Below are 231,728 nucleotides of genomic sequence, written 5' to 3'. Positions count from 1 at the left end.
GACCTGAAGTCGGAATTAGATTTTTCTTCCATGCATGGAAGAGGTACCTTAGGCCCATTGTATACTGCAAATTTGTGTTTCATGTGAATGTTATTGAAAGATGAAATCACGCATGGTTTAGACAGAGAAGCAGAAACACTGTGTGGCTGTTCTAGGGAGAATTCAACATAAATAGGCAATATGCAATAGCAGTATAAGTGAGGTTATTTATAGATGCATATTATGCCATGCAGATAGGCTGTGATGAGACAGCAATAAAACAATTTCTCAGTTCTACATATTTGATAAAGTTGTTCGTACTTTCTATTTTCAAAGGAAAACTTTCCACTCCCTTTTTGGAGTATATATTTACTGGATTTGCTTTTGTAGTATGTACTGATCCATATCTTTGGCAGCTTTTAAATTCGCCAAAGCTGAATTGTTGTATTAGATTAGAAAGCAATTTTTTCTGCGTAGAGTGCCTTCTGTTTCTACACCTGTTTTTTTTCTGGAGGACGGAGATTCCCAAACAGAAATCTGTGGAGGAAAACATAAACTCATTTCCAGGTCCTAGGGCTGATATAACGCTAGCTGTATGTTTCTGCATTCCATTTTTTTAACATTTACTCCTAGAGCTGCTCCTCTGATAACCTTTAATTCTTCTGAGTGCAGTACCACTAAATATGAACATTCAAAACACGAGTAAAAGGTGCTCAACATACAAAGCCTGGCTGAAAAACATAATAATTCTTGAACTCTGGAATTTTTTTTAATATTCTTTTCTGACCCAAAGCCTTTGGGTTTTATATTCTTAAGATGTCTCTGACAACCTTAATGAGCATAAACATTATTTTGTTTTTGTAAGTGAAAAATAAGACTTCCACCTAATTATATGGATACATGGATCCAGGAGACTTCTAGCAGAAACGCAGGTTTGGGGAAAAGAAAAAAAAAAGTGCATGTATGATGACAGGATCATTTCTGAGAGCTGTGAAGCAGGGGGGGGGGAGAAGAACAATTGAACTTCAAGAAAGGAAAAATACATAGTAGGGCACAGAAGAATGATGATCAGAAATGTACAAAATGTATCTTTTAATATTCTGAAGAGTTGATCCATTGCTGTGATGACAGCGGTATTGACAGCATGACCAGATTTTTGGCATTATAGGCAATGAGAACGTTTTCATAAATTTTATCTTTTTTTGTTAGATATTCTTCTGGTTATTCAAGGGAGCAAGTCCAGCCTTTTCAAAACGTAAGCTGGATAAAGGACCCGCTTGGGTTTTTTTTGTAAATCTCTGTGAGAAACAGCTGTACTTAGCTACTCAGGGATATTTGAATATCATACAGGCAAGATGGCACATTACTTCTAGTAGTGTTAGGTGATCCTTGCTAAGAAAAGTTCCATATGACAAATAAAAATGAAAGCATGAACTTTTTTTAACAACATGACACAATTCTTCAAGTTGTAGAAATAGTTCTGTTCTGTGGTTTTGCTGTTTTTTTTCCCCTTACTGTTTGTTTAGTCCTAGATCGTTTTTATGCTAAGAAACCACAGAAGGCTACGTAGAATCTGTTGCATTCATGGTGTCTGGTCTAAAAGCATTTCTCTAAAAATATCAGAGGATTATGGGTTACAGTAGGCAAGTTTCAGAGCTGCTTAAAGTTAAATAAACATTTTGCATTTGTTTTCTAAAATAACATAACAAATCAAACTATATCAACTTTCTTGAAGTTATATCCAATTAAAATCGAACTTTATATACATCTGGAACAGTTTGGGTTATAACTGCGAGAGTGTATATTTTATACAGTGCTGGAATTTGGTTGTATTTAATTCCACGTAATTTTTAGACCTAAGCATAGTGCTTTTCACAGAGGTTGGTTTGAAAGTGTTAGAGAATGCCATTCATCAGGTGGGTACGACATGACCCGCACAGACAACATCTGCAGAAGAACCATGGTTAGGCTGAGACTGCAGCTTTCTTGTTAAGACCCTCTCGCTGAGGCTGCCCATAAGGCACCTACACTAGCAGTGCTACTGGGTTTTATGCGTGCAGGTAGTTTTCTGCGGAAGTTCGCCCACTTTTCAAAAGCCCAAAACCAATTCTAAAAAAAATGACAACAGCTTCTCTGCAATTTGAACTGGAACAAATACAAAATTAACATCTTGAAGGTATTTCAGGACTTTTGTTCCCAGTCTCCTCATTCTTACTCCCACTGTCTGCAATTTTGTTTAATAGGGACTTCTTTTAAAAAGTTGAGCACAGAGTTCTCAATGGTAAGCCCAGCAAGATTTCCACACGGCAAGACAGTCAAAGGAGCCCTCCTCCACAGACCAGGAATGGGGTGAACTGGGGGCCTGTCCACGATGGACTAAATCCAATGCACACGGCTCACCTCAGGATTTCTGCAGCAGCAGCAGTAGCTGCTTTGGGTTTTCCCAATGCTGACCTTTGCAGAGCCTGCTTTGGCTCTGTGCAGGCAGAACTCACTTCATGAAACTCAGGCTGTCTTTACAGTGTAAAAGTTGAAGGCCCATCTTTCTTTCAATCAAGAGCTCCCAAAGGTTATGCACTAGTTCAGTAATGCTCGTTCAGGCATATTCAGCACACATATGCAAGCAACAGAATGTAAACACATTGGTTTTGCTGTGGATGTGGAAAGGGAGAATAAGATTTATTCTTAATGTACATCTTTCTTAAAAGATGCATCAGAGAAGATTCATCTAGCATCAGAATGACAAATCGGACATACAGAAGGAGGGTGGTTGCTCCACACGCTTCCTCTGTCTGCATGTGCCTCTCATATCACCATTTCTTTCATTTGCTGGAGTCAGACACCTACACTGATATTCTTTTTTTTTTTTATATATTTCTTCAAAGACCATCTTTGCAAAATTCAAGAGAAAACTGATTATTAACATCTCCTCAGATGTGGTGAGAATGTCATCATAGAGAAATCAGAAACCAAAATGCTTATAGGATGACCAAGAATTGAAAGGATGAAAGGGAATTCTAAAATACATAAGTCCATGAGAAAAACAATCTACTCTGGAGCTTTCAGGCTATTTACAACGACACTTTCCCAGACTTTTTGCCAATTTCTGTGACAAAGGCTGAAGAATGATTTTTGTCTCTCTCTCCCTTTCCAAATGGCTTCATTCTAGCAATCCCCTTGCCGGTATCACCCATTCTTTCCCTATTAGAAAGAGTAATAGAATCTTCTAAATTGCTTATACAGCCATTACCCTTCATAAGTATGATCTAAACCTCTTTCTCTTTTTAATTAATTCCCACCTGATCAGTTGATTTGAATTAATTTAAACTCCTGAGTACTATCCTCAAGATAGTAGGGACTAGGGACAAGGGTAGGTACTGAACCTACCCTCTTGATTTTCATTTCAGCCTCATTCCCCATACTTAGCATTAGTCACTTTTACTGCAGGGATTAGATGTCCTATTATATCTCCATAGAGCTTTTAAACTCTTTTTCTTAGACCACCACCTCAGCCTATTTTAACTGCAGAGGTGTACTGGACTTCCTATTTGTGCTCTAGATGCATCAGGTTATTTTCATGGCTTCTTCCCAAATAACACAAGTTAACATTTCCCAAATATTGCTAAAACAATCATACAAATATTGCTAAAACATACATACTAAGGAAAGTTAAAAGTAAGATTCTGAACTTGTTTAAAACCACACACGCTTACTTATATCCTTTGCTGACATGTGTATATGTGCTACAAAATGAGTAATTTCTGTGTTTTTAATTTCTATGCCTTGTCTGATGTCTAAACTGCCACATAATTCTGCTGCGTTATCCTTAACAATTTCTCTTATGTTTGTGAAGATGCCACATTGTAGGAGGTATAAAAAAAGTAACTAAGGCAAAAGGGCTCCAAAAAAGGGGTGAATCAACCAACAAACAAAAATAAAACAGCCAACTGAACCAAAAATCTACTTTATTCCATCTTCTGTTTAGTTTCCCACTGCCTCCTTTCAAACCACAGGCTCTGCTCCAGCTTCGAGAACGTTTCCAAAAGCTCTGAATTTGCAAAGCATCAGTGCAATTTGAAACAGACCAGTATATAGGCTGCTCCAGGGTAATAGTACAGCCCATCTCCAAGGCTAATTACCAGAACATAGCAGTGCACAGTATGGGTTTGTGATCCTTGTTTCTAAATGTGTGAGGTTTATCTGTTAACAGCTGTTGACTTTTTGTTAGCATTACTGGCCTGCAAGCTTGTGCATATGTGATGCGTGTTTAGGAATCTATGCTTGACTTACAACCTTGAGAGACCTACACCCAGCTGGGGCTGAAAAGCAACCCCAGCTGACCCCCCGATGTGTCTAGTGGCAAGCTCCCTACACGGCGGGCACGCTGGATGTTCATGTCTGGCACGCCTGGCCAACTGCCCCCCTGCATGCTGGGGTGAGCTGAGGCCGGCCCCAGCGTTTGTTCTTCACTGTCCGCTTTCAAGCTTGACCTTTCACGTTATTGCAATGCCATCACTTGGTGTGAGAGCACATAAAAGCTGCATCAGATCCTTAGGTGCCTAACACATATTTGCCATCAGGCTTTTTAATGGGAAAAGAAAAAGGCTAATCGTCAGTCCCTCAAACAACTGTTTCTTTAAAACGTGCCGGAAATGGGCCCTTCTGCGTTGGCGGCTTCCATTTGCAAAAGCCTGTGACTCCCTCCCTCATTTTAGGAGGAAAAGCACGCAGCACTAAGTAGCAGTGGTTCAGGCGCATTGAGAGCTTTCTGTATACATGGGAGAGGGGCAGAAACCGACAGAAACAGAAACCAAAGCTCCGTATTTCTAACTTCCTTCTGTCAAAAAGCATCACCAGGTGCATAAGAATGGATAAATAAAAAGGAGAACCTAGTAGCAGCAGAAAGCTTGCATAACCCCTTCATTTGGTATTCCTGCTGCCGTTATGGGCTGATTATCTCCAATTCTGGTATTGACAATACAAGGAGGATAATGAAAATGATGCAAAAAATGTGGAGAAGAGTCATGAGAATGCTTAAAAGATTGCAAAAGGTCCTGCATTGGTGAAAAACTAAAAGTTTAGTCTATTTAGCTTACAGTGGAAAAGGCTAAGAAGCAATTTAACCCCTCTCTGTGAGTAATAACATGAGGAGTAAAAGGCCCTTTGGACATGAGTGCAACTGGCTAAAAGGTGCAGATGAACTTGTCTAGATGGGGAACAAAGTGATTTTTCTGTAAGTGATGATAGTTAAGCACTGGAACAACTTATCAAGGGTTGTGGTGAATTCTCCACGGCTGGCAGTTTTTCAAAAAGGAGTAGAGGTTTTCATAAAAATTATGCTTTGGTTCCAACAGCAATTATTTTGGGGAAATTCTAAGACCAGTGTTATGGAGGGAAGACAAGACGGAGTCTCTGTGACCGCTTCTGATGTTGTAATCTACAGATCATTGTATTTACTATATAAAATCAACTAGATCTTTGTTTAGATGCCTTCTGTGGGTCAGGTCCTGGTTACTCACAGGTCTCCTGTCTTCAGATGGTACTGCAACATTCAAAAAGGGGAGCATTACTGTAGATTTGTCTGGAGATTTTTCATGGTAGCTATTTAGGTCAATAAAGAGAACATACCCAGGGTACTGATCATAGGTCCCATTTTTATTGAAGCATTTCACAATGGCTATATGAATACACACAGCATTAGCATGCTTAAGCTTGTTTATTTATTACATAAAATGCTGCATTTTAAGAAGTGCTTCTGCAAGTTTCTGTGTCAAGTATATACTTTACAAATGAGACAAGATAATTAACTATCTTGCCTGAACAAAGGCCAGAAAATCAATGCAGAAGGATATCAGACCCCTGCAAAGTAAAAGAGCATCTCTGTTTTTTGGCTTTCAGCTTGCACTTTTCATAAGGAAGGAATTCAATAATTTTCCACACTGTTATGTAGGATGACTATCATAGCATTGCTAAGGTTTTTTATTATGTGATCACTTCCTAGAAGGATTTAATGACTGATAAAATTATTTTTTGTAGCTTTTAGGTCCATGTTTTCTACATCAAGCCATTTGCTGATAGAAGGCTCTCAAACTGAGTCTTATAGTCCAATTTAGCAATGCTATATCTGAATATCTATTTGAATCAAAGTGTACCGGCAGCAGTTTAGTTAGTGCTATTAATGCATTTTCTAAGAACACGGGACATCTGAAGATTCCAGATGAGTTTCTCTTGGTCAGAAATGTCAACGCAAGAAAGGCTGTTTAGAGATATCTCAGCATAAGGAGTGTAACTGAGGGGGAGGAGGGCCTCTTTCACCCAACCCCTTCTTTCTCCAAAAGCGTAAGTGAGGATACAGCAGAGGGAATGCAGTCCCCCGCAAATGGTTTAATAGGCCCACAAGTAGAACAGCAAAAGCATTACCTCAGAGTAGCCTCTAAATGCATTGGCCATTGTTGTCCTCATTATGACACTATTATGACACTGAGACACCAAACATTTGGCGTCTCTTCCTTACTTCAAGCTTTTTTGAATTTTTTACGTGCACTGCCATAGTAGTCTTTTTAATAAAACGAAAACTCTTGATAAAAGGTGTTGAAGCCCAAAAGAAAACAGCAGCAGCAAGCACTGGCTTCATTCAGTCAGACGAAACAGCTGGTAGCGAGCTTTTACTGAGAGCTGCCAAGGAAAGGTTGATTGCTGTATCTGGCAGTGAGGAGCCCGTGCCTGACCTCGCCAGGCAGAGAGCAACGGGGCATGGGGATTTCCAACACGATGGGGCTGAAACTCAGCTGTAAAGTGATGATCCAAACATACAGAGCGGCTCTGATTTGAGTGTTTCAGTTTGAGTTCAAAGGCAGATTAGAGCCCTGCTGGAGCCCGGTTTGAACTTCCAGAAAGTTGAAAGCTTTTCAGCATGATGTTCATTTTCTTTTCAATAAAGATCTAGCTATTCATCTTCTCTATTACCTTACACAATGTGTCTACTTCCACTCAAAAGGAAATGGTGGAGGATCATGTTACCCCTTATGGCTAGCTGATACAAAAGAATCTACTGGACACCTGCAGGTATTAAAAAGGTCTTACTTACTGGAAAGCAAGCTGTAATTAACTCTTTTATGCTAGTCAGCAACTATTTAGTTTGCAGAGCGGTTATTTAAAGACTTTAGGCCTTTTCTCCTTCACGCACATTAGAATTTTCACGCTATTTTCAACTAATATCTGTTTTTCTGCATTCAGTGTTCCCTCATATTTCACAAAACAAAAAAGTTTGACACACTTGGCTCTGCTGAATTGAGAATATTCTGAAAATCCACCCAAGCTTCCTCTGGAGTTCAAGACTGATTGTATTTTAGCTTGGCAAGTCAGATCCAACTCTTGCCATGGCCAGCCAGAAATAATTCCCAAAGAACAAAAGCGAGTGAAACATGGTCGTTCTGGTCCAGCTGCCACAATACCTGGCAGAGTAGGACCTTGCCAACGAATCAGGTAGCAGAGTTGTTGCAAAAGAGTCTTTTCAGAGGCCACATAAGGTAATTTTACACTGCCCCAACCTTGCGTTGGGGACACAGAACATAATGGAATCCTAGTGGCACGGAACAAGTCACGTTCCTTAAAAAGGGCAAATAACTCAGTACCAAATTATCCCTTGGTCTTTTCCTGCTCTCTTGTTGACCAAATTTTCCACAGATGCTTCTGTCCATCTGTATATATATCTCAGGATAAATGACCTTTGCAACAGGACCAGCTCATGTACATGTGTACATGAATCATCTCAGAGACATGTCAGCCCCTATCACTAGGGCCATGTCAGGAAGCATTGCACACTTACACTGCCTGTATTGAATATCAGGCTTAATGGAGTTTCGTCCGAGGTTCAGGCACATGTAAGAAAACATGCATTTGTGTCACCATGTCAGTCCACACAAGCTCTTCTTTTCAGGCAGAACTAATCCCACATAATATATACTCATACTAAATTGCACAGATCCCACCAACTATGCAGAGTAAGTTTTAAATACAGTCACAGGCAGGAATTTCATAAAATTGCAGCATGTACTGCTGTCTGTTAAGATTTACCCATGGTTTCTACTGGCAGCCAACCTTTCTTTTCAGAAATATAACTTTCTAGGCAGAAATTGCAGGACTGAGTAAATTTGAACTCAATGAACGTAAAACTCCTTTGCTAGAGAAAAAAAACACCTCCATCAGATGCTGAAAAAAATTAAAAAGACGCTTTAAAAGTAACCAAAGTAGGTTACTTTGAATTAAAGTATAAATCATTCTGTTTATATGAGGAGATGAATGTCAGGTTTTCATTTCCCTAGTAATCTTGTCTCTGCATGCAAATCAGTAGCAACTGAAATTACTAAAACCTTCGTGTTCAAAATTTGACACTCTTCTCATCTCTAAACAGGACTTCTGAGTGCTGGTCGAAGTCTGAACCAGACAATGATGCAAAAAACAAGAAGACACTTGCTTAACATCATGGGAAATTTTAAATTCTTAAAAAAAACCAAGCCAACACGTATGTTATCATATATTAAGAGGAAAATACACATAAAGAATTAAACGAGGAAGATCATTCCCCTTCAGTTAAAAAATGAGGTTTAAATACATTATATGTAACATGCACATATTGTGCAGAGTGTTGGAATCAAGACAGACTAAACAACCAAAAAAACCCCAAGTGAAGCCTACTCAATAGAACATATTATAAAAAACCTTGGCTTCTGAACAAGGACCTTTTTTGTTTATTTCAATAATTAGCTTTTTTTCTGGTATTCAAATTCATGTCCACCCTTTGAAGCTATCTTCTTTTTCCTACAGAAATGAAAGTATTATTTTCTTAAGCAAAGGATTTACGGTAAGAGGTACCCCCCAAAGAGGAAAAATAAATATTGTAGTATTTTCTTCATCCAGAATCTATAGCTTTATTTTATGAGAGACACTTCTGACTCTTTAAAAGTCAGAACTATAATAGGATGAAGAGAAATACTAACTTAGCTGTTATAGGTTAATTCCAACAAACTTTTCAAAGGAAGGTTAATTGAATTATTGCTTATGATCCTCAGAGCGGTCGTATCTGGAACAACTGATTTGGCTACAGAGATGGATCTAACAAAAAAGACAAATTCCTCTAATCTAGTTACTGTGGGGTAAAACAGAAGAGAACACAGGCAAGTGTTTGGATGTTCTCTTTACTATAGTCACATTTTTTCAAGGACCAAAGAGCATTGTAAGTTATACTAGTCACATGCTTCCTGTTAAAATTTTGTGTAGGACTCAGTGACTATGAGAATTTTTAGAAGAATCAAACGTAAGAATCCTGAATTCATTCCAGGGATTAAAAAGTGGGTACTTTCTGTTTGCCACAGTACACTGAGAGTGTCTGGGACTTCATGGAATACTTATGAAAGGTTAGGAAACTCCACTCCAAAAAGAAGGAAAGGTTGGAAGGACAGCAGAAGGGGTCTGAAAGAAATTGTCACAAAGTATGGTCCACAGAGTTGTATCTGATGGAATGGAGACAGTATTTGGTGCAGAGTCTTTAATGAGCATCTCTCCTAGAACTGTTCTTTGACCAGAAGGAAACACAAATCAAATTAGGATAAGCGTCTGATACTGAGTTGGAAACTATGTTTGCAAGCTGAATTGACTAAAGAAGGTCCTGCATGGGAAATCCCAGGTAAGGAGAGCAGTGGATGGTCTATACAGATGTTCTTATATAAACATCATTATGAAAACATTAGCACAGGCTCTAATGAAGAGGGAACGTGAATTATTCAGGGTTTGGATCCTTCTGTAGAGGCCAGGCTGAGATGGATGATTATTCAGAAAGTAATACAGTAGGGCTCCCAGGATGAGTATGTATACTGAGATGCTGGTTGAGCATAATTATAAATTTCAAGTATATTTTCCAAAGTTGGCTGCCTCTATTTTGCTGTTGAACTTTCTTAGTACTTTTCTGCTATTTGGTGATTGTTAAAGATTTTCCCACAAAGAAGAGGGAACATTCAGCCTACACTCTGCATCATCTGTCCCTGTTGTATCTAACTTTTATTATTTTTGTCTACCTACTCCTACAAAGCTCTACGCAGGTTTCTTAGGTAAAACAGGATGGGAAAAGAGCTCCAAAGGGGATGACCCAGAGTTGTCTTCCTGGGTTTTTTTGTTCTAGTGGCCAGTAAACCAGGGTAAGAATTGGGCAAACTGAAGAGTTTTATAGATGGGAATATTGCTTGTCACTGGAAGAATTTGATCTTTCATCACAGAAGACATGGCGCAAAGTAAGATAGGATGGGAGCCATTAAGCTGAATACTAGTTCTAGACAACAGTAGCTTGATACAGAGTGCCTAAAAAGAAAGCATTATATTTATGTATATATACACATATATACAGCAGTGTTCTTTCATTTTATGACTGCTATCTTCGTCTTAGCTCAACCCGAAATAACATATGAAAAATTCAAGTCACAATGTGAATGATACAGGTCACAAATACAAGTCCATGGAACATGCAGGCAGAAGTATGCAAAAGGAAGCAGCAGCTGGGGTAAAACAGGAGAAGGCAGTGGGACTGCAATTATTGTGTAAGAGGCCAGGGAGTCATTGACTTAGGACATGACTGTACCATCACACTTGGTGCGATGGCTTAAAGGTCTTTTTCATGGGAAGCTCTACCAAATCTGTGCTCACAAGAAACCTTCCAATTTTGAGTTACTTGCCAATGCTAAGAGGATGCCACTGCTCTGCTTGTGTGTAATTTGGGGTGGATGTGAGTTTGGCTGTACTATAGCCTTCTTTTAGTGAGAGTCGCTTCTTCACACAGAATAGCTGCTACCATAACCCTTGATGGCTATTAGAATGATATAACTAGGCTTCAGAAATCTGAAAGCTCTTCATTAATGCTGCTGTCTAGCCATGGAAATACACTCTTTAAAGCAGGGTTGGGAAATATTTTCCTTAATGGAAACCAAACAGGAATTTCAAGTACCTTTCTGCTGACCAACCATAAGGCTACATCTCAGTGTTATCTCCCCATTCCCTGAGGCTCTCTGTGTTACGTTGTGATCTTGCATGGCCCACAGCCCTGCTGTGCCCTGGCCTTCCAACTCCTGTCACCAGAATCCAGCCAGCCCCCAGCACTAGCTCAGAGTCCCCACCAGCACGCTGCCTAGGGTTTTCCCACTGCACCAGGATCCTTCCACATCCCACAGCAAGTAGCCCCCATACCACCACCACCAAACACACCAACACTGTTGCACTCCCCCCAATACTCAGGCTTCCCTAAGGACTGCCCACAGCATCTCTCAGACGTTGCTCAAGTCCTGCACAGGACACACAGGACTAGTTTGGAAGGCCACCTTTACAAATAAAGCAGAAAACCAAAAAATATTAGACTCATGAGCAGTGTGGCTGTATGGCATGCTAGCAATAAAAGCTCTGACTGACTCACAAACCAATTTCATCAGTAAATACTTACTGGGATTTGTTTCCCCAGATAAGTACTGCTATCTTTTTCATGAGCATACACAGTGCAGTATTCCAGCCCATTATGTCTTATTTAACTCATTTACCTTCTCCCAGCACATTGTACAGATTATTTGCCATTTTCTATCTGTGAATTTCACAGCAGAATGGCGAATCAGGCCAGATATATCTGATGCATGAAACTTGTATGTCTTCCAAAATGGCTGATCAAACTCAATCCATAACAATTCCAAACAGCAGAAGGTATCCTTAAACTATATGTTAGTTGTTTATAGTATGTACAGATGTTCACAACACCTGGAATTATGTACTCTGAAATGTGAGATAATTTCCTATGAACAAACATTGAATACAGTTGTGATATATTGTCCCTCTAAGCGTACTTATAAGAAAAGTATGGACATCTTTTTGAATAAATCTCACTTTCCTACTGACATTTTTCTACTGCTACAGAAGTTAAGCTTGTTGGTTTTCAATTTGTCTCTCAAACACGAACTTAGTTTGTTAGAGATAGAAGTAAATTTGGTGTTACAGAGATTATGTTTAGCTTTGCAATACTGGTATTAATTCATTCTTACAACTAATCACAGGGTGACATAGTTTTATATTCTGAAGAAGCTCGATCTCTTATCAGCATATACAGTTACTTTATGAGTTGTTGCCTGAAGCTAAACTGTTGCCTTGGTAGCAAAAAATGAAGTACAGATGCCCTCTAGGCCAGAACTAAAACTCTTGATAGCGTTGCATCCTGTATGCTTAAGTTTTGCTGTTAAATGTTACCACAGGCAGTCCAAAGCAGAGAATAACAAATGTTGACCTCTGCACTCAGGCATTTGATTTTAACATCTACACCTCAAGAAGATTCAAACTGCTAGCAGAAACTTTAACAATCTATGAAATAGACGTGAAAGATGAGATCAAATACAAACATGAAACAAAAGTGCAATATACATCCTGGTGCAATTTCTAAGTATTTATAGTTCAAAGAAGACTAAAACACACAGCTTCTGTACCTGTGGCAAAGGATGGTTTCTGTTAGTGACCTCTGCTGTGAACACTAATTTGTGCTGTGCCATATGCCTGTATGGTGATGTACAGCTCTACCCTTCATTGTCTTGATTAATGCACAGTATTCAAAGATTATGTTAACTAATATGTCTCATGTATCTATCTTGACTTTGATTCTCGATGCAGAAGTCTTTTCAAAGTTTTCCTCTGTGGCCCATTGAGGTCACTCTTTGGCTTGAGAGGTTAGGGTGTCTCTGGGATGTCGTCACTTTCCACATTACCAACATATAATGTATCACATACACTGGCCCTTGGCATCAGTGTGAAATTCAAATCAGCACATAGCGCAGGACATAACCCGTTTGTATTTTTGGACATTAGCCCTGGATATTTCACTGTGCCGTGTCACCAAAGAGCCAAACTGTGCAGTAGTGACAGGATTTTCTAGTGTTTGCCCTGTATATATGGCATTGAAGGTGTTACTGAACGGCAAAGAATAAAATCATATGCACATAGACTATCATAACCATCCTGTTTATACCAGTTGTGCTTCAGCTATTTTGTTCCTATGTTTTTTATTTCAGTGAATTATGTATGTTTAGAGAAGTGTATTCATTTATGCTCAGCTTATCTTTGCATCTTAGACCGAATACACAGTGACCCAAATATACAAATTTACACAAGATTTTATGGAGATCACAGTATGATACACAATCCTGAAAGCATTTATTCAATACATAAGAAAGATTTTCATTCAATACATAAGAAATATTTTCATTCAATCTGCTTGGGGTGGGGGGAAGCAAGGGGAAGAGACACAATGTGCCTCTTCCATAAACTAAATTAAATTGCTTTTCATTGACTCAGGTTACTCTGGGCACTGCTCATTCTAATGCAGCCTTATTAAATTCAGGGAAGGCTGCTACAGTGAAGTCTGGGGTAAACTAAACAGCGTTCAGATGCTATACTTCAAATACGCATTTCAGATGCTGTCTTTGAAGAATGACATGTAACGGAAACAGTGCTTAACTTGCTGCAGGAATGCATCTTAAAAAGACTTCTGCTGTTTAATAAAAGTAACTGAAAACATTTAAGCTAGAACGGTCATTAACATTTTAAGCATACACTATGCCACAACTACTGCACATTTCCTGACATTCCTATAAGACCTAGTGCTCGTGGGAAACTGACAGCTCACGGGGCTCTTAATGAGTGAGAGACCCTTCGCCTTTTGATCACTGGTCTGAATTCTGTTTAATCTGGAAGCAACAAAGAACTGTCAGTGGTGGTGTTTATGAATTAATTTGTTAACAACTCTTGGTTTAGACTGTAGCAGGAAAATGACCCAATTTAAAAACTTTTCCTTGCCTTCCTTGCCCCTGCATTCACGAAATCATCTCTGATGTGTCTGGATCAGCACTGCACAGAAAACTACAGACTCCTTCAAGAGACTGCACAGACAATATGTCACTGGTCATACAGCTTATCATGGCTTGCTGAGGTGACCATATAGGTCACTGGGTACACAAAAGTTATAGGCCTGCTGACTCCAGGTCAGATTCCAAATTCTTCTTTCTTCCCAGGGATACTGCTGTGTGTTGGGAAGAAAAATTCTCCTTTATGAATGTGTAAGATCAAGTTATGGGATTTGCTTTAAGGACTGTGCTGGGTGTTTCTGGAAAACACGAGGGCATTTCCCCCTTATTACCTCATTTGCTTGTAATGAAGGTTTCCTCTAAAACATGTTTTTGGTAGAGCTGGTTATAAAATCCCTTTTCTTACAACATGGCAGATACACAACCCAGATATGGCCTCAAATTGTGGTCCGTTTCTATGGCATATGGGACTTTTAAATGCATTAGGGAAGACACATCCTGGAGGGGTAAGTAACAGAGGTGGGACTCCTCTTACCTGGCAGACCAAGGCAAAGACTCTCCTCCCTTTCCGCTTCCCCTTCTCTTTCCTGTCTTTACTTTTCATGCTGGACCTGTGTTAATTTAATGAAAAAAACCAGTATGAATTACAGAGCAAGAACGGTCTGAATCAAACAAGGTATCACCAGAGGGTTCTCACTATCTTTCTACTGCACGTCATTCTATTAGCTCTTCAGCCTGGTTAAAGCACTTTCCTAATGTGTTGAATGAATACCTTCCTGTAACGCCTAAGACAATGAGCATTATTAGACCATTTATGAAACAGCAGTATCTCCAGGTAAAAAGACTGAATTGTTACTAGAAGTACATGGGCTTCTCCATTTATTGGTATCTACCTTTTTCACTATGAAGACAAATTTTCTTAGGCTGCCTCTAATGTGTGGATATGTGCCATGATGTTCTCAGGTGTCCTATGATCATCCAGACTAGACACAAACTCAGTGCAGATGAGGATTTCTATCCATTCCATATGCTAAGATTCCCACTTAGTAGAAATCAAGGCACCAAGGGGTGGAGAACCTAATGAATGCTTGAGTCTTACCAAATATGTAGCTGGGATGTGGCTAAGTGGGATACACCAACTATATATATATATCTAGTCTCCAGAAAGGTAGAGCAAGTGATTTTTTTGAGTCTTTTTCTGTTAACCCAGTAGAGCGTTAGGTATTGAGAAGGAAATTCTGACTCCACTGGAGACTATGATGAGCCTCCCATTGACTTAAGCAAGGATAGCACATTAATTTGGTAACAGCATAGTTTAGCTTCTCACTCTTCTAAAAGTTCTTACTGGTTCGTCTCTGATCTACAAGGAGGCCACAGTTTACACCACCCACAGCTCTGCAGTCCCCAGATCAAAATATTTTGCTTCTGTTTTCTGACATTATCTTACTGTAGTTAAGTCTAGCAGCTGCCTGCTCAGAGAGACAGAATGGGAATAAGTGTGATAGAATGTAAAACATTGCTAAGTCTATATGACAACTTTGGTGATATTTACTGCTTCTCACCTTTTCTTAATTACAGGATCAGTAGAGAGAATCATTCCTCACCTAATTTTCCTGCCCCTTCATTTGCCGTATGCAACTGGTTACAAAAATCAGCTCACTAAGTAACTATCTGTGCCCCAGCATCAAGACCGACTCCACAGGGATCTGAGATTAATATTAATGACTATTTTTAATTAATTTGATATAGGATGGAGACCGTTGAGAATAAACTCAAGATGCTATAAACTGGTTGTGATGACAAATTATTTAAGGATAAGATTAAAGTGCATCACAGTGAATGAATGAGAGAACCAGACACAATCAGTGGGGCAAAATACGGGTAGTAGCTGACATCCCAAAAGGAGATGGAGTATTCCAGCCTGCTCAGTGGCTCCTATTCCTCAGGCACAGTTTGTGAGAAACCAGAGAAAGTCAGATGTGTTAGGGAGGCTTCTTGGTCATTATCTGTTGTCTAAAAATGGTTCTGAATTAGCTAGATGCTGTTGTTATGTCTGTATAAGTGTATTGTGTGTCTGAACCACATGAATTTCAGCACTAGATCACAACCATTTATATTGTTTAATTGTTAGCATGCTGCCTGGCACAAATTTGCTCCACACCAATTAGTGCTCCCCCAGACAATGCCACAGCACGGCTCAGCAGTAGGATAAGGTCCATTTTCTGTAAGTAGCAAGAACAGATTATGCAAGGAGAAGGCCTTAGTCATATAGTTACAAGCTCTGACATGCCTCTGCCAGAGAACTGGCCATGGCATTATAATGTGTATTAGCACAAAGAGGTGCAGCCCATATGTTTGCATTGTGGCATGCCTTTGGAGGAAAACTGCATATGCAATAAATCTATCTATTTCCCCTCTTTCTAAAATAAAGTTGTTATTGTGTCATGGAAGGAGGGCCAGATATTGTACAGATATTTATACTGATAAACGAGTTGGCTTTTGTTACTTCCGGCTATACAGACAACAGCCTCACAATATGTGTCGTAAGAGCTGTAGAAACTAGCTCTGCAGAAACTAACTTGTGCAGGAAGCAGTATGGATGTTCCCCAAGCCAGGAGACATTATCTCAAACATAGATGTCTTTTCATATTTAATGATTCCTTATGAACACATATTTGTAGCTTCAACACTAATGATAGAGCTGTCTCTGCTGGATCTTAAACCAATAAATTTCTGAAGTCTCAACCAAAAATACTGTATCGCTAAAGTGTGTCATTCCCAGCCATCCCTGGGCATATGTGAAGCACCACATTGAAAAATGCGGGCAACCCCTGATTTAACTATAAGATGGCCAGAGCCTAGCACCCGTTGTGTTATCCCTAGATAAGGAACAAACCTCCTGCCTTTCTGCCTCACGTCCACAAAGCCAGTTTGTTGACCTTCCTGTCCAAGTTGTTGACCTTCAGGTCTTTCTTCAGGCTGGGTTGTTTTGCCTGGTCTCTGAAGGAGGAGAGATGCAGTTTATGATGAATTTACAAGTTTTTGGAGAGATTCTGGTTGTAAGATTATGGTGACAGGTTTACTTTTGTAATGCATAATACGTCCAATGCAATGGGCAGGGTTTGTACGCTTCTTTTTACACTAGTACGTTTAATAGGCTTATTTTTCCTGTCAAATTTAGCTATGCTTTCAAAAGCGCAAACACTTCTTGATAGGACAGCAGACATACTTGTAAGAAACTCCAAATTGTTTCCTTCGCCCACTCCCCGTTTTAGATCATCTTTCACATGGGAACAACTTCCCTCCTCCTCACTCACCTCCTCCTCCAAAAAATTTCTGACATCTGTTCCTTTACCTCTCTAGCAGCTACTCTCCCCTTATCATTTGCCTTTTATTTTATGGTACCCACTTGTGCACTTCAACTCTATGTTCTTTGGGGTACGAGCTGTTATGTGTGTTGCACTTCTAACCCTTTGTAAAGCATCTTAAATGTTATAGACATTTACAGCACAATATAAATGATAATGTAGTTAGACTGGAAAGGCAATTCCCTAGTTAACACCTCCCACATGTGGTGATTAAGTACTAGGCTCAAAAGCGTACAGCAAACCCAGTGCAGATACATTTCTAGAAAGAGACGGCAAATTCCTAACTCCAGATGGTCTGCAGTTGGTGAATAATTACATGGATTGTTTGGTGCTTCACTAATCAATCATGACAGCAACAAGGAGAAAAAGCATGTCTGGGTAAAGGAAAATGTCCTTTGAATAAAGCCCAAGTTATCATTTTGTGCATTTGATCTGCTTATCAAACATCATCTTTTTTTCCCCCTTTTCTGGTCTTATGCTGTTCTTAATTGCTTAAGAATAAATCCAGAAAAAACAGTTGTGGGTTTTTTTTCCTATAAAATACACAAGAGGGGAGGCTGGGCAGCATCAGCATGACTGCAAAGCTGCATTGTATTTCACAGACTGCAATAATTATAAATGGGGGAGGAAGGGACAGAGAATTAATCTACTGCATTAGGTTCTGGAGATCATGAAGCCTTATGCAAATATTTCTGTAATATCAGCACAAACCCTGCAATTTAGGATGTAGAAAACAAGGATTGGAAGGGAGAATGCCAATCTCCAATTTTCTTCCTCGCAGCATGAAAACAATTTGATTAAAAAAAATAAAAGTAATTATCTAAATCAGACTGTAAGTGATGAATATGGGGTCAGCCTTAACTGAAACATACAGAACAAAGCCCAACATTATCTTGATAACATACCGACTAGTTTAATTTGATTGCTCTGTGCATCAAAAAGAAGGAAACAGTACAATTAAATACATAAAAAACAGAAAGGGTGGATGGAGATACTGCAGGAGTCAGAATAGGCAGTTTGGGTGGTTTATTTGGGGGGAGAGAGGGAAAAAAGTACTATAAAGTCCAGTTATCCTACATGAATCTGTTGTTCTGAGTGCAGATATCTTTGTGGTTCCTTGCACTTAGGTATAATATTTTGCAACCTAGTATTTGCAAATGGTCCAGGAAACTGTTAGATAACCTACATTTTTTTTCTAAAGTAATAAGTCTTGAAGAAAAGAACTACATGGCAGTAGACACAATAAAATGTAATTAACATGATAAACTATGAGAGTGTTACTCAAAGTTTGGACATAAGAGCAGCAGAAAGCGAAGACACAATGTGCTATATTTCAATCTGTCTAGATTTTCCATCAAGTAAGCAAAACTGGTTTTCAATTACTGTACACATGACTCAGAGAAATACAAGTGGGCAATATAGAAAGGCAGTGAGGTAAAAAGTACAGGATAACTGGATTTCAAAGATCTAAAATTACAGAAGATTTATCTATATTAACGCTAGCTACTGTTTGTCTCTCAGTACGACTTTATTAGAGTCTTGTAGCATATAACTAACCTGATCTTCTTAGGGTGGACAGCTGGAGGATACTGCACCCTGATGACATTAATACTTCCTTCTGGTACCAGCTTAAGTAACTTGGAATGAGATCTACATAAATTATGTGCAGATACTACTGGTGGTGGTGCTTTTGCTGATGTTTTAGAAGATCAGATTCTAATGATTCTAATTCTAACATCAGATTTTGATGTTTTAGAAGGTTCCTGGAACACAGACTAAGCTAACAAAGTATTGATCCACGTACAACAGCTTTTATCTGCTTTTCTTTTCTTCATGACCTTGGATTTAAAATGTGTTGAAAAAAGTCTTAAATAGAACAGTAGCTAACCTTTTATTGTTCAAATGACCAAAGTCGCAATAAGTTGCTTTTCTTACATTCATTTTTCTTACAGGCTACTATATGGTCTATTTCACTGGATCTTGCTCAAAGAAGACCCACCTGTAAACAGCAGCTTTTGAGGTAGCATTTAAGGGATGCCACCGAGAGGCTTACGAGAAACGCAAGAGAATTCAGGACTGGTCAACTGATTGAAAAGTAAAAGAAAAAGCAGTGGATTTGGCTGGGAACATTTCTGACAGAATTTTTAGAAGCCTTCTTGAGAGAATGCATTGTTGAAATGTAGTCTACAGTACACAGTACACCCCACCTTTCCCTGTCATTCTGGCTGTTCCCATCTGGTACAAAGCACAGTCATTCCCTCCTTTGTAAATCTCTCGTTCTTTCTTCTTTATGTCTTAAGCACCAAGATACCGAAGCTACTCCTGCTGATTTCTTAGAGGAGACCACTTCTATCTTTCAATATTTCCAAAAAGCATTTTTATTCTTTTCTATCTACAATATGCATAAAGCCTACACATCTCATCCCTCTTTCTGTGATCAGGCTTAGTTTCCTACAATTTGCTTCTCCGAGCCAGTATTGAGAAAAAAAAAAAAAGCTTTTCACCTGTTGAACCTTTGTACTTTTCTAAATGTTTCTAGGGTTTCTCATGCTTTTCTCTGTGAGAAGATACAGCTGAACTGGAAATCTGCCTCCACTTCCCTTTGAATATCCTTGTGGTTGGATAGAAAAGTTTCCAGATAACTGAATTTATCTATTGCTTCTGCAGTTGATCACTAGGTTGACCCTATCTGTGGTAACTGAGTCAATACACAGGCATTTCATTCCCTCCCACATTAAGGTCCTTAATGTGTTTTTCCCTCGTGGTTGTCACTAACTCCAGAATTTGCTGCCTGTTATCTAGGACTGCAGTTTGCCCTGTTATCTCATCAGCACATCTGACTTGTTCCCTGAGCGTTGGGGGGGTGGGGTGGGTGGGACATGCCATTCCTTTTTAGTTTGCAAATCTTTTCAGAGCTTCTCTCACAGCAAATTCTCTATACACGTTGAAAATTCTGGGCAGCATATATTACTATTTCATACCCTGTCTAATGAAATGGTTGCTTGCTGCTGTTCACAGATGTTCAGAGGTCAGTACTTACTCCTGACGATGTGTTTATTTGTAGCTTGCACTTGGCAGTTTTATTCTGTAACCCATTTGGGTTAACTGTCTACTCCTTCACTCCAATACCACCAACCTCTTCTGGACAGGCATCACTAAGATTTTTTTGCCTCTGGACAAGAATCAATGGGCTGCTGAATATCTATCTTTTGACATTCTAAAAGCCAACAATTGATCTTCTGACTCAGGGTGTTCTTTTCTTGCTACATGTTCATCCTCCAGCATCACTCAGCTCTTAGTCACGATGCCATACTCATCTGTACAAATATCTTGGACTTTCAATTCAGGTGTTAAATGAACACGAAAGCAACAAAGTTCAACCGGATGCCTCTTTCATTCAGTAAACAAAGAGGAATTTCCCATTCCTTCTTTTGGAGAGCTTATACATCTGACAGCCAGACTTTCACAGTTAGGTCCCCAGTTGCAAGGGTGATAGCTTTGCTTCGTATTTAATGAATGTCTCTTCAAGCTGTTGATAGGACTCATCAACTATATCTTTGTCATCTGCTGTCGTAGGAGTGTTAATCTGTATGATCGACATATTAACTGGATTTGCTAGAAAAAGAACTGTAATGATTTTATTGCTGATTGGATTACATCCAAGCATATACTTTGATCTCCTCTTGGATTTGACAAACACAATGCAAGTTTCTTCTAATTTTTCTGAGCTTCAGCATCACCCCAAGTAGCTGTTCATCATCCTAGAATGACACCTATTATTCCACTGCAGTTCTGAATCTATATTTATCTACTTCAGATTTTTGCAATTCTTTTGTCACAATAATGCACTTTTTTTTCCTCACGCATTTCATGTTCTTACATTAACACTTGGTCTGCAGAAGATTGGTGGTATGACCATCAGGGATTATCTTCCTAGATGCTTGGTAGAGCCACAAATACTCTATATGACCAATGACTCTATATGACCAAATACTCTGTATGAAACTCTTCTGAGCTGTAGCATCCTGCATTCATAAATCCACAACCTTTACCTCAGATTTATGAAATGTAGAAAAGAACTATTTTGTTCCTCCTAATTTTTACATTATAGTCAGCAATTATGATCTTTTATACACAGATCTCACCCACAATTACAACAAATCATTATAATTTTTATTATCAGCAATTAAAATACAACAGCAGTGTATTTCATTTCAGATGCACTTCATTCTTCTCAGGGTCTACATGCTTGTAGTTGCAGTATCATAAAAGTAAATATGAAGTAAACAGAAATGTAAAAATATGAATGAGGATCAGCGAAGAACTCAGAGAAACCCCTTGGCTGGATCCTATCTTCAGAAAGTCCGAGTGTAGCTGCAACATTTTCAAATCTTATAGAACTCATCTTGTATAGCCACGTTATTAAGCGCTTTATTATTTTGGTTAAATTGTGGGTTTGGGGTTTTTAATTACTCCTGAGAATACAGAGAAGAGTCAGCTAGCAAAAGGAAGTTGGGGTAACCATTTTATTTAGAATCTAAAGATTTTTTAAGTTGGCCTGATGACAAGTCACATGTCCTCATTGTCTGGGAAGCCTGTATAAAAGATACGGTGACCAAATCCATATTGCCAGCATGAGGTATGGTGCTGACCTACATAGCCCCTTGGCCGTTATTTCATTTCTGGTGTGGACAACTGACTACGATCCATACTTGTATGAAATATTAGGGCTGCTGTATCTCCAGAAGCAGAGATGACAACTTTCTCTTTGCCTATTGCTATTGCAGCTCATAACTGGTATATTCTGGTGCACCAGTAAGGAAAGATCTTCGTCTACCTTCACCCATGCAGATGTACTGTTCCTGACTCCAGCTGCACAAACCGTACGCAGGATAAAAGCGATACATTATGCTCACTTTTTGACTAAAAATCACTTTCTGCCCGGGGGAAATGCAAGCACTAGGAAAGTAAGCAATAACACAGTACCTTGATCAAAGTAAATAAGCACATTGTGGCTTTGCAAGCCATTCCTAAGAAAGCAAAGATGATTTAGCAGTAATGGTAGCAGGAGTTGGTGCAGAAGGTGTGGTTCCCTGTTTCGCCACACAGTTCTGGTGTGACTTTGAGCAGTGATGGTATTACAGAGCTTAGGCTAGGAGGGAGCTCATGAGGTTAAGTCCATCTATCTGCCCTGATGCAGGATCCGCTGCACCTCTGCCAAGGTTTGTCTAACTGCTCTTAAAAAGCATTCAGTGACTGGGGCTCTAAAACATCTAGGCAGCCTATTTCTGTGATTAATTCATCCTTATCTTTAGAAAGATTTTTTTTTTTTCTCCTGATGTCTAGCTTAAACCTTCTTTACTACAGTTTAAGCCTGTTACTTTTGTCTTATCCACCATGGACTCAGAAATATTTTCCTTCTTTTGCAGCAAGTTATTAAGCATTTGAAGAATGTCAGTGAGTCTCCACTCTTCTCACCTCAAGTCTAAGCAGTATGTAAACAGTTTAGGCGTGTAAACCCATGCTTCAGAAATTACTTAGCTGGGTGGTATACCGCACATATCCCTTTGCCAAAGGGAGTGTTCAGACCTACAAAGCCATTGTTAGTATCAGACATTGTACTTCTAGGAACAGGACTGTTGAATTGCCAACTTCCACCAACAGTTTTTTCAGTAGTCTTTTCTTTAACAGCTTCAGCTAGAACACAATGGGTTTGTATTTAAAAGCCAGCCAACTCAGCTGTTTACCACTGATAGGCAACAGGGACAAATGGCCAAGTGCCAAAAGGACTATTTAAATGTGAGGTCATAGTTATTACATTTACCTAAGCAACAAAGTTCTAGAAAAAAACATCCAGAGACTCCTAAGTACCAGTTTGTGGAAGCCTTTCAAGAAATCTGCATATTGAAATATTCTAAGAAACATGAAGAGCTTGTGGGGGTAGCAAGTTCAGAACAAGGCTTCCCTGTATTCAGTCGTGCTGGAGAATAAAAAAACTGAAACATGCTAACTGCTTTCTAAATACTGACAAAAGAGATTTATTCTCATGGATTTTCCAATGAACAATCTTGAAGTTCTTACCCAGAATTTACATTAACCCCATCTCCAAATTTCAGCGAGATCTGTACAGAAGGAATAAAAATTTTCATGTACAATTTATGCTTGTACATGTGAAACATAACTCATGTCAGGAGGTCACAAACTGTTAAGAGGAAAGTATGGTCCAATGTAAAACAGTAAACGGAGGCACCGAGAACCAGAAGGCTGCCTGATAACTCAGAGTTGTGTTCCTCTGCGCTTTCTGAGTAAGGATCCTTCTCCTCTCGACCTCCAGGAACAACTGTTCTTTCAAGAAGTGAATTCTGAATAAGAAGAAATGTATTCAAGTAGAAGTGAAGGGAGGAGCGCAAGAGGGAAATGATTCATTACCATAACTGAAGTAGAAGAATAAACCATTCATATGCAAGGTCATCTGTTGTTCTGTGTCATTGTGCTAATGAATCACCGTTTGTTTATACACTGGGAGTAGTACCTTACCAGTAGGGAGAGGAAACAGAGACTATTCGCAGCAGGGATTATGCCAGTAATTTTAGTGAAAACTTCTAACTCCAAAACACCTCTGAAGAAAGGGCTGTATTCATACTCAAACCTGCAGAGACTTCCCCACTTCTCTGGGCTGGGTGAGATTTAAGCATACTTGTCCTAGTGCCAGATCTGTGGCCACCCGATCTGAAGCAGAATCTGACAGCGTAGACATTGATGTATTATGAACTGCCAAAAGTACAAACTAGGGAGCACAGTGTTTGTGCTTCTTCTACAGCTAGAGTGTTCATTAGTGGTTTGGAGGAGAAGAGAAACAGAAAGGTTGTGACAGGGAATACCTTTACTGGCAATATGATTAATTTATGCTTTATTTTTCCATCTAAAGGTCTTAAGAAATGTTACCTCAACTATGAGCCATTTATTCCAGTAACTCTTAATCTGGATATTTAGAAATTTTGCAGTATGTTCATATGTTGCCAAAGAATCTGAACAGAGAGAATCTCTTAGCTTAAATTACTCAAGAGTAATCAAGAGGTAATGTCTTGATTTGACTAGGCCAGTTCAAGGGGCTGCTCTCTGAAAAGGATTATTTTCTGAGCTGGTTTGTGGATAAGAAAACCTAAAGGTCATATGAAAACCTATGATTTGACTAAACAAGTGCTGAATTCCAGTTCAAGTCTGACAAAAGAAAAATCAAGAAAATTTAGGAATATTTTTCTGATAAAATCTATTTTTCTTCCCCAACACGGTAGGTTTCTCAAATTTTTAAAAATTTTTTTCTTCCTTGATTCACATGATTTGAGAATGCTTCAGGGCCAAATTCCGAGGTCTGAATGCAGTTCTTTGAGCTGAGCACATTCTTGAGAATCACTGTGGGATTGGGATGCCAGCTGTCTTGGATGAGCTGGTTGCAATGTTCAATCATAATCATCACAGGCCAGCTTTTGTAAGCCTTCCTCAACTGAGAACTCTTGCATTATATGCCCAACTGGGTTGGAACGACACAGGCAAAGGTGGCAGAATTTCAATTTTCGCTTTAGGAACCCATTTTCAATCATGGTCAGTGTATTCGGGAACCCCTTGCCTAAAAGGATACAATGGCATTCATTAGGGGCTTGGTATTCCTGAGATTCTCAGATTCTTGCTGCATTTAAAGACCAGAAAAAATGTGTGATTTAAATACATTTTTTAAGGTTTGGAAGGAAAAGCCTTCTTAACCAACCTGATATATAAAGCTTAAAGTAATTCCAACCCCAGATATAAATTGTAGAAACTCCAAATGTTGGAAAGATTAATAATTACACATTTACAGGAGAAGTACAATCAGTGGCATTGCAAAATGCCTTTTTTTCCCTACTCTGTCACAGGAGCCCACTACATGGATGCTTATCCTAACTGTATCTGAAAGACTATAAAACAGACCCAGCAAAAACAGGAGACTGGACTCGTGAAAGTGCACGTACTTCTCCTTAGTTACTGCTTAAATACCATGCGATGGATGAGAATTATGTGCAGAGTGCAGCTTGTTTTTTAACAATTGTTCTGAAACCTGCAGGGGGTCACCTACATGCTTCATGCAGCACAGCCATAGGCCTCCCACTGAATTTTGCTTCCTGACATGCAGAAGTAATGCAAGATTCAGCAATACATTCCTTCAGACCTCTACTGACTTTCAGAGAAAAAAAAAAACACTCAGGAAACAAATTATGTAGAGATTCTCACACCCTTGTGAAAACTGAACAACTCAGGTGGTGCTGCAATGCTTCAACTTTCAATGCCAGATCTATGAGCAATGGGCAAATAACTACTCTAGAAGGGACAGATTAGAGACAGGATGAGACAGGTACTTCATTTACTACTCTGCAGAGCCATGTACCTCTGGAAAGAGCCTGGCATTATCCATCTATACTATACCTGATGAACACTCCACAGTCCTTCTGACCTGCTTGTTGTTACAAGGGACCAAGCTTATGTTATTGCCCAGCTTTCCATGTGAGCTGTAAGCCCTAGATTTGCTTCACTACTCCTTCCTCTAAATCTCTGAGAAATGAGAAGGGAGAGAACTCCCAGGCTCCTGGTGATCAAGTCAAACATATAGAAAAAAGCACGGAAGATGTCATACCCAACTAAAGACACAAAAAAGCCAACCAACAACAACCAAAAATGGCACCCAGGATTGATAGCCAGGGAAAGTTTTAGATATATCAGCACATCCATAAAACTATAGTTCTTGTTATGAAGAAAAAAAAAAAAAAGTATGGTTTAGGGAATGGTAGGAATAGAGATAATGAGGGAGCTAAAACAGATGAAAAATATTTTGATATTACCTTCAGGGGAGAAACTGAACAGAACTTTTAATAGTTCCACAGTAGGCGAACAGTTAAATTATTACTACTAGACCCTTTCTCTAGTTGTAAATTTATTCAAAGAGAATAACAATATTTTAATTTGTTTTTTCCCCTGACATTCTAGGTAAAGTTATTTGGTATGCACTTCACAAATAAATAGAAGACAAGTAGTTGTGCTTGTTGATTAAGGTTTTGATGCTTAAATATATTAGCAACTTCATAATTTTAAAAACTTACTTATAGAGTTTCACTTAAATTGAAACACCTGCTTTACTTTGTTATCCCTGTGGACTAATAACTTTTATAAATAGCTCAAAGAAGCTTTGACTTCCTTTCCTTTTGTTTGTTTGTGTCCCTGTTAGACTGTCTATCCTATAAGATGATTGCAAAAATCAATTCAGAATGTAAAGGAAGAAACCCACTATAATATCTTCATCTTCTGATTCATGGAAAGATGGGGAAGAAAATAGAAAAGACAGTATAACACAAATGACCTTCTCTGGATAAAAACTATCCGAGTTGTTGATAAAGGTTTGTAATAACTTGGCTAAACTCTATGGGCTTGATACGTTAGCTCTGCACAGTACCATTAGAAAATTTAAGAAGAATAGGATATGCTCAAACATTAATACTCTACAGAGCAGAAGGAGTCTTCCTCTCTTTGCATAAATTCCAAGGGACTATTGAAAACCTCAAGTATTCAGTCTTCTGCTTCTTTCCAGGATCTACTTAATCATAAATATACTAAGTTTTATCATCAGCATGGCTTGGGCTAGCCACAAAAAATAAGCCCTAATTTACGTCTTGAATACAAGAAGGTATCACTAACTCTTGTAACTGCAGTTGAACCTTATCTTTTCACATTAGCTAGCCACTATACAGCATATGTTACACACACTAAAGCAGTTCATTAAATAAGTCAATCAAACGAGGTAATCAAAAAAGGGAAAGAAGAATGAGAAAAATATGGGGAACGTCTTCCTCCTACTTTCTGAATCCACCCATAAGCTGGTGGAGAAGACTGGATTTCTTTTTGGGTAGAACAATTCCATAATCTTCCTGTCAGGCCAATGAGAAAGCTACAAAATTAAATCTATACTAATAAATTAAGCAGTGCCAGAGTATGCTCTCAAGCTCTCTCATCTCTACAGCTGAATTACTAAAACAGTGCCTGGCACAGATTTGTCCTGTACCAACTTGTGCTCTTTTAAGCATTTCCAGGGATGCTTAAGGTGTTAACACAGCCCTAAAGCCACATCCAGTAGCAACTCAGGCAGAACACTAACTAAATATGGTCTATACAGGGCATACGCACCAGTATGCAGTTTATGGCTCTCCAGACTACAGGCACAACTAGCAAATCAAGTAAAAAGATTAGGGCACAAACATAAAATGGCCATCCCATCATATACTGGGACACAGACACCTAAGTCCTAATTATAGGGGTGTTAATTTCTCTTGGCCATTCTTGCAGAACACCATGGGCATACATAATATCCATTCCAGGCAAAGGTGTTCCACCTTTCCTTGACATGTGTGATGTAAGGCAGTTATTAGGACATGTATGCAAGTTTTATAAAGGACCGTGATAGAGTTCACTCAACAAAACTCTACCATTAAGTGTGTTAGAGTAATGCACATCTGAAAGTCACTGAACTGCAAGATAATAATGCTTGGTAGGCCAGTGAAGCATAAATACATGCATTGTCAAAATGAGTTTCTTTTAAATGGGACAAATATATATGCAAGTCTTATAAAGAACTCACCTACTGATTTGGGGGAAAAGATCTGTTCAAATGTAACTTCATTGAAAGGGATTATCTTGAATTTCAGTGTATTACAGAGTAATTCTATTAAAGAGCTGAATTCCTCATTTTTCCCCCTCCAAGGGATGTTAATCAGTTCCTTGATGTGGTATGAGTTCCATTTAACCTGAAAGGAGATGGATTCAGTCGTGCATACATGACTAACTCTGTTAAAACATCAACAACAGAACAGAAAATCTACCATCTAGATTTTAACTGGACTACACAACTAACAAAGGCCACATTTCGAGATTCAGAGCCCTAAAATGTCAATAATCACATTAAGTCGACGATGAACAAAAAACAGTAAGTGCAAAGGATGACACTCTTAATGTGTGCTTAATTGAAGGGGAAAAAAGAATACACACAGTATCCTTTATTACAATTTAGCCCTTTACAATTTACTGTAAAGGTTTTTAGAGACACAGCTGTCTATTCCAAGCACATCAAGTGGCATTTAAGCAACCTGAACTTTATATAATCAGAGCCCTGAACATCCCACAAATTAACAGATGTTAATTTTACCAGGTATTTCACTGCTTGGTAAGGACTTACACTTCGGAATTAAACCTCTGTCTTGACAAAGCCTTTGAATTGTTTTGACACAAGAGAGACTATGAGAAGGGGTTAACTGTACCTTGATATGTTAAAGATTCAGAGAACAACTCTGACTTCACTGATGAAACACAGTTGATACCTCTGGGACTAATGAACTCAATCCCGTTTCTTTCCACCCTGCTGTCTTCTTGATTATGCAGGGCAGAAAATGTTTTTCAAAGGAAGCAGAGCAGAGTGCATTTCTCATAGAGGTCCAGTATTTCCCATATACTTCTAGTTTCTGAACTTAAAGAAGTTCAAAAATTATCATGTGCAGAGAGTGATAAACTATCTTCAGAAGAAAGACCTTGCCACCTCTCATTCTAACAGTAAGTAAGGCGTGGAAAGGCCATCAGTGCTTCCAAACAGCCAGTGTTCCCTGGCAGCTCTGCAAATACACTTTGTTGCTGCTAACTCTAAAACAAAAAAATAAACCGCCTCAAAAAACTTAATTGGGAGTGGGAGGGCATGAGAAAAAGATATTAGCCCAAATAAGTCACAAACAATTCTGTGTTCATTTATTTGGTTGATTTAGTCAGGGTCCCAATCATTAGAGTGAGGTTTGAGGATCAATATAAAGATATCTTTGGCCATGTTAGATGCTTTAGGATATCCACTACCTCCTAGCCTCTAGCTGTCATTCCAGAAGGGTAGAGAGCCCTTGTAGGGTTTGTGACATAACTGTCATCCATCCAAACGTATAAAATGGCACTAGATGCCTTGGCGTAAGTATCTGCGCTAGATGAATTCCGTAAACTTTGAGGTATTTGAAGCTGTTTTCTGTGGTGGCAAGTTGAATTTGTTACAATTCAGATCAAACTAGGTGCACCACACAGGCACTCTTCCCCTTTTCAGTGATGAAAAGGTGGCTGAACTACAATGTTTTCCCCAAGAATTCTTCTTTTTCCTCTCTCTTCATTACAGCTCATTATTACAAGAAGGTTGTTACAGAAGCCAAACATTTCTTCTGGTGGCAGTACAGAAGACTGTCATATCTTTTGCAGAAACAAACCTGATACACCCCCCTCCCCACCCTTTACTTCATCAGTGAGTTTTGTCCTTCTTCATGTCATGGCTAGAGGCAGCTTGGGACACCCTGGACACAGAGTCAGGTTTTGTTGTGGTTTGGTTTCGTATTTATTTATTTATTTATGTTTAAAAAGATCAATAGTAAGATTTTAGACTTACTTGTCTTCAGGTACACTGGAAACCAGGACCTCAAATCAACACACCAGACAATCTGCTCAGTGATAAATAATCTATCTTCCAGATGTGGCATGAGTTACTGAGGTTTCATAGTTTAATTACTATGATTGCATAATCATATAACTAGAAATCAATGCTCAAGCCTAGGAATGAAAAATACATCGATCAGAACTGTATTTGAAAGAACTAGCTTAACAAATTGAAGATATAGTTTTATTTGCTATTACTAATAGGTCCCTACCAACTCTGTGCATCCAAAGTCACAACCTTTGAAAATGCAGCCCCTCACCTGACTAGTCAAGCAGTACAACAGACCTACAATCTGTTTGCAATGGTCTGCCCTCAGTCAATTTACAATTACAGAGTGTGTAGTTTGTTTCTTTCTAGTTTAACAATTTAACCTAGAAATACACCAGATCTGTAAAGTCAGAGAATTCTACCTTGGCTATTAAATCAGTAGCCTAGACGAATAAAACTAAGAGTGGGTAATACATCCCTTATTTAAATAGTCCTAAGTTCTCTCTCTCTTTGGCTGAAGACATATTCAATATTTCAGTGTGCAATCATGTGTGCCCAAAATACTTAACTCAAAATGCAAATGTTATAGGATTTCTACCTCCTAGAGTATCCCAGTGCTACTATAATACAGTTTTCCTTAATTACAACAAACTACTAAGACTGAATTACACTGCTATGGAAAAACCAATGCATTAGGGCTTGCATTTCCTTCCCCTTAAACTCTGACCATGGTTCTTGGTGGGCAACACTAGGCCCTTTTGAGCACCAAGGGCTGTGTTCTCTGAGATCTAAAGGAAATAGAAAGTCAGTCCTCCTGAATCACACTCTTTGGCTCAGGCAGTCAGCCTGCACCAACCCGAGCTGAGCTGGAATCACTTCTTCCAACAGGACTTTTGGTTTTGCCTCCTGAACTCCCACAGTTACTAATGCCAACAGGACCCATGCTGAAGATCACCAGGCTAGGTATCTGTTTCCTACCAGTGATATATGCTGTAAAACACACAGGCAAGGAAAAAAGCTGAAACCTTTTTCTGGAGGCACAGTTGCTGGGGAAACCATCTTGTCTCTGTGTTCAGTACTTCAATAACCCTTTAGCTCCAATAAAACAAAGAAACAAACAAACCATGGTCAATTTGCCTAGGAGCGTGCATAGCATTAATGTTTTTTTTTTCGTCTTGCACCTCCAAGGCAACTACCTTTCCTTTAAAGGTTTTACTAGTTTATATGCCTACATTCTGTCATTGCATCCCCACACATTTTTTAACATAGACGTACAACATATATATACAGTCTAAAGCCATGTGTCCACACATTCACACTAATTTGCTTCAGAAAGGGTAAGTTGTGGAATTTGTTTTAGCCATTACATCAGAAAGCCTGGGTACCTGTAAAAGCTGGTAAAGTGAGTGAGGAAGTAGAAGCAGCAGAAGGAACTTTACAGATGAAAATGGAAATTGCCTCCCTCTTGCAGCCTGACGATGTCTGTCTTTGGGGTCTGCTTTTTACTGTTGTTTCAGCAACTCTGGAGATACTCTCATTTAAGAAACACTAATGTTTCCTCTAGCCTCAGCCAGTCTCAATTGCTTTAAATTGCAGTGAACAAAATAAGTCAGGTTCAAGCCTGCAAGAAACTGTAACCCCTCTGAAAATTTTTCAGAGGTCCACATGCTTATGTCTGTAAGGCTGTTTGGCCTGACTGAATCATCTGCAAGATCACAGCTCTGCTTTGAATCTCCTTACTTCATGAGCTTAACTGTATCTTCATATGAATCTAAATTTTATCTGCATATTATAATAGAATTGGGGTATTTATTTGAAATTATTTCTTACTCTTTAACACTGTATGAGCACTATTGTGTTTATTTATAATGGCTAGTTATTAGGTTCTTAAAAGCCACAGAACATAAAAGAAAGATCTTCCTAATATTACAGATTTTGAGTAACCTCTGTCAGCAAACAACACGACCTCAGAGTAGGATGTATTTATAAACTTATAGTAGTGAATGAAGCCTTTTATAAACACACTTCAGAATTCTTGTCCTGATTTTGCAAACTGCAGTTATTGCTAAGCTTAAATAGACAGTACCAGCCCCAGTAGGGGCTGGCAGACAGTGTCAAACTCAAGGGTAGCCTGGGCTGTAGTGACCACGAAATGGTCGAGTTCGAGATCCTCGAGGCAGTGAGGAAGGTGCACAGCAGGCTGACCACCCTTGAATTTAGGAGAGCTGATTTTTCCTCTTGAAGAATCTGCTTGGTATGGTGCCATGGGATGAAGCGCTGGAGGGAAGAGGGGTCCAAGAAAGTTGGTTAATATTCAAGGACTACCTCCTCCAAGCTCAGGAATGACGCATCCCTACAAAGAGGAAGGCAGGCAGAAAAGCCAGGAGGCCTGCATGAATGAACAAGGAGCTCCTGGACATGATCAAAAGGAAAAAGGAGGCCTATAGGGAGTGGAAACAGGGGCAGGTAGCCTGGGACAAATACAGAGGAATTGTTCGAGCAGCCAGGGATCGGGTTAGACAAGCTAAAGCCCAGATAGAACTAAATCTGGCCAGGGACATCAAGACAAACAAAAAATCCTTCTTTAAGTATGTCAGCGAGTAAAGAAAGACTAGGGGAAATGTGGGCCCTCTCCGGCAGGAAACACAAGAACTGGTTACTCAGGACAGAGCCAGAGCTGAGGTACTCAATGACTTTTTTGCCTCAGTCTTCACTGGCAAGGACTGCAGCCGCACTGCCCATGACGCAGAGTGCAAAGGCAAGGATTGGGAAAATGGAGAACCGCCCACTGTAGGTGAAGATCAAGTGTGAGACCACCTGAGGAATCTGAAGGTAAACAAGTCCATGGGAACTGATGAGATACATCCGTGGGTCCTGAGGGAACTGGCAGATCAAGTCGCTAAGCCACTAGCCGTCATATTTGAGAAATCATGGCGGTCTGGCGAGGTTCCTGCCAACAGGAAAAGGGGAAACATAACCCCTATTTTCAAAAAGGAAAACAAGGAAGACCGAGGGAACTACAGACCAGTCAGTCTCACCTCTGTGTCTGGCAAGATCATGGAGCAGGTCCTCCTGGAAACTCTGCTGAGGCACGTAGAAAACAAGGAGGTGACTGGTGACAGCCAGCATGGCTTCACCAAGGGCAAGTCATGCCTGACAAATCTGGTGGCCTTCTACAAAGGGGTTACAGCAGCAGTGGACAAGGGAAGACCAACTGATGTCATCTACCCGGACTTGTGCAAAGCGTTTGACACTGTCCCACATGATATCCTGGTCTCTAAATTGAAGACATGGATTCCACAAATGGACCACTCGGTGGATAAAGAACTGGCTGGACGGTCGCACTTAAAGAGTTGCAGTTAATGGCTCAATGCCCAAGTGGAGAGCAGTGATGAGTGGCGTTCCTCAGGGGTCGGTACTGGGGCCTGTACTGTTCGACATCTTTGTGGGCAACATGGACAGTGGGGTCGAGAGCACCCTCAGCAAGTTTCCCAATGATACCAAGCTGTTTGGTGAGGTAGACACGCTGGAGGGGAGGGATGCCATCCAGAGGGACATGGACAGGCTGCAGAGGTGGACCCAAGCCAACCTCATGAAGTTCAACAAGGCCAAGTGTAAGGTCCTACATCTGGGTCGGGGCAATCCCAAGCACAAATACAGGCTCGGCAGGGAATGGCTGGAGAGCAGCCCTGAGGAGAAGGACCTGGGGGTGCTGACTGACGAGAAGCTCAACATGAGCCAGCAATATGCGTTTGCAGTCCAGAAGGCCAACCGTATCCTGGGCTGCATCAGACGTGTGGCCAGCAGGTCAAAGGAGGTGATTCTGCCCCTCTACTCCATTCTCGTGAGACCCCACCTGGAGTACTGCATCCAGCTCTGGAGTCCCCAACATAAGAAGGACATGGACCTGCTGGAGTGTGTCCAGAGGAGAGCCACAAGGATGATCTGAGGGCTAGAGCACCTCTCCTATGAGGAGAGGCTGAGAGAGTTGGGGCTGTTCAGCCTGGAGAAGAGAAGGCTCCAGGGAGAGATCTTATTGGAGCTTTCCAGTACCTAAAGGGGGCCTACAGGAGAGCTGGGGAAGGACATTTTACGAGGGCATGTAGTGATAGGACAAGGGGAATGGCTTTAAACTAGAAGAGGGCAGGTTTAGATTAAACATTAGGAAGAAGTTTTTCACTTTGAGGGTGGTAAGGCACTGGAACAGGTTGCCCAGAGAGGTTGTTGAGGCCCCATCCTTGGAGGTGTTCAAGGCCAGGCTGGACATGGCCTTGGGCAACCTGGTCTAGTGGGAGGTGTCCCTGTCTATGGCAGGGGTTTTGGAACCTGATGATCTTCAAGGTCCTTTCCAACCTAAACCATTCTATGATTCTATGATTCTAAATACATGTGAATTTCTCCATTAGGTTCAACACCAATACTTCTTTGTAATTGCAAGCAGTTGGGTTATTATTTCATGCTCTCTCCTGAACTTATCTTTCAGAAATTATTTTGGAAAAAAAAGCAAAATAAAACCTCATCCCAAATACAGACATCAAGAACAAGAGGAGTGCAAGCTGAAATGATTTGATTTACAGTAATAACACACTGGAGCTACCCGCTACTTGTTTTAACTACAAATCATTATACAGAACAACCATCAATCATGCAACTTGAGATGAAGCCCATTTTTCCTGATATCTAAACCAGACATAAATGACCAAAATGTATGATGAGTTTGTTAATTAAAACAGTGGCAGAATTCCAGTAGGACTACTTTATGAAGTTTATTATAATAAAAGTTGTTTTTCAGCCTAATAATGAATGGTAAATTACTATATAATTTTACCAGTTTGCAGAAAGGATGCCTTTTCATTTTTTCCCGTTTTAATACCAGAACATGAAAAAGTTCTTGCTAGTTCAATTTAGCCTTACTTACTTCATTTATTTCCTCTCTTTTTGTGAAACATTAACCAAAACATTTAAAGTTTTCACAGAATCACAGAATCACAGAGTGGTCAGGGTTGGAAGGGACCTCTGGAGATCATCTAGTCCAACCCCCCTGCCAGAGCAGGGTCACCTACAACAGGTTGCACAGGACAGCGTCCAGGCAGGTTTTGAACGCATCCAGAGTGGGAGACTCCACAACCTCTCTGGGCAGCCTGTTCCAGTGCTCCACTACCCTCAAACTGAAGAAGTTCCTCCCCATGTTAAGATGGAACTTCCTATGTTCAAGCTTGTGCCTATTACCCCTCGTCCTATCAATGGGCACCACTGAAAAAAGACTCCTCCCATCCCTCTGGCAGTTTTATTTCCTTTCTGTTCTTTCCAGGATGAAACTGTGCATTGCACGCTAGTCTCTAACATTATGCAACAGTTTGTATGTAGGATTACTGCAGTGCATGGAAAGAGTACAGCAATAAGACCTAATAGTCTGCCTGTTAGCCAGCTGTCTCTTTACATTTTGAATGTAATGCAGTGAGGGATCAGTGCCTTCAGCCATTCAGGAGCTGCCCAGCTGTGCGAAAAACCAAAGCACATTTAGCATGTTTGAAACAAATTAATATTGCAAATCTCATTGTGCCAAACAGAGCAAGAAGACAAGGGAACCAAGGCCTAGCTAGGCTGCAGCTTTAATTACCTTCACAAATCTGGAAATACAACAACAACTTTTGACCAAAGAATTATCTTGATTGAATAACTGTAACAAATGTGATTATTATCCTATAATGTGGGCCCTTCATAATATTTCTTCCTATCTCAGAGGCTGTTCTTTGTATAGGTGCTTGGGAAATGGTAGGAACACCTTCATACCAGCCATAAGGAGTGCAGACTCGCATTTCATGTCTCCCTGAGGCAAGGGGAGGTCCTCTCCAATACTTCATCTAGCAGGGAAACGGCACCTCTCCACAACCTTCTGTAAAACGCACCTTCCAGTTTGCATCATCACCTCCTCAACATAGCTTGACACAAAACTCTTTGCCAGGGCCTGGGCTACTGAGAGAAAAACCACTAAAACCTTCCAAAACCTTGAGCCAATGAAAACATCTCATTCCTTGCTCTAAAACATTTCCAGCATGAGCCCGAGGAGAAGATCCCACCTCAGCCAAACTGAAAAGGCTGCTCTTGCAAAACACCACTTAGATATGAAGGCTTACAAACCCTTTCCTCACATGCAGGAGGCCACAGCCTCTAACTGGTGATATTCCCCCTTACTGCTCCCAGATTCATGAGGGGGTTGAGCATACCCAGGAAGGCATGCTTTGTACAGAAAGGCTTATTTTTCTTTCTAGATCACACTGCTGTCTCTTGCATAAGCTGTGAGTAGTCTTACAGATTTATACATCAACCTGAGGTGTTGTCATATCTTGGGTTTTATTTCTTCATTAAAAAAATGGTTTATACCGCTTCAGAAGCTCTGTTTTGTCCTCGCCTTCTCATTTGTGCTCTGGAGCAAAGTATCTGCTCCCTCTGGGATTATCCCCTTTATGCAATTTATTTGGCCTGCAAGGTGAGCATGCGCCACAGACTACCCCTTGCAGGCTAACACACCTTTAGTATTTTGTCTGAAAGCCACATAACACCACCATTTTATCTTGTTTTGTTTTTCTGTCCTGATATAAGGCTCCTCTAAATGTTTTCTTAATCCTTTTAAGTACTCTTGCTAAATTACTTGTGCTAATCAAGTGATATAATTGCTGACAGAGACTGAGGTGGTCTCCAGGCTAGTTTACCAAATGCTGATGTTGCACGTATACTAAAACTTCTAAATGGGAGCCAAGATGTCTGCTGACAGGTGGTAACTCCTCCAGGATCTGCTCTCCTGTGACCTGCTGAGTTGTTTTCTTGGCTTGTTCATTTATTTCCTAAAGAAAGAAATAGGATCCTTCATAACTTTTGCTTGTTAAGCCTGTCTCATGCGCTCTCTGTGGCTTTGGCCAGGAACCATGTGGTTGGAGGATTTATATGAAGGTTGTGATTCTAGTAAGAAATCCACATGATCCATCAGCTGTGATTTATTGGTCCCTACAATGACCTAAAAATATGTTGAATAGTTATATTCTTTCAGTCAGTGCTTAGCATTTGAAAACAATACTTTTTCAGGTAATGCAGGAATGCCTTCACATCAATGCAGTGGGGAAAACGATTTTCAACAATGATTATTCATTTCTGTAAGAAGTGCACTGTAAGGCTGTTACGATGAGTCCTGACAAAGTATTTTCTGCCTGGTACTTTTGCTCAAATTTTTAGGCTTTTATTGCCATTACTGCAAGTCCATCGCTTAAAAAAATACGCTCCTAGGGCACATCATTCATAAAATTAAGCTGCCTACTGTGGGCATAGAGCTGTCATAATCAGAGAGCTTTTATGTTACATTCCTTTACAACTACCTAGATACTTACTGTCCCTGCTCCCGTATCCAAGTGTTTTCCAGGCAGTATGCAATGTCTCTTTCAGGATGGAAGAAAAGGGTAGACATCACAGAAAGACGGGGAATAAGGGTTATATACCAAAAGAAAGAGATACAGTTGTCTAAGGTGCACAAGCAGAATTTAGGAGGATGTGGCCAAAACCACATTTCTGAAACCTAGCTGTCTGTGCACAAACTCTAGAGCTTTTGACCCTTCAGTGTTGTCAGGGCCAACAGCTCTCTTCTATGAATATGCCAAAGCCCATCATCGCTTCATGGTACATACTTCTTCAGCCTTCTCTCCCACCTTTGTCTTATTGTATGTTGGAAATTTAGTGGTTGTCTCCTACATTCTTGAACATGCCTGATAATGCTCATCAGATGCCCCCCTTTCTCCTAAGATCACCCTATGCTATTGACAGCTCCTGGCACTTGCGCGGTCAACTGCTTTCTGTATGGTGACACATCTTCAAAATACAGAGAGAGAAAGAGAATACAGAACAAACATAATCCTGCAGTAGTTAGAGGCCCAGTCCCTGCTCAAACGACCAATTCTGCAGTTTTGTATTAAACATCCATTAAACAATACAGAATTCGGGGTAGAGGGACTAGAGCCCAGGTTTGCTTCTCCTTTCCCTGTAATAAACAGTGCTCTACCTATTACGTGGCACCTTTTCTTTCCTGTCATACAGTGTTAATTCAGGGAAGGATGAAGTCCTGGATATAGTAGAGGGAAGAGCAAACAAGCAGTCAAACACACTGATAGCAATTATTTTTGGTAAATCAGGTAAGTCTGGAGGTGCCACCCAGCAACTCGGTCCCTCCTCAGAAATACCCTCAACCAAGCTGCTTAACCAAGCATTCTGCCATGCCACTCCAGAGGCTGCACAGCAATCAGGAGTGCTTCTCCCTGTGCCAGTTACAGTGACCAGCTGATGCTGTTATGTTACTGGGAAAATACTAGTGGACCAGTACAGCATTGCATTTATATCCCTTTCTCATATTCTCGTATTCTCATACCCCCAAACAGTACATATTCCTAACCAATCAGAGCCTTTCACAATACAGCATAAACCACAAAACCTAATATGCTAATAAAAATATATTAACTTTCACTTTTTCATGCTCTTCTGTTAATAAAGTCTACAGAAAAAAATGTGCTTATCTATTTCAGCTCCAGTATAGCTGCTAAATTCATGCAGTAATGCGAGTGCTCTGTCTTCCAGATTTCAGTGCATAGCATGGACTTTTCAAAAGATCAAAGCAATTAAAAAAGAAATGAGTGTATGAAGCCAGCTTCAAAACTGTCTCAGTTCTCCTGCTGTTACTGATGTTTTTGATGTGAGTTCCCCTGCTTTCTTCTTTTTACATCTCTGTTCACAGATTGAAGAGCTATGGCTACACACAGGGCTTCCTTAAGAAAGGTTTCTACATAGTATAGATAAGAGGACAGTTTTCTTTCTGTACAAATTGTACACAGGTTTTTTAATATCCACTGAGAATTACTTCTGTATTAGATTCTCAAAGAATACATGCCTACTCTACCTGGACTCTGATTTGGATTTGATTTGTGTTGCAAGGACAGAAAAGTAAGTTACTGCACCAACAGCTAACAGCACTCATTCTCATAAACAGTATGAATTAGATACGATCCTTCACAGACATCTCTTTCTTTCTGCTAGCATGTGGAAAAGGCTTTAAAATTTACTAGAAATGTTCACTTTTGAATTGACTAAGATTTGATAGGACGAGGGGAAATGGCTTTAAACTGGAAGAGGGTAGATTTAGATTAGATATTAGGAAGACATTTTTCATTCTCAGGGTGGTAAGGCACTGGAACAGGTTGCCCAGAGAAGCTGTGGAAGATCCATCCCTGGAGGTGTTCAAGGCCACGTTGGATAGGGCTTTGAGCAACCTGGTCTAGTGGGAGGTGTTCCTGCCCATGGCAGGGGGGTTGGAACTAGATGATCTTCAAGGTCCCTTCCAACCCAAACCATTCCATGATTCTGTGATTCTATGAAAATCTGTGGATCATATTGATTCCTATAGTTTGGCTGTGGCAAACCAGCTCATTTTTCTATGAGATGAGATTTTGTGGATCTAGAAGCTACAAACAGAACTACAGGTGGTCCCTAACTGAATAGATTTCTGGAATTCACAGCCATTTTTTTTTAACATTTTGAATAGTGAAGTAACTATATAAGATTTTACTTTTTCCAACAGACTTTTAAATGCCAGGGGATCTGTTACTGCGAAAATGTAAATCTCACTGAGGAAGTTTGGGATCTATCCAGAAGCTGCTGAAATTGGTGAAAGTCACACCTGAATGATTTTGACATGCAGATCAGACTTCATGTGGGTAGAGGAACATGTTGATGAATGTCACAGAAGATGATCCTTTACACACAGAGTTGTTGGCTCCTTTGTTTTAAGGAAATGAGAAGATCAGAAGTTTTTCCTTTATTTTTGACACAGGTGGACGCACTGGAGTCTTATTGGCTTCATAGAGTCATCTTTTTCAAAATAGTCAAGGAACCAATCAGAAACCTTTTAACATGCCTGAAACCAAAAATTTCTCAGCCAACATACTCAAAAATGTTTGGCAATGTTCATTTCTTATCCTTGTACACCAAAGAGTTATTTCCCATGCTTAAATATGAATCAGGAGTTTTAAAAGCAGCATAGTTCTAGGAATGTTTGTTTAATTATCTTTGCTTAATTCAAAATAGAGTTTAGGAGCTAAGAAGAATTCTCATAAAACAAACCTAGACACATTACAGAAACACTACAGCATTTACAGACTCAAATAAAATGTTGCATATACCCTGTCAATTTTTTTTCCCTAGGATTTCTTTTAAAGAAGGTTTCATAAAATCTCAGGATTGCTCAGTCTGGTTTATGGATGGTTCTTACCTCCATTTGATTAACCACGATCAGAATTTTGGCATCATTTCACCAATTAACCCCCTGAAGTTGTATCAGTATACAGCAAAGCAAAATGTGCTTTCAGATCATTCGTGTGATACAAGGTAACAAATGAAGAGTTGTATGCCTGTCCTGGTTTGAGAGACACAGGACTAATTTCTATACTTGAGAGGACTGCACTTTTAGAAGACTCTAGTGTCTGAATTTGTGAAAATATTTACTTTGTGGCCAGCTATGGTGTGTGTGTTTCAAGGTCTCAGTGTTTTCGAGCTTGCCAGATGCAGGGATGAGGAGGAGCAAGACCCGGGCACTTGACCCAAGCTGGCCAACAGGATTATTTCATACCATCAACATCACATTCACTATAAATTAGAAAGTTTACTGCAAAGTTCTCTCTCTCCCTTGATGGCTGCAATCCAGAGAATTTGTTGCCCCGGTGCCGGACCCCTGAGCCCTTCCCTTCCTCACGAAGCCATAGCACTCACAGCGTCCGACATTTGCTGCCTGCTGCTGGGAGTGCACAGCTTCCTACTGATAAAATTGGATGAGTATAATCCCTGTGTATTTTATATTGGTGTCGGGATCAATATTGGTTCTTTAGTGCTATTAATGTTAATTATCTAATCTTACTCTATTAAATCTGTTTATACTTCAACTCCAGGGTTTCCTTGTTTTTTCCTGATTCCCTTTCCCGGGTGGGGAGAGGTCATCGGGTGACAGAATGATTGTCTAAATGTCAATAAATTGTTATGGGTTTCTCAAACCATAACAATGCCCCATACTAGATAATTGCAAAAAGAGGCAACCAGCACTTTTTTTCTGTCTTTTGCTTTTCTAGATGACAGAGAGAAGAGGGAAAGACAAGAGGAAAAGACAGTTATAATGGCAAAGGTAGCTGAGTTGCCCTCACACTTATAAAAATGTAGGCACACACCATGCAGTGCAGTGCCAACTTGTAGGCTCAGGGCTGCTGATCCTGGGTGGCAGGTAACCACCAGGGTGAATTCCATCGAATATGGGCTGAGCATCCCTTCCCAGCAGGGCACTGCTACAGAATTCCTTCCATCTGGTTACAGCAAAGGCAACAAAAGTATGTGCTTAGTAGTACACTGGAGTAACATCATCAGGTTTACAGATTTTTCTTTAAAAAAAGGCAACTACAACATATCTTTCACTCGGTTAAATTGCTTTTCTCGAACCTTGGACTTCTGGCATTTGTTTGGAGTAAGATGTACTTCTAGCTGTTAAGACTGAATTTCCTTTCTGTTACAATTGCCAACACAGCATTTATAGTTATTAAGAAATGATCCGTTGATACAATCCAATATGGTACAGTCTGAAACATTGTTGACTTTTATCCTACTACATATAGAGTGAAAGTAAATTACAGGAAGAAAAAATAACAACCTATTTTGTAACTCTAAAACATGAAGGGAGGCAATCTTTTATCTTTTCTGTTCTGAATATAAGTTAAGTAAGAGCATGGTTTACCTCTGATGAATACCACGGCTACCATTGATGTTAGTAGACACTGCATCAGCCGAAAAAAATAACAAAAGAAGTGGTTCATAGTTCACATTCAGTCTTTGAATTTTGCTGTTAAAACTTACATGACACAAGATACAAATAACAAAATATTAGAAAAAAACATGTAGAAATTAAAGCATTCAAGATGCTCTGATATCTTTATCCTGGTAAATGGTCAATACTGCCATGCTCTGCTTTACAAAGCATGTCTTATCCATTCAGCAAACTGTGAACAAGTGAGGGGTCATCCTGGTTCCCACTCGCACCCCACCCCAAGTAAGAGAGAAGAAAAAGCTTTACATGTGGTCCATGCAGCTTCTGTGCAGAGGAAAGGACAAAAGCTCAAATCTGCTGATATGAAGTCTAAATGACTGAAATTACTAAACTTTCCAGCTCTGCAAGGCATAATAGCAAATGTTAAAGAAGTGAGAACAGCACCTGGAAAGATGGAAATGTGAAACAGTGGCAAGATGGTTGTTTCCTTTTCAGCCCTGATATTAGTGCCTGATGATAAAGACTGCTAAAATGAACTTTCCAGGTCTTGCAATCTTTGAAAGGCAGAAACCGTGCTTGGTTTGCTGGTTAACAACTAAGACACCAAAATATTTTAAAATTAAATAGGAGCTTTCACTTAGAAGACTGTTAGAATATCACATCAAATTTAAAGATTTATATTTAATGCTTCATTTTATTATATTTCTATTTTTATATAAATTTAGGTTGTTAACGATACGCCACATAAATAAAAAGTCAAATATAAGAACTAATGTCCCTATCAAATTCCTATGTTCTCCCTCCCAATTACTAGTATTTCTAGACTGGCCAGTGGTAGTTAGCCACCAGAGGGAGCCTGCACAACTTCAAAAATTGCAGAATGACAGTAAGATTGACGAAAAAAAAAAAAAAGGCTATGTTATTTATATAGAGACTGAAAAGGGTAAGTGAAGTCTTTATTAGGTTACATAGAAATGTTTCTCTTAGAACCTGGGCTTCATGTGACGTTATTTTGCTGCTTCAGTGTGGAAAAGATAGGAAGCTATTCAAAGTGAAAGAAGACATTAAAAAAGTTGCATTAATCACATGAGAAAGGGAACAATAAACAGCTAACTAGTTCAGCTTCATATAAAATCAGTAAAGGAATACTTTATAACTTTAATTCCAGCATATTCCCATTTTTGGTCTGTCTGTTTAGGGCCTAATCTGCCTACGGTGGAATTCATTTCAGAAAAGGAATTCTCCCATTTTTTATTGGCACAAGTACGGACAATATTGGTATAATGAATAAGAAAAAAAGCAATGGACTCTCTGTACTTGTACCTCTCCAAATATTTGATATTGCTTCAACAAATGTCTTTATGAATGAGAAAAAATACTTCTAATTATTCTAAAAAAAACCCATGCCTTGAGAATAAATTTACAACTTGCACCATCCACTGGTCAGATTTGCTCCTCTGAAGATCACTGTCCTTTTGGATACCTTATGTTTATAGTCATAGCATTCTAAATGCAATCAGTGATTTCTTCTCAAGCCACCCTGTGAAATGCCAAGCTGATTTTTATGAAAGTGGTAGGACTTATGGTACTTTCTTTCAGAACAAATTAGAAATTTCCTGTGATGACTTTATTGGAAAAATATCAAAGAAACATCTCTCTAATAATATTGATGTTGTTACAATGATAACTTTGTATTTTCCTGCAGGACATGGGAATGAAGAAACATCAAAAGGGAAGTGGGGAAAGGGGACAAGAGATGAAGGATGGAAGGGAAATGAATGCAAATGGCAGGGGGTTCGCGCTATGTAATCAAGCTGACCAGAAACTTCGTGCAGTGGTGAAAGAGGAAACAAAACAGACAACGTATGTGTGAGATGTCTGCATCTTGAATTCGACCTATTACACTACATCCACCACTGAAACTATTAGTGGCTTCTGACACTCACCAGAGAGGCCTGCTGGCTTCTTGAATTACAACTTCAGCGCCAATATGACTCTTGCTGCTGACTGCAACAGATACAATATGAATAGATGGCCACAGACTCCCTTCCTGCTTGTCACAAAGGACAGTTAAGCTCGTTAGAGGCGTACATCCAGGCTATGATTTCTGCTTAATCCAGTACCTGTTTGATGTGTGGCAGAAGTCAAAAGATGGATCTTGGGCATGGCAATTAGTGGGAACAAAAGTACTGAGGGTATTCTAAAGTCAAGTGTCTTCATTCACACCTTTGACTCCAGCTACTGGCAGGCTACCATAAAATTGTGCTTGCTTACACTATTTTTGTCAGTCCTGAAGTCCTTTATATACCTTTCCCAATGTCATCCCACAGTATAAATGTCTCAGGTAATTGCAAAAATTCCCACAGGTCATAAAAAATTGAAAGGTTTCCTTTCTCATTTCTACAGTTTTGAAGAAATAGCCACTATGATTGGTCCAGTTTGCCAGTTATGAGTTTCAATCTGTTGGGAAACTATAATTTCAAGCATATTTCTTCCATTTCTCACCACCTACAACAGCATAGATTGGCAGAAGGAGCAGTGCAGAGAGCTAAGAAGCTTCTATTAATAAAAAGGTCCGAAATTACCTCACCCTAACTACAGGGCATCCCTTGTGCAGCAACTAGAGCAGCCTCAGTTCAATTGCTTCTGCAACTTTGCCAATTTGCTGTGTTACTGGAAAATTTCTTTGTATTTGATATTTTTTTCTTCTGGGTCAAGTATTGCAGTCAGTATAGTCCATGAGGATCTCAGTTTTCAATTCTAAAGAAAGTGAAGCTTCTGCACGGTGCAGTTCTGATTTACCTCTAAGACTACCCAGGATTAGGATTAGAAAGTTATTAGAAAGAATCAAACAGCTCTTATACATTTTAAGTTTCATGTGATTCTTTGGGGCCAGACACATGCTGTGGGTTTCCTCTCTGCCTGTTTGATTTTCTGATGATTTTCAGTTTTCATTGTTGTAGGTGGTGATGCGGGACTGATACAGCACTGGCAGCCACACAGACCATATTTTACCCAAAGCAATCCAGGGTTCGGAGCCTCAGAGGCGTGACAAACACCACACAGAGGATTTCTTAGACTTCCTCCTTCTGACTGTTCTGACAGACATTTCAAGTGGCCAAGCTACAAATGGAGGAAAAGCATTCAAAAACTTTACAGAAAACAAAAGAATGCAAGCATGAGCTTTGCACTGAGCATTTTAGTTGCTGTATCAGAAGACCTTATATTGTTCAGATCAAACAAAAGATTTGTCTCAGAGAAGTCAGTGGTATCTTCAGTTCCTACTTTCCTAATCCAAGTAATAAAAGTACTCAGAAGGCAGTAAAGGAGGTATATTAAGGGCCCTAAATCACCTGAATACAAGTCTGTGCATTTGGGATCTGACACTATGGCCACTTTGCAGTGAGGCATTCATCTTTCTTCACCCAGATGCTTCTTTGCACATTTAGTATGTTTTACAGGGTCCTTTTGTTCTCTCCCCTGCACTAAGAAAGACACTGAAATGTTGGGTTACTATGTCTCACATAACAGACAACATAAGTGATGTTCTATACCCACTTGCCTTGCTACAGTCATGCAACCCACTTAAATAAAAAGCATTTTTCAAATAGGAAAAAACCAGCAAGAAGTAAATTTCAAAACTTATTAACTTGGAGCTTCAATTTAATATTCTTTGTTATCTGAAATGTTGAAATAATCAGATTATCTCCTGAGGCCTGCAGTAGTTTCACATTACAAATTGTACTGATAAACTCTTCAAGTTTAAACCCTTCACACTGCTTGTGACCTAAGTATTTCAATGTGCTGCTATGTTTTGATATCAAATTGTATTTGCATGTATTTTTTGTATTTATACAAGAATGTCCAACTGAGATGCAATGTTTGGTGCATAGGAACATCTGCTGGGTTCCATTACAATATACTAATAATGGGAACACGCCTGCTGTATTTAAAAAATATACGAGTTTTTCCCTACAGTTTAATTGGAATGGAAAGTGGAGAGAATATGGTCTTCACTGAATAAGGAGGTAACTCAGCAAAGAAGATGCATGTGTGTGCTTCATAAAGGTATCACTTTTCTTTCCAAATATAAAGTGGCAGCTTTGGATGTAGAAAGGAGTGCTATATCTATTCGTTTAAAAATATGGCCAGTATTTATAGCATTCATGTATTCTCATTTTTAGATCTCTACTTAAACATAATTGTCTACCATATACATAATTCTAACTGCTTAACACAAAGTTATTTTCCTCTTCAATTTTTAGAGAATAAACAGGAGACACATTAAATCAGTATGTGTAACCAAAAATCCTGTGCGCGTATATGTACACCACACCTATGCACTATCCACAGATATACTTAAATCTATGTACATGGTGTTGACATTTTACATTTACAGGGAACAAAATAAATATGTAAAGCTACTTAGAAGGGGTCAATTAAAAAAAAAACCCACACCTCTAAAGTATTTCATTTCTGAACTGCCCTGATTTTTTTTTTTAATCAAAGATATAGGTGGAAAGCAATCCATTACAAGTATCTACAATACTTTCAAGGTATTGCCCAAACATGTGCGGCCCCGATATGAAATAAGTAGCATGTGTGGTGTTACACGAGTTTAGCTGGCAAGAAATGCACCAAATTATTCAGGAACAGCATAGCAATTAAAGCATAAAAAATGACTGCCACTAAAACCATTATTCTGCAAACACTATTTATTCCACACGATTGTTTCAGAAATGTTTTAAAGAACTTTTCATATAAGTGTATGCATATGTATACGAGTGTGTGTATAAGCATTTTTAATACATATATATTTTATATTTCAGCATTTAGTTTGCAAAATCCTTCTGCATTTAAAGCTAGCTACAGGTCTAAAGGACTGAACCAATATCCACTAACGCTGATAAGAATCTTTCCACTGTTTTCAGTGGACTTGGTTAACTACATTGGTTTCAAAAGGAGAGAAAAACAATAATCACCAAAGCACACCAAAATCTCAGAAAAAACAGTTGTCAGTCATACACAAGTATGCCATTGTTTTAGGTCTACTATTGCCTGTCTTTTTAAACTAAATCTTTCATTTCTAGTTGCTAGTCAAACACTAGGAAACAGACATTCTACTTAGGCTGTGGGCCTCAACAATAATTATTATTATTTCTCTTAAAGCAGCACCAGCCAGAACCACAGACAAAGAACATATGACTAAATGGCTCCTCAGTGTGCACCATAATTCTAATTTTGGTGATAAAAAAGCTGGGTGTAGCTTTGAGGATTTAAAATATACAATATTGCATACAGTTGGTGCGCATCATATCTCATCTTCATTGTTCTGCACAAACATAATGAGTGAAAGGGCTCAGAAGAACAATTGTTTGTTTTCTACACCATAAAAGTCAGCAACTGACTGCCTTCACTTGTAGTTTTTATTGCTTTACTTGCTTGGTGCCCAATAATCCCTATGAGCCAGGATTCTGGAGTTTCACATCTCTGAGCCACTTTCATACAGCCCACGCACCACTCGGCATCCTGCTGCCACAATAGTTATTTCCAAAAACCTGTTTTGAAATAGTGTATTTAAAAGGCAAGCCCCACAGAACTGCACTGTACTAACAGAAAGCACAGCACAATTTATTCTGAAGCATAGGAACATGAGGGGAAAGTCAGCATTGTCTGAATCCTTTGATTTTGTATCGGCGCATGCACCATAAAACTCTGCAGGAGGCTGAAAATGACATAAACTATTTGCTTATAGGATACTAAAGTAGGTGGGTGAGAAATGTTGCTCCATTACAAGACTCTTACTTGCAAGAATACATGTATGTATTCCTGCATGTATGAAATGATGGAAGGAGGTATGATGTACTACTGGTAAGGGAGGAAAGCTAACTTCTGTGTTCCCCTAGAGCACAGAGAAGCAAGGAAGAAAGGTACTGTAATTCTGGATCTGACTTTTTGTACATCCAGTCCAGAACATTGTCCCTGATAGTAGCATCAGAATTTTGAAATAAAGGTGACAGATACCTTCCATCATCCCTATCTAAGGTCTCGTCCTAAACTCAATATCCCAGATTCAATCTCACTTCCAAAGTTTTTCTTTCTAAGTACTATAACTTTGGACATGTTTCTATCAGTCTTCAGATCTGCATAATTTTTGACCTTGATATCACTGTTTAGCTAGAAGCTGCATGAGAAATATTTAATGAAAGTCACTTTTGGTGAACTATGACTCAGTGGCATAACTCTGAATCATTGTGCCCCTGAGGGTTACTTGCAGGGTATGACAAGAACAGCTTCTGGCAATGTGGGCTTCCCAGAGCCTGGAAATAGAGAAAGGTCAGTGCTTTCCTTTCCCCTACAATGCCACATCTTTTTTCACTTTGGCATAGCCCATACCATGCTATCTTCCCTGAGCCGTTCATTCATTCATGCCCTGGTTCATTAGTGCATGCTCTGATTCTGCATGCTGCAACACACCGCAACACTCAGGGTAGGCCAACACTGGCAGGCCATGACCTCCCAGTTCCTCTAAAAGGCATGGGAAGGAGGCAGCAGTAAAGAAGGTGATGCAGAGGGCATGAAAGTAGTGGGGGATGGAGACAACTATTGTGCTTGGTCTGTGGAGGCCTTGGAAACCCTGCTTTTTTGACTAGTTAGGGCCCTTCTGTTGTCAACTGCTGCAAAGCAGCCAAACGTGGGTACATTGCAGGTCAAAGTTAAAAGTCAATTGAAGTAGCATTACAGGGTGATTACATTGCTCTGACTGTGCTGATTGCATGGGCAGAACGCCATTGGCGTAAACCACAACAGCAACTGCTGAATCAGCTCCTTCTCTAAGGAAAATGAAGCTAGGCAAGCTATAAATCCCAGCAGCTACCCCACTACAGTCCAACAGAATCATCCCCCCCGCCAAACCCTTCCTTCCATTTTCATTTAGTCTGCAAGGAAATGCAGGGAGATTATTCATCGGAAAATAACTCATTCAAATATTCACGAGGGCTGTTTGGTAGGTGGACTCCAATTCGCACAGATGATGCCTGGGTATAACGAGTAGCTCAGTGAGGCAGGTACTTCCAAGCACAGGAGTGCCAGATGATGGGGGAAAAGATATTTGTTTGGATCATCAGCAGATGGCACCTATTTTACCTTCTCATCACTGAAAGAAAATAAATGGTTGTTACTCTGACTTGCCTAAGATGAGTTTCCCTGGGTGAAACCCTCAAAGGCATCAATTTTTATTTTAAATTATCATGTATGCACTTCAGAGAGTTGTGTCTTGCTATGACAATTCCCTGGAGTCTTTGGAAACTTTGCTTAAGGAAGCTGTGACAAGATCTAGTTTGTGAGACGATAAACACCGCAGATCTGTAGAGGTTTTGAGGGATGTCCATTCCTCAAACAATGATTTGTCTGTTTCCAGTGCAGAAGCTATAGGATGTGTGAAGCTCTCATTCTAGTCTGGTTTTTGTAGCTTGCATTTATCTTCATTTGTATTGTCTGCCTTTTGCATGAGATTTATAGTTCTGTGTAACGGTCCCAGCATGAACAATTCTGTCAGCAAAAATGAAAAACTACAAAAACATGTATTACTGTAGAAGCTACAACTGATTGATAGAATGTAAACAAACACGCAACCATCTGTAGGTCTCCATGTAAAACTAGTGAAAAAAAATGTTAAGTGCAGATTTTGGCAGACATATTCTGATTGCTGTTAAATTTGTGATTGTAGACATGTGCCGGACATTAGTTTTTATTGTATTTTGCCTTATCCAACAAATTCAAGGCTATTTGTCAATTATAGCACATCCTCCTCAGATTACAAGAAACAAGCAATGGACATTCCCCGAGTACATTCTCCAATATGAGTCTACAATCACTAATCAACATCTCAGCTATCTATGACAGGCTGTTTCCATTTTACCATAAAAGGAACTGCTACTGACTGTGGCTTGCTGGGATTATGTGCTTTGTTATGTATGTCTTTGATTCTGCTTTAGAAGCTCAGCCATCAAGAATATCAGGCAGTTTTGATTGTCTTCATCATTTGCCCTCTAAACCTGTAAGTGAGAAAGAATCCAACAGACAAATAAAGCACCCATCAAACAACATTAAAATCTATTGTAAAGATAGGGGGTGGGAAGAGGGAGTAAGGGACAGAAAGAGAGATCTCCTAGAGCACACTGTGCCATGTGGGAAATTATATAATCTCGGCAAAGCATGATACAAATATTTCTTCTTTTTGTGTGTGTGTGTGTGAAGGAAAATATAACATCAGCTTCATTCTTGTTCACGCCTCCTCTTCATAAAGCAAAAAAACAGTGCTGTCCACTGTAATAGGAGAAGATTCTGGGCATTTCGTATACTGAAATGCTACCCATAAACAACAAAAGACAGCATTTTATTGCATTCTGACTGGGTTATATAGTGCCCAACACTATAATATGTTCTCCAGTGGCCTAGATATCAGGGTGTAACTTGGATGAAGATCTTTAGTTTTTAATTAATAATACATAGTGCAGAATCTGAAAGGCTATCTATAATTTATGTATCAGTGTATCAAAAGCAGTCATTCATACATTATATATTCAGACAGAAAATTATCTTGCTTTTATTTTCCAATAAAAAGTATATTAAGATGTTACTATGTACACTCCAAAATGGATCAAGTGCTACTCAGAGATTCATAGCCAGGTTCCACTGAGTTCTGTTTGCTACAAGAGGCTGAATGTGCAAAAGCATTACTGACTGAGCAACTCTCCCTCTCTTCTGATGGGCTTTTAAAAATGATCAGGCCATTTCCTGGATATGTGCTAATTTACCCACAGAGGGACAGATAATTTAAAAAAAAAAAAAGTTTATAAAAAGGGAAGGAAATGATTTAACAATAAGGGGTTTCCAAACTGGACTTAAGAAAAACAGATTATGGTAATATACCACAAGACTCCTATAAAATAGAGGAAGAAAAAAGTCATTTTTGAAATACAAGTTTATGCAAAGCTCTTGCATATAAAGCATGTTTAATATTAACAGTCATTCTCATCATGCTGTCCTATTTTCCAAGCACCCACCTACTTATGGGCACTTTAAAAAGTAAAAATAAAAAAATGCATACTGTGTATGCCAAACATGCAAATCTTAAAAGTTGCTTTCAATGCTATATTTTCTCCCCCTATCAAGCCACAAAGCCTAAAATAGTGATACCAGGCTACACGAGCACAAAGAATGTCAGTTTCTGTTACACCCCAGTCTTTGTTATGCCACTTTTATGGGTAAAACAAAGTAGATGAGATGCCAGCAGGATCATACAAGCCCTCCCTCCTCCTCAGGTGCTGGGGAGGTCATTTCTGGGTGGCTGAGAGTCCCAGCTATGTGGCAGACTGTCTGGACTGGTTCACTCCAGGACAGAGGGAAATGAATCACATTTGCACTTGCTTTGCTGCAGCTCCACCACAGCAGATGTGGGACCAACCAGAATATGAGTTGTGTTTTCTTCTTGCCCCTCTTCCGTGTTCTACACTCCTAAAAAACTGTCCACTTTTTTCCTCTAAAGTACTGAAATAATCCAGCCTCAACAGAGATTTAGTGCAACAGAGATGACAAATATTTTCCAATCTCATAAGGGCAAGGAGATGATTAATTAATATTTGTGATGTATCCGGATGTGTGATGATTTGTATGCAGTGAGACAATGAGGTAGAAGATCAGAATTCACAAGACAACTTTCAGCAAAGTGAGAAAAGGAGTATCAACCCACACAGAAGAAAGAAGGTATATAAAATTACCATTTTTTTAATGGGGATCTAAAGTTGCCATATGAATTTTATTTCCTCAGTACAATAATATTTTTGAGAAAACAAAAAAGAGTTCAATGTGACCTACAAGCAAACAATCTAGAAGAGAAACATAATTCCTTGATATTCATATACTTTCCTTTATAAGTGGAGCCACATTAAGCTGCTCCTGCAGGTATGTCATGGGGGAAAAGACTGGTCATAAATAATTTTGGGTTATGCCTACCTCTCCCCCTCTACCTAGCACAACACAAAACCAGTTTGTGCAGTACGTACAACTAAAATCATCACCTCTCAGAACTGAAATTTGGGGATGGAAGGGCTTTTGAGAGACATTATTATTAGTAGACTGAGGTGTTATCAAACAGAACATTTAACTTGGCTAGTCTAAAATCATAGCATATTTTTCCTTCACAATTTTTAGCTCAATCACTAGGATTACCAACTAGCTCTTGGCAGTTATTTTGAAGATTACTGTAATTACACTTCAATGAATTTCTTCATAATCATCTGCTTCTTGGTACAATAAAATTTCAGAATATTACAGTGTATGAATTAGCAGGTAGCTACCACAGAACTCTGAAATACAGCAATCCAAATCCACCTCTGTTTGAGTTTTGAAATATTAGTTCTTAATCTTGTAAACTGTCCGCTCTTGTGGCGAACAGTTTCTAATTTATTTTTTTATCTGTGCTACTAATCTTCTGTTTCTGTTCTGTAAATTTGCATCACTAGGTATTTTAAATAGTCTTATATGTTTTTCCTCATGGGACTCTAATGACAGCTTTTGCATGATGGTCTATGCTACAAAGTTGTATTTCTCTGATACGAAGGAAGAGAGGAAGTAAGAGGAAAAAAGATGCCAAGAAAAAAAAAAACAAAACACATCTACTTTATCATGTTTATCAGCCATTCTAAAGAAAGCCCTGCGAAACCTCAAGCTGAGGAAAATATGAATTTGTAAGTAGTTAACTGCAGGCAAATAGCAATGTAATGTATGCTGAAATTGCTTCTGCAACAGGAACTGTTAGATTTTCTCATTAGCTGAAATGTAAAATATTGGCAAATTAGACTATAATTTTAGCAAAAAACTCTTAGGTCACATGGTCTATTTCGTCTGTTCTGACAGGACTGAGCTGTTCATTTTGAAGTGTTTTGCACAACCTGGTTTTGAGTAACTCCAATTAAAAAGTGAATAAGAGTATTTCAGTGAAAGGTTCTTTATAATTCATTTGCCACCTGACATGTTGTCTTTGAAAACTACCACAAAGTACTTAAACTTCAGGCTATTAGAAAATATTCCTTAATAGACATGTTATTGGTTTCTTCATACTGCTTGAGTTGTATCTGAAAAGGATTTTCTTACTTGAAGAATAATGACTACAATCTGGACTAAATTAATTCTACGGTCAATGGTCAAAGGTATGAGCATTATTAAATTAACAGGAGGAGGGTGTAAATCAACATTGTTATAACAAACCATTACAGTATAATAATTATGTTCTGAAAAATTACAAGTAGTCCTCAACAAATCAGATGTCAGGACTGCATAATGTTACATGGCTACTGAGAAGAAAATGATGCCACCTTAGTCTCTCAGGTACATACAATCAATAAGAAGCAAGTGCTGATGATTTATCAGGAACTATACATCACCTCTGGTTTCATTATTGGATATCTCTTTGCAATCCCAAACATTGTAGTCAATAGCCTCATTGGTTTTAAATATCCATATGTTGCTATAATCGTGTTGTCTTAAACTAGTTCTTCCCTGTTTGCAACCCATACATTTCCTATTTTTTAAGAATGCAATTCAAGCATCCCCTTCCTTTATCTTCCAGACCATTCTTAACAATTGATTTTAAAGAGAAGCCAAGCATTACTCCTGTGTGGTTCAAGCAGTCACTGCTTTGCTAGACATACTGGCAGATCTTTAATCAATTTGAAAAGAACATACAATATGATATAAAAGAAGCAAGAATGATGCATAGGAAGGTATGTCCATGGACTATGAGGAAAGTGAAGAGGGACTAAACCTGGCTCACATCATCCAAGATTACAGCCCAAAGACAATGAGCAATCTAGGTCTAACTAATCCAGTATGTATGCATCCAGGGATGCTTTCAGCTAAGCGAAGAAACACAGTGTTCTGCTATTGGGGGTCTGAACTGACTTGAACAACTACTTATTGTCTTTCTGGTCATTCCTGCGTATTGGAAGACAAACCAGCAGTTCATTTATGACCAAGCTTTACTTATGATCCATAAGTTACTTCGTTGTCTATTTAATGGGATTTGATTCCAAATCAATCCAATCTAATTTTTTCTAAGAACATCCTATTGGGAGCTGCACCAAGTGATTTATTAGCAGTGTAGTCCTTCAATACAAGTTTTCAAATAACGGCATAAAACAACCACGATGGCAGGCATTAAAAATTCATATTTACCAACAATTACTGTAAGACATAGACAAGACACATCAGGTATTACCTTCCTAACTATCTAAGAGTAGCTTGCTATATAGCATTATAATGTGGCATTGACTTTCTCATGCTGTAAACGGCATTTGAACTGGTTTCTAATCACAACATGATTAATTCAGTTTGTTACCACTGAAGGTTTAAATGTCACCCAATTCGTAGATTTTTATTAAGAAAAATTTTGAGAATTAATGTGACCTGTACATGCATACCAAAACTTAAATCACAATAGCAGGTAATTCTACATGAAATCTTATTCCATAGATTGGGGGATGGGGGTGGGTTGGGGGGCGGAATTTCATTTCTGCTCTTTGTTATACCTGTAAAGAGACTTTTTTTTTAAATCCACACATGTGCATAATGTATCTGAAGTTTCTTCAAAACTATATAAAACTCTGTTGTGAACACCAACATGGATGCTGTGTGAGGAAACAGATATTTTTTTAATATATATAATAATGAAATTAAAGAATGACACAAATCATTTTCAAGACATGCAGTACTTTTATGTTCCATGCCACCTATTTTACATTCTCTTATATTTCATCTCTGTCATTAAGCAATTTAATCATAATGGTACTAGAGAAAGAATCTATTACATTTGTCTCACTTGACCTATTTTTTCCTAAACTGACAGTGTTACTGTGTACAGCAACATTTTCTTTTGGACTCATGTTCCCTTCTAGATCTGCTTCATTATTATTTTAGTAAGCATGAACTTAAGCAACAAAAGGAAGGTCTCAAGCACTATTTTCTTGCTTCCTTGAAAGCTATCATACAAACCAAATAACACTCTTAATTCTTTGATAACTCTTCATAAGATTTAACCAATATTTAGAAATATACCATGTACTTTGTTTCTCTTTTTTTCCACTAAACAAGAAGAGTGAACACTCAGCTAAATCCATGTTAATTCCTATAGTAACATCTGACAGCGAAATGAAGTATCTGTGTGCATGGGCAGATAAACTAACGTGATTACAGCATGAATCTAAAAACCCCACATACACGCAAATCCCCACTAAATTGCAAAAAAGAACTCCAAACAGTTTAGTCACCCCAACTGCTTATATCAGTGAACATAACAGTATTGCCTACATTGTAGTATAACCTAGCAATATTATCAGTGGATTTTACCATGAAAGCTGCAAGTAAAATCAAGAGTTAATAATGAACTGTGAATAAATCTTTCAAGGCCACCTCTCTTTAACAGACTTGTTCAAACCTTAGCAGACCTGTAGGAAACAAATGTATAATATATGTAGGAAATTATACTGCCAATGTATTGAATATTAATTATATCCAAACAAGAAGCTGCTATATGTAACAATAGCAGTATATTCATGAACGGAAAACCAAAATCAGTATCAGCAAGAAATGAGTTTTGAAAAACTGAAGCTAAAAAGCATTACAGAACTATGTAATTATCCCCAAATTAGTGTTATGTACTTAGGATGTTTGGAGGTAAGCTTATACTCGAAATAAATTTATTAAAATTCAACCTTGGACTTCATATTGAGGACACCCAGACAACTTGAACACAACACAGATGTCATTCCCAAGCCACGTTTTTCAGGTTTTAACATGGATTTTTTGTTCATTTTCCCTCTAATATAGCACCGCTTCATGACAAGCACTGAGGTTGCTTAATAATTTAACTAGTTTTCCCTTGCCTAGAAACAGTGAGTGTTCTTACACCTCCAGCATGAATTATAAATTCCTTGATTTTATGATATATACAAAGTGCAGTCATTAGGAGGCTGAAGAACTGGGGAGACCTAATTCTTCTGCTGGGCTTGTAGAGAAGAGCTCAACATGAGAGACTTCACAGCAAACTTAATTTGTCAGCAGGAGTCTTTGCTGGAAACGGCATTGGCAGTAATATCTAGTCATATGCAGACATTACACCTCACCAGAGAAAACCTTCATGGCTGAGCTGGTATAGGAACAAGTATAAATCGATGGCAATCACCCTGTAGTTAAAAAATTTAGCTGCTTTTTTCTTAGAAATAAGGCTGCTGGCTGTAGGCCTTTCTATACCTAATACTCTCTTGAGTTGCAAATAGTCAGTGACCAGCACCATGCTCACCATTACCCCGTTGTTCTCATCGTTGTCCTAGACAGGCCAGTACCACTGTATCAAAAGCTGTGACGGCAGCACCATAGCTCAGGAAAACTCAGTGTTCAAGTGAACACGAGCTCAGCTCAGTAGCAAAGGTTCAATCAGGTTCAACTAAAAGTACAGACCCAACACATTCAGCCTAACTGTCATCAGGTAGGGCTTAAAGTGCACATACCACGACAAACAATCTGTGTTACACCAAGCAGTCCTTCTTAAAACTGCTGCAATCCTCACCAAGATTTATCCTCCCTTAAACTGACCTAACAACACAACTCCTGCATTACGTTCCATCTCCATCTTCTTGGCAACCTGTCCTAGATAGTCTCCTTTCAGCCTACACCTAGCACCATGCTTCCTTCTCCCCCCCCCAGATGAGAACACACATTTTGCTGGTACCATTGCAAGCCTTCATGCGTGCCATGTGCATTGACCAATGCTCCAGCAAGGGCTCCATGTGGAGCAGAGCTTCTTGCTTTTGGACTCTGCTGAAGCCTTATCTTTCCACAGCTAGTAGAAGCCTGCCTGAGAAGAGCAAATCTTCCTTTTAGGACGCATTTCCACTGTGCTAGCTTGCTTTTCCTTCCTCTTAAAATGTAAATAATTGGCCTATCACAATTCCATTTTGTCCCTCATCCTAACACCCAGGAATACCTCCTAATTTTGTTTTGTTTTCACTGGAATGACAGAGTTCCAAGTTCTGTTTTAGTTATTTTTATATTTAAATACATTTATACTTAATTATCTTTTTTTTCTTGAGGTTTTATTTCTACAGTCACAGTTCAGACTGCTAAATCATCCCAACCACATCCAACCACATTATCTAACCCGTCTTTTAAGAAGCAGCAATCATTATTGCGTTGGCAAAGTAGTCAGATACAATATTTCCAAATGTTTTATCTTTGACATATTGCTTCCTCCATTGTAAGTTACCTCCTTCCCGTTCATCCTTCTCATGACTCAGGACTACTGACACTCGAGTGCTTTGTCCCCTGTGTCCAAAACCACAGTACTGGAATGAGGTATTGCTTAGATACCTGTCACTTCAGTAAATGCAACCTGATGGGGGAAAACAAGCAGAAAGGAACAATGGGAGGTATTACAGGCTCTTCCCAATGCACATATAGACTGACATGATTGAATCTAGTCTGGATTTTCCCTGTGTACATGTAGCCAGAGGTTTCCTCTTTCCTCTGTGTGGTAGGCCAGGGCAAGCTGGAAATTCATCAAAACCACCTACTCATTAGCAAAAGCATACTGGAAAAGAAAATCCCAAGAAACATACCAAATAAAGCCCAAGCATCTACCTGTGTAATGACAGAAACAGGAACTGCTCACAATAGTTCAGTTTTTCATGTATTTCAGTTGGACATGGCCCCTGCAGCATGTGAGGGCTTTATAGAAGTAGCTCTTTGACTGAAGTCCGGCCTCCTGCAGATTCGTGGTTTGTGGCTGACTGCAAACTGTGAAGGTTTTTTTCACACTGAGGCACCTGTACAGGCTGCCTATACGTGGATTTTCCTTTCCCTAATACTGCTTGAATTCAATCTGCAGCCTTTCCTTCAGTTCAGGCAGAGCTGAGCATTTTCCTTCTCTATTTTGGACACCCACATTCCCGAAACTGATACTTAGAAACTTCACCTTTCAGATCTTTAAAACCTTTGACAGATTTCACTATAGTCAGCCACAAGGCATTAAAGTTCTGGTAGGGAAGGGGAACACAGAAGTTCAGATGGGTGAGAAGCAGACACCCATGCGTGGAGTGTGGTCGGACAAGCTTTGCTTTCCTTGGAAACCAACTTCACACTTTTCTTCTTCCAGAAGGTACTTTCAGTTTTCCTGTAATCTTGTTTCAAGGGGCAACTCCATCTCTTCATGGTGGGTCTGGCCTTTATTTTGAGCTTGAAAGATGCTACCTTGATTGATGACTCCTGACCAAATTCGAGGCTCAGCATTGTTGTGGGCTGAAGCGTTTGCAGTCTCTCTCGCGGCCTGCTTTGTCTCACTTTTCCGGGTTTTGGTTTTCCCCTGTGCCACATCAAAAAATAAATATACAGCGTAACAGCACAGGGGTGTTACGTGCCACCGCACCAGAACACCTTCCTGGCAGGGCACTGGAAACGTGATGCCAGCGATCTCTGGGGGACATCTCCCAGGCCCCCTGCCCTCGGTGGGATTTCTACGCAAGGTGACAGCTCCCTGGGACGACCTGGGCTCCCTGCTGCCACCTCTCCCTCAACCCAAAACCCTGTAGAGCTGGAAAGGCTCGACTCCCTCCTCATTTTCTCCCCACAGCCAAACAACTTCGACGGTCGAGGGCTTCTACCGCGTCCAAAGGCGGGGGGGGGAAGGCTTCAGAGCGGGGGCTCCCCTCACACTCCCGCCTCAGAGGCGGGCGGCGACCCTTCCCGCCGAAAGGGGAAGGAGGGGGCAGAGTATGAAAGCGGGCCGGAGCGGACGGCGAAGCCCCACGGACGGGAGGAGCCGGGGGCGGCCCCACGCTTCCGGCCCGGCGGCGATCTCAGCGGCCCGGGGCAGCGCTTTCTAGCCCCGGGGAGAACGAGCGGTTGGCAGCGATAGCGGCGCCATGCGCCCGACAGGTCGGTGAGGGCCGCGCCCGCGAGGGTGGGCGGGGGTGTGAGGGTGGGCGCACGCGCCGCGGGCGCCATGTTGTGGCCAGGGGGCGAGCGGAGGGGCAGGGGGCGCAGGCGGCGCAGGGGTGAGCCTCGTCGGCGATGAAGGGTTTATTTTTTTAGGGGCTCGGCGTGAAGGAGGGCTTTGCCGCCGGGGCGGATGCGGCAGTTTTCTCCAGTGCCGCTCGAGGGGTCTCGGGGGGCTGTTTGTGGAGGCGACGGTGGCGTATGGTGAGGTTCCTGCGGAGAAAGGGGATGTGCCGCCCCCCGGGAAAGTGCCTGCCTTTGCTTCCCCAAGTTGTCGTCCAAGTGCCATGTTGGAGAGTGGAGAAACCTACATTAGGTATTCTCTGCTTTTTCTCATGAAGCTGGGTGCTCATTGGGTGCGTAACCTGGTAAGCGTGGCTAGTCCAAAAAAACCCACATTTTTTTTCTTTTCCTATTTCAACTCGTTACCTGTTTGCATGTTTTCATGGTGAGTTATGCCAGAGTTTTATTGAGGCAGCTGTTCTTAGCACCTTAAGACAGTTTTAGATAACTTTGAAAATATTGCAAGTGGTATTCAGCGCACCTATTATCATCTTGCGGTAGATAATGTAACTTCTGGAGAGTGGGAAGTCTGGCACCAAAAAGTTAGGAAATGAAAGAATAAAAGTTGTATGAATGATGTTAGTTCTGTTCTACATGTATATCTGCTCTGGGATAGTCTTAATTGGCTAATCACATGCTGCATTATTAATTAAAAATTGGTCATCCTTTTTCAGTCTCGGCATTCAGCATGGGATCCAGCCTTAGTTTATACTGTACAGCAAAACCCTGGTAGATGTTGCACAGAAATACTTATTTCCTTATTTATGATTTCATTGGTGTTTTTCAGGTTATATCTGCGCCTCAGAACTGTTAGCATATATTTTGTTACTCCCTAAATAGTATTGGAATGTATTACCATCCCATTTACTGGTGGAAAAAAATGATGAAAAGGTAAAATGACTTATGAAGGTCACATGTGGATCGGAGGCAGTCCTGAATCTGAACCAGGAACCCCTGACTCCTGGTCCCTATGTTCATTCTTCCTTATTCTTTGCAGTCATGTTTCCTTATTCACAGAAACACAGCAGCAGTGTATTTACTGCTCCTGTTTTCTTCGTGTGCATTTGGAAGGCTCAGAAACACTGAAATCAAGCTAGTGACTGCAAAGCTGGACACTCAGTAAAGGGGAAATGGAAGATGTGAAGCCAAATGCCAGAGGTTTGGCTTGCTTGCAGCGGGGAGCTCAGCTTTACCTTTGTGACTCTTCTATTAGTCAGGACAATACAATATCCTAATTTATGAATGAGGAATCAAGAAAGAGAGATCTGAAAGCCTGACTCTGCAAAGGTGACTCAATGTGCTGGTTTACTGTTCTGGTTCACCATTTTAAATGACTACTTCAGATGTCAAGACAGGATTTTTCTCAGAGTACCTAATATTTTGTATTGCTTTATAACATCAAAGTAATCATATTAGATAATTAATTATCAAATGCAGTGTTCTAATGACCTTAGCATTGCAAGGCATCTCTACTGACTACTGTCATTATACAGATGAAAACGCTAGAGAAGAAAGGCAAAGTGACTTTCTCAGCTGTTGTGTAATAAGTTAGTTGTAGATGAAATACCAAAACTCAAAACTGCTTTGCTTTCCACCCAAGGTTGGTTGTAAAATGGATGTGGTTATTTTGCTAGTATCTAGCCTTTGTAGATAGGATTTTCTATCTAGACTCAACTTGCAGTATTGCAAGCTCCTTTAAAGAAAAAAGTTTAATAGCATTTCTAAATATGCATGTACTATCCCAGTTACTAGGCAAACAGATATTTCTAGGTGTGAACAGTCAGTTGTATCCTGATAATCACAGATGTTTGCTTAGTGATCATTTTATATAAATGACAGTATCCAATTATGCATGACCTGGGGACATCCAGTTTAAAGTTTGGCTTTTGATGAATAAAGGCAGTCAAATCCTGAGTATGCATGTGAAATTGCTGGAGTAATTGCTGAGCAAATACGTAAAAGCACCAAAGGGGAATGGCTGGTTTCCCAGCTGTGTGCAGCCAGTTCCACACATTGGCATTGGCAGGGAGACAAGCGTAGGTTCAGCCAGCAGTGAATATGCTGGCTTTCTACTTTGTCATCATTTGTCATTTTTTGATGCATTGCTCTGTGCAAGCCTCATCCACCAGGGGCCTCTGTGCATAGACTCCTCTCTTGCAGTCTTACCACAGCACCAAACCTTTCTTTCCATAGTGAAAAGGGGTCTGTTTTCTCCTGATGGGACACCATCTGTGAGGTATTGAAGTTGCTTTGGGTGGATTGCCCAAGGCTTAGTCTAGCTCAAAGCTGAAAACTGTTTGGGATGCTTGGTGAGCAAGACAGACTTGTTACTTGTCAGTACTTTGTAGGAAACTCTAACCTACATGAATGTCTTCATGCAAATTCCATTAAACGTGCGGTAGCTAATGGAGATAAAACATCCGTAATGCACGATCTTTGATGACATCTGTCTTCACTTGGGACGAGAGGCACTGACAGGATGACTTGTTGATGGCTATGCCATGTTTGAGTTACCAGTCCTCTCCACACTCACGAGCAGAAATCTCATCATTGAGATCTTCTGTTGTGTGCTCTTTATTTACAGGCTGTACCTTTCTGTGCCTCCAACTGTTTCTGGGACAGCGTTTACAAGACAGATGTTCTGTAAGGGATTCTAGCCAGTGAATATACAGAAATAATAGTTGATTTTTGTTTTTCTTGAGAATTAGGAATCGCTTGAATTTTTAGTAGCCTTAAAAATTTTTAAACTCCTTCACTTTTAAGGACAAAATTTGTCTCAGATCATGATTTGATTCAAAATCTAAGGGGTCTAGTGGTGGAGTTTTGAAGCAGATTCAGCAATAACATCATAATATGAATAATTAATATTACTACTAATAATGTGTTAGTAATTTGAGTATCAAAGAAACCAGTACTGCAAAAGCTGCTGTCATCTTGTTGCAGTCTTATTATTCTGAAGGGAAGTTCTGATTTTTTATTATTGTTGAAACATTTTGATATTTCTGCAATGAGAAACAAAAATAAAATATTCGGATATTCTGAAGCTGAAATCTGTCTTCTTAAAATGTAGAAATGGAAATCTTCACTGTGGATAAAGAAGTTATTCTGATGTGTACTCCAGGTGCAACATTTTCAGGCAAGTCTGTTGGCTAGAAACTAGAATTTCATATTTAAAAAAAATATTGTATGAGGAAAAAGAAAAATGGGTTCTATTAAGCTTTGAAACTCGAGTACCTTATAGTTAACACAAAGCTGTAATTTGTCTTCAGAAGCACTGGGCTGCTGATGCAGATTCAAAAGCTGATCCTACCAAGATGTTTTCCTTATGCTAATCCTCTCTGGTCTCCCTTCTGTCGCATGGAGTGATTACTGAAGATTGTATACAAGCGATTGACCACACACATCTGAAAAATTGTGTCACTGATTCCACAGTAAAGGTGAAAGAAAGAGCAGCTATCTCAGTTTCTGAAAAGAGCATTTGTGTCCAGGGACTGGAGAACCACAGTGTCACTGTTTTCTTGTTTGTATATCTCTTGAAGCTGGTCTTTGAGCATTTGGTTGGCTTATATACTCCTTTATTTGCTTGTAGATAATAACGAATGTGTTAACACCTCTGCATAACTCATCTCGTAAGGGTTAAGTGCCACAATGCAAACAGTGGCAGTAGCTTGTGGTATAATTCTATCTTCCTGAGAGGTCCAGTCATTTCTGGCTATCATTAAAAAAATAAAGTTGCCCCAACCTTTTGTATAAATTAAAATTAGACTATTACAACGTGAACTGTGATAAACAGCTAGGTTTTATTGAATGGAAACAAAAGTAGTATGAAGTTCAGAATGGTATATTGAATATCTAGGCATTTTGAAACTGCTGTGAAGATAAGGAGGCAGTCACAAAGATCTAAATTTTAAACTGGGATCTATTTCATGGGATAATATTGATGATTATTCAGTGTTCATTGGCTCCCTGCATAGTAAGAAAGCAAGGCTTTGTATTAAGCCACCGAATGTAACTTACGCTGTTGCAGGCCTGACAGTTAGAGCAAACTGGTCTTAAGCAGTCCCATAATTACTTTGTTTTTCAGTGTTTCTGTGAGTCTTTGTGTACAGTTAAATCAGTTAAGGCTTACACATTTGACATTGAGATAGTTCCAGCAGAGGTATAGCTGAGTTTGGAAAGCTTTCAGATCACATGCTTAACAGCTGTAAGTGACTTGAAACTTAATACAGGTATTTATAAATAGCTGCAGTTTGTGGCTATGGTTCACTGCTTCTTGTAAGCTTAGGGATGATGAGCAGTCATTTTTATTACATGATCAATGACTCTTTGTTATTGCCAAATATTAAATACTATTAAATACAAATTTACAGCAGTAAGTATAATTCATTTTAACAGTATCTTGAAATAACTTTTATGATAAATGAAAGCTTATGACATATCTATAGGAAATACAGTTACTGCCTGAGTATAGCCTACTTGGAATATCAACATTCATTGATACTCAGTTACTACTTTCATCAGAGAATGGTGTTTTACTAGTATACTGTCTGAGCATTGATTCAGAGCATTCAAACCTTGAAATACACAGTAACGTATACTGCGATTAGAAAAGGAAAGCAAACTTCCTTCTTCCTTCCTTTTTGATCATGAAGATAGTATCAGTGTACTTTAAAAATGTAAGTAAATGAGAGATGTTATTAAAAAAAAGAAAAAGCCAAGATTTTTCAAAAGTGTGTAGTGCCAAGTAGTTCCCATTATTATTAGGAGATGAGCTTTTGTGGAGATTTGAGACAGAGTTCACGGACAGAATTTCTGAAATTTCCCTATGTTTTTTATGAGCCTGTTTGTTTACTCTCCTTGACATACTTGGGACTTCTCTTCAAAATGCTTAGTAATTGCTCTTATGCTTTACCACAGGTTGAACTGTGAGTACTCACTTTTTTGAAGTAAAGTCCTGGATGGGTAATGTGGATACTGAAAATATGCAGGTCTACAATAAACCTAAATGTTAACTGATCAGCTGCATGAGAAGTTTTAGGGCAATATATTTTAACTTATGGGGAAACAAAACATTAAAAGGATAAAAATACATTTATTTATTTATGTATTTATTATGACTTGCTTGTGCTGCCTGTTTCTAAAATTGAGTTGAGCATAGTTGTTAAGAGTGGTATCTCTCTTATTTGTATGTAGAATGCTGGAAAACTATTGTTAATATTCAGACACGTGTAGAAGACACGCTTTTGTCTTCTATCAGATCAGAGGAAAAATTGTTATGAGTACACTTTATTACAGTCCCACACTGTTTTAAGCAAATAAAATGTTATTCTAGTGAGGGCAGAAAGAGTAAAGTATTCAAGGTGCTGTAATAGTGTGAAAAAAGCAAAGGGTAAGTCTTTATACAGCAATTCTTTGCTGTGCACATAGACCCAAAACTAAATCCAGGAAAAGAATATGATAGTCCTAGTGACAAAAATTCCTTTGGGTGGGATGCTGCACAGAAGGATTTTGTTCTTATTATTTGTGGTAGTTCACTGAAACTTGTGGTAGTTCACTGAAACTTGTTATGTTATCTTGGTGTTGAATGACTCACGTCAAGACTATGGTCGTATTTTAAAAAAAGAAGAAAGATAGTAAGATGTCCTAAATTAAACGGCTGGTCCAAAAATGACATAGAAAACTAGGAATGATACTCAAGATAGGAGTGTCTTAATGATACAAACCCAAGACCCTTATCTCTCTAAGTAAAACAAAATTACAGTGAAGATATCTTAGTAGTAGTAATAGTAAAATAGTAATGTTTCCTTTCAACTGAAAAAAATAATTTCAAAGCCTATTTAAATTTTTGAAGTCTTTTTGAGCATCTGTGCAGAATTTGGACACAGTGCAGGTTTGCAATGTGCAGCGCAGGGCACTTTCCTCTCCAGAGAAGCTCTTAGAGGATACTGAGATGAGAAAGAAGATGGTTTTACAAGCATATGTTCCACCTTCCCAATGGTCAATGCAGTGGTGTGGTCCTCAAAACAGATTTTAAGAGCGGTGAGCTTTTCTTGGAAATGAATATCCAGCTTTCTTGATATACTAACCCATAGTTTTATTTCTGGAACTGAAATCTATGTTTGTATCAAGCAGAGATTCATACTGCAATATTTCATTGTTATTATTGACAAATACAACGCTAACATTGGGAAATTAAAAAAGAAAAGCAAGCAAAAGAAAATGGGTGAAAAATGGTAAAACTTCATAGGTGATCTGTTGGCATTTGAAGTATTTCCTTTGCATGTGGTAAGTGTGATGTGCATGTGTTTGTGTAAAAGTGTGTGTGTTTATGTACCTAAGGATGTTCTTTAGAAAAGGAGAACGTGGATTTTCATGACAGGTGCTTCTGTTTAAGAACTAAGGATAACTCATGTAAGACTATGAAGCTGAAATGCAATACCTTTGTCCAGTTCCATGTTTTTGCGCTCTGTACCTACTGGTAAACTCACTTCAAGTGAGTCGCTGAATCTTGCAGGTTTTAATAGCTGAACAGAAGAACTGCAAATGTCTTCCCCCTGATCCACTGGAATGTTTTAGTAGATGTATCTATTACTTAATTCCTTCATCTTAGAAGAAAGCTTTTCTTCTTCTACCTCTGAAGTCCATAGCTCCTGCACATATTTCTTGTTCTTCTCTTTGCCCTTGTGAAACATGCTTTAATAGTTTCCTGATTTTGCACGAGTTTGGGGGTGAAGAATTTGGAAGGAATGAGGAGACTGCATTCTTACAAGGTTCTCCATCTTACTCTCTGTATTTAGCAAAACCTCATAAAACCACAAGGCAAACATCCATCTCATCAGCAAAGTGACTTTTATGGCTGTGTCTGGTCTTCCTGCTGAATTGTATTGCAGTTTCTGTCCAGCTCGCATTCTTGGGTTTCCTTTCTATGGAAACCAACATCAGAGGTGGGAAGGAAGAGGTTTTCACAGATGCCTGAGTTTTGCCTTGACACCAAGTTAAGGTGCAACTGAATAATGTAGCTGGATCTAGGAACTAATGCCTTATCCTAGATTCCATGCTCTAGACATACTGTATTAACCGGATAAAAGAATCTTCTTGCAAGAAATAAAGATAATGTCAGATTGAAAGATAACACTGTGCCCTCCAGCCTGACTGAGATCCTGTCAAAGGCTCTCTAATGCATTCAAGTCTTTGTGTGAGATACACGTACAGTTCAGTTCGTGCCTTAATGTATTTTACCCTCCAGGTTTCTCAGTGTTGGGGATGTGCATGTGTTCTGTCTCTCGAACAAAGCAAGCTATTTGCCTGTCAAAATGTAATGAAGTAATGATATTTTCACTCTCTATTTATCATTATACTTTCTTCCAAATAAAAAAATCCCCAAATATTACATCTTTTAGTTGTTCTTTGTGGTACAGGGGGAATGTTAACTCATAAAGAATAAATAATTCAAGTTTGTTTACTGTAGTCAATAAAAAGTGGTGGGGTTTTGTTTTGTTTTTTTTTTAATATCAGATTAGAGGTACTATTGAAATAATAAGTGTTACTTATTTTCTCATGGAACATATGAAAAATTCTAGAACCTTTTGAAAAAGAAAAATGTATGGAATAACATTTACAAATTGAGCTTTTAAGGAATTGAATAATATATATGTTAAATGTATTTTCATATAGTGCACCCTTCTATTATCATTGTCATTTATTCATGAAACGTTTACAGTTTAAATAGCTGGAAGGAAAAAATATAGCATGCCTGGAATGAATTGAACAAGGACAATTTAGAGCTATTTGAGGACTGAAAATAAAAGCCCCCATCTTAAGTAATGCTGGTGTCGTCTGTAAAAATGAAAGGCTAAATACAGTACAAGCTTCAAAGCAGTTTAACGCTAATGTGATAGTGGGCACTAAATGAAAACAAGCAGTACTTTTATCAGAAGCCACAAGTGTGGTGTTCCTCTGATTTATTAAGATTTATGTGATTGAAAAGACTTGGGGACTTGATTGTTGTTAAACTATAATATGCATGACTGAAATAGATTTTTATTTTTTTTTTTTTTAATTAACAAAACCATCCAAACAGCAAAACAGATATCCTCTGACTTCGATTAGCTTCCTTTTAAAAATAGGAAATACAGTGAGGAAACTGGTAGATACGCAGTACTCAGTATAAAATCCTTCATCACGTAGTGATTTCTCTAAGGTTTTGTTACTAAGATTTTTTTTTAAGACTTTGCAGTAGCATTCACATAATTCTGTTATGACTGATAAGCATGTAATGCTAGCCGGGAGTGTGTGCTTGAGCATATGTATGAAAAATTCTAAGAAAGTGGCCAGTGTAGTTAACAGTGTACAAGCAGACTGTGTCTACCTAGAATAACTTCTTCCTATTGTAAGTTCAGTTTAGTTGAGCATTTAAAGAGAAGCTGGCTCAATCAGATCTAAGATGTTTACAACTTTGGAGCTGACTTTAAAACAAACAAACAAGACTATTTGATCATTATTTCTCAAATGCCTTTTGTTTGCTCAAGGGAACTGAAGCAACAATCAATGTGATTTATGAGTCTCAATTTGCGTTTACTTCAAAGCAAGTTGATTAGGCCTTTAAGTAAAGCAGATAGACCACACAACATCTTTATAAGCGTCTAAATGATTTTAGCTGTGTCCAAAAGTAATTTCTAGCAGCTTAATCTTACTTTTAATATCTAAAGATAATTTACATTTCAAATTTATCTGAATCTTTTAAATAGTATTTTAAAAAGGTAGGGCTACATTACCAGACAATTTAATAAAAGATTGAATGAAATACAAGAAAAAGTCTCGATTGGAAAGGATATTCTATATTATCCAGAAAACCCAATAAAAATGCAGAAAACACACACCTTTTTTCCCCAACCACCTGTCCCTCCTCCCTCAGGATGTCTGCTACTAGAGGATTTCACTGAGTCTGCAATTGCTGTAGACTTCTTTCCTGTAAAAATGTAAGGCCAATTTCCAGCTAGTTTGTGTCAGAATAGCTCTATTTAATCAAGGAAGCCTTGTTGCTGCGCATTATCAGAGGAAATTTTGCCAGTGTTTTTAATAAAAACTTTTTAAGGTTTTCATACTTGCATTCTGCTTTTGTAACACCATAATCTTATCATCAAAACTTCCAAATTTGTTTCTCTCCCTTATCAATTCTGTTCCCTGTTCAAGATTAACCATTTTAGGGGAGGCCTAATCTAATTTGGCGTTGAATGTATGAAATGGATTCTGTAATGACTGAATTGGAGAAAAGATATTTTCTGCTTACAGGGTACATTCAGGACAGTTTCATTTTAATTTTCTTGTAGCACTCTTGCCAAGCTATTGTCAGTTGGTTTTCTTATGAGAGTTTAAAAACAGCTGTTTCATTGGCAAACTTGCAGCCTGTATTTTGACACTGAAGTTTATAGAATTCATTAAAATGGCAATCCATACTCCTGTATTTTAGCTTGCAAGTAGATAGTGTGTGCCATAAATTTTGTACTCCCGCCTGCTGTTAAGTCCATACTGTTCATTGGGGATGACATGTATAATAATCATTATTATTCATTTTGTACACCACCTCTTCTTTAAAACATGCCTTAAATAACATCATAAAAAGGCACAACTTTCCTTCGAAGCTATGACAGCTCATTCATTGGATTTAATGTGTTGGAGAGTTCTGTGAAAAGCTAGTCTTTTTTTTTCAGAAACCAAGGGTTGAACATTAACCATATTTAAGATATTCTAAAAGTCAATTATACTATTTCATTTCTCTCACCACAATTATGTCACACATGAGCATTGTGAAATTTAAATGGCCAAAATGTATATACTCTCTCCAAAACAGGCTGTTTTGCTTAGTACACTGAAAAGAGCAAAGTTTTCACACTACTCTAGCGCAAAAAAAAAAAAAAAAAAAAAAAAGGCTTGTCTGAAACAGTCCGATACTGGAGAAATGATAGTTAAGAATCTAAGTCTTCATTGAAGCAGTAGGAGTCTTTAGAGGAGTGTTTCCAAGTGAAAATGCCTCTCTTTTTATAGATTTGTGTTTCTTACTGGAAGATTGGATTAAAGAAAAGTTTCACAAGAGGTTTAAGCAACTGTCATTTTTTGAAAATAACTCTTGAACATGTTGTTTTCTTTCTGGATACTTCCATTCTTAATATATTGTTAAAGTCTTGTTCACTGAATTTTAATGTCATAGCAAACATTTAATGTAGTAAGTGTATAATTTTGTTGTAGTCCTAAAGAGCCAATTCAAGTACCTGTAAGTGCATTAAATGCTACAGGACCATGTGGCATTGCAGTCCGTACCAGCTATGAATTCATTGAAAGTGGCTATGTTCAAAAGTGTTGCTCGAGGAACCTGCGTTGGTACAAGTGTGCAGGAGTGAGTGGCAGCCCAGATGCATGCTTACGTTACTACAGTTTAGCATTGAGTGGCCGCGGCCAAGTCAGCGAGCCCTCTCAGGACTTAATTTCCCAGATGCTGTAAGGCTACTTCCGCACAGTAAATAGTGCTTCCTACAGAAGGGGATTTGTAGAGGCCAGTGGTAGGTGCTAAGGACCTGAGAGCCAGGCAGAGTACATCGAAGGGAGGTTATTTTGAACTAGCACTAGTCTGGTCCAATGGCATTAGCAGGTGGTGCACATTAGATGTGATTCTGAAGCACATGTTCTGCTTTCATTTCATATGAAAGGTATGCCATTTATGTGCTCCAGGGCGAGTTGGTAAAGTGAAGCAAAGCCTGGTAAGTGAAGACAATCAAATGATTTGTTTTAAAAGTATACTCATGATCTTAACTGAATATTAATGTTGGCTCACTGTCAGCCGTAGTTGTTGCTGCCAGTGGCAATCTTCCCCTCACATTGACTTCAGGGGCTTGGATTTATCCTATGCCTCATTTTCTCCTTTTTCAACAGAAGTGTTTAGGGAACTGCAAGGCAAAGCAGGCCAAGGAGTTGATCCAAGTGGCGAATAAAAAAATAAATTGCCAGAATGGGCATAGGCAACTGTATAGTAGAGGTATGTAGAACTGCCCCTTCTGGTAGCAGTGAGATTTTCTTGTTTTTAAGATGTTTGTGCAGTTATAGAAGTAATCTGCAGTAAATGGAGGATGGAGCATGGGTGGCATAAACTTCAGAGGAGGACATGTAAGACTGCACACTGTATTTCATATCTATATCAAACATGCAATGAGTTATTGCTGAGCAGCTGATGTGGCAGCATGTTAAACTGTGGTATCTTGAGGAGTCTTAGATTAGACACTAATAAAATACGTGTACAAAGAAGACTGTGATAGACCTATGACAACATCACCCTGTTTTATTCTAAGATTTTTCTTTTTCTGGCTATTCAAGAGGAAAGTAAAAATTTGGCTGTATGGATTTGGTCAAACAATGAGGGGCTTGATCATGTAAAAAGGAGAATGCTTCATAATTCCTTGGTCCTGTCCTGTCTAAAGCTTCTGAGTTTTACTATATTTAAACTACACAGGTTCTCTAACTGTAGTGAGATACAGTTTCATTTGGTCTCAGAAATCGTTCAAGAAGGATTTGTTTTAACTTTCTATTCTGTACCTTTCTAACTAGAAATGGAAGATGGTGTGCTTGAAAAGCTAAAAATACTGGTGAGATACTTTTCTTCCAGTTTACGTAATTACGTAGATATACTTTGCCTGTTTCTGTCCAACAGTGAGAATATACAGCAACAACGGTAAAGTATAGTACAGTAAATCTATTTGCAAGAACCTGAACATACAGAACTTCCAATTGGTTCATTTCCAGAAAACAACCCATTTGGTCAAAGGTGGTAGTAGTTACATTAAACCTTTCTGTACGAGCTATTCACTACAGGAGGATCCAAAACTGATACCCAGGTAACTCTCCAATTTGGTCCTATTTTAGGACTGGTGATAATTTGAGAGTTTATATTTTGCAGAGGGGAAAGATAATTGCATGTGTTAAACTTATACTGAGGAGATATGCTTGCTGGAAAAATGTCTTTTGAATCTCATATAAGCTCTAAGGGTATTTGGACATTGCAGTTGATTTTTGCAATCCTATGGGTGAATTTTGTGAAGGCAGGCTTGCACTCACCTGACTAACTGGATTTCTTTCTGTCTGATGGGCAGAAATATAAGTAGTTTGTTATATAGCTAGTATCTAGAATCTTTGTCTTAAGGCAGCAGAAGAAGCTGAGATGGGTTTAATATAGACAAGTCAGCTTTCTACTGAGGTTTTCACTGAATGTTTTATTTAGCTTGGTTTCTAACTCACTGTTAGCTATGTCATTGCTCATTTCATGAAGCTATGCATATTTATGTAATGATTTTCTACTTCATTTACTGCCTTCTGTATGCATCATCAGCATGAATGCAGTTAAAAAGGTCAACACAAAAATATAAAGTGTTTGTCCAATGCTGATTTAGAGATTTGTCTTGGTTTTGTTTTTTGTTGTTACTGTTTGGGGTTTTTTTGGTGAATGTCATGTATTTGTCAGAAAGGGACAAAAGAAATGAGCTGAAACTAGAGGACACTTTCTTCTACAGCATTGTTACTTAGACATGTTATACATCAAATAGAAACTGCTTCTCACACTTCCTTTAATTCTGGATGAACGCTCAAGTAAATGATATGCATTAAAAATGGGTTTAAAATCAGTCTACAAAAGCAGGAGAAGATCAAGTAATTTGATCTATGGGGTGTCAGAAGCCCTTCCTGGGTACTCTGCTGACTTCTGGCAAAGGAAACACAATAGTTTTACAAACCTAGAGAAGTATGGGTGAGACTGGAACAGGTCCCCCAGAGAAGTTGTGGATGCCCTATTGTTGGAAGTGTGCCAAGTCAGGCTGGGTAGGGGCTTTGAGCTGTTAGGTTTTCACTGATCTAGTGAAAGATGTCCCTGCCCATGGCAGGGGGTTAGAGTAGATGATCTTTAAGGGTCCCTTCCAACCCAAACTATTCTGTGATTCTATGACTGCTCTACAAGAGTTCTACCGGACAGACTTCTTGTGTGAATGATAATCTGTAATTTAGGAACTGTTGGGATGTTAATATGGTTAATTCAGTGTATCTGACCATGTTACAAATGCAGGGAAAACAGAAGTGCTACTGTGTGACGTCCCCAGATCACAGCAGCTGGAACCACAGCAGCTTGCCCAAAATGTTATTGCTTGCAAGATCAGCATTTTGTTTTGTTGTATATGCACCACTTTCTGAGGTATGTTCTCTTGTGATAGAGGTAAATGTACTGGATTTCATGAGACTGTTTCCCCTAGCACTGACTGATATCTGCAGAACATGTTTTCCATTTTGTGTTGTATTTTGAAGGAATTGGAAATAAGAATTTACGGGAGACTGAAGTAACAATGGAATCAAAGGTGGCAGAGGGGAAAAAAAAAAACAAACAACAGAAGGCAGAATAAAAAGCAAAGAAGTTGAATTTAAACGAGCAGAGTTTAAATGTAACCATAAATCTAAAAATCGCTGAGGCAAGTCATGTTGGGCACATCTAGAGAGATGCTGATAAGAGAAACAGTGGCAATAAAAATAAATAAATAAATAAAAAGACACTTTGGTCTACCCTAACAGTGACATTTTGAAATTGAACTTTTTAAAAATATTCCATGTTTATAGAACTATAGTTATAGTGAAAGTGTAAGGGGAAGCTTCAGGTGGTGGTTTTTTCTAGTAGCAATAGCATCAGTTAATACAGACTTGATACAGCTTGTTCAGGTTTTCACGTGACCTTAAAGACTTGTTCCACAGCAATCATAAAAAAGTAGTGTATTGCTTTGGCTCTTTATACTGTCATTATGGTATATTTTTCTCTTCATGATTTGCTTGTGACTAAAACATTTCTGAATTACCTGATTATATTTTGTTAAAATCTACTGAGGGTGCGATTTGCTCTCAGGGAAGTGACTGTAATGACACAAAATTTTGCCTCGTTACAATGATGATAACGGAGGAGGTGTACCTTGAAATAGAGACTGAGTTCTGACCTCTGTATCCCATGTTTGTGTTCATTAGAAATGAGAGCATGTGTCCATCAGTAGGTATTCAGCTGTGGATGGGCAAGGCTTCCATAGGTAAAGATACTGTGATAATCATTACACTTGCGTATGCATTCACAGGACGGATCAGAGAGAGAGAGGCCTAAACCAGGGAATAAGGCCATATCACACTTCAGGAGAAACAGCTTTTTGGGTACAGTGTTACCTTCATCAGATTTGATAGTCAGGTATCTTTCTAGTCTACCTGGGCCAGGTCCATGCTGTGGAAACGTACCCCAGGAACTTATTTGGCTCTGTGTTCCCATTGTCTCGCTGTAGGGAAGGTCAATGGAATTCTTTACAGAGAAAGCCCACAAGATCAAGCCTAAACTCATCCCATTTGTAGGAAAATTGTTCCTCTCTGTAGAACCTCCTTTTGCCCACTCCAGACCTCACTGAGCTTAGCAAGAAGAATGATGAAGACATGAGGCTTGATTTTATACAGATTGAGCAAGAATTTGTTTTCACACACAACTTGGCAATTAGTGACAGAAGGTAGAGAAATGATGAAAATGTTCTTATTACATGCTAGTTAAATAGACATTTGAGAATAGAAGTGCAGCCACTCTGCTGGCTGGTACAGTGATGGCAGGAATGTCCCATGCTTTAGGATAATTGCTTTAATTGAAACAGGTGTGCCACAGCGCTGCAGCAATTTAGCTACTTCGTGATCTCACTCTAAAGTTTACAAGCAGGCTTTTATAATTTTCATTTCCATTAGTGGAACGTCTCTGAGAAGCAACATGACTTACTTGAAAACATTTTCCATTATCTGCAAGTAGTTCTAAAGTGCTTTCTGCTGACTTTCCCATGATGAATCCATTTTGGCTTGCTTCAGGGGATTTGCCTTGCAGAATTCCAGCAACCAAGAGCTAGAGATGCTTTTTGAGATACATTTACTGGATGTATGTCAGGTGCACTAACTGGGAAAATCAATGCCTTCTGGATGGGTGAGGGGCAGTTCATTATGCTAAGGCCACTGATTAGTGCTGAATTAAATGTTCTCATTCTGTTTCCAAATGTTCCAAATTGCAAGGGTTGTTTGAAGTGCTGGTGAAATTTTTTCTGTAGTTCCATATTATATCATTTAAAGTCATCAAGGCAAGCAATATGAAGACATCAATGGCTGAATCTTTGTGAAAAGATAGCAAAGGTGCTAAGAGACTAAAGGTCTTTTGGTTCTGGAGTTTCATTTGAACTAGTATGTCTGCTTGCCATTTTCATCCTACATACAGCCCAAATGGAAATTAATCTTCTTGAGATTAGAAGAAAGGTTTTGCAAATCTCCAAGCAAAGATGAGAGTCTGGGGCTCCTACGCTTTCTTGTGATTCTCATGTTCTATTTTTTGTCATTGTGTCATGAGCCTTGACTACACCCATAGTTTTATCCTGCAGGGTGAAAGGAGTGGGGGGGAAACGGAAAGCAGAGGAGATACCTCAGAGGGAAAACAGGCTTTTTCAAACCCTAGCCACTTAAAAAAACATGGACTTAAGACTCCCAAGATGAAGAAGGCATGTTTCTGTGGAATGGGAACTCATGGTCATTGGAGAATGTTATGCATACACCTTGGATGACTTTTGATTTGGACAATGAAACTAGAATCTTAAGATACATACAAGTCTAATCAGATGCGAGTGGTTGAATTTTGAAGTCTTGAATTTCCCTGCTCTGGCTCTCCTTGCGTGGCAAAAACTACTACTTTTTTGTGTAAGTTTTTAGCATGGGAAGATATTAATGGTAATCCTGTAGAGTGTAGTCTGCTATTCACAAAAGAATTAGAGATGCAGTGGTTGCCATTCATATCGCTTATGCTGCTCCAAGTTTTCATCAATATATTACGAGAAAGTGAGCAAGAACTTCCATTACTTGCTTTACTACTTCTTCTTTGAGATATTCAGTAGCTGTATGCATTTTAACAATTTTTGCTGATGAACAGTAGCTCATTACATACTGATGGAGTTCATACACTTCTTTTTGAAATGTCTTTCCTTTTAGGACTGCCGTTTAAAAAAATAAAAAAATATAACAGCCTCCCCTTCCCCAAGTGAGGACATCTGTGACAGGAAGAAATAGAAGGAATGAATTTTCTTCTTTCTCTAGCAGTTGATCCTCTGCTTTCTCAACAAAGTGTTTGAGAACAATTTGAACGGGAGTTTTCTTCACGCAGATTTCAAAAGCTAATGTGGTTGAGGCAAGGCTTGTAAACAGACCTGGGTTACTTTTTCATTAGGGCTGACTGTGGCAAGCTTTTTGTGTGATTATAGGAATTCCTGGGCAGCTGAGTGAACAGGGAATGACATTGTTGTGCTCCAGTACCCTAACTGAAGAAGGCTGTGGATGACCCCAAGAAATATAGTGAGCCATCTTTTGGTTAAAACTTGGGTAGACGTTGGTGTTCAAGTGTCACTTTTTTTTGCCAAAGCATCTTAAGGCAGTGGGGCTGTAGAGCCAATTTTTAAACCCTAGGCTAATTAAATTCAGCCTTATTTAAGTCAAAGTATGTTAATGCTGATTTGCTGGAAACAGCTGTAGTAAAATGCAGTTGTCTAGAAGTTAAGCGCATAATCTACAAATATTAGGCCTTTAAAAGGTGGGGAATAAGTTGGCATCTGTGCTGAGAACTTGTTTTTCTGAATCTAGCAGTGTTATTAACAAAGATAAGTGTTACCAAGTACTTGCTGACTTCTAAACACACAGAAACTACCATTTACAAGATTGCAAGATTGATAAACAGAGGTACCTGTTTAAGAGTAGCCACCAGCCCTCAATCTTTGATGTTTCCTTTGCTGCCTTCATGTTTAGTGCATTACAGACTTCTTGAGATTTCCTTTCACTTTCTAATATACTTGCCTTTTTTCCCCTCCATACTGTATCTTTTAATTGTTGCCGCAAAAAAGATGTTCTGCTTAGGGACAGATGAGCTGCTTAGGGACATGGTTTAGGAGTGGTGGTGTTTTTATCAGGGTAGGTTAATGGTTGGACTTGATGATCTTAAAGGTCCCTTCCAACCTCACTGATTCTATGATTCTATGATTCTTTTGCCTTATGTGTGCAAGTTCTTGATTCCTGCTTGGTTACACTAGTCTGCAAAGATCTTCTTGTCTCATTTGGTTCTCAGAAGATTCAGCAGGTCTTTTCAGAGAAGGCTTCAGATGGCGTAATTCACAAGATGTGCTTTTTTGGGGCAACAACACATCAGTAACTAGAGAATGGTTTTGCTTGTCAGAAGAACCCTTTCAGGTTATGGATGACTGCATAAATTCTCTTACTGTTTCTTATTGCTGAACTAATAATACATTTTATTTCTACCTTCAAGTCAGTTTCCAAGTAGGAGTAGTTGAAGCATGGCTTAATTTTGTCAGGATGTGATAGTTTCTATTACATTAACTTTCAAGGGAACAAAATTAATCTTAACTTAGATTATATTCCAAGTGCAGTAACTTCAAAGAAATATTCAGTGAGAGATGAAAATAATGAAGGGGAAAAGCCTCTAGTTGAAAAGTTAAGCATTGTTACTGTGTATTCAATATTGAGTAGTGTTGCATTAAAGCTAGATGTCAGCTTTAGTTGTTTCAGGTTAAAAATGATACTGGTTTGAAGGCAGAGTTTTGGGTGGGCTTTAGTTTTCAAGTAAGCTGTGTTCAAGCATCTACATCTTAATAAAATTTCTAAAGGCAAAAACATTGTGTAACAGAAAAAACTAAAGGCACATGGAGGAGATTTTAGATAGGAAACTTCATAACCATTCCTAGGGTTAACTTTGACTTTAAATTTAAAGTCAGGCAAGCATTTCAAAACAGTGATATTTCACTGTTTAATGCAAATTTGGGGAAGTAAGATGTAGGTCTTGCATTCCTGCTTAATATCAAAGTTAACTCTCAATCTAGAAGGCAGATCAGTGTCAGAAAAAAATACAAGCATATAATTCAAAACAAACCCACATTTGGTTTCCCAAAGGTAACTTGATAGCACTAGCTGCTTTCTTCAAACCAATAAACATTGCACCAAACTGCAGCATGAAATACTTCGCTCTTATGGGTCCCTTCTCAACGATATGACTCTTCCCTCTATATAGATAGAAAAGATAAATTAAATATGGCAGCCATATTAAATTAACATTTTATGAGATGTATGCTGCAGAACCTTTCTTCTGTCAAGTGTGGTGTTAGATATGTTTCACTCCCTTTTCTTATACAAATAAAGCTTTCTTTCTCATATATAAAAATCAATATAGTTAAAACGAAATGCATTTGAGCCTTCAATAAACATCTTAAAATCCCTTTCTCATTTACACTTAGCTAAGATCAAAGCTGTGGACGTCAGTGCAGATATACCATATGGAAAAAAAATTACTTCATCTTCTTTTATCATTTCAATGCCACTTCGTCACTTTTATGTTTAGAATTTCTTGAGTACTCAAGCCTTGTACTGTCCATTTGCACAGGGGTGAACTTTATACCTTGTGTATATTTTTATTACGGTTATTATATAATGTCAGCTTTTTAAGAATATTTCTACCGAAAGACTTACTCCTCCATGCCCAGCACACAGGGAGCTCTTCCACTGTCCAGCAGTTCCTTCCTGCTCTGCAATATGGGAATGCTTTTTGAGTGCTTCCAGACTGCACAGGGATGAGGCACAGTTGTGCACCGTTCCTCACCGGTGCTCTCCTTCTACATGGAGAGGAAACTTAGGCTCTTGGCCAAGCGGGTGCTGTGGAAGACACCAGCAGATCCATCTTCTGCACAATCAGGACACCAAGATTCTGTGAAGCTATAAAAAAATGGTTTTACCGTTCAATTTAAACATGCTTTTTTTATCCTTCTCTGCAGTTCCACTAAGCTATCATGGAATCACGGAGTTTCAGAGTTGGAAGGGACCTCTAGAGATCATCTAGTCCAACTCCCCTGCTAAAGCAGGATTGCCTAGAGCACATTACTCAGGACTGCATCCAGGCGGGTCTTGACAATCTCCAGAGAAGGGGACTCCACAACCTCCCTGGGCAGCCTGTTCCAGTGCTCTGTCACCCTCACCATGAAGAAGTTTTTCCGTGTATTTGAATGGAACTTCCTGTGTTCTAACTTGTGCCCATTGCCCCTCGTCCTGTCACTGGGAACCATTGAAAAGAGCCTGGCTCCATCCTCCTTCAGCCCACCCTTTAGATACTTGTATACCATAATAAGGTCTCCCCTCAGCCTTCTCTTCTCCAAGCTAAAAAGTCCCAGCTCTTTCAGCCTTTCCTCATAAGGGAGATGTTCCAATCCCTTAATCATCTTAGTTGCTCTTCGCTGGACTCACTCCAGCAGTTCCCTGTCCCTCTTGAACTGGGGAGCCCAGAACTGGACACAGTATTCCAGTTGTGGCCTCACCAGTGCAGAGTAGAGGGGGAGAATGACCTCCCTCGACCTACTGGCCACACTCTTCTCTATGCAGCCCAGGATTCCATTGGCCTTTTTGGCAACAAAGGCACATTGCTTGCTCATGGATGATTTACTGTCTACTAGGACCCCCAGATCCTTCTCCTCTGAGCTACTTCCCAGCAGGTCTGCCCCTAACCTATACTGGTGCCTAGCATTCTTCCTCCCCAGGTGCAGGACCTTGCACTTGCTTTTGTTGAACCTCATTAGGTTCTTCTCTGCCCAGTTCTCCAGCTGGATGGCAGCATGACCCTCTGGGGTATCAGCCACCCCACTCAGTTTGATATCGTCAGCGAACTTGCTGAGGATGCACTCTGTCCCCTCATCCAGGTCATTAATGAATATATTGAACAAAATTGGACCGAGTATAGACCCCTGGGGGACACCACTGGTTACAGGCCTCCAACTAGACTCTGTGCCGCTGATCACAACCCTCTGAGTTCTGTCCCGCAGCCAACTCTCAATCCACCTCACTGTCACCTCATCTAACCCATACTTCCTCAGCTTCCTAAATGAGGATGTTATGGGAGACAGTGTCAAAAGCCTTGCTAAAGTCAAGGTAGATGACATCTACGACTCTCCCCTCATCCAGCCAACCAGTTATAACATCATAGAAAGCCATCAGATTGGTCAAGCATGATTTACCCTTGGTAAATCCATGTTCACCGCTTCCAATAACTTCCTGTTCCTCAACATGTTTTGAGATGACATCCAGAATGAGCCTCTCCATTACCTTCCCAGGGACAGAGGTGAGACTAACCGGTCTGTAGTTCCCTGGGTCCTCCTTCTTGCCTTTTTTGAAGATCGGAGTGATGTCAGCCTTCCTCCAGTCCTCAGGCACCTCTCCTGTTCTCCGTGACATTTCAAAGATGATGGAGAGTGGTCAAGCAATAACATCCGCCAGCTCTCTCAGCACTCACGGGTGCATTGCATCCCATCAGGGCCCATGGACTTGTGAATGTCCAGCTTGGCCAAGTGGTCTCTGATCCGGTCCTCCTCAACTGAGGGAAAATCTTCCTCTCTCCAGACCTTCCCCCTTGCCTTCAGAGTATGGGATTCGTGAGGGACAGCTTTAGCAGTGAAGACTGACGAAAAGAAGGCATTCAGTAACTCTGCCTTCTCTGTGTCTTCCACCACTAGGGCACCCGTCTCATTCACCAGTGGGCCTACATTTTCCCTAGTCTTCCTTTTACTGTTGATATACTCAAAGAATCTCTTCTTACTGTCTTTAACTGCAGTAGCCAAGCTGAGTTCTGATTTGAGCTTTGGCCCTTCTAATTTTCCCCCTACATAGCTTTGTTATATCTTGATAGTCCTCATAAGTTGCCAACCCCCTTTTCCAGAGAATGTAAACTTTCCTTTTTTTTCCTGAGGTCCAGCCAAAGCTCTCTATTTAGCCAGGCTGGTGGTCTTCCCCATCTGCTTGTTTTTCGAGACACGGGGATGGCTTTCTCCTGTGCTTCTAAGAGCACCTGCTTGAAGTATGCCCAGCCTTCCTGGGCACCTTTGCTCTTCAAAACTGCCTCCCAAGGGACACTCTCAACCATGCTTTTAAACAGGCTAAAGTCTGCCCTTCAGAAATCCACGGTGGCAGTTCTGCTGGCTCCCCGCCTTGCTTCATGAAGAATTGAAAATTCTATAATTTCATGATCACTGTGCCCAAGGTGACCTCCAGCCTTTACATCCCCCACAAGACCTTCTCTGTTAACAAACAGTAGGTCCAGTAGGGCACTTCCCCTAGTTGATTCCTTCACCAGCTGTGTTAGGAAGTTGTCTTACACACACTCCAGGAACCTCCATGACCGTTCCCTCTCTGCTGCGTAGTATTTCCAGCAGACGTCTGGGAAGTTGAAGTCCCCCACAAGAACAAGGGCAGATGATCGTGAGACCTCTGCCAGCTGCTTATAGAATACTTCATCAGTTTCTACACCGATGAATGTTCTTGCCCAAGTCCATCATAATAGAAGGCAACACAGCTGACCATGAACTTAAAATGAGACCCGTGGACTTTTGGTGCATATCCAAAGTAATCTTAAGTGAGATTATTTTATTCTTCCCCTACACTGTATCAAGGAACGCCTACCCTGTATATAATTTTGGGTTCCTCAAAAAGTATTTTGAAAAGGCAGGAGAGTTCTCAAAAGTGCGGAAAGAATGGCAGGAGTTCTACAAAGCCTCTCTTGTAGTAGGAAGAGTAATAATCCCAGTTTAAAAACTGTAACAAAGGCAAGGCTGCGTCAATTCATGAGAGTCTGAACACTTTAGGGGACAGATTTCTGAGAGATAATTCCTTAAGTTTGCAGAAATAGATAAAATTATATTCTGTGGCTGGAAGTCAAAACTCAGCAAATTCAAACAGTGTAAAGAATGAATTCTTAAATCATCTTCATGGATTAAGCATCCTCTTTAAATCTGTATTTTTAAAGGACTGCTACAGTGCTTTTAGTAAATAGGGACTTAAAATAGAAGGTGCTTGGTGATTCTGTTTCCTGTGATATGAAATGGTGTGGTCAGACTGAAAGAGCTTCTGGCCTTACAGCTCTGTTAATGTAATTTCTTCTTGTGAGACTGTGCAGCGAGATTCATAGCTTCTTGTTTCTACTTTTTTTTTGTGTGTGTGTGAAAGTTATGGAAAATCAAATGAGATTCTGAAAACAAATAACATTGCAGCAAGTAGGTTTCTTATCCTAGTCATAAAACACAACTTTACTCTGAGTTAAATGAGAAATACACTACTCTATATTTTCACAATTAAACCAGTGTTTCAGCAGAAACAGGCATTTTTCAGAATGCTTTTACCGTGGAAAATGTTGCAGTCACCTTTCCAAATACATTTTGACAAAATTTACCCTGCTTTAATGTATTAGTCAGGGTCAGTTATCTTGAAATATCACCCACTGCCATATTGAGCATGGCCCTATATGACGTCCTATGACAGAAAACTTTTTGAAAGGATGAGTTTTCACAAACGTTGAAAAGATGGTAGCTATCCCCCAAGCAATTTATAGACATATAATGAACTGAAGAGACTAAGCTATAGCGTCCCTATTCTACAAGCTTCAGTCAGCTTTCAGCTGAGTAAACTTTGTTTGAAATATCTCCTGAGTAAAGAATGAATGAACAAAATTTAGAAGTAATTTCTTCTAAAAAGAAGGGTAATCCAATAATTAAAGAAGTAGTCCTGGACTGGAGATCTAGATTGAGTTTCTTCTTTTTTACAAGGACTTATGTGAGATCCTCGACAATTTTTTTTTTTTTTTTTTATTGTTGTCCTATCCTATTGTTGTCCGTGCCTAAACCATGACAGTTGTCTTTCTGTACTATGCTTCCAACAGTGCATCCCACTATCCAGAGCTGTTATGTGCCCAAGAAACATTTTAACTCTGTATGCCCATGATGTCCATATCTCTTGATAATCACAAAGAAGCTTAGATACTCACCTACGAGAAAGCTCTGGTGCACTGCAGACAAGTGCCAGTCAGGTTGCCTGACCCATCACGAACCTGGGAGACAAAGTGAAGTTCAGTGGAGGTAAAGTGCAGCAGCTGTATCTGTTCCTGAGTCTCTTATTGTTGCTCCACAGGGCTGTGATTGGGAATTACTCCAAGGGTATTAAGCTACCCTGGCATTTTAATGTATATTGTATTGGTCAGCAAATTGCAGGGTTTTTTTATGGTTTCACAGAATCACAGAATGGTTGAGGTTGGAAGGGACGTCTTGAGGCTGTCTTGTACAACTGCCCATCTTAAGCATGGCCACCTAGAGCCAGGACCTGTCCTGATGCCTCTTGAGTAGCTCCAAGAAGGAAGATTCCACAACCTCCCTGGGCAGCCTGTGCCAGTTCTTACAGTGAAAAAAGCATTTCCTGATGCTCAGAGGGAGCCTCCTGTGTTTCAGCGTGTGCCTGTTGCCTCTGTTTCATGCTGTCACCCTAGTAACACTGTGGGAGAGTATTAAGTCATCTTACTAGCATCGTGTTTACATCTTAAAGGGAAAACAGAACTAAAAAAATATAGTTCCAGATTTATTTTTGTCAGCTTTGTAAATAATTTTGTTAGAATAAAGACAGTAAAGAAAGATCACTAACAACTAGCCTAATACCATGCTGCCGAAATGTCCTAAACATACCAATCCGGTTTCTAATGAAGTCAGATCATGTCCAGTGTTCAAATACATATTCTTTACTTCTGCCATATAAAACTAACTGTTGCATTTTTAATAGTATCACCTATTTGTCAAGAATCTAGGAGTGAGTAGAATGTGTGAATGCACTCTGCTTTCTGTACTGCAATTTCAGTATTTATTCTGAAATACAAGTTGAATCTATTCTGAACATAAAATATTCTGAGCTATTTTACCAGCATTTCTGTTGGATGATTTCTGCCTTGGTCTAGAAATAAGCAGATGGTTGTCATTTCAAGGTGATGACCTGTCCTGTTTCTTCAGAACCTCAAGTTTTTAGAGGGCGGAAAACTAATGATCTGTCTTCTGATGTTTATAATGGATTCAAAATGCATTTGAAATAATTTTTTTTTTTTTTTCTCTCTAGAAAATACGAAGGATATTCTCGTGATATATGAACAAGAAGCAGAAGAGTGGGCTCTGTATTTAAAATCTCTTTTTGGACACATAGTGAATGAAGGAGGAATCTTACTCTACAATCTAGAAACTTCATCTTTCAAGCACCAGGAGCTATTATCTTTACCCTGTTATAAATGTAAACTCCTGATACTATCGTGTGGACTTCTTAACTGCTTGAATCGAAAGAGAAGTTATTTTCTGGAGCAAGTTCTAAAACCTCCGGATAATGTGGTGATTCTGCTTTGTGGGGTGGAGAACTCAGAGATTCTTTATGAGATACTGACCTTAGACAGAGGCAGCGAAGAGATTTCCACTGATCAGGAACCTGAGGAATATCTCTCTGTTGTTACCGGAATTATTCAAGCAGGTAATTTAAAAATGAAAGCTTTGTATGATTTTCTTAGCTGTGTTGATATCGTTTGGAATAGAAAAAAAGTGATAATTCAGATTTTCTGGAGAAACTATCTCTCTTCAGCTTGGTCCAACAGTTTTAGTGTGATGATACATTTGTCATTGAAGTTTGAAACTGTTATACTCTTAGCCTGGCTTCATTTTCACAGGGAAACAGCTTTGGAAAGTCTAAAAGCTGCCACTGGCACCTGTGAACCTACCATCATTACTTCATGGTAAGATTGAAGAGCTGACGTACGCTTGTTTCTCTTTTTCCTGAGTTTAAAAATCTCAGAAACTCTACAAAACTATGGGTTTATGTTTCATCTCTTTCAAAATGCTTTAATGTGACGGTGTATATAACTAATTACTGAGTAAGACTCGATTTCGTGGATGGCTTCATTTCCTGTGTAAGAGCAGAAGTTCCCTTACCCTTTTACCAACCCAAGTAATCAGTCTGTCCTGGAAGGGCTGAAGCTATCCAGTTTGTATGTGTTTGCACATCTGTGGAAACTACAAGGAAGCGTTAATGTAAAAATTAGCAGTTCTGGAATGTAAGAAGAACCCTGTACTGAAATGGCAAAGTCCATGCACATGGTTTAGTTTAACCCAAAGTTTAACTTTGCCAGGCTGCACAAATGAAACCGAGAAATAGCTTTAGAAAGGCAGATGCATGGGCCACTTTGGAAAGGTGATATAGGTTGTGCACAGGTTTTGGGTAGGTGGCTCTGTGTTTTCCTTTGAGAACATATTTACGGCTGCTTCTTTGTGGTCTCTAGGTCTCTTACCTCATCTCAGCTCTTGCTATTTTGTCTGCTAAGCAGAATGTCGTGCTTCTGTCTTTGTTATCTGCAAGGTGCCATTTTACTAGCACAGGAGCTTGTGCTTGAGAAAGACATCCTTCAGTTCAGGAGTTTTACTCAGAAATTAACCAGTTTTAGATGCAGATGAACAACCAAGAATATTCTTTTGAACACAGGGGTAGAGAGACCCCAGCTGAGTCAGAGTGACCTAGCTGGATATCCCTGCTGCCTTGTGCTTGAGCAGATAAGCTCAAGAATACTATAAGGCTTTCAAACCTACCCAGAATGTGTCTCCGCACAATCAGGCTATATTAGATAAGTGCTTTCAAAACTAAGTTCTAGACTCCTCTTTCCCAGCCATCTCCTGTTCTAACAAATCTTGCTGGTTGGTATTAACCTTCTCCTCAGGATATCTTTTTCTGAGCGTCTCTCAGGCTTTAAGTTTTGGGGCTAATTACAGTTGCCTGGTTTGGTTTCAGGAGGTAATGTTTGCCATTTCTGACTGTGTCTGGTATCTAGCTTCAGATTGAAGTTCCTTGGCAGCTTTTTAGTGGAACAAAAATAGTGGGTCTATACTATGTATGTCTGTGTATATATGGGAAGGAAACGGGCCCAGAGACAGTCTGTTGACTCGCACACAGGAAATTGCAAACTTTTCTGCAAAGATAAACAGTTTCTTAGAAGACAGATGATGGTTCTTTGCTTAGGTCTGTGCATTCATAAAAACAGCAACTTCAGAGACAAGTACAAAGCTGAATTAATGAATACCTGTTGAAGGCCTCGGTCTCAGTGTGTACACCTTTACCAGGGATGCATACACTGTGACTGGGATCAGACAAGGTCAATTGACTGAAATAGATCCAGGACTTGGAGTAGTGTTGTTGCCTGGTGCTTTGGGGTATAAGCCCTCCTCCATTCGTATAGCTGAGAACTGCTCTGGCTGTTTTTTCTGTACTGGTGTGCCCTGGCCATCAGGCAGGCCAGCTCGGATCAGTGCTTGCTAGGAGACCTCTGCACTGCTCTCTGCATAGTGAAAGTATTCCAAGTGTGAGATTTGATGTCACCTGGGTGTTGATTTAAGCTCTGAGGAATGAAGATGTGCATGTCTTATCATTATTTACATTTGCTTAAAGATAATAAAGATAACGATGACTGCTTGCAGTGTCTGTATTTATTATACTCCTTTATAGAATCCTGTTAAGTTCTTAGCCTTTTTGGTATCTGTGGCAGGGATCTTGACAGATTATGCGTCTGGAAAAAGGATTTTTCCGTTGTATTTAAAATGGCTTGCTAAGGGGTTAAGTATACTTGGATTATTTTTCCTTTGGAGCATTTTTTTTATGCCTTTCTTCAGGACTATGCACAGGACTTCCCATCTCTCTTCATATGTTTTATCATCTTCTGTCTCTTAATTGTTTTCAGTGCTTATCTCTTGTCCCATCTATTTCTGCTTTTGGAGATGGTGATGAAAACACTTTGGTGTATGTTCTTTATGCTTTTCTGTTCTTTTTTTTTCCTAAGCTGTTCATTGCTGTTAACTTGTTGCTCCATGCATTTGTACCTTCTTGTCTCCTTAACATTAACAAGAGACTCTACCAAAGTTTAAAAATTTAGGGATTTGCTTTAATTACAATGATTACATGGCACCACACTGTTGTGGACCACCACAGCTAAATTCTGTTAATCCCTTAGGACAGCGGGCCATCAATTGATGCCAGGGCTCAAGAGTAGCTTGTGGGTAGCAACTGAAGATGGATGCTAAATCAGGTTGTTACCTCACAGTCCTGAAGAGTGTTAATAATGGCATATCTTAGGTGCTAGTAATCACCACCCTTCCACTACAGTGTTCTCTATACTCTGCAAAGTTCATAGGCAAGGTAAATTTTCAGCCGTCTCTTCTCCCCTAGTTGCTATTCTCTTTGCACTGTCTCTGCAGTCCGAGATGGCAAGAGTGCAAAATAAATCTAACTTTATATGTCCCTACCCAATTACTTTGCAAAAACCTTTCGCCTACGAGATGGTGCCAGTTTCAGCTTGTTGGACCAGGTAGGGCTTTTTATTTGTTAAAACTTCCTTCTACCTCTGAGGGTATGGTATATATGCCAAAAAAAATCTAGGAAAAAAACAAAACAAAACCTAATTAAAATGTTCAGTAAAACTAAATAAAATGGAAAATGCAGGGTTTTTTTTTTTACCTAACAGGGAGCTTGTTTGCTTTGTAGCTTGATTCAAACACAAAATCTGAAGGGTTTGTCATTCTTATTTGAACATGTTCTTGGAGGGGCAAAGGGAGAACTGAGACCTGGAAATTGGCCTTTCTAACATATGTTTCCTGGATGGTGGCAGATTTTATTATATTCACCTTATGCATGAAGAGGAATGCAAATATTTTTAATATTTTTATTGTTGTCAAAAGATTCCTTTAGCAGGAGTTGTTCACAAAATGCTTCACTGTTTGAAACTGCTATGTACAGATTTAGAGTTGGTTTGGAATTTTGTGTAAGGGTCTATTGTCATAAAAAAGATAAATCTCTGGGAAAAAGTAGAACACTCAAATTTTATTATTCTGTGTTAACATCTAAGATGGCCCAGTGTGACTCCAGAATTCAGAATTTTCTTTAATAGCTTCCCCTAATATTGCTGAAAGTAGAATCAGGAGACACATTTTGTTTGCATCTGTCTTTTCCCTTTGTGTTTTCTTTCTGTAACTTCTCCTTGGTCTGCTGAACTGTGTGTACCCCTTTTTATATTAAATTGACATACTATCGATGTATTAATTCAGTATCCTGGGTTTTTTTTAGTCCTGAAACACTTCCACTTCAAATTCAGACTAGCCATATGTTTAAGCAGGGAATTTGTAGATACAGATCTACAGCTGGAGGTAGTTCTTTAGATCTTTAAATGTCCTGAATTCCTTCTGTAGTTATTTGTGCCTCTGTATTGATGATGCAAAAAGAGAAAAGGTCTTATCTAATACAGATAATTTTCTGTGGCACTGTTTCTAAAGTGTGCTGACACTTCTGTGAGACTTTTCTGGTGGGACTTCACGGTACAGCTCAGGAGTCATAAGTATCCATTAGTCTGCTTGCTGTTTTATTAGGTTTCGTTGTTTACAGCTCAACAAAGCAACTATTGCCACTTCCATTTCCAGCCTTTTCTCTAAGCAGTGATACCCTCTTTTTTTTCCCCAAAATATGAAGAGAATCTAATTCTATAAAATTTGATAGTTGAGAACCACTCAACAAAGCTGCATGTATCCATTCATTATCTGCTATTGTATTGAAAAGTGAGAAGAGGTATGTAAAGTAATATAACCCAACTAGAAAAGAAAACTGTATCCGTGGTCTTTGACAGCCCAGGGAAGATTCTCAAAGTGAATATGTAACTTTTACCTGAGACAGCAACGTGCCAGTAATTTCTGGTTGCTACTTAAAAAGTATTGTGTACCTGCACACAATTTTAATCACTGAGAAGAGTAATGGTAAGAGAACTACTTTTGCAACCATTAGTAAGGTATAGATCTGGAGTAATGAGATACTAGCATTGGGTATTTGTCTCTAATAAGTAAATGTAGGACAAAGAGGCTGGGAGCTTAAAATAGGGCTTAACACATGCAAACTTCAGCCCAGTTCAGATATGGGGCTAATTTCCATTGTGCAGGTCACAGAAAAGAGAAATAAATCACTATGTTTTTACCAAAAGCTCTTGTGGTATCTGTCTCCTGTTTCATTTCTAGTGCAGTGACACAGATTTTACTGGAATTGTACCAGGAATTTGGGTATAATGCTGAACACTGAAGTAGTACTTGACATTTTGAGTCCACTGCTTTACTTGTCCTCCTGTAAAATCCTCTTCACGTTGGTACTCAAATATGAGTAACTAACGACGTTAGATTTTCTTAGGCTGTCAGCAAGACTTGTGCTGGTGAGCTAAAACCCTTAAATTAAGTGGCAACTTTACCATTGTCTTCAATGGGCAACTGTTTCACCTAGATGTTGATGCTAACTTGAAGTCTACGAAGAAATGAAGCTAAAGTGCTAAGAAGAACCAAAGTTGAAGAGGAAACAAAATCACTAGAATTTTTGGGTTTTGTTTGTTTGTGAATACTGAATACAGCATAGGGGGGGGTGGTGGTGGTGTCTGTGTGTGAACTAAAGTCTTTGTGGTAAAGATTTCTCACATGAACACACAAGATTGAGTAAATAGAGGGAAGTAGGTAGGTGGTTCTGGCCTCATTTACTGCCAGGGGAGGTTGCAGTAGATGAGACCACACAGTTGTGCCTCCCTTTCCTCATTCCCCAATGTATTTACATTCAGACAGCACATAACACTGTTGGTGCTTTAAGGCAGTGAGGTCACCTGCTTATTGAGGAGCACCTCAAATGCCAATTAAACTTTTCATTAAGATGAAAATAATCTGTATGTATTTATTGTAAGCAGAAGGGGCATTTTGTTAGCTGAAGTGTGCTATGGTATAGTCCTCATTTCCATTTTGCCCTGCCAATGAGTCTTTGAACTCCTCTGGAGGGACTGCTGCTAAAAGTAGCGGATTAATAAATCTTCCTAAGATGTTGTGTTTCTCCATCTCCACACAGAGTGATTGCTGGAATGCCAGTGCAGTGATGGGGATTTGTAGTGGGAATGACTGCCAATAAGAAACTGGTTAGCATCACTAACTTGTTTTGTCTGGCACATGATCCTGGCTATTTCAAACCAGAAGAGAAACTGAAGTGGCAGCCTGGAGGTGGCAAGCATAGCTAGGATGTTGAGACTACCATCTCTTATTTCTGCAAAATCCAGAGAAGACTTTGTTTTTTATATAATCAGATTTCTTAGCAGCTCATGTTTCAATCTGTCTGGCTAGTCATGGTGACCTGTACCCTTGGATTCTGAAGTATGCATCATGAATGTGATGTTTTTTCCTCTAATTTTTGACACTAATTGGATGAAAAATGCTTACACCTGGAAAAGTGAATGCACTGGCATCTTAAAGTGAATGTTTTTTAACAGTGTTTAGGACAAGATCATAAAAAGTTTTATTAATAATAGAAGTCAAGTGACTAGAACTGCAACAGCGTGTACTAATTTAAATTAATATGCTGTGATTTTACTGTTGTTTATATAGGTTATAAATTTTTTATTTTTAAAATGAATTAATGGATTTATCATCATTTAGTCTGCTCTTTCAGGGTGGAAGTGGACACCATCCAAATTTATGTCTTGTTTATGGCACAACAGTCATCAGTCAGTATTTAGTTGCGGTTGTAAGGCTATTTCTAAAGCTTACAAATAATTTAAGTTTAAGGTTTCCAGCAGGTATTTTGCAGCTAGAACTGTAAAATGCCTATTTGATTCTGTAGTCTTACATGTCTTTCATGTAATGTATTATTGACTCTCATCTGTTTTTACACTGTGGTTATGAATCACAATTACTGAAAAGTTATTTTTGGAAGGTGTCTAGAGAAGTCCTCTGGAAATGCATTTTTTGTATATTTTTTGGCACACAAGTGTTGTAACAAAATTGCTGTTTGTAACTTCACTATGATGTACTTCTATTAAGTTAATGTTAGCTTCTTGGAAATAGGATAAAATAAGGGTCGTGTTGTTTTCCAAATTAAAAAAATTGAAACACCTATCCCTGAAAAAAATGAAGTCTTTAAGTTCATACTGAAAAAAAAAAATCAGTATTAGGATAGCAAAAGAACAAATTATTTTTGTGTAGAATCAGATTTTGCTCTTGGTAGGGTTTCTCTGTAGGGTTTCTCTGTACTTAAATAGCTCTAAGGACAGAACTTGGTCCAGAAAATGTTATTACAGTTACAAAGTTAGGTGTTCAAAAGTCAAAACGTTACAGGTGCAAAGTAGCCTATTAAACTCTAGTTATGACCCTTGTTCATATGCATTGATTGCCTTTAATTATGTAAGTGCAGTCTCCCCCCACCGCTCCTGCCAAGAACCTGCCCTCATTAGTACAAAGGATAAATAGTATTCAGTTAATTAGCAGTTATTTGATACTTCGTTTTGTGTTTGAGTTTGCGGTTGCATTATTTGTGTATTGAATGTCATACAAATCCTGTTGAGAAAACAAATTGTTAATTTCCTAAAGTCTGTAGAACTCATTTCTATATTGAGTGCTGTCCAAATGTTTTTTTTATCATCACTTTACATACTAGTATTTAGCAAGTTCAGGGTGAAGCATTTCTTCCACTTCTGATACCACTTTAATACATTACTTTCATAACACTTACCGGTATACAGTATCTTTTATGTCCATATTCAAACTCCCTTCAATTTCGGGTGTGTGCTTGACTGCTCAGATGTCTGCAGGTCAGCTGTCAGGTCTTTCACAGAAGGTGCAATAGAAAACTAATGAGCGCTTCTGAAAAGCATGTTTTAAAAGCCTTCTAGCTTTTTTGCCTCAAAACTTCAGGATGAGAGCCAGAAATTGTCTAAATTCTCTAGAGCAGCATTCAGCTAATGTCACTGTCCTTTCATTCACTGGAATTGTCTCCTCATTCACCGGACTCTTGTTGTTACAAGAATAACTGAATCGGAGTACGGTAAACACCACCTTCTTTAAGTACAAAACCACAAGTCAATGCTGGAATAGGTCTAACTTTTGCACTGTCCACAATACAGATCAATTTAAAAGAAATAGTCAACAATAAACTACAAAGGAGAAAGACTGCTTTTGAGTGTTTGGTTTTATGCAACCTTAATAAAGTAATTGTAACACATTCTCTTTCCCAGGCTCCTTTTCTCATCCTAGCCTTGGCATCTTTACCCAGCGACTCTTACTCTTCAGTCTTGGTCCCTTGTAGTAATATTGGTTATTCACTTCTGGAGCACCCAGCAATATACATGGGATCCTGATCAGAATCCCACAGATGCTGTGCAACAGCATGTTTGTTGAGTTAGTCGGATCTCACAATCTGGAGCTCAAGCAGACCTTGTATCTCTTATGTCAATGTTACCTCAGATGTGGAAAAACGGGTGATAACTTGATCCAGCATAAAGAAAGAGTGACATAGACAGATATGGCATAATGTGGCAGGAAGTCTCCTGGTAGTTATTAAGCCATCAAAATCATTTCAACAAACTGGAACTGACAGAGTTTTCTTAATATTTGACCGGTACTTTACATAATGTGACCATTTCTTTTTTGAGCCAATACTGGGAACTCTGTAGCCAGATTTATCGCATTATCAAACACAGGCCTGCGTAGTTGTCCTGTCCTCCAAATCCTAATGCCTGCATCCATTTTTCATTTCTCTCTTTCCTGCACATGATTCTATTTTCTTTCCTTTTGCCCAACTCCTCTCACGTTGTTTACCGTATTGACTTTCAGGGGAACTTCTCTTCTTCCTCATTTCCCACATTTCTTACCTGCTATAGTGAGTTGAAAAGATCATTCACAGGGATGTTTACTGAAAAGAGATAAATACAATTCCATCTAAAGATCTCATGAGGCTTTTACCTCTCCACTAGCCCTTGGATTTTTTTTATATATTTATATTTTTTCTATTTGCCAACCTGTAGCTTTAAAATAGCTGTATCTTACATCTAAAATAACATGCAGAATTTCACCTAAAAGAAGAAAGTGGAAATTGGTGTCACGGTATTTCCTTATTTCTGAGTTTTTAGGTTGCTTGTCTGCTTGTTTTCTTAACTCTTTTATTTAGCAAATTTTTCTTTTTTTTTTTTTCCCAGCCTGATTTCTGATGTTGAGATCTCCTTAGAGCAAACTAACCATTCTGTAAAACAATCAAGTAGGATAGCAATGATCATTTTAATCAGACTTGATGACCATTTAAAGATATTTCCAAGTAGATACCATTAAAGAATTCTTTTTTTTCCTAGGTAAGCCACAGAATGAGAATCCTGGAGACTCTTTGTCTTACATCTATGAAGCAGTTCTTGCAGACGGTGAGTTGAATTCCCCTTGCATTTACTTGAATAAAGCCAATACTCTTCAGAAAATTTAATTAGTTTTCTTACATCTTGTCAGACATGAAAGGCAATAAACTAACCTCACCATAGCATACAGTTGTGTAGAGGAACATGTCTTGTTCTCAAACATCCACCCACACATCTATACCCACACGTTCTGGTGAGGAGTGTAAAAAGGGGAGGAGATTCAACAGGGATTTTTCCTTTCATTTCAGAGAAGAGAAAAATGAAGATGTGGTGAGATTTCCTTCTCTATTCCCAGCATGGAGAGTTTTGCGTGTAGTAGAGAGAGCTGATTTGAGATTTCAGATAGATCAGTCCTACTCATGTTACATTTGCAGCATCATTCACTGGCAGCCAGTGGTTGGGAGAAGCCCTGCATCCCAACTTCAGTGCTTGTTGATGTTTGCCATTCTGGTTTATTTATATTTTGAAAGCCTACAAAGAGTCTTAGTAGAGAAAACAGCCTGGTAAAATCTCAATTTGCTTTTAGTGAAGAGCTACGCAACATGTATCTCCAGTTCTTACTTAAACAACTTTATTTCTGGGTTGACACTGTTGTGAAGTGATTGGCTTAACAGCAGTGGCATGCTGACTGATGGAAAAGGCTGAGTAAGTTATTTTGGAATTCCTGGCATAGCAGTTCTGTGCTGCTGGACTCTGAAGTTACTGGCTCTGTGGGTCTATTTTGCTGGCAATGTGTAAAGGCAGAAGGATGCTGCAAGTTCACTGGCTCTTCCTTACTGGCACGAATTCAATATACATCAGTGATGTATGGAGCTTAGAATTTTAGTTTCTTCAGTTGATTTGAAGACACAAGCATCAACCTGTGTGCTTTTAAAAAAAAAAAAAAAAAAAAAAAGTGGGATATTTTAAATATCCCACTTACCATGCTTCGGTTCACAATGCAGAACAGTCTTGCAGCATGTGGTTTGGATTCTTTTTAGATAAAACTAAAATGGAAAGTGCACTCAGACACTAAAAAGTATGCAGGGTAAACTGGGTGCACTTCAGACACTACAAGGTATGCAGGTCCAGACCAGAATTAGTTGGAAATATGCCGCTTTGAAATGTGTATAGTGTGGGAGGGAGTATTTAGCACCAACCGTTTCTCTCTACCAAATCTTCTCCTGTTAATCCCCACACCTTTCCCATAGGGACTGTTTGTGACTCTCCTGGCATCTCAGTGTACTTATGTGATCTTAAGTAGAAAGCTGCTGTATAGTTGCACTGTTGCATCCCTACAGATGTACTGTCAAGGTTTCTAAGGATGTCTCTTTTGGTCCAGTGTTGAATGTGCCATGGGTCAGTGCACTGAACAAGTTTGTTGATATAAAGAAGGCTTTTTGTCAGTACTGGTTTATCATCCAGATGCTCAATAAGCTGACATCACTGTTCCACTCATTCATTATTGTGATCCCAGAAAAATGAGACAGCAAAAGAGGGAACAGTCATGGAAAAAAGAGAATCCCAAGAAAATAAAGGACTGGGGAGATGTTTGTCCAAGCTACTACTGCTTTAAACCCTGACTCTTTTTATAAGAATCCTTTGCTACTTTTAAATGGGGAATTGAGGAGCCACTTTAAGTCCAAGTTTCACATCTGCTGAATGGTTGATGCTGATTAATAAAGTGAACTGAGGATTTTCTGGCTAAGAAAGTCTTGCATTAAGAGCAAAAATTTCACTTGAAATCTTTGCTGAAGTTGCCTGGACCACAGTTCTCAGTCAGCTTTTGGCAGTCATCTTGATAGCACTGATTGTATGTAGGCTCTGCTGGTTAATGATGTCTAGTTGTTGCTAAGAGTACTGAAGAGATTCTCAAATGCTCTGATGAGTTAAAGGGCCAACTAAAAAAAGAGGGATCCCCAATAATTGTATCCTGTATGTGAGGTTAAGACTGACTCCCGAATGAGTGTAAGGAAATAAATGGTCAACGTTTCTTCTGTGGTGGTGCAACAGGGGGCAGTTATCTGATATCACTGCAAAACTTTGGAGGGAAAGTACCCCAAGAAGTGAAACGATTACAGTTTTGAAGATTCAGCATGTCAGTCTTTACGAAGCCAAGAAAGGTAAGATAGCAACTGCAGATGAGCCAGTGTTTGTGCCCTGCAGAAAGTAGGTGAATCTTCAGGTAATCAGACAGGATTTGACTTTGGATAAATTGTGAAAAAATGTTTCCAGGGACTCTCTCTTCCCTTTGCTTCTCCCTAATAAGGAGGAAGTGTATGCAGTGCTGAATTGTATATATGATACAAAACAGAAGTGTCAGGAGAAATTATAAACCAAGAAAAGATTTTTGCTAGAACCCTAAAAATTCACAGAACAACAGCATTTTATGTCATGCTGACAGCTGAAGTTTTGTTTGAGTATGCACATATAGTACAAAAGGGAATATAAGCTGAGAGAAGATGGAATTTAGACTTGAACTGGAATGAAAGTTGAACAGATCACAAGTATAAAGCTAAATGAGAAATCTAACGCAACAAGGGTGGAAAGAGCAACGAGTGGATGACAAAACATATAAAAAAACCCAAGACAAAACAAACTGTATCCAATAAAGTAAAGATAGATGGTGAATGAGCAAGCGCTAACAATCAATAAGAAGTGATTGACTAAAGTGAATTGTGCAAGGCCTTGAGGGAAAAGGTCAGAGAGTACATTGGAAAATGGAAAACAATATGATCACTGAGATCCTTTGGGGAAATGTGAGCTACAAGCAGATGTGAAAACAATTTATTTGCTAGGGAGTGATGGAAGAGATCCAGTTGTGGAATGCTAATCACCATGATATGAATTTATGAGGACTCATTCCTGTAGGTGGTAACTGAACAAGTCAGCTCTTTAGCCACTCACAAATGTTGTTATGTATTTACTTTATTTCTGGTTTCTATACAAGAAAAGTAGACTTATTTTTACTGCTAGAAAGCTGTACTTTGAGAAATTCCCTTGTGGTTCCTCAGGAAATTTTCTGCTCCCCAAAACATAATTATTTAGAATTTGTACTAAGGTTGAAAAAGCGAAGCAATCTTACTAGGGTCTGTGTATACAGCCTTGTAACAACACAGCCTTATTGTGGAATCAGCATTCGTTATTTTACCTACAAAACAGAGCTAACCTCAGACTGAAATACCCATTAGGTGATATTTAGCTTTAGAAAAGGCTGTTCCCCTTCTGTGAAACAGCTTTGTCTTTTTTAACATTTTCCATTAAGGCTTGTATCCTAGCACTAATGAACTGAACCAATTAGAAATGTGCAAGAAGAGCACAAAAAGATGATTTTAAAGTGCAATAGCTGTCTGCTTGTAAAGTTTAACAGCAGATGTCTTTTGGTCCTGCTCAGAGGTCTTGTCAAACTAACATATCATATATGTGCATACTGTGTTACCTGTATCCTTTACCAAACTAAACTGAAGAAAGGCCAGCACTTCGTAACAAAATAGATGGCATCTCTTCTGGAGATAAAGAGGAGATATCAGAGTACCTCTGCTCTGCTATTCTTTCCTATAATGCTATCTGAAATCCTATTTTAGTAAAATGTGCCTATTTTGGAGTCTAGGTGCTGGATTAAAGGACCGTGTCTTAAAAGATAAAGACCTCAGATTACTTTCATAACCCTAACAAAAGGAAAATAATCAGGAGTTAGTAAGCAAGCATGGTTCTCAGATGTATCTAAAAATATCACTCTTGATTGTGTTCCTGAGAAAGCAGTGTACCTTTTAGCCCACTGTAAGGGTCAGTAGATTTCAGCTATTTCAAACCAAAGGTGGGAGTAAATTGCAAAGCAGCCTGTCCCCTAGTGAGTCAGTCTGGCTGACAACTTTTTTTTTTTTTTTTTTTCTTCTTTCTTTAATAGCAAATGTGTCTGGCGTGAGTCTTTCTGCTCACAGCAGCTGTGGCAGCATGGCATGGGGAGACATGTGGTCTCTTAGATAGAGAAGTCCCATATAATTTAGAGCTGTACAGATCAAGAACGGCATCATAAATTTCATCCAGGCATTGATAAGAGCCCTGTGCAGGTATTGAAGCTTTGCTATCATACTCGGACTAAGATACGCTATTTGGTAAATGGGCTGCTGCAGTCCATGCTAGCTTCTGTTACCTGATTGATTTAAGGGATGCTATAACATGGAGTATATTGTCTTGTGTCAGTAAATGCTTGTTTGGATACTATTAATGATATGTATCCTGTACTTTGAGTAGGGTGAAGGCTGAGAATGCTGGCTACCAGCGTCTCTCCCCCTAGCCTCCCCCAATGCAGTTGTTAAAGAACTTTTTGGTTATGTTAAACTTCATTACCTTTCAGCCATGTCATTTTTTGAACTTTGATGACTGTAAAGAATATGCTTCATCAAGAGAACAGAAACATGATCAAGAGGGGAAAGTTTGACTACTCACTAGTAGTGCCTTGAGGGTGATATCTGTAAAACCTTAAACCCCTATTTGGCCTTAAATCTGAGCTTTTGGCCTGCCTGCCAGGTGTTCTTCCCTGAAGTATGACTTCATTCTAAAATGCTCCCCTCTAGCTGTGTTCTTTTATACATATATAATTCAAAATGTAGCCATGTGTCACTTCTCTGGCTAAGCACAGTGTGCAATTTGTGCCAGGCCAGTTATAAGAGACTTCAATTGTAGTTTAGAGATAATAGAGCCACTAGGCAGCTGCAGCTAGCCCCTTTGGAATAATAAGGAAGTTGCAGGACCATTTTATCAGGCAAACAAGTTTAGGAGGTCTACTCACAACTTTGGGTGCCTCTTCTATCAGGCCTTTCCTCTTAAGTGGTAATTTGAGTCAACAGCAGGAGGATAACCTCTCTCTGCTGTTGTAACATGTCTCAGATTTTGGGCAACGTTTGGTGCTGTATAATCCTTCACTGAAACAGAGGTGAGATACGTTTGTGCTGATACCGCAGAGAAACAGAACAAAAATGGCAAAATGTTTTTACTGTGGTAGAGCTCCAGTAACTCTGAAGTGGATAGATGGACTCTTTAATAAAACATTAGGCTCTAATAACTGAGAACTGCTGGTGCACACAGAGGCCAGACTTCAGTTAGCCTTTGCCTGGAGAAGAGGTAGGATGAAAGTATGCAGAATGTAGAAACTGGAAATAACAGGCTTGGGCTCCATCAACAGTTCTGCTCAGTGCCTAAATGACCTCAGGCAGCTAGTTATTATTTCCAAACTAATAAGTGTGCCTAACAGTTTAGAAACTCTTTGGGATGGTTACTGTGGGTCTAAAGCTCGTGAGAGTGCTCATATTATTAGTGTTGCTGCTGTAGCTGAAAATCATAGATTTGATTACAGTAACAATAATAACATGAATTGATATATAGTGAAAGATAAACTTAGTCCCCAAAAGGCTGTAATCTAAATGTATGCAATCTAACCAAAGCACTGATTGCTGAGTTTAAGTCAAATCTTTCTTCCAAGGCACAGACCAGTTAGGAACTAGTTAGTTGTCATAGCCTTAGATTGCCTCTGAATATACAGTTAAAGTCATATGAAAGTATATATGTACAGAAACGCCTACAGTTTCATGCAAATTATTTCTTAAAGGTTATTGAAAATTCATGGTAAACTGCTTTTCTGCTGTTATGTGGTTATTTGAAGGCAGAATTTCTTGGTTTTACTATCAGATTCAGTATGGCTGTATATAAGAAGACTTTTATATGACTCCATTAGGCTATAGTTATGTCCAAGTGGTAAATTGTTGTGTACAAAACCAAACCTGATAACACAAGAACAGGCGGGTATACACCTTCACAATCAAATCAGTCTTTGCCTACACGTATACAGTAATGCATAAAACAATAGATGTGGGGGTTCCAGGGATTGCTCTGTTATGGGAGAGAAATAGACATGCATCAAAATTGCAGCACCATTGGTTGCTAAGATGACATAAACATCTCTTCCAAATATTCAGAAAAGGAGAAACTGTTCTTCATAGCTTTTAAAGGAACTGTCAGTTTGATGCTTATTTACAAGAAAAATTGTTCACCATAAATAAAGTAATAGAAACATTTTGGAGACATGGGAAAAATAGGCCAGCTCACAGAAAGCTACTGTTTTTGACAGAAGAACTCAACCATGCAGAAGTTGGGACTAAGAATGCTTTTGAGAAAAACAAAGATAACTGTCAGCGTATTTGCAAAAGGTAGATGATTCAGCATAGAGAGAAACATTATTTAAAGCTTGTTCAATAATGAATGTATTTACCTTGGTCTGAAATTTATACATGATAGAAAACAAATGTTAGAAATTAGGATTTAAGTCAGATGTTTATATGTCTGAGTATGTATTTCATATTTTTCCATGATTTTTGGAAACCTTTCCATTCCTAAGCCCTCTCTCACCATCAGTAAAAGAAAACTTTTCAGCAGAGCAGAAAAGGGGATTTGCTTTGAAATCATATCTTAGAAAGGACTTATGGTAAAAATGAATAAATCCCCTGTTCATGCTGAGTAAAACAGGCTCATTGAATGAAGCCCAGTGTGGTGGATGTTTTCTGCCTTCATGTTTCACAGCCTTTCTCAGGTCATTTATAGAGCAATTTATGCAGTTAAAGGCTGCCTTTCAATCCCACTCTCTGTTGAGTTCATACAGCATTTACAAATACCCGTACTTTAAGAGGATTAACATTCATAAGTGTCTATGATAAACTTATGGTGGATTGCAGGAAGAATATGATGTGCCTAAGTCTCTTTTTTTCCTGATTTTTCCACATTAAAGAAGGTTACTTTGTTGTTTTCTGTATGGCTCTGCTTTCACCCACATTTCTGCAGAGCACTGACACATGTGTTTGACTTTAAGCTTTAGAATTGCAAGGAAGTCACTTATATACAAGCACTGTTTCAATTCTACCTCACAGAACCCAGTGGTTCTGTAACAGTTACTCACTTAATTGGGCATAGTGCTGATGTTTTCAATTTTCCTTCAATATTCTCTCTCAATTCATGCATGGTTCTGTGACACACGAACTTCTGTCTTTACCTCACATTGTGCTGGGGAGTGTTCCTACCATATTACATGGGATGACTCCTGCACTTAAATGCTCTGCTGAGTTTAGCCTCCTCTAATCCTCTTTATTTTAGTCTTTGGCAGTGAAACACCCTGTCTCTTATTTCACATGGCAAGTTGGCCACATGTGCTTAATTACCTTTCCATTCCTTGTCATCTGCCTAACCTGATTTGCCTATATTTCTCATCCTGTTCTATGTTGTGTGATCTAGGGATAAACGAGGATCTTTTTTTTTTGTAATGCAGTTTCAGTTCTTCAGCTAGCATTGCTTTAGCAAGACTTGAGGAAGAACTGAAATTTGTAAAGCTAGCAGGCCTTTTCCTTTTGTAAAATGAACTAAATTTGGGCTGTGAGATTTATTCTATGGGTAGCCTTAGAAAACACATAAATCTTTCATAAGTTTATGTTTTCTGCTATTTTTAATACCCCAAATCTGTCACATTCATTGTTGACTCAAAACATGTAGCAAATACCAAGTAATCAAAGCCAGAGACAACTTATAATCCTCATATAGACTACAGTAGGGGTAGCTAAAGAGTACATTTGAAAATTTGCAGGGGGGGGAAGGTGTGATGTGGCTTGAAAGTTGTTCAGAAGCCATGGTGTGGCATTAATTGTTGAATCCATGAGAGACTAGAGAGGCTTCATTAAAATTTCTCAGGAATGCAATTTCAAAGCAATTTCAATAATTCAGTTACAAATGTTAAATTGAAAGCAATAATGCATTCCAAAAGGTTTTGTGTAAAATATACCAAATTAATGTATTGAAGTTGCATGAATTGAGAGAGAATATTGAAGGAAAATTGAAAACATCAGCACTATGCCCAATTAAGTGAATAACTGTTACAGTAAATGTGTGTAATATCTTATTATTTAAATATGAACTTAAATTTTAAATCAGTCCTTTCAATGTGACTGTCAGCAGTAGATATTTGTCAGAAGTAAGCCAACAAAAGTAACCTGATGGAAATAGCGCGTTACCCTCTATAATAGTTGGTAATTCCCAGTAAGACTGCCCTGAATACTCAAGGGAAGATTATCATAGATTTCCTTTCTTTTTAGCTTCTAGCTCATAGTGCTGCCTAAGCGTCATTAGATATAGTTAATAATTTCTTATACTTTGATCCTACAAGAAAGGGTCCCGTTTTATTCATCCTTTATTTTAATCGTTACTGCTACGTTTTAAGAATGTCATGGCTAGGTCAGCATTCATATAAAACGTTAAAAAAACACATTCACCAAGCAACAAATACCCTTTAATAAATCCTCTCTCTTAGATATTCCAGCATTATAATGATGTTCTTTTGTGCTTCTTTTAAGCCAATATTCACCTACAGTTGTAAATTCTTGTTAAATTATAATTTTTCTGAAAGCCCTAGCAATTAGGGCAGCTCCCTAGCCGTTGCTTTCAGGTTAAAAGCAAGACTGTAAAGAGCGTTCACAGTGAAGATGTTCAAAAGACCTATACATGAGGCAACACCTTCTGCCCACATTAAACAAATTTTCTCTATACATTGCTTCATTTGTGTGACTAGAATCACATTACTCTAGTATTAAGGCCTTACGCACTACATTTTAGCTAATGCCAAGACAAGGCTTGCTTACTCTCTGGTGGATTGCTTGTTCAGCATTTATAAATACCACTTCACGTGATTGTTTCATGTTCCACATTTTAGGACAGATAGTGTGCAACTGCTGGTAGGAATCTGGGTGCTGGAGATGGTGGCTCTGGAGTTTGGTTATTAAATATGTAGCAGTGATAATACAGATCCCTGTTATTCTTGGACTGCTTTACATGGCTTTCATTGATTGTCAGGTAGACCTGACGTTTAGTGAAAGAGATCTTGCTTAATTTTTTAGCTAAGAAACTTTAGCTAACCACTTTCATAATCATCAGGGGAATCCCTTGTTCTCTTAAATATCCAAGTCTTTGATTTAAGAGCCACGCTTCTTAATAATTTGTCTAAACTCTAGGGCTGTGCATAGATTGGAATGCATCCACACGATCCTTGAAGAATGATCACTGACAGAAAGCTGACGTCTGAGAATCCAGTGCCTACCAGATTTGTTATTCAGTCCTTTCATTTTGTCAATCTGATAATGAAATGTTTCTTGTCTTTGCAAGACTCCTTTGCCTAAAGTGGTAGAAAAAAATTCAGAAGCATGCACCTCATATGAATTGTCTTCTAAAGTAAATTCTGTGTGCTTAAGTGTAAGAATTATGAGTGACTTAAAATATGAACGCATAATATTCCCAAATTATGTGCTCTGGGCATACGGTATCCTAACTATTTTCCTCAGCAAGGGTTCAGGCCTTCCTTTTTCTGAAGGGCACTGCTAAATAAAGTCTAGTCTTCACGGTGATAATCAGATAAATTAATGTACTTACAGTTTGAGCTGGATTAGTTAAACTGCATTGAACTGTGGGTGGAATCTCATTCAGAATCAAAATAGCCTCTGTTCAGTGTAGACTATTTAACTTCCAAAATAAATGAAAGCAAATGGAATTAAAACTACTTCAATTCAGTAAAGTATGTCTACACATGGGTTCAGTGTAATTTTACTGATATTCACTGAATTCACAGCTTGAATTCAGAATTAGTTTGCCTTAAAAGCACGAGTATATAAGCAGGAGTAGGCTGTGGAGATTTTACTAGCTGATGATGAACACTGAACTCACCCACCTTAGATGTTCAAAAGACCTTTAGCTTCCTCAACAAAGTATGGACAAATGATACATTTTTTTTTTTTTTTTTTTGTCTAGGATCTCTAACAATCAAAGCACATCTCAGGGTGGGGTTGGGAGGAATCTACATCAGACACAGCACACCCAAGTTTCTGTACTACATTCTCTGACATAACTTCACTTAGCAGGCACGTTTGTTGCAAAAGGAGTTTATTAAAAATGCCTTCTTAAGCAAGGCAATGTTGGTAAGGAAGGGGAAAAAGTGGGAAAACTAATTGTAAATTACCAATACTGATGCTGAATGGAAAGAGTTCTGTTCCACTTGGGAGCACCGTGTTGTTTGTGCACCTCAGTCACTTGGACACTTTTAGAAAAAACTCAAAATGGCTGTGGTACTTGTTTCAGCAAAGCCAAATTGCTACTGTTCTGTATTCTGCCCATCACTAATTTATATTAATATTCTACATCCATTTAAGAGGAAAAGATGTGCCTGAAAAGTTATTTGTGTCCTTGAATGTAATTGACTGAGTGTTTCATAATTTACAGTAATCCAAGATACTGTTGATGTCTCTCAGGATATTTTCTCACCAGCCAGTCAAGATTTTTTAACTCTGAGCTGCTTGGAATGGTATCATTAATCTAACTAGGTGACTGAAATATGCTGGGTAATCCTGTGTGATGAAGAGCTGCTGCAGTCCTTTGAGATGGGTGGCAAGAGCATTTTGTACAGGGTAATAGAGTGTCTGGAAGGGAGTAGTAATGATACAGCTGAGAAGTAGCAGGTGTGAAGAATAGCCTTTCTAAAACACAGGCTTAGTCAGAGCTCTGCAGATGCAGTTGTCACTTCTGTATTTCTTCATTACGGTTCTGCATTTTGGTGAAGGATTCACTGTGGCTTTTGGACCTTTACCAGTACAGCAAAACAGAAAAGAAGCTGGTTGCAAGCTGTCTGTATGACTGGCGTAGCATTTCCAAACCCAGAACATCCCCCACAAAAAAATGTGTGCTTTCAGTTCATCGTTTTGATCATGAAGGAGGGCAAAGACTATGGAATCTGTGTCTGCTGTCATAGTTATCCAGTCATGAGTATCACTGCCCTCGCATAAATCCTCTCTGTAGACAGGTGGGGTGATGTTGTAAACATGTAGCGTGTCCTTGTTTACATACAGGGAAAGCAAGAATGGTAAAAATCCCAGTTTATTCCAGTGTATTAGAGTTTGTTCTTCTGAGACTACAAAACTGGCTGATCTCTGTGACCTTGTTGGTCACGATGACTTTGGTCTAAACACCGTGTCCCTTTTGACTTTAGTAAGATGAAGCATATAAGCAGAGCCTGTTCGTATACAGACTGCAGGATCAGAACTTCAGAATCAAGCTCTTCATCAAAGGGGAAAACCTCACCACATTTAAATGAAAAGAATTTTGCTGGGCTTTCATGCGGTGACCTTAATGCGTCTCCAAATGCCATATGAGTCTTTAATATGTTGGAAACCACATCATTACCATGTTTTGTTGATCTGGGATTATTAACAATGTCCTCATTCCACGTTATTTATTTCAGATCAGCAGACTGGCTCTGATGTTAACTTGGCAGATGTCAGGAGAGCATCAGAAAAAACGGACCTCAGTTTTAAAGCAGAGGTACTTTCTGAAACATTAGAAACTAACGAGCAGTCGATATTGGTGCTTCCAGGAAGAATATCATGTGAGGTAAGGTTTTTGGATGCTAAAATCTTTGGGATAACAATCAATGTTCTTCTCTTCCTGCTGCAATCTCATTCATACTAGAGCAGTTTTGAAAACAAATAACAGATAAGGGGCCAAAATGAGAGTGCATGGAGAATGCAATGGGATTTATTTTGCCTTTGTGTCACATCCACACTGCAGCCAAATGATTTGCAAATAAAATAGTTTTGAGGCAGCCTCTGAGGGATTTTATCTGTATTAGAATTATTTGGCAGCTTGGGTAGAGATATTGCTGTCATGTGGACCTCGTAGTTTAGAGGGAGCATGTAGTCAGGCACTTCTTGAGAGATACGGAGTTTCTCTTGGCAAGAATCCACCATGGATATGTGGGTACATGCACATATGCCCATACTATATGAGTTACACAACAAGTGCTTGTGTGAGTGTGTACCTTGCCTGATTCTAAATTAAACCAGAAGTATTTTTATATATATCTGCATGCATATCTGATGGACAAAAATGTTCATATGTGTTTGTTTTTAGTCAGAGTTGCTGTGAGAAAATATGTGAAAATGTAAAGAGTGCAATGTCCAGCACTGCATTCCTTTGTATAAGTGAGTGGCCACGGTCAGATATGGAGGTTGCAGTGTACCTGGAATGTCATGTATTTTTCTTGCTGTCTTTCAAAGGTGACTTACAAACATTATTTCATTGTTGAGATCAGTACCATTCTAAGGGAGTAACATTCCCTCTGGTTCAGAAGGCAGTAGAGGGGTATCATCTCACATTACCTGCTGCTTCTGACTTACATTGCTGTCAGTTCACGATAAGAGTATGTGAGTCTAAAGTATTTTAGGTTCTCCTTATTAGGCTGAATGTCATTCTTCTAGACTAGAAAGTAGAATGGTCTTAGAAAGTGTAACAATTCACCTACTCATGCATTTAAAATACTGTTTTAAAATATTGTTAGCTAAGCTGATTTTAAAATACTACATTAATTGTGTCATTTATGTCAGTAAAATAATAAAGGGTTACACTGAGATGGCATCATGTTTTGGTATTATGATTTTTTTTTTTTGTATGAAGCTGTTGGTAAAGGAACTTTCCTTTTGACGTATGTTTTCATTTGCATTTTATACTTTCAGTATAATTTTCTGAAGGACTAATGGGAGCATATTTTAATTTTATAGAACCCTGGTGAAATATTCATTTTGTTGAAAGATGAAATAGATGATGAAACTTTAGAAATTGAATTCATAGCAGATAATCAACGAATTAGGACACGGCCAGCCTCTTGGAATAAGGTGGTCAAGTACATTAAAGCCTTAGGTAAGAAAAACATTCTTTACCTTTAAATAAACAGAAAATTTTGGACTCCCTTTACTTTTTCTGATAAGTAGTTTCACTTCCCACTATTTTGTAGGTGTTTTCTCTACATGGGTTTTGCACACAGAACATTTATTAATAATGCAGAGAAGCAAGGCCTTCTGATTTATGGGAAACTGGGTTCTATTAGATTGTTTTTGTGTGGTTAAATGGCAGGTGGCAGTCTTAAAATGTCATTGATTAGTCACAGATTAACATTCTTCAAAATCACTGCCATAAAATGCAAAGCTAATACTCTTATTACTCTAATACTAAAATGTTTCATTTTATATTTAACACAGTAAATTTAGTTATACTCCTCTCTATAATTCTTACAGACACAGGAAATAATTTCTTTTCTTTGTTCACGTCCATGCCATTTCTCTGTATCACTATGCTCTGCTGGTTTCTAATGACTTTTTTGAACTTCTCTATCCATAACTAGTTGCCAACAATTTCAACTAGTTAACAATAGTTTCTCATGGGAGATTTGTACAGATTTAAGGGCCACACCTATCCCCACTTACTTGATGTGAGGTAAGAATTAAAAAAACCTAAGTATTCAGGGTGTAGCTTGGTATTCCACGGCATGCTGTGAATTCCCAAAGGAACTTATATAATAATTTATTCAAAAACCGTTGCAATACAACTTTAGATAGGAAGAAATATATATATAGGCTACAGTTTTCAACAGTAGCTGTGTTTGGGTAATTCTGTGGCTTTATTGTTATCCTGAACACTGTCCTGAGACAATGGCCACATATGACCTGAGAGTTCTTTATTACTGTGATGGTGCAGAGAGTTTGTTTTTAGAGACCTGATTGGAAAGTACATGACCAGTGGGAAACTTTCATCTGTAATTGGATTTCAGAGAAGGAAAGCTGAAATCTTCATTCACAGATCTTAAAAGATTCTTCCAGAATTATTCTGTGAGAACATTGTTATCACAGGAAGGATTCTGTAGTGAATGAAGAAATAAAATGTGAACAGTAAATGAAATATTATGAAAAATTTGTCAGAGCGCTGCAGACCAAGTTTAATTTTGTTTTTTGTACCGTTTCTATTTAATGCTTCTCTCTGTAGGCTTTTTTATGTTTCAAAATCTGGAAAACTTGGAAGTTTGGGAGTACCCTTTTAAAAAAAAAAAAAACATAAAATAATTCTGCTGGCCATATTACTCTTCTCTGTTTTTGAGAGTTGCCCATTTTTATTGCTCTTTTGTGGGCAGAGTTAGAATTTTAAGAAAACCCTGCTAGTGCTGGTATGGTACAGCAGGATGCCTGGCACAATGAATACTAATGAATTATAAAGTGTGCTCATAAAGAGGGCTCATGCTGCATACACAGAGCAAGTCCTACTTAAGTAACAGACTGTACAAATGCCTCTTTCCTTTGCTTTTCACTAGGTAAACAACTGGAATGGAAGTAATTATACTGCAATTTCTGCAGCCTAGTTCAAATCCAATTTTAAGAACCTTGCCTGCAATTAAGAAAAGTGTTTCAAAAGATGAATAGCAATTCCACTATTTGTAATAAATGAACTTTTCCTTAATTTGTAGGCATAAGGGAGCTGATTATAGGTCATCAGTCTATCAAAGGGAAGTTGGAAATTTGAACCATACTGTTTTCATCTCCTTTCTAACGTGAAGCAATCCAATACCTTTGTTTTATACAGATTTATAGATATGCTTTTTAGTGCATCTTTTTAATGTTAGACTGAAAGACCTGAATAAAAAACTGACTATACTGAATCATCTGTGAAATGCACATCCAGTTTATCAACTTTATCCATTTTCTGTGATATTTTCCTGTTCTTTTACTCATTCCCTGAGACCTCTGGTCTGGGATTGTAAAATATTTTCAGCTACTGTCTGATTTGTGTTTTATAAGATTTTCCTGCTGGCCCTGTATATGTAAATGTCTACTGTGGGGGAGTCATTAAGACCACAGCACAGATCGAGTACTATACTGCAGTAGAGGAGATTGAGCACATTTTTAAGAAACTGACTGACCCAATAGCTTTCACTTGTCAGGTAAGTTGACTTCTTCATATTTAATTAAAAAAAATAGAATATAAGTGCCAATATGAGCTAAGAGATAATACACTGTGTTGTAAAGACTTCTTTTGATTGCACTGTAATGAATAATGGCTCAATAATAGGCTCAGGATTACAGAGGCCTATCTTTGAGATGTCTAGTTGCAAGCCAGTCAGGCAAGTGAAAATACATTTTCTTTTTTTTGTTTGTTTTTGTTGAGAGAGTGATATAAATATCCTTTGTTCTGTATATGCCCAATGGACAACATCCTGTATTACAGAGGATGAAAATAATACGAAACAATAGTGATGTCCCTCTCTGTTGAAAGTGTTCTTTTTAATAAGTTTTAAAAACAACAGAAGCAAGTAATCTTAAGTCGCATTGTATTTGGAGGATTATTATTCATTCACAAGCAAACGGGATTTTTCTGGCATAGCTTGTATGGAAGACAGTAGGTTGCTATTCATATAGAGTCCATTTACAGCTGCTGAATTATCATTCATGTGGTTTGCTGGTTGCCATGCAGATTCTTTGCATATATTTGGAAGAATTCGAGTTTTGAGCTGAGTTTCAAATCATCACAGCAGGCTGCAGTGCTCTGCAGCATGTCCTTTGCCAATGGCACATACAAAATAATAAGAAAAGAAAGCATCTATTAAGAAAGGATGTAATCTCAAGTATCATTTGTTGAATGGTAGGTAGCCCAAGCAGACTTGTCACGATGTCTATATTGTAATTGCAAAGCCAGAACAAAAATAATAGTCTTGTGTTTCCAGTGCAGACAGTCTCATTTTCCTGTGACAAATCTACCTTATCTACCACCTAAGGCATTACACTCATAACGAAAGGATTAATAAAAAATGATGTATTGCATTATTAGTGTTCTATTAAGAATGGGAGTAGATTCCCTCCAAGTACAAGTCATTTCTGTTCTAAGACAACAAGAAAAATAGTGCAACTCTAAATACAAGAGCATTCTTAAAATCCTTCATTCTTTAGTCTGTATTTTGAAGGACATCAAAGTAAGCTTCTAACAGGTTTCATTTAAATTTCGTGCATAAAAAAATGTGTCATAATGATTAAAAAAATTATGATTAACAATGTAACCTGGATACCTACAACACACCTGATACTTCAATTGGAGAATTATTTGTGTTATTCAAGAGTTTGACCATTCATTTAACCAGCATGAGTAACATTTGGTAAGACACATGCAATTCAAATTATATTCAAATGCAAAAATAATTCTGTGCAGAGGAGTAGTGCACACCAGGAAATACAGCTGTAGTGTTATGACTATCAGGGATGTTTAACAATTTCCTCACCTTTACTTATCTGGATAATAAGCAAGGGTTTAAATGAGGAGACCCTGTGTGCCTGCTCTTAATTTTATTGTTTTGGCAACTGAAAAATTAATGTCAAGAAAACTTTTGTAATCAGGTAAGTTTTATAATCCACACAATATCGTGGCTGCTCTGTAGGAAAGTATACTAATCATAGAATCATAGAATTAGTGAGGTTGGAAGGGTCATCAAGTCCAACTGTTAACCTACCCTGATAAAAACACCACCACTTCTAAACCATGTCCCTAAGCACCTCATCTACCCTTTTCTTAAACACCTCCAGGGATGGTGAATCCACCACCTCTCTGGGCAGCCTATTCCAATGTTTAATAACCCTTTCAGTGAAAAAATGCTTCCTAATATCCAGTCTAAACCTGCCCTGACATAACTTGAACCCTTGAACTAATGGTAATTCTTTTCTAAGTGTACCTACATGTTGAAAGATTTGTCATTATACTTAGTGCTGGGCCATGGAGTGAGGTATGCCAGCTAGGTAGTTAAACTATTTCCACAAAGCTAGGTAGTTAAACTATTTCCACAAATTTTTAAAATACTTCAAGCTCATGTAAACCTGATTTAATGGCAATAAGATGTATCGTAAAGATGCAATTTACAGAACATGATTTAACTTAATCTTTAAAAATATGTTCACACAAGGAAAAGCAAAATAGACTTGATACTAATTAGAATTCCCATCAAGTAGCAGGAGTAGTAATAACTTTTATTTAACCAGGATAATTAAAACCTTTGAGACTATCAGCTTGTTTGCAAAAGTATCCTGGGGCAACAGTGGTTTATCTGTGCAAAGTAACAATCAAACACAATGGAAAACAAAATTAAAATAAAATAGAAAAGCTTACAGCAATTAATAATCAAAGCTCTGTGGTTCAAAGAAAAGTTCAAGATTTTCACAAATGCTTGCAATCTGAGAAGTATCTCCTTATTAAAGTTCTGTGATGAAAGAAGTTGCTACAGTAATGCATACCAAAGACACGATGCTTTGGTAAAATGCTTTAATTGCATTGTATATTGTATTGCCAACCCTTCCAGCTACTTTGAGATACTGTCATCATGGAGATTATTGTCCCACTCTCCGTTTTGTGCCCAAATAAAGCCAAACAGATAAACAAATCTGCCCAACAAATAGGGTTATAGCTCTACATTCCTTTTACTGATGATAAAGTCAGTTCATATATCTTATTGGGAGACCAGCAAAGTATGGTACTGCTGCACTTACAGATTCCTCTTTTTGGAGAGGAATTTAACACTAACCATATTTTAGATTAAATGTATTCTGAGATTTTTATAAATCATGTTTATGGATGAAATTCTTTGCCACATCTGATAGATTGTAATTTTCTATATTCCAAATTTGTCTGAATTTAAAAAGCATTTACCAACATTAGCAAGACATTTTACAATCACAGAACCATAGAACGGTTAGAGTTGGAAGGGACCCTAAAGATCACCTAGTTCCAACCCCCCTGCCATGGACAGGGACACCTTCCTCTACTCCAGGTTGCTCAAAGCCCCATTTAACCTGGACTTGAACACTTGCAGGGACGGGCCCTCCTCAACTTCTCTGGGCAACCTGTTCCAGTGCCTCACCACCCTCGGAGTAAGGAATTTCTTCTTAATATCTAATCCAAATCTACCCTCTTTCAGTTTAAAACTGTTCTGCTTCATTCTATCCCTACAGTCCCTGATAGAGTCCCTCTCCAGCTTTCCTGTAGGCCCCCTTTAGGTACTTGAAGGCTGCTATAAGGTCTCCCTTGAGTCTTCACTTCTCCAGGCTGAACAACCCCAACTCTCTCAGCCTGTCCTCATAGGAGAGGTGCTCCACCCCTCTGATCATCTTTGTGGCCCTCCTCTGGACTCACTCCAACAGGTCCATGTCCTTTTTATGTTGGCGGCCCCAGAGCTGGATGCGGTTCTCCAGCTGGGGTCTCACGAAAGCAGAGTAGAAAGGCAGAATCACCTCCCTTGACCTGCTGGCCACATTTCTTTTCATGCAGCCCAGGATGCGGTTGGCTTTCTGGGTTGCAGGTGCACATTGCTAGCTCATGTCCAGCTTCACATCAACCAACACCCCCGAGTCCTTCTCCTCAGGGCTGCTGCTCTCAAGCCGTTCTCCGCCCAGCCTGTATTTGTGATTGGGATTGCCCCAAACCACATGCAGGACCTTGCACTTGGTCTTGTTGAACTTCATGAGGTTTGCACAGGCCCACTTCTCAAGCCTGTCAAGGTTCCTCTGGATGGCATCCCTTCCCTCCAGCATGTCAACTGCACCACGCAGCTTTGTGTCATCTGCAAACTGGCTGAGGATTCATTCAATCCCACTGCCCATGTTGCTGACAAAGATGTTAAAACAGCACCAGTCCCAGTACTGACCCCGGAGACACACCACTTGTATCTGGTCTCCGCTTGGACATGGAGCTGTTGACCGCAACTCTTTGACTGCAGCCATCCAGCCAGTTCCTTATCCACTGAGTGGTCCATCCATCAAATCCATGTCTCTCCAATTTAAAGAAAAGGATGTTGTGTGGAACAGTGTCAAATGCTTTGCACAAGTCCAGGTAGATGATGTCAGTTGCTCTTCCCTTTTCCACCAGTGCTGTAAAGAAGGCAACCAGATTGTCCCATGGACTTGTGTACCTTCAGATACCTTAGAAGGTCTCAAACCTGGTGTTCTCCTACAGTGGGTGGTACCTCATCCTCCCAGTCCCTGCCTTTGCCTTCTGTGACTTGGGTGGTGAGGTTAGAGCCCTTCCCAGTGAGGACTGAGGCAAAGAAGTTGTTGAGTATCTCAGCCTTCTCCATGTCCTGGGTGACCAGGTCTCCTGTTTCCTTCCTGAGAGGGCCTATGTTTTCCCTAGTCTTCCTTTTGTCACTGACATACTTATAGAAGCTTCTCTTGCTGCCCTTGATGTCCCTGGCCAGATTTAATTATATCTGGGCTTTAGCTTTCCTAACCTGATCCCTGGCTGCTTGTACAATTTCTCTGTATTCCTCCCAGGCTGCCTGTCCTTGTTTCTGCCCTCTGTAGGCTTCCTTTTTCTGTTTGAGACTGTCCAGGAGCTCCTTGTTCATCCATGCAGGCCTCCTGGCGTTTTTGCCTGACTTCCTCTTTGTCGGTATGCATCACTCCTGAGCTTGGAGGAGGTGGTCCTTGAATATTAGTCAGCTTTATTGGGCCCCTCTTCCTTCCAGGGCTTTATCCCACTGTACTTGAGCAAGCAGATCCCTGAAGAGGCTGAAGTCTGCTCTCCTGAAGTCCAGGGTAGCGATCTTACTGTGCGTCCTCTGTGCTGCCCTAAGGATCTTGAACTCCACCATCTCATGGTCACTGCAGCCAAGACTGCCCTTGACCTTCACATTCCCCTCCTTCTTGGTGAGAACAAGATCCAGCATGGCAACTCTCCTCGTTGGCTCCTCTGTCACTTGGAGAAGCAACCAAAGCAATTTGAAGCAACCAAATAAATATTTAAAATGTAAGGAAATAAAGAGAGTAAAAAATGAAATGTTTCTTTGCATAAGTTTTGAAAGAGAAAAACCTGAAAATTTATAGTAAAGTAGGAAGAGTTGGGATTATAATAGCTGAATCACAATGCTGAACGAACTTGCTACCAGAATATATGAGGGTAAGGTTGACTAAAATCCATGATATTTTTTGCTCTCTCACTTTCATATAATTCTGCATTAAAGAAACTCTCTTAGGGAGTTTGTGTTCTCGCAGTAACCAGGTTTACAGACTGATTTTATAATTCATAATTAAAATTTTTCATATTTGAATTTTACTTTCCATCAAGTTCTCATTTCAGCATTATGCTGGATTTACACGCTGTATTTTTCTCTCAGACTTTCTACCAAATGCATCTATTGATTCAGTTACTTAGTTTTGCAGTTTCCTGGTACAGATTTCTTAGGTTTAAAAAAAAATTGAAACTAATGTCATATCCTTATTACTTCAATCGATAGGTTCATGTTAGTTTGAGTGACTTAGAATATCTAGAGAGATTCAGGAAGTCTTTATGACAAACTTTGGTTGAATAATACTGCTATGATTCTGAGAGATTTGGTATCTTGAAGGATGTTTTATCATAGTCATCAAACAGGATTCCAGTTACAGTGTATATTGAAAAAGAAGAATGAAAATAAACTGCTGCCTTTTCTATGAAAGCTTGTAAGAAATAGCTATATGACTTATGTGGTGATATTATGTATGTGCCTTTACCTGATCCCCAGAGATACTTCCTTTGAAACTGTTTTTAATATTTCAATCTTCTAAGCCATGTCAGCAGCTGTTATTTTAAAATGTTTTTTTCTTTTCCTCTAAGTATGAAGTCTCTATATATTCTATCACTGGCTAAAATTGTCAGAAATGCCTAAGTGATTTTTAAGCCTGGCCCATTCTCTTTGGCAGAAGTAATCTAAATATTGAATTGCATATAAAGTAGTATCTGATATGTAAGAACTACTGAAGAAGTTCATCTTTATGTAAATGTAACCATGTTAGTACTGCTAAAGCCAGTGAGAAATATGTTAATTTACTGGCTGTGTATGCTGTGTTTCAGTGGCACACATTTTCAGGGCTTTGTTAGCATTTATTAAAGAATATAGGTCATCTCACTCACAAAAGTAGCAAAATATGTGCTTGGTCTTTTCCTTTTTCGAAGATGTTTTTGGAAGCCCAGGTGTGATGGTCAGCACTTGGGGCTTCTTTGTTCTTCACAGCTGTGTCCTGTTGCTCTGAAAAGTGGGTGAGGGAATGGAGATAGTGACTACAGCTGGGCAGGTGGTACTGAGCAAGGACAAACTGCTGGTGATGAGCTCTGGGGCAGGGAGAAGTACTTGCAGAAGGACCAGGATTGAAGGGTGGAGCAGCTGGCTGTGTTTCAGAGAGCATGGGAATAATTGCCTACAAACTCACCAGCTTAATTCTGAGCAGCTCTTGAAAAGAAGAACATACCTGCAAGGACACAGGAGAAAGTAGTACTTTTACTTCTCTTGTGTCATGTTTTAAATGTTTATGCAAATAAAATGTGGGCTTTCTCAAACTTCTGACTGGCTCAGTGTTCCCTTGCAGTGTGCTTAACTTTAAATACAGTTCTACTTCTGTTGGCTTTGGTGAAGCTTCAGCATGGACTTAAGGTATGTAGTGTTGGTGGCGTTTCTTAGGAAGATTTCTTGGGCCTATAGAGACTTGTGTAGGGTGTGTCAAAATATGTAAATGCAGTATACTTAGAGTCTGTGAGTGCTCAGGAGCAGGAATGGGCTGTAGAGTAAAAGTCTCTAAACTGAATTCCTTCTTGAGGGAGATGACCTTTATGTTGGTATGGAGTTTGATAGTGCAGAGTGGTCTTCTTGCCAGTTCTGTTTCACTGTTATTTCTATTAGTATCTTCACATAAGTACTGGAACAGGACCTCCTGTACGTAAGATAAGACATTACTGTAGACTTCTTTTGTTACAAATAACTAAACTAGATTTTCCTACTGTGTCTTTGTTTAGAGTAGCAGAACAAAACTACTCGTTATGATTTAGTTAACAAGATAGCTTGTTAAATCATTGGTTGAGCCTTCAGATTTGTAGATAAATAATTTGATTCACCAGCACTCTGAGGGTAAAGATAAAAATACATATGCAACAAATGCACTATTTTTTCTTTTTTTTTTCTTTTTTTTTTTTTTTAAACAGGCTTTTAAATTTTCTTCTGTTGAGAAGCTGGACAGTGTCCTGACTTCGTTATTGAAAAGTGAAATATCTACTTATAAATTCAGCCCATTCCAAAATGAAGAAGAGCATCATCAACAAGCTAGTGAGTCGCTGCTTCTATGCATTGATTTTTATTACTGATACTATGGTTATTACTTATAAATGTTAATAAGACAATCTTTAAATATTTAAAACCACTAGTGAAATGCAGCTATCCACACAAAGACGACATAACCAGGAAAAATGGGGAAAAGAATTCTGTAAATCATTAGTTCATGACTCAGTATTATGTATTTATACTTGTCTGGATGTTTGATCAGCTTTGAATCAACTGCAAATTGACAGCTTTACAGCTGAGCAAATTTATACTTACAATGAAAATGGGCAATAAAAGACATGAGGGTATGCCTGTACGTTATATATTTTTTTACTAATTGCTCTTCTGCCTTACAACTTAAACTTCACTTTCTCAAAGTTTGGTGACATAAAAAGAAAATTGGAAAGATTCCCTACCTGAAGAGATATTCTTTGTCTGAAGAGAATAGATGGCTTTTGAACTTAGAGCAGCACTAAACTTCTCCATTCATTTTTGTACCTATGCACTTAATAGTTTCCGTTACTTCTAGCCAAAAGGTAGTTATATTATTTTTAATTAAAAAAAAAAAGGCATCCCATGGACTTAAAATAGTATTTGTCTATAAAGTAGACATATTATTTGCATAATTCTGTAATGTATCAACAAAAGCTACTGTTCAGTACCAAATGGAGGGTCCTGGTTGAATTCATTAACCACTAATTAAGGATTCAAATTAGTTTGCAATAAACCAAGAGTGTGATTATTTAGTTTGTGTCTTGAAAGGATCATTCTGATGTTATTTCAGCTTTTTATTAGACCTCAGCTTTTCTAAGAAACTTTTGGGGAAAAACAAAAGCCAAGAAAATGTGTTTCCCTTCTGAAATACTATAGAAAGAAGTGTTTGAGTTATTGGCTGAGTCCTGTTTTGTGTACCTGGTCTATGGTTTTGAGAAAATAAACTCACTACATCCAAGTAAAACATAACGCTTACTTCTAGTAACCAAACATAGCAAGCTTTGAAGGTAGCTCTATCATGCTTCCTTTCAGTTTCAGTAAGGTTTCTTTGGTTATGGAATTCACCCCTGTACTAAATAAACATGATTCTACTTGTGTTCTAAAAATGAGCTTAAATGTGAGTCTAGGTTAGTGGAAGCAAACAAGTAGGGTGTACAGGGAGGCAACTGTCCTTGACGTTTTCCTGTGCAAGACTGCAGGGTGGGGTTGTATAGGACACATTAGAGAGTCATTCCTAATGTGAAATGTTTTTTCTGATGATCAAAAGATTTTTCTGCTTCTCTAGTAAACATTTAGATTTGGGCACATTTTTGAATATTGAGAATAATGCTTACCAACCTGCAATTCCTCCCCAAAAGGCCTGTGTGTTCAAGAGCAAATTGACTGCTTGTGAACTTGAGCCTAGTGGTGACCTTAAAATTAACTGGTTTGATATCTGGTGCAACAGGAAAGTACTAGGTTAGATGCCTAGATTATTCCTGGAAAAAAAGATGTGGTTGCAGAGCTGGAAGCACTCAGAATGTGGGAGGCCTAGGCTCTGATCCCCCTTCTGCCTGAAAGGTATGTAAACCCACATCTTTGACTCCCTGTAAGAGCATCCCAAACAGGTGTTAGATGTATCAGGTCTAATAGAAGACTAATGTCTCCTCAGTCAGCCATTTTTATCGCATTTTACTCCAAGCACCATTTTTTTCTTCCAAAGAGAAAATGTCAAAGAATGAAAACTAATTAAATACTTCCAGGAAGGATATGAAGCTATTGCACCAGAAGTTCTATAGCACTGAGATTAATTTTTCTTGCATTTCTGAACAGGCAGATGAATCAGCCCTAATTTCATAATTTCTGTATGTGCTGCTTTTCCCTAGTGGTCAAAATAAGCTAATTTATGCCAGAAATCCAGTTGTCTGTTTTCAGGGGGAACACACACACACTTTGCATTGAGACATACTTGGTTGAAATAGAGGCATGTCAATAAGTCAGAATACGGTTGCACTTTTAACTTCTCAGTGTATGGAATTCTATAGGATTCCTGTCCACATCCCAACTTTGCTTCTAAAGGCTTCAAATCCTATTGGACTCAATAAAGAGAGCCACTGGTTAGACTTGATATCAAATGCTTAGTTCATAAAGCTTTGAATATGTAATTTATTTCCAAAAGCTGGAGTGAGGGTTTTTGTGCATCTAGCATCTAATGGATTGTACTTAATCTTCTGGCTTTCCAGGCTGGGTGTAATAGCTCTAGCTTGGTAATAATACCTTTACCCAAAGGTAGATGCACTCCTTGGAAGCTAGATCGTTTCAGAGTAAAGATGCACTTCTTTCAACCTAAACAGTAAAAAAAGTTTAAATCTCTTTAAACATTATCCTTTGGAGACTGTTTCATGACTCCAGTCATTGGCATGACTACAGGAGGACAGTCTTGCAGCATGAGGCATAGATAAGAGAAACCTTTCTCTGTGTGTTTTTACCTTGAGGTTTTAATTTAATTTTACAGCTAGCACATCAGGGTACAGCTGATAAATTGCTGTACTTGAGACTTCTCAATATGAACTCAAAGTGAACAAATAATGAAGAACTCATTAATTTTATTGGATAACTAATGATTTGCATGGTTTGACTTCACACAAGGTGTACAGCTGCATGATTAAAAATTTAGGAGTGTTAAACTAAATATAAAATCTAATAGGAAAAATGCATGTGATGTAATTAAAGAAAAATGCAATGTGATGCTTGCCTATATTAACAATGGTTTAGATCAAGGCATCACCAGGTGCATGTTTGCCTACATAATTTTTCAAGAGCCGCTCCCCTCCCCAGAATGGTTGTTTAACAACTTTTTAGTATGATGAATGCAGTACTTGTTGAGAGGTCGGTGTCTAGGCTGGCAAAGTCAAGATAGATGGCAAAGGTGCGAAAGGTCAACTCTGATACCATCTTCCTTTCGGTGCATCTATTACAAATGTCTGAATAATCCTCTCAGCTAGCACTTCTTTGTTTGGCTCACTCTTCAATGAGTACTTTCAGATTGCCTAATTTAAGGCAGTCTTATAACTGTCTTTATTTTGTATGCAGAGTCACCACCAGAAATGCAGTTTCATCATTCTAGGTGATAAGAACAAAAGGATGTACGTTATATTACTATAGCTCTCACTGTGTGTTTTCTGTCATGTACATACATGGCCATATTTATAGTATTTTTTTCTTGTATACCCTTTACGTGCCTATAAATAAGATATGCTTAGGGCAAAGCCATCCATTGTTATTTCCCTGGGGTAGACTCAACTAGAATATTTTCAGTATTCCTATTTCTTTTAAATAGTAATAAAAAAAAAAAAAAGGGCAAGATGTCCTGAAAAACTTACTATGTTACCATAATATCTAACAGAACAACTTTACCTGCTTAAGATAGGTGTATCATTAGATATAATGATTTCTGATAGGGGAAGTTTTTCAAGAGATGCCATGGATCACAAATACGTATTTTGGAAATTTGAATCCCTTGCTGTCTAAGCAAGGAGAATTGTTTGAGTGGCACATCAGACTTTGAAGTTTCTTGCAATATGAAAACCTAGAGCTATAACCCTGCAAGCACTTTAACATGTATGAACTATTCTTTCTCTATGGGATCTCACTTGGACTACATGCAGGAAGGGAATTCTATCTCTGCCTAAATGGAGGCAATGATGATGCTGTATCTTTACTTGTTTTATGACCTCCTCTTAAGTTTGTCAGTATTATTCAAAATAAATTGATTTATAAAAGGCAGCAATTGGAAGTGGTAAAAGTAGAAATTTGTGCTGATTTTTTACAAACAATGGTTTCAAATTATAGCCATTGGAATGTATTTTACCATGCATAAGATGAGTTTCAGTTGCTTGCTTTTGATGAAGTATCCTATTGTAATAGTTATTGTAGTAACCAAAAGTAAATCGGGAATCTCTGCCAGAAAAATATTGTTGGAACTGCTGTATATGTAAAAGCATGTCAGAAATAAAGTGCACACTTCAGACCTGAACTGTGCCTTTTTTTCTTTTAATTGCTTTTTTTGTTGTTGCTGTATGATAGGTTTTATGTAGCTCTACAGAAGATAAAGTATCTGAACTTTGTCAAGATATATTTAGGATTATGCATGGATATTACCTCCTCGAAGTATAGAAGAACTAAGAGACAGACTTTTATTCAGCTTATCAAGGGGAAGAATGTTTTAGTAATGAGTGATATTTATGTAGATTATTCTGGAGTCTCTGAAGGGGAATACTGGAAGCCCAATCAAATGAGAAAGCTGAACACAAACTGAATAGGAGGCACTGGAAAAATATTGTGTTTAACAGCATTAACTGAAAGACAGAGCCAATGCATGTCTGGGATTTTTTAGTGGTGGTGTCCTCCATTCGTTGTGGAAGCATGTAACTAAAGCTGGAGGTACTGTCCTGAATATTGTATGTTCTGTACCAAACTGCTGTCATGGTACCTTGTATGTATATTATTCCTTTGTATCCTGGTAGTAGAATCCAGGCTAACACTAACAAATCCAAACTCATATTTCAAAACCTTTCTTGAGCTTGGGAAACTCTGATTCTGCTCTTGAATCCTCAGGTTTGGGAATTATTGGTGCATTGACTCCTGTCCAAGAGATGGCAATTTACTTGAGGAAAACCTGTTTCTTTCTCCACTATTAATGAGTTTTCCTTTTTTTTACAAGTTGTCTGTTAATATTGCTCTGATTAAACTCAAACATCGAGGATTATGTAAAGTCATGAATTTACTCTTTTTGTAGAAAATACTGCATTTTGTCAGTTAATGCTGCTAGCAACATAACAAGTCCTATCCCGATTTCTCTAATTATGTCTTTCAAGCTGAAAAGTCTATCCCAAAAGAAGAATTAGAGTCTGGGTTTTCAGCTGCTAGTAAAACAATGGGAGAAAAGATAGACTGGGCAAGAAGAAACAGATGGGACTTTAAGTATGTCTTTGGTTTAATTGATATTGACACTGTAGAAGTCATTTTAAGTGTCTATTTAAATTGCTAAAAAAAAAAAAAAGTCATGTCCTGTATCAATAATTTGGGAGGTAAAAGAAGGATGTAATTTCTTCTGCAGAAATATCACTATAGGCTGTTCTGTTTGCTTACTGCAATTTTATGAAAATTCCCACAGGCTAAGACAGTACTACAATACAGTAATATTAGATTTTATGCTCTGTTTTATAGCTGAGGTGTTCCAGAATGCTCTGCAGAGTAGAGAAGGGATTATGACAGGACAAAACATACGAAACAGCAGTTCCCTCTTAAACTTGTGTACATCAACTAAAACTTTGATTAAAAGCAAGCACTGACCTCAAAGGTAGTTGCAAGGAGAAGCCACCTTAATGTACTTAAAAATATGCCACTTGGGCACTTTCTCTTAAACCTTTCCTTCCTGCTTACGATTGCCAACTAACTAGTTCTTAGTGTAGTTGCCAAAGAGCAGTAGCTTTTTTCTGTTAAAGTTCTTCATTAAAGCACTGCTACTGAGTAAAAGCTGTTCACTTCTAGTTACACTAATAACTACTGCTTTTGTTCAGTTCTGTATATTTAGCTGAAATGTACCAGTTGTTCCAGTTTCACAGCTGATAAAAGTTCCAGCAATTTTCCCCAATTCAGTGTGACAAACTTGCAAGTTCAAGAATGGTATTTTCTGCCCAAAGCATGTGTGCTTTCAAATAATTACAGCATCTTGCTACTGTGTATGATACAAAACTTCAGTTAAAGCAGTTAAACACACTATGGTGGAAATGTCTTTACAGTAGAACATCTAATTTGTCTTAAGAGCTCACTGAATTTTGTGAATTGGCAATTAAATGAAGTATTATAGTTTAAAAAAAATAATCAATACAAATAGATCCTGCAGTGGGTTGTTCTTACTTGGTTATTTTGACAATGGTACCCTTAGTTGTCATTGACTTTTGCTGTAGAACCTGTAGGAAAGAGATAACAACTTCACCTTGGTTAGGTGACTTGGGAGGGATTTAAAATGTTGGTAGTGCCTCTTTTCAGAATGAGGGCAGAAAGAAAGAAGACCAGTAGGCTTCAATTGTCTCTTTTGACATCATCAACCTTACTATATTTTTAGTTAATTAAATATGCATTTAGGGCAGGAATTTCTGAGAGGTCAAGTCCAACAACATCTTTTCCCCTCACTGCATGGGCAGCAAAGCCATTAGCTCATACAGGGCAGAGAATGACTACTGGTACAACAGTTGCATACAGAAACAGGCGCTGAAGTGTTGCTGAGATTGCTGAAGGAACAGCAGCAATCAGAACTGTTGGCATAGCATCTACCAAGAGAGAGATCATACCAGGGTGGTTTCAAGGAGTTCAATAGTTCAGAGATTGACTTGGAAAGTTTGGCCCATTGAAGGTGGCTTCCTACTTTGTGTAAGTGCAAGGGGCTGCCAGTTGTGTAGCCTGAAAAGGCTTTGCAAATCAAAGTGTTAAAAGCTGTCTTAAATTGGTAGAGCTCAGTATGGTCATCTGATGGTCCTCACAATACCTTTTTGCCTTGTGTCACAACTTGATGGCACTGGGCTTCTGTTTTGTGGGCAGAAGAAATTAAGTCTGTCCATTTGAACCACTGTCCATTTGAACATCTGCTCTACTGGGCAACTGATCCTACACAACACTGAAACAAGATGTGGAGGTCCTCCCTTTCTGAGAGTAAGGCTGGTGGTGCTGTAGTGACTGAAGGTGACATGAAACTAGTGCCTGTGGATTGAAGACTTGCTTATTTTCTATATTTTATCAGTATACCACCATATATCGATACCTGGAAAAGATGTATTTACGAGGTGTTTAGTGGGTGGAGGGGCAAGGTGGCAAGTCAGGGGCTTCCTAATCCTGGCTGGTGACCTACATAACTGAAGGAAAAATAGTGCATATCTGTCTATCTTGAACCGGAAGATGTGCTTATGGTCCAAAAGTGCTGTGATAATGAAATGAAATGGAATCTCAAAGCCGAAGATCAATAGATGAAGCTGCATTAACTGCTTTCCTCACAAGTTTCTGGTATTTGTGTGGCTCCCTCTTTCCACACCACGTGGTATCTGTGGGAGCAGTTGGTACAGTTTGGTGTCTGAAACTGTTCATGGCTGACTGGAATGCAGAAGGAGTGGTTGTCATGACTGTAAGCTTTCTTCCTCCTACATTGTTCGTTGCTGAATCACTAACTCTGCAGCGCAACTGGATCAATCTCATGCCTGGCATTAATTTTTCGAGGGGAAGGGAAAAGAAGTCTGAACAGAGCTTTCTCTGCTTGTAATCCCAACCTTGTTAGTACCCAGCCTAGGCTGGAGGTGGGATATTATCATGCCCAAAAGAAAGGAGCTGAAGCCCAAAGTAAGGTACTGGGAATAGTGGGATGTGGTGCAATGATGTTTGGATTCCTTAAAGAAAGAGTCTTCCCAGATGGTTTCTTGAGTTAGAAGCCTGTATTTTTTTGTCAACAGAAAAGAGTTTTCAGTTGTTCATTTGGGGGTAGGGACACCTGGTTAAGGAGAGCACAATGGTGAGTTTTGCTAACTGGAATCCCCAGCTTAGGGTGGTAGGACTTGTGTGACAGAGGTCAGCTATTGTCTGATAGCTCCTTGCTTTTAATGCATCTGTGCAATAGGAAGCCCCAGAAGCCATGTGTGTGCTCATCTGATGTGCATTTTTTTTCTGAAAAGTGTCCACGTAACCACCTTACTGCATAAGGCCTGCGTATCTCAAATCTCTTTGCACAAGAAAATAGGTCTTTGGGTTCTGCTCATTTTTGAGCAGCATAGGAGAACCAAGAGGTTCAGTAGTGGCTGAAAGGAAGGACTTGAAACTTTTGAATCTGGCTGTATATTGTGTTTTATGATCATGTCCACTAGCTGACAGTGCTACTGCAGGTTATGTTGTGTGGCCTGGCAAAAATCCAGTGTTTTTTTCAAAATGTATTTTGCTAAATCTTTGATGTGAGTAAGGGTGCGTTCATACAGTTATGTTACTAAAAAGGAACTGCGTTAAATTTCATGGAAGGCTCATGGCTAAAAAAATCCAGTCATAGAAAACACAAACTACATATTTAGCAATACAAAATATTTCAGGCAGCAAATTTTGCTCAGTATTACTTGTAATAACAGTACACCAATAATGGTATAAATGTGATGATTCTTTTTTTCCCCTGAGCATTCAATTCCTATTAAAATTTCCATTTTACGATCATTTTTTTGTACTACTAAAAGACTTTTAAGGGTCAGTTATTCATTTGTTTAAAAATAATAAAGCCGTATTTATTACAGAAATGGATTTCACCATAGTATTTAAATTTTTCTGTAATAATAGGTGTTGCGGAGAAAGCTCTTGAATTGAAATTACGAGATAGGTTACGATAATTTTGTAATCCCAATGCAATTTATGTTACTTAGCATCTCTCGACTTAGGGTCCTTTGGTGACACTCTTATCTGTTGCACCTGTTCTAAGCATGCAGTGGAAATTCATACTGTGAAAGTAAGTCATTTGAATTACTTTGTCAACAGAAGTTTCCCTTTTATGCATGTTTTTGAAGTGGATGCTGTGAGAAGATAGAAAAGATAAAATTATTTGTAATGATTGTCAGTAATTTACGTCCTGAGCAAGATTTGTATTCTGAAATTAACACTTCAGTAATTAAGTTCGGTTTTTAGACTTAACGCACTCCCAAAAAAATAACATAATCCGAGTAGCTTCTTTGTTCAGAGATGTAATAGTGGTGCTAGCATTGATTTTTACCATTCTCCGTGACTGGCTGAGGTATTTCATTTATTGATGATGTAGTCTACTGTAATGTTCGAAGTATGTAAGAGCAGCAGTCCTGCTTGAATATCAAACCTAGCTAGGGAGGAGTTGAGTGATGACCAGAAGAAACACCTCAAATGCAAAGGAGCTGAAGGGATTTTGGAGTTGGTTCTGGGATACCTCTGTTTTGTGTTGCTTTGAAAACTCAGATATAAGGCTAGAACAGGCTTATGAATACCACTGACTCTTTTTATATTGACGAAGAAATAGTAGCACCCAGTCCATTAGAAATACAGACTTGTTTCCCCTGTTGGATTTGTAACTAATTGTTTCAGATTTCATTAACATGGAGTGGAAATACTTTTAGAGCATGTTATTAATACTTAAGACTATATTTGACCTTGACTATATTTGAATCTGCTAACAGGATGCAGATTATTGATTAGAGTTCGTGTAATTTGCTCTTCTTTAAAATTACTGCCCAACACCTATCTCATTGCTGGACATCTCAAAAAAAAAAAAAAAAAAAAAAAAAGCAAAAGACGTGCATTAAGATATGCAATTTGACAATGATTTGTGGATGTTTTTTGAAATATTAGCTTGGTCTTGGGCGCTTTTTTATTTTGTTTAAGAGAATCTTGTGTAATGTGTAAAAGTACACTTAGCTTTGATTCTGTTGTCCCAGCCTTAAAATTAGTTGCATGCATTTTTACTGCTTATGTGCCAGCTCCTTAAGTTGGTTTATATTTCTCTCTATCTGGGGGGGGGGTGTTAGTTTTTCCCTGCAGTTAGCAAAGTGTAGACAAAAATAAGAATTCAAATGGCTTCTGGGGTAACATTTATAGTCCTTCTAATTACAGAATTAAGTCCAGTTTGTGGAACTTCAATTAAAACATTGAGCAATATGGAGTAAAGAAGTTGTATGACACTTACTTCTGTCAAAAACATTAGCTGTTATACAATTTTAAGGTTTCCTATTTTAACTCAAAGAATTTTAAAGCACACTGAAAATACAAAGAAATATAAGCTAAAGCACATACCCTTGTCAACAGAAGCTCAGCCAGCCAAAGCTTCTAAAATAAGTGACTTGATTTACACAGTTGCTGTGTATTTACGGTTTCTTAGTTGGATTTTTGGTTGCCTAGTAGAAATAAAATTCAGGTAACACCCAGTTTATTTAAAAATCCAGTTCAGGTTGTTAATGTGACTTTTGACTAAAATGAAGCCCACTTAAATACCTTGTGTCAAGACAATATTGGAGTGGGATAGTGGTGGAATATTCTTTGTCCAAAATGCAGTCAAGAATTGTCCTAACAATTTTTCTGGTTGATCAGCATGTAAGAGAATTACAGAAGGAATCATAACTACTACAAAGTCTTTCTTCCAGCACACAAAAGACTGAAAATGCGCTGGCTAGTCTGTGGACAACTGATGACTGGGATAGAGAGAACTCAAGAAAGCTAGAAGAAACTGTGTAGATTCCCAAGCTGTAGTCCTGGTTGAGACATATGGAAAGAGACTGTATGGAATTGCAGGAGTCATGAAGTTATAGCAAAAATGGGCAGATTGAGCACAAATAAATTACCAGGACTAACTAGTATTCATTAAGAGCTCTGAGGAAATTTAAAAGTAAAATAGCTGGATTTCTAACAGCAGTGGTAAAATAGCTGGATTTCTAACAGCAGTGGTAAAATAGCTGGATTTCTAACAGCAGTGGTAAAATAGCTGGATTTCTAACAGCAGTGTGCAAATTTTCAGTTCTGTAGTACTAGAGGATGTAACTGTGATGCCAAAACCTGATTGTGTCTGGGGACCTTGAGAACTAGAACCAAGATAATGTGTTGTCTCTACCAGACAAATTAACAGCAATTGTAACAAAATAAATTTTCTGTAATGTGAAGTCTAGCTTTATAGATTTCTTGTAGTTTTTGTAAGAGTCAACAAACCTGATCAAGTCAGTAATTGATTGGGCATGGATGAATAACTGGCCAAAACCAGTAGGCAGACAGTTGGAAAAAACTTATGCTGATGATACAAAGTATTCAGGGTAGTAAGGAAGAGGGCTAATTGGGGAAAGGCCTTATGAGGTTTAGTAATTATGCAGTAAAATGTCAGATGATATTCATTGTAGGTAGAGATGAAGTGATACAAGTGGAAAAAGCAGTCCTATGTAGTCATACAGAATGAGAGGCTTTGAGTAGGCTCTTAGCACTGAGGAATAAGACCACACGGTTTCGTGATAACATCAACTTGTTGCTAGGCAGCGAATCAAAAAGCAAATGAAATACTAGGAATTATTAGAAAAGGAATAGAGAACAAAACAGGACATAATTATGACAACGAATAAATTACATGGTTCACCCACAGGTTGAGTATCATGTGCAGCTTTTTTCCTGTCATCTCAAAATAGTTAAATTAAAGCTGGAGAAGGTTCAGAAAAGAGCAGTGGGAGTGATAGAGCTGATTCTTTATATGGCACAATTAAGTAGACTGGAGCTCTTCAAGAAAGAATTTCTGGGAATGAGTAAATCACTAGAAGTGCAGAGAGGGCAGACAGGGATGGAGAATAAGATGAATTAGGGAGTATCAATTGAACCTAGCAGGAGCCAGGTTCAAAGCAAACTAGAGGAAACACTTCTTCATGCATTGAGCAGTAAAGATACTGCCAAAAGACCCTGAGGGTGCAAGAAGTTGGTGGTGCCTAGGGCAGGCTGGATGCATACTTGGAAAAGAGATACATTGCGTGCTGATACATAGACAAATTACTACATAACAAATCACAAGTGATTAGAGATGGACTAGATGATCTCTAGAGGTCCCTTCCAACTCTGAAACTCCGTGATTCCGTGAAAGTAGAGTATGAAAGCAGAGGGAAGTATTGTTTATGCTTGATGTCTCTTCTTTTCCTTTTATTTTTCTGTATGTAACTTGTGGCCACTCTTAGAGTTAGAATGGAGGACTATGCTGAAAGGATAAACTGACTTCAGTTTAGCTTTGTCTCAGTTTTCCAAGATGAAAAATAAAGTCTGTGATAGAAATAAATGTCATACTCTTTCAGATTAAAAAAAAAAAGTTACCTGATACATTCATCTTTAAATTCTCTGATTTTTCATTACAGGGATAAGCAAATTTTTGCAAGTCTCTAGTAGTCATGTGACTTTTCAGAAACATCTTTTAACATGAAAACATAGCACCATAACCCTCTAAAAATGTTCTATTCAAATGTCTTATATTAAAAATATTCCTAAATCATTCTCATACAACTAAGCAAAAGCATGTCTTGGCTGTAGAGTTTTCTTTTGCTTGCAAGAAGACTTATTTCTCAATAGAAGTTAAGTGCTCTAAAATCCCTCTGTCACAAAAAAAAACAAGATTTCCCAGTTATGCTAAAATTTGAATGTGAATTGTAAAACTGTTAGTTGGAGGAGTTGTTCTTTGGATGCCACTTCTGTATTGGCAGTTTGATAACTGTGTTTCCGTAGCACTAATTAAAGGACTTTTGTAAATGAAGGTGGAAGGTGTTCTGTAAAAGCAAACCTGTTCTTTATGAAAACTTTGTTTCCATAAACAGATAGCCATTTGGAAGAATTTCCTACTCTCCTTCACTGTGCAGCCAGATTTGGATTAAAGAACCTTGCAACATTTCTACTCAATTGTCCTGAGGCCACATGGGCTTGCAAAATAACCAACAAATATGGAGATGATCCAGCAAGTATTGCTGAGAAGCACGGGCACGTGGAACTAAGAAAATTAATCAAAGAGTTGTCAGTAAGTCCATATGCTTTTTCATATGTCATGTGTAACCAGGGGACTACGATGATGTACTACTGAGATCCCATAGTGTTTCCTCTTGTAAAGCCTAATATGTTGTCCTTCTGTCTGAAAATATTATTATACTACTCCTGTCTCGGAAAGAGGGGCCAAAATGGGGTATAGCCCCTTTCCTTGTGCGCTGTCATAATGGAGATCAGAGTTTTTGCACTGCTTCAATTTTAGGCAGGTAATGGAAGGAGAACAGTGAATCGAAAGTACCTTATGCGGCCTAGCTAGATTGGTGCTTTCAGTGTCCAAACAATGGTTATATTGTAAGTAGTCTAGCCCAACTGTGTATAGTATGAGATAAAGACTTCTTTAAAAGTGACTCTGAACTGTCTTAGCACTGCCACTCTTCAGCATTCAACAAAGAGTGGTTGCCCCGCCTTGGCTGTCCACTCCACTGTGAGGGAAGGCTAAATTTTATCACCCTTTTTCTTTAGTTGGCTATGCAGGAGGGGATTTGGGCAATAGTTGCCTTTCCACATGAAAGATAATAGAATAAAGGTCTGTGCATAAGTTCTAGCACACAAAATATTGGCACTAAAATCTAACAGAATTGGCAGTATAAAAAGTAATATACTGTAGTAACATTTGAGAGCTTCAACCTATTTTAAGTCTTTATTGTGCTAACTATAATATGAGCAGAGATGATAATTCTTGCCCCAGAGGTTTTAAAGCCTAGAGAACAAATCAGGTAAGTTGTACATCAAAAGAAAGACTGGATGTGAACGTTGGTATAAGTAAGCATACGTCGTGAAGACCTGGCACAGCTTTGCTGATGGTGTGTGGGTTCTTGTTGGTGCTTTTTTAATGTTGGACTCCATGTTCACCGACAAATGGTAACAACAGACATGTAAGAGTGAGAAAGCCAGAAGTTTCACTTTTCTGTTAACTAATCATCTTGTAACTATGGATAGACACAAGTCTAAATAAAGCATTTGGAGAAATTTAGGATTAAACCTGTGTACATTATGTTGGGGGGAATATTTGCATGACCAAGGAGGAAAATGCAAGAAACCTAGGAGTAGTTTAATGTAGAAAGAGGTATCGTAAAGAATGGAAACACTGGCCGACTGAGGTTAGTTATTACAATTCTAGAGCAAGGACATAGGGATAGGTCAAGTTTTTTCTTTGATACAGTTGGCATCTAATATAAAGGTGAAAAGAGGCATTGAGAAAATTGAAGACAAGTTTACTGTGATCAGTGTTGAACCACAAAGATAGCTTTAACAGTGTTTTATGAGTGGATTTTCTTTTCAATGAGTTCAAGGGGAAGAAAATTGAAGACCCTAGAGCCTGAAAGTAAGGCATTTTGGCAGTGGTCAAGGTGCTGAATGAGAATATGCTATTTAACTTTTTGTTGTTGAACAGCTATTGATACAGGCTCTTAAAACACTGAGGGTGGGAGAATATTTGCAAAGCAGGTATTTCTCCTTTTCTAGTACTGTTAAAGAAAGCTCGTGCCTGATTGAAGATGTGATCTGGTATCTTTTCTGAAGCGATGGAATATTTCCTTGCATTTACTGCATGATGAATCTGATTAGTTCTCAAAAGCGCTGCAGAGCTTTTTGTATTGATGGAGTGCAAAGGGGCGTTGGTCTACAAAGGTGATGCTTTTACCTCCGTTTTTGATGCTGTGGTTGAGATCAAATTTAACTGAAGGAAATGCGATCCTCCTTGCCATACAGCATAAAGCTGTCCACAAAACTAAGCTGTCTTCCTGGATCAGCATATTAATAATTTCATATTTAACAACTTCTAATTGCTGTAGTTCTCTCACAGTCATCCTCGAACTGGTCAGAGAGCTCCTGCCAGTAGCAGTCTGATGTATGTGGTCAGGCCCCTCAACTCTTGGAGATTACCAGTTTACCTTGAAGAGAATGGAACTGTGTTCCCCAGCTTCCCTACCTGTGGATCTGTCTGGATGCCATCTTTGTATGGTGAGGTACCCCTGGTACGTGCTGTGGGTAAAGGACTGGTAAGACTAGGCAGAATGCAAGAAAAGTGATAATTAACTCTCAGTGAGATACCTAGATTTCTTTTCTAAGATGATCATGTGAGTCAATGTTAATTTGGTTAATTTATCATGTTCAATGCTAATGGTTAATTCCATAGGACATTTATGTTTTATGCCAGCGTTGTAGAAACTTACCCCCCTGCACTTCAGATGTCTCTTCGTTGAGTACCCCATATGGGACTGGAGGTTTCAGAAAGTGGGTATTTTTTTTTTTTTTTTTTTTATCCTTAGAAATGCACTTATATTCAACCTTATGCTATTGTTTGGTGCCTCTGTAGGATGAGACATAACCTTTGGTGGTACAGGCAGACTACAATTGATATGCATTGAGAGAGTACATTGCACTTTTTTTTTTCTTACATTTTGGTAGACTGTCAGTGACAGAAGGCCATGTTTGTGAGGGTGATAAATTTCACTCTAAAAAGCCTGCAAAGCATATGCATACCTCTGATTAGCTTTTCTTTTTAGTAGAATTATTTATTGTCCTAATAAAGTCTTAGTATAAAATTATCAATCTAAAACATGGATTAATGGTGGTAACTCTGACCTTATACAATGTAATTTTTCATTAAAACAGTTTTTTGTGGTACATATCTGCTATTGTTTGCACATAAACAGTTAACAATAGTTGTTCTCTGCTCATGATGACTGCTGTCCCTGGTGTGAATACTTAGCACAGAAGTAAAAGCCACTCTACTATCATCATAAGCATGTGTGGTCTGGTTAGGACGTGGAGTTGTACTACCTGTTTTCAGTTGATTCAAATGGCGTGGCTTACTAATGCAACACAAGTAAAAATTGGAGCATGCTTCAAGTCTGCCAAATGTGTAATATGGTATTTTAGAAATGTTAGCTCCAACCACTGGAAGAAAAATGGCTTATTTGTGTCCTCTGTAATAGTGCACTTAAGAACAAAAACTCTTACTGTGCTCCTGTAATTGATGGGAATGTGGAAAAGAAATATTTGCATGGCTCTGAGCCAAGCAGAATTTAGTTTAGCCACGTTCCAGGAACTTCCCGTTACAGCTGGAGTATTGAAATTGCTCATTATTACAATAGAAGTACTTTTGTACTTGGCTTACCTCTTGCTGTTTTAAAATTGTTACCTGTGTTTTGACATTCCTTTAAGGCATAGCCCCAAAATATACACAGTAATTCATCAGTTCTATCTTAAAGAGCAATAGGGTTCCAGAGAAATGAGTGCCTTAAAACATACAATTTGTCCAAAATCCTGGAAAGTGTCTTTCATTTGCCTTTGTGCAGGAGAATCCTTAGGGGAGTAAGAGTTCCCCGAGACAGTTAGAGAGAGAGAGCAAGTGAGCAGCAAAAGAAGTGGCAACACCACAGCTACTACTTTTACCTTCAAGCCCAGGGCTTTGCTGTGCAGCCCTCTTTCATGTCTGGTGAGCAGATCTGTGCTCAGAGCTTTTTGGTGAGGCAGCTTTGCTGGTAAGGCCCTTCAGCTCCCATGTCCAGCAGGCTTACTGGAAGACTTCTCAGGGCTCTGTTGGCAAATGTGAGCTGTAGGAGCTGGCTAACTTGTGCCATACAGATGACCCAGTGTACAAGTTCCCTGTCCTTGTTTAAAGAAAAAAACCTCTTTTCTGGAACTGGACATGGATAGCGTTGATGTGGGGAGTATTACAGCCACAAAAGACGTATCTGGAGTGCCTGGTGGGCGTGCTGCGAGCATCTCCTGCTTTGTGTCAAAATGAAGCACAAGAGAAGGACCACATAACATGTGGTGCACTTCTGTTGATACAGCTGCATGATGGGGGGGGGGGGGGGGGGAGGAAGGAGGAAGGAAGATATTTTCCCCTTTTAGTACCAGTGTTATAGGCAGGGTCATGCTAAAACATCTAAACATCAAATGCTAAAACATCACACCCTTAAAGAACCTATATAAATGTGTGCTGCCTCCCACAAGTGGTAGTGTCTGCCTTCTCTGTCAGAATCCTGCGTTTCAAACATTCCTTGAAAATGTCTCCTTTGTGCTGAGGGAACGCTGCAATACTTGATCCATTTGTGTTAAAGGTACTAAATCAATGGAGCTGTCCCTAAGAGAGTGTTTAATGGGGATTATGGTAAAGCTCAGTTTCAAATGTGCCAGCAGTTTATTAAGCAAATTGTATTTTTCTTGCATTTTAGCACAATGCCACCTAAATGGACATTCATTTCCTATTTCTACATGTTTCATTATAGTTTAGATGAAATAATTTCCTCTTCTGTAGTATAAAAGAGGGATATCGCCTAATATTCTGCAATAACATCCTGAATTGTTACTTTTGTCTTGTGATTTTATTCCTCTACAGAACGAAGTACTTGAATATTTTCCATAATTGCTTTTAGGTTGAATCGCTTGAATCAAGTGTGCAAATTTAAAAGTAATAAGAGTCATTCAGTAGGAATGTCAGGCAGGAATTCTTGTCTCAAGAGTATCTGAACAGAGAAAACGATGAGCCTTTTGAGTTTAGTTGATCCAGCTGATAGCTCAAATGCCAGTAAGAAAGGCCAGAGTACTTTTGCTTTCTGTTAGCCACAGGCTCAAAACTTATCTGCAGTCAGTTGTTACAATATCCATGATAGGTAGTACCTTGTTAAGCCACAGCGGTTGCGCAGATATAGGGGAGCTATTTCAAATGTTAGTCTTTTGTGTATGCTCTGTCCCTGAAAGCTGTGACTTTGACGCTAGCTTGTGGTTCTTGTCACCAGCTGTGGTCTTCTAAGCTTATGTAAAAGTTCCGCCTCCAGAAAATAAAGAAACCGCTTAAATGAAGTTCTTATCCAGCACACAGAGGAAGAATTTAAAAAAATAGATGAGAGAAAATTTCTAAGCATAAAGTAATGAGGGGAGTATGTTCAATTTGTGACCTAACCATTTAAAATTGGAGGTCGCACTGATAGGTGGTTTAGGCATTTATGCTTTGGTATGGGCGTAATTCTTTGTTCCAGCACTTCGGGTTGCTAATTTCTCCCTTCTTTTACTAAGAACTGTGCTGCTGAATGTGTCGTAGTCAGGAAGATTACTGTGTACCACTTGTAGTATACATCACAATTTCTAAGAAAAATACAATTCAGAAAGTGTTTTATTCGTTGTTTAATGCAAATAACTTCTGATTGTTGGCTTTGGCCTTTAAAGCAGATTTCCTAGGGGTGACATAAATGTTATTTAAATATAAAGATTGAAACAGTCTCTTCATGTTGCCACCACACAGTCGAGACAGCACAAATTCATTTTTATTTTTAAAATGCCTTCTATCATTTCGGAATTGGTTGCCTGAAATCTAAGGCAGAAAATGCAGGTATTAACCTGCATGAGCTGATCGATAGCGATATGAGCTTTTTTACCATATGAGATTTTTTAACCTGCCCAAGATCTGTGGCCAGGCCTGTGACAATCCATGACAGAACAGTGGACTGACGGAAAATCTGTAAAACTCCGTCTGGATTTGTTTAATATAATTTTCTATCTGCCTGCTTCAGACACCCCTTAGGCAGCTATTGAAAATGTAATAGCTGTTTAATTCTGTACATATTGGTGAAGTTCCTTTAGAATTGCATAGGTTGAGACAGTGCCCTGGATAGGCCTTTCACAAGAAGCTTGTTTTTTTTTTTTTTCCAGAAGGGAGAATTACATCAGTTCCTTTCTAACGCTGTTGAGGTGTGCCCTGCAAAGTCTAGATCCATAGTTACTGAGTTTGCTGCTGTTAGTATTTCCCTCAGTAGCAGAGAGAAACACAATCATACACGTGGTCATAATTGTCACTCGGAGCCTGTTTTATGGAAGACGTGTTTTAGATAAAATGGCAAGGGGGGAGTTTTTGTTTCTGAAATGCCAAGCTATATTTTTATAAATCTTAGTGGACTTAAAGGATGGGCAGGGATATAGGTTGGCAAGTAGTTCATCACTGTACACCTCTCCCCTCTCGTCTGTGTCTTATTTTGAAGTGAATGGTTGACCCAGAATACAGAATTTCTTCAAGTATCTTCAACTCGATGAAGTAGAAAAGAATCTACAAATACAGTGTATTTTGGAAATTGAGGGTCCTTTTTTCCTCAGTTGTTTTATGTGAAAATAATCTTACTTGGCTTTGTAGCTACTATCACCAAATGACAATTAAATCTTTAGATGGCAGGAATCCCTTCAGCGAGGATTCTCATGATTTGCTAAGGAGTTATACAAGCTCATTGGGAATCTGCTTTTTTGAACACAGAAGTATTATTCTTACATTTATGATTAGCTTTGTGTTTCTATAAAAGCCTATACGATATGGCAGAGCTCCCCAGCATGAAACTATTATATTTTTAAATCTGGTTGCAATATCTTCCTGAGGTATTAGTTTTCTGCCGGGTGAGAACCATGTGTAGAAAGATGAAGTAGATAATATATATTAGGGAATCTTAAATGAAATTAATCTGATTGCTATCAATATTTGTTTAGTTACTTTAAATTATACTGTAGTATTGCACTGGCCCATAGCTCATTACTTTCAAATAACTGGAAGAGTATGTGAAAGAGAAGAGGATTAGTCCGTTTTCTGAAATTCATGCTAATCCACTAGTGATTCCTGGGTAAAACCTGCCGGGATTTTATTCTTGCCACAATATTTTAGTGTTCAGAAATGTTGGTTACATGCATCCTTTGGTACGCTGGAAGTTACTTAACTGAAATGAATAAGTGAATCTATGATACTTTTTTAGTGACTGGATATTCACAAATCAAATTCTTAAACTTCTTGAGGAATTGGAGCGAAGTCCTGTGGGCCTCTGCCAGCTGACAATGCAAATGTTATCCTATGATTTCCATCAGATGTTTTTTCACTGGGTTCTCTTCCAAAATTGCTTGTGGAGAGGTTTCCCATTATCTGTGCTTGGTGTCCTATGTTTAAGGTTTGGTTTGGTGAGTTTATTACTTTTATTTTTACTGGCTGCCAAGGTTTCCCTCTTCTCTTTCACATGCTGTCACAGGGACATGCTTCCTGTAACTTGCTGGCAAATACTGCCTTTTGAGGACAGATAGTTTATGTTTTAGTGATGAGATAAGGTACAGACGGAGCATGGAAACGTTTGGCTTTAAGGAGAAAAGGCTAGATTTCTCATTTAAAGAAAAAAAAACAATCAGTCATCCCTCAAAGTGTTCAAGGCCAGGCTGGATGGGGCTTTGAGCAACCTGGTCTAGTGGGAGATGTCCCTGCCATGGCAGTGGGGTTGGAACTACGTGATCTTTAAAGTCCCTTCTAACTCTAACCATTCTATGGTTCTGTGATTACGCTAAACACATTTTTTTAAAGTTTCTATGTAGACATTTATTCAGGCTAGAACCTTGCACCTTAACTGTGATTAAATCTTCTGTCATAACTGTGCAACTGAGTGCAACCTTCTTGCAAAAAGAATGATAAATGGAACTGCAGCTTTGGAAACCTTACTTCTGTGTGAGATGCCTATTGAAATTTGTGTGTAATTTAAAATGAACTAGGATGTGTTTTCTAAAGAATTATCTGGTATTTTGTCTCATCATTTGATATTCTGTAACTATAGCAGTGACACAGTGAAAGTCAGTTATTTGCAATTCACCGTTTCAAAAAGCCTTTACAATTTTTAAGGGAAACGAACGCTAATGGAATTTCAGGCAAATGCTTGTGAATTAGAAGCAAGGGAAGTGAAAAAGCGTTCTGTAATGATACCTCTGTTCTTAAATATATTTAGGATTGTAAGACCAAGGGATTTCCAGAGGTCCTGACTGTTTTATCGACAGGGCAGCATCAGCAAAGGTATTTAGCTAAGGGACTTTTGGGGAAGGTGAGGTGGTGAGTGTCCAGATTTTCAGTAGTAGTATTTAGGCTGAAAAGAATCATCCGTGTCATTCATCTGCATTATTAGGCTCTGAATCCATTTGAATGTGTGAAAAACACTTGGCTAAGCTGTTTATGTTAATGAAAAACGCAACTATGGTACTAAGAGAAAATAAAAGTGACCATGCTATGTTGTTGTAGAAATCAATGACATGCCTATGTCAAAGCTGGCCTCTGCATCTTTAAAGAAGTGTGGAAATGAATATGTTGAGGTAAATAAAGACTCTACAGTAGCCTAAGGAGGTGTTAGAAGGTATATAGTAAAAATATATAGAATAATTACTGTTTTCAAAGTAAATGAGCTGCTTCTGCTTAAACTCTCTCATTGTAAGTCAGCAAACAAATTTGACCTGAAATAATGTTCTGTATAAGATGTAGTTTCTCTATTCAGCTAGTTAAGATACCACAGAAGCTAGAGACATAGAAAGGATTCAACAGGCTAGAGATTTTTGTGGATGTTGAGAACTTTTAGTCACCGTATAGTATGTTGTTTTCATCATGAGGGCATGAGTCCTCTACCCAAGTTACAAACCAGTTGCATGAGGTTAAGGAAGAAATTTTGCCAGGGAGAAGCTACTGCATAGTTGTCCATTAAAACAATTGTTCTTTGCACCTTTCCATCAACTTTCCTGCACTGACTGTTCTAATAACTGTATTATTAGGCGAGTATGTTGCCTTTTTATTTCTTCTTCCTCAAATACAGACATCTTGGATGCCCTTACAATGCAAAGGAAAAGGTGAAATGATCTAAAATCATCTGCTTAGCTCCAGGTGTATTACAGAAGGAAGGATTGCTGGGGCATTCCAATGGAAAGTCTAGAAGCAATTTTTGGGTCTTGCCTCTGTCAGTTGATGCAATATGAAGGTATATGAATAACTGTCAAAAAGCAGGTTTACCTTGATATAGTATATGCTCTCAGTGAGACTATCTTGAGTACACCCTTTGGCTGCCTCCCAGTGACCTGGAAGTGATCAAACATCTCTCGTATCTTACAAGTTCTTGAGCACAAAGAAGGATAGCACGTCAACAACACCTTTCTACAGCTGCTTAGAAGGGAAAAAACAGAAACAAACAAAACCAACCACAGAGCAAAAGCGTAATAGGGGGTTTTCAGCCTCATGGGGGAAAATGAATGAAAATTGGGAGGGGAAATGAGCTGTTAAAGTTATTGTGGTAAATATAAACTGTGAGCCAAAACCACCTACCTTTTGAGTGACATTGTGAAGTCTGAAGGGAGCTTTTTGATCTCAAAGCTTTAAGGAAAACTAGATTGAGAATCAAGAATTAATGAGTAAAGTTAGGTAAGAGGCTTGCCGTGTCCTTAGCAATCTGAAGGTTCAGAGCTCTGCAAAGATCTAACAGTGACTTACCAGACTTTCCTACAGCTGTAATTTATTGCTTAATTAGAAAAATTGTCTTTAGGCTCTACATCAATACAATGACCATTAGGGAAAGGCATTTCTTAAAGCTACCAAGCCCATTATATGGAAACTGCTTAAGAAAATCCATTTCTGCCCTGCATAGTGTTAGTTCTGTTTAGTACAGTCGTGCAGTCTCAATTTATAATTCTGTCTGAGGACCCTGCACAGAAGGCACACTCTTTATTTTGCCTTCTATTCTTCTCACCCCCATATATTGTTTTACAATAAATGACTCAGTATTTTGTTGCCAGGACTCTAAGGTGTCTAGCAATAATAATTTCCTTTTCTTATATTTGATGTGAACTTGAAAATGGTGTCTGATTTCCTACTCTCTACCAAACTCAGAAGGATATGCAGCGATTGACATATATATGTTCAGTTTCATGAAGGAAGCCAATATGTTAATAGATTGCTTTATAATACATGTTTAATAAGCATCACAGTCACTATAATTGAAATTGTGTGCTGTGTCTGTAACCTTCCTCAACCCCATGAGCTATGTGCCAAAATCTTTGTGTGGCTGTCGGCAGCAGTGTGTGTATGTCAGAGGTTTGGGAGTTCTTCTGAGGTAGAAGTTGTTAATAGTTCTCTACAGCTCTTACTGAGAGTGTGAGGCATATAACTGGATCTTAGCACTGTCTGATAATGCCAATCTGATGAGCCACATTGGCTTAATGATATTACTTGTTCCTGAGATTTCAGGTTATTTTGCTGCTCCTGTATGGTCTTGGGGTGACCTGGGAGCCATCCTTGAAATATTAGAGAACTGAAGACCTGCAGTTGGCCACCTGTAGCCTTCTGAATTCCAACTGAATTCATCTGCTGTTTATCAATACCACCTTCTGAGAGCCACAAGAATGAAAGCAGGCAGGAAAGTCTCCTGTCATACAGAAGACAATAGCAAGTTCCCTTCAGGCTACCTAGGAAAATGCAGAAATTGGTCTCTGTACCAGGTATGGAAGTAATATAATAAGCGTGAATCCTAATTGGTTCACTTAATCAAGTCTTAAAAGATCTTTATCTTTTAAATAATAAAAAAGATAAAGATCTTTTAAAAGACCTAAAATATCTAATGAGATACAATTTTTAAAATGCTGCCAGTTGATAGCATGTACTGTCTTACGTAAATGGGTCAAAAAAACTGAAAAAAAGTTTCCATGGAGACTTTATACGACTCTAAGGTGCTTTCCAAATTAATTAACGTCTTGTGTTGCAAGGAAAACAGGTTAAAGGTGATAAAATCTAGTATTCCTATATAGATCTACAGTCAATTCTGGCCAGGTTGTCCTAGGGACACCTGTCATCATTGACAACATAGTCAATGAAGTTATAACTGTAAAAATTAGTGATTTGTATAGATTTCTTTGTTCCTTTCTTCAGAAAAGTTAAACGAGACAGACCTAGGTGCAAGCCTGAGCTAATCATGCACATGCGGAACAAGAAAAAAAAAAAAACACCCTCCTTCTGGAAAACCCAAAATAGATAACTTCAGAATTCTGAAAGCAATCATGGCTGAGTTCATTAGTGAGAACTGTTCACCTCTTTTTTTCCAGATTATTAAATAAAGAATAGCTTTTTAATTTTAATTTCTTATTCTTTTGTGCATATTAAATGCATTCATGTAAGGCAAAGTGAAAGATGATATTTCTTAGTAGTTCTTTAGTAAATAAAATGACAAAGAAGCACAGTGTGCATAGTACATCGGGACTGCATCGTGTTATGCTGTGGCTCATGAAACATGATGTGTTTAGTTAGAGCTTGGGCACTCAGTGAAACAGGCTTCTATCAGACCCTTGACTGTGAATCATTACTGAAGAACAAATAATGTGCAGTGCCAGGAGCAAAATGCAGCACATTGTTCAGGCAGCACTTAACTAGGAGGAGTAGTTAAAAGACTTACTGGAGTTGAAAATCTCCAGAAAGGTGGTAAACAACTGGGTAGGGTTTTAACTGTGATTCACTCTGTATCTGCAAGCAGTAGATGCCAGCAAAGAGAGCAGACGGTAGGAATCCATGAGCAGAGCCTTAAACAGCCTTGGAAAAATGCAGGGCCTGGTGCACTGCTGTTGGACAAAAATATCCATTCCACAGAGCAGAAATAACATACCCGGGGGCATAAGTGAACGAAACCATACCTTCATAAGAGCTGAAGTTTTAACTACCTACCACAGTAGAGGTGAAAAAAGTAAGGAGATTTGGAACAGAAGATACAGGGGTTTGCTCTTACTTGGAATTGAGAATTTGTTCTTAGGGAATTATTTCTAATCTGGCTTTTTCCACCAGCAACTGAAGATCACCAAAGGTGAAAATATACATTGGACAAGGTATGTTAATCTAAGTAGAGATGGAGAAGCTAAAAATGATCACTAAAGTGTCTGGAGTTCTGAGGTACTGTGACTCTGAACATCAAACTAAGTTATACTGTGTGGCACCATGTTCTCATAAACATACAGTCAAAATTTGGTGCTTGGTGCTTATGTAACATGGCCACTAGCAAAAATAAATGCCATTATACCAAACAAATGAGAAAGATTTAGCAGGATTCCAAGTATTTTAAAAGATTAGTATGCTTTTGAAGAGTTTGTTAGATGAAATAGATTATAAATGCCTTTATTGCTGTTGCCTAAGAAGTCTGTGAGGACTCAGAGGAAGGCTAGCTATGGATTCGTGGTCTGAACACCATATGTGGCAGTCTGGTTATAAAGGGCGAATTAAAATATATGTATGGGGTTTGGAGAAAGTGAACTTCATGATCTGCTGCAAAAAGGACTATGGAGGGTTTGTGGATTGTAACGATGACAATAGTACAAAGCAAGAAATTTTGCATATTCCCAATTATTACTATAATGAGAAGGTTTTCTGCTATATAGGTGGGATTTCTTCTCTTTTTTAACAGGATGAGACTGGAAACTTCTATATTATTTTGGGTGAATAATTATAAAGGGTACAAAATAATACATATGCATTTAAGAACAGAAAAATCTATGGCAGGGGAGGCAGAGATACTTTATACTTGCATTGAATGAACCATATGATTGAGGACACAGCTAAGACTTTCCATATATGTCAAAAATACAGGCTGGGTCAAGTGAAAGAATTCATTGATAGTTTATGAAGAATTGGCTTCCTGGAGAAAAGTAGACACAGGTTTGTTGATATTGCTGAGGGCAGGGGGAATCATGTACTCTATTTTTTTTTTTTTTTTCTCATTTCCCGAAGAGAGCTTCACAGCAAATGTAGATAAACTAGTGATTGCGTATATCAAATCTTGATTTTGCTGGATAACACCTGTACGTCACCTAATAATATATGAAAATTGACCATGTTTATGTGGGCAAGTGGAAGGCTTTGCAATTAGATACAGATTTAAACATTTGAGTGCTGCTGTTCATTATTTTCATTCTTAAAAGCCTAGTGAAAATGGAATTAAAAAGTAGCTATATGCTAACAGGCTGTAGAATTATACTTGGATCTGTATTACATGCTGTAAGTTGGCAGAATAATACAAATGAATCACGGATTGTCATCTTCTGTAACCAAAAAGGTTGTGGTGTTGGTAGCAGAGGACAGTTGCTATAAACGTGAAGGGCTACAGCAACAGAGGCCAGTCAGAACTTCTCATTAATTTGTGATCTAGCAGCTCTCTACAAGGCTGTATTTAGAGTGATCTCAGTGACTGCAGATATCAATGTTTTCATAAAAGATAGTGGACTGTTTTGCTGACTAACAGGAGATTTTCATAAAGAGCTGAGGCATCAGAACTGCGGGATCTAAGTCATCCAAAAGAAAGAAATGGGTTGTTGCTACCTGAAAGCAGCGATGTTGACATATTTTAGAAGACTTGGAAATCTACCCACATTTACAAGGAATCACGTGGAGTATTTAGATGCTACTGGTTTGTTTAGTTAATAAATTGATTGTAAGAATTTTAATTACCTAGAACTTAGCTTCATGATGCTTGTTTCAATCATTTTCCCTGATATTTTGTGAGGCTGGAGTTCATCATAGCCTCAATAACTTTGTGAGTCATTTTTGATATTAAGAATTGTAATTTTACCTTTCTTTTGGATTTCTCTAGTTACAGATATTTCCATTTCTAATACTTAATAGTTGAAGAAGTTTGTGTTCATTTTAATTCAGCTAGCAGTGAAATGTGAATTGAACACTGCTACTTTGTTTAGATAATAGCTCTAGATTAATTTGCAGATTTTTCTGATTGGAGGAAGTTTTGTGTTAGATTGGTACACAAATTATTATAATGGTCTTATAACTGTTATTGATTCTATTGGTACTACACCAAGCTCATAGCATGCTGCTATATAGAATAGGAATGTGGTTAAGAATTGTTTCTGAGTGATTTGGGGAGTAAGTGCTTCCATGGTTACTGAACTCTTCAATTTTTGATCTCAGCATTGAGAGGAAATATATATGAATAACCCTATCTCTAAATTAGTGTCAATAGTGCGATTTAACAAAATTGTTGTAGTCTTTGCTCATAACATTTGCAGTTCTATATTTTTAGCGAAACATTTTCTAATTTTAAGGATGTTATTGATTATAAGAACGCAATATTCACATATCAGCATAGCTTGTATATAAAAGTACGCAGTGATCTTTCCTAGAGCTCAGACACACAAAACATCATGCATTAAAATGCATGGTGAGGCTGCACCTCAAGTACTGTGTTCAGTTTTGGGCCCTTCAAAAAAGATATTGAGGTGCTGGGGTGTGTCCAAAGAAGGCCACTGAACCTGGTGAAGGATCTAGAGCACAAGGCTTACGAGGAGCGGCTGAGGAAACTGGGGTTGTTTAGCCTGGAGAAAAGGAGGCTGAGGGGAGACCTGATCGCTCACCACAACTACCTGGAAGGAGGTTGTAGTGAGGTGGGGCTCAGTCTCTTCTCCCAACTAACAAGTGGTGTAGGATGAGAGGAAATGGCCTCAAGTTGCACCAGGGGAGTTTTAGATTGAATATTAGGAAAAATTTTGTTCACTAAATGGGCTGTCAAGCATTGGAACAGGCTGCCCAGGGAAGTGGTTGAGTCACCATCCCTGGGGGTATTTAAAAGACGTGTAGATGTGGCACTTAGGAAATGGTTTAATGGTAGACTTGGCAGTGTTAGGTTAATGATTGGACTTGATGGTCTTAAAGGTATTTTCCAAATATTCTAATGATTCTATGATTCTAAATGTGGTATTATGAATAACAACTAGAATTATCTCACATTGCAAAAATCTGCCAGTATTTGTCATCCTACGTATCAGTAGTTAATTACCAAACTGTATTCTAAAACTTTTTCCCAGCTCCAACATGTTTTAAGCATTCCATGCTCAGAGTATGCTACCTTTTTTCAAAATTTAAAGCTTGGCGTTTACTTGGTAAATACACATACTATATAGATGAGACACTCTCTGTTCCCATCACTTTGAGTGATCTGCAAAAATAACTAGGAGGTCTAAGTTCAGAATTCCCGACAAAATCATTTCCCCTGACCCATTATGCTCATATTCTAAATGTGGATACAGAAGTGGGATAGAGGCGAATTATTTGGGTTACAGACTTTACATGTGTGTCATGGTTTAACCCCATCTGGCAACTAAGACAGTGCAGCTGCTCGTACAGTTGTCCCTCTTCCCCCAGAAGGGCAAGGCGAACAGGGGAAAAAAACCTCGTGGGTTGAGATAAAGACAGTTTAATACAAACAATAACAAGAAAGGAAAATAATAATAATAATAATAATAATGGCACAAGTTGCTCTCACCACCAGGTGAATTGGCACCGTCCTGAGCAGTGATCGCAGATTGTGGCCCCTGGGCTAACCCCATTTATATACTGAGCATGACGTCTATGGTATGGAATATTCCATTGGCTATTCCATCGTTCTGTCTAGGCTCCTGCTCAGCTTCTACGGGAAGCTAAAAAATGTTCTTGAAAAATATAATCATCACCTGGCAACAACTGAAACAATATACATTGTCAGTCCTTTGGTACCAAATCTGAAACACAGCAACCGCTAGAAAGAAAATTAACTCTGTCCCAGCTGAAACCAGGACAATGTGTTATTCCAAATTTTAGCTGTCTGTGGCTACTGAGATGAGTTAATGGCAGAGCAGTGCCTATGAAGCCATTTATTTGTGTGTCTAGGTCTGGCTTTTTGTTATTCCTATCACAGCTAATCTCTGAAATAGGCCAGAGCCATGTGGGTTTAACATGCCTGACCCCAAAAAAAGTCAGATTCTGTTTGTGATTTTAATCCATTTCTAATTATAATCACATTTTTTTGATGTGGTGCTGATTGGGGATGAGGTGCAATTTCAGTACAGTATTTTCCCATTAACACTAGGATTCTGGATACTTTAACATCATTAATAAAGAACTTATTCTACCCAAAAAACAATACCAACAATACTCAAAATCGTGATAGTGATGTGCAGCTTTTGAGTAGTGTTTGCAGGAACACAAAATTGTATGTCTCTTTTGTGATGGTGAATCCTTTTTCCCTTGTTCAGGCTGTATATGATGGTTAGGCATTATTGCTAAGCTGAGACAGAAGAGACCTGAATTTTACTGCTAGAGCAGCTCTAAGTTCTGGGCAAGGCCTTTAATAACTATAATTCTGGGTAACATATTTTGTTGAGATCCTAGTTATATCCATGTGAAAAAGCTAAGGTTTTTCCTCAAACTGGCCCTTGAAGGTACTCATTTTATCTTTGCATGTTCTTTTCTTCCGTCTTTTTACTATTACTTTATCTCCATGTGCAGGAAGCTAGTAAAAGAACTGTGAATGCGTCAGGCATCTTTAAACCAGCCTCCCTCTGGGCTTAGTCTTGCACTGTGCTTTGCATTCCGGCTCTTGTAGACTTGATCAGTGGATGCCACTAGGCCTTCAGAAAGGAGAAAATGTCCTTCAGAAAAGTTCTTCAGTCCTTCTTTGGGAAAAGCTTCTTTTCCTGACCTTTTTATACAAAAAAGGACTGGAGTAAGTAAAAGAATGAAATGGAAGTAAGGCAAAGTTTAGGTGAGGGTCCTAACGTTATTTGCAAAGCATAGGACAGTGTTGAGCAGAAGGCAGAACGTAGACGTGACTCTATGGTCTAACCAGAGATCAACAGGAGGAGGAAATCAGTGCAGAAATCTAATACTTATTTTATTAATGATTTTTAAGGTATCAACCAGTTCTGCTTCACAGAAGTTACATATGTTACGTGGGTACAATTTAGATTGGTAGTCTGATGATTTTCTTTGTCTTCCCCACATCAAAATTTCTGATACTTTATCCCAAAGGTGCTAATGTAGTAGAGATGGATTTGTGGGCATCTACCCAGTTCTTTACAGGTCTGTCCAGTGACAGTGCTACAACTTGCTCATGACATGAGTTCACGACCTTTGGGCTGAGTAAGTGATTCTGTCCCAGGAAACTCAGCAGGTAAAGAATCGAACCTCCAGTTGAATACAAAGTTATGAAAGTTAACTCTAATTATTGTTTTTTGTTAGACCCGATTGCTATCTTCATTGCAAACTGCTTATTTGATTATTTTTTAATATCTATACAGTTTATTCTCAGATACTGCATTTTGTTATGACTTTGTTCCATAGTTCCAAGCCCTCTATAAACATGTCATAGTTCAAGCACTTTCACTGTCGTTTCTTCTTTGTCATTTCTTACCTCCGATCAACAGAATAAAGAACATAATTTTGACTGAGAAGCGCAACACTAATTAAGAAAAGGATAAATGCCATTGGGGCTGTCAGGTTTTATTTTCTACAGAGAAATAATAGGAGGGTGTTTTCTAGGTTTAGAGAAAGATAAAGGGAGTAGAAGTCAGGAAATTTTGTTGTATGTATATATGGGGATTTTATGTATGCGGCCTTTCTGTTTTGTGCTACCTAAATTATTTATGCTAATAAAATTATGGTGCTTGTATGAGATACTTTTGTATTAATTATGTATGCCGTGTGGATATGTTAAGAAGTTGTAAAGCTATTTTAATCTAGTGTTAATTTTCTCTGAGCTAGTAAGGTGCTGACTGGTGGACTTGAAACATGAAAGAGCTGCTGTTCACCTTTGCATGTTCTTATTCCACATAGAGAAATGTTTCATACCTTTACATCAGAAGAGTCTCTTTTACTTTGAGGTATGGGTCTCTGACCTCTCTCTCTCTTCCCCCTTGTAACTCCACTTACTGCCCTCAGTGGGGTTTACAGTACACGTAAATGATTATTCCCTTGGACAGTACTACCCCTGGAATAGCTTCTAGGTCTGCAAAACAAGTCAGAAAATGTGCCCTTCTGAAATTACAGGTTACCCTGTCCAGTACTGCTTGTGCTGCTTATTGGCATACAAAAAGAAGAGAAGAAATAGCTGGGGCATGGCTCCGCCTGGCATTTTCAGTGATAGCAAGCTGCAGTGATCTACTACAACAGCTATCTTTGTTTTCTACAGTTTGACGAATGTTAAGGCAGCCAGGCTTTCAGTGTTCAGATCGCAAACAGGGCCTTGATAGTTTTTTGAACAAAGGAAACTTGACCGAGGCAGTTAACTCATGGGAGGGTAATGCAGGTTAGAGCATTGTTTCTGAAGAGAAGGAATTTGTCCGTATGACACGTGCTATATCTGTCTGTGGAGAGAAAGTAGATAACGCTCTGGGAAAATAATACAGGCAGTCTAGAAAAGAAGGCAAGACAGGGATCCTGAGGCTAATAGTGGTGGACACAGAAGGATAAGAGCATTTTTTAGCAGTTTTGTGTGCCAGTGTGGGGGCAGTTACAAATTTTGCAACTGTATGTATCCTGCAAGTGAATAAATGTGTTCTACAAGAAAATGACTAGAAAGATTAACCAAGTTCATAAAAAAAGGAGACATGACTGCTAAATTCAGAATGTATATTCAAGTATAGCTTGTTTTCCTGCAAATTCATGGAAAAAGTAGCCTTTTTCCCTCAGATTTTTGTTCCTTGTTGTATACAGACTTGCACTTTGATCATACTGGTCTTCTGAGTAAAACAGATTATTCTCTAGATAATCAGTAGCTGTTCCGCATACAGGCTTTGCCATTAAACTTCCATATCTTCAAATCCTGACTTACCTGAATGAACAAAGTATTCTCATCAAATGATCTCAGCAACATTGTAGCTGGCAGTGCAGGTTACTCCTGTGTGTGTACCATGTTCGTGTCCTTTAAAAAAAAACTTGAGTACTTACCTGACAAAAGAGAAAATTATTTCGAAGTACCATAGATAAATCTGCAATATTGAAAGCTGGCAGATAGGAAGACATTATTTGACAATCAGTGTTTTTTAAGTGCTTCCAAATCTTATTCCTGCTGTAAGTCCAGTAGTAGACTGGAGATGAACAGCTAGAGTTGAACACAGCTAAACATGCTTATGTAAATCTCTGTTTGCAGATGAAATGTATTATAAAAAAAATACATGTGCAGGTGGGTTCAGAGAGATGGAAAGTTTCCAACTTCTAAGTGGGAAGGGCTGAAGAAGTAAAAGCTATTTTTATAGAAGTAAAATTTACTCTGAAACTTAGGAGAAGTCTAGATAGACTTTTGTGTTTGCTTAGTGTGTTTTGCCTGGTGTGATTTCTCTTTGTGCTTTCACTGCCCCAAAGTCTGTGGACATTTAAGTGGGTTAAGGACTTATAGAATGAGATGCTATTGTGCATTACAGTGATAGTCTGAAAACATTTTTTAGATGAATTCTGTTGTTAAGTGTCCAGTCACAAAATTCACAACAATATTAAGGGAGCAGAGTAAGTCCAGTGACAACTGAGATATGTTATCCATTTGTTTATATTTAGACAATTCATCATATATTCTGTAATTTGCTATGTCTTTATCTAACAGCAAAAAATAGCTAGATTTAGGTGATGAAAAACAGCAGCAATCTATTAAAAAAAAAAAAAAAAAGAGCAGGACAAAATATCAGTAGGAAACTCTTCAGAACATAATTAGTCCTGGAAGCTATATTTGACATCCAGTGGAAACAGCGTGACAAGGCTCCTGCTTGGGTTTTCTGCTGCCATGACCAATAAAATGTAGTCAATAAAGAAGGTAGTGAAAGGTTTGTGCTTTTTTTGGCTTCTGAGTCATGTCCAAAATTGGTTTGTGCATGTTATCTTGCCTCTCTTTTTCATAAGGAACTGTAGGCTGTTCTTCAAAAAATATGGGGGAAGTGGCCACTGTGTTATGCCATGTATGCAGTGAGATGGTAAGGTTTTTTGAGAAGCCAGACTGCCCATCAGGAGCTTGAGGAGAGGTTACGTGTCTGCTGTTATTCTCCATTCTCCATGCCACAAAGAGTTGTATAAGAGGGAAAAATGAAGGCAAAGGAAAGAAGCTGCTTTCCCTGCCACTTTGTCTGTCTTACACCTCCTTTCTTCCTTTTCTGGATGATTTTGAAGGATCCAGAGAGCAGCAGATTGTGCAAGTCTAGGGATAGTCTACTTCTGTGTTTGCGGTTTCCAAAACTTGCAGTATTACCAAGATGTTTTGATTGGGACTTTCTAAATGGTGTTTACTGTAGCTGGTGATTCATTCACAGCTGTTTCAGTAACTGTTACTGTATCATTTATACATTTCATACAAAACAGACAAATTAAGTTTGGCAGGAACTCATGCAGTAGGAGCTCAAGATTTGTAACTGATGCAGGAACCCTTTCTCTTTGGTGAAAGTATCAGATAAGAAAGGCCTTTTGACTTTAAGGAATGTTTGTGTTTTAATTTCTGATATGGTGGATCTGCCGTGTCTCCTATGAATGTAGCAATATGGAGGGAGGAGCATCCCTGTCCTTTTCCGCTTGAGTTTGAGGAGAGGAATGGTTTGCTGTTGATCTATGAACAGTTGTCCTACCCAGTTTCCCTTATGCTGTATTGCATGCTCAGAACCTCCTCCTTGTTTTGGGTTCATGGGAAAAGCCCAGTATGTAAACATTGAGAGAAATTTAAGTGCGCCTGCAGGCAGGCCAGTGGGATTTTTACCACCCTCTTTTGACACTGGTAAATTGCACAACTCAAATTGTGATTTTTATACTGCAACAGTTTGGAAAACCTCACATTTTGATATGCAGATGTTTACTGAGGATTTCAGAATAACAACATTGGAATTGTATAGTAGCAGAATTGCTGGGCCTTGTGCAGAAGTCTCTGGCTGAATTTTTGCATTCTAATGTGTGTATTTTTAATCCAGTTTAGAGACCAGTGCCTGTCTGAGTTTGCTAATCCAATGTCTGCTAATCCGCATTTGGGGTTTGGGATTCTCCACTCTGTTCTGGGCTGCCTGTTCCACAAACAGAGATGAATCATACTCTTCTTGTGAGTCTATTAAGACTTTTGGAACTGGAAGTGGAACTATATCACACAGGAGGTTCTGCAAAGTTGTATGATATGCTAGTTGTCTCTAATTCGATTGCTTGGGGAAAAAGCTGCAGCACTTAGTGGTTCAGAATTGAAGAGACTGAAAGAAAAGGAAGCCTTGACAAATGTGGTTTTTAAATGCAAATTATTATTTTTTAGGCTAATGGTAAGAATTACTGGGTTTTAGTTCTTAAGCCACAATGATTTTAAACTAATATAGCACCATATTATGCCCAATCATTGGTAATATGCTCTAACATTAGTGATGGCGATAATGTATTATCCTTCTGATTTATTATTCATCAGATTAATCCCTTGGATATTTCTTTTAATTTCTTTTGCCTTACTCCTGGAGTTAGTCTGCTGTTAGCCCATTGTATGCAGTAGATGTGCACATCTTTTAGCAATTTTTACAGATTTCTCAGTAAAAAAAAAATACTTTTCGCTTTTCCAGTAAGGCCTATGTATTAGTTGAGAACTTCCTTTTTAGAAGATACTTTTTAAGGGAGCTGAAATCTTAGACATACAAACCTGCTACAGATATATTTTTGAAAACATAAAACCCCAAAATCAGTATTCACAGAACATTTGATTGTGGTTCTTTATGAAGCATTTTGTGTTTTCTCCTTTTTTAACTATTATTTTCCTTTTCTGTGAGTGTTCCAGAAAATGCTTAAACATCAGAAATAGCTAGAACTTGATGTAAGCAGAGTATGACTTTCACAGAGTGGAATATCCCGTTACGGAATCGTCGTCATTATTTGTTACAGCACTTCCGCGAGAGATCTTAGTAGCGACTCATTTTTAGCCATTTAAGAAATTACAACCAAGGCAAACATGGCTAGTCAGGAGTGTCTTCTCTGCAAAGTCCTCTCCTCCCGCTCTACTATATAGCAATATTTAATGAAATAGCCTTTCTCTGGATACTTTAATAATTACTAGTTGAGAAACATCACTTCCAGGCCTTGCATATTTGTTTATTTAAGCTTTGAGCAAGACAGGGCAGGGCTTCAATAAAACAAATGCAAAGATGAAGGTGAACTTGTAAGGGGAAGGCAGGCTATTGGAGAACTTGAGGGTGTTCAAATTTTAAAGCTATATGGCATTTTAAAAATAGTCTTAATGATTAGAGCATAATTTCTTATTTACAGTTCTGTGTGTGCTTATACATGCCTAAAATGCTGTATTAGCTGTGATTTTTAAGATGGCCTCAGCTAAAAATACTTGATGCTGACTGTCAAAATACTGCTGAGGAACAGTCTGATTTCGCAGGACTTGATGATGTTTTCTAAGCAGATGTTTCCAGTTTTTATAATACTATTGATCTTAGTTTTAGCAACACAGTCTGAACTGGTGCAAATATGTTCAGATGGCATATGTATGTGGGAAGTAGTTTTGTCAGAATGTCTCAAGCATGATTGTTCTAGAGATGTGTATGACAGCAGGTCACTATTTAGCCGTCAGTATTCATGGCTGAAATGTATTTTACAGCATAGATTTAATTTGACTTGACACGTGGCAGAAGACATCTGTCATCTGTTGTTTTTATCACTTCCCCCTACTTTTATATTTTTAAAATAATAGAAAAATAGGGGAAAATGTATTTTTTTTCTGACAAGAAAATGTTGTCATTTTACCTTTTAGCCTTAGTGCTGATTTCACAGAGCTTTAGTTTTAAGCTCTTTTAATTTTTTTAATTTTTATTTTATTTTTATAAGTTATTGCAAATAATTATTTTTGCAGGTCAAGTGTTGATTAATTTGATCCTAATTTGTGGAACTAATGCCAATAATGCAGTTCTTTTCATTCCATCAGATAGGCTAAAAAATTACCATTTCCTGCACTATTTTTTTTTATTGTTCTAGTAAGGCAGTGCAGTTATTACATTTCTTCTATTTTTAGAAGTAAAAGGATTGCACAGAAACTTTCAACAGTAGCTGGAGATATTTTTCATTTGAAGATGAGGAAGTTCCTAACTTGGGGTCAGAAGTTATCTGAGTAATAAGATAGTTTCCTCTAACCTCTGCAGAAGTTGCTGTATGAAAAAGAAACTTTCATAATTCTAATACATATATAACACAGTATTGAAGTGCAGATAGAATCTTATCCTCTTATTCATGTCTCATCTCATTAAACTGGGTCCTGTTCATCTATATATATGGATTTATCTTAAATATCCTATATACATAGCTGAGGAGGTAGTCTTGTGTCATGTTTTGTCTGTATTTGTAACAGTACTTTATATACAGCAATGCCGACAGTTGGAGAGAGCCTAGTTCTACACCGCTTTACATCTTCTTCTGCTACAAGAATGCCAAAAGATAAGACTAGACAGTCTGTTTCCTGAAAAAAAGTTTGCTTTGGTGGCATTAGACCCAGGAGTTAGGAGCTCTTTAGAGACTAGCGAAGAGAGGTTAGATATCCTCCAGTGTTTGGAATCGGGTACTATTTAGGTTCAGAGCCATACATCCGTTGGGCTACAGCGCAGTTCTCTTGAGCCTCCGTGGAAACACTAAGGCAGAGGTTTACATGTGCCCTCTGTCCATGGACTTGTGGACTACTCAGTCTAGTTCATGCATTGAGGTTCGTTTTTTCAGGAGTGTGCAGGTGATCTGCTTGACAGATGCTGATACTTTCTGGGAAACATTGATGCAGCCATCAGGGAACGGTTGGAAAGGAGGAGACCTCCGTCCCCCGCACGGTGGATATGAGTCCAAGACAACGTTCAGTTAAGGCAGTACCTTCGTGGCTTATGTTGTAGAGGGTTTTATTTGTATGACTGTACAGCCTGAGTTCACTTTTGAAGGTCAGAAGAGATAGAGTTCATTATATAAGTAGCCTGCATTGTTTATACATCTCACATTTGTGCTGCTATGCTGACCTTTCAGCTCTGAAACGGATACGGCCCCCAGGGTTTAAGGCAATATACTTTCTCCAAATTCAATTGTGCCTTACAAAAATATTTGTGCGAAGATAGTGCTTCCCATAGAGTCTGTGGGTAGAAGGGGGAGATCAAGGTTTTATGAAACTATGTATTTATTCCCCTTCTCCTCTCCTGAGACCCATAGAGGACTGAGTTAGGTCCCAGCTGTGGCAGAAAGGAAATCCTCTAAAATCAGAAGATAAAGAGTGGTGCAGAAAGAAGCATCGTAACTGCTTTGGATATTTTCAGATTTCATTCCTCTGAAGTCTGAAAATGGATGCTGGCAGGAAGTTTCTCTTTCTCCTTCACTTTTGAGTTTGTAGGAGGAGAAGGAACAGATGATGGACAGCAGCAGCTCAAATCTCCATACTAGCTAAGCCATACAGTACAGTGCTGGGCACTCCTCCTCAGTGTTGACAGCAGCAGAGATGGGGGTGGACAAATGATTACTAGAATAGCATGTATATCACCGGGAGGATGTAGCCCACCAAATGTGGGAGCTATTCCTGCTTTTTGAGATGTGAACCAACTCCTTGCTTTTAATAGAGATTGGCTGTGCATTACCCAAGGGGTTAAGCTGTTCTGTGTTCGAGCCATCTTTTTACACTATTGCAGGAGAGTAATACATTGCAAGGTATTTAATTTCCTTGCCTAATTAAACTAGAAGGAAAATGAGTGCTGTGGTACAAACAGTAAATTCCTCAGTGATTTACTTCACGTTAAGTAGATTTGTGTGGAAATTCTTCTTTGTTGTATGGAAACTAAATGGTTCCTATCTGCAGTGCCATCTGTCTAGATTAACTGTTCAGATCTAGCCCATGTCAGCAGAGACTGAAAGGTGGCAGCTAAAATTTAATTTAGCTCTTGTCCTTTGCCTTATTTTTGCAGAATACTGTCACCACTGCAGTTAGTTGACGTCTCTGTTGAAGGTCTCAGTGGAAAGGCCAAAGCGTGTTCTCGTGGATGATGGACTTCCAAGCCACAGTTTATAGGCAGAGTAGGGTGGGAAATCTGTACAGTTTCTCTCTCCTAGCTGAACAAACAAACAAATAAATCAGCCTTCAACTGACAGTTTACCATCTTTATGAGAAATACACTGGATGATTTTGAAATGTAAAAAGAACAACTACAACTCTTTCATATGGAAACCATCAGAATGCCTGAATAGATTACAAACAGAGCTACACTGGGATGCTGTAATTAGTTCTTATTAATATAAGAATGTATAGAACGGATTTTTAGAATACCAATTGCCTAGTAATTTGACTGAAAGAAAAAATGCAGTCATATTGCAGAATGGTAGGGAAAGATGAGAGGCAGCACAGAGCTGAATTCAGAATAATAATGGATTCAAGAGCAGAGGTACGTTTTTAGTCTGTGACAGCACGTAGGGCACTGGAGTTCTTGTCAATGGTGAGGGCTCTGCAGTAATACATGTTAACAGTTTGGTTTAATTTTTTTTTTTACTAATTTTATTGAGATTCTTACTGTTCAGTCCCTGATATGTGGCAGAAAAGGGCTTTCCTCCTGTTTTGATTTTCTTCACTAGAAATCTATGTACCGGTTTGGGGCCTTTATTTACATAAAGATGGTCCACAGTTGCACAGTCACTTCCGCTTATAAATGTTTTTGGGGTGTATTAAAGAAGTAGTAATAAATACAAATGCATAGAACTTAGCCTCAAATGGGTTTATGTTTACTAAACAAAAACAGAAAGCAAAAGTTCAATGCAGTTTGTGGGTGGGGGGAAGCAACAGGGAAGGAGTTTTGATACCTACATTGTTTTAAGCACGTGCCAGAAGAGGGAGACTGATGCATCCAAACACAGCATTATTGCTAATTAGCCAATGATGTAAAAGGATAAGTCAATGGTGTCCAAATGTGGGCTGACTGCCATGCTCAGAGGAGTGTGCTGCTCCTTGAAGACCATAATTAGATGATTGCAATACAGAGTATGATACTGTTTGGGCAGATGGTCCCTATGAATTATTCCATTAAGGACTCAGTACAAAACTTCACTAGAAGGGTCCTTCCCTGAAGAACCCCATGGGTGCTGAGTGAAGCAAGTGCACCTGAAAGGCATTTGTGTGCTTGTCTGTTCCCATTCATCTCTAGCTGGAGGTGATGAGATTAACTAGTTCCAGTCAACATTGATGTAGTTGTTGTTCAGAGTTTACTTGGTGTTGTAAAGCAATCAAGAGACTTGCATTGCCTCCGTCTACTAGATTAAGAAAAAAGAACATTGAACTGCAGCCTGTCAAAGACTAGCAGACTTAGAATAATGTAATGCATCAATTCAGAAATGGGGTAAGAGAACAAAATTTGAGACCACAGTTTGTTTAAAAACTGTTGCTTTTGGCCATGGGGGTGAATGCGTCTTGCCAGAATTGTCTTTCCTCTTCCAGTATCCCCCAAAACTACTGCTGCTGGATAAAATGATAATGATACGATTCCAGCAATTTATTGTGCCTGACAAACCTTATATTAGTTATACTAGTGTGCTTTAACATGTTGAAAGTCATGTTCTTCAAATTGGGAGGACGTGAGTCAGATTTCAGGATGATACATTTCACTTGGATGCCATTGGGATTTAAATGTCAGGCTTGTCTTTAATTTTCTCTTCCATATATTTGGAAGGCTTTGGGGCATTGGTTTTTATGCACAAGCACTGAACAATAAGCTGGCTGCTAGAAACTGACTATTCCTGTTGTTCTTGTTCACTTACCACCAAACTCTCAGTATGTCATAGTTCTATGTACAGGCTAGGGTTTGATTACATTGATTTCTTTTTTTCAGTTTTCCATTATGTCTTTGGTCTGTATTGTTTACATGAGTTGAACTGGAAAACTGCTCACAGTAAAAGTATGAAGTTGACTGTGTAAACAACTCTCTAGCAATTCCAATGGATCCCAATACTGGCATTTTACTGTTATCTTAAAGGCACCAAGGGAAAAGAAGAAAAAGTAAGAGGAACAGAAAGTTCTGTTCATTGGTTAATAAAAACGATACATTCGTAACAACAGAGTTTAGTGTGCAGAAGATTATAGATCTGGCTTTTGAGCTCGGACCTTTGCTCTTCTGCATCCTCTTTCTTTGTCTAGGATGATAATTACCTGTATGCTAGGCCAGAACAAAGTATTTATTGTAAAAAGAAAGAAAAAATGTATGAATATTCATAATATGACTTCAGCATTTGTCATTTGTCTGCTCATTTGTTGGTTGGGTGGGTTTTTTTAGATTTCTTCTGTGAGCGATGTTCTAAAATATAAAATTAAGTGCTCCCACTCATAGTTAAACAAATTAACCATAACTTCAAAATTTAACCATTCACAGAACACATACAATCTTTTCTCATAATCTGTGTCAAGGGCTCATTCAAGACCAGCCAAGAGAGCACCCATCCATTTGGCTGGATTTCCTAATGTTTATAGATAATTCCTTTGGCCTGGATATGGTAGGTAGCAGTAAGGGATCTGTGAATGGAAAGTCACTTCCTCCTAGATCTGTATTTTGAATACCATGTTGTGATTTTTGTTTTTGTTTTTGTTTGTTGTCCTTTGAAAGCTGTGTTTGCTGAGTGTTGATGTGGTGGGTGAGCATATTTGACAAGCAAACACCTCAAGACATACACCTCAAGAATTGGTAACTTCGAGATATTTGTCCTTTGATAAACTGTGTTCTTTAGGGTTTTACCTTTGCATGTTATTGAGGAGTGATTGATCTTCTGAGTTTAAAGTGTGTAGAATTTAGCTGAAGGCTGTGTGGAAAACCACCTGACATGAAACCCATGAGTATATCATTGACACAATCCTCCTCCTGCTCTGCTTAGTGTGAACTAGTAGTATCTCTACTAGTGTTAGTTGAATTGCACTGTTATAGGCCCTTGAGCTACAAAAACATTTTAGGTAAGACTTATTTGGAAGATGTGAACAACATTTAGGCATTCGACATCTTTCTTCCCCATAAGCACTAAATACTTGCTTAGTTTTCAGTGGAGCTAGATTTCTATGTCAGGTGCTTACAGATTGTGGCTGCGTGGCTTATTTGGAATCTGAAAGACAGAATGAAGTCTTGAGAGATTCAAACAAGTGTTTTTAATGACACGTTCCAAAGAGTAGGTATTGTACAAAAATAGCAAGCTTACAGATCACAAGGAAAATAGTATCTATAGATGGATTTTTCTCAGAACTTTCTTGTAATTATTATGTAGAAAGACAAATGCTTCTCTGGTGTTATATAATCTAAAAAAAATAACTTTTTAACAAAATTACATCTTACATGTTTTCCACTTATTTGGCAAGTAGTTCTGTTGTACAATACATAGGAGAAAAACAAGTCCATCTTGGATTGACACCACAAGAAGTTAAAAATGATAGACCACCTTTAGGGACTAGTGTAGTGAAGCTATACATTAGAGAAACAGTGCTGACCTACCAAAAAAGTTAGAATTGCATCTTCCTTTTTAATATACCTGAAGTGTCAGCATTGTGAATCAATTTCTTCCACAGCGTGCAGAATGATAGTTTTCCATGTCAAAGTAAATCCTAAAAGCCAGGCCTGAAGAAGGGGTCACTGTTTTGACATGTCTCTTTGTGCCCAGCTGCTTGGAAGAGTGCTGCAGCACACCCAACCAGTTGTGACAAGGGAAAGCTAATGTGGCATGCATTACTTGCCTTGATAGTGTGATAAGTGTTTTCTCCTCTTATAAAAGGCACAGCTAAAAAACATGGAAAATGACCTGCCACTAAAACCACTTTTACGTGCAGACTTGCATCTCACATTGTTATTGCCTAATACCACCACACTGAAGACACCAGTTTAGAGAAAGAAATTCAAACAACTGAGCTATATACAATAGCTCAGGTATTTGCAAAGGTAGCATGGTAAGATCATAGTGTGGGATGTTGGTTTTATTTGCGATATTGTAATGTAGTACCAGGGAATGTGTACTTCAGGAATCGTACTGCATTCAGCTGGAATACGTAATGGCTTGAAGCCACTTTTATTGTTGTGTTATGTATATTTCTTAAGGGTCTTCAGGATGTTCAGTACAAAGGTTTTTTTCTAATTGTTTGCAATAGTTTACATAGAAGTCTTGGTAGTCCCCAGTAAATGCATAAGCATAATCTTTTCCATGAGTTTCACCATAAGTATAAAAGCAAACCTGGGCTTAGGTTTATCGGTCTGTTTCCAATTCACTATGATAGAAGGTCTAGTATTTGGTGGAAAGGAATTTAACTACTGTTTCCTTTTAAAGATGTTTGCTTTCTGCAGATTTTTTTAAGAGATTACAAGTACGGAGGAGAGACCCTTGGGATTGTGCTCCAGGGAGGAAAGCAGCCCATGTGAGCTCATGCCATTACTTGGCACTCTCACAAGTTGTTACATGCTAATGAGGAGAAAGCTTTGTTTGGAGTTTGACCATAGCAGATAATGGAAAGTTCACTCCTCGTTCTGGTTTTCTCTGTTTGCCGTGATGTGTGGCCGGTTCTGGGAGAGATCATATTGCAGACTTAGTACTGCTGTGATAAACAGTACCTTTAGGAGCAGATACCACAAGTAAATCCATTTCCATTAGTATGATATAGGTAGTCATATACAATAAACAGACCTTAGCTGAGACCAAGGCACACCCAAAAAAAAACCCCAAACCAGTACTTCCTGCTTCTTTCACTCCCTAGTAAATACAGTCTCCAATTAAAGATAGCTAAAATCAAATGTATTTACTGTAAGAGGTAACAGAGAAAACAGAATTAAGATACGTTAAAAAGGAACTATACTGAAATATGACATTTTGCTAGGATGACATCTTTCTTTTTCTTTTTTCTCGTTTGTGACCTGTGGGGGAAAGTACATTCTAGTTTATACTCATTTATTACTGTCTTGCTCCAGGCATTTCCTTAGAAGTAGTAAGACACTGTTTTGTTTATTTGTATGTGCTGCTTCATCTAAGTTTATTTCAGAGTCCTTTGATCGTTAGACATTTCATAAAATGTGAAATAAGTCTATGCAGTGTCTTCATAGGATACCTCCAGCAGTATGTAGCTTAAAAGTTTTCAGTGGACCAAAATTTAGGTTTGAAAGTAAAAAAAAAAAAAAAAAAAATGTTGGGGCTCTTCAGTGGTGATTTAAATAGTAGTTTGAGCTGTTATTTAGGTCCGAGTTGGTCAAAACCAAAAGCAATACAAGGGTGGTGTGACTAGAACTGATTTTGCATTTACTATGCGTGTGCAAAATAAGTGTCTTAGGTGGGGAATCAAACTCAAGTTCTGAAATGAGCAGTGTTCCCTGTGAATGGGTGATGCAAACATGGAATTTGGACACAAGCACAGAGGGACCAAAAATCCTCTTCTACCTCATTGCTCTCTGAACGTTAAATCAGCTCAAGACTACTCATCTCACATCTATTTTCCACTCAATTCCCATCCTTATTTATAGCAATACTGATTTTAGCCCAGTTATTTTCATAGAATCATAGAATGGTTTAGGTTGGAAAGGACCTTGAAGATCATTGAGTTCCACCCACCCTGCCATAGGCAGGGACACCTCCCACTAGATGTGGTTGCCCAAGGCCACGTCCAGCCTGGCCTTGAACACCTCCAGGGATGGGGCCTCAACAACCTCTCTGGGCAACCTGTTCCAGTGCCTTACCACCCTCAAAGTGAAAAACTTCTTCCTAATATTCAATCTGAACCTGCCCTCTTCTAGCTTATAGACCATTCCCCCTCATCCTATCACTACATGCCCTAGTAAAAAGTCCTTCCCCAGCTCTCCTGTAGGCCCCCTTTAGGTACTGGAAGGCCACAATAAGATCTCCCCGGAGCCTTCTCTTCTCCAGGCTGAACAGCCCCAACTCTTTCAGCCTCTCCTCACAGGGGACGTGCTCTAGCCCTCGGATCATCCTTGTGGCTCTCCTCTGGACACTCTCCACAAAAGTTGCTTTCACTGGACCCTATGCTTTCAGCAAAGTGGCTCAAATTAGGTGCAGCTTCAAAATCTGAATAGTGAAATTACCATGATTAAAAGCTAAGTTGATGTCAGAACAAGGTTGCAATTGTAATGCTTTTGAAGTGATGGAATCAGAGATAGAATCATAGAATCCTTTACGTTGAAAAAGACTGTTAAGATCATCGAGTCCAACCTTAAACTTAACACTGCGAAGTCCACCACTAAACCATGTCCCTGAGTGCCACATCTACACATCTTTTAAATACCCCCCAGGGAAGGTGACTCAACCACTTCCCTGGGAAGCCTGTTCTAGCACTTGAAAATGCTTTCAGTGAAGAAATTGTTCCTAATATCCAAACTAAACCACCCCGGCACAATTTGAGGCCGTTTCCTCTTGTCCTATAGCTTGTTACTTGGCAGAAGATACTGACCCCCACCTCTCTACAACCTCCTTCCAGGTAGTTGTGGTGAGCGATAAGATCTCCCCTCAGCCTCCTTTTCTCCAGGCTAAACAACTCCAGTTCCCTCAGCTGCTCTTCATAGGACTTGTGTTCTAGATGGTTCACCAGCTTTGTTGCTCTTCTTTGGATGCGCTCCAGCACCTCAATATCCTTCTTGTAGTGAGGGGCCCAAAACTGAACTCAGTATGCAAGGTGCCACCTCACCAGTGCTGAGTACAGGAGGATGATCACTTCCGTAGTCCTGCTGGTCACACTAGTTGTGATACAAGCCAGGCTGCTACTGGTCTTCTTGGGCGCACTGCTGACTCATATTCAGCTGGCTGTCGACCAATACCTATGATCTCCCAGGTGACTAAAATAAAAAACAGAGAAGAGTCAAGTATTGACGTTTCCAGGCCAAAGATTAATTCAGATGGCCACATCTGTCAGGTGTTGTGATCACAGTGACTGCATATGTTGTCAGCCTGAAATAGTATTTCTACCCTTAGACTGTTAAGTCTATCAGAAAATTGTGAAACAACCGGAAAGCTTTGAATAGTCCACTCCTAATTCTTAGGAATATCCTGGGAAATAGTGCAATGGGAAAGGTTAATAGACCATAACATATAATAATTTGGAATTAACACTCAAAATCATTGCCACTTTTATGACATACACTTAAGAGATATTTCGTTACATCCTTTTCCTGAAAATACACTCCAGTCTAATTAGTGGAAAGCCATATGCTCATTCTTTTAGTTGCAAGGACAAACCTAGTTGACAAAGATTAAAACTATTTTTCTGTTTTAAATGGGGACTGGCTCTGAAAGGCCATTTACTCTTCCAACTCCTCACAATACTTGTCCTTGCCTCCCTTCTTATGTTGATTTCTGAGCCCATTGTATATCACAGTGCTTGACTTAATTGAAGGATGGCAAAGACTCAGGCTTCTGATTCTCCGGTTTCGGGGAGCTCCTAGCCATGAAATCCATTCGCTGATTTTTCTGCCCTCCTGGGCCAAAATGCAGTAAATGTATTCTCGCCGGGTGTGATTTTGCAACAAAATGCTAAATTAATGCAGTGCTCTATTCTAGTGGAATGATACTTAATATTGTTTTGTGTACTTCAGGAAGAAAATGAATTGGGAATATGTTAGCACTGAAACACAGCTGCGTTGCCCATAGTGTTTTTTAATAACGGGGCTCACTGGCATTGTCGAAGGGTCACAGCAGGCCTCACTGTGGCAGGTATTTGACGAGGCTGATACGAGAAAATGAAAACATGATTGCCAGCTTTCACTGAGCTCATTTGCAACCTTTTGACTGTCTTGCTCTCGAAACCTTGGTTTGACCCAGGAAGCAGTCAGGCATCTAACTGTAGCTTGCTATGATATTTGAAACAAGATAAATTGTGTCCATTTAAATGTAGTTATGGTACCTTGCTCAGTGCCAGCTGTAAAAGTATTTGTTCGTGCAAAATAATGAGCCCCGATTCAGCAAAGGGTCTCTGTCCTGAGTTCATTGCAGCACTGAAATTGAACACAAAGCATGCGAAATTCATAAACTCGTGTCTAGCTGAATGCAGTGAATTTTCAAAAGCATCTATGACTCTAAAAATGGTAAGATATCTTGATGGGACTGGATATCCAAGTTCTTTGGACGATAGTGTTTTTTTAAAAGCTCTCGTTGATTTCATCACTATAGCCTATCCGTAACCTTTGTATTCTTTTTAACCTGTAGACTGCCAATAAAAGTGAAATCAGAATTAATTGGGTGTTTTGCCTTAAAAGTAACTCCTGAACTTTCAGAGTGGAGTTTAGAGAAGTCCACTGATTCTTACACAAAATTATGGTGATTGTGCTGGTGATATTCCGATTTATTTAATTCTAATTTATGGGGAAAATCAGGTCTGGAGAGTTTGCTACATTTTCTGGATTTTTGAAGGTGAAAAAGCAGAAACTGATACAGCATGACAGCTCAATGATGAGTTGTTAGGGACTGGTGTTGATTTCATTACAACTCCTTGGTCTGCAGTGGAATTGTTCCTGACTTACACTGTGTATAAATCAGCTGAGAATCAGGCTGAAAGAACACAGACAAGGTAAAGCCACAAGTTTTGTTTGGTAACATAGGCACATGCAGGCTAGCACAGTATTTGTAGGGAAACGTTGAAATGATTTGAGCCCCGTAAGTAATGCCAGGAGCTTTACAAAGATTTTTCGTGTTTGAACCCCCAGTTTCACTACTGCCATGGAAATAACTAAGATATAGATTCCCTTTAGGGGATGAGAGGGCAAAGCAACCAAAAGTAGTTTGGTTTGTATCACCCGACGTCACCATATTGAAATAAGAAGCAGAATTTTCTAAGTAGTGCATGGCATAACATGATAGATTTAGTGCTGTGTATAATGAGAAAATTTTCAGTTCGGTGAATTTTAGTGACCAAAGACTGTCATGTTGACAAAAGTTATTCCATGATTTTAAGACTGTTAGAAAAAGTTGCTTTATAATTCTAGTCCCAGGAAAATATTTTATTAAATCTTTTGAACAAGAATTTTTAATGTGTATAGAACTGAAGAACGTTGTTTTCATTTTTATATTTTATAATTCAGAAACAGCCAGGAGGATTTTTATGACACTTTTTTGAAGTTCAGAAGAATAAAATACAGTTCTGTCAAGAACTTGACAATTCTGTCAAGAAGGGGTTTTAGCAGTAGTAGTATTTTTACAGATCTTTTGAGTTGCTTGGTGTGATTTACTTAGGAAAGGAGCAGCTCTCGAGCAGGATATTTGTGTCAGCTAAAGAGCTGATAGTTTATTTTGGAAAAGGAGATACTATTACATGAGCACTGAGACAGATCTTTTAATTAAATTTTAATCATAGTAAAACCAGCAAATATAGGCAAAATTAGGATTCCTTTATCAGTCTTGGGCCAAGACTGATGCAATTCTGTCAGAATATATGCTTATGGAAGAACTTGTTTTACATAAGTAGTGCTCTTCAGCAACACCTCAGTAGGTGAGGAATTTAAGATGGGAGGGATAGAGGCATCTTGAGGGGCAGTGAATGGGGAGGTAGGCATCGTCCATCAGCATCTATTCTAGTGCAAGAGTTAGGGAGCACTGGGTGAACATGGTAAGGGCTGAGTTCAAGACATTGTTTTCACAGAGCAGGCGATATACTCCTGGAAACCAGTGCCACAGGATGCTGTGAATGCTCAGAGTTTAAAAGTGTGTCCTTTAGGCGAAGGGGAGATTGGGTTCGTACTTGGAAGAGAAAATCACGGTGGGTTAACAAGTAGAGCAAAACTATATTTGGCTCAGGAAATTTCTTGAGCTGAAAATAGTTGATATGGAGAGCATTGAAAGTGTTTTGCCCTATGTTGGGACTGGGTCGACACAGTATATTCATTTTATTTTCTAACGGAATTAAATGTTGTAAGGCAGTTTGTTTGCCCTGGGATTCCAGATGAGTTGGTAAGTAGTAACAGTGGCTAATGTGATAATCCTTTCTAATAGAGCAGTGCATGGAGGCCACATCAGGCTGTTATAAAAAGGACGTGCCACTGGAGCTGACATCAAACCTTTTCTAACACGTTGACCTTTGACTGACTTGATGGATGGAAAAGGAAAGTGGGTTGAGACTCGCTAATATTCTTTGTTTCACGTGCTCTAACAGCAGAATTTGCCTGTCTACTTTTACCTTCATAAAGGTGATCACTTGGATCCCTGGATTAAAAAGGAGCCTGTTTTATTCAAGTGGCTGTGTAAATTCTGTAACCGGGCAAGCTTGCTGTTATTTTAAGATCTGCAGTTTTTCTCATTTGCATACGTACCAGAACAAGAAGCGAAAGATAACTTTATAGGCAGCCAATTTCTTTGCTCAAGAAGTTTTGGTGCAAAGTTCCACTTACAGCATTATCTTTCAAAAGACATGGTTTGTTACATATTACCATTATTGTGATTATAACTTCGCCATTATTTCTTCTTGTCTTATGAAACCGTCAGACTCCCAGATTAGAGAAGCCTATTTTGGCTAGAATCCTCCTATTGGTTGTCTTTTGCTACTTGTTGTATTGTTTCTCTTAATTTATCATGGAATTTATTGTTACCGAGATCAGAAAACTTAATTTAAGATTGCATGTTTTAGTATATATCTTTCTTGTTAAGTTTATATTAAAAATTATTCCATCTTTAAGGAAATGTGTGCATAAAATTATAAACACGAAAACAATTAAAATAATTGTAGAGTTGTTATCAATAGATGACAGAAGCTCTGTGCTTTTGCATTACTTGTACAGAATTTCATCTTGGGTCTCATTGTGTCAAGGCAGATTTGCATTTTAATGGAGAAAGCATGAAACACAGGCCCTGTGACTGATGGATTGTTATTTAACAAAGGGGCATTGTTCAGAGTGTAGAGTGTATTGTTTTAAAGAGGTGGTGGTAAAGTAATACAGGGCAGGTCTATGCTCGCTGTTACTGCGAAATAGGGTATGAGGGTATATGTGTGCTTGACACTTGCATGCACCTCTTGAGCTTTACTGTTTTCTTCAGCTGTTTGCTTTAGCAAAGCTGAATTGGACTATGGTGTGTTGACTAGAAATTGCTTCAATCCATGAGAGAAGGGGAAACGCAGCTTGCATTGCACATCAAAGTGGGCATAGAGGCAGCTAGAGCATTGTGCAGAAAGGCACCCTGGGAGCTACAATTTCATCCCTCTCAACCTCAAAATGAGAGAATGGCTTTTAATTCCCACTTCTTCTTTTAACAGTCCCCAAATTCTTCCCTGTAGGCTTCAGTCTTTGATGTCTGTCTACCCTTGTCTGGATTTTGCTCTTCTTTAGGCTAATGTTTCTAGGGAAATGAGGCAAACCGCATGCTGCATTTGTCTGGCTTTGGGAATGCTCTGCTAGTCTTCCACTTCTGGTCACCAGCCGGACAGGGAAAGCACATGGGCTGTGTGTTTTGGACTGTGCTGTGTATAAGCCTGCGTTGAGCTGATTTAGATGTTTCTGTGCAGGAGTGATACTCCGGTGCATATCTCTGGTTACTTCACATTGATTTTGAAGTGCTAAGGGCCTTAATTACAGACAAAGCAAGAGCGTAGTGTCTGCTTTATTTCACGCGGGAGATAATATTTGCAGTTTCTTTGGATGTTGAGAGAAAAATAGATTATTGCTACTTTCTTGCTTGAACTAGGATGCCACTTTTCCTCCCAGTACACTGAATTAGTATTTTGGTAAGGGGGGACTCTAAGTGTGTGATATAGCTTAATACATAGGCTGAATGCAAATAAAATCTGAGATCAGACAAGAATGTGTACAGAGCTTTGAAGTGACTTTTGTTGGTCAAAACCTGTAAAAACTAATCACAAGGCATGTGCTTGACTGCAGCCCTGAGAATAGCTGCCCCCAAGAAGATAAACATACCAGTCTTTCATGGAGACATTGCATTTGTTTCTCCTTGTTTTCCCAAATATAAAAAGTAATTCAGGATAAAAAGGCACTTTTCAGAGGTGTAGTAGGGGAATTAATGTAACCAGTCGAGAAAATAATAATGCATTGGGACAGTGGGTTATGCAGCTGCTTGTAGAAGTTACATTATGCATCACAGTATACAAACAGTTAAAACAGCACACTGAACAGTATCAGTAGTCATGAATATAGTTCATTAAATCCCTTGAATAATATTTGGCCCTCTAGTCAAGAGGCAGAGAAGTAAATAAGCGCATCAGTATTCTCAGCTTAATATAAGCTGCAGACTCTCATAAGACAGTTTCTCAGCTGACAGAAATTGATTCCAGGACTCCAAATCACTATCTGAGGATCTGCACCACAGAATATAATACAGTCAAAGGTTGTGTGCTCAGTCACAAATATTCAACATCTTTAAGCTATAATTGTTGCTTAGAGAGAGCTTTCTATTTTAGGTTTATGTATTATCACTCTTTACCGTATTACATCCAGCTTTCGGCATACAAATTGATAGCAATAGTAAGGGCCTTTGTGAAACCTTTGTCTTTTTTCAATGGAAATATTGATGTTTCTTTTTTTTTTAATGTTTTATTGCAATTTCATTATTGTTTCATAGCGCTAAGTGAGGTTGGATTTTGAGGGCTGGAAGCACAGATACAACAGAGACATAATGCAAATATGTCAAATGCCACAATGTAAATACAAAAAGGAATTTGGTTTTGGAAGGAGAGTAAACTTTGTACTCAGCATAAGCTGAGCTTCATACTTTGTTCTGCCCTACTACCCTTTTTAATGTCATCACGTTGTTGATAATCTCTGAGAATGTTGACAGCACTTCTAGGGAAACACATCCCAGCCTTGTCCTGAATTCCCACCTGGCACACAGTTCCTGCTGATGGCAGTGGTGGTGTGCCTGGGTGCACCTCGTGGCCCTTCGCTTCTGGGCAATGAATGGCCTGCAGGCCTCGTTCTGTTCTGCCGCTGTAAAGACATTAGTGACAAATACATAGCCTCTAGAATAAGAGTCTCTTATGAGGCAGCATTTGAAAAATAAGTAAAGGCTGTATTTACATTACAGGGCAGATACCCTGCAGGGTGTCCCTCTGTCTGGATTCCCAGGCAGGGTCTCTGGAAGGCCCCTTGGTGGGAAACGTGGACGTGCACGTGTTTTTTGGTAGATCCCCTCTGCAGTCATTGACAGCGGTCTAGACAAACGGTAAAAACTGCTTTCCAGAACAAAAATGGCCTCTAAAACGGCAATCTTGAAACAATTTCCTGTGCAAGCTTATTCTGTTTGCTTCCAGCTTTTTAGCTATTTTAAGTTACTTTTGTGTATCTTTATCAGCTGGCTTATTTTTAACAGTGTTGAGGCCAGAATTTTCATGCCTTTATTCCCTGTCAGTAGTCCTTTATCTTGCAAGCACTTGCATTGTAAAATACAGGAATATAATGCTATCTAATGAAAATAAGGCTGTTGGAAGTAGTTCCTACAGCAAACGTATTCATTTGGGGATCTTGCACTAATATTATGGCACAGCTGATTGCTAAATTCATTTTCTTTTCCTCCTGTTTAAATTGTCATTTTTATTTAAGGTCCTGATGTTGTTTTCTCCTAAATTGTCTACAAAATTCAGCTCCCGATGCTGTAGGGGTGATATCGAATTCCTGCTGAAAACAGTGGAAGTATTCCTGTTCTTACTTGGTACATGGGGGCAGAAGCAAAATTTTGCCATGGATCTTTATCAGGATGTCTCCCACAAACAGCCTCCTGTCTTTGTTTCATAAGTTATTCCACGTGTTAGTTGGAGAAAAGGTAGTGACTTGCTGAGCAATGTGTGTTGGGTGGTGTATCTGCAAGGTAAACTGGCATGTTAATGGCAAACACTGTTCTTACCAGCTAGAAAAAAAGTTGAGAAATCCAAAACCCGGGCAAAACAGCATTTTGTATTGCAGTTGTAAAATTCATGGCTGGACATAAGGAGGAGTTTGGGAAATGTTTGAAATGCTCACTGTCTGGAACCACTAACAACCTCTCCAGGAACACAGACTGAGACAAAAGTCTACTGCTAATCAGATCTCATGTTGTAGACAGTTTGCCTGTGGGAATCGAGGAAGGGAAAAACTTTTGTCTCGTTTTCTCTCAGTTTCTTTTTTCTGCACTCATGGATGCTCGGGGAATCTAGAATAATTCAGCTGAAGTGGAGGGAATTAGAGTGGCTTACAACTAACAATTGGGAAATAAGAATCAGGCCTGTAACTGCAGAGTTTGAGAAAAAAGAGGTATGGTCTGGGGAAATTTGGAAATTGCTGCATAAGAAGGTCAGATTGTAATGGATGTGTGTTCTGATGGAAACAGTAGAACGAGTTCATACATTGCCTAGCACCCCAGAGCGTTAGCATATTGTAAGTGGATTTATGCACTTTACTACAGCAAAATACAGCTGGCACAATTAGTTGCATGTAAAACAAAACGACATATTTTGAGCAAGTTCCCCAGGTTTTTCACATGCTATTAAAATATGGGGGGGTGGGGGTGTCAGTTTTTGTACAGCATAGGACTTCTCTTCAGTGCTTGGAACAGAGTGTGCGTGAAACTGCAAATCCCAATTTGAACATGGAGCTGGGCTTCTTTCTTGGCAGCCTCTGTTCCTGTATTGTTATAAAATCTACCAGGGAGAAGAGGGAGAGTATCTGCAGTGCCAGAAAGCAAAAATAACAGGTCATTTTAACTACAATGAACATGTATTTAAATAGAGTGATATTTTACAAAAAGTTGGCTATTGCCTCAGACAGATCATTTTTTGAGTCTGAAACGCAGAGAAGTAGTAACTAAGCAACAGATCGGCTGGTGGGAATTGGATCACCTAAGGAGGCTGATGGAAGAGTCCCCAGGTGAAGAGGGTGGGGATTATAAAACAAAAGTGCTTGCAATAGGGAGGTTTGGAGAGGAGAAGAAAAGGAAATGGATTGCTTTAAAAAGGGGAAACTGGTTCCCTTTTCTCAAGAAAAGCTGTGTGTTGAACTTCTGACCTAGTCCCAAGGAGTACTGAAATATGGCAAGGAATTTGAAGTGTAATAGGGCATGTGAGCATCTGTGTTTCACAGATATCTGTATTTTTTTATGCTACTGCTTTAGCTGAAGAGTCTGGACTCCTTGAAAAGTTTAGAGACTCTGTGAGCATCAAATTCTCCCCTTATGTACAAGTTTGGAGCTCTTGACAAATTAATGCCTGAGCAATTATGGGGTCTCAGAAGCCAACACTGCTCCTATAGTCCTCGTACCGTACACCTTGGAAGGTCATAGTAACCAGTCTCTATCCAGCAAGAGCACTAGAGAAAGGAATGGGAGTTTTTGCAGAGATCTAAGAAAAATGAAACCAAACAGCCTAAGCATTACAGAACATCAAAGCGAGATGTGGCTATCCAGCAGGCAGGCTATAATCAAAGCCATATAGCACCATATGTACATAGCCAAGAGCTTTAGCTTTCAGAAAAGGAGCAGAATTTGATTTTTTTTTTTTTTTAAATACCACACATTTCAACTTTTTTTTTTTCATCATCTCAGAATAAGAGAGAAGTAGAAAAAGCCATTTTATGTCGGTATTTGCCAGAACCTTTTTCTACATGTCTGGTACCATAAAAACGCAGCAAGATGTTCTCTGTACTGTGAGTCTGAGTAGAAGATAACATGCTTTTCTTCATGGCTGTAGAAATTGTCCGGTGCTAATTGGGTTTTGAAGAGGAAGTTTAAGTGGTGGTGTTTGTGGTTGACAGGAGGTAAAAATAGCATCAGTGCTGCGAGATCCACTGAAGCCAGTGCAAAACTTGTTTGCTTCAGTGGGTGTTGGGTCATGACTTGTATACTTCTCCTCTCTCTTGGTAGGAAGTTGCCTCTCTGGGTGTATACCACTTAATTTGTTGGTCAAGGAAGGTCAGCTGCTACCCTTCCTTTGCATGCATAGTATTGCTCCTCTGCATCAAGTTTAGTCAGTGTATCAGGATGGTTCCCCTACTGCTCGTTTACTGGAGCTCCCAGAGGATCTTCTCATTTCTGTTGTTTCCAGATCTTTCAGAAGAGTCTCTGTAGTTCTCTCCAGATAATCTCAATTTCTTTTTTTCTTTTTGAACCCCACAAAAGAAACAGAAAAAAAAAAAACCCTTATCTTCAGATGCGTCTGCTAAGTGTAACAAACTTGGCTGTGCTGCTCCACTGGTGTTTAAGGAATTGTTACATTTGTGAAGTAGTGCTTGTAACGTAACAAGGATTTACCTTCAGCCACAGTTGTCTTAACTGGTTTCATAAATATCATGTGGGTGTCTACATACAAAACCCTCTTTTCATATGAGGAACATTAACCAAATTATTTGCTAAATTTGAGTTATGAGAGTTATCTCTTATTCTGCCTGAAGAGGAGGCATAATATTCCGACTGTTCTGTTGAAAAGCACCATAGCTTGATTTAATGTTATTTTCTCTTTATTACTTTCTTTCTCTTTCTTTCTTGTTCTCCTCTCTTTCATTTTGTCTGGTTTTGGTGGCTATATATAATTTTGTGGTACATTCTTCGGAGACTTGGGGAGGGTTGTGGGGTTTTGTTTGGGTTTTTTCTGTTTTGGTTTTGTTTTTTTTTTTTTTGAAAATGCCTTTCAAATGTTGAATTTTGCACTTAAACATTGCAACATTTGATAACAGTGACACCTTTACTACTGTAAAGAGAAGAGAATTAGGCTGCTTAGTTAATTTCTGCCTTGTAATTCAGTGAAAGCCTGTATGCATATACACCCTACAAAAACTTGGGTGTGACTCAGATCTTCCAAAAAGATGTGCTGATGTAGGTGAACTTCTGTAATTATATATTATTACTATATTCACGTGGATTAATTTGACAGAAAACTACAATGAAAAGCATAATATATTTCAGAGATTGGCGCCCTTGGTAGATGCTTTGTGAAACAAAAGGTCTGCACAAAGAATTTCTCTGACCAGTTTTTCTTTTCTGGCTATATAGAGCATTGCCTGAAAATCTATTAGGCTGGTAAACTATCTTCTGGTATGTTGATTAGATAAGAGACCTTCAAAGTATTAAACATGAGAGAAGAGATAGCTCGTTCCCTAAAATTTCTCTCTGTTGGTCTTAATAGGTTTCTTCTAGTTACTTGCTTGCTTTTTAACTCAATGGGTGCACAGTTTGGGTGTGAGTTTTGGGACACACAGTCCTGCACTGAGAACTATGAGAACAAATTCTTTGTTTAAGCTTCCCAAGCTGTTTGGAGGCACAAGAGCCTCTCCCCGAGCCCTTTCTGTGCCAATACTTAGGGATTCTGCAGAGCTTTAGTTTTAATGGGTTTCTATTTGTTTCTCTTATATTAACAAAAACAATTTGGCTGTTGCACATTTTTTCTAAACTGGGCATTTGGATCTTAAACATTGACAAGTGTTTTATTATATAAGTCAATCAAAAAGTTAAACTGTTGAAAAAGGGGAAATCTAAATGTGTTGACTGGTTAAATAGCCAAACATGTAGAGCAAAACAAAGTGAAATATAAAAATGTAAATCAATGCTGTCCCTAAAGCTTGTAAACTGCCTATTTCACTAAATTAGGATAAAAAGTCATAGTCGCTATTTCAGTATGTGGAGATGGGTTGTGATGAAGAACACCATAATATTTCCTTGAAATAACCTCTTCAGGTAACATTTCTTTTCCCTTTGAAACATGGGTCTTTTGTGTTAACTTTGGTAATTCCTTTGGTTTACTACAATGTAAAAGTAGAATTACTTTAAGTACTAAAACTTCCTTTCCCTAGAAACATCAATGCCTTGTCATAGACACGAAGTTGTCATTCACCTAATAAGATTTTAATTGAGTCAATAAATAACCATCCTGAGTTTCTACACTGGAGGACTGCTGAAGTATAAAAACCTCAATTCAGTCTCTTGTGTTTAATCATTTGTTATTAGACAGTCAGTTTGGTAGTGTGTGTTCATCTGTTCTCTCGTCCTTCTCTTAAACGTTTTATTGCCTATTCTCTGCTCACTCACTTCAAAGACAAATGTAGGGCACAGAGGACCCCATGGTTTCCAAAATTCTGCAGCTTGAACTGCACAGGAGAGAGGTATGATTTTATTATTTCTTTCCTACTTTGTCTTCTCTTATGGGAAAGGAAAATGATGCAAGGTGTGTGTCCCTTGGGCTATGGAGTCCAGTTCCATGGTTTGCTTTCTGGCAGCGTGTTGGGGAGTTATGAATCTTGGGAAGAAGATCCCAAGCAAGAGCGTCTGCTTGTATTTCAGTTCTTTTTCCCTTGCTTCCAGATGTGCCAAACCACTGTCATCATTAGTGAAATGGTTTTTAGTGAAGTATCAAAATTCAACTTCTTTTATCTTTTTGCAGGAAAACATAGGTAGTGTTTGTATTCTTTTGCTGTTTCCATTGCATCAGTCATACAAAGCATTTGTATGACTGCAGAACCTGCTGTGCTGAAGGAGAGGTATCCCATTTGAATTGATGGTGAAGAAATAATGAAATCAGCTGGGGTTGGCGCAGTACTCATGAGCTGGTTTTCATTTATTAAACTTGAGCTCATCTGAAGTATAATAAACATAAGTGCAATAGTCTGTAACCACCCTAAGGTATGAAGCATTTACAAGTTACCCGTGGAACACTGAACTGCAGGCATGACCAAGTGTCTAAGCCACGTATCTTCTGTATTGATGGTATCTCTTCCTGCGTGGGTTTGGCTGCTTCCTTTTTCAGCATGAGTTAGCTAGGGCCTGGTGCTCCTCAGTGTAGTAAGTCAATGAATTCATGACTGGGGCCCCAAGGTCCTTGTTGGTCTGACAGTCTCTAGCTTTCTCTTCTGTCGGTCTAGTTCAGCAGCTAGGTAGACAGGATAGAGACAGGCTGGAATTGAGCAAAATTGCAAGTTTCATAATAATTTACCATGTCACTGCCTATTTTTCAGGAATGCTTGAGTATTTTTAACCAGCTTGTTAAATCGAGATACTTGGTCTTGTATATCCCTTCTGCCCCTTAGGTATGATGTTAATATTTTTTTTGTTATTGTTGGATTCCTCAGCACTCAACAACACAACAGTTCATCCACCACTGATGGGGAAGTGAACCTTTCAAGCACTTTAGGCCAGAATGGAAATACTAATATGAAATACACTCGGCTTATGCTGGGTTTCATATTCTTTGAACTGTAATTCCCCTGCAATAGCATTGTCTCTTCTTTATGGTGTCTGCTAAAGCTTTTGAATTTAAAAATATATTGAATGTTAAGGTTTCCTATTCACCCATTCCTCCTCAACCAGCAAAGTTATATCTCTCCACAATTGCCTGCTGTGACAATAAATAACCTCCCTTCAGTATTAGAGATTATTTAAAAATAGTTTCCACCCTCCACGATAAATCCAATTTCTAAACTTCCTCAGCATCATACGCTGCTGTATGAAGTTAGACATGTTGTGAGTTTGTTTAGTGAAATGTAACTATCCAAAATTTGCCCATCACAGGAATTGCGTGTCAGTGTTTATATGCATTATTAGATTTTCACAAAAGGAAATTTACAATGTAACAGAGAAACAAAAAGACAAAGCAGGACACTCAGCAGTCCATTGAGAAACAATACCAGAGTGCTGTGGGCAACAGGTTATACAGTGCCATCTCTATCTTGCTTTTTTATTCCTGCATGCCAGGGTAACCACATTTAATAAGAGGTCAGCTGTGACAAGTGACCTTGAAGTGATAGTTGGTAGCAGTAGTCCATTTGTCTGGAACTCTGTTTTTCCTCCACAGACCTGTTTTTATAGATGCTTTGTATAGACCTTTAGATTCAGACATTCTTCTTACACTGCTACATGTATTTAGACAAAAAATAGGCTTTAGAGTTTCATGTAAAGTATTTTAGTCCCTTTAAGGTTGACATACATTTTACTACACATGATCTGCCCCAAGAGAATTATCTTGCGTGCACATGTTGCAGCAAAGTGCATGCAGCATGGCTGGCAGAGGCGCCAGGGGAAAGAATAAAATGGGACTCCTTTTGTAACTGGCTGCTACTGTTCTCATCTTCTGCTGGGGTCCTTCCAGCTCCTGAGCTCTTGTAAAGTTACCCAGTCTTTACACTCAATAGCTACTTTCTGTGAAGCGCTGGGGGGAGAGGAGAAGGAGGGGAATTAGTTAGTTAAAAATTGTTCTGTGTCCTGTTAGGGAAAAACAAAAACTCTCTTAAAAAATCTTAAGTGAAAAGGTAGAATCCAATTGCTTAGTAACTCCAATATCTCTGCTTGCTTATATTGCTTTTCTGTTATATAGTGTTGTATTATTGATAGTAGTGTCTACAAGGTGTCTGAGAGAGAGATGGGAGCAGGAAAAAAACAATCCGCCTAATGTATTACACCTAGGTTCATTAGCATCTTGTTTTCCTCTAATGCAGCAGGTATGTCTGCCAAATGCAAAACTTGGCCCACTGCTCTAAATTGTAAAGCTGAGTAACTAAGCTTCTGGATCCTGAATGTGAATTAATAAAATGTAAGCGACAGCAAAGATAATTGCAGTAGACTCACACTACTGGTATTAAATAATACCAGCGATGCTGCAGGAAGCCACACGCTGAGTGTCAGATGTAAGTTGCTTTCCCCTTTTTCTCTCTTGCTTTATAGTCTTTTTCTTCCTCGGCATTTATTTTGCTCTTGCCTCCTTCTTTCTGCTCTTGAGAATTGAAAGTGCTCACTGAAAAGGTAATATTTGAGATCCATATTCATATAAAGTTCTAATCTAGTAGTAGCTGCCTTTAAAATGGCTGTCAAATACATTTTTAGTGAGCTGTGCTTGCTAAGCATTTTCTAATACTGATGTCATTAGCATAAAAGAAGGCTGATTACCTAAGTTGGATTGGTTCCCCCCTTATATTGAGAAGAAAAAATATTACAGACTTTTTTTAACAGATATTACATAGATCAGTGTCTTAAAGTTATAATTTGTCTTGCGTCTCTCTTGTCCTTCTGAAGCAGAAGTAGGCCTCAACACGTGTCATGTGATCACAAGTAGTTTTTATTTAGCAGGTTTCCTGCAACCAGCAACTAATGATATTTCAGTCATCAGTCAGGGAATGTACTACTTTCAGATTTATGGAAAACACTCATTTGTTTAACCTTTCCTCAGCTGTGGCAGATTTTATGGTATACAGCATACAATTCAGTGCATTATGCTGTTCAACCCTTATTTGTTCACGCAAAATTCAAAGGGGATACGATGCCGCAGGTAACATATATTTAGATGCTTATTTGATTTATATGGGAAGCAGTTACAGTTGATGGCAGGCTGTGATAAACATGGACCAAATGCAACACTGTAGGTCAAGAAGGATGCTCTCGTCTAGAGGCAGAGACCACATACCACAGCAGGTTTCACAGTAGGTCACCAAGTACATATGGCCCCTGGTGCAAATCATATAGAACTACTCTTGGCAAGACTATCAAAGCACAGGTGACTGCTTACTGTTGATTTGTTGCTGTTCATAGAACAGTCAAAGCTAAAGAGACTACATATTTTCTGTAAGATACGGGAGCATGTCAGACAGAAATACCTTATAAAATTAGAACAAATAAACCTTTATTTCTTTCAGCAGCGTCTTCTATGAACTCACATTCTATGTTGTATAATTTTTTTGCTCAAACATTAGGAGTTTCTCTCCACAGAAATAATCAAGTGAAACACAGTGTTACTTTATGTTACATAACAAATCATTGAAAAGAATTTTGGTTTGCTGAGTTGCAAGTACTTTTAAAAAGTAGTTTGGTATTCTCTTTCTCTATTGCCAGCTTCTCTCTTCTGTTTGGAGGTCTGGATTGTCAGAGGGCTTGTGGAAGCCATGAAGATGAACTTCATATTGTTTGCATACTGTATGCAAACTGGACCCAAATTAGACTGGGGGGGTTTTGCCTATTTTAGCTGTTTTCTGTACATGCAGGATGTATTTGAGACAATGGATTACAGTTTGGAAGTAGTAAATATGTAGCCATCAAAACCAACCGTCGCTAAAATATGTGAAAGCAACAAAGTGCCTTAAAGGGAAATGATTTGTTGGATTGTTGTCCAGAGGTCTGTTACCAAGTCCTGAGAATTGCTTACAGAATGAAAAAATTATCATCTCCATTTTACAAAAAGAGAAGGGGATGAGTCTGTAGCAGAGCCTGTCTTCTGATTGACTTTCTATTGTTTTGACTACAGTATCACCATCCTTCAGTTTATACATGAAGACATACCTGAACTAAAACAATAATGCAGAATGGCCAGGGTACTAGCAACAATTTTATAATAGTTGAATCTGAAAGTCAGTACTTGCACCAAGTTTGGATCTGTTCAGAGTTAAGCAAAAGTAAGAGAAGGACCTTGGTTGGCCTTTGAAAACTAAATTCTACAGAGCCTAATTATTTGTCTGATTGACTAGGGGTGTAATTTACATGATACATATTTCAAAGAGAAAACTGTTTTACCTTTTTTCCTGCTTTTGTTTCTCGTAAAGTGCCTAATTTTACCACATGCTGTACCAATGTTTTCCCTACAGAAGAAATGTTTCACTAGATAATTTTTGCTGGTATGTATATGCACAGGCTGAGAACAGTAGCTTTTTAATTGACACAGTCGAATGCAGTACAGATAATAACTGCTATTTCAACTGTTGTTTTCATTCTTTATCTTAGCTATTGTTTAGGAATGTAAGGATGATTTAAAGAACCTGAATATAAAACTGTATCGGAAAACTCTGGCTATTGATAGCACATGTATGTGGAACATATTCTAGAAATTACATGCCATTTCACAGATTTTGGCACTTTATCCCACTCCCCTTTAATTCAAAATAATAAAAACAAAAAGAATGTTGGCGAGACAGAGCAAAACTCCTGCTGGTTTCTGTGAAAGAAGAAAAATTTGGGGTATGCAGCAGGATCAGAGGGAGAGCTGAATCTGAGAGCTTAGAAATTTGTTACTTGAGCGCAAATGACAAACAATATTTTGATTATCAGCATCTAAAACGTAGTTCATCTGTTGCAAAATACAGCATCTGCTGAACATGTTAGAGTAGCACTGTGCAGTGTATACATAGAATACATGGCAGAAGAGGAGGAATAATTTATTGATGCTGGAAAGCTAGAGCCCACTGATAAATCATAAATGTTCTGCCGGTAGCATATATGCAACTATCTTTGACTCCAGCACATGACATACTTTAGAGTAATCTGGAGCACGGGGCTTTGAAACATGCTACACTGAAAGACTGCATGTTCTTTTCCTCAGCTGGGCCATGTTTTTCCTCATTACGCTGGAAAGGGGTTGAAAGACTTGTGGGCTGTAGACCCTTTTGATGCATTTACTTAATGCCTTCTCCATCCTCTTCCTTCCCTTCCAGATAGTGCCACTGATTATTTTAGTGGCCCAAAACCTTGTTAAATACCAGTTTTTTGCCTTTTTTTTTTTTTTTTAAAGCATAAGCTTTTCAGTTGTGTTAATCTTAAGTTTTTCACAAGTTTTTCTCTTCCACTACCTGGTTTTCCTTTCAGGTGCATTTCTATCTGTTATTTAGCTGCTGTGCCTCTGCAGTGTTTGAAACATTTCACACACCTAGCTGATATTATGGTCATCTAAAGTGTAATTATGCTTTACAGGGCCAAAATTCTTACCTTGTCATATTATCGCTAAGAGAGTCAAAGATCTCTTCAGAGCTAATGAGCTTTTCTTGCTTTGGATAAAAAAATGTTTTAATATGTGCTGTCTAGGAGAAACAAAAGCAGAAATAGGTATGAGACCTAAAATTCGGTCCCATTCCCTATCTGTCAGGCACTGCAAACGCTCTTTCTCTTAAGCTGAGGAATCTATATAGTACCTATAGCATTTTTGTTCCATTACAGGGTGAGTTTTGGAGGCGAGAGGGGTCTGGCAGAAGCTACGCCTGAGCAGTTTTGAGCTGGACAGCAGCTTCTTGAGAGCTGTCATGAACTGATGGGAGGAAGCATTCACTGCATTGTGGCTGATGCTGAAGTTGGCATAGCCTGAAAAGCTTTAGAAATTAACATTATGCCACACGTGTCCCTTTTTACAGGGGTATACTTATCTAATGTGGTGAGTTGCCCGCAGCCAGCAGCTAAGCACCCACGCAGCTGCTCACTCGCCCCCTCCGCCCTGCCCCCCTTGGGTTGAGAGAGAGAATAGAAAGAGCAAAAGCAAGACAACTCGTGGGTCGAGATAAATACACTTTAGTATGTGAAGGAAAGAGGGGGAAAAAAACCAAGTGAAGCGAAGGAAATCGTTCACCACCTCCCACAGGCAGACCAATGCCCAGTCAGTCTCTAAACAGCAGCCACCTTGGAAGCCAAAAAGCCCACCCTCTTCTTCCTCCACCTATTTTTATTTCTGAGCATGACATTATATGGCATGGAGTATCCATTGGGCTGTGTCCCCTCTCATCTTCTTGCCCACCTCAGCCTGCTCACTGGGAGGAAGGGGGACAGAGGAGGAAAAAGAGAAGGCCTTGAGGCTGTACAAGCACTCTTGAGTAGTGACCAAAACATGGGTGTATTATTGAGACTGTTTTAGTGACAAATCCACAATACAGCACGGATAGGCTCTTCTATGAAAAAAGTTAACTCCATCTCAGCCAGACCCAGTACATCTATGTTTACAAATCCTGTTCAGATTCCCACAGGGAATGCTTATGAAAAGGGTTCTTCATCTCACAGCATACACAAACCCTAGATATTACTTAATGAATCTTCCACCTCCTCTCTCTGCTACCAGTTGGTCTGCTAAGGGAGCAGTAATTCAGTAACTACACTGAAAGTTCAAACAGTGTAATTGTCATCAAGTGAAAGAGAAGCTCTCTGGAGAATGGTTATTATTTTGCCTAGAAAAAAAATTAAGAAAAGCAAGTAAAATTCTTATCCTGGTAGATTGAAAAATTAACCTGTTGGCGAGATGGGAGTGCTTTTGTGGAGTTTGCAGTGATTACACAGCCTGTCAAACAGCAGTGGATATTTTGTTGAGCAGAATCAGTACTCTACAAGATTTGAAAGTCTTTCAAAAAGTCGTGTGGGTGTGTGAGAAGTGAAGTAACAAGAATTGTCGTTAAAGGAGAAATGAGCTAAAATGAGTCTGAGGAGGAATTTTATTTTTGAATGCTCAGAAGAAAAATCCCTTGATATACTCAGTAGTTAGATTAGAGAACAGCATGAACGCTTAGAAGAGAGAAAGCGAGCACAAGTTCTTCAAATGGAGACTGCAGTGATTTGATTTTTAAGAAAACATTTTTGTATATACCAGTAAATTAAATTCTGTGATTAGAACTCCCTTTTTTTCGCCTGCAGTAACATTTTTCTCTCAAATCTGTAGTCATGAAGGCTGTGTAATAATAAATGGACAGTTAAAACACAAAGAAGCATAGGGTTACAGATTGAGACACCAAGCTTTTACTTAGTTTGTTTTTTGTTTATTGCTTGTTTCTCAGTGGTGGTGAATTTGTACAAAGGGAGGGCTGTTGTCCAGAAATTCAGTTAAAAGCAGGAGTTAAAAAAAAAGTTGCAGACAGTTTACAATGATTTGATAGACAGGCATACTAAGTAAGTGTGAAGTTACACAGAATAATGATGCAAATAGGGATCAGTGCATGGATGCTAGCTGGCTGGTACGCAGTGCAGTAAGTCTGCTTGTAATGAAGTTAAAGGCACACATGCAAATGAAATGGTTTAATGAGAGGCCAGAAGGAAATTACTTAAGATTACAATAGATTAGTTCAAATGAAGCAATTATTTTTGCTGAGCCCAAAGTTGGGTATTCATTGATGGTTTAATTTGTTTAGTTTTTTGATATACTGCAAGTCATCTGTTTCAGTCATACATGTACTCCAAACTGATCCCAAAATAATTTCTTCTATTCTATGGAATCGTCTGTCTTTGGTAGTTGTATGCATATATGTACTTCCCGCACATTGACATGAGATTTCTAACACTCCGTTATTTTTTAGTATTGCAGAAAATATGATAGCTGTTGGAACTTCTGGCAAACTATATGCAGAAGGAGTTTTACAAATTATTGTGAATGTCACAATATTATTTTTACTGTCATTCTGTTTCCTTACTCGGTTTTCTATCTAATTTGGTATGTGTTTGTTTTGTTCTCATTTGTTAGGATTAGTTTAATCAGCACATAAGCATGCCTGTCTGTTAGATCATGAGATACTCCTGATTTGAACTAATACGAACGAAGCAGAAACTGGCCAGTTAAACTGAAATCCATACAGATAAATAAAGCAGTTACACACACCCATGACCCAAAACGAGAAATCCGTGCCCTGGGAAACACGATGCTGCAGTTTTGTGCAACGGGAACGTGCCTTTGAAAGAAAATCGTGTGTACTGCTGAGGTAGAATCAGAGAGTGGTTTTGGTCAGAAGGGAATTCTAAAGATCGTCTAGTTCCAACCCTCACCATGGGCAGGGACGTCTTCCACTAGATCAGGTTGCTCAAGGCCTCATCCAGCCTGGCTTTGAATACTTCCAAGTGTTAGCAGCTAAAGGCATAATGGAAATACATTAAAGGCATAGCGGGGGTAGGGGTCATGTATTTAAGAAGCAACAGCACTGCTGCATTTATTATGTTCAGACACCTGATAAAAAGCCACATGGTGTAAGCTGCTGCATCAGACTGGAAAGGCATGAGAGGGCTGCAATGAATTATGATTGCTTGCAACTCAGAGAAGTCATTTTGAATAATGGAGTAATCATTGCCTTTTGTTCATAGAATGAGCAGCTTTATTCAAAAATACAGTTACTGATCTTAAGTACTTATGCTGTTTTGCTGTCTATGACTTCTGTGGCACACAGAGGTTTGGGTCAGTTGCTTCTCGCTCAGCTGGCTAATGGATGTTAATGCAGTGTGGATGCTGTCATCTTGTATTGATATCACAAGGCCTCAATAAGGCATGGAAAATATATCATTGAGCAGCTTCAGTGAGAAAATTCCCAGGAACTTTTTATGCCTTTGTACTTTTTCCGTAAACGAGTAGAGCAGAGAAGAGTCTTCTAACTAATTTCTGGCCATCGGATGTGCTGATCTCTCTGGCTCAGCAATGCTACACATGCAGCTCCTGGGGACAGCCTGAGATGTGCATGAGTCAAAGATGTGGGGCACTGGGGCATGCACACTCCCTCGTCCGTGGCAAAGTGGAGAAGAAAGAAGCTGAGGGCCTACCAGCAGTGCGGAGTACAGCTGGGGTGGCTCAGCCATGCTCTTTGAGAAGGCAGAGCGTATGGCGCATCACACAGCTTCCTCTGACAGAAGGGGAGCAAGCAGGAGAAGGCGGCAGTTTTGGCTGGCAGGATATCATCTGCTCTTCTTGGCTTTCTCGAAGACAAGTCTTGCTTAGGTCGGCAGGCCAAGTTCAAGCGTTTCGAGGGGTGGATCCAGCCCCCAGGCTACTCAGCCCACACTGCTTTGAAACTGCTCTCTGTTTCAGCATTTCATGGCAGAACATGTGCAGCAAAAATTCTCTCCACCCGCGTTCTTCCCACCTGCCCAGCTTTAAAACCAGGTTAGATTCCCAAGTGTGTTGTGGTTTTGGTTTTTTGTATTTTTTATTATTACTCTCTGTTGAATATTTCACTGCACTCATGCTTTAGAGAAATCTGTATTTTCTCGTCTGCTTTTTTTGCAAGTGCGAGTTATCGAGCAAGGTAATAGGGTAGTAAAAGTGCTTAACATTAATAAAGCTAATGAACAGCAATGTTGGATCTGTCCTCGTGCATGCAATCAATTTTATGAAGCTGGCTTCTTCAGTCATTTCTCCAGGTGCTTGTACTGGGCCCTGGGAAAAATGAGTAATAAATACTTAAAACACTTCCAATACTTTGATGAATATTTTACATTGTAGAATATGTGAATATTAGTAACATTAATGCAGACTTGAGAGTTAGAAAAATTTTTATAACCAGAATGGCTGGTCACTAGGCTGTAGCTCGGGGATACGGGTAGAACTGAATGAAAGAAAGTATTTGTCGAATTCTCTGCTTGCATTTCATGAAGTACTGAGAATGCAAATGGAAGATATCTCCTAGAATACATCTAGTTCTCACCTTTGCATTCTGGAAAGATCTGGCAGGCCCAGTGACAAAGGGTATAGTATAAGCTAGACCACAGCAAGGGTGAGACAAAAGGAACGATAACTGTGAAGATGGATGCCAAATGGTAGTATATCTGAGATCCCTCCTGCTTCAGTTGCTGCATCTAGGGTCTAAGCAGACCATGCTGGCAGGTCTGAGGAGTGGTAGGAGCAAATCACCAGGGGCTGGAAAAAAAGTCCAACTACTGTGTTTCAATCCAGTTTCTCTGAAAGCAAGAACAAATACTTTAGAAAGCAAGACAGGGAAATGGAGGAAACATCCAGCTAAGGAAAACAATTTCTTCTGTCTTGAGGCTCTGAGATGACTTACCCTATTTCCATCCCGTTTTCCTCTGTGCTTAAGTTCTTTCCCAGTGAGAGGATGCTATAGCTATGGTTGTGGTCTGTTAAGTGATGCAATTTTCCCATCTTTGTAATCCCTAGCTGGTGAGGTCTGCATCCACGTCAGCCAGAAATGCACTGAAGCCCCCTGGTTAATAAAGCCTTCAGAGCACAGGAGAGGACTCCTTCCCCTGGGAAGCAGCTTGGCACCCTGCTTGGGCTACAGCACAGAGCCTTTGGTTTTGTCCACACAGTTCACCTCCCATGGAAATAACTTGCCAAGTATGTCACTTGGTATCTATTAAAAGAGGAAAGCTGTGTTTTATTGTTGCTACTGGCTTCTGGGAGCAGATGGGATAGAGTAGGCCAGCTCTTATATGTAGGCCAGAAGGACAGACATCTCTTTTGGGAAGGGCTCTCCACACTCATCCCAACATCAGTTCTTACTGGAAGAAAAGGTTGTCTTCCTTGTCACCAAAGTGGGAATGCTTGTCCATCAGAAACTACCCTGAAGTACTCCATAAAGTTAGCCTTAAAATTGTTATTCTGACAGGACTTAGAGAGTTGAAATCTAGTCCTGCTTTTGCAGAATTTAAGTCCTTTCTAAATGAAAAGTGGATGTGTGTCACCCATCCAAAACCAGCTAAAATGCAAAGTTGGCAGTGTATAGGACATTTGGAAGCAGTGTAAAGGTAAGAAATATATTATTGTTGATGCTTTATGCTAGGTAAGGAAGAGGGCTGAATTTCCAATTGAGCATATTGGGGTCAAAAACAAATGATTCGGTAACGAAACATGAACTGATGGAATAATTTGAGAGAATATTTTTCTGCTTCTGAGATCAGAAGCACCAACACTGGGCATATGATGTGAAGCGTGGCAGTATTTTGAATGATATTTAATTTTTTTCTACATCTTTACAGCATATATGAAAGTAGATTTTGTTGGAAGACCAAATGAGTTTTTTCTATGAGGTTTGGTTGTTGTTTTTTTTTTTTGTCAGAGGCAATCCTGATTTTCAGTTGTGCAGTTTGTGGAAAGATCAATATCATTTCCATTAATTCAAGAAGCCACATGGAAAAGGCCATGAAATTACTGAGAAGTTATGTCACTTAGGAAAAACAAGTTCGTAGTTTTCTTTTAAAATTATCTAGAAGAGGCTTTCCACTTTGCACTAGATGGGTGTAGAAACTGGGGGATGGGGGTTTAACAAGTTGACCTTTTTTCGAAGAAACCAGTGTACTGTTTTAGAAGGAAACCAGCATATCTTCTTTTTGTGCTTGTGCCATTGCTTTGAATTGAATAGATGAAAAAAACATCCCTCTTTATTGGAGCAGAGAACTTCTCATGATCATATTAGGGCTTGTTGTTCTCAAAATTAATTTGAGGCTTAGGTTGCTTATGCTATCTCCCTTTTCTAGAATCTTAAATGCCGATCAGTAATGATTTGTATTGTGGCTTGCAAACTGGGAAGGCAGAAGTTTCTTTATAATTTCATTTGGAGGGGATTTTTAGCCTAAAGAAATAATAAGGAAGAGAAAAGTAGGCCAGTGCTCAAAAAACTTAAGTACTTGTATAAAAATTCAAAAAATACAGGAATTAAGATAAGGATACCATTCTTTTATGTGACCTAACTTGCAATCAATTTATGTAATAGATTGCTGATGGAATAATTTACATGATTTATACGGATGAGTATAGCTTGTTCAGGAAACACTGTCAAGTGTAAACAGGAAAAAATGCTGTGTTTGCGTACCAGCGAGGCATAGGCTTCCTGTGATGTCCAGATCACCAGCATCTGCCTGGAAAGGAATACAGCAGGAGACATTATCCAGTAGGTTTTTAAATGCATTGGTAAGGTTTTGACATTTAAGGTGAAGGAAATAGCTAGAGGACTCTTTTCTTTGTAAACAAAGAAGAGGAAGTCATTGGGGATGTCCAGACAGGGTAATGTTGGTGGGAGTGATCCAAGATGTGTTATTATATACAGTTCCTGTGATGGGAATGAGAAATAACAACATAATAGGGGTGGATTTCAAAAAAATTATATCTAAGTGCAAACTTACCTCACCGTAGAGGAAAGATTGAAAGTGAAGTAAGAGAACAACCCCAAATAGGAGAATGAAATCCATAGGAAGTAGAAACTGTATCAGGTTACTAAGGTCAAAGGCAGAAGTGTGTAGCACAGGCACTTAAGGACATTATGAGAAAGCCCAAGGCACAAAATGAAATGCAGCTAACAAGAGAAATCAGAAGTAATAAGAAATGTTTTTATAAGGCTAGTTTTCAGCAATTCATTGTCAAAATGGAAAGGCTTATTGATTAGGGTCATCCTGGTTCCTGTACTATGCAGTACCCTATTAGCAATTTAGATAATAGAAAGGTTTTTCAAATTCCTTCCAACTCCACGATCCAGTGTAGTGATTTATGGGTGGACATTCTCTTACACAGTTACGTTAAGTTTTGAAATGTTCCCAGTTCACATTTACTTCCAGGTTTTCAAAGCTGTTGATCTTACTTTTAAGAAGGAACTGTATGCAGTATTGAGTTTCTGCACTGAAGAGAAAAAAAGAAAGAAAAGACACTGGAAGTATAAGTGAAAATAAGTCTGTGTCTGCTTGGTTTTCTTTTCTAATGAAGTTTACAGAAAATAGTGGGTTTTTTCTTTAGGATGCACTAATGCTAAAGATAGAGGCATCCGTGCACCTGCATAGTTGGTATCGGATCATTTTAAAAGCACCGCTGTACTTACATCTGGGCCCTACATGCCCTCACAGTCTGTCTAGGAAGCCCTTATAGGCTGTGATAGCTTTAACCAGCATTTGGCAACTTGTTCTTCAGAGACCGAGGAGAGTCAGGGCTCCAAATCAGCAGAGGGAGAGAGCAGCTATGGAGTCTTTCAGACTAGTGCGTCTCAGGGAAGCCACACGGTAGAAATTTTCTCTTTTGCTGTTTGATACAGGTTCCACTCCAGGTGACCGGCAATGTTATCTTGTTGCTTAATAGCCAGAAGATGCCTAAAGCTGTGCCCGTAGGACAGCCGTACCAAGGTTGTGTCCTCTGATCTGAAATACTGAGCTACAGAGTGGTGGGAGACAGACGAATGAGCAACACTCCTTGGCAGAGCTGCAGACTTCGAATATTGGGAATGGGATAAGAAGGAATGTTGTGGTGATATGCTATAAACAGATCGAGCAACCAGATCTGTGTGAGCTCAGAAACAATGGGCCTTAGTGTAACTGGATAATATTTTTGAGATGTCTAATAGCAAGCCTGAATACTATCCAACAGTCAGCTGGAAATGCCCTAGAGTCTAGAAGAAGATGAGATAGACTGTGTCCTAAACAAATTAAAGGCAGCACCTTCAGTTTAATCTAGTGTTTGAAGTCTTGCTTCTCCCAGAAAAAGGCTTAATGAAGAAAACTGGTAAGCAGTTGGACTGAGGTGTGAAAATTGAATTAGAATTCAGATGAGAATTAAAATTTAGATGGGCCCTGTGGTAATCCTATAAATTATGGTCTTTGCAAGACTGGCTGCAGGGAGCTGCCTTTTTTGTGCTCTTCTACTGGATATACTGACTACAAGAAAGATAATTTGTACTGAAAAGAAGGGGATCACCTAGCTCAGCCAGGAATGCACTGACTTCCAGAAAAGGAAGTCTTGTCTCAAGGAAGGAACACATGATGTTCTTCAAGCATCTTTTACACAGGATGTAAACCCATCATTTCATCCTGAAGCAGAGGATATCTGGGGAGAATACTGCAAAGCATATCCTGGTAAGCCTGGCAAAGTCTGACTTACATATCAGGAAGAGAATAGTCAAAGTTTCAGTGTTTAATGGAAACACTCACTGCAGAGCCCCACAGAATATACATTTCATTTAAAGTTTTAAGTGGTTCTACAATAATGTGCCTTGTTCAGATTTAAGGAATTTGCCAAGGTGGCATGTGAGCTATCAGGTATAATGACACTGGACAGCACAGAGCTGTGACTTAAGAAGACAAAGTCTGCAAGAAACAGGAGGATGATTAACAGATTTGTCAAGTCAGAAGCACAAATCTGTTGAATCCATGTCAACATTTTAATGCTGTACTTGATATTTAAACCTAAAGGAGCAACTCTTTGTTAGTCTGTACAACAATTTCAGTCTTCCAGTCCACTCCTATGGCCTACCCTATATCATGTTAGGAAGCTAACTTCCATGGAATAATAATTATTTTTAATTCAGCCCTAATTAAAGATAATGTCTTGTCAAAAGGTTCAGTGAGAATTTTACAAACAATGGTAAGGATTTTCTCCAGCAGTTTTCCTAATTGCTGCAATCCAGAAAAACTGAGGATGTAGGAGAAAGCATGAATTCCCAAATTACAACACAGACATGGAAGCCTATGTTGCATACATTTTTTTTTTAAGAAATGCCAATACACTAAGATGAAATAGACGTGAGTGAATTTAGACTCGCAAGCAATGTGATTATTCAGTGTAAAAAAAGGTAGATAGATACACACAAACAGTTGAATTTCAACTTATTAAGGCCCAATTTTCTGGAAGAAAAGGACAATAAGGAGACAATTGGAAAACAATGGAATCAAGCATATAAGAATCACATGAATTAATGAATTATTACCCTGACTGTTGTCCCAGGCCCAAATTAAGCCAGGAAGATCTGATTTTTTGAAAGCCGTTGAGCAATGTACTGTAAGGAGTTCTGTGTTACTTTGTTTCTAGGAATATAAGGTATGGATATATTTTTATATATATCCATTTATATCTTATACATAAAGACTAACGTGAGTTGTGATTGATATATTTACATGTGAGTTACTGTGATTTTACATGTGAGGTGCTTCTCACTCTTGCCATAACTTGATACAATATTGCTCTTGGGTTAGATTCCTCTGAATTCTTTAATGTTTCACTCCTCAGTGTACAGGAAGGTACGATGCACCAAATTTCAATGGTGTGGGCCCTTGCCAGGGAGGAGGATTCCCTCTAAGTACATATTCACTGGACATAAATATTTTTGAAGGGTAAGAAAATCTTTTGTATAAGAAAAAGGAAATCTTTAGAAAACATGCCTTAAGGATGGCTTTTCAGAAGAGCATTGCAAAAAAAATGGTGACAAAATGGTTATAATAATCTTGCTAATGGCATTCCTAAGTAAATGACTGAGGTAAATCAATTCAGGCTTTGTATAAGAGGGACAGCTTTTTGAAGCTATTCAAAAACTTGGCCTTTTTGAAAGTCTTCAGTTTGACATGAAGCTTAATCAAGACAGTTAAAATACCTAACTGAAAGAAAATAAGGTATCTACCTTTTGATGTTGAGAGGTGCCATTTAAGCTTAGAACTTGAAACATCATAAGTCTCTCAGAGGACTTTCAATTCATTCCAACATTCTTGTTGGAATCTTGAGGTAAGGAAATTTTATTGCTAACTCACAAACTAGAGTTTCAGACTTTCAAAGCCCTTTTCATTAGTCTGTTGTGAGCAGTTCTGTACTGACAACAACTTTTTTAAAGCTTTTTTTGTAATACTGGTTTCCAGTAAAGCTAGTTCTTCCTTTGGAAGGTAGCTTGACATCCAGAAGAAATTTCAGTGTAAATCACACACACACACAGAATCACACAGAATTATCAGAGTTGGAAGGGACCTCTAGAGATCATCTAGTCCAACTCCCCTGCTAAAGCAGGATTGCCCAGAGCACATTACTCAGGACTGCATCCAGGCGGGTCTTGACAATCTCCAGGGAAGGGGACTCCACAACCTCCCTGGGCAGATTCAATCAAAGAGCCATTTTCAGCCAAACAGATTCAGAAGACTTTAATGTTAAGGTTTGTGTGCGTATTGTACACCACACCCTAAATTCTACTGTAGAAATATCATGCTGGCTCTGGTATTACATTCAAATTACATGACCCAGCCTGTATAAAAGACACTCCAAACCTTAAAAGTAATGGGCATTCATTCAGGGCATTGTGGCAAAGTTTGCAAGCTGAGCCGTGGCATTATTCTGATTTAGTTACATTGCTTCAAATTCTCAAATAAGGACACTCCCCACTGCCTTTGGAGACTCTGCACATTTTCAGCTGCACAGTGTCGTCATGCCCAGTGTCACTGGAGGCTTTTAACAATAATTTATGTATTGTACAGAATCTTTTTCTGGTGTAAACATATATAGTTAAAGACTGTTTCCATCTATTCAGCTTTTCTATGTCTCCCAGGTCCCGGAGACTTTTAGGAAATGTAGTCAGACGCTAAACTTCTGAATTGCATCCTGAATTCTCTAAGCTTCAGCATTATCTGAGGAGCCATCATAAGCTAGCAGGGCAGGCTGACCTTCAATCTTCTGAAATGTTCAGGTTTCAAAGATGCATATTAATCATATCTATTCTATTGGGTTTCCTGTGACTCACCAGGTTTCCTTTAGCTGAGAAATATCTATGCCAAAGAAAAAATCAGAAAGTGACATTTGTTTGTGCCACTTACCCTTTGACCTCATTCTACAAACTATATATCCATGTGTACTTCGTGTTTGCAAAGATAAAAGTGAACACCTTGAAAGAATTTCCCTGCTGTGGTACTCCACTGTAATAACGGGAGAGCCTAATCTACCTAGAGCTCTGCTTGCTTGATTTCTATGGCACACATCCCCTGTTCTCAGCAGAAAACCAGAATTTGTCAGAAGGCCGTTTTTTTCCCCAACCATACAGTTACATTTAGCACATGCAGGCCTAAACCTTTTGAAAATAAATATTCTGAAAAGCTCTGACTTAAAGGGTTTTAAGAGGTATCATGTTTCTGTGGAGGGGAGCAAAGTAAACAATGGGGAAGTTCAGACAAAACAGAGGATTCTCTCACTGATTTGCATGTAGAAGATGGAGATTGGAGATTAATAATTTGTTCGAGGCAGGTATAGCTTTAGAAATCATAGAAAAGTTGGGGTTGGAAGGGACCTTTAAAGGTCATCTAATCCAACCCCTCTGCAATGAGCAGGAACATCTTCAACTAGATCAGGTTCCTCAGAGCCCCAGCCAACCTGACCTGGAATGTTTCCAGGGATGGGGCATCTGCCACCCCTCTGGGCAACCTGTGCCGGTGTTTCACCACTCTCATCGGAAAAAAAAATTCTTCCTTCTTTCTAGTCTAAGTCTACCCTCTTTTAGTTTAAAACCATTACCCCTTGTCCTATCACAACAAGCCCTGCTAAAACATTTGTCCCCATCTTTCATGTAGGCCCCCTTCAAGTACTGGAAGGCTGCAGTAAGGTCTCCCTGGAGCCTTCTCTTCTCCAGGCTGAACAACCCCAACTCTCTCAGCGTGTCCTCATAGGAGAGCTATTCTATCCCTCTGATCGTTTTTGTGGCCCTCCTCTGGACCCGCTCCAACAGTTCCATGTCTTTCCTGTGCTGAGGGCTCCAGAGCTGGACGCAGTACTCCAGGTGGGGTCTCACCAAAGTGGAGTAGAGGGGCAGAATCACCTTCCCTCAACTGCTGGCCACGCTTCTTCTGATGCAGCCCAGGGTACAGTTGGCCTTCTTGGCTGCAAGCGCACATTGCTGGCTCATGTCCAGCTTTTCATGCACCAGTACCCCCAAGTCCTTCTCAGCAGGGCTGCTCTCAATCCCTTCATCCCCCAGCCTGTACTGATACCGGGGGTTGCTCCAACCCAGGTGCAGGACCCTGCACTTGGCCTTGTTGAACCTTATGAGGTTCACATGGGCCCACTTCTCAAGCTTGTCCAGGTCCCTCTGGATGGCACCCCTTCCCTCAGGCATGTCAACCGCACCACTCAGCTTGGTGTCATCCACAAACTTGCTGAGGGTGCGTTTGATCCCACTGTCCATGTCATTGATGAAGATATTAAACAGCACTGGTCCCAGTACGGACCCCTGAGGGACATGACTTGTCACTGATCTCCATCTGGACATTGAGCCTTTGACTGCTACTCTTTGGATGCGACCATCCAACCAGTTCCTCATCCACCGAGCAGTCTACCCATCAAATCTATATCTCTCCATTTCAGAGGGAAGGATGTTGTGGGGGACTGTGTCAAAAGCCTTACAGAAGTCCAGACAGACGACACCTGTAGCTCTTCCCTTGTCCACTGATGTAGTCACAGCGTCATAGAAGGCCACTAGATTTATCAGGCAGGACTCACCCTTGGTGAAGCCATGCTGGCTATCTTGAATCACCTCCCTGTCCGCCATATACTTTAGCTTCTAGGATGATCTGTTCCATGATCTTCCCAGGCACAGAGGTGAGTCTCAGTGGTCGGTAGTTCCCAGGGTCGTCTTTTCTACCCTTTTTAAAAATGGGAGCAATGTTTCCCTTTTTCCATTCACTGGGGACTTCACTTGAGCACCGTGACTTTTCAAATAGCATAGAGAGTGACTTGGCAATGATATCAGCCAAATTCCCTGAGGATTCTAGGATGCATCTTGTCAGGTCCCATAGACTTCTGTATGTCCGGGTTCCTCAGGCGGTCGTGAATTCGATCTTCCCTTTCAGTGGAAGGGTTTTTGCTCCCCCAGTCCCTGCCTTGTAGTCCAACCACTCAAGAGGTGTAGGAAGAGAGGCTGCCAGTGAAGACTGAGTCAAAAAAGTTCTTGAGTATCTTCTCCTTGTCCGTCATCTCTCGATCTCCTTTTGGAGATCCAGGTGTATTCTTAAAGCACCAAAGCAAAGTGGGCCAAATACACCTTTAAGCCACCTGATGCACAGTCTGATGGCTACACTGCCTTAAGACTGCCATTCATGAGATGGCTGTGTACAAGAGCAGCAGGGAAGAGGGCATTCTCAGTTCCCCAGAAAACCCACTGTTTCTCCAAATTTTTTCTCCTTTCGCACAGTGATATTAATTTCAGGCCCGAGAGCTCTGTCCCTGAGACAGTGGCTGTGGATGCCAGGAGGCAGCCAGATACTAGGAACAAAATTCTTGAGAGTCTGGCACGAGCTCATGGGAATCAGGTTCTGCACCATGCAGAAGGGTATAACCGCTCATCCGTTCTTCCTCTTGACTTCACTGTCCACTAATCTGCTTGTAATTAATCTTGCAGACTGGGTGAGATATGGACCATGCTGTTTCCCTGCCCGCTTTGGGCTTGGTGTCAACCCCCCAGGGTTAACATTTTGTGATTCAAAATTCCTGAATGATTATTGATGGCTGTGTTGTGCCTATACAGGATAGTTTCATATTACACTTACATGGCAGTTAAGGTCCTGCTGGGTTCCTTGGATAAAACTGTCACCTTTTGAAATCCCAGTTCTTTCTGAAAATCAGCAATTAACAAGTATGTGTTGTATATTTTAAGACAACAGAACTGTCTGTAGTTGTGTTACAAGTTTGCTCTTGGCGGCTATGGGTGAGCAGAAGTTTGTCTCTCTTCAGCTTGAAGAAATACACTGATAACATTTTAGGGAACCGATTGTTCTGACCCTTCTGAGGCTAATTTTGAATAGAGTTGTGTGAAGGTAACAGGTTTCTAGAGGAACAAGAAACAACACTTTGTTACCTTTTGGGCACAGAGGCAAACTGCTAACACACTTTGCAGTCCCGTTTCTGTTTTTTCAGTGCATATGCAGCTTTTTGCACCAACCATTAGGATACGAGAACTGTTTGTAATGAGCTCTCCAGAGTTTTCTTGCACTCTGTGCACCCTTGAGCTATTCAGTAATGTCCGATAGACTTTCTGGTTTTCTGTTACTGATCTTTCTCATTACCTATGAGTGCTTCACAGTTGGCAGCAGAGTTGGGAGTTGTCTGGACAGCCCAGTGCAGTGCTAAGGAAAGATCAATTAGCTCCAATCCTTGCTGTGCAAACTTGGATATCGCTTCATGGCAGAACTTTGTGTCCTTTATATGTACCCAGATATGTGCATTCCTTTTGCCTATTCCTTTGCGTACACTACTACATAGTTGTAAACGTATGATGTTTCTGTCTCCACGTTCCCCTTAGTAGAATGCTGAATATTATATCGATAGCAGAGTGTGAAGGCGGGAGATGATGTCACTAAAACAAATGTTTTCCTTGATTTTTCTTTCTAGATTAATACAGCAGATAATTTTACCAATTGCGAGGAAGCAGAAGACGATGACACTTACGTGCTTATGTTAGGCTCAGAAACTCAACCAGCCATGAGTAAGTCATGTTGTTAGACAGCTTTATTGGTAACAAAGCGTGTGCTGTATTGAGTGAGTGGGATTATGGACAAACAGTGGGGGCAAATTATTTTAATACTCTCAATTTGAACATGTTACTGCAACTTCCAGGGAGGGCAGATGTCCTAGGAGAAGGAGGAAGGCAGGTGAGGGATTCAGTTGAGGTAACGAAGTCGTCACTCTGTAAGACCTCAGTACAACCACCCCTCCTGGTAAATTCTGGAAATGTGTGATCTCTGCTCTGAATCTAGAAAACTAATGAATTCTCCGAGTTCTCAGAACAGCTTTCATATAAGGGGAGGCACTGCCTACAGGTGCGGCCAACTCCTGTGTGGAGGTACAGACACTAGATATCTTGCATCTTGATGTTCATAAATCTAAGCACAGATTGATGACAAGCGTGTTGATAATCTGTGTGGTCATATGCATTCCCATTGAAAACTGCAAATGAAGTTGCTTGTTTGCATTTACTGATGGCATGTATTTTGCATATGTTTTACAGTATCATGGATCTACAAAGCTAAACTTTATCACTTTATAACACAGATTGTAACAGCTGGCCGTGTTAGCCAGCTAAATGCCCTAATCTCACATTTGAGTCAGTGGTGAAAGAAAGGCATCACCAAAGTATAACTCAGACTGGAAGCCTACCTCAAGGGCTCGATATTACCTGCTATGCATCGACTGTAAGTCTGCTGGCGGACTTGTATAGTTTACTCTGTTATGTTACTGAGGTTGACTACCCACATCTCAGTGCTGTACATAGTGACTAATATGTACACTTTCACATCCCTGCACTGTATCCTGTTCTGTGGTCTGTGGGCCACTAAAGGCAGAAGAGCTCCATTTCCGCCGGAGTACAGACATGTATCCCAGGGGCAGTGTTGATTTCATTTTAGAGAGATTTAAATAAGCACCCAAACCCCATTGTATAAAAACAAGTTACACAGCTGTGTGAGCTACAGCTTTATTTGCTAAGTGTTGCACTGTGCTGCACTGAAAGTCACGTAATACAAATTATGGAAGCAGGGTAAGCGTGTGTGATTTCATTCTGACAGCAGCTCTAGAAAAGTTTAACATCGAGTGCACAAAGATGGTGTGTATCATAGTAGCCAGATACAATAAAATCTTCCACTGTTGATTTGGTAAATATTTAAAAAGCTCTTCACTGACAGTATGTGTTTGACAGCTTTCCTACTGTATCAGTTCATAAAAGTTTTATTAGCCATTGTCTTGCTTCTGTGAAAATCCTTGAAACAGGAAAAGTTTCCAGATGGCAAATTTTAAATGAAATAATGCATTCTTTTGCATTAAAAGCCAAGCAGAAGCCAGGAGATCAATATGGAATTGTATCAAGATGCCAACAAATGGAAGAGGAAAAGAAAGATGAGGAGACAGAACATGAAGATCAAGAAGAGGAAGACTCATACAGCTTTCACAACAGTCCTGACAATTTGTATGCCAGCATACCTGATGATCTCGAAGAGAACAGAAGAGACTTCTTTTTCTGTAAGAGGCCACCCCCTCCGCCCCCTCGAAATCTGCCTGGCATCCTAAGACAGGACAATCTGCACAATTTATCACAAGGTACGGTCTTGGGAGGAAAATACTCCCAGATACAAACATGTGCAAGTGCAGACTAGGTGCTGCTGTGGAGATGATCACTACTTCTAACAGCAGTAGCTAGGCAGTTTTGCCCTAATTCTGCAAAGCAAGCGTGTGCATATGAACTTTGCTGCATCAAGACATTCATGAGCATCCCTGGAGGTATTTAAAAGACAGGTAGGACATGGTTTAGTGGTGGTCTTAGAAGTGTTTAGGTTAATGGTTGGACTTGATATTAAAGGTCCCTTCCAACCTAGACGATTCTATGATTCTATGACCAGGTATGTCAGCTAATACTGTGCTGTGGGTTTCAGGTTTTCTTCACTCTGCCCATCTGAGAGCTGTCAAATACATGATGTGTTGGATTTACAAGATAGGCTTGAAAGAAAAGATTGAGCTTGTACTTTTGTCAAGTTTAGTTACGTATTTACCATTTAAAAATATTAAATACTGTCTTCATTTAATACAGCTTGGAATTTCCAAGGTAGAATGAATAGAAAGTGACTGTGTGGAAAGAAGTAACATAGTATTTTATTACATTTTAGCCAATACTGTGGTTAGATATAAAAGAACTATATTGTGTTGCAGATTGAAAAGACAAAGAGAAATTGTGACCTTTAATGAAATGCTTTGCCTTTTTTCTTTCCTTTTTTTTTTTAATACTCCTAAAATTTAGTGTTGTATTTTGATTCAAGTGCTGATAAGCCTGAAATACTTTGTGCCTGTATTTCAGAGGGGATGATTATAATTTTTTCTTATTGGAAAAAATAAGTATGCAAAAGAATTCAAGCTTAAATACCCGTCTTAAATAGTCACATAGAGAAAAAAAACAACCGACTTCTTATTTGTCATGGACAGTACTGTTAAGTGTGCACACAAATTACTTCTCAGTTTCTCCACTGCTTATTACTGCTAACTCTGTTTTTAAATGTGGCATAACCTATTAGTCTTATATTACCAACACCAAGCACTTTGAAGTTCACATAAGTAGATAGAAATAGCTTTCTAGCCTTATAGCTTGCTATAGGTAGGTTTTCATCCTGTTTTCTGCTGTGAAAGAAAAAGCTGGCCATAGGCAGGAAGTCATAGGTGGATTCTAAGAGAAAGAGGGGCAGAATAAAATTAATGTTAGATGCGTTTTGCTTCCCATTAAATACTCAGCTGCAGCTATATGTGTGCGAGGTCAGGTTTGGCATACAGGATTTGTTAGTGTAGGTTTGATATAAATTCCTGTCTTGGAATAGCTCTTATACTACCATCAAGTAGTAATGTGACCCTCTCCACCTAATGCTGGTTGTCAGTATGTGGGTACCAGAGAGAAAATTTCTTGACTGTTTAGTGTCCCGTGCTGAATCCTGTGCTGATAAGGCAGAGTTCATCTAAAAATGCTCCTGTGTGAATAGTGCATTTAAAACATCATGTGAATTTTCATGAAGTGTTAGCCTTGGTTTTGTCATTGGGGAATGGGTCGGGAGCTATCAGAATTCCTCTAAATGAGGATGACGCTTGCTTTCAAAGAGGAGCTCTAGGGAGTCATTGCTGCGTAGTTTGTCAGTCACTTGCTTTAGGCAAGTGGAATACCTAAAAGGCAAGTCCCCTCTTCTTGACATCTTTGTTTTGGCAGTGGCATGAGAGTGCCCCCTGTGGGAGTTAAAAGAAAGAATATCCTACGGAGAAAAAGACAACTTTTATAGTGACAGGGAAACAAAATATTTTTCATATTAAATATGGTAGTTGTATTAATCTCACTTGTTTTAAAACATTTTTATATCTTATCCAGAACACATGTTAATATTACGTATTAGTAATACATCCCATTTATAAATGACACATCCCATCTATAAATGTATCCCACGTACAAAGATTGTTTAGCTTCTCTGAACCCATAAACAGGTAAAACAATTCTTTGGATATCAGCCAAACTATTCAAAACACCAGTAGTGACCACAGCTTAGTTTAGAGATACACATGTACAGGTAGTAGATTACAACAGAAGGAAAACATGACTCGGTACAAGAATTCCAGGCAGGAAAATTCCTGTTTTAGCAGGAAAGATGGGTAGTCAGCACAAGGAAGTTATAAACATCTATGGGAACACTAGCCTCAGTAACAGCTTCAAACTCTTAGCAGTTTGCGGGTTTTTAAAAGAGAAGTCCAAACAAGCAGAGGTATCAGGAAACTTGATTCCTTTTAATGCTGTAAAATGTAAAAGCTAAAGGAAAGCAAGTTCTGAGTAGATGTACTATGAAATATTTGAAATATAGGGAGTACAGACAGTCAGGGAAGCTATTGGGTTGGGGGATTTGGATAGTCTTAGTATAGATTATAAGATCTAAGATAAGATTATTACATCTGCACTGTAAGGGGCTTTTAAAATTTTTTTCACCTTGTCCTTCAGTACATCTTAGTAGAGCCCTCAAAACCAAGTGGGATGCTGAAGAGGTAGGAAAGACAAAACCCAACGTAGTCTAAAATAAGCTTTAATTAAGTCATTGTTGCAACAGCTAAGAAATAGCATGACATTCCAAAATGCCACAGGTACCACTTACTTGGCTTCACCATTAAAGACCATGTTTGTGTGACTCTTGTGGGAGCAACTGGGACACTCAGTATTTCTTTTAAATAAGCCCGTTTCTTTTGGGGCTAATAGCTAAGCATCTGGTTTTGATAATCTGATGTGAAATCATGAGGAGGCCCTGAAGTTGGGATTATTCCTTTGGGACATCCTCTCTACTGACTTAGATGATCAGAAGCCTCTGAAAATCAGAGCACCTTAGAAGTGAAATTAGGTCTCTGAGTTACTTTACAAAACTCTAAAGCTTTAAGTTAAGTCCTAATCTCCTTCCTTTACGCTATATATTGAACATAATTCCTCACTTTTTCAGAGAGGAATTTTGTGGAAGACAGAAGTGAAAGAGAACGTGGTGATGGACTCATAACAGCATGCTACAGAGAAGACCAAGATATATGCGAGGAAGACGGTGAGGAGGAAGACCCATACACTTCTGCGAAACTGGATGAATCCGTCTACACTTTCATACTGGCTGAGGAGGAGAAAAGGAAAGAACGCAGGTCTTTTATCATGAACAGGCCTCCAGCCCCTGCCCCTCGTCCCATATGTTCACCAGTGAGAGAGGAGAACACTCCCTATATAGTACAAGGTTAGTGCTGCTGCTTTGTAAATATTTGCTGGTAGAATATAGATGTCTCTTCTATTTGATGAATAATATTTTTTAAAAGACTAAGATCCTTCAGTTACTTTCAAACCAACAAATTTGTTGATTCAGTCAACCTATTCTCACCTTTCAAATGAGCTGAGAACATCTCCGACTAATGTTAATTTTCAATTTGCATCTCAGCATCACTTTTTCAGTTTAATTTTACAAAAATTATGACAATATGATGGAAAATTAAGAATTACTGGGCTAGCTGTGTGTCTGTTTTAACAGTGTGATACAGAATGTGCTATTTTAATTGCGTTTCCTTTCAATTTCTTTATCAAAATGTTTTTACTTAATTCTAAGAGAGAGATTTTAGCCATGTTTTATTTTTTTCTGATCAGAACAGTAGGGAGAAATGCCTGCGTGAGAACTCCTCTTTCAAATACCCTTTCTCCAATGCAAAATGCTAGAAATGGCTGCCTGAGGGAGGGTTATGTCCTGTTACCATTTCTGTAAAAACTGGGGGACCTTTTTGAGCTTATTCATGGAAATGTAACACTGGATGGAAGAGATTTCAGGTAACTTTGTAGTCCAATTCAGACTAAAGACAAATTTCAAAATAACAAAAAGCAGTTCTGTGAGCCTACTGCAGAGATCTCTGTGTAAGCCCCAAAATCCATATTGCCTGAGCTTCCAGCCTCTTCTTCAAAAACCTGCCAATGTATAAGAATATGCATAAGAATAAATGGTAGGAAACCAGTCTGGGAAAGGACACCAGCAAATTGCTTACTCAGTCTGGCACATGTTTTGCACTTAAACAGGATTAATACTGCCCAAATCATCCTACCAGATACAGAAGAACAGTTCCTTTTTCATGCCTATTTTACTCAGTGATTTATTTTATTCTTCCTAGCTCACTCTCTTCCTCCAGGCTGTGTAACTCCAGGTGAGGGCCAAAATGCGTGGGATAATGCGTTCATCATTTAGTTGCTCTTTCTTCAGCATGTTCGGGGGATATAAGGATGAATCATTACAGTAGTTAAAGTGTAGTCCAAGAACAGATGTGGGTAGGGGGCCTGTTACAATTACAAAAGTCCTGAAATGGCTACTTTTACTGAGGTTGCTAGAGCAGCGTCTCAGATCTTGGTCCTCCATCATTATGGACAGGCCAGTAACTTGAAAACCCTTACTGTGAAGAAGCATTATTTGGGAGATTGCTTTCACTGTCTTTTTATTGCACTAGAGTGTTTCTGCTTTGTCTACCCTAACTGTTCGGAAAGGAACCGACTATCAGAGGAACTGCTTTGATGGGACTGTGGTTCTTTTACACCATATATCTATATATATATACACACATGCACCCAGGGTTCTTTGCTTTGCTTTTATAAGCAGGTGGTGGTAGACAAATTAGTTTCCTGTTGTTCTGTGGAATCAGCCTCTGGCTCAAGTTCATTTGCTTTTATAATAAATGAGAAAAGTGGAAGTGCTTCAAGAACGCTTCAGTTGACCTCTCGGGCTTCTGTTTCATCTGGTTGTCCTGCTACTTCCAGATCTGGGATTTCTCACCCTCCTGGTTTGTGCAGGGATTCCCAAGAAAGAGTGAAATTTTAGACAGAAGTGATATGTCATCAGCTGAAAGATTTTTTTATATTTTTTTTTGCTACTTGGATTGGCAATTTTTGTCCTTCTCCACAGTAGTTAAAAAATTCTTCATCCAGTCCAGCAATATCCCGGTTTCCAGTTTATTATATTAAAACTGCTAATAATAGGGAAAAAAAGATTGTTTTGGCTGTAACAACCTGAAAATTTCATTCCAGTCCATCATTAAAATCTGCATGTGTTTGCAGCCATTGCTTTATAATTTAATCTAATCAGTGTAAAATAAAATTACTCTGGCTAGTGCATATGCAGGTTGTTCATCCCTCAAATAAATTCATTACAGTTTCAGGTTTTCTTTTCATATATTATGTTAAAAAGAGCCTTGGGGAAGTTGCGAAGTCAAATAATTAAAAAGTTAGAATTGAGGTAATTTTGCTGTTTTACTTCTTTCTCCCTCACACAAACATTTCAATACAGTCCTTAAATATATAGATGTGCGCTGCTATTTATCACGGACATTTTTTTTCATCTAACATTTAAAGAGGGTGACCATAAGATGGAAAACTCTTCAGTGTTTTTCATTCCCAAATATAATTTGTGCCTGCCCTTGGTCCGGCGTGTTGTTTCAGACCCTCCTGTGATAAACCCTTTGATTTGTCCAGTATCCATAATACTTTACTCATTCAAAGCAGAGATCCCATTGATCTCGGTGGCCACTACAAGCTCTCAGAACTCAGATTAAATCAATATTGTGTCTAGTCAGCACCCTAATGTCAGGGATTCAGGAGCCCAATTGCTGTTGTAAATGACTGGTCTGGGGTTACGCTGGGGCTTTGTTGGAGAGAGAAGTCCTGTTCCGCAGAGCAACTTGCAGTTACTTAACTGAGGCATTCTTCCCTCCTCTGTATTCTCTCTGCATTCACTGAACCGCTTTTAACTTCTAGAACAAATTAAACAATATTCCTGTAAGAAACAGATTGTCCTCACTGCACAGTTCTGGTTGATCTCCAGAACCGTTCCCTTCTGGTGTTCAGTAAGACACAGGTTCTATGGGAAAAATGGGATTAGAGAATGGAGCATGATGCACAGAGGAGGGCTGTGTTAAGCCTGCACCATCACCCACAACAGGATCCCCATGTACTTTGGGAGTTCATGGAAAGAACAAGCTTCACGCTCCAAGGATTGCATGGGCTGTTGTGATAGTGCCATGCAGAGATGCAAAAGGCGGATCTCTTTTTGCCTTTTATGTACCCACAGAGGTGATGGAAAATTATGGGCTCATTTATTGGCAAGAGAAAAAGTGTAAGCATTGCATAGCAGAAATGCCTTTTGCCTCTTGGATTGTGTGCCGTTGCCTCATTTTTGAATATATTTTTTGTATCCATCAGAACAAATCAAGTGGCTGAGTTCCCATGAAGGCTTTCACCACACACTGAAGTCCATGAAGTTACAAAAGAGTATCTTCTCCTTTAAGCAAAAGTGGTGGTGTTTCCATGAGAGTAGCAACAAAGAAAGTGAGCAAGTAGCCCTCTTTAGTAATAAGCTTTCAAATACATGCAAGTTCAAGTTTACACTAGGCAGAAAGACTGCTCTGTGTAGATTAGGGCTTGGTGCTCTGCAGAATAGTATAGTGGAACTGTTGATCTAGAGAAAACAAACATGGAACTTCGCAAGCCCATTTTTAGAGTCTCTTGCAGAGCAGGATCTACACTTCAAAACCTAGGCAGTAGACACTCGATGATGCAAATTGTCGTAACCAAACCAAACTACTGCAATTTGAGCATCTGACATGAATTTGCTGACAAATAAATCTTGGGAAACAGGAGCCAGTTGAAAGATTTAAAACATAAATGTTCTAATCGCTTTTACTCGGTTTCATTTATTCTATTTTCAAATTGTAATGAACGTGCAAACTATTGTATTGAACACTGCTAAACGTACTGCACCTTTAACAGAGGGTACATTTGTTCTTTAATTTAGACAATTGCAAGAATTCTGCCTTCTGTATGAAAGGCTCATCGACCAATGGAGCTGCAAATTGGTGCCAAATAGCTTGTTGTCCAGATGGTGTGCACTCTTAGTGCGCTCCCTTTCCATTCCTCAAGTGCTTAGTATTCCTTTCTAGGTTATTTCAGTGGGTTTTCAATTGTGGGCTGCCGAAACAACTGTTAAATAAATGTATGAAGGTGTTGTGTTTTCAGTTTACAGTGCACTTTTAATGTTCCCTATTGATACCAGCTTTGATTGAGTGGGAAACAGAAGTCCCCAGTGTATTCTTAGGACAGGCGCCTGAGTTTCTGTAATGCCCACCTACCATTTCTGTAGTCTGACCTACCACGACTGCCTCAGGGCTTAAGGATTACAGTACTGGCCTGGTTTGATCATTTACATGTTATCAGAGACCACCTGTATGAGGGGTCCTGTGCAGCAAGGACACCTGTCCTCCAACAGCATAAATAAAACTTTGTATGCTGTAGCCTTTGCTCATTTGCAAACCCCTCACAAATCCCTGAAGGGATGCGTGTTCCCTCTGTGCACTGGAAACATTTTACTATTTAAATATAGCTGTCTGTGGGACTTCACACCAGGGTTGAAAGTTGCAAGTGGAAAAATACGTTTCCCAGTTACTATCCCAGAAGAAAATAGCATTCTCCTTGCTCATCAAAATCACAGGGTATGCAGAAAAAGTAGCAGCCAGTGGATATTTTTGGGAGGCAGAATATCTCGCGTACAGAATAGACAACATAAACCCAAATTAAATGAAAAAACAAAATCCAGAATAGAACTGTTAGTGTCTTAGAAACTGATCAGGCTGATTATTGGGGACTATAATGATCACATCCTGAGTTAGTAATTCTTCTTATTCTGGTTGTTTAAATGCTCTGAAGCCGGGGTTTCCAAAGAGAAGGCATATAGCCCATGCACACTGCAAAACATTTATGTCCCACAGAGGGATTTTTTAGTACTTTCTGACAGTGAGTATAAAGTACTGCACTGCAGATAAATTTCATTATGTATCCCAAACTTAAGGGTGTTTTTCCGTGCATAAAATACTAGGAACCGCTGTTCAGCTGTTTTTGCAGACCTGGTTGGGAAATGTTATACTGGCTGCACCCACTGTGTTCATTCAATCACATTTTTTGCTGTCTTGACTTTGGTAGATTGAAACATGTACTAAAAAAGGTGCACAGAGAGAAAATATTTATAGGATGCTGCCTGGTTGAAAAGCAAACTGTTCTAAATAGCTTATTTCTGGTAGAAACAGATACAGAGTCTTCCCCTTTTTGCTTTTCTCTACTGAAGAAAAATGGGACTGCAGAAATGTATTCATACTTCACGTGCTGGAGCAAACACTCTTTGAGTATTTCGCTAGTCCTTCCAACTTCCATAATCCACTAAGTTAAATTTCTGACAAGAGCCACAGTGGGGAGAGTTCTCTTCATTGTGTGTGGTACAGCAAGTACGTTGGCACCGCCTTCTGAACAGCATCTTCCACTAAGCACCAGTACCTCTTCTTCTCACTCGCTCTTTACCCCTTCAGTAAGAAGGGGTTCTGGTTTTACTTTTATTATCTTGCCTCAGTGTAGGGGAGTCATCTCCGTGTAGTCTCCTGAGGTCCCTCCCTGAGCAAGGTTGCTGGGATTCGAACAGATCTGAGCTCATGTTTGACAGACTCAGAACCTCACTGCAAATTGGGAAGAGAATTGCTGGTGAGCATGTGTTTATTTTTGGATTAATGTTTTCACATTGTCATTACGCTGTGATTCTTTTTAAAGTCATTTTACTTTTGATCTGAGAAAACTGGGTTCTTTCAATCTCAACTGACTAATTATGTGGCTGTGGAAGGTAGAGGCTGGCAGCAGCCTGTGTAAGTTGTGATGCGTGGATGTGATCCTGTAGCTGAAAAGCTCCGGCAGCATGCATTGGCCACTGCAAATAACGGAGTGGCATGGCAGTTTGATATTTCCGCAAGTGCATTTGACATCACCTAGTCTTTATCCTGATGAAATAACTGTTGGGTGTTCTCATAAATCTCTTGAGTGTCAGGCAGCACATTTAGAACCGATCAGAATTTCTATACAGGTTTAGATGCGGTCACTGGGTTTCTCACACCAGTGCAGTTAAGATTGGCCGGGCTTTTTCCCCTTGCCTTCTGACACCTGTGGTACCATGACAGGACAGCTTCTGGGACTTGAACCTTTGTTACCTTGCACAGCACAGCCGTCCCTTCTCCACAATGCTTGGACCTAACTAGACCAGAGTCATGAAGCATGCTGATACGCTTTTTTTCTGTGCTCAGCTGTGTTGCCTCGGAAAAATAAATCAAGGCCATACTGTTTACGGTGTCCCATCTCCTAAGTTGATTTCATGTTATGAATCACTAAAATTTCTTGTTTTCATCTTAAATACACGAAATACTTGTGTAGATTTTGGGAGTGGCCTTTATTATATCTCACAAAACATATCGGTTAGCATTGAATTGATGACCTCTGTCTAGTCCTCATGCTGATGTGTGTTAGCAAACAAAATGGACAAAAAGAAAACGAGATCTAAAAAGATGTGAACAAACATCTGCAGAGTTCTCATCTCCTGAATAATAAGCATCATTCTACTATATTCCTTCCTTAGTATTCTCTGTGTATTTGTCGTCCCTTGCTGTGCTACATCTAATTTACAGTCTAATCCCTACCAGAAAAGGAATTTGCAAGTTTTATTTGCCTAGGTGCTATGCACACACAGTTTAATTGTTAAAATGTTTAAATAATGGGAAAAAAATTGAGTGGGCAAAGATAGGAGTCTCTCCTGCAACATATCCCAACTAGCAATTCACCCCTCCTTCTCCATTCCTTTGTTAATCATGAGTTAATAGTGTGACAATTTTAAAATGAACGAAGCAAAAACCTACTAAGAACAAGGAGGAAGCTTACAAACTCACTGTAATTTGCAGCTGACTTGAGATGTGTTCATAAGTGCGACCCTAGTGTATTAATTAATTTGCATTATCACTTAGCCTTGTGTTTCTGTAAAGATTTTGTTCCCCTGGATTTTCATTTTGAATGTTTCCTAAATAAAACAGTCATGGCGATAGATAATTTTGTTTGGAACATCAGCACAATGAAGCTGATGAATAAATGCATCTTGAATTTCTCTAAGCAAACTGAATTCAAATTAGTTATATTTAATGATTTTTTTTTTCCGCTGTGTCTTTTCTCCTTTGTGTTTGTTCTGCTGAAAGTGTTGAGTAAGTAGGTAAGTGTTAGGTGTAATTAACTCACGTATTCTTCCAGAGGGTAGGTTCATCGGTGTAGCTTTATTTGAATTTTGAATCGCTGGTGTTGTCATGGTTTAACCCCAGCTGGCAACTAGGACCAGGCAGCCATTCACCCACACCATCCAACCCCCCTGCCCGCAGTAGGGTAGAGAGAAGAGGGAGAAAACCAAAACAAACAACAAAACAACTCGTGGGTTGAGATAAAGACAGTTTAATAGAACAGTAATGGAAGAGAAAATAATAATAATAATGGTACAATAATATACTCCAAAAAAGTGGTGCAATGCAATTGCTCACCGCCCAATGATCTGAGCATGATGTCCATGGTCTGGAATATTCCTTTGGCCAGCTTGTCCTGTCTATGCTCCCTCTCAGCGTCTGCGGGAAGCTGAAAAAGTCCTCAACTACTGTAAACATCACTTAGCAACAACTAAAATAATATGTGTTATCAACATTATTCTCATACTAAATCCAAAACATGGCAGCTACTAGGAAGAAAATTAGCTCTATCCCAGCTGAAAGCGGGACAAGGGTATAGCGGCAAACTGTTGTTTGATTTTTAGAGGTAGTGTTGCTAATACAACAAATTAGGCAACATCCCTCATAGTTTAGATGGGTAAAGTAAAATGTAAATTAGAAACCTTATCTTGATCGTTGCCTCTAAACTGATATGTGTTGTCCTCTTTCATAATGTAACTCTCTCCCTGTTTTGATTGCCTGTGTTTCTAATTATGTCACTTCTTACTGGCCTATTACTAAGAAGTTTTTGAAATGTCATAGTGCATCTATAATTCCTTATGGCTTTGTGTGAGAACCTCGATTAATGCTGAAAAAATCAAATTCCTGTTCTTTTTGTCAGCCTGCAGCTATTGTAAAAAATTTCATTCTCTTTCTAGACCCTTTATACTCATCACGGTTTCTTGCACGGTGTGCAACTATAAAATGCTCTTCTTGCTATGGAATTATACACAAGAGGCTTAGATTTCAAGTGTTTCTAGCCCTTCTATTTATGGTGATAACTATATTAACCACATTTCAAGCCTCATAACATTATTTACCTGCATGTGCAGCAGCCTGAAACAACATCTGTAGCTAGTCTGATTGAGATAAAAAAGGCAATTCGGAATTCCTTGGATCCCACTCACTTTCCAAGCCTTCTGTCAGGGATTTTCCCAGAGTTCTGCATGTTTGCCACAAAATTTGTGTTTTGTCACACTTTTAAAATGCTGTTTTCTGGTTTCATGTCCTACTAGAAAATACTGCAGTAGTTTCTTACTCTCCTAGTTTGCTTTGCCAGAGAAATATTGAGGTTACATTACATTCCTAAAAAGCGATCTTACTACTGAAGTCGTAAAAATGTATTTAGGGCATGCAAAGAACTTCATCTGCGTCCTGTAGCAACTGAAGAGAGGAGAGGGAATAAAGTGGAATTACTTATTAGTTCTCTCAGCCTCCTTTAGTTCTGAGAAACTGAGAGAGAAGAGGAGATACTTCATAGGCAAAAACTATATAGCGTATATGAGGTCGGGACATGTAATTTGTAGATTTTGACCTACAAGTATCTATGGGTACATTAGCCAGTCACAATGTGATTAAAAATTCAAAAGGACTGTCTTTCTGATCATACAGATATCATTGAAGGGGGCACATTAAGTAAAAAAGCATAATAGAAGTACTGCAACTTTTGAATTGGGTTATCTGTGACAGAGAGGCTCTGAAAATATAAAAATGTATATCCTCCTTCAGCTGAAGGACTGGCATTCTAACACTTTAAACAATTGGTCTGTTGATACTGCTTTACTGAAGGAATATTCACGTTATCTTCCATGAGAAATAATGGAATATATCCCTGTGCAAGATTACCTGTTTCTTTCATCCACTGCTGTATTCAAGCAGTTTGTAAGTAATTAGGATGTGGGAATGAAAGAGTGAATTGCTGGAGTCTTCCCTAAACCTGTGGCTGTCGTACAGTGGTGTGTGCATACGTCTTTCCAGGCATTCCAGAAACAGGAATTTGTTTTCATTGACCTCACCCACACTGAATACTTGCTGCCAACTAAAATCATTTCAGCAAGATGTGGCATGTAAAGTGGTTTTAACAATTTTACTTTGAACTGGAAGGGTAATTCCATTTCTGATTACTCCAACACTGCAAAACTCAGCAGAAATTTCAAAGCCTATCAATTAAAGTGCTTTCCAATCGGGGACATTGTTGAGTATATCCCTTCTCCTCCTTATGCAGTAAAATTCAGGCTGCCTGCGTTACCTCTGTGTTCTGGTTACTTTAATTTCCTCTTTAAAACGAGAATGCTCTTTCAAGTATAGAAGAAAACACTGCAACCATATTTAGCGGGATTCTTTGAGAATTACAGAGAGGAGTATTACAGAAGTTAAAATCTGACAGTGTTAGGCTGAAGCTAGGGACATAATATTCACAGATTGTGCTGCCTGTATAGTTCTTCTACTCTCCATTTAGCCTGAGACTATTTTAAGGAACATCAAGTCCCCAGCTGTTTTCATTCATCATCACCTTCCATACAAGCCTACTCAGGAGTTAGCGTAAAGACTTTATTCTGCAGTGCAGAAAATACACCCTTAGGAATTGCTCCTTCCTCACCTCTGCATGTAGCACGCACAGAGTTTAGATGTCACAGTGGTCTTGATTATCCATTTTACAAGTTTCCCTGAGGGAAGTGGATGCATCGTACAAGGCAGCCTGAGCAGGCAGACAAGGAGCAAGCCGAGGTCCACTGGGTTTCCCTGGTCAGCTGGAGCAAGAAGCCAGGACGCCGGGGTAGCATGCAGAGCGTGCCTGCTCTGCCGCTGGAGCACAGCTCTGTCGTACTGGTCCTCGGTCCCCAAGCAAATATTTGCTCCATTGAACTAGCACGTTTGCTGCATTGCAGTGATGTCAGAAAGATTACTTAATAGGAAGGAATTATTCTAGATTATTAATTTGCTTAGCTAAAATCAGAACTGAGACTTAAGAGGGAAAGCCTACATGGCAGTAGCTAAGTCAGAGACCAAGCGATTCCCACCTTCTGGGTTTTACATGTGCCACCAGCAAAAGTGTGACTGCAGCATTTCAGGGCGTATCCGGGACGGCTGTACTCTGGGCACCTCACAGCACTGGGGATGATGGGCTAGGCTGATGGGGTAAGTGATCATGTGTTGTTGTTCCTAGTGCTTGAATAAATTAGACAAAAAATATACACGTACTCTTTCCTAAGCAATGACATTATTCTCACCTAGTACTATTGGGTTTTTTCTGCCTTAGCTTTCCCCTTAAAATAAGAAACAGGCTACAGTAGGTGTCTGTACCATGTGAAGAATGCAGAGTTCTAGCCATTTTTCCTAAAAAAAGTATTATGTTAATGTGATGTCTATTTTATTTTCTTCAAAGCTTCTTGTCATGATATCTGTAATATCAGTAATCCTCCCATTCTGTGCAACAGAACAATTTTTCAAGTAATTAACATTAGACTGACAAGTGGGTTGAGAAGTACTCCCGGGCTAGAACAAGAAATTTATTCCAGCCTGCTTTCATGAGCCTCCTTCTTTTGTTCAGAATGTGTGACAGTTTTGATTGCCATTTTTCACCAACTTCCTTATATTCTTAATTTTGTTGTAGTGTTTCAGCACAAGGCCGCTCGAGCGCCCAGTGACAATGACAGGACGTACTGCGATGCCAGGAAGCCCGGTACAGAATTTAATTTAGCTCTTTAACTGCCTTGATGTTTTTCAATAGAACTAGCAGAGATTTGCTGTGACTTGATTTTGACTGATTTAGCATCTATTTTCCCACATATGATTTACATCCTTAATGGTAGTGCAGCACTAAGAGATCAGATTAAAGAAAGAAAAATAAAAGTTACGGTCTTGTGGGAAAGATTTGTAGAGTCAGTTACTTACACTTTTCTGTTTCCTTTCTCCATTGTGATTAAAACCAAGAAAAGGAAGGACAGGACAGCTCAGGTGCGCCAGCCATGGAAAGCAGTGTGGGGAGCAACAGTTCCCTCCGGGGTCACCCAACATCCATGTAAAATGAACTACTCGTGGCAATCCAGTTGTTATTTGAGTTGTAGCACATCAAAATGTTGCTACCATAAATTCCATTAACGGATACCCTAGAATAATTAACAGCGTTATGTACAAAATGAACAAACTCTGAGTGATGATTTTTCCACCCTCTTCTGTTAACAAGTAGCAGGTCAGGATTAAAGCATATAGAGCAGCACGTTAATAGCTGATTTATTTCTGCAGTGGGGAACTGCAGTCCCCAGTGCTACTGACATTACTTTTCATGAATGCTAAACTGCTTAGGAAAACAATACAGGACCTTCTAGATCTTACTGTGTTGGAATATTGTTAGCATACCTCTGCAAAGCATCCTAGCAGCCTTCTATGACGCTGTGACTACATCAGTGGACAAGGGAAGAGCTACAGGTGTCGTCTGTCTGGACTTCTGTAAGGCTTTTGACACAGTCCCCCACAACATCCTTCCCTCTGAAATGGAGAGATATAGATTTGATGGGTAGACTGCTCGGTGGATGAGGAACTGGTTGGATGGTCGCATCCAAAGAGTAGCAGTCAAAGGCTCAATGTCCAGATGGAGATCAGTGACAAGTCATGTCCCTCAGGGGTCCGTACTGGGACCAGTGCTGTTTAATATCTTCATCAATGACATGGACAGTGGGATCAAACGCACCCTCAGCAAGTTTGTGGATGACACCAAGCTGAGTGGTGCGGTTGACATGCCTGAGGGAAGGGGTGCCATCCAGAGGGACCTGGACAAGTTTGAGAAGTGGGCCCATGTGAACCTCATAAGGTTCAACAAGGCCAAGTGCAGGGTCCTGCACCTGGGTTGGAGCAACCCCCGGTATCAGTACAGGCTGGGGGATGAAGGGATTGAGAGCAGCCCTGCTGAGGAGGACTTGGGGGTACTGGTGCATGAAAAGCTGGACATGAGCCAGCAATGTGCGCTTGCAGCCAAGAAGGCCAACTGTATCCTGGGCTGCATCAGAAGAAGTGTGGCCAGCAGTTGAGGGAAGGTGATTCTGCCCCTCTACTCCACTTTGGTGAGACCCCACCTGGAGTACTGCGTCCAGCTCTGGAGTCCTCAGCACAGGAAAGACATGGACCTGTTGGAGCGGGTCCAGAGGAGGGCCACAAAAACGATCAGAGGGATAGAATAGCTCTCCTATGAGGACACGCTGAGAGAGTTGGGGTTGTTCAGCCTGGAGAAGAGAAGGCTCCAGGGAGACCTTACTGCAGCCTTCCAGTACTTGAAGGGGGCCTGCAGGAAAGATGGGGACAAATGTTTTAGCAGGGCTTGTTGTGATAGGACAAGCGGTAATGGTTTTAAACTAAAAGAGTGTAGATTTAGACTAGAAACAAGGAAGATTTTTTTTTCCGATGAGAGTGGTGAAACACCAGCACAGGTTGCCCAGAGGGGTGGCAGATGCCCCATCCCTGGAAACATTCCAGGTCAGGTTGGTTGGGTCTCTGAGGAACCTGATCTAGCTGAAGATGGCTCATTGCAGGGGTGGTGGACTAGATGGTCCCTTCCAACCCAAACTATTCTATGATTCTGTGATAAACCAGATTAGGTTTTATGGGTCTGAGAAAATATACACACACACCCTCTTTTGCTGGTATGAAAAACGCAGTTTTACCTAAACTGCTCTGATCTCCAAACATTCTTATCAGATCCAAGGCATTAGGGTCATTACTCCGTCAAAATAAAAACATTTAGCTGAGATGCCAGAGTAGAGATTCATGCCTAATATCTGCTAGGATGCTCAAAAGGAGAGAGTGGGAGAAGCCACAGTAGCTGTTTTTTCACTTCCGTGCACAGTCCTTCCTCTCTTAAAATAAAGATATTGTTGTATAACACAGCAGAAAAACTCACCCAAATCATACTTACGGTTTAAACTTCTATCCTGGCTGCATTCTCTGGGCAGTGAAACAGGTGCTTTATGGCACTTTTGCAGCAGCCTCATCCTGGGCTGGTCATGTGTTCCGGATCAGCCATTTCAGTATCAGTATCCTGGAGATGCGCAGTGCTAGACCTGCCTGCACCAAGCTGTGAATCTGTGAGCTGTCTCCCTGTTATTTTCCTTCAGTTGTGCACTTGTATCATAATCTCTAGGCAGACTAGGTTGACATGTTTTCTTGTCACTGCAATGTATTTAATAATTTGGGGGAAGGGAATCATGTGACATTTCCAAATGCTTTCTGACCAAATTTCAGCCCCAGCTTTTCAGAAACGTAATGTGTGAAGTTGGAGAAGGAAGGGGAATAAGGTGCTGTGGATATTTTTTGTCTTAACATAGCAACAATTTCCTTTAAAATGTCAGTACTATTGCTTTAGCGCTAGAAGGAAATTCTTATTTGAACTGACTAATGGAGAATCCATGGATCAGTGCAACAGTAATGAATGAAAAGTTGAAGATGCTATTCTGCTGCTAAAGAGTAGCGGTAGAATCCTCACTGATTTGTGAGGATTTGCACTGATTTGTTGCATTTCTCTCACTTTAAAAAACAAACAGGAAGAAGAAAGGGGAAGGGGAGAGCCACCCTAAAGATGGTGTGTTTTTATTGATGTCGGATTATAAAATCACTGCTTACATACCTTTGTTGAAAAAAGAGCTTGCAGCATAAAAAAGAAAGGAATTAAATGGGTTAATAATATTTTCTACATTTTGTAGCAGTACACAGAGGCCACCCTGACACAGTAACTGATAGCACTGTGAAACACAACATCCGTGCTGAACAGGATGAACTCATCCACTTGCAGGAACAGGTGAAAAAGGGGGCAATCTCTGTGGATGAAGCCCTTGACAGATTTAAACAGTGGCAGAATGAAAAACAGAGGCTACAGTCCGCTGAACAGGTAAGAGTCTGAAATTTATGTTTCTTGACGGGAATCTTGATCAGAAGTTCCAAAAACAAACTCTTGTATTTTGGCTCCTACACGTGAGGTCAAAAAGAAGAGTCATAATTTATGTGCCCATCAGCTCCCAAGGAACTTGCTGCTTATGGTTCTGAATCTTCTAGGCACCTGTTTCCACTGTTGTTTGATTACTTGAGAGGCTTCCTGAATTTATTTTGCCTAACTCCAGGTGCTGTTGCATTTGGTTAAAATCCTGAGTTAAACATGTTCATCTTTTAAGACTTCTGTTCCAATCTGCTAGGTGATGCTTAGGTCTATGCATCTTTTATAAAACCACAAACCTTCATAGCTGAAGAAACCGAATGCGCTATTGAACAGTGTCAGCTAACAGAAACGTAACTATTTCAAGCCTACATTGTTAATATATATTGATTTACCTCAGGCTTTATGCCTAACTGAAAACGTTGAATCTACTTAGTGAAATTCACAATTGTTAGCAGTGCTCTTCAGCGCCTTTCTATTCAATGTGTGGAGTAAATTGAGGTGCACAAACCCAGGATTTACAGAAGCCCACACACTGAGTCACTGAAAGAATGCATCAAAGCTAGAAACTAAGGAGAAAGACACGGTGAGGAGGTTTGTTAATTACTTCTAACAAGACAGCTGGAAGAAGAGGTTCTGCCCTCATTTTGTATGAGGTCACGGATTAACAAAAATATTTTCTTGTTGTCCTCTAAGTGCATTTAGTAGAAAGAGGAAAACCAAAGCCTAGTCTACTACTCTGCAGAGTGGGAGAGCTATCGGATGCCGCCAACAAGGAGAGATTAAATGCTCTTTGTGTTTCCATTTACTGAAGAAATAGTGTGAGCTTTGTCATCACAGCGGAACACTTAGCAGCAAAAGTGCAAGGGCTTAGAGCGGTTTGGGAGCCCGTTTCCCAGGCGGGGCAGCAGCCCAGCACTAGCTGTTCGGCAGCAGCGTGAGAGCATGGCGGATGCCCCCTTCCGAATCTGTCTGCGGCCAAACACGCAGGTGGGAATCGCTAGTATTGCTCTGTCAGTTAGGGGAGTTCCTGCTGGAGGAATCTAATATGTGCAAAGCCAGCAGCACCAAGTCACAAGCCTGTAGTTCAAGGCAGATTTACTTGGCCTGTTTTCACTGCTTCAGGGAAAAAGCTGCTTTCTAGTGGTGGTTTATACCCTGCATTGCATGTGTGACTTTTCTTTGGTTGTGCACTGTAGAGAAGTCTTTCACTGTTAGCCCAACATGAACGTGATGAATTTACTTCATAATCTCACTGCAGTTGTCTGATCTTCACTGAGATTTTTGAGGAAAAATCGCTTGTCCAAAGCAAAAAAATTAACTTCCAAACCTCTGTAATCTGACACCAGAATCGATATAATTTACTGATAGGAAAAACTCTACAAGACTCTTAGGTCTAAATGCTGAAATTAGCATCTACTTTTAGCACATCATAGGTATTTTTCAGTCTTTTAATTTTTTTTTTCTGGAGAGAGAGAGAAGGTTGGCGTTCAGAATGCTAAAGACACCACCTTTTTATAGTTATTCATTATTTCTACAGTAAGTTCCTGTTACTGATTTCTGCTGCTGGTTTTATGCTTTTTTTTTACTTACAGGAAAAAGTACACCACCTTAGAGACACCACTATTGGAAACAGACTGGAAAAGGAAAATCCAAGTGGTAAGTTGCACTGCTTTTGCCTTTCAGAACACTCAAGCCTTGAACTGTGAGTACACTGCAAAGGTCTCATCCAAAGCATAAGCAGACCTTTGGATTGGGCTTTGAATTTGCAACGAGCATTTTCTGTATCTGACCACATTTATTTTAGTGTAATCAGGCCTTCAGCAGGGTCATGATTTCATCCCAAAGATGAGCTCACTGAGAGTTAAGGGGGCAGAGAATTTACCAAGGCTTTGTGGCTCAGCTTTTCTGTAGCCCTTCTTCATCACAATTAGGGTAGATGGTTTCTTTAGAACAATTTACTTGGTGACTTCAATATTTTATTGTAAATCAGCTGTCAATTTGCACTTGGAAGTTCTTGATGAATTTTCTACTGCTATAGCAGTTTAGTATTGCGAGTCGTTAATGAAAGCTGTACCATTGGTCACTTAAGGTGCTTTTTTTCCCCTTGTGATTGAATGTCATCTGCAGCACTGTAAATCACTTGCATTTCCTGCAAATGATTTTCTCTTTTTGTTACGAAAAGATTGTATTAGATGGTATTGACTTTAGGCCTGTGATTTCCGTAGACTTCAGTACGTACACGTTCCTGGAAGGGAAGTTTAGTATTTCTTGTTCACGTTGGACTTAGTACCATTATGACTATTCAAAATTACCACCTAAATGTGTTATCTCCTTCCTGCAAGAGAGAAAAATAATCCACGGGACTGCTTTCATTATTCTGTTAGCGTTGTATTTACATGGACTTGTGAGACACTGTAATTAAGGGAAATTCTTGCTGGCCCAGTGGCTGAGTTGCAGTCCAGACTATTTATAGTCCAGCTTTTGTATTCTCCATGGTTGGCGGGGGCACAGTGTCCTTGCACGTGAACAGGCTCAGTCCGGAAGCCATCACAAGCCGCTTGGAGCCTGAGGGCTCGGGATCACTGCATTTGTTCCTACTGTCTATTTCCTATAGGCAAGGCAAAGCATGGGGTGACATGAGGGTGATTCTTGGAAAGTATTTGTCTGCAGGGTTCTGTTTTAAGGCCACATCAGTCCTGCCTCTGCAGCTGTCCCGTTTTTGAGTCATACCAGCAGAAATGTAGTATCAACACCAGAATTGTAAATTTTGTGAAATTATCCAGTAAATCAGACAACGATCACTATGTTCCTTTCTGATCCCAACCTCTCCACCCTCTTACACTATCTTATAGCCTGTGATGCATATAAATCAGCAGCTTTGCACTGCAGAAATACAATGGGAAGAGTCATTATGGAGGCCCCTGTCTTGTCCAACAGTGCACTTTATTATTAAAGATTTAACTTCTTGAACATAAGAACTCCCTTTACAGCTGGAGACATATTGATGGCAAGAGTAAAGAAGGATCTCAGAAGACCATTACCTCAGTCCAGACATAAGTAAATTGTCTGAAACAAAAGTGACAATCATACTCTTTTCTCTTTCACAGTTCCTAAGGAAAGCAGACCAGAGAGCATTCATTTTAGAGACTTTTTGTTCCACATGCCGTTTAATAAAGCGGTATGTATACACATTGGCTGTTCTCAGATATGTTTAATGAATTCTATTTTTCACATCTGTACTGTTAAAAACACAGGCCTCCCTCTCCAGATTCCATGTTTGAAATCAGGATTTGGATAGTCTTTTTCATAGACGGTTTTTGAAGACTTGCTGAGGATTTAGAGATCACATCAGAAGCCTGTTAGAAAAGGAATTTGGTTTTATTTTAATGAGAAAAGAAAATATCTCCTATAAATTAGTATGGAATATAATTTTTAGTTTCTTGGTAAGTTTGATCTTGCTTCCACTGTAATAAAAGTTATTAATGATAGCAGCACTCTGTTCAGTCTTCCATTATAACATTTGATGCTATCTCGAAGTTCATGTCTTATTTTGCAACAGTTTAATATAGGACTGAATAACACCCCCAAAAAAAAAAAAAAATCAACTGTAAAGCAAAGAGTTCTGTCACTCTTGGAGTGAAATATCTACAAAAAACTATTCTAAGAACTACTAAATAAGGACTAAGCATGTAGAATGTTCATTTGCAGAAAGTACAGGCACAGACAATGATTTATCTCATGACTATATAATAATACACATATGGTCTTGCCCATAGACATTGATAATACCTTACCTTTTTTCCATGAAGAGAAGTAAGGTTTTAGCCAACAGAACAACAACTACCTGTAATAAAATTTCATGGAAATACATAAATGATTTAAGGACAAAAGCTCAATTTTGAAATCTGAGTGGCACAGATTTTTTAAAGTATTTAAGGTTTTCCTTGGCATCTTTCCCAACACCACAGAAGTACTGAACTGGAAGTAACCTATTGCCTATGTGAAACTTTATAAGTGAGCCTCATATGCTATTTGGAAAGCCGCCTTGCCAGCCATGAAGTACTATAGAGTAGGAGACAAGGAAGAATGGAGAGAACAATAGAATTGGAAGAGTTGAACTGATGAGGTATGTCTTGGCGTTTGAAGTCCTCAGCCATAGGTCTCCTCTGGGAGATGTGACCAAATGGGACAGCCAGAATGCGCTCACAGTGCGGCAGGTGTGTCCACACTAAGATGGATGTGTGCTGCTGCTGTGGGGTCCCACAAGGCATGAGCTTATCAGTATGGTTAGACCTCAGCTTGCTCTGTGATAACCAATTTGTTGCCTGTACCCTTAAGCATAAGATAAGGCTTGACAGTCTTGGGTTTGTGCGTGTCCACTAACAGAATGAATGGTAGCAGCTTGGACAACATTTATGTAAGGATGACTGGACAAGTTTCCTTTAAAGTCTTAAAAGACATGCAGCTTTCACATGCATTCCATGTCCATACTTTCTAGCGCACAGGAATTTTTGAAAAACCTATATGATGCCTGTCTACATCTTTGGACATTTGAATTATGTACGTGAATCTCATTTAGCTGTTTCTGAAAATGAGATTTCAAAGTCTGCCTTCTATTGCAGTTACATTATGGCACCTTATGTGCCACATCCCACAGATTTAGTCATCCAGGATCTAAAAATAAGTGCAAGATTGCAGAAACTACATAAGATGGTTTGAATTGCTTGTAGTTAGTTATCCCCTCGTAGCTCATCTCTGTAGAACCTTGCACTTGGTCTTTAGCTAGTATAGGGTAAGATTCCTCATCAGAAATGGGAATGACCGTTCTCCGCTCTTGGTGTAGCAGCAGGAACTGAGTAGTAGGTGTCGCTGCTTCCGTGCAAGAGCAAGACAGAGGCCGCAGAAGACAAACTATAACACAGACTTCCAAAGACCAATACTGCATTAAGTAAATGTTAAGCTTGGCTTTTCTTTGTTATTATTTCAATACCAGCAACTTACATAATAGTTTTAAATGAAGGCAGGTCTTGGGAAATACATCAGATGCTTAGTAGTCCTCCAGTGACAAATACACTCATAGGGTACATGTGCAATTCAGTCTTTGCATCTGTTTCAGTCTTGGGATCCTCCGCAAGACTGGCAAGGTGGGTGGCCTGCTGTGGAAAGGTCAAAAGCTTTTTCCACAGCCAGCTCAACTGAAACCATTTATTTCTTAACTGTTCCAATCAGTAGGTACTTCTACTGAAAGTGGCCTTCATATCCAAGAAGGACAACTTTTCTCTCTGTTGCTATGGAGTGTTTAATACCGACCCACTCCTGTAAGGCACAGTAAACAGCCAGGTCATCCACTGCAGTAAAGGCATCCTCCACAGAACTTCTTCCAGATTTTGATTTCCAGATTTGTAGATGCCTATGACAGTAAAGCAGATCTGATTTAATTAAGTTTGCTCAACCAGCTGCCAAAGACCAAAGCTCTTCCTCAGCTTCATCCAAAAAACACTCAAAAGAGCACTATGCACCTTTCATAAACTGGCAGGTTATTGATTACGTTTGCTCTCCTAAATGTCTGGCTTCATTCCTCAACCCTCATCAGCACCTTGTTTTCAGTCCAAGTTGCTAACAGATTGCTTATTCATCAGTTGATGCCACTCCAGCTTGCAGGTAGTGTCTAAACAGAGTTCCCTGAAAACTAAAAAACCAGCACTTAATTTTGAGCACATTAACCAATTTCCATTGTCTCTGATAGGTCAATAGGAAGATGAACAAAGACAGACCCTAATTTTGACATTTGGATCCATGGGAACTCAAAACATCTTATTTCAGCTTTACTAACTGGGTTGAATAAACCTGGGACTCTGAAGCACATACAAGCTCGTGTACATGTGGAGAGGGAGGTTATAGAAACAATTTCTTTTTCGTTGTGACTTCAACAGCATGCATTTCAATCAAGACCTCTAGTCTTGAAGATCCTTACTTGTTGGTAGTTTACAAAAGCGTCCGTTGGACTTGCAAAGCTACATTTCCAGTTTCTTAAGTATTTTGTAGCTTCACATGATGCTCAAATTAAAAAAAAAAATGGAGAAAATAACAAAAATCAGTTTCCTGCCCATTTGTCACCAAATCGGGTCTTCACAAGACAAGGCCACAGTCAAACTGTTGACTGAGGAGTTGACCAAGACAACTGAATATCTGTGTACCCCTCAGCCTCTCCTAATTGCCACCAATACAGAGCAGCCGTGCTGTTAGAAGTAGGATTTGTACAAAATCCACCTCATGTCATTCTCCCTCACAACACCTGCCTATTTTGGGGGGATTCCTCTTGCTCCCCTGCTCCCAGGGACATGTGTTGTATTGACATTTGAAGTAAAACACAAAAAAAGTGACTCATCCTAGGTAGGTATTTTGCAAATTATTCACCTTTGAAAGACATTCTGCAATGGCCTAATTTATCATTGATATAAGCGAGTATTTATTAATTGCATCTATTTCTTTTTAGTCTCCAACTAGGAACCCAACAGACAAGGAACAGATGCCTAATTAACAGAGGTAAGAGCATGCGTACAAACACGCACAGACATTATTTGTCATGGAAACTAATGCTTGTGGAAGTCCTTTCCATCAGAGTGCATTTGCGTAATAAAGACTGGAAGTGCATCTCAGAGGTCTGATTTAACAAAGATATACATTCCAGTTTATACTAGAACTTATTTTTTGTCAAATGTCAACCTATTCTTGTTCCTGCAGGGCAGATTTACAAACAGACATTTACCTGACTGGTGGATGCAGTTGAAGAGAGTTCTCACTAGTTATTGCAACTAATTAAGCTTATGCAACTAAAAGTTGTATTAGAGTGTAGTCCTACATACTGATCGCACAGGCAGTATCAAACGGATTGAATATCAAAATGAAGTTGAAAGGTATTGATGCAAGGATGTGTCCAGAAACACTGATTAACCAAGAGACCGATGGTCATTTAAGTGTCGGAAAGCTTACAGGCAATGATACTGTCTCCACAAACAGCAGAATTTTGTGTTAGTGATTGTGAGTTTCTTGGTTTGGGGCATCTAATTAGATCTTTAATAGTTGGGGGGGTTAATTACTATTTGCTACCTGTGTGCTACCATGTATATCTCATAACAGTTTTAAAGCTGTGTGTCTACTTTTCGGTGAAACTTGATCATTAGGCTTGCTGCTAGGAGATAAAAGTAAATAAATCTGGTTTACAGCATTTGAGGGGGTGGGGGTGTGTTTGTTGGGTTTGGTTTTTTTTTTTTAAATCAGTTCAGTTTTCAACATCTGTGCTGAGAACAAACTTACCAGGAACTGAACTTAGATCACCGTCTGAGGTTGTAGACTTCATGAATTATCTTGGATTCATTCTGAGAATAGAGTACAGCGAAATCATCACCTGGAAAATTTCTTATTTTGCTAATTCCTCTGAAAGTGAAGGAGTCGTGCAACATTTCTTGTGCATGGAAGGATGACCATTAAAAGCTTAAGGCCAAGAACAAGGATGTCTGCATTCTGTTAATATATGTGCAAATCTCTTCCTTGAGATCTTTAACAAATTTCCAATCCCTTGGTTTTCTTAGGAACTGAATTTCTTAAGTTCGTTGATCTCTGCAAGAACAGTCTGAGCTGAACAGCTCCAGAAGTCAGAGTTAGATTTTCTTCTTGTTTCCTTTCCTTCAGAGAAGTATAGGACCTGAAAGTTTCAAAATTAAAGTTTACCGGTTTAGATATGAGTAGTACTTGTAATTTTCCATTATTAGAGTTATAAAAGGGATTAAATAATAGTTTTTCACAGTAACAAAACAATACTGTTTATTCCTGAAGACAAATGTAATTTTAAAGGCTTTGTTAGCCAAGTTACTTTGCCAACTTTTCCAAGCAGGGGGAATGACATGTTATACTGTTGTCACATTATTTTTGTGGCACTGAAAACTGACAATCTTCAGTAAGGTCTTTTCTGCCACCCTTCTCTCATGTAAAGGAGAGGGCAGTTGCTCCTTTTGAGAACCATGTTTCCATGTCTCATTTCTGGAGCCAGCTGCTCTCCAGCTCACTGGAGTACAGTGCCCACACTATAAAACAATAGGTCCCTCCACTGCTGCTGCTGATCCTCTAAATCACTTGTTCGGGCCCTCCTCCTCCAAAGCGCTCATAAGACTGAAAATAATTAGTCTTGTGGCATGACCTGAAAATGAAAAATTGTCATTCCTTCTTCAAGAGGCAGCTCAACTCCTACATGGGCTTTCCTAACAGAGCTGTTTCCTTGAGTGGAGCTGAAGTCACCTACACTAAATGGGTAAAAAAGCGTTGAGTGTTAAAAGCTCTGAAGCTGGAGAAAACTATTAAGAAAAACTTGGTAATAGCAGAGGTGCTTATAAATTGCAGATTGCTAAAGTGAGATGAATCATTCAAGGGGGGAGGGGGAATTACCCCTGGGATCAGAATAGGTGATCTCTGTCACTTTCAGAAAATTGTTATGTGGGAGAGAGGAGGTGAATTAGATGTGGGAGTACTTCCAAAATACAATTTATCCACCACATTCAATCAGTTCTGTTTGTGAATTATCCACACCTAACTCCCAAGGTTCTCCTCGTCTGCAAAGTGTGGCCGCAACATAGTTCTCTTGCCATTTTCCATCTTCAGATGGGTTCAGAGGCCTTATAATACCCTAATACTAAATATACCATTATTTGAAAAGCCAAGCGTTTATGTACAGCTGCAGCACACATGCCGCTAAAGTAGCAGAATGGCCCTGGCGAGATTAAAAAAACTTGGTGGTTTGGGGGTTGATTTTTTTCTTCTCTCTTTGACACCGCTTTGAAGGAGGTCACATTAACAGAAAAATAACGTTCATTTACCTGCATGCACTAGAAAACATGCGTTTAGGGTGAAATTCTAGAATCCTCTGAGAAACTAACTGCATGTCTGAAATGTATGCTTCCAGTACAAACCCAACACAATGAAGTCTTTTTTTCTTCTTTTTTTCTTCTTTTTTTCTTTTTAAGACTCCAGTATTCTTTCTCAGACTGATGAAATACATTCAGTGGTGTACACAACACTACTGTGTATACCTCTTAGGAGGACTGGACCTTTCTTGTAAAAAACCTGACTAATTGCAGGGAGATTTTTTGAGTGTTTGATTATTACAAAAAATTGCAGATAAACCATTCAAAAGCTACATTTCTGTTTCTAATGTTCCAGCTCTCCAAACAGTCGAGCCTTCAAATCCAGTGCAAAGTTCTTAACTACGTTGCTTGTGCCTACCCGTAGATCATCACGCTTCCCTTATGCAAGGGGGGAAAATAGCGGAGGCGAGATCCAGCTGGTGGACCTAAAGGAGTAGACTGTGGTTTTGATTCTCTCATATTAGTTTCAACAAATACAGTGTTTCATCTTATTCTAAACAAACATGACCAGTCTTACTGAATATTGGGTGGTTTTCATTATTTCTTACAGTGTGATTCTTCAGCGGGCTGTGCATCAGCTTCCCCTGCTTGACATCCCATAGGTCTCCAAGCTGCGCCCTGAGAGCCTCAGGCTGCAGCGCGTACTGCTGTGACATGGCCGTGTGAGCATCGCTGCACTTCCGGTGTCTTGGAATCTCTCACCCGGGCCAAGCCTGGAAGAAATCCAGTATCACTAAAGCAAATTAATAAGACTTCTTGTCAAGTCAGCACTGAATTTTACATTTTTTCTTTGCCAATTTTTTTTTCAAGATGACAGCTGAGGATTTATATAAAAGATATATTATTGTGTGCTTTGGTTAATTATTTTTAGACTAATTTCAGTTTTTCCATAATGCTTGGTAGTTGTTTAAAAGTAGATTTCATGCACAAAAGAGAAAGATAATGACAAGTTATGAAGATTATGAAGTTATAATAGATAAATTTTAGTTTTTACTTTTTGTTAAGACATCTTTGTATAAACTTTGTATATATTTGTCTTTCCTAGGAATAATAATTGTACTCCATTTCTAGTTTAAATAATTGTACTCAAAGTAAAGCTAATTTCTAAATTCAAACTATGTAAATCAGTAATTATCTACTAATGCATTAAAGTGATTACAAGAATTGGGTTTACAAGGAAGTCGTGTTTTGTTTAATAAGTTGCCTAAGGTAAGTGACATCCAGACCAAAACCAAAAGAAGCTCTACTGCATTTACATAGCAAAAGTAAAGGAATAAATATGGTTAATGGGTATAACGGTTTGCATTCCCACAGTGATATAAACTCCAAAATCTAAGTGAGCACGTGAGGATACAGGAGTACGCAAGACAACTTGCCCTATTTCATACACAAAAAAAAACAAACCCCCCCAAAAAAAAACCACGAAAAACATCTCATATGCAACCTGCAGAGGGTAGAAGAGAATATTTTATCTTTCAGATAAGTAGGAGCTTAAATAGACTTCCCCCCCCCCCCCCCCCCCGTTATTTGAGCTTTGCACAAGCGTTCTTAAAAACGTTCTTAAACATGCTGTTAGCCAAAACTGCCTCCACAGAGATCTTAACCTTTACTAACCTCTTAGTTGTGCGTTATTCACAGACATCTTTAGGAACCTGAATTGGTCATAGCAAGTCTCCCCTCAGGCTCAGTAGTGTTGAATCTCTGCTTTGCATGTACTAAGAGATGCTTGCACTTTAACTTTAGTTAGGAAAAACTGAAAGCTACTCATAATCAGAAACTTCACTATAAATAAATGTTGCTCCTTAACTACATGTTAATGTGACACCCAAATCTGGAATAGGGGAGTGGATTTATGTTCAGACTTAGGAGTCTTGAGGGTCATATTTTTCCAATTTCAACAAGTTATTTTTATTTGTAACGTTTCTTGACACACTAAGCCAAAAAGACAACGTTGGGATTTTAAAATAACGACAGAATCTTTCAAGTTTGTATCCCACATATAGCTTTAGGCGAATTAAAATTCTATTTTAAATGGGCTGATTAAACATTTTCAGGAAGCTATCTGTTCTCTGGGGAACGCCCCCATTTCTGTTAGAAACAATCCCACAAATACTGCAGGTTGTATTGCTACGAAGTCATAAATATTCAGTGACTCCTGTACTAATGTGGCAGCATAGCTCTGTATGCCATACAAAGACTTCTCGAGCTATTTGAACCACAGCAAAAGCCTTGGAATGTATGTCACCCAGATCCAGAAATACAGTCAGTGTCTGTGAATGGAGGGACATGAGACTCTCAAGCTTTACACAAGAGCTGTGATGTTTTAAAGCCTTACCTGGCCACGTGGAAATGAAGCGGGGTTAATTACTTGGAAATCTAAATGTGTATAAGCTGCTGTTCTCCCTTAAGAGGCTCACCTTTCCCCCAAAAAATAACATTTATATTCTTACAAACCCAGCTAGTCAATATATCCCCTGGCAAGCATTCCTGGGGAGCTGACATAGAAATTAGAGACAATACAAATCATGAAGAGTTTCTTCATGGTGGTACCTGGTGTCTTTTCTGAAGTTTGTTGCTTGTTTCTGTAGCAGAGGAGATGAAGGGACCTTCGGGGAGGTGGGGGGTGTCAGTCCTCGCAGCCCTCCAGGCAGGATCCAGAGGCTCTCTGTGCCGCCAAGGGAGAGGTAGTGGCCCCGTGGCTCCTTTGCGCCAGCGAGAGGGCACCTGGAAAATGGAGAGATTTGAGGTCAATGGTAAGAAACTAACACGAGGAAATTTACAAAAATAAAGTACAGAAAGTTCTATGAAGGAAACACTATGGGTTTCCTAGGGAAAAGAAACAGTGTAACATTATAGAAACAGCGCCAAACACACAAACTAGAAGCCAGCATGTAGTTCCCCTCGGGAAATTAAATAAATAAATAAAAGCATGCTCTGTCTATGTACGTACAAGTATTTGCATATATAATGCATGGTATGATACGCCACAACTTCCAGCCCAGGGTAGTTTGGGATTACCCATAACAAAGCCACTCTTGTTCTCTGCTTTTGCTGTTTTATTCAAACACAGCTCTAAGCGTAGCAAGTACAGTAGCGCCAATGTTACAGGTTTCAGCAGCATCCGAGCAGAGCACCGGTTCCGGCTGGGAACACAACCAGGGAATTCCCATTTGCTAAACACTGAAGCAGAGAAGAAACTATTTCCTTGTTACAGGGTAACAACAGCAAAAAGGATTTTAGAATTTTAAAGGTCAAATTCAGCCCCAGCAACATTAGTGAGATTTAAAAGGCAAAAAGCATCAGTAATCCTTGAACAGGAAGGGTATGAGAGGACAGGCAGAGGCACCGCTCATATTTTTCATCAGTGAAGCACTTGCTGAGTAGAGAATTTTCATAAGGAAGCTTTAGCCAGTGAAGCCACTGACAAATTTCAGGCTAGCCCTCCCAGGCAACGTTTGTCATCTCGTGTCCCCCCCCGTTTTTAGCCTCCCCCCAATTTTCTAAGGCGCTGTCATTCTTTCAGGCAGCAAGTGCACCTAGTGTTTGACAGACACAATGTCTCACCATTGCACAATACAAGTATAATAACAGTAAATATTTAAACTAGCTAAAGCTGTCACTGCAAGGGCATTAATCTTAAGCCCTTATGTACAAAAAGCAATAGTAGTTTCAGTTCCTGCAGCTGGGACAGCTGCTTTTGCCACTGCCCCAGAAGTACAGCTATCCTACAGAGTGCAGAGTGAGTGCAAAGGGATGCAAGATATCAGTGAGGAAGACATGCAGTGCCACTTTAATGAAGAAATACTATTGCTACACTACAGATTTGCTTACTTTTATCACTCTGATCTTCAACTGAGGATGGATTTGACACGAAGAGTTTAATATCTCCTTTGACTCTTGGTGTTTTATCAGAGAGAAAAAAGAAAAAGGAAAAAGAAAGACGAGAAAAAAAAAGAAAAAGAAAGAAAGACGAGAAAAAAAAGAAAAAGAAAGAAAGACGAGAAAAAAAAAGAAAGAAAGACGAGAAAAAAGAAAAAGAAAGAAAGGAGAAGAGAAGAGAAGAGAAGAGAAGAGAAGAGAAGAGAAGAGAAGAGAAGAGAAGAGAAGAGAAGAGAAGAGAAGAGAAGAGAAGAGAAGAGAAGACCCTCCCACCAAACCCCCTTCAGTGACTTACATGTCCCGTATCTCAGATCAGTTGTTGCCAGTGTACAAAAAAATCTTTCTGACAAATTGTATGTAATCCATGACAATGTAATTTCTATGGTATGAAATTACACAATGGCTAAGCAACAAGCTGGGAACAGGGCTTTGGTTCATTTGCTTTTTTGTTCACACACACACACACACACTCTCTCTCTCTCTCTCTCTCTCTCTTCCCCCCACCCACCTGTACTCCGGGGCAGCCAGCCATGGTCCCAGAGGAGAAATGAAGGGATGGATGCTTCCCCCCGACTCTTCCAAAGGGAATTTCTGAATCTCAGTGTAGTCAACTATGTGCAAGCTACAAGTAAAATCATTATACTTCTACAGCAATAAAAGCATCTGTTCCGCACCCCGCTTGTGTTCAGTATTCACGCTCTGTTCTCTGCTGCAGGATTTCCACATATTTCCCCAAGGTGTGTCACTACATTTAAGACACGTTTATAAGCAGAGATTCTGACACGAAGGAAGTCCTGAAGTTTTGCTAACCAAATGCACATTACTAAGAGGAAACATCAGCAATCCTCTGTTTAGCAGCGCATGAATGATTAAGTAAATCACAAGAGCCTGAGAGCTGAGCTGACGCAAGATCCCTCTTCTAGGTGCTCTAAAGTATTAGATCTTCATTGTAAGCTACGAGATTCACTCATCGGCCCATCAGCAAAAGAGCACCACTCTACCCTTCCGGCTGCCGCTGTGTATTCTATTTAACTTCAACCAATAATCCGCTCAAAACTAAATATTTTTTTAAATGGCAACATCCAAGAGAAAGAAAAAAATACAGAGAGATTCACAGTGACTGTAGTGATCAACAAGCCAAAACCCATGTCAGGATCCTGTGGGTGGCCTGGCTGATCTGCTAGGAGAAGCCTCGTTACAGGGAGGTTTCACTGGGTCATCGGTGCTCAAAGATTGTCCACTTTTTGCTGAGGTAACTCACCGTTCAGACGCAGCCTGTCACCCATGAGGGCACGGTACAGCCTTGCTAGATGTTCAGCCTATGAAAAAATACTTGTAACATTTCAACAGTGTAATATATAGCAGAATCGAAATAAATCTGAAGTCCTGCCTCATTTTATTAAAGAAACTATAATCCTTGCAGGAATGGAAGTGATGCTGAAGTTAGATACGCTTCAGTCTTTGTAGGAAGCCTCTACTGTGATAAAAGAAGGCGCAAAATGACAAGCGTTGTCCTGACAGTCCTCGAGGGGGTGTTAATAATGAAGGGGAGGCAGGACCACCTAGACTGACTGCTCATCCTTTTCATTTACAGGAACCAACATTCAGCCTGACAAACTTCAGCATTATTGAAGTGTGACTCTGAAATGAATCATTCCAGAAACAGGCCCCGAGACAAGCCATCAGCAAGCGCGGTGGAGGGAGGTACTCAGTCTCATCCCACACTAGACACACTGGGCTGCAGTAACTGAAATTCAGAACTGCATCAAGAGAGTAGGGCAGAGTTAAATGGAGACAGAAAACAGTCCCGCAGAGGGGACAGTCAGCTTATGCCATACTCCTAGCACAAGAAAGCAGAAAACCTATACCAAAATCTTTGCCAGCTCTCAACAGTTATTCCAAAAGCTTGGACGATCCTCTCCTTACAAATGAGAAAACCCAGGAATAAAGTCTCAGCTCACTTCTGCAAAGATTCCATATGTGCACACAGCAGGGGTCAACATAGGTGAAGGATCCACTGAGGCTGCCCAACAAGGATGCTCCCTGGTTGTTATGGTACCAGTGCAAAGCAGAATTAGAAAGTAAAAAATACATATATTAGCTGCAATTGTTTGCAGACACAAGTGACCTAAGATACTTGCTCCTATGGGATATCTAAGCCACATTAGTTGTCTAAACCAAACCAAAACAAAACAAAAAAAAAAATAAAACCACATGTGGAAAACTTACCAGCAGAAAAAGTTCACTGTTGTCATCTATACAGAGAGCGCAGCTAGCCTGGTGAAACAAAAAAACCCAAACATACACAAAAAGCAGTATTTTTTAATTGGCCAGTATTCAAGTTCATCAACTATAATGCTAAAATGACTCATTTTGAACCTGTGGTTTCAGACCTGGCAGAAGACAGGCTAGAACATTTCACTCCAGGGCAGTAGCTTGGCATGAAGCTCGGTTGGGTTACAGCAGCTCTTCAGAAAGTAACCTTGGGTCCAGTGCACTTCAAGGCAAGCCACGCAGGTGTAACAGCTATCTGAAGGACTTGTTCCTAGCAGAGGTTTGTTTAATTCAACCCTTCTTCTCCGACTCTTGCGATACCTTGCTCTGCTAGATTAAGTGCTGTTATCAGAAGTCTTTTCAGACAAAGATATTTCTAGATAAAGAAAAAAAATAAAAAACCCTTTGAAAACATCCTTTCCCTTCTTAAACCTGAGATCACAATGCAGACTTGATAGACTTTGTTGTAGTTTTTGAAGTTAGAGCACACAGTTCTACCTGCAAGGCGTGGGTTGGCACACATCACTGCTGTTCACTTACACTATGGGAAAACCCATGTGCCCCACTCAGCAGACGAAGATCCACCCACATAATATATGGGGCCCCACACTGCAGCCTGAACTTCAGTCATACTCAGAAGACAAGAATTGGGGACCATAAGGTAGCAGTAAGGAACCGAATGAACAGCATTACTGCAAGTAAGCACACCTCTCAGATTTTCATGTTGGTAGGTTTTTATACCCTTTTTCACCCAAATGCGGGGGCTGGTCAACTCCAATCCGAGACACCCAGGGAATGCAGGCACCCAAACGAGCTTGTGAATGCCACTGCTGGAAACAGACACCTTAAAGTTTGGCATACAGCATGCAGTATTTTTGCATCAAAGTCCCATTGCACATATGAGGCTGCTTCAGGGCATCCTTCGTACTCCCCTATGCACAGAACTGTTGTAAGAAAAATTTCAATACAGATGGCACAGCACTCAAGTCTGATAAAAAAAAAGTACTAAAATAAAGAAAAAAATATCCAGAGCCACGTAAGTAGCAGTGGTTATGCCATGAATGTAAGCTGCAGCTTAGCCTAACAATTCCCCACCTGCTGTCACCCAGACAAACAAATACCAGCAGCTGCCTAGCTGCAAAACAGAGCCCGCATCAGCTATCGTTCTCCCAAGTCATAGTTTTGGGCTCACAGCACACAAAGGCAGCATGGAGAGACACATACTGCTCTGGTGAAGGACATGGGGAATGGGAAAGGATTAGGCAAGGGGTAAACTGCACCATTAGTGCAAGAGGGAAGCCTTCATTTAAGCATGCCCTCAAAAACCCCATCGCAGCCAATACAGCCAACAACTTACATTAGTCTTCTATTTTAGGGTGAATTCAGTCAATCTATAACCACAGGAAGCCATAAATTAAGTTCCTGATGCTGTCTCTGCTAATCAATTAAATCCCTTTGGAGCCAAGCAAGCTTCTTCATTATCAACACCGTTAAAAACAAACTTTTTACAGCCCTAACACACTAAAAACTTTTGGAGTGAGACTCAGATGGGGCACAGTTACTACAGGGAAATCCACAAACTGCAGTGCATATTTTATCTTTAACAACTTCCACAGCCGCCTTCTTCCATAGTTTCAACGTCAGCTAATGTATCAGGCCCAATGGGGTGCAAGTGCTCTGGGGTAAGCAAGACTGCCCAAAAAGTGATGAGACCAAAAGAGATGAGAAGCTTCTGCCTTAGTTCTACAGACGATCCTTCTCTCCTTGATCCATCTAATGAGTTTTAAGTTGTCTTTACGCCATGCCTGACTTGCCTTAGTTTATTAAGAGGAGGCTAAAATCACACTAACATAATCCATCTCCTGTGGGAAAAATGACTGAAGTATTAATATTTTTTTTCAGGAGTAGGCACCTGGGGTAACAACAGAATGAAAGGAAAGGAAGAAGCAGCAACATTCCTCTGGTCTGATAATTCCATTGTCATTTGAGCATTGTCACATCATTTCTTATTTTCTCCTGCCCACCTAAAGTTAGAAGTTTACAAGATGTGAACACACTGTAAAAGGAGTCTCGGAGGAAAGATGTATAATAAAACTTCTCAGGCAGGACTATTTCTTCTCTGGATACTTTTTGTTAGTATTTCCTGCTATGTGAGCTTGAACGCTGAACTTGTTTGTGTGGTGGTGCAATTCCCCCCCAGTCTTAGGCCTCTCAGTACTTGGCCTGATTTCCTCCCCACCTGGGCCACATAATAATACAATGACCAGAACAATACATAATGGTCTAACATGAAAGAAAGGGTGGAGAGCAATGGACTAGAACACTACGGTAACCCCTTGGTGTACCTAGTTCCCATGGCTCCTACCCTTTGAAAATAATACCTATAATCAGTCACTCCAGATAACATATGGATTGTGGCCACAGAAGGGACGGGTACCAGGACAAGTCCTAGCAAGTCCTGGGCTTGCATAACTGATGGAAAGTACCAGAATACTGCATTGTCTGTGCTGGGCTGGAGTGGAAAAGTACCTGACGAACATCAATTATCTCATATCCTATAAGCAGTGATTCTAGTAAAGACCCTGTGAGCTCTCCTGGATGGCAGCGGGCTGTGGCCAGTACCTTCCCTGAGTTGGGACACTGCTCGGGCAAACACCTCGAGGACTAGCAGGCCAGGATGAGACAACTCCTCTCAAGTTCTCAATTATCACCCATTGAGGAATGTCGATGCATTGCGACTATTTATTCTAACTCGAGAAAAGGGAAATTTTAGCTATAGGCTAGCTTCTCTTTCATCCACCTCTCCATTTATATGTTTATGATAAATATATATTAGCTTTATGGATGTGGATGGTCTTCCATTTGTCCGTGCATGTGCATGAGTTAGAAGGGGCACCCGCCAGCTCGTTGGAGTCGTGAGATATTAAAGGATCTTTGATCCCAGTGGTTATAGACTGGGGGGGGGGGGGGGGGGGGGGGGGGGTGCGTGCATGCACTCATATGCTTTGTTTATATCTATAGATATTAATTTGAGATCTGTGCTTTTGCTCATATGTATACGTATTAATTTGGGATACTTTATAGTAAGTTAGTGTGAATCTTGCCATCTTCAAATCTATAATTAAGTCGCTGTTTAGTTATTTTTGTAACCTTTAAATCAGTTAATGATTAGGCACTGCTAAAACTCAGCCTCTTGATCTACCTCAAATCATTAATAAATTTTGAATCGCTGCTAAATCGTGTCAAATACTTCCATCCGCGACAGTTTGCCATCACACAGTATGCGTTACCTCAACTGTTATGGGGTTTTTGTTTCTTTTGCACAAGTGTCAGTAACAACATCTTGTATTCTATTTCTAACTGTTGATCTGAATACAGTTCTTACTTCTTTTGCCAGTTTTACACACTAGATGTCAGATTTGTGTCTAATTGTATGCCTTGCAAACACACGCAAGATAAACAAAACTGCACACTGGAGGGATTTCAGAGTAAAAACACATACTGTTTGTAAAATTAAGCTGAGATCAGGATTCTAACAAAATGAGCTCTCTAGAGCACAGGTTGGCTTCCCAAAATAGTCTTCAAGAAAGCTACACTTCTGCTTCCGCCATCCGTACCCCACCAAGCATCAGCCACAGTAACACTTCCTACATCCCAGTGCTGTAAAACACCGACTATTCTGCCTCGTAAGTACAGCAAGTGTAGTATTATTTTATAAAACAAGGTAAGCAAATAATTTTGTGGATCCAAAGCAGGCTCCCTTCCTCCTCCCAAAGGACACAAGATGGCTTAACCTCAGCATAGGTGTTGGTGTTTAAATATCCCTTGTGCTGGGATGTTCCCCCCGAGTCTTCCCTTCCCAGCTCATCCAGGGCAGTGACTGAGTGGTCAGTAGTCCCCCCTTCAGACCAAGGTTAACTGGATAAAGGCTGAAATATAGTGACAAATTACTGATGGCAAGAAAAACATCGCTTCTCATTTAAAGCACAGGTCAGCCAAGACTTTAGAGGCAAGATTTGACCATTCCAAACATTATGTCCACAACCACAGTACTGTCTGTCGGTCAGTTATCCAGGCCTGATGGTCATTATCACCCTGAATGTCTTAATTTCACATAGATAACTACTCTCTAATTCATCTATCAATGTAAGATGTCTGGGTTGCATCAAATAACCCAGATTAATAGATACGAATGTAAAAGCTCATAATTTAAAGTGTTTACACCACTACTGAAGAAAAAGCAGAAAATTGACCTGCATAGCCTATCCAGTCACTGTTCTACCAAAGTCAAAGCAAAGTTCAACCAAATTTTTTATGGTTGTAGCAAGCTCCACTTCTCCAAGCCAATTTAAGCAGCCCTCTTATCTTTCAGCAAAATATTGGAACAAAATGCAGTGGTGTTCCTAACTGGCATATGAATTGAATTACATGCAGAAGAATGCCTGCATACTCTGTGGTGCCAGAAACAGGGTGAAAAGAAACTGATTTGCCATTGGGAGGAGACTATTTTAGTTCAACGACCAGGTTAATAACTCTAAGGCTACAAAGCAAACAACAATCAAGAGTACAAGATACCTCTTTTTACATGCAGTTGACAGAGGGCATTTGAGATACTGTACCATTCTCCACAGGAGATCAAATTACCATAAATGAAAACCAAGGCTAATGAGATTAGATAGGGCTACAGCAAGTTATACACTACAGGAAAGCATGTAAGGCCCCTAGCTCAAAGGAAACCACACAGTAGTGTTTGTTTCTCTCCCTGCTCTACCTTACTCAAACACTTACTGGATCTGTATGAACAGCTCAGCCTAACGGCCCCTCCTCCTTCAAGTCCCTCCCATCTTAGCTTGGTACATGCCTTGAGGAAGAAAAGCCAATATCCCACCCACATACTTCTTACTTCTCTGTTCTGCTTGGTTGCCTATCCAGAAGGCCATAAAGGACATTCTTTTCCCCATGGCGTGCCAGCTTACCCTTTTGCAGCCACGCAGAAATTGAGATCTTTATTTACTCTGCCTTAAATTTCTGCAAGCCAGCTACAGCCAAATCACAACATAGCCCAGAGAGAAAACAGTTTAATGGTGGGAAACATTCATTTTAATTTTTTTTTGTGAACAGGTCATAGATACCATCAAATTTAACAGACCAATGAAACATCCACACGTCTGTTTTGCTTCACTGGCCTAATTTGTTTGCTAAACACTTTGGGGTTTAGGATATCAGAAAATCCATAGTCAGTTGCTTGTGCAGTCTCACACAGCCAAGTTCTCCTTACCTAGTAGCTTTCCATGGAGCATTAAGTAAAGCAAGATTCCCTGCACTCACCACAGGAGCTGCAGCTTATTTATTCAGGAAATTCAAGCACGCCTTTAAGAATACCGGCAGCGAGGGCATTTTCCCCATTCCTAAAGAAAGCGTAGAAACAAAAATATGCCCAAGACAAAACCACATTGAATTCAAATGGCTGGGGGAGTAAAGACCCCTCCATCCTCTTCTCACTTGTATACATTATTGTAAAGAACATATTAAAGTGGTGGGTGAGCCAATCTCAAGCCTTCTCTTTCCACCCACAGCTTTTGTTGCTTTTACCTCTGTTCAATCATTCATTCATGCTCCCTCAGCCACTCGCCCACACATATTCCTTGCTGACAGCCCAGCTGCACATATGCATTCAGAATTACAGTAACAGCTTTTGTGACTCTGGTATTGAGAGAATAAGAGAAGCAGTGGGGAGAGCAGGCTCTGAAAGGCTGTACAAGACGGACCATCACAGGTTTGTATCACACGCATGTAACATGCCAGTGTTCAAGCTAACGTAAAGCCACTGCAGCAGCACCCAGGGGCTATTTTCAAGAGCACATCGTTGCTAATTTTAGATGCAGAGGCAGCATCAGTAACCATCAAACGCAGAAAGCGGGGTTTTCAAAGAAGCAGAAGGCAGCTGAAATCCAAGAGCTTGAACTTGAAGAACTCCACCTTAATAGCCATGGAAAAGGCAGCTCCCCATTACAGTCTCTAGGTTGGAGGTACCCCTGCTCACCCAGCAGACCCATCATACAGGAATATTGCGACATACCACATCATCCTTTCCAGAGGCAAAGGGAGCTGCCAGGTTCTGTGTGCTCAGCTGCAGGCCAAAACTGCCCGTGGCCTCACCAGCATTGCACAGAGTACAAGCCTTCCACTGCTGAGCCCAGAGACCCTCACTGAACAGCTTCCTCCTCCTGGGGAAGACAGGGGCTGACAGTGCCTCTACCCCAGCTCCAGGGATTTTGTTATTCCACAGGCCAGCTACAGCCCAAATGCAGGAGCAAGGACGGGCAAAGGGAGAAGTCACCTCTTTTTCTATTGAGCACATTTTCTCTGCCGTAGCCCAAATGCCACCACCTGAGTGAAAAGGATTCCTGTCCCACATGACAACTAAACCTGGAGATGCTTTTGCTTACCACTGTGTCCTCAGGCAAGAGAGCTGACTACTGTACTGGAATAAGTCGGGGATGAGAGATGAAGATAAGTTAACCATTGCCTCTTGCGTCTCATTGTCAAGCCCTTCTCTCATCCAGAACAGATGTATCTGCCTCTTACCCCATTCAGGAAGAAAAACCCTGTCTTATTTAAGAGGGAAGCCAGGGCCCAGGCATTCCCCTCTCCATGCATTCCATTTCACATCATAATAAAGGGTCATTACTGAAGAAACTCAATACAACAAAATTTTAGGAGACAAAGCAATAGTTTTCTACAGACACTGTTAGAACTATGACATCTGGGCCAACTCTTTTTTTCCCTCGTGTTTTTCTAGCAGCATTTTTTCCTCTTCCCTTGGCAGTCAAGACAAGCATCAAGACTGTAGAGTTCCGCCTCACATAGCAAAGAATCTAGCCTGACCCAGCAGCAGGCTGTACAAACAACCCTGCAAGCAGTATTTCAAGCTCTCAGAAACCCACTTTATGAACTTGGGCATTACCAGCACGACATGATATATGCAACAGCAAAGGAAAGACATAATGGGGCACAGACATGGAGCATAATAGCAGGAATGGCATAATTCCCTTACTTTGTCTTCATTATTTGACAGTTCACCACCTCTTCAGGATGAAACCCACAATCTCTTATCAGCTGATGTGCTCAGCTGATTGCAGTGACACAGAATACAGTAAATTCGCCAGCAACCAGAATGTAACAACCCCCAGTGCTGCTACAGATTGAAACTGCCATTTCAAATCTATCTGGTTTTCTCAGTAGATAAGAGTTTCTCATGAATCATTGTGGCTCAGTGTAGCAGAGGGGCTGGATTACAACTCAGCTAGATAACCAGCAGTGAGCACAAAAGACTGTATAGCAACACGATACGCAAAGCATGGAAAAATAATGATCAAGGGAAGGCTTTCAACCCTGAATGCATGAAACCAAGCTTCTAAATTATACAGACCATTAAATAAGTACGCCAATTTCAAATGTGGTGACTACCTGCTACGACTATATTGTAAAATTTACTCTCATTTTTAAAGAAATAAGACGGAAAGAGAAGGATGCTTTTGCTGTTAAAGCACCAGCTGAAACTTGGGCAGCAGGGCGCAACATTCTAGCGTAGCAGCTATTGCATGTGGCTTAATTCTATATTGTGGTCATAAGCTGCCAACTGCATTCTTCAAGGGGGGCCACAGTCAGTGTGGCTGCCATCACCGTGCCACAGGGGCATGTATATAACACCCGGAAGATTTTGTCCTTGTGATTAGTGCTCTCACAGGGAATGAGAAGGTTAAGCTCAGAGATTCACCCCAAATCTAAGCAATGCACTTGGAGCCCAAAGGATGCGGCTGCTCTCTAACTTGAGCGCTTTGGCCACATAGCTGCAATTCAGGCCCGTTTTAAGGCATCGAACTCTGGGCGTACTGGAGGAAGGACCAAATACCCATTTGTAAGGAATCAGGGATGAAATATCTACAATTTCAGTGCTGAGAAGCTGACAGTCGTAAGGCCTATGATTGTTTGGAAATCCAGCCTTCTCAGGCCTTCTTTAGCAATTAGTAGTTTTCACGTCCCTTTTAAAAAGCATAAAGCTGCTAAAATAGAAAGCAGTATTGCAAGGCTAAGACTTTAGAGCATTACAGCATGTGCCAAATGTCTCATTCAGGACAGTGAATACCAGAGAGCTTGAGCTAAGGGGGTTAAAAGCTCCATTTTTGGCTATTCCACCTTAAATTGTTTACTCGTTGCTGAAACGTGTGGCACTTCTGCAGATCTACAGCCGGCTGCATTGCAAGGATGGGTGAGTTCATGTTATCCATAACCACTGCAAGGAGTCTAACTTTTCACTGTGAAAGGTATCTAGCAAATATAAGCTATTTCTTAGCAGCAGCAGGGGAAGTAAATGGGGAGAGCACTCTTTGGATGCTTTAAGGTATTTAAATAAATGAGGCTCAAAAGCCATTTATTTTGAAGCCACTGTTGCCAGTGATTAACATGTTCTAACAGCTCAGCCTTGTGGTAATCTCTTTGGGCAGACAAAGAAACATTACATTAAACTACACTGTTCATAATTTTTAAACTGATATTTCCTAAGGTA

The 231,728-nt window shown here is 39.2% G+C and overlaps 1 protein-coding gene and 1 long non-coding RNA gene across 2 annotated transcripts; one reads left to right on the top strand and one right to left on the bottom strand.

Annotated features, from left to right (window-relative positions):
- Positions 1 to 58,756: 58,756 nt before the first annotated feature.
- On the top strand, positions 58,757 to 214,629 carry BANK1 (B cell scaffold protein with ankyrin repeats 1; the record flags this gene model as incomplete). Its single annotated transcript, XM_082483055.1, has 18 exons — positions 58,757 to 58,827; positions 68,932 to 69,079; positions 69,613 to 69,715; positions 82,714 to 83,112; positions 91,799 to 91,864; positions 103,152 to 103,300; positions 104,467 to 104,605; positions 106,531 to 106,673; positions 113,717 to 113,837; positions 126,173 to 126,369; positions 189,398 to 189,491; positions 190,829 to 191,098; positions 194,002 to 194,277; positions 204,780 to 204,848; positions 207,859 to 208,043; positions 209,681 to 209,744; positions 211,196 to 211,266; positions 214,585 to 214,629. 18 exons carry the CDS (start codon positions 58,757 to 58,759, stop codon positions 214,627 to 214,629), a joined length of 2,610 nt encoding a protein of 869 aa, XP_082339181.1.
- On the bottom strand, positions 211,397 to 213,142 carry LOC309671650. The gene is made up of 3 exons (XR_014269171.1): positions 213,090 to 213,142; positions 211,883 to 211,932; positions 211,397 to 211,444 (listed from the first exon to the last, which is right to left on the bottom strand). It is a non-coding gene; the product is annotated as an uncharacterized lncRNA (long non-coding RNA).
- Positions 214,630 to 231,728: the final 17,099 nt, after the last annotated feature.

This window comes from Vanellus vanellus (assembly GCF_965231255.1).
Source record: "Vanellus vanellus genome assembly, chromosome: 4".
In the NCBI taxonomy this organism is placed as follows: domain Eukaryota; kingdom Metazoa; phylum Chordata; class Aves; order Charadriiformes; family Charadriidae; genus Vanellus; species Vanellus vanellus.
Note: the sequence above shows the minus strand (reverse complement) of the source record. Positions and strands in the feature narration are given on the sequence as shown.